The following is a 288,358-nucleotide window of genomic DNA, read 5'->3' as shown; positions in this document are numbered from 1 at the left end:
CGAAACATTTTGTGAACCACTTGTGTCATGAATTCCGTCTCATTTAATCTTCGACGACACATTTGATGTAAATACAAACACTAAACATGACTTTATCCAGTCATGATTGGTTTCATTGCAATCAACTGGTTTGTTTGTAACACAACCAAACTTGATGGGTCATTTCGCGGGACGTATTGACTGAAAGAAACCGATTTGAAGACAACAAGTAATGACATCATTGTGCACCAATTACATGACCGCTGTTTCGTTGATTGACTGTATTTTAACCCAATGACCACTGCTCGTCTTGAAATCTAGCTGGGTAGATAGCCAATGAGCTGAGGTAAACGGCAATATGTAATGTTTATGTGTTGGAAGACCAACCCATGTAGTAAACTCCTGCGTAAAGATGATCATTCGCCATTGAAGATTCATACTGGAAGGAGCCAAGCTGGTTTCGCACAGCACTATTTCGGTAACGCGCATCTTCAGCTGTTTATATATCGAACATCATGGCGAATAAGTCAGGGAAAGCTAAATCTATGTCTAGATATACAGATGTCACACAATTTTAGAGGAAATTGATCGGGAAAGTGAGACAGAGATTGTTGGAGGACGATTCAGTTAGCTAGCATAGCTTTGATTCCCAAATGGAGGAATATTTTTTGAACGGAGAGGACATCGTTTTGGTAAGTTCTTCTCATGCTAATGCCGTTGTTTGAAATTAATAATATAAAATATTATTTGTGATTTTTTATTTTTTTAGTAGCAATATATAAAAATGTAATGAAATATACATTGTAGGTGGGGGTATGTTTGTATGTATGTGTATGACCCATAGCCTATGTTTGTGTGTGTATATATACACATATTGTGGATTAGAGGGAGCGTGGCCGAGATGGGTGTGTCTGCCGCTCCACCCCACCCCACCCCCACATGAAATAGCCTATTTGAGGCTGTTGGGGGAGGGCAGGCCCACAACAATGGCCAAAGTGAAATGGAGACAGTAGATACAGCTGGTCTGTTGTAATATAATAAAGACAGTAGATCTAGCTGGTCTGTCATAATATAATATATAAAAATGTAATGAAATATACATTGTAGGTGGGGGTATGTTTGTATGTATGTGTATGACCCATAGCCTATGTTTGTGTGTGTATATATACACATATTGTGGATTAGAGGGAGCATGGCCGAGATGGGTGTGTCTGCCGCTCCACCCCACCCCCACATGAAATAGCCTATTTGAGGCTGTTGGGGGAGGGCAGGCCCACAACAATGGCCAAAGTGAAATGGAGACAGTAGATACAGCTGGTCTGTTGTAATATAATAAAGACAGTAGATCTAGCTGGTCTGTCATAATATAATAGAGACAGTAGATCTAGCAGGTCTATAATAATATATTCAACCTTATGTTCCCTGTACTATATATATATATATATATATATATATATATATATATATATATATATATATATATATATATATATATATATCTGTTTATTATACCTGTTGATACAGGGATCATATGCGAAACTATTCTAACTGAATATTTTCTTTCACAGTGACACTGACTCCGAATGGGAGCCCCCAGTGCCAAGGTGTTCATCCCCCACTGAAGCTGGTTCATCCAGCCGGACACCTGTTGTCTCAGCGCTACTGGGGCATGGACCGCAAAAAAATTCCCCATTCCAACTGCAATAAAGGACTACAACAAGAGCATGGGAGGTGTGGACCCGTCAGATGCGCTGATAGGCTATTACAATGTTCTCCATAAGACGATGAAATGGTACAAGACCTTCTTCTATCATTTAATCGACATTGCTGTGGTGAATGCATTCATCCTACACAAGGAAATGGCTAAGAGCTGTGGAAAGCCCCCCATCTCACAGCTAGCCTTCAGAGAGCTGCTCATCAAGGAGCTTGCTGGCTACAGCACCACAGCACCACTGCACCACGTTCTGACCCCTCTACCTCTGTCCTTTCTGCTCCTGCCACAAGTGGTGTTCATCGGCCCAAGTTTATTTCTGCGGGCATGGATGTGCCTCAGGGCCAAAAGGGCACAGCATGGAGGCTTCGCTGTGTTATTTGCAAAATGAGGTCCCCCATCACCTGCACCACATGCTTGGTGACCCTCTGCTTTACAGCAGAAAGCGACTGCTATGGCACCTGGCATCAGCAGCACAACATGGTGTAGAGGACTGAGGGTCTTCCAAATATTGAAAGTGTTATTTTGTAAATGTATATATATTTTTTTTAAATGTTTTTTCTCCATTTTTGGGGGGTGTGTGTTAGAATACCATTTTGGTATTTTGTATATAATTATTCCATTCAAAATGTATAACATCACCAATTTGGCCACTTGGGTACATTTGGGCTACTTGTGTGGGACACCTGGGTGACTTCATGATAAATGTCATGTAGCACACTCATTTGGGAATTTGTCATTCTAAAACTTTGCACAAGTACTGTTGCTCTCTTATGTTTTTCACTGAAATTGTCCTCATCATCCTATCTGAATGTTTGTTTTGTCTTGTTCATTTTAAAGATGATACAACAATAAAAACGTATGGTTTTTTCATTGTATTATCTAAACCAGATCTATTGTGTTATATTCTCCTACATTCAATTCACATTTACACAAACTTAATTAAGAGTGTTTTCTTTCAAATTGAAGCAAGAATATGTATATCCTTGGTTCTGGGCCTGAGCTACAGGCAGTTAGATTTGGGTATGTCTTCAGGCGGAAATTGAAAAAAGTAGGGGGCTAGCTATAAGAGGTTAAATCTATATACTGGTGTTCTATCTTCATTTGACCCATTTTTCAATGGAGGAAAATAATCCTGCAGTAACAGGAACATTGAATTATTATGTGGATTATAATGTTTATATGGTTTGATGCATTTTTTGTTAGGATAAATCAAATCTGACATTTTAAATTGGAAATGACATACTTTAGAAGCCTTTTTAAACCTGGAATACATTACAATTTTCATTTCCTGCTGCACAGGAACATTCTCTGCGACAACACGGTGAGCAAATTAAGATAGAACATCTGTACCTTTAATTTCCTTTCATAAGACGCACACGCACATGCACACACACCAATCCCCCCATGGCTGTGTGACTGAACAGTGCCTAAAGCCTGTCCTGCTCTGTTGGGGTGTAACTGATTCCTGTCCACCCGTCACAGGTGATCTTCGTCCTGCTGATGACAGTACCATCAAAACCCTGGTCCCCTCAGCACAGACCACAACAATATGAGAAAAAAAACACTCTCTCTTTCGCAGTAGCTAACCTTTAGCCTGCTCCTGTCAATAGACTGATTAATGTTATGCCAAAACGTTTTGGCGATGACAGTGGAATGAATACTTAACCTTTCTCCTGAACTGACACGTCATGTTATCATTTCAGACTCATAAAGGTAGAATGTACATACTGGTTCTAAGTTCCTGTTCCAAAATCTAATGTCATGATTGATATGCGCAGTGGAGTATGAAAGAGCTAGTGTTTCCAGAAGTAGCATACAAATAACTTATTGAAAAAGGACAAAAGTGCTCAATCTAATAATAAGACAAATTAATAAAAAGTATTTTCCTGGCATCTCCTTGAAGAAGAGTCAGAATGCTCTTCAAACTCCCATTTGCTCAGATACTATTGCTATGCACTCCAATGTACTACATCCACATCCCTGCTATTTCCGAACAGTGTGTTCTTCCTCTCCGGCAGCCCTGTAGTGAAGGCATTATAGCTTAACACACGTTGATGTCCCCACCGTCAGCCCTGCTCAATCATGCCTCCTTGCTGTCCCACTAGCTGCTCTCACTCACACAAACACACAAATGCACGCGCTCACACACACACACACACACACACACACACACACACACACACACACACACACACACACCCCTCACCCACTCTCTCCAGACGATAACAGTCATTATCACCAGCACGAGGAGGCATGGCGCTCCCCAAGATGGAGACAGCCTGGCCACATGATCTAAAGGTCACACATGAGGGGAGGAGCTTAGAGGAGCGGAGAAGAGGAGTGGGGAACACACAGGGCACAATCAGACAGTACAAAGACATCTCTCTACATCTCTACTACGGTGCACAATGCAACTGGATATAGACGTACTGAGAGCAGACAATGTGAGAGCACTGCTTGGGATGCAATGTATCCTAGGCTTAGAGTAATGGATAACGTAAAGTAGCAAAAGTGTGTTTTGATCGTGTAGCTCTTAAATATTGCACACCTTTCATTGTACAAAGAAGGTCATTTCCATGTAAAAGGGCCCAGGAGCACTGGCGTAACAGACACGAGCTCTGGGGGCCCATGTGTGTCATTCATAAACCTTTTTCATTTCCATATACAAGGAAGCTAAGTGTTTGTTTCTTGGGTTTCGGGAATGTGACTGAAAATAAAATAAATTAACTGATTGAAAGTGTATGGGGGATATCGGTGAACAAATGCCATGGTCAAAGCTACGACAGAGCCAGTGCAATGAGTGGAACTTACTCAGGTGTTCAAAAGCTCTTATCAGACCGAGAGCCTGATGCTTCTTATGTAGTTCTTTACGAGTTTTAGTTTAGAAAACTCTCTCCACAGAAGCAACAGTAACAGGGAGTGTAAAAACAGCTTGATTGCCGTAGCAACATCAGGGAAACTGTGCAGAACGGAGGGGTTATTAAAATACAGCAGTTCTGTAGTATCTTTAATTGAGCCTCTCATTCTCCTTAATTGCCGGCCTCAACACATTACAGAAAAAGATTAACTGTATAGGAAGCTCTGGGGACAGGTCTTCTGGATAATGGACAGCCAATAAATTGCCAGATGCAAACAGATGATCATCTTTTAGCGGCCAACAGCGGCTTGCGATTTCGTTCACACTGTTGAACCAGCGGTTGAGTTGTGTGGTTGGAATATCAACAGTCCCTTACCTCTGGTATATCTTGGCATGCATCATTCAAGACTAAGTTTAAATTGTGTCCAGATCAACTGTGTTATGACAGCTAAGGGTCTATATTTTTGAGAAGTTAAGGCATATACCGTGTACATTTTCCATCCTAATTATTAGGAATAAGCAAAGACTTTGACGTCTATCAAACAGATGGAAAAGGCTTCTTAGAAAATATCTACCAGAAAAAGTATCTAAAAAGGTATAAAAAATACATCACAATACAAACATGTTGAAGGAAAAGAAAGACCTAATAAGACCCAACTAATATCAACACATATTTGGTTTTGGAGAAATGTTTCTGCCTTCCCCAAGTTTTAAGAAACATTTCCTTGTACCTTGAAATTCTGTTACTAAAAACACACATAGCTTTAAGATATTTTCTAATATATATTTTTCTAATATTTTTCAAATGTTCTAATATTTCTAGTATAATTTTCTCCCTCACGAGGGAGGATAATGAGAGTTCACAGAAGTAACAAGTAAAGGTATGCCTATCAATTAGTTATAGTGTTTTTACCGATATCAATTTTGTTTATGAATTATTAAGTGATTACCAAATCGGTAACAAAAATTCAGAAAAATCAGTAATTCAATATCTGAAATTGAATTGGCTACAATGGGAAATCATAGTAGTCACAAAGCACAGTTGGGTTCAAACGTGCAGTACAGCACAGCACATTAGAGTACAGTAAAAAAAAGTTGAGCATAGTTCAGTATGCTCAGTACAGCACTGTAGAATACAGTAAAGAAAAGTACAGTGGAGTTCAGAACAGTACACAGTAGAGCACACAAGTTGAGTACACTATAATGTACTGTATTGTAGATGTACTGTACTGTGATGGACTCTACTGTACTGAACTTTATTTTACTGTACTCTAACGTGCTGTACTGTACTGTCCAAACTTTTGAACCGAACTGTGGTATGTGACTATTATGTTTTTTGTTATGGCAATATTTGGTCTTCTTTTGGGGCAGAGCTCATTGAAATAACAGACACTGTAGAATAATACCCAAATATGCAAAGGAGGATATTGCATCTTTTTTTACTTTGTGTACCTATTTAGGACACATCCCCATGAAGAGAATGACATATCCATAATTATGCATTTCTGCGTAGAACAGATCAGGAACCCATGAGGAAATTACGTTACAGAAATGCCATTACTAAGTTACAGTTCTAACAGCAGTGAAGTAGGCTACTGTGGCTATTTGATAATAATGTAGGCCTACCAGAGATGCCTACCACCAAAAACAATGGAGAAAATGCATCCCTTGACATTTTAACATGAAAATAGCTGTTCAACCATTCAGCCTACAGTAGCGGCCAATGTTTGGTGTTCAATGTAGGCCTACATTCCATGAGACTTTTGAAAAAAAAACTGTTTATCCACTTGTCCTTCAGACAAGGCGGTGACTCAACATGTTGTTGTGTTGTTTGATACAAGAAACCATTTTACAAAATGAAATGAATTATTTTTCACACACCATTATTACAGAGAATCAGACAAATGATGCTACCCTCTGTCTCAAAATACAACACTGCCCCTTTAAGACAAAAAAAAATGCTCTTTACCTGAGATGGCTAGAAATGTACAGGTTTTGTGCTGTTGTAGGAAGCAATCACTCCCCTATTGCTGACTAAGAATGATCTATATCCGGGCTAATAGCTCACTAACTACAGTAGCAAAGGAAATTAAATGAATGCACAAAACGTGCACACGCTACATGCAGCTCTCTCCTTGATCTCAAAACAAGCTGCAGCTCTGATTGTTCATGCCTCCCTCCAGTCTGTGTGTCAATGCAATAGAATCCTACTCCGATGAGTTTTGCCTACAACAAAATCTCTTGCATAGTTGGTTTTGTTTGGGTATGTTGCATTGAAAGTGGATAATATTGCATTGATTAGATCACAATTTGCCACAGTGAAGGGAAACGTTGATAGCGTTAGCAGGGAAAACTGTAAACCTATGCAACACTAACCAATTAAAACAGTAATGTAGCAATGAGGTTTGTGCAGTAGGCTATAGGCCCAAAACATTATCACTGCATATTGCCTTTGCTTGAATTACCCTGCCAAAGCATCGTTGTTCGGGTCATCTTTTGTAATTCTATCTCAAAACTTAAGCTAGGCTATAGGCAGGCTATATACAGTGCATTCGGAAAGTATTGAGACCCTATAACTTCTTCAACATTTTGTTACGTTACAGCCTTATTCTAAAATGTAGAAAATTGTTATGACAAAGAAAAAACAGGTATTGGAATTTTTGCAAATGTATTAAAAATAAAAAACAGAAATACCTAATTTACGTAAATGTTCAGGCCCTTTGCTATGAGATTCGAAATTGAGCTCAGATGCATCCTACTTCTATTGATCATCCTTGAGATGTTTCTACAAATTGATTGGAGTCCACCTGTGGTAAATTCAATTGATTGGACATCATTTGGAAAGGCACACACCTGTCTATATAAGGTCCCACTGTTGACAGAGCATGTCAGAGCAAAAACCAATCCACGAGGTCGAAGGAATTCAAATCAAATCAAATTTTATTGGTCACATACTCATATATAGCAGATGTTATTGTGGGTGTAGTGAACTGCTTGTGTTTCTAGCTCCAACAGTGCAGTAGTATCTAACAATTCACAACAATACACACATCTAAAAGTAAAAGAATGGAATTAAGGATCACATCACCCCTACCATACCTGACACCCTAGACCCACTTCAATTTGCTTACCGCCCCAATAGATCCACAGACGATGCAATCGCCATCACACTGGCCTATCCCATCTGGACAAGAGGAATACCTACGTCAGAATGCTGTTCATTGACTATAGCTCAGTCTTCAACACCATACTACCCTCCAAGCTCATAATTATTATTGTTTTTTTACCTTTATTTAACTAGGCAAGTCAGTTAAGAACAAATTCTTATTTTCAATGACGGCTTAGGAATAGTGGGTTAACTGCCTTGTTCAGGGGCAGAACAATCGATTTTTACCTTGTCAGCTAGGGGATTCATCTTGCAACCTTTCGGTTACTAGTTCAACACTCTAACCACTAGGCTACCTGCCACACCAATCATTAAGATCGGGCCATGTCTCTGAACCCCGTGCTGTGCAACTGGGTCCTGGACTTCCTGATGGCCACCCCCAGGTGGTGAAGGTAGGAAACAACACCTCCACTTCGCTGATCCACAGCACAGGAGCCCCACAAGGGTGCGTGCTCAGCACCCTCCTGTACTCCATGTTCACCCATGACCACGTGGCCACACTTGCCTCCAACTCAATCATCAACCAACAATGACGAGACAGCCTACAAGGAGGAGGTTAGGATCCTGGCAGAGTGGTGCCAGGAAAATAACCTCTCCTGTCACACCCTGACCATAGAGAGCCTTTTTATTCTCTATTTTGGTTAGGTCCGAGTGTGACTAGGGTGGGTAATCTGTTTTATTTCTATGTTGGCCTGGTATGGTTCCCAATCAGAGGCAGCTGTTTAGCGTTGTCTCTGATTGGGGATCATATTAACCTGTTGTATTCGTCGCATGTGACAAATATAATTTGATTTGATTTGACTTTCCTACTCATTCATTACTGCTGCAGTGCTTGTTGTAGCGCTGACTGGAAATAGGAAGTCTGCCCTTTTTATGGCTGATAAAAGTGTTGACAGTGTTGAGTAAGAGCTTAAACACAAACACAAAACAGCAGCGCTTTGCTGCATTCGTTGACAGTCTCTCTAGTCATGGTTTTAAACGTTTTGAAATCTCACAATATCAACTTTGCTGTAGCTTTCTGTAATGCCTGTTACATTACTGCAGACATGGTCATCTGAGCCATCTGAATCGCGAGCGCTAGCCTTATAGTGCACTTCAGTTTCTCTGCTGGCCTGCCAGGAAGGCAGAGTTTGTACCTTCAGACACATGGAATTGTTCAAAATGGCAACAGTTGCCTTCCCAGCGCACAGGGCAGCTGAATCTGGTGCACCTACCGTCAACAGCCCAAGACGAATTAAGAAAACAGGAGCACAAGGCTTTATCGTTGTTGTTGTAGGAATGCCTTGGAGATCGACCGGTTGGTGACCAATGCTCTAGAAAGTTGAGTGATGTTCAGTCTCGCGCTTCTCTCTGTGGGCTAATATTTGGGCTAATATTTATTCTGCAAGGCAGTCCTAGGGGGCTACTGCGCTCCCGCGCAGGAACGCAGTTTAGAGGGAACAGTAGAGTTTTTTAACATTAGAGTTTTTGGAAAACATGGTCACATATAAAACCGAGGGAGATTTTACCTCGGTAAACTTTTACCTCGATTTGACCTTTTACTGTTTTTGTCAAACGTTCAGTGTAAATTGTTAAAAGTAGTCCCTGTGCGTAGAGTTGGAGGTTTTGTTAAACTTTGAAAATCAACGGTTTTCGTTTGGCTGAGAGAGCAATTCCATTAACGTGGAACTGCCCAGAAACAACTCCATTGGAATTTCACACACCTTGCTATTCTAGAGATAAACACCTCCACTAGCGTATATATCTGTGTGCAGAGAGATCCCACAATGTGTTGCATTGCATTAGTCCTATGTGAGAGATAGCTTTGATGTAAAGATGTGAAAAACCTGAGCAACCTTCAGTGGTTCTTAACCACAGGTTTCTGACAATTACAGTGTATCTTGGGTATTCCAAGAAGGCTTCCAGAACTCAAATACGGCAGTTTGTGTTGTGAAAGCACTAACAAGAATATGCTAAACATTATTTTGTACTAAGAAGCCCACATAGACAGAGAAGGTAAAAGCATGAGGTAAAAGAATGCGTTAAGTCAGAACAACGATAGACTCTCTTGCTGTTATGTGAATGAAAGAACCACTAATGAGCTTGGATAAATGTGAAACTGTAGAGACGCCACAAACCCCCAGGCCTTTCTCACTTTCAAAGTTCCCTGGTGGAGCTTCAACTAGAACAAAATGTCAGCGTTGTTTCTCAAAATGGCGTATGTACATGTAAGGTTGAGGCAAAAATAACCGGGAATATAAATGCTCGCAGCACAGTAAGGCAAAGGACTTCTGTAAAGTGAAACAGTAGACTACTGTATGTCAGTGGAGGAACAACTAGAGAAGTTTGCCACAGTCATTTTGTGCGAGACCAGATATTGCCTCCAATTTGCTAAATGCAATTACCCAATCACTGCTGTTGACACCCATAAGACCTTTCAAGAAGACAGCACAAAGGGTCTCTCTATTAAAAGGCAGAGAATGGAGGGAAGAGAACGAGGAGAAGGAGAGGCAGAAAGGCAGAGAGAAAGGGAAGGAGAGAGAGATGAGATCTACCCTGCTAGTAAACACACACACAGCCAAGTCTGTACACTCCCTCTGTGTAAACAGCATTGTTTACCCCCCGCGGTGAGAGAGTGAGAGAGAGGCATTCATAAGTCATTCTCTGCCATTTCTTCATCCCCCAATCTCCCTCTCTCTTTTCTGGGACGAGTGCAAGGCACGGAGAGTGAGCTGGGCAGGGCTGAACGCTACGGAGGGAGAAAAAAACACTGAGACGAGCTTGAGTTATCTTTCCCACGTGAAGCTCCGTGTGAGATCAAACAAAGAGTGATTCCTCCAAGCAGCATGCCGAGTAAACGGAGCAGGTTTTCTCATCCCCTCGCAGGCCCCTCCAAGCCTCTCGGCTGGCAGACATCAATAGCTCGGCTGGGCCTGTCTGGGATATGACTCTGTGACGCTGTCTTCGCCGTCTCGCCACAGTCTTCACTCCAGTACATTTTATTCAACAAGCCAAGGATACCGACTGAGAAATGTAAAAACCCGGGCCAGATGACATGCATCAAGCGTGTCTTCCAGCCTTCCACGTTGGAGTTTTTTCAGCCAGTCTAAAAAACGTAATGGTCTTCTATCTCCCAGCAAATTAGTTCGTCAGGTGGCTTAATTTCACACTGACATTTTAAAATATACCCTATTTATGCAAATGATGCCGGGCGAGAGTAGAGAGATAGCTGTTAAAAAGCACCTTACTGGGCAAGACTAAATGAGCATACATATGCATCAGTGGTTAATGAAAGGAGAGTATTCATGAATATGTTTTTTTTTATTCAAGGTTTAGCTGGAAAATCAACATTTCAAGTGTCGCAATGCAACAGCATGACTGATGCGGTCATAAAAGTCTTCCCATAGTGCAACTACTTCTAAATGAAGATTTAACACTACAGTTTAATTACAATGCAGCATATACAATATGCTAGCAACCTGAAATGATGCCTTCATATCAAACACTTCAGTCTCTATAACAGATTTAAACACTGTTCAAAGTAAGAAACTACAACCTGTGATGATTCACAATGTCTCAAGTGAGAGAGGTCAAATATGAAACCATATAAAATATTGAATATATCAATAATACATTGGGATTTGATCCCGGAGAATGATTCAGACAGCGCCCAAATGAGGTGTTCAGGCCCTCGTAAGCCCGCGTCATTCGTTGTACGTATAATAGCATTTCAGATGAGAAGGTGCTCTGGATAATTCATCTTTATTTCATATTTCATAGGGAACGGGGAACAGGGAGAACATTTCATAGTTGAGTCTTTTTGAAGAGAGTTTGGCACCCTGTTTCATCAGGAGAGGACTAAGTGGGGTAGAGAAGGCTGTGTGTGTGTGTGTGTGTGTGTGTGTGTGTGTGTGTGTGTGTGTGTGTGTGTGTGTGTGTGTGTGTGTGTGTGTGTGTGTGTGTGTGTGTGTGTGTGAGAATGCGTGTGTTGGGAATTTCTGACACACTGACCTGGCCTAAATTCCCCTCACTCTTCCATTGATTTTACAGATGGTCCTCTAAACGAGCCAAAAGTGACGTGCATTTTTTTATACCTCAACTGTTTCCCAAGTGGCGTGCAAAAGAAGCATCTTCAGGATCTTGTTTGACTTGATAGAGCAGAATGGTAGATATTACAGTGCCTCTATATTGTTCAGAGGCACAACAAACCATGTTACGATATGATCTAATAGAGGTCTATGGGGGCGTTTGAGGTGCTGGGAATTTCATTTTAATTTGAGTAATGTTACACACCTTCAAAAATTCTACCAGGTGACTTAAACGAAAGCAGACAGATACACAAACAATGATTAAAAGCTTGGTTAAGTGTGTTCTTTGTAATTACCACAGAGGATTCGTTCTGCATGCAAAATCACACTGCAAAACACAAATCCCAATTGAAAAGTGTTTGTGATGACTTGAATTAACTGCCTGCCTCACTGTCTTCCTCCAACTCCCCACAAAAAACCCCAGTGGGTAGCATCCAGGAGCCTGAAGTGGAACACAGGAATAGGAATAGGGCCAATCATGCAGCACAACATAATAGCCAGTTACACAGGCATAACAGATGCATCCGTTCACTGTCACCACGCTTCAGTCGGAACGATTACCAGTCAGATGTCTTGATTTATTCTGATAAACACAAGCAATATGAGAAAAAGGGCAATCTAGCCAGGAGGAGGTTCCATATATATATGAGAGAGAGAGAGAGAGAGAGAGATGGTGGTTATTGGGTTGGTGATGGAAAGAGCGAGGCAGCTCCAATCCACCGATATTGGAAGTTGGTTGATGGAGCTTTGCTGTTGCAGAGCTAGGCCTTCTCATTAGCTCCATGCAGTGACTCCTCTCCATCTGGTCTATGTGAGTCATCATCATCACAACGTACAGTACAACTCAGACTCAGAAACCATCCACCAAATACACAAATTCTCATTAAGAGAGAGGCTCTCCTTATCTAACCTCTGAAGTACATAATAACCATGTATTAATCACATGAATGGGTGCTTTCTCCCCCCCCGTCTCTAAGTCAGTCTCTCTATCGGCCCAAATTGGGCAGCTGTGCTGGACTCAACAGAAGTCCTAACTCTGATGAGATGAGGATTGCTGCTGTAGGAGAAAGAGGGTTAGGTACGCTTCTCTTCTCTGCTCTGCGTATAAAACTCCATGCTAAAGACCCTGATGGGATAATTACTTATATGCGGGGCTTTCACTGGTTTGCTGCCTCTTTTAGGTACTGTGGGTGTGAATGGAAGTGGATGTAATTGAAGCTCTCTGTGCGTCCTAGAGAGTCATAGCAGAGTGAAGAAGGAGCAGAGCACAATGCCTTTGTGAGAGCTCGGAAGGCTGAAACTCTGTTCGACTAGAAATGTCAACGTGATGGATTTAAGTAAAATTTGAAAGCTCTGCTTAAAAGTTGAGTGGCGTTTATGGATGAAATATGTTGAAGCAAAGCAAAGCACTCTCACTCTTTCCATCCCTTGTTCCACAAACCCCAACCCAGCTCCATGTGAAATAGGTCCTGGTCAGCAGTGGCTCGCTGGGAATGAATAGGCTTCACCTGCAGGAGCACTTAGCATGTCACATGCAAGAAGCCCACCTGCCTGCCTGCCCACCCGCTGCCACAAGCCTGCCCGCCTGCCACCCCTCTGAGCACCATAGACAGTAGATGGTTGGGAGAAATCACAGTGGGCGGGCAGGCGTGTAATGTGCCTTGATCGTCCTCACAAATACGGGCATTCAAATCAAAATCAAATCAAATTTATTTATAAAGCCCTTCTTACATCAGCTGATATCTCAAAGTGCTGAACAGAAACCCAGCCTAAAACCCCAAACAGCAAGCAATGCAGGTGTAGAAGCACGGTGGCTAGGAAAAACTCCCTGGAAAGGCCAAAACCTAGGAAGAAACCTAGAGAGGAACCAGGCTATGTGGGGTGACCAGTCCTCTTCTGGCTGTGCCGGGTGGAGATTATAACAGAACATGGCCAAGATGTTCAAATGTTCATAAATGACCAGCATGGTCAAATAATAATAATCACAGTTGGCTTTTCATAGCCGATCATTTAAGAGTATCTCTACCGCTCCTGCTGTCTCTAGAGAGTTGAAAACAGCAGGTCTGGGACAGGTAGCACGTCCGGTGAACAGGTCAGGGTTCCATAGCAGCAGGCAGAACAGTTGAAACTGGAGCAGCAGCATGGCCAGGTGGACTCGGGACAGCAAGGAGTCATCATGCAAGGTAGTCCTGAGGCATGGTCCTAGGGCTCAGGTCCTCTGAGAGAGAGAAAGAAAGAGAGAAAGAAAGAGAGAATTAGAGAGAGCATACTTAAATTCACACAGGACACCGGATAAGACACAAGACACAAACTACTGCAGTATAAATACTGGAGGCTGAGACAGGAGGGGTCAGGAGACACTGTGGCCCCATCCAATTATACCCCCGGTTAGGGCCAAACAGGCAGGATATAATGCCAACCACTTTGCAAAAGCACAGCCCCCACACCACTAGTGGGATATCTTCAACCACCAACTTACCATCCTGAGACAAGGCCGAGTATAGCCCACAAAGATCTCCGCCATGCCACAACCCAAGGGGGGGCGCTAACCCAGACAGGAAGATCACGTCAGTGACTCAACCCACTCAAGTGATGCACCCCTCCTAGGGACGGCATGGAAGAGCACCAGTAAGCCAGTGAGGCAGGGAATCCCAGTGGAGAGAGAGGAACCGGCCAGGCAGAGACAGCAAGGGCGGTTCGTTGCTCCAGAGCCTTTCCGTTCACCTTCACACTTCTGGGCCAGACTACACTCAATCATATGACCCACTGAAGAGATGAGTCTTCAGTAAAGACTTAAAGGTTGAGACCGAGTCTGCGCCTCTCACATAGGTAGGCAGACCATTCCATAAAAATTGAGCTCTCTAGGAGAAAGCCCTGCCTCCAGCTGTTTGCTTAGAAATTCTAGGGACAATTAGGAGGCCTGCGTCTTGTGACCATAGCGTACGTGTAGGTATGTACGGCAGGACCAAATCGGAAAGATAGGTAGGAGCAAACCCATGTAATGCTTTGTAGGTTAGCAGTAAAACCTTGAAATCAGCCCTTGCCTTAAGAGGAAGCCAGTGTAGGGAGGCTAGCACTGGAGTAATATGATCCATTTTTTTGGTTCTAGTTAGGATTCTAGCAGCCGTATTTAGCACTAACTGTTTATTTAGTGCTTTAGTGCTTTATCCGGGTACAAAGAAAGTAGAGCATTGCAGTAATCTAACCTAGAAGTAACAAAAGCATGGATACATTTTTCTGCATCATTTTTGGACAGAAAGTTTCTGATTTTTGCAATGTTACGTAGATGGAAAAAAGCTGTCCTTGAAACAGTCTTGATGTGTTCATCAAAAGAGAGATCAGGGTCCAGAGTAACGCCGAGGTCCTTCACAGTTTTATTTGAGATGACTGTACAACTGTCAAGATTAATTGTCAGATTCAACAGAAGATCTTTTTGTTTCTTGGGACCTAGAACAAGCATCTCTGTTTTGTCCGAGTTTAAAAGTAGAACGTTTGCAACTATCCACTTCCTCATGTCTGAAACACAGGCTTCTAGCGAGGGCAATTTTGGGGCTTCACCATGTTTCATTGAAATGTACAGCTGTGTGTCATCCGCATAGCAGTGAAAGTTAACATTATGTTTTCGATTGACATCCCCAAGAAGTAAAATATATAGTGAAAACAATAGTGGTCCTTAAACGGAACCTTGAGGAACACCGAAATTTACAGTTGATTTGTCAGAGGACAAACCATTCACAGAAACAAACTGATATCTTTCCGACAGATAAGATCTAAACCAGGCCAGAACTTGTCCATGTAGATCAATTTGGGTTTCCAATCTCACCAAAAGAATGTGGTGATCGATGGTATCAAAAGGAGCACAAGGTCTAGCAGCACGAGGACAGATGCAGAGCCTCAGTCTGATGCCATTAAAAGGTAATTTACCACCTTCACAGGTGCAATCTCAGTGCTATGATGGGGTCTAAAACAAGACTGAAGCATTTCTTATACAGCTTTTTCTAAACATTTTGAGAGGAATGGAAGATTCGATATAGGCTGATAGTTTTTAAAATATTTTCTGGGCCATGGTTTGGCTTTTTCAAGAGAGGCTTTATTACTGCCACTTTTAGTGAGTTTGGTACACATCCGGTGGATAGAGAGCCGTTTATTATGTTCAACATAAGAGGGCCAAGCACAGGAAGCAGCTCTTTGTCACGGGTGTCATCGTCGGATGAAGAGGAATCGGACCAAACCGCAGTGTGGTAAGTGTTCATGACTTTTTATTGTAACTGAACACTTTAACAAAGAGAAATAACCGAAACAGTCCTGTCAGGTGCAAAACACTAAACAGAAAACAACTACCCACAAAAACCGTGTGGCAAAACGCTACCTAAGTATGGTTCCCAATCAGAGACAACAATAGACAGCTGTCCCTGATTGAGAAACATACACGGCCAAAACAAAGAAATACATAAACATAGAAAAAAGAACAGAATGCCCACCCAAATCACACCCTGACAAAACCAAAATAGAGACATAAAAAGCTCTCTACGGTTAGGGCGTGACACTCTTTCAGTAGTTTAGTTTGGTACACATCCGGTGGATAGAGAGCCGTTTATTATGCTCAGCATAGGAGGGCCAAGCACAGGAAGTAGCTCTTTCAGTAGTTTAGTTGGAATAGGGTCCAGTATGCAGCTTGAAGGTTTAGAGGCCATGATTATTTTCATCATTGTGTCAAGAGATATAGTACTAAAACAAGTGAGTGTCTCTCTTGATCCTAGGTCCTGGCAGAGTTGTGCAGACTCAGGACAGCTGAGCTTTGGAGGAATATGCAGATTTAAAGAGTCCTTAATTTGCTTTCTAATGATCATGATATTTTCCTCAAAGAAGTACATAAATGTATTACTGCTGAAGTGAAAGCCATCCTCTCTTGGAGAATGCTGCTTTTTAACTAGCTTTGCGACAGTATCAAAGATACATTTCGGATTGTTCTTATTTTCCTCAATTAAGTTGGAAAAATAGGATGATCGAGCAGCAGTGAGGGCTCTTCGATACTGCACAGTACTGTCTTTCCAAGCTAGTCGGAAGACTTCCAGTTTGGTGTGGCGCCATTTCCGTTCCAATTTTCTGGAAGCTTGCTTCAGAGCTCTGGTATTTTCTGTATACCAGGGAGCTAGTTTCTTATGACAAATGTTTTTTGTTTTTAGGGGTGCAACTGCATCTAGGGTATTGCATAAGGTTAAATTGAGTTCCTCAGTTAGGTGGTTAACTGATTTTTGTCCTCTGACGTCCTAGGTTAGGCAGAGGGAGTCTGGAAGGGCATCTTTGGGTTGTCTGACAATTTATAGCATGACTTTTGATGCTCCTTGGTTGGGGTCTGAGCAGATTATTTGTTGTGATTGGAAACGTAATAAAATGGTGGTCCGACAGTCCAGGATTATGAGGAAAAACATTCAGATCCACATGTATTCCATGGGTGTTACGAATAACTAGGAGTGGTGGGTGGAATCAGGCGCAGAGAGCAGGGTTCAGTCGTTTGTCAAATTTATTCACCGGCGCAACAAAAACGGTAACGCCAACACACAGGGCGTATACAAGTTACCAGTCCAAACAACAGGACAAAAATAGTCCGGAGAATAAAGACACGAACAAAATAACACCATCCAACAGAGTAACAAGAAACAAGCCCGCACAAATACCCAGCGGGCCTAGTGCCCTTATATAACCTACAAACAAACCCTAACACAAAACAGGTGTACCCAATTACCCAATAACCAAAAACAAACGGAAAGGGAATCGATGGCAGCTAATAGGCCGGCGACGACGACCGCCGAGCACCGCCCGAACAGGAAGAGGCACCATCTTCGGCAAGGTTCGTGACAATGGGACAAAACTAGGTCCAGAGTATGACTGTGACAGTGAGTAGGTCCAGAGACATGTTGGACAAAACCCATTGAGTCGATGATGGCTCCGAAAGCCTTTTGGAGTGGGTCTGTGGACTTTTCCATGTGAATATTAAAATCACCAAACATTAGAATATTATCTGCTATGACTACAAGGTCCGATAGGAATTCAGGGAAGTCCTGTAAAGCCCCTGTAAACAGTAGCTATAAAAAGTGATTGAGTAGGCTGCATAGATTTCATGACTAGAAGCTCAAAAGGCGAAAATGTATTTTTTTTAAATTTAAATTTGCTTTCGTAAATGTTAGCAACACCTCTGCCTTTGCGGGATGCATGAGGGTATGGTCACTAGTGTAACCAGGAGGTGAGGCCTCATTTAACACAGTAAATTAATCAGGCTTAAGCCATGTTTCAGTCAGGCCAATCACATCAAGATTATGATCAGTGATTAGTTCATTGACTAGCCTTCATTGACAGCCTTTGAAGTAAGGGATCTAACATTAAGTAGCCCCATTTTGAGATGTGAGGTATCACGATCTCTTTCAATAATGACAGGAATGGAGGAGGAGGTCTTTATCCTAGTGAGATTGCTAAGGCGAACACCGCCATGTTTAGTTTTGCCCAACCTACGTCGAGGCACAGACACGGTCTCAATGGAGATAGCATTCACATACTGTAATATCCACCTGATCTTTCCTTGTTTTGGAAGTAGGCTTTAGCCCAGCTATTGCCCCAGCTTGCAAGAGCAGCACACTGTAAGGTCATTTCAATCAATCCCAGAGCCTGTGAAGCTCTTTCCAGTACCCATCAAAAGTACATCCACTGTAATGTCTCTGGCAGTGGAAATGAGTAGAGTAGGAAGTGGAGATGTCACTCAAGCTGTATGTAGTCTATGTTGGTGTGATGTCTCCATGTCAATGCCTGGCTCCTCTATCCTGCCTATTAGACAGTATATAAACATGGACATAATGTGGTTTCTCTTTCTCCACTTCTCCCACTGCTGGACCTATAGCATCAAATCAATAGTGACCTGATTCCATATGTCAATGGCATTCAAACCCAAGGGGGCCAGGCTTCCGGTCCAGAAGCACAGTTTCGACTGCTCCTACAGTTTTGCTCCGGTACTGCAATTTAACTGATGGCCCGGCCCAGAAATACTATATCCATACACGGCCACAGAGACTAGTCAGATTTGAAAATTCCTAATTCCTAAGACACTTTAGTCATGACCTTTGTGCACGAAAACATCCGTTGAATTATTTCAATAATTGTTGCTGAGGCACTCGCAGTCATGTTTTTGGATGACGTGGCGACGTCGTCGCTAAGCACACCGCTCCCGGTGCGCTAGTGTGCATTTGATGTTGGTCCGGATAAAGCGGACGCAGGGGTATGCCGACGTGAGTAGATTACCTTGAAAATGTTTTGGGGGACATGTTGGATGCAGTCTCCAGTTCTTGTTACGTCTCCATTGTTCAAACCACCATTGCACTTTGCCGTCACAAGAATAAGTCACCCCTCTCCTTTCTATTTTCCATGAGTGGATTTGATTGGAGTGCAGTAGGACGCACATGCAGGCTGTGTTCATCTGCAAGCCGTCTTCATCACCAAGGCAAGCTGTGACGGGTGTCGTTTGATTAAGAGACGGGCGAGTGGCAATCTGGGAGATATACATTTTCCAGGAAGTCATTTCTGTCCATCAGCGTGCAGCTTCCCTGAGTCACACTGTGGCACCTTAATAAAAATCTATAGCTTTTTGAAATATTCTGAGATGGAGGTATTGCAAATGGGAAGAGCAAACGACACACAGAAAGTAAAACAAACAGCAAAGATTCACAGACGACAGAAATGGAAAACAACAAGTCGACCTAAAGCAGCTCAAATAAATAGAACAGAATAGAATAGAATAGATATGATAGAATAGATGGGTATTCCAGCAAGCACAAAAGTGTTGAGGATTTGGCAATGCTATGCAGGCCCATTTTTTGGGGGGGAGCACAACGTGCACAATGGGTAAAATATTAATTGATTGTGTACGCTCAAACATTTATCTAAGCCAATTAGAAATGCCAATCTGAAAATACATTAAAACTCTTTAGGCTTTGACAAATTATCATTTTCCTTGAAGTGGAAAGAGAAAGACTCTGTATCTGTGTTGCATTGTTCCTTCAGCCTTTGCCTATTGTATTTATCATGTGGGTGAACAATCGCAATTAACAAAGGATCACTTCAGTTCAATGAGAAAGGGGGGGACGTTTAATTGATCGTTTAGAGTCGCACATCAGAATTCTGTACAGCACTAAAGACATCACCAACCCAATGTTCTTGCCGAGCTTTACAAAGCTTTCCCATTTGAGTAGCTGCCATCCGATTAGAAAAGCTTTGCTTCTTTTCTCTACACAGGGTCACTAATGGAACATTTCACACTCGTCACGGTGGCACAATTGACAGTACAATAACTCTGTTAGATTTTAGTATAGATTTCAGATATTATACTAATTCAGTGTGATATTCCAGTGATGCACTGAAATGGGATCTACCATGCATTGCTATAATATTCAGCTCAGACACTTACAGTACTGTCACGCCCTGACCATAGGAAGCCTTTATTTTCTATGGTAGAGTAGGTCAGGGCGTGACTAGGGATTTAGTCTAGTCTATATTTTCTACGTGGTGTTCTAGTTTGTTTTCTCTATGTTGGTGTTTTGGTATGACTCCCAATTAGAGGCAGCTGGCTATCGTTGTCTCTAATTGGGGATCATATTCAAGTAGCATTTTTCCACCTGTGTGTTATGGGATAATGTTTTGAGTAAGTGTATGTAGCACCTCTGTTGTCACGGTTTGTTGTTGCGTTTGTTTGTTTGTTTGTTTGTTTGTTTATTCTTTTGCTAAGTTTCACTATTAAATATTACGTGGAACTCAACATACGCTGCGCCTTGGTCCGTCTATACAAACAATCGTGACAAGTACAGTAAAGTCAAGCCCTTGGCTAGTTCTCTTCCATTGCCGTCTCTACCTTTAAACTGTTTCACTCTTTACGGATGCTGTATTTTAGTCTGGCACCAGCTCTTAAAATAAAACAAAAAACACTCGTTTTTCAGTAAATACGTAGCCAATGTTTTGAATGAGTTTTAATGTTTGTGTATTTATTTGAGATCGATGTGTGTTTTTTTCTCCTTCTGACTTCTGTTTGATCTTATTTGACCGGGCAAATCAATAAGCGTCAGTCAGCTTGTTCAATATTTATGACTCTTTCTTGGTAGGGTATGTCTGTGGTCTAATTGTAGCAATTACATCAACAACTCTTGAATGCTTCTCTAATAACTTGCTATTCAGGGAAAGGGAGAATATTCAATATTCTGTCAAGGAAAATGATATTCACTCCTCTTGATTACGGGAGCGGTGTTATGAAATTATAAATCTGGAGCCCTCTGCCTCAGCACTATGTCCCCTCACACAAACAATAAGTGCTAAAGTACAGAGCTCATTCCAATATGATTTTCATACCCCTTCCATGAATGCCCTTTGCATCAAATTGAAAAGGGCTTTTTATTTGGGGTGGGGGGGGGGGGTGCTTTCCAAGCATTAGCCTTCAACTTATTGAAGATGGTTACAGTTGATGCCGGCAAATGGACTGAATCTCGCTCAAGTATTTAGAGTATGAAATGGTATGAGACAGATGGCGTCTTCCTGACGAGAGGCAGAAGATGTCATTTCGGCTGTGAATGGGACGGAACACTGAAAAGCGCACAAAGCCACAGAGCAACAAAGAGCCACAGTTACGGAAGGAAACAGAAATAGCCCTTCCTGTGCATTCGTTCCATGCTGTCATCTAGAATATCTTCACCATTGTTCCTGAATGTATGATGACGGCTTGATGTTCTGCATGTAAGATACTTTTCCTTCTTTCAGTGTGTGGAACCAATGCCATTGTCATGGTGAACATGGATCATTTTCGACGGTCAGGTCAGGGTTTACTCGCTGTGAGCTCAGTCTCCCAGGTTTCACATAATAAATAGCACCATTTACAATACATTAACACAGGCAGGAGTCTCTGTACGTATGGCCCTGTTCACCTGACCGAGGAACAGAGTGTAATATGTTGTATTACCTGTAATATATCTACTCTCATCTAAAATATATCATCCATAGGTCCGTCTGTGGCGTAAGGGGACTTATCATGTGATATCACACAAACAAAGCATTAACCAGTTGGGCTATTCAGTACCTCATTGTTATGAGTGAATGACCCTCTCCTCACACAGGTGGGAACCTCTAATAGAACAATTTGAGGCATTTTCCTCCAGCAGCCTCTGCATGGAGAGGCAAAACACCAATGCCCAAGCCCAGAATGGAGAGACCAAGCTGGGAGAAATAACCTCTCAGCTTGGCCTCTCTGACTCCCATATCCTTCATCTCCTCCAGTCGACATGACTCAACCTCTGCTGCACCCACATCGCGGGCCAGCAGCCATTACCGTAAGGTATAGGTTTTAAACAGGAGACGATAGACACGGGCGCTGTCCGCCACCAACGCCTCACACATCCCTCCTCCTCGGCATTCCACACCATTACTCGCTGAGCTTGGCTGCTCCTTTGCTCTGTTTTTTTTCTCCATTCCTCTGTATGTTCTGTAAAAATATATAAATATCTGGAGGCGTAAAGCCACATCCAATAAAACACACCAGATGAGAAAGAGTGTGACAGACGATCACACCATTTGAGGAGTGGGAAGCGAGATTTATTCCCCTGTTAAGGTGGCTTTAGCGATGCTGTGGAACAATAAGGCAGATGGCCATACATCGCTGTGGCGTAGTGTTTTAGAGAAGCAGGGTGTACGCCCACAAGCAGGATTGTTTCAAACGTCTGCACCCTGTTCAAGTTAGGAACATTGACTTTGTACTAAGCATTATAGGGCAAAGCAGTGACTAGGTGTATGGACAAATCAAATCCAATAAAATCAAAGTTTAACAACAGTAAGGAATAAAATAGATTCCAAAGTGTTTACGACCATAGAATCCAATTACTAAGGACTGTCACATAATAAATGCATTATAGACTATTGAAGGTAACGCAGATTCGTTCTCTTTTAACTTTGCTGACAACGAGACAAAGACACAGAACATATCTTGCTGCCTGTCTCTGAGAGCAGAGAACCAGCTGCTGCTTGCCTGCCATGTGAACGTTATCACCCAGTTGATGTCAATTAGCCGCTAATACCTTCAGATCAATTACATATGCATAAATTAACAGAACATTGCATTAAACCCAATAAAACAAAGGGCTGATGAGCTGCTTTGATCTGCCATGTGTGACTCTGTTGTGAGGACCCTGGCAGGTGGCCGAATAGCGCCTGACGGACAAGCTAGCAGCGCCACCGAGACCCGACCTTGCCCGGCCATGCAGAAATGTTTTCAAATCCATTCTCTATTATCTCCCCACAGAACAGAACTGCCACTCTCTGTGGCTTCAAAGCACCTCACCACATCAAAACATTAGCTAACCGTCACTCTTCTTTACCCTCCATGGAAAATGTGAAAATATGACAACAGTCATTCTACCACAATGGAACAGCGGAGAGAGAAACGCTCAAATTCATGATAGCTATGGGTGCTTGGGTTGACAGACAGCACGTTCACTCTGCGCGCGGCGTGGTGACTGAAACACAAGCTGGTTTATGTGGGGCAAATCTAGGCTAGGCTAAGGCTAGGTTGAGTGATCGCACACCCGTCAAGCAGCTAGCACGCTGCATGAGTAAAGACACACTGATGAAAGGTGGAAAATGTAAGAGCAGTGTCACTAATTGACCTGACATGCATCTCAGTGTTGCTCAATGGAGACGAGGAGCGGCTAGCATGGCCTCCCTCGTGTTGACACGTGCAGAGGGACCAGCTCTCTGTCAGGTGGCTGAGGAAAAGGAGATGGTGGAGGAGGAGGAGGAGGAGGAGGGCCGGGATTGTGTCTCCTTCTCTGTTCCAATTCGGAACGTACCACTCAGCCCCTCTTGTCCCAGGGGTGCTGTCCCCGAAAAGCAGCTAGATCTCTCATCATCAGTGCATGGCAGCATATCTCTCTAAAGTGCTGGGATGGATGGTACAGAACGGTACTTTAGATTACTCTCAGATATGGGAGAATATCAGCATACCATCAAACATGACATACAGCATTGCAGCTGCACCGAGGCAAAGTGCAACTGAACCATCACAGGAATAGCAAACACTTAGATCACTTTGAATCCCAAGTTTTGAGCAGATCAGCCTCTCTCAGAGTCTCACTAATTAGCATTTTTGGGACACACCCCTGCCACGTTAGTAACATGATGACTGTGTCTATATCTATCTACATTTAGTCAAAAATCCCTCCAGGATCAAGCAATGAGATGTCATTATGTTCGCTTGATTTAATACAGTGATGTACATGTATTTTACCCAGCAGCTGGGATTGATTTCGAGGTTCACCCAGATTCACTTCTTTATCTCTGAGTGAGGGTGTGAATTCCCTATGCCACTTTTACATAAATGATGCAAACCATGCAGAGGAATTTGTACTGCTAAAAGCTACACTGAAAACAATACCATACCTCTTCTCGGTGGTTTTTGTTGTGAAACTCCAACACCCTTCGAACAGCCCTCGGGGGGAAACACCCCAAATGCATTTGGGCATGTTAAAATTCAGAAATGCAGAGTGGAAAATAAATGACACGATGTGGTTAAGAGCAACGTGGTGCTGTTATGGAGGACGTACAATGGGAGTACCTTGTCACCTACTATAACGTCAGCGAGGACATCTAGTGCCATTAAGAACTAAAGCTCCCATCTCTCTCTTTCCCCAGTGATTGGTGTTCTGGAATGTAACATGGACTTCTGTCATGTGGATTCTGCCTGCAGCAAACTGACATCAGCCCAAGTCATGAATGAATGGATGAAATACGAATGTGCACAGAGTGAATGCACACACAATGCACCCCAAAAACACACAGACAGGCACACGCATCTCACTTATTTCAACAACAAGTCCGGGAACAGCTTCATCTCACATTCACCCTTGTAAATACATTTATGAATTGAATTGAATTTTTCATTTTTCATATTTTCATCGGTCAAGTGCCTGAAACCAAAAGCGTGCGAGCTCCCCATCTAACTTACAAAACAGGCGCATAAATCATGCAGTGACCTTTCAGTGTCGGAACAAGTGGAGGACATGGTTTAGATATCCGTAGGCCTCGCTCCCTAGAGAGTGTGTGTGCTTACACGGTAATAAGCTACACTCCATTCCCAAGTTTCCTCTCTCTCTCTCTGATGTGTGTCCCAAATGGCACCATATTCCCTAATAGTGAATTACTTGCATTACTTTTGACTGGAGCTCTATGGGTACCTGGTCAAAAGTAGTGCACTACATGAACAGGTAAATAGGGAATAGAGTCCCATTTGAGACTCCACAGTAGCATGGTGCCAGGCCCTTACAACAAGCCCTTAATAATCAACAGGGCCACATGGTGAAGGACGACCCCCACAGTGGAGGTCTGAGAGGAGAGGGGAGGGGGGAATAAACTTTCCTCTGGGCCTACCATTCTTCTACCATTCGTCTACCATTCTTCTACCATTCTTCTACCATTCGTCTACCATTCGTCTACCAGTCTTCTAAACAACCCCCCCAATGTAGTATGTCCTCTATGCCCAAGCCACTCAACCCCCCCCCCCCCCCCCCAGTGCCCCTATACTATCATTCAATCACACTCACAAGTACAGCACTTCTAAAATGAAGGGTAGCAAGATAGGCCCGGCTGTAACAAGTGTTGAACACCTATTGCATACAGCAACAATCACAATAAACAGGCTAGTGCCAAATTTGAGACTGTCTAGTGCATTATCGCCACTTACAAACACATACAGTAGAATATCAACAGGTTCATTGACTTACTCCCTATTCCCCAGCCACATGTGGCATGGTGTAATCAGAGCACTGATAACCAAGCCCTTTAATCATCGTACATCACAATCAGGACGACACATCAACATGAATGAATAGTCATTGTTGCAGAGAGTGCTATGGAAATAGCTCATTTCCTCCCTGTTGATTCTGTGCATTGTGTAAATACTATTAGACACATGCCCAAAACATCATTAATCATGGCTGGGGAAATCATCCTCACGTTATTTCAATTTCCTAGAATAAGAGCTGTTTTCACAGAAGATTCATTAATCAATTGCATCTCATTATCCCCGTATGGATCTTTCCTGTGGCATTATTCCATCGCCATGGCGCCATGTGTATCGAAGGAAAAACATTATCGGATTTCTTCACATTTCATTAGAGAGAGGTTTATCTTGGGCTCTTTCCAACATAGGCCTACAGTGTGTTGCTGCGTTTCTAATAGTCGATATCATATCTGAAATGATGATAAACAATTATGTTCAACAAGAAATGTTTGTCAGCGTTGTGAGTCGAGTTGGCGGAAGGTTAATTGTTTGTGTTTCTAAAAATAAAAAAAGACAGGAAGCGAAGACACTCTGTTTACGTTAATACGGTTTGAAGAATGTGCTTAGAGTTGTTAATGCAATTAACATTTTCCATTACCTTAAACCTTGTTAGGTCATGTTTTGATATTTATGAATTTCATTAACAAACCCTTATTTTAATGGTGGCTCACAGGCTTATAAATGCGAGGCAGACAGCTAGATAAGCAGCCATATCTAACATTCATCATTAGTTATTTCACTTAGTCAAGCAAACAAAACATAACATAGTCACAATACTAACGAGACCGTAGACCGTTTTTTTCCCCCTGCCGCCATTTTAATTATGAAATGTTGTGTGCCATGCCTTTAATGATTCTGTTTTAATGGAACTCCAAATTAATTGTGTACCCTGGCACTGCCATAGCACACTAAAACACTTCTGGGAATTAGTATAATGAAGAATCAATGGAGCAACATATTACGTCTAGATGTTCATCGATACGCGCTGTAAACATGGAACAGGGGTGCTACTTTTGAATTCAACTCATGGTGCTGTTCAGTGATCAGAGCTGGGGAGATGCGAATGCTCATGTGCATCTGTGTGGTGTACAAATGAATCACTATTTAATCTGGAGCATCCCATTTCTAAATGATGACCGTAGGGAGCGAGTGACCACATTTCACCAATTAAATGTTTGAGCAATATTTTTGAACGCTGTGAAAATTATGGCAATGAAAAGGATACCAAAGAACAGACAGGCCTTCAAAACTACAAAAGCAGATCTCAAGAAATGGAACTAATTCAAAATTCTAATTGTCAATTGAATTAACAATCATCTAGTTCACTGATAGAAAGAATACATGACAGAAAGTATGTGGACACCTGCTCATCGAACATCTCATTCCAAAATCATGGGCATTAGTATGAAGTTGGATCCCCTTTTGCTGCTATAACAGCCTCCACTCTTCTGGGAAGGCTTTCCACTAGATGTTGGATCACTGCTGCGGGGACTTGCTTCCATTCAGCCACAAGAGCATTAGTGAGGTCGAGCACTGATGTTGGGCGGTTAGGCAGTCGGCATTCCAATTCATCCCAAAGGTGAGTGATGGGGTTGAGGTCAGGGCTCTGTGCAGGCAAGTCAAGTTCTTCCACACCTATCTCGACAAACCATTTCTGTGTGGACCTCGCTTTGTGCACTGGGGCATTGTCATGCTGAAACAGGAAAGGGCCTTCCCCGAACTGTTGCCAATAAGTTGGAAGCACAGAATCCTCTAGAATGTCATTGTATGCTGTAGCGTTAAGATTTCCCTTCACTGGAACTAAGGGGCCTAGCCCGAACCATAATAAAACAGTATTCCTCCCCCAACAAACTTTACAGTTGGCACTATGCATCGTGTCAGGACGTGTTCTCCTGGACAGATTTGTCCGTTGGACTGCCAGATAGTGAAATGTGATTCATCACTCCAGAGAACGCATTTTCACTGCTCCAGAGTCCAATGGCAGCAAGCTTTACACAACTCCAGCCGACACTTGGCATTGCGTATGGTGATCTTAGGCTTGTGTGCGGCTGCTTGGCCATGGAAACCAATTTCATGAAGCTCCCGACGAACAGTTCTTGTGCTGACATTGCTTCCAGAAGCAGTTTGGAACTCCGTAGTGAGTGTTGTAACTGAAGACAGTCGGTTTTTACACGCTACACGCTTCAGCACTTGGCAGTCTCGTTCTGTGAGCTCGTGTGGCCTACCACTTCGCGGCTGAGCCGTTGTTGCTCCTAGACGTTTCCACTTCACAATAACAGCACTTACAGCTGACCAGGGCAGCTCTGGCAGGGCAGAAATGTTACTAACTGACTTTTTAGAAAGGTGGCATCCTATGACGGTACCACATTGAAAGTCACTGAGCTCTTCAGTACGACCCATTCTACTGCTAACGTTTGTCTATGGAGATTGCATGGCAGTGTGCTCGATTTGATACACCTGTCAGCAAGGGGTACGGCTGAAATAGCCATATCGACAAATTTGAAGGTGTGTCCACATAGTTTTGTATAGTGTATATCCTGTGCTTGGCAGTGTCTGCCTGGGCTGGTACATTTATGCACATATTTCCTCCTGTTAAGGGAGTGAGAGCCCATTTGAATTATCATACCATCCACTTTGGATTGTCAACTATGAAAACAACATGAGAGGCGGTGAGACGACAGCGGCAGACTAATCTAAAAGTGAGCTTGTCTGCCTGCGGCGTGGAAAAAAACCCATCTGAGATACAGATACAGAGGTAGAAGCCAAGGAAAAGAGTGGAGGAAGGGATAGATGGAAGAAGTGAGAAGGGAGGGGCTCTCTTAAAAAGCATTACATTGGGACTTGGAAAAGAAGCTACCTTTGTAGCATCCACACATATTTCATCTGAGGGGAAAAGAAAGGCCTCCTCAGCTTATCAGGGTAAGCCAATCCGCTGCAGCGTATTGCTTCCATCCAACAGGCTGTCACAGATCATATTAGTCTGTGACCACAGCTTCTTATTTCATGCCGCCCCACAGCAGAGATTGGATTCCCTGCCATTTAGGACCACGGGAAGCAAAAGAGGTTGGAAAGTTTCCTCCTGCGTGCGTCGACACACACAGTAATTCTGCATCTTTTTCCTTTTGGATGTAAATAGAGCTGTAGATGGGGTCCTAGCTAATAGTAAAGTAGGTGTGTGTGTGTGTGTGTGTGTGTGTGTGTGTGTGTGTGTGTGTGTGTGTGTGTGTGTGTGTGTGTGTGTGTGTGTGTGTGTGTGTGTGTGTGTGTGTGTCTGTGTACCAGTATGTGTGAATGTGCATCCACTTCTACCTGAAAGTCATAGAAAAGCGCTGCAGGGGTTGATGGGTCACTTTATACCTCAGGAGAAAATTGAGGCAGGAAGGAAGTCATCTTCCAAGTCACCAGCAGGCCAAATCGGATTCCTCCCTGCAGGCGTCCAATGGCTATTTTCAAGACATCTTTCCCAGAAACGACCCCTCTCAGCAGCCACAGACAGACCACACCAGCTGAAAGATGACACACCGAAGTGAGAAATCAGTCACTCAAAGTCAAGAACCAATTTCACTCATGGGACATGTTCTACTTTGTACTGAGTGATGCAATTGCTTTTGAGGTTTCTTCTTGCCAAAATGACATATTCCTTTTAGAGGAACACATGGCCTGAAGCTATGTCGATGTCTACTAACACAAAACTGCAAATATGCACAGTATATCATTTGTAGGAACTGTGTACCATATTCTGTAATTAGACCATCAAAAACAGCAGCATATGGCAGTGCTGCACGAGCACCAAAGAACTTAAAGCAAAAGTATCAGTTCCCAAGACAGTCTACAGGATATCTACGTAAGATGACGCTTCACAAGGGAACACTGTGACCTTATAAGGATGTTCACATGCCTGTTGTTATGCTTTCTTTAATCCTGTTTCATGCCCTCCTGAAGCTAGAACTGGCACAGTCCTCGCCTCAGACACTTCCACCTACGACCCATCTTCAACCTATCAATCTGGATCACCACTGCTTCCCAGCCTCCTCCTCCAACTTTCACTCTGTCCTGTTGCACCTCCTCTGGTTTATGATTTTGGTGGCAGGTAACCTCGGGGTTAGAGCGTTGGGCCAGTAACCGAATGGTCGCTTGTTTGAATCCCTATTGACGTGCCCTGGAGAACGGTGCTTTAACTCCAATTGTTCCAGAGTCGCCGTTGATAACGGCTGGCTGTGACGTCCAATTCATGCATGTAATACAAGCTTGTACATGGGTGAGATAGGACAAATATAAGCACCACATTATTATGATTTGAACTATCGCACCATTTTTAAAAGATACATCAAGAATATCTTACAATCTGACCTTATAGCTCTTATAAGCGGTGAAAAAAAGCGTTTGAATTCAATAACACCTTTGCCACCACAGACACCTCCATTGTTTTTAAGGAGACGTGGGGAATAAATGGCAGACTCAAAGTCATCTCTTACTGATGATAAGTGTGACTTTCCGGAGCCACTCGGTAGCCTGAAAATGTACAGCGGGAGAGATTGGCCCCTCTGAAGAAGACAAAACCATTTGGAAGAATATCAATGACAGTGGTACTGAGGCGCTGGCTCCCTATTTTGTTGCATTCGACTTTCAGTGAAAGGGGGTAAAGAAAGGGGAGAAAAGAAATCTACTATTGACACCGTGCAAATGCTTTTTTACTTCACCCTGGCTGGCTGTGACAAAAAGGGATGATTTTTAATAAAAGCACTGGCTTTCTATCCCCTGTGTCATACATCTCTCCTTACAGGGAAGGATCTCTGCAGATACAGAGCAGCCCCACTTCATTATTTTCAAGGAGCTGGCCTGAAGAAGCACACTAACAGAAACACACACAGACAGAGACACACACAGACAGAGACACGCACAAACAGAGACATGCACAGACAGAGACACACACAGACACACACACATTTTTATCCTTCAGGGTCTATGACAAAGAAACTGTGAAGAGTTGTGCTTTTGTTTTGCTGACAGTCCTGTTTTCACCTCTTCTCCAGAGTGGCTGATTTTAAGACAAGAGCGCCATTTAGCTTCATTGGGTGTTTGGTGAAGGGAATGGTTCACTAATGGAGGGGCCTTTCAGCCTTGGTTTGTTACAAGCTGCTTGAATTAGTGTGTGTGTGTGTGTGTGTGTGTGTGTGTGTGTGTGTGTGTGTGTGTGTTCTGGTCCCCACTTGAATGGTAAACAAACCAAAATTGGAGCAACCGGGCACATTTTATTAGTCCCCACAAGGTCAAATTATATTTCTAGGGGTTTAGGGTTAAGGTTAGAATTACGTTAAGGGTTAGGGTTAGGACCTAGTGTTAGTTTTATGGTTAGGAGCTAGGGTTAAGTTTAGGGTTACGGTAAAGTTTTAGGGTTCAGGTTAGGGTTAGGTTTAGAGTTAGGGAAAATAGGATTTAGGTTAGCTGTACAGTACTGTGGTGTGTGTGTGTGTGTGTGTGTTGGTGCAGTGATTTTCACATACAGAATTGCCTTCTAATATGCCCCAAAATGTACATCAACCCCAGAATCTGTCAATGAATGTAAAACGTAACTATGTATACTGAAGAAAAATATAAAAGTAACATGTAAAGTGTTGGTCACATGCACAAAATGATTATTTCGCACAATTTTTTTAAAACATCCTGTTAGTGAGCATTTCTCCTTTGCCAAGATAATCCATCCACCTGACAGGTGTGGCATATCAAGAATCTGATTCATTTTCTTCATATTAGCCATAGCCAGTAGAGAAACAAACACTTCCAGTACATTCTTCCTCTGTATAGTTTTCTGAGTTATCGTTCTTGTATTTGTCAAATGCAGCAATGTATTTAAAAGGGAGGTTATAGTATGCATTGGGGAAGCTAGATAGCTGGGTGTTATCCCTGGTGAAAAACCTTTCCTCCACAAAACACGATATCCAAGTCAACTCCTCCACAATGTCTCAGTTATGCCGAAACATGCCCTTAACTTAAAAAAAACAATGGCTGTTGTGGTGTGGAGAAACCCCACTTTCCTCCACCCCCCGTCATCCCTACCATCCATCCACCCACCCAGGGAGCTTAGTCAAAGTGTTGTGCTAGCGATTTCTAAGGTGTTCAGCCTCCCTGACCCTAAACCCCCAGGGATCTACACCGAGCTCCAACTTCCAGCCAAGAGCTTCATAGAGGGAACAAGGAAGTCTCCCAGACTCCCCCCACACCAGTGCGTGCATCACTCTCTCCAAGGTCTGCAGGACTGAAATGGGGAGGACTGACAGTCAGACACGAAGCAAACAAGTCAGGCCTCTTGCTGATCAATAGCCTATCTTTGCTACCATCCCGTTTGTCACAGTGTTTTCCAATGCGGCTTCTGTGGAAACAACGAAGCTGTGGATTTGTTTACCGAGAAAGACAAATAACGGGTGATAACGCTGCCAAAGTAACTCCGTGTCTTGTGTTATGACTTCCTCCTCATTTTATTGGCAGCGTCACATTATAAAACAGCTTCTAAATACCATTCTCATCAAAACAATGGCATAGACACACATTGTATATCATAGTCAATACCACTAGCGCCCATCCCCATAGGAAGATTTACATGTATGCATATGGGAGCCCCATTTGTGGCTTAAATGTCGTTTTTCATCCATGCTCATTAAAAATGCTAGCGACCATGATTGAAGGTAAACGAGAGTTGTCTCGAGGGTGTGGTTTGATGTGTGTGTTTCTTGGGTTTGTCTTTGCCATTCCGTCACAACAAACAAGGGCTGTTGTGAGTTTTACTTGCTATATTGTATTTACTTTGCCATCATGGCCTTTTTTGCCTTTACCTCCCTTCTCACCTCATTTGCTCACATTGTATATAGACTTGTTTATACTGCATTATTGACTGTATGTTTGTTTTTACTCCATGTGTAACTCTGTGTCGTTTTATCTGTCGAACTGCTTTGCTTTATCTTGGCCAGGTCGCAATTGTAAATGAGAACTTGTTCTCAACTTGCCTACCTGGTTAAATAAAGGTAAAATAAAAAATAAATAAAAACTAGTCAGCTAATTCAGTTCTAAGTGCAGGCTAAAGTCTGCGCTGACCTGGTGTTTGGCCAAGCTGGAGGCAGCTAGCTAGCATAGCTTGGTGTTCGCTGCAGCTGGCTAACATAGTTCGGTGATAGCTGCAGCTGGCTAGCATAGCTCGGTGAAAGCTGCAGCTGGCTAGCATAGCTCGGTGATAGCTGCAGCTAGCTAGCATAGCTCGGTGATAGCTGCAGCTAGCTAGCATAGCTCGGTGATGGCTGCAGCTGGCTAGCCTATCTCACTGATATTTCTCTGTCAAATCAGTTATGGCAAGGTAGCAAGAGCCAGTGTATGGAATGTGTTTCATTAGACACTCCTTCTAAAACACCTTGCTACGAACGCGCCTTGCAACTTAGTTTCAACATTTCATTACGTCATGTTACTATGGAAACGATATCAACTGCACGTTGAATGACCGTACTTGAGTCAGCTCAGCTGTCCTACGACACAACATTCTAGTACTGGCCAGTTTTGTCTCCTCTTTCCTTAAGTGTATGATATGTGTGCATATAGATCGGTGTGACGAACCTCCCACTCTGTATGCCGTATTCTCTCTTTGCTCTTGTTTTCCTTATTAGGATGCCGTTGGGCAGATTTGGGAGGGTCGTCAGCTACATAGGAAACACCTGGGCCCGGTGTGTCCCAGGATAAATACACCACTTCCCCATTCATGGGGGAGACTCTCTCCATGCAGACACCTTAATAGATTTTGTTGTGTATCTTGGTGGTTTTTGGTTGTTTGCTTTGGCACTTTTCAACACCCTGCATTATCACATTCATGCATGCCAAAACACTCAATTACACTACTGATTACTGATGACACACACCATTGTATATTGTACTTAGTTTACTTTATTTAATAAATATGTTTTGTTACTCCTTATCTCCACATTGTCTCCCTTTTGTTACGGGCTTTGAGCCGGTTGGTGACAGTATAGATACATTTATCAAGAAAAGTGTAGATACATGTATCAAGAAAAGTGTAGATACATGTATCAAGAAAAGTGTAGATACATGTATCAACAAAAGTGTAGATACATGTATCAACAAAAGTGTAGATACATGTATCAACAAAAGTGTAGATACATGTATCAACAAAAGTGTAGATACATGTATCAACAAAAGTGTAGATACATTTATCAACAAAAGTGTAGATACATTTATCAACAAAAGTGTAGATACATTCATCAACAAAAGATTTGATGACTGTGTTTGTCTTACAAAGACAAAACATGTTATACTGTAAATATCATATAGATTATAAAGACAGTATGCCCACACTTACCTAGCAAATGAAAATGAGTACAACTTCAACTGTCTAACCAGAACTATTTTTAAAAATGTATTTTACCTTTATTGAACTAGGCAAGTCAGTTAAGAACAAATTCTTATTTTCAATGACGGCCTAGGAGCAGTGGGTTAACTGCCTGTTCAGGGGCAGAAAGACAGATTTGTACCTTGTCAGCTCAGGGGTTTGAACTTGCAACGTTCCGGTTACTAGTCCAACGCTCTAACCACTAGGCTACCCTGCCACCCCAGGGTAGCCTAGAATGGTATTCTGTTGGTCCAAATCTAAGGATTTGGCTGTCTAACACACAGGTCTCTGGGTGAGGTTCTGTCTTCAAGTCTCCAATGAATGATGAAGTCCCTTCCATCTTTTTGTATTACAGGTTGTGGACAGGTGCAGTCAGGAGGAGTGTAAGTGCATAACACTCTCTCCTGAATATGAAATTGTTTGCCTCAACCCACGGGTCCAGCAGGCGGAGATCAATAACTACAGGCAGATGTGAGATGCAGGATGGTACACTTTTCATGCCCCTCTGTAGACTACTGACCAATTCCAAGCTTCCCCCAGAGAATGAGCTGCATTGGTCAGTAGACTACAGAGTGATATGAGAAGGGTGCAAATTGCTGAACTTCTGTAGCTATTCGAAATAAAGTGTTTTAATAACTTCCAAGTGTAACAGTTCCATGTAGAATATACCATCCTTCCGTAGAAGCAGTGCTTTGCTAATATAACAATGTGCAAATATTATACCTTCCTGTGAGGTATGACAGGAGTACCCTGACACGTTTGAAGAACCCCCCACATACACTACATGTGTCTTGTATAATAGTAAGCAATAATACTGAGTGTAAGGTCTCTCCCAAAATTCAGACATCAGTATCGTCCTGTCTTTCAGTCAGAGGACTGATTTCAAAAGCATCGCTTCTGTCCTCCATCTGCAGAAAACGAGGAAGAGTTCATGAGTGACATGTATTGAAAGGGTGATGTTACTAAACTATTGTGATGTACTGTCTTATTAGTAATCACCCTTTGTCCCTTCTGAGGGTTTTCCCAATGCCTGATAGGCAGTGCAGTGTAGATCAGCTCCAGGCCCCTCATCAGAGATACTGGTCATGAAGGAGCCTGACTTCAGCTCCTATATCCGACCCAGCTTTTATATCACAGAGGGAGGGAGAGAGAGAAAGACCGTCACCATATAGTCGTAAACCAAAAGTAAATACACAGTTAAACTTAGCCAATCAGAGATCCTGATTCACAAAGGACATGTGCCAGCATTGCACTGACTGGTTGGCATTACTCACTTGAGCCCAGGAATAGTCCATTGGCACAGTCCATTGGCACCTCGTTACAACATACAACATACAAGACACAGATACAGTATACACATTACATTATCAATGGTGGTTAGGTGAATTCCAGGAGAGATAGTATTTTGACCATTGACCAATTATCCTATTTACACTGTCATCAATTTTGACACTAGAATACATGTTTCTGACTCATATTGATGCCACATAGGCAGTTTTCAAAAGAAGAAGTTGGTTTTCAAGGACAGTCGACCTTTATTAAGTACATTCCCTTGATGTCCTATTGTGTTATCAACCCTGAATCCAATCCAAGGTCAAAAGAAATGGCACTAATGGTGCTAGCTACCGGCAGCTCAGAATGGATTGTCAAAGGGAGCATTAAGTAAGTCACACAGAGAAAAACAGAAAACAGAGATGAGCTGGAAACATGGAACATTTAGGCCCCCTATGGTGCTCCCTTCCAAGAAATCAGGAGTAGCCAACCTTGCTGACAGTGTGTGAGGCTGAGGCAGGCTACCCCGCTGGGCAGCTACAGATGAGATCTCTTAGAGATAGGCCACGCGTTAGTCCAGGTGTTCTCACTCCTACCTGAGATGAGCTTTTCGGTAGCTGGCTGGAAACTACACATCCTTACATGTGAATAATCACCCTGGACAAAGCAGGCTGTTACTCAGCGGGAACCAGATGTACAGGGTCAACCTAGTACTTGTTGGCCAGAAACAACTGATACCCCCTACCTAATACACCCTAGGCATCGGTGTGAAAGGAGTAGATCAATATTGGGGGGGGGGGGGTTAGCGATCAGAGGTTGAGCTACAACTACATTGCTAACTGTCCAACCAATTAAGCATGTACATAAAGTGCCTAGAGAGGAAGTAGTAGGGTCTAGGGGTGTTTCTGGACCAGGCCCACATGCCTTTTCCTGAAGACGTCCTTCCATGAGGTGTTGAGATGAGCAGCTGTTAAGCTGGGATGGGTGTGATATATCACAGATAGATACGCTTTTATAGTGGGCTATCAACACCCCCATCCCACCTTATTACCGGGAAAGTAATGGGTGAGATTGGTGCACTAATAACTTAGCACATGACACTATTACCATTTTTAGTTCACCTTAGTCTGAAGCAAGAAGTATGGTTTGAATCTGGAAGTAAACCAGGAACTTCACCATTAACGTGAAGAAACATTTATTTTTTAATTGTTGTTCAAGGGAGACTAGGCCAAGAAGGCAGTTCCAACATAAAACACAAATAATAAGTCCTAACATGAATTAAAACAGATACCCGCCCCACCATTCCATTCCCAATTAGCTAAGATAAAAAGAAAAACGTTGGAAATGGAACCCCATTGTTTTAATTAATCAATTAAGCAAGGTTATACAGAACTCGTTTAGAAAGAAACAAACAAATGTCTGCTCCTCTGTGAAGTCGAGAACTTTCAAACAAAGTACTTCTCCAAGAGTTCAATTAATTGATGACAGAAAAAGTTCTCTCTCTTTCATGACAATTTGAATCCTCTCCAGAAGTGTTGGTAACGAGCTTTTAATAGTTGCCTGTTGGTTCAGACAAAGAGAGACAGTCAGCCTAGTCCTGCTGGGTGGTAGATAGACAGTAGACAGTCTCTCTCTCCAGCCAAGTAAAGCCACACTGGACCAATTACTGAACAGGCAACCTACTGTACAACCACACTTTATCACAGCGCTGTCTATCTGTCAGCCTCTCTGTCTGGGAGAGATGCATCTCTTTCAAAAGCCCTACATCTGACTACTAAGGATGACACAGAAAGCTCGGGGGTCTAACGCTTTGCCGGATGAGAGACCTACTTGAACAAGATTGTGAATCAAATGACCACCCACTATTTACTCAAACTACACCTGTAGCCTTCTGTGTGAGCAAATGAGTGTTGTTTCATGTGTTGCCTCGCTATACCTCCTGGAGTCATTAACTCTATAGGGCAGTGACGTGCGGTGAGGTTGGTGGCTGGGTAGGCACTGGCTATTGTCAAAGCCAGTTTACACACAAAGAAACCTTGATGAAGCCCAAGTTCACCATATAACAGATAGTTCCAACAACCAGAGTGACAAAAATGTCACCAAATGTAAATACCAACGTAGCGAAGATACACAAGCCTCTGATGGTGGCATATTTGATATCATCCGACAAAATGGCACAATGCTCAACTCAGCCACAGACCGATGTAGCATCCACAGTTACAACTGATAGGTGGCACACAAAAAAATACAATATATAGACACATTTCACCGAAGTAATTCGCAATGAAAACTCCATAGCCTTTCACAATGGATTTACACACATAAAAGTATTATTATTTGAAATATTATTACACACACATATACAGCCTTTCCTGAGGTTTTGTTCGAGTTTTAGCAAATGTTGGGATTTTGAGCATTACATAACAGCTTTAATATTAGATTATCACAGGGGTGAGCGCTGCCAACCCTGCCTACCCCGACTGCACATCACTGCTATAGGGTGTTTCACCACGATTTTATGTGATCATATCCTTCCGTTGGCTTTTAATCCATACCAGGCAATCATAGTTTCACTGACCACTAGCTGTGCCTAACTGTGCCTATATTACGAACCTCCACGTTTTACATGGTTCTGTAATGAAGCAGAGGAATAACGAACATAAAAGAAGGATGGATGGAAAGAAGACAGTGGGAGGAAAGAAAGGAACATGGATTATGTTAAATATATGAGGTATAATGAACGGGGGAGGAGGAAGGAACAGAGGAGGCTAAATTCAATTCACAGTGTTTAAAGAAATCCAGTGTACGTGGCGTGAAGCCAGAGGCCAAGCATTCTATGTTCTCCATGCATTATAACACTGTGAGGCAGTACTGATGCAGGATCAGAGGTTAAGTCCATAGGCGACCTAGATCTAATGCGTTCACATACTGTAGGGACATCCACATTCAACCAGCCATCCCGGGATGCCAATAACCCGTTTCATCTGTCAAAATAAATACGTTTGCGCATCCTGACTCCCTCTCTGTCTCTATTTTTTTCTCTCTCTCTCTTTCACTCGCTGTCCTCTCTCTTTCTCACACACATACACACACACACACACACACACACACACACACACACACACACACACACACACACACACACACACACACACACACACACACACACACACACACACACACACACACACACTATCCTGTAGCTCTGTAGTATCCACGGATTTCAGTATCCATGCAGCATATTAAATGGTCTAGGAACCGTAGTCGAGCATCTAAACAACATCCGGTTCCACCATACCGTTTTAGTGCCCTAGTCTAGAAAATGTCTTCCAAAAGATTTGTTGATTGCTTTATCTTTGCCTTTTTAACTGTGTCTTCAGCTGCAAATCAGCTCGTTCTGCCAGTGGAATAATCCACCTGCTAAGGCGCTGTCAAATCAGCGGACGAAATGAAAGTTGGAGTCATTAAAAAGAAGAGAAGCACTGGGCTCCTGCCCAATTAACATTTAACCTGAAAACAATCAACTGCAGGGGAAATAAAGAGGGAGAAATTAGAAGGGATTATATTTTCAGTCTACTTGAAGCCCTCTGTGGGTCAAATCCTCCCTCTCTTCAGAGTCAGATCTTCATTTTAAAGACGTGTGAGGATTGATCATACCTGGTCAAAGGAATCAACAGGGATGTGGAGTGAGTAGGTATGTGTGTATGCGGGGGAGGGTATCCAATTCAAGTAAAAGTGGACAATTATTCCAGTGTCAGTACTATGATAAAGTATAGGGCCAATGCAACCGTATAGAGAGGTGATAGGAAGTATAGCTTTCACCAGATAGGTCTATATTTCCAGCACATGATAGCAGGTTGGACCAGACAGAGAGAGGCCTCAGTCCCATGAGCCTAAATCCATCTGAACAGCATGGCCAGGCTCAGCGCTGGCTGTCAATCACAGGTGCAGCTGCCCAGTGCATCAGCAGGCTGACTTTGTCAGTACCGTTGTACCCAGGGATAAGTTACTGTTGTGCTCATTAGAAAAGTTTAGAGACCGCCGCTTATGGATTCATGGGAACTCGTTTGCCTAAACGTTGACAGGAAATCTTTACTAAAAGCACATACGGGAAAACTTTTCTGAAATGCCAAGAGCATAAGTAATGGACACGGGCAACAGAGTCCATGCCACTCTGGCCTTTGATCAAAAACGAATGAATAGATCAAATGTTGCCAAAATAACCGCATGCCTAATTACTGCATATAATGAGAAACTGGGGTATATTGTAAAACCACGGGCTAATTGGATGAGTCTAGACTTTCAGGTCAGTGAATTCAACTCTAAAATAAATGCAGAGTAACCGACAGAGAACACGGGTGAACTTGTTAGTTTCAAAATGACAAACAATAGAAAAGAGCATTAGATAAAATAGGATTTAATGTCAGGCCAGGATTTCCTTTATAAAGCCAGTACAGTACTTATTTAACTAACTCTAGTTCTTCTCCCTCGGTACATATTCAACATGCTAACAGAGCTAAAATCTAATTTGGCAATGGGATCTCCAGGGTAATTTGAGAGAGAGAGAGAAAGAGAGCGAGAGAGAGCGAGAGAGAGAGAGAGAGAGAGAGAGAGAGAGAGTTTTTAGCCAGGGAGTGAAGGTGAGAGAGAGAGGTGGCGAGGGAGAGAAAGAGAGAGAGTTTCCCATGCCAATAAAACCCCTTCAATTGAAATTTTAATTGAATTGAAATTGAAAATGAGAGAGTTTATCCAGGGAGTGAGGGGGAGAGAGAGAGGTGGCACGGGAGAGGAAGAGAAATGGAGATAGAGGGAGAAAGATATGTGACGAGGGAGAGGAAGAGAGATGGAGACAAAGAGCGAGAGGAAGGAAGGGGGACAAGATAGAGAGGGAGAGAGCGAGAGAGACAGCGAGAGGGGGAAATGGTTTCTACTCCTCTAGTTTAGCCAGGGAGGGACATGCGGAGGTCACTTTTACAGGGAGTTATAGTGACATAAAAGACCTGTATGTACTGTTCTTGTCATGCTACTGTACATAATGAGCCCCATTCTACCTTCATGTACATATTACCTCAATGACCTCGACTAACCTGTTCCCCCGCACATTGACTCTGTTCCGGTACACCCTGTATATAGCCTCGCTACTGTTATTTTACTGCTGCTCTTTAATTAAATTTTAAATTTTTTATTTCTTACTTATTTTTTTTTTTCCTAACACTTATTTTTCTTAAACTACATTGTTGGTTAAGGGCTTGTAAGTAAGCATTTCACTGTAAGGCCTACACCTGTATTCTGCGCATGTCACAATTTGATTTGATTTGATTCTTGTTTTAGGGGGTAAGTAAAGGTTTTCATTCACACCTTGTAAATTGTAGGAAATCTGGCAAACTCCAACAAGTCCCTTGAGAAATTACACCCCATTCAAAGGCAGTTAAATATTTTGTCTTGCCAATTCACCCTCTGAATAGCATACATACATACACAATCCACGTCTTGATAGTCTCAAATCTTGAAAAAAAAAACCTGACCTGTCTCTTCCCCTTCATCTACACTGATTGAGGTGCATCTGGTCAGTCTATGTCATGGAAAGAGTAGTGTTCCTAGGTCCCTCTTCAAAAGGGTTAAATCACACTTTTTTAAGTGTGATTTATTTAACAATGTAGAGCGTAGACAGATTAACACTCTAGGTGTTAGGAAATTAACATTTTAGCAGTGTTCATATTTGAAATCAACACTAAGCAGTGCTGTGCACTGTTGTGTTAAAAAATTAAGTTCTTACAGTGTAAATACATTTGCCAATTACACTTTCGGTGTTGTCAGTTAACGCTCAGGGTGTTAACACTGTATGATATAAAGACTAATTTGCATATTCCCCAGGGTGCCTTTTCTTTTCGAGTGAATTGTAGCGTTACCACCCATTACCACTGTCACGTTCTGACCTTAGTTCTTTTGTTATGTAAATATTTACATCATGAACACATACCACGCTGCGCTTTGGTCCTCCTCTTCTTCCACCACCGACGACCGTTTCAGAATCACCCACCAAAAGAGGACCAAGCAGCGTGGTAACCAGGAGGAGAAGAGCTATCTGGAGGAATGGACATGGGAGGAGATTCTGGATGGCAAGGGACCCTGGGTACAGGCTGGGGAATATCGCCGACCCAAAGCAGAGCTGGAGGCAGCGAAAGCTGAGCGGCGGTGGTATGAGGAGGCAGCACTGCAGTGCGGCTGGGACAAGAGGCAGACCCAAATATTTATTGGGGAGAGCACACGGGGAGTGTGGCTAAGTCAGGTAAGAGACCTGAGCCAACTCCCCGTGCTTACCGAGGAGAGATGTGGACCGGGCAGGCACCGTGTTATGCCGTGAGGCACGGTGTCCCCGGTGCGCTTGCATAGCCCGGTGCGTTACAGCGCTGCACCTCGCATCGGCCGCGCTAGAGTGGGCATCGAGCCAGGTGCCATGAAGCCGGCTCAGCGCATCTGATCTCCAGTGCTTCTCCTCGGGCCGGGGTACATAGCACCAGTCCCCGGTTCGCCAGCACATCCCAGTGCAGTCTATTCCACCTGCCGCACTGGCCTGGCTACGGGGAGTATCCAGCTAGGTAGGGTTGCGCAGGCTCGGTGCTCGAGACCTCCAGTGCGCCTCCACGGTCCGGTCTATCCGGTGCCTACTCCACACACCAAGCCTCTGGTGGCAGCCCCCCCCGCACCAGGCTGTCTCTCCGTCTCCTCCCTACAGTCTCCCGTCTGTCCTGAGCTGCCAGAGTCGCCTGTCTGTCCTGGGCTGCCAGAGTCGCCCGTCTGTCCTGAGCTGCCAGAGTCGCCCGTCTGTCCTGAGCTGCCAGAGTCGCCCGTCTGTCCTGAGCTGCCAGAGTCGCCCGTCTGTCCTGAGCTGCCAGAGTCGCCCGTCTGTCCTGAGCTGCCAGAGTCGCCCGTCTGTCCTGAGCTGCCAGAGTCGCCCGTCTGTCCTGAGCTGCCAGAGCCGCTGGTCAGTCAGGAGCTGCCAGGGCCGCCTGTCAGTCAGGAGCTGCCAGAGCCGTCCGTTACTCCGGAGCTGCCGGAATCGCCCTTCACTCCGGCGCTGCCAGAATCGCCCTTCACTCCGGCGCTGCCAGAGTCTTCCGCCTGTCCGGTGCTGCCGGAATATCCCGTCCATTCGGGACCTGTTCCTAGGGTCCCCAGTCCGAGGTCAGCGGCAAGGGTCGCCGCTCTAAAGAGGCCACGGAGGCGGGTAAAGAGGCGGGCAAAGACTATGGTGGAGTGGGGTCCACGTAGTTATTTTGTTATGTCTTTGTTTTAGTATGGTCAGGGCGTGAGTCGGGAGGGTTGTCTATGTTCGTTTTTCTATGATTTGGTATTTCTGTGTTTGGCCTGGTATTGTTCTCAATCAGAGGCAGCTGTCAATCGTTGTCCCTGATTGAGATCCATACTAATGCAGCCTGTTTTCACCCTTGAGTTGTGGGTGATAATTTTCTGTTGTGTGTCTTCACCAGACGACTGTTTTGTTGTCATTTCGTTCTTTCACTTTGTTGTTTTGTATTTCAGTGTTCAGTTTGATTCATTAAATATTAACATCATGAACACATACCACGCTGCGCTTTGGTCCTCCTCTTCTTCCACCACAGACAAGCGTGACAACCACTGTATTTGTTAGTGACAGAGATATGGTTATCGAAAGCGCAGCAATACACATATCATCAGGCCATACTTTGATGGCTCAGTTTTGTCCTAACGCAGTCGTGTTGGGAAACTCCTGATTTATAGAGCGACATCAGGGCTGCAAGACACATTATGCCAGATTGCAAAGTGATGTGTAATTCCTATTGGAATCCAGCCAGAGTGGGGATATACAACAGTTGGAATGTTTATTCACCAACCCTGCGTTCACAATGACTAGCTTCTATCCAAGTGGCGACAGATTTTCATGAGACTATTCTTTAAAATATGCAGAAAAACAACATGGACATTTTCCCCATCTGTGTTTCTGTCATATTGACTTGTTGCTGATAAACGGCGTGATGACGTAGTGCACACAAAAACACCCTTTGCGTTTAAATTCCCATGTGCCTGTTGAATGGGCTTCCATCGCATATTCAACTGTACTGTGTGTAACATATTGAGTCTACCAACTCCAGTAATGCCCACGGCAATGCAAATATGCGTGCTGGTGGCTAAAGATGACGCACAGCCTACACGATGAGATTATCATGGACAATTTATTTGTCAAACGGCAGCCAAGCCTCTCTGATCATGTCACCGGAACAAGACTCTCGGTGCTCATTGGAAAGGAGCATCACTTTGAATGTTCACCACCCTGTGAAGTTCCTGATAACGTATTTTGTCAGTAGCCTAATAAACGGCCTGCTTTCCCGATGAGTCCTAATGGGAGGACCACGCAACATGTCAACGTGCGACTCCCAGTTCACTTACGATGGCTATTATAGCAGTGTTTGCCCACTGAAGAGTTTCCACCCACATTTCTCGCGTGAATTCGTTTTTACAGACACAAGAGATCCCACCTTGTCTCGCGTATTTTGTTTCATCAACATTTTGGCCTGTCAAGGAAAAATATACCCTGCGTGTACTTTACTAGCAGAAAACGGTCGTGTACTTTACTAGCAGAAAACGGTTGTGTACTTTACTAGGAGAAAACGGTTGTGTACTTTACTAGCAGAAAACGGTTGTGTACTTTACTAGCAGAAACCGTTGTGTACTTTACTAGCAGAAAACGGTCGTGTACTTTACTAGCAGAAAACGGTTGTGTACTTTACTAGCAGAAAACGGTCGTGTACTTTACTAGCAGAAAACGGTCGGATTGAAACCTGGTTACTGTCGAGGTTAAGAACGTTGATGAGAAGACGACCTAAACCATTTAAACTGTAAACTATAACAACCAGAATAATGCATGTACATTAATAAAACACAGATATTAAAAACAGCCCCCCCCCCACCAAAAAATAAACAAATCTACCTGCAGTAGAGTATCCTGGGAAACATGATAATGATGGACTTGGTTTGACAGGACTGTTTTACTGTCCAAAGGTTATTAACACCAACACTGTGGGTTATTTTACACCACTGAGTGTTAATTTCACTTTTACAGAGTGAATTTAACTCCTGAATCAACACTGCTGTAGTCACTGTCTGCCTGGTGTGACACCTGGTTGTGTGTTGCTTTATAGCCCTACAGATGGGGAGGTTAACTGTTGAGACCTTGTTAACTGTTGGTGCAAGCAGAGACGATAAGCCTCACACACGTTACATAAACACAGAGGCCCACGTACACATCGATCCTATTTAGCAGGCCTGCCTGTTATTGTATTGTTGCATCGCCGCGTGTACTCTGTAGACAGCAGAGCCAGACAAAGTACTGTAGACTGGAGGACAGAGAGGGACAAAGGGAGAGACAGACAGAGAGAAAGACAGAGACTTACAAAAAGAGACAGAAAGAGAGAGATAGAGGCAAACAGAGACAGAGGCAGAGAGGCAGAGAGACACAGAGACAGAGAGAGACAGATAGAAACAGAGAGACAGAGACAGTGAGAGACAGCAAGTAACAGAGAGACAGATAGAAGCAGAGAGACAGAGAGAGACAGAGATACAGAGAATAGATAGAAACAGAGAGACAGAGAGCTGTCACAAACCTGTGAATGATCTGAGAGACAAGGCAAGAAGGGCATTCTATGTCATCAAAAGGAACATAAAATTCAACATACCAATTAGGATCTGGCAAAAAATATTTGAATCAGTCATAGAACCCATTGCCCTTTATGGTTGTGAGGTCTGGGGTCCACTCACCAACCAAGACTTCACAAAATGGGACAAACACCAAATTGAGACTCTGCATGCAGAATTCTGCAAAAGTATCCTCAGTGTACAACGTAGAACACCAAATAATGCATCCAGAGCAAAATTAGGACGATACCCACTAATTATCAAAATCCAGAAAAGTTCAATTCTACAACCACCTAAAAGGAAGCAATTCCCAAACCTTCCATAACAAAGCCATCACCTACAAAGAGATGAACCTGGAGAAGAGTCGCTTAAGCAAGCTGGTCCTGGGGCTCTGTTCACACCACAAACACACCCCACAGAGCCCCAGGACAGCAGCACAATTAGCCCCAACCAAAAAGATAATTACTTGACACATTGGAAAGAATTAACAAAAAAACTGAGCGAACTAGAATGCTATTTGGCCCTAAACAGAGAGTACACAGTAGCAGAATACCTGACCACTGTGACTGACCCAAACTTAAGGAAAGCTTTGACTATGTACAGACTCAGTGAGCATAGCCTTGCTATTGAGAAAGGCCGCTGTAGGCAGACCTGGCTCTCAAGAGAAGACAGGCTATGTGCACACTGCCCACAAAATGAGGTGGAAACTGAGCTGCACTTCCTAACCTCCTGCCCAATGTATGACCATATTAGATAGACACATTTCCCTCAGATTACACAGATCCACAAAGAATTTTGATGAACTCCCATAATATCCAATTTTGATAAACTCCCATATCTACTGGGTGAAATTCCACAGTGTGCCATCACAGCAGCAAGATTTGTGACCTGTTGCCACAGGAAAAGGGCAACCAGTGAAGAACAAACACCATTGTAAATACAACCCATATTTATGCTTATTTATTTTTAGAGAAATATATAGAAACAGAGAGACGGATAGAAACAGAGAGACTGAGAGAGAAATATATAGAAACAGAGAGACAGTGAGACAGTGAGAGAGAGAGCGAGAGAGAGAGCGAGAGAGAGAGAGAGAGAGAGAGAGAGAGAGAGAGAGAGAGAGAGAGAGAGAGAATATATAGAAACAGAGAGACGGATAGAAACATAGAGATAGAGAAATGTATAGAAACAGAGAGACAGAGAGAGATAGAGAAATATATAGAAACAGAGAGACGGATAGAAACAGAGAGATAGAGAAATGTATAGAAACAGAGAGACAGAGAGAGATACAGAAATATATAGAAACAGAGAGACAGCGAGAGACAGAGAGAAAGAGAAATATATAGAAACAGAGAGACAGCGAGAGACAGAGAGACAGAGACAGAGAGCGAGACCAAGAGAGACAAAGAGAGAGAGAGAGAGAGAGAAATAGATAGAAACAGAGAGACAGAGAGACAGAGAGAGACAGATAGAGACAGAGAGACAGAGAGAGACAGAGAGAGACAGATAGAAACAGAGAGCCAGAGACAACAACCCATATTTATGCTTATTTATTTTATCTTGTGTCCTTTAACCATTTGTACATTGTTAAAACACTGAATATATATAATATGACATTTGTAATGTCTTTATTGTTTTGAAACTTCTGTATGTGTAATGTTTACTGTTAATTTTTATTGTTTTTCACTTGATATTTTCACTTTATATATTATCTACCTCACTTGCTTTGGCAATGTTAACACGTTTCCCATGCCAATAAAGCCCTTGAATTGACAGATAGAAACAGAGAGACAGAGAGAGAGAGAGAAATATATAGAAACAGAGAGAGAGAGACAGAAAGAGAGAAATATATAGAAACAGAGAGAGAGACACAGCGACATAGAGACAGAGAGAGAGAGAGAGAGAGAGAGAGAGACAGAGAGACAGAGAGACAGAGAGAGACAGAGAGAGAGACAGAGACAGAGAGAGAGAGAGAGAGAAAAGATAGAAACCGAGAGACAGAGAGCCAGAGACAGATAGCAACAGAGAGTCAGAGAGACAGAGGGACAGAAACAGATAGAAACAGAGAGCCAGAGACAGATAGAAACAGAGAGTCAGAGAGACAGAGGGACAGAAACAGAGAGACAGATAGAAACAGAGAGCCAGAGACAGATAGAAACATGGAGACAGGGAGAGACAGAAAGAAACAGAGAGATAGAGAGAAATAGATCGAAACAGAGAGACAGAGAGAAATAGATAGTAACAGAGAGAAATAGATAGTGACAGAGAGAGACAGAGAGACAGAGAGAGAGAAACAGAGACAGAGAGACAGAGAAATAGATAGTAACAGAGGGAGATAGGGGGAGACAAAGAGACAGAGAGAGAGAGAGAGAGAGAGAGATGGAAACAGAGACAGAGAGAGACAGACTGCACTGCATGTAATTATCGACAGTAGGTGTTGTGTGGGAGAGGACTCAGTTGGAGGTTAGTGTGTTGCAGGAAAGTGTGCGTGCGTGTGCGTGCGTGCGTGCTTGCGTACATGTGTACATTGTTATCATATTGATGGTGTCCGATGGGCCTTTTTCATCATCAGATAAAGTTTAAGGTCATCTCAGAGCTCCTCCACCATAGAAGGCTGGGGAATGAAAGGACACAGTGTTCCTGTACTGTATGTGTCTCTCCATAGTTGCCTACCAATACTAGCAAAGGCAAAACTCAGCCTCTTTGTCATGTATTATTCATTCACAGCGTTAGACATATTTCTCCTGGTAAATTCTATCTATGCCTTTGAGAAGGGAAAGTGTGAATACATGTACTACGGTATACGAAGGGCAAGATAGACTCAATTTGACCTGCTCAGACAAGAGGTCAGATCTCCAGGCTCCCAGGCTCAACTCTCCATGACTTGAGGCCATAGAGATTGACCCCTATCACATGGTTGAGCGCCTCGTCTGCTCACGGGGTTGGAAAGCACGTTGATAGCCAGTCTGAACGGATCAACGGGAGAAATGAATGAACACATAGATGCCACACTGGGTCATGTACTCTCAGATTCTCTTCGTTTAGCTAAGCCACCCCTTTAGCCAATCCACTACGCTCATAATGTGTGGTGTTCTCAGGTACGCGGAGAGAGCGGGACGGAACTAGGCAGTCTCTATCTCTCCCTCTCTCTTCCTCTGTCCTTTCTCTCCCTCTCAATTCAATTCACTTCAAGGGGCTTTATTGGCACGAGAAACATATGTCAACGTTGCCAAAGCAAGTGAAGTAGATAATATACAAAAGTGAAATAAACTATAAAAATTAACAGTAAACATCACACTTACAGAAGTTCCAAAATAATAAAGACATTACAAATGTCATATTCTGTATATATACACAGTGTTGCAACGATGTGCAAATGGTTAAAGTACAAAAGGGAAAATGAATAAAAATAAATATGGGTTGTTTTTATAATGGTGTTTGTTCTTCACTGGTTGCCCTTTTCTCGTGGCAACAGGTCACACATCTTACTGCTGTGATGGCACACTGGTATTCCACCCAATATGGGAGTTTATCAAAATTGGATTTGTTTTCGAATTCTTTGTGGATTTGTGTAATCTCAGGGAAATATGTCTCTCTAATATGGTCATACATTTGGCCGGAGGTTAGGAAGGGCAGCTCAGTTTCCACCTCATTTTGTGGGCAGTGTGCACATAGCCTGTCTTCCAGGTCTGCCTTTCTCAATAGCAAGGCTATGCTCACTGAGTCTGTACATAGTCAAAAGCTTTCCTTAAGTTTGGGTTAGTAACAGTGGTCAGGTATTCTGCCACTGTGCACTCTCTGTTTAAGGCCAAATAGCATTCTAGTTTGCTCAGTTTTTTTTTTGGGGGGGGGTCTGTTTGTGAAAAGCCCCATTACTAGCTTGCTTAGGGGACTTTTAGGTAGTTGTAGAATTTAACGACTCTTTTCTGGATTTTGATAATTAGCGGGTATCGACCTAATTTTACTCTGCATGCATTATTTGGCGTTTGTTTTACGTTGTACACAGATTATATTTTTGCTGAATTTTGCATGCAGAGTCTCAATTTGGTATTTGTCCCATTCTGTGAATTGTTGGTTGGTGAGTGGACTCCAGACCTCACAACCATAAAGGGCAATGGGTTCTATAACTGATTCAAGTATTTTTATCCAGATCCTAATTGCTATGTCGTATTTTATGTTCCTTTCGATGGCATAAAATTACTTTCTTGCCTTGTCTCTCAGATCGTTCACAGCTTTGCGGAAGTTACCTGTGGTGCTGATGTTTAGGCCAATGTATGTATAGTTATTTGTGTGCTCTAGGGCAACGGTGTTTAGATGGAGTTTGTATATGTGGTTCTGGCGACTGGACCTTTTTTGGTCCAGTCGCCAGTTCCGCTGTCCAGTGTGTGTTCTTTTCTTTTTATTGGTCAGTCTGAAACATGGCTTTTTCTTAGAAACTCTGCCTAGAAAGCCAGCATCCCGGAGTCGCCTCTTCACTGTTAACGTTGAGATTGGTGTTTTGCGGGTACTATTTAATGAAGCTGCCAGTTGAGGACTTGTGAAGTGTTTCTTTCTCAAACTAGACACTCTAATGTACTTGTCCTCTTGCTCAGATGTACACCGGGGCCTCCCGCTCCTCTTTCTATTCTGGTTAGAGCCAGTTTGCTCTGTTCTGTGAAGGGAGTAGTACACAGCTTTGTACGAGATCTTCAGTTTCTTGGCAATTTCTCGCAAGGAATAGCCTTCAGTTCTCAGAACAAGAATAGGCTGATGAGTTTCAGAAGAAGGTTCTTTGTTTCTGGCCATTTTGAGCCTGTAATTGAACCCACAAATGCTGATGCTCCAGATACGCAACTAGTCTAAAGAAGACCAGTTTTACTGCTTCTTTAATCAGAACAACAGTTTTCAGCTGTGCTAACATAATTGCAAAAGGGTTTTCTAATGACCAATTAGCCTTTTAAAATGATAAACTTGGATTAGCTAACACAATGTGCCATTGGAACACAGGAGTGATGGTTGCTGATAATGGGCCTCTGTATGCCTATGTAGATATTCCATTTAAAAAAATTGAACAAAAACAAGAACATTTCTAAGTGACCCCAAACTTTTGAGTGGTAGTGTATGTTGAAAAGGGTGGGGCTTAAGCTGCAACCTTGTCTCGCCCCACGGCCCTATGTGGAAGAAATGTGTGTGTGATTTTGCTGTGATCTGACAGGGGTGTCAGTGGGCTGACTGAACGCTCTGAGAGACTGGGCTGAAGTCAGTGATAAAGTAATCTACAGTACTACTGTCAAGAGATGAGCTATAGGTGTACCTACCATAGGAGTCCGCTTAAAGCCTACAATTGACTATGTACAGTTGAAGTTGGAAGTTTACATACACTTAGGTAGGAGTCATTAAAACTTGTTTTTCAACAACTCCACACATTTCTTGTTAAAACAGACTATAGTTTTGGAAAGTTGGTTAGGACATCTACTTTGTGCATGACACAAGTAATTCTTCCAACAATTGTTGAAAGACAGATTATTTCACTTACAATTCCAGTGGGTCAGAAGTTTACATACTCTAAGTTGACTGTGCCTTTAAACAGCTTGGAAAATTCCAGAAAATTATGTCATGGCTTTAGAAGCTTCTGATGGGCTAATTGACATCATTTGAGTAAATTGGAGGTGTACCTGTGGATATATTTCAAGGCGTACCTTCAAACTCAGTTACTCTTTGCTTGACATCATGGGAAATCAAAATAAACCAGCCAAGTGGCCAAAAAATGTGGCCAAAAAAATTGTAGACCTCCACATGTCTGGTTCATCCTTGGGAGCAATTTCCAAACGCCTGAAGGTACCACGTTCATCTGTACAAACAATAGTAAGCAAGTATAAACACCATGGCACTATGCAGCCGTTATACCGCTCAGGAAGGAAACACGTTCTGTCTCCTAGAGATGAACGTACTGTGGTGCGACAAGTGCAAATCGATCCCAGAACAACAGCAAAGGACCTTGTGAAGATGTTGGAGAAAATGGGTACAAAAGTATCTATATCCATAGCAAAACGAGTCCTATATCGACATAACCTGAAAGGTCGCTCAGCAAGGAAGAAGCCACTGCTCCAAAACCACCATAAAAAAGAAGACTATGGTTTGCAACTGCACATGGGGACAACAATTGTACTTTTTAGAGAAATGTCCTCTGGTCTGATGAAACAAAAATAGAACTGTTTGGCCACAATGACCAGTGTTATGCTTGGAGGGAAAAGGGGGAGGCTCGCAAGCCAAAGAACACCATCCCAACCTTGAAGCATGGGGGTGGCAGCATCATATTGTGGGGGTGCTTTGCTGCAGGAGGGACTGGAGCACTTCACAAAATAGATGGCATCATGAGGCAGGAAAATTATATGGATATATTGAAGCAACATCTCAATGCATCAGTCAGGAAGTTAAAGCTTGGTCGCAAATGGGTCTTCCAAATGTACAATGACCCCAAGCATACTTCCAAAGTTGTGGTAAAATCGCTTAAGGACAACAAAGTCAAGGTATTGGAGTGGCGATCACAAAGCCCTGACCTCAATCCCATAGAAAATTTGTGGCCAGAACTGAAAATCATGTGCAAGCAAGGAGGCCTACAAACCTGACTCAGCTCTGTCAGGAGGAATGGGCCAAAATTCACCCACCTTATTGTGGGAAGCTTGTGGAAGGCTACCCAAAACCTTTGACCCAAGTTAAACAATTTAAAGGCAATTCTACCAAATACTAATTGAGTGTATGTAAAATTCTGACCCACTGGGAATGTGATGAAAGAAAGAAAAGCTGAAATAAATAATTCACTCTACTATTATTCTGACATTTCACATTCTTAAAATAGTGGTGATCCTAACTGACCGAAGACAGGGAATCTTTACTAGGATTAGTCAGGAATGATGAAAAACTCAGTTTAAATGTATTTGACTAAGGTGTATGTAATCTTCAGACTTCAACTGTATATACCCAGCGTGCGAAAGAGCTGCAGGAGTTGTGACCCGTTTTTGTTAGTTATGTGGTCATAGTTGTCCCTAGGGGGGCATATGGGGGAGGGAATGCTGTCACCTCCAGGCAGGTGTTTGTCACCCTGGGGGGACAGGGGGACAAATGGAATGGTTTAAAAAACTTGGTTTTATACCATTCCATTCACTCTATTCCTTCCACTGCACCTCATTTAATATGAGCCGTCCTCCCCTCAGTAGCCTACACTGTTGTAGATTCTATCAATCCAAACAGTATTTGCTATACCTCTCACCAAAATGCATTGAGTGGAGTAGTTACCATGAACACACCAAGCACCATTGTGCAAATCCCCTCCTAACCGCTATGTGAAAGCTACAAGTCCAAAGTAGCTGTCCTCTCGCACAAGACAAGATGAGAGGTTTAACTCAGCCTTTTTGTTTTAACTAGCTTCTCCTCCTCACCCAAAGACAAAGACAGAACAAGAGATTTGTTTTCACACAGCGTTGAAGAGCCTACCTAAGAGACAGGGAAGAGAGGTCAGAGACAGGAGTGCTGCGGCAGGACTGACAGTGGGGATCTGCAATGAGACTTGACAGCCATTTAAACTGTTGAGCAGTCTGACCGCAGGCCCTAGTGCCCCACTGAGTTTAGTTGTCATACAACTGAGTATAGCTACCGCTCGTCCACACACACGTGGGAAAGCACACCTGCACACACACACACAGAGAGAGTGGGCAAGGGGGACAGCACGATGATTAACAGTCCACAACATGTTGTTTTGTGGAGCATTGCAAAGTCATTTTTGCCACATAGCCTACAGTAAAACCCCACTGATTACATGTACAGTAAACTGACGAAGAACATTTCCTGCTAAAACGGCACTTTGTGTAATAGGATAGCTGCAGCAGTAGCAGCAGCAGAAGCTGTTGGCTGTCACAGGGACAACAAAGGGAGGAAGGTCATGCTCTATAATGTTATCTGTCAGTCTGCCAAAACACTGCGGCACGCCGTGCAGGTCAGCGTTTTTCATCATGAATGTTGTTCTGGAGGCAACTCTGTGGTGGTTACAAGCTGGAACCTTAACCACACTGCTAACCCTAATGCCAAACCTGAAACTTAAATTAAGACCAAAAAGCATTACATATTTTTTTCATTTTTACAATATAGACAATTTTGACTTTGCAGCTGGCCTATCTAAGGGGAAATTGCTCAGATCTGCCTCCGGGACAAGACTCGTGACAGTAAACGTCAACCTGCGCCAGCCACTGGCACCACGGCTGGAATCGAATTAGCTGGAAATGACAGCAAGAGGGATTGACATTAAAGGAATTGAATGATATCCAGCTTTTAAACCTGCTGCAAATCAAATAAATAAATCTCCCACGTATTATATCGTACAGTTTTTGGACTGGGACAGAAGTGTTTCTTTGACGTGATGAATGACTCAATAGAATTAGTGATGCCACACGTGTTTATGAGATAAAGATGTCCTCTTCTTCTTTGATAGAACTCTTCCCTCTGAGTAAGAGGTGGGCGGTGCAGTAGACGGATGGTTCCTAGATGTTTACGTCTCCTTTTACTTCTTAGACAGTAACGGGGGAACCACTGAGGACCTCTACGGCTGAAGTTCTTCCTGGTCTTCTATTCAGGCAAATTTCTGCAGTGTGAACTCCATAGCCAATCAAAGACATTAACTGATCGATTAAGTGCAGAGAGATCACGGAGAGTACAGTAGCCCGTCAACAACTTCAGTGGGACACCCTTTGCTGTGAAGTGCCTTTTTAAAATGATTGCACTTACATACATTTTCTTGAGAAGTCTCTCTTCTCTTGCCCTCTAAAGACTGTAATTGTTCTTGGAAATGTGGCATTTTTTTTTGTTTTCTACTCCTATAAAATATTCCCTCTGAGGCACTTAGCATAATTACTCATCGTTTATTCTCAGCACTAATCAGGCCGAGTGTTTTCTCTGTCTTCTCAAATAATAACACAAGAGAGCGGAGCGCTCGAAAACACTAAGTGAGAGTTCAACAACCCTGCGCTGTTTACCCAAGTTGACTCTCAAAACGTTTCATTTCCAGCTGTCTACTCTGTGTAATGAAATTTGGTCTAATTTGACCATTTTGCCTAAATGGAAAGAAAGAAAACTATAAGGTCAGCATTGACTTTATTTCTCTAACTCTGCTAGATTTTTTTTGTGACAAGCTCAAAGAGAAAGAGAGATGGGCGGAGGGAGAGAGAGAAAGAGAGATGGGCGGAGGGAGAGAGAGAAAGAGAGATGGGCGGAGGGAGAGAGAGAAAGAGAGATGGGCGGAGGGAGAGAGAGAAAGAGAGATGGGCGGAGGGAGAGAGAGAAAGAGAGATGGGCGGAGGGAGAGAGAGAAAGAGAGATGGGCGGAGGGAGAGAGAGAAAGAGAGATGGGCGGAGGGAGAGAGAGAAAGAGAGATGGGCGGAGGGAGAGATAGAAAGAGAGATGGGCGGAGGGAGAGAGAGAAAGAGAGATGGGCGGAGGGAGAGAGAGAAAGAGAGATGGGCGGAGGGAGAGATAGAAAGAGAGATGGGCGGAGGGAGAGAGAGAAAGAGAGATGGGCGGAGGGAGAGAGAGAAAGAGAGATGGGCGGAGGGAGAGAGAGAAAGAGAGATGGGCGGAGGGAGAGAGAGAAAGAGAGCGATAAAGGAGGAGGAAGGCCTCACATCAGATGAGCAACAGCGGCAAACGTGACATGAGCACAGAATCAAGTGAACGTGCTGCAGGTCAACCATATCTTCTCCAATCACCGGGCTCTTTAAAACAAGACCATCTCATCCACCACCACAGCCATATGATGTCCCACTCCATAAAGACAAAGACTCTGCAGAGTTAGCCACAGAGGCCCCTTCCCTCCTCTCTATTTGTGTGCAATATAGCAGAGTCGCTGGTGACTTCAGAGTGACGAGCAAAGGGATAGTATACAATACCGTGCCTAGTTAAAGTACTCATCCCATGCACGGTGTTCACATTTTGCTGCCTTAAAATGACATCTTGATTTTTTCCCCCTACCAATATACACAACCTACTCCACATTTTTGAAAGTGAAAGAACATTTTTCGAAAATGTTCCAAAATGAATTACTAAAAAATACAAAATGAAGATATACTGATTGTCTGCTGTTTGTCTAAACACCCAATAGCTAATACTTGGTGGAAGCACATTTGGCTTCCAACATTAAGACTCGACCCACACGGCACAACTCTTATGGCAACATATATCCATTGTTCTTCTCAGAATTGCTCAACTCAGTACATTTGATTGGGAATCATTGATGGACAGCATTGCCTAATGATCAAACCTTGTCTCTGATTTTAAACTCCTCTGTATTTTCAAGTATTGTGGTGGCAGCATCATGTTATGGGAATGCTTGTCATAAATATATATACACACACTACCGTTCAAAAGTTTGAGGTCACTTAGAAATGTCCTTGTTTTCCAAACATACATGAAATGAGTTGCAAAATGAATAGGAAATATAGTCAAGAAGTTGACAAGGTTATAAATCATGATGTTTAATTGAAATAATCATTGTGTCCTTCCCTTCAAACTTTGCTTTCGTCAAAGAATCCTCCATTTGCAGCAATTACAGACTTGCAGCCTTTGGCATTCTAGTTGTCAATTTGTTGAGGTAATCTGAAGAGATTTCACCCCATGCTTCCTGAAGCACCTCCCACAAGTTGGATTGGCTTGATGGGCACTTCTTACGGTCAAGCTGCTCCCACAACAGCTCAATAGGGTTGAGATCCTGTGACTGTGCTGGCCACTCCATATAGACAGAATACCAGCTGACTGCTTCTTCCCTAAAAAGTTATTGCATAGTTTGGAGCTGTGCTCTGGGTCATTGTCCTGTTGTAGGAGGAAACTGGCTCCAATTAAGTGCTGTCCACAGGGTATGGCATGGTGTTGCAAACTGGAGTGATAACCTTCAATAACCCTTTTACCCTGTACAAATCTCCCACTTAACCACCACCAAAGCACCCCCAGACCGTCACATTGCCTCCACCATGCTTGACAGATGGCGTCAAGCACTCCTCCAGCATTTTTATCATTTCTTTTGCGTCTCATAAATGTTTTCTTTGTGATCCCGAACACCTCAAAGTTAGATTTGTCTGTCCATAACACTTTTATCCAATCTTCCTCTGTCCAGTGTCTGTGATATTTTGCCCATCTTAGTCTTGTCTTTTTATTGCAAGTCTGAGACATGGCTTTTTCTTTGCAACTCTGCCTAGAAGGCCAGCATCCCGGAATCGCCTCTTCACTGTTGACTTTGAGACTGGTGTTTTGCGGGTACTATTTAATGAAGATGCCAGTTGAGGGCTTGTGAGGTGTCTGTTTCTCAAACTAGACACTCTAATGTACTGTACTTGTCCTCTTGCTCAGTTGTGCACTGTGGCCTCCCACTCCTCTTTCTATTCTTGTTAGAGCCAGTTTGCACTGTTCAGTGAAGGGAGTAGTACACAGCGTTGTACGAGATGTTCTGTTTCTTGGCAATTTCTCGCACAGAATAGCCTTAATTTCTCAGAACAAGAAAAGACTGATGAGTTTCAGAAGAAAGTTCTTTGTTGCTGGCCAATTGGAGCCTGTAATCGAACCCACAAATGCTGATGCTCCAGATACTCAACTAGTTTAAAGAAGGCCAGTTTTATTGCTTCTTTATTCAGAACAACAGTTTTCAGTTGTGCTAACATAATTTCAAAAGGGTTTTCTAATGATCAATTAGCCTTTTAAAATGATAAACTTGGATTAGCTAACACAATGTGCCATTGGAACACAGGAGTGATGGTTGCTGATAATGGACCTCTGTACGACTATGTAGATATTCCATTAAAAATCTGCCGTTTCCAGCTACAATAGTCATTTACAACATTAATAATGTCTACACTGTATTTCTGATCAATTTGATGTTATTTTAATGGACAAAAAAATGTGCTTTTCTTTCAAAAACATGGACATTTCTAAGTGACCCCAAACTTTTGAACGGTAGTGTACATACTGTATATATATGCAGTCTATCCCCCCTCCCAGCCGCCCACTCCACCCATTGTTTTGCAGATAATGATCTGTACTAAACCCCAGAGAGAATCTGCACCTCGGGGTCTCCACTTATTTATAGATACCTCTCTCACCTGGACCCCTCACTCTATCGCTCTCTCTCTGTATGTCTCGCTTTTTCTTTCAATCTCTCTTTCTCCATCTCGCTCTCTTCCTTTCTCTTCCTCCACCTCAAACCTCTCTCTCCCTCTCTCCCTCTTTCTCTCCTCCCTGCTTGTGGGGCCTGTGGTCTGGCCGTGGGGGCCTCCCCCACACCTCTCCTCCTGCCAACACTCCTGTGTGTGACTTATCTGTGGCCACAACCTGGTCTCAGAGCATTTCGTATGATTATCTACAGTATGTAAATCCGATATACTCCATTTAGTATGACATGTTACATTTCGTATGGAATGTATTCATTTGTGTATGTCCATCAACCATTGCTAACTGCACTATATGCTACGAATTCTAGATGGTGGCTAATGTTAGCTAGGCCATGGGTTAGGGTTAAGGTTAGGGTTAAGTTAAAGGGTTAAGGTTAGGGTTAGGGTTAAGTTTAGGAGTTAAGTTAAAGGGTTAAGGTTAGGGGGATGGTTAGCTAAAAGGGTTAGGGTTAGGGGAATGATTAGCTAAAAGGGTTAGGGGAATGGTTAGCTAAAAGGGTTAGGGTTAGGGGAATTATTAGCTAACAAAGGCCATGGATTTGATTCCCACTGGCCTTTGTATTTGACACACTGCCGATTTTGCAGGTTTTCCTACTTACAAAGCATGTAGAGGTCTGTCATTTTCATCATAGGTACACTTCAACTGTGAGAGACGGAATCTAAAACAAAAATCCAGAAAATCACATTGTATGATTTTTAAGTAATTAATTTGCATTTTATTGCATGACATAAGTATTTGATACATCAGAAAAGCAGAACTTAATATTTGGTACAGAAACCTTTGTTTGCAATTACAGAGATCATACGTTTCCTGTAGTTCTTAACCAGGTTTGCACACACTGCAGCAGGGATTTTGGCCCACTCCTCCATACAGACCTTCTCCAGATCCTTCAGGTTTCGGGACTGCCGCTGGGCAATACGGACTTTCAGCTCCCTCCAAAGATTTTCTATTGGGTTCAGGTCTGGAGACTGGCTAGGCCACTCCAGGAACTTGAGATGCTTCTTACGGAGCCACTCCTTAGTTGCCCTGGCTGTGTGTTTCGGGTCGTTGTCATGCTGGAAGACCCAGCCACGACCCATCTTCAATGCTCTTACTGAGGGAAGGAGGTTGTTGGCCAAGATCTCGCGATACATGGCCCCATCCATCCTCCCCTCAATACGGTGCAGTCGTCCTGTCCCCTTTGCAAAAAAGCATCCATGCTTCACGGTTGGGTTGGTGTTCTTGGGGTTGTACTCATCCTTCTTCTACCCTCAAACACGGTAAGTGGAGTTTAAACCAAAAAGCACAATTTTTGTCTCATCAGACCACATGACCTTCTCCCATTCCTTCTCTGGATCATCCAGATGGTCATTGGCAAACTTCAGACGGGCCTGGACATGCGCTGGCTTGAGCAGAGGATTTTAAATCAATGATGGCGTAGTGTGTTACTAATGGTTATCTTTGAGACTGTGGTCCCAGCTCTCTTCAGGTCATTGACCAGGTCCTGCCGTGCAGTTCTGGGCTTATCCCTCACCTTCCTCATGATCATTGATGCCCCACGTGGTGAGATCTTGCATGGAGCCCCAGACCGAGGGTGTTTGACCGTCATCTTGAACTTCCATTTTCTAATAATTGCGGCAACAGTTGTTGCCTTCTCACCAAGCTGCTTGCCTATTGCCTGTAGCCCATCCCAGCCTTGTGCAGGTCTACAATTTTATCCCTGATGTCCTTACACAGCTCTCTGGTCTTGGCCATTGTGAAGAGGTTGGAGTCTATTTGATTGAGTGTGTGGACAGGTGTCTTTTATACAGGTAACGAGTTCAAACAGGTGCAGTTAATACAGGTAATGAGTGGAGAACAGGAGGGCTTCTTAAAGAAAAACTAACAGGTCTGTGAGAGCCGGAATTCTTACTGGTTGGTAGGTGATCAAATACTTATGTCATGCAATAAAATGTCAATTAAATTCTTAAAAATCATACAATGTGATTTTCTGGATTTTTGTTTTAGATTCTGTCTCTCACGGTTGAAGTGCACCTATGATAAAAAATTACAGACCTCTACATGCTTTGTGAGTAGGAAAATCTGCTAAATCTGCAGTGTATCAAATACTTGTTCTCCCCACTGTATCATACTAATTTAAGTGACACGGATTTACTTTTACAATGTTACGTCTAGTTTATGAGACCAGGCTGGTAGCCAAGGAGCCCGGCAGACACAGCACACACCACACAGAGCCCCAGCAGACAGTCCATCTTCATTCTGGCCAATTTCCTCAATCCCCACAGTGAGTGTCACTAATGCCATTTGTGGCAGAATCCCCCTTCCTCTTCCTCCTCATGTCATCCTATCTTTCTATTTCATCCCTTCATCTCGATCACCCTGTCAAGTGAGGATCTCACCCACAAATCGCTTACAAGGATGTCCCCCCAAGGCACGCCATGCAAACTCACGCAATCTAATGGCACACACACACACACGCGTGTGCACACATACAGGCGCACACACACACTCAAACCATGACAGACAAAGGCCACACGAGACAAACACAAGCTATTGACTGGTGACAATGGCAATAATTACCTACACTAATCCATTTAGTGCCTTTGTTGTTTGGCTGTATAAAAGGATTGAGCTGAATCAAGCTGAGGTTTCAAACGTGCTTGATTCTTACCGGAGAAGAAACATGTGTTTGTGTCGGCATCTGAAACCTGATAATCTAGAGAGGGATTGATCAGATTACTTCCGGTGCCGACAGAGATGGCCGCCTCGCGTTCCTAGAAAACTATGCAGTATTTATTTTTTTACGTGTTATTTCTTACATTGGTACCCCAGGTAATCTTAGGTTTCATTACATACAGTCGGGAGGACCTACTGAATATAAGAGCAACATCAACTCACCATCATTACGACCAGGAATATGACTCTCCGAAGCGGATCCTGTGTTTTGCCTTCCACCCAGGACAATGGATCGAATCCCAGCCGGCGACCCTAAACAACGACGCTGCAAAGGGGGCAAAATGAAGCGGTCTTCTGGTCAGGCTCCGGAGACGGGCACATCGCGCACCACTCCCTAGCATACTACTCGCCAATGTCCAGTCTCTTGACAACAAGGTTGATGAAATCCGAGCAAGGGTAGCCTTCCAGAGAGACAGAGACTTTAACGTTCTTTGCTTCACGGAAACATGGCTCACTCGAGAGACGCTAACGGAGTCGGTGCAGCCAGCTGGTTTCTTCACGCATTGCGCCGACAGAAACAAGCATCTTTCTGGTAAGAAGAGGGGCGGGGGGGTATGCCTTATGATTAACGAGACGTGGTGTGATCATAACAACATACAGGAACTCAAGTCCTTCTGTTCACCTGACTTAGAATTCCTCACAATCAAATGTCGACAGCATTATCTACCAAAGGAATTCTCTTCGATTATAATCACAGCCGTATATATTCCCCCCCAAGCAGACACATCGATGGCACTGAACAAACTTTATTTGACTTTATTTGACTTTATCTGACTTTATTTTGACTTTACTTAACAAGGCTAATCTGAAAACAAGACTCCATATATTCTATCAGCATATCGATTGTGCTACCAAGGCTAGTAAAACCCTGGATCATTGTTATTCTAACTTCCGCGACGCATATAAGGCCCTCCCCCGCCCTCTTTTCGGAAAAGTTGACCATGACTCCCTTTTGTTGCTTCCAGCCTACGGACAGAAACTAAAACAAGAAGCTCCCGCGCTCAGGTCTGTTCAAAGCTGGTCTGACATTCCCACATGCTTCAAGAGGGACACCATTGTTCCTGAAAGCTAAGGTAACTGAGCTAAACGACTACCGCCCCGTAGCATTCACTTCCGTCATCATGAAGTGCTTTGAGAGACTAGTCAAGGACCATAGCACCTCCACCCTACCTGACACCCTAGACCCACTACAATTTGCTTACCGCCCCAATAGGTCCACAAATCAAATCAAATGTATTTATATAGCCCTTCGTACATCAGCTGATATCTCAAAGTGCTGAACAGAAACCCAGCCTAAAACCCCAAACAGCAAGCAATGCAGGTGTAGAAGCACGGTGGCTAGGAAAAACTCCATTGAAAGGCCAAAACCTAGGAAGAAACCTAGAGAGGAACCAGGCTGTGTGGGGTTGCCAGTCCTCTTCTGGCTGTGCTGGGTGGAGATTATAACAGAACATGGCAAAGATGTTCAAATGTTCATAAATGACCAGCATGGTCAAATAATAATAATCACAGGCAGAACAGTTGAAACTGGAGCAACAGCACGGCCAAGTGGAGTGGGGACAGCAAGGAGTCATCATGCCAGGTAGTCCTGAGGCATGGTTCTAGGGCTCAGGTCCTCCGAGAGAGAGAAAGAAAGAGAGAAAGAGAAAATTAGAGAGAGCATACTTAAATTCACACAGGACACCGGATAGGACAGGAGAAGTACTCCAGATATAACAAACTGACCCCAGCCCCCCGACACAAACTACTGCAGCATAAATACTGGAGGCTGAGACAGGAGGGGTCGGGAGACACTGTGTCCCCATCCGATGACACCCCCGGACAGGGCCAAACAGGAAGGATGCAACCCCACCCACTTTGCCAAAGCACAGCCCCCACACCACTAGAGGGATATCTTCAACCACCAACCATCCTGAGACAAGGCCGAGTATAGCCCACAAAGATCTCCGCCACGGCACAACCCAAGGGGGGAGGGGGGACCAACCCACTCAAGTGACGCACCCCTCACCATGGGATGGCATGAAAGAGCACCAGTAAGCCAGTGACTCAGCCCCTGTAATAGGGTTAGAGGCAGAGAATCCCAGTGGAAAGAGGGGAACCGGCCAGGCAGAGACAGCAAGGGCGGTTCGTTGCTCCAGAGCCTTTCCGTTCACCTTCACACTCCTGGGCCAGACTACACTGAATCATATGACCCACTGAAGAGATGAGTCTTCAGTAAAGACTTAAATGTTGAGACCGAGTTTGCATCTCTCACATGGGTAGGCAGACCATTCCATAAAATGGAGCTCTATAGGAGAAAGCCCTGCCTCCAGCTGTTTGCTTAGAAATTCTAGGGACAATTAGGAGGCCTGCGTCTTGTGACCGTAGCGTACGTGTAGGGATGTACCGCAGGACCAAATCAGAGAGATAGGTAGGAGCAAGCCCATGTAATGCTTTGTAGGTTAGCAGTAAAACCTTGAAATCAGCTCTTGCCTTGACAGGAAGCCAGTGTAGGGAGGCTAGCACTGGAGTAATATGATCAAATTTGTTGGTTCTAGTCAGGATTCTAGCAGCCGTATTTAGCACTAACTGAAGTTTATTTAATGCTTTATCCGGGTAGTCGGAAAGTAGAGCATTGCAGTAGTCTAACCTAGAAGTAACAAAAGCATGGATAAATTTTTCTGCATCATTTTTGGACAGAACGTTTCTTGTCCGTGTAGACCAATTTGGGTTTCCAATCTCTCCAAAAGAATGTGGTGATCGATGGAATCAAAAGCAGCACTAAGGTCTAGGAGCACAAGGACAGATGCAGAGCCTCGGTCTGATGCCATTAAAAGGTCATCTACCACCTTCACAAGTGAATTCTCAGTGCTGCTGAAGTGAAAGCCATCCTCTCTTGGGGAATGCTGCTTTTTAGTTAGCTTTGCGACAGTATCAAAAAGGAATTTCGGATTGTTCTTATTTTCCTCAATTAAGTTGGAAAAATAGGATGATCGAGCAGCAGTAAGGGCTCTTCGATACTGCACGGTACTGTCTTTCCAAGCTAGTCGGAAGACTTCCAGCTTGGTGTGGCGCCATTTCCGTTCCAATTTTCTGGAAGCTTGCTTCAGAGCTCGGGTATTTTCTGTATACCAGGGAGCTAGTTTCTTATGAGAAATGTTTTTAGTTTTAGGGATGCAACTGCATCTAGGGTATTGTGCAAGGTTAAATTGAGTTCCTCAGTTAGGTGGTTAACTGATTTTTGTCCTCTGGCGCCCTTGGGTAGACAGAGGGAATCTGGAAGGACATCAAGGAATCTTTGTGCTGTCTGTGAATTTATAGCACGACTTTTGATGTTCCTTGTTTGGGGTCTGAGCAGATTATTTGTTGCAATTGCAAACGTAATAAAATGGTGGTCCGATAGTCCAGGATTATGAGGAAAAACATTAGATCCACAACATGTATTCCATGGGACAAAACTAGGTCCAGAGTATGACTGTGACAGTGAGTAGGTCCAGAGACATGTTGGACAAAACCCACTGAGTCAATGATGGCTCCGAAAGCCTTTTGGAGTGGGTCTGTGGACTTTTCCATGTGAATATTAAAGTCACCAAAGATTAGAATATTATCTGCGCCTCTTCAACCTCAGGAGACTGAAGAAATTTGGCTTGTCAGAGGGTAGTGAGGTATGCACAACGCATCACCGGGGGCAAACTACCTGCCGTCTAGGACACCTACACCACCCGATGTCACAGGAAGGCCATAAAGATCATCAAGGACAACAACCACCCGAGCCACTGCCTGTTCACCCAGCTATCATCCAGAAGGCGAGGTCAGTACAGGTGCATCAAAGCAGGGACCGAGAGACTGAAAAACAGATTATATCTCAAGGCCATCAGACTGTTAAACAGCCACCACTAACATTGAGTGGCTGCTGCCAACATACTGACTAAACTCCAGCCACTTTAATAATGGGAATTGATGGAAATTGATGTAAAAATGTATCGCTAGCCACTTTAAACAATGCCACTTGATATAATGTTTACATACCCTACATTACTCATCTCATATGTATATGTATATACTGCACTGTATCATCTACTGCATCTTGCCATCTTTAGCCACTTTAAACTCTACCACTTTATGTTTATATACCCTACATTACTCATCGCATATGTACATGTATATACTGTACTCTATCCCATCTACTGCATCTTGCCTATGCCGTTCTGTACCATAACTCATTCATATATCTTTATGTACATATTCTTTATCCCTTTACACTGTGTATATAAGGTAGTAGTTGTGGAATTGTTAGGTTAGATTACTCATTGGTTATTACTGCATTGTCGGAACTAGAAGCACAAGCATTTCACTACACTCGCATTAACACCTGCTAACCATGTGTATGGTATGTGACAAATAAAATTTGATTTTATATATCACTACAAAAGGTGCGGTAGATGGAGTGAGAGAGCGGTTGGCATGGGTCAAACCGCCACTGTGACCCTACGGAATCAAGTTTACCCTTCAAATCAAATAATGTGCCTGTGTCACTGTGGAGTCAGTCCAACAATCTAAACCCAAACACAAGGACGTCGGGACATGCCTTCAAAACCGTCCACTAGGGGCAATGGTGAGCATTGTTACCATCAAGTAGGCTTGCTATGGTGTTGTGAATGCGGATGGTGGATAGGCTTACGCCGCGAGCTCTGGCTCTGAGGGTTGTGTGTTCAGTCCCAGTGCTAGGCACTCGTTTGAAAGTATGGGTTTAAACCCTATTCCTTACCTTAACCATTCGGAATTAACGCTTCAACTTAACCCCCGAAATGTGATGTTTATCTCCCCCTTGGATAAATGTCAAATCCTGAAGTGAAACTGTGTAAAAAAAAGCATGAGATCTTGTTGGTTTTTCATAGCACGACCCTCTCTCCGTTTCTGCATTAACGATTGGCTCTCGCCACCTTGCTGCCCTCGTTTACTCGGTGCACGTTATGGAAGCATGGTCAATAGAGTACCACCGGCTTTGTATCCATCCACAAATAACTATGCAAATACAAATCAATAGCAAAGCTACAGGAAGTCACTGGTTCACCAATTAAAGCCTACTGCGGAGCTGGATCACAGCTTAAAAGGTTGCGTTCGCTGCATTTAAATGGTGACATGTCCCATGTGGAAAAGGAATACGTTTGCACAACTTCGGTTAATTATTTAATAACCAAGGAAATTGTAATGAATCACTATGATTATAATCGGTAATAGCATGGTTATTAGATCTGTCCTCGATGCTTTCAACTCCATTGGCACTTGACATCCCTTGTTATGACACGGAGAGCATTAAAGGGATTCAGTAGACTAGGTGCGATACTACCAGGGGGTTGGTTTACATGAGATGTTTTTCATCTTCTGTATGCAGACATTTAACTTGTCATTATAGTCCACACTATTGGTCAAAAGTTTTAGAACACCTACTCATTCAAGGGGTTTTCTTTATTTTTATTTTTTAATAGATTGTAGAATAATAGTGAAGACATCAAAACTATGAAATAACACATGGAATCATGTGGTAATCAAAAACTATATTTTAAATTTGAGATTCTTCAAATAGCCATCCTTTGCCATGATGACAGCATTGGACACTCTTGGTATTCTCTCAACCAGCTTCATAAAGTCGTCACCTGGAATGTATTTCAATTAACAGGTCTTCACTATTATTCTACAATGTAGAAATGAATACAAATAAAGAGAAACTTTTGACCGGTAGTGTACTATAAACACACAAGCAGCAGTATACATTTGAAAATGCCTGGAACCCTGTGGTTTCAGGGATGTTTGGATGAAAAGCACATGCAAGCACACACACACACACACACACACAGACACACACAATCAAGTTGTTGCCATAGCAACTGAATGAAAAATGGCCACCAATGCATTGATAGCTGAGTGCTGCCATACCAAGACTGATGAGAGATCTGTTATGACAGAAAGACTGCAATGACAAATCATCCACTTAGGTCTGGCCACATCCATAAACCTGAAATGCCATCTTTTTTTAATGGAACTGTAAAAAAGGATAAATTCGGCCATAAAATGTTCTCTATCCTAGAAATAATGGTACATTTTTTAAACTTAATGGGATATATATATTTTTTTTGCTTCTGTGAAAAATAATTTTAGGTTGAGCTCATAGACACATGATGTACTTTAACACCTAGCATCTGGAGCTGAGGCTGTGTCACCTGCTGCTGCTACCTCCATCATCCGTTTCTCACCGTTGATTACGCGCAAACAACAAGGTGTTACTGTACCTGGGACATTACACACTGACAAACACATTCCCACTTCTAGTATCATCACCCTTCAGTGGGAATCAAATTAGAGCTTAGGTGGATAGAATACTGTTATGTGATGCATGTACTGTAATCTTTATTTACATGGTTCTTCATAACCTGCTTGCAGTCTACATACTCATTAATGGTTCAATGGTTTCTATTCAATCCATAGAATGAAATAAAACACTATAATATCACATTAAATGTGTGTATCTCAATGGGACTGTCATGCTAAAGGTTCTTAAACACCTAGAAGAAAGTCAGCAACAGTCAGGGTTGGAAACGTTTTAAAGACAGGAATGGTATGTAAGATACCAGGAGCCTGTGGTGCCAAAGATTGAAATGGCGTCTGATATGGAGTCCCGGTATGTGTCACACAGAGGTCTCAATGACGGGACACCAGGAGAGACCTGGTCCTCCCTTCAGCATTAATCACAGTTAAGACCTGGGCAGGTGCTCTGGCTTGGGTTGCTCTGGGTCTGGGACTGCTCTTAGCACCAGAGATGGAGAAAAAAGAGAGGATGTGTGAGTGAATGAGAGGGAGAGAGCAATGGAGAGAGAGAGAGAGAGAGAGAGAGAGAAGGGGAAGAGAAACAACAGAGGAAAGAGGGGGAAGGGGAAGACAAACGTAGAGGAAAGAGGGGGAAGGGGAAGACAAACGTAGAGGAAAGATGGGGAAGGGGAAGACAAACGTAGAGGAATGAGGGGGAAGGGGAAGACAAACGTAGAGGAAAGATGGGGAAGGGGAAGACAAACGTAGAGGAATGAGGGGGAAGGGGAAGACAAACGTAGAGGAATGAGGGGGAAGGGGAAGACAAACGTAGAGAAAAGAGGGGGAAGGGGAAGACAAACGTAGAGGAATGAGGGGGAAGGGGAGGACAAACGTAGAGGAAAGAGGGGGAAGGGGAAGACAAACGTAGAGGAAAGAGGGGGAAGGGGAAGACAAACGTAGAGGATAGAGGGGGAAGGGGAAGACAAACGTAGAGGAATGAGGGGGAAGGGGAAGACAAACATAGAGGAATGAGGGGGAAGGGGAAGACAAACGTAGAGAAAAGAGGGGGAAGGGGAAGACAAACGTAGAGAAAAGAGGGGGAAGGGGAAGACAAACGTAGAGGAAAGAGGGGGAAGGGGAGGACAAATGTAGAGGAATGAGGGGGAAGGGGAAGACAAACGTAGAGGAATGAGGGGGAAGGGGAAGACAAACGTAGAGGAATGAGGGGGAAGGGGAAGACAAACGTAGAGGAAAGAGGGGGAAGGGGAAGACAAACGTAGAGGAATGAGGGGGAAGGGGAAGACAAACGTAGAGGAATGAGGGGGAAGGGGAAGACAAACGTAGAGAAAAGAGGGGGAAGGGATAGACAAACGTAGAGGGGGAAGTGTGTGTGTTTGAGAGAGAGAGAGTGAAAGTGTCAGATCAAGAGTGTATATACCTGTACGTCGAGAGAGAAATAAGGAGTTTGAAGTGTGTGTGGTGTGGCCCTGCTGGGCTGGCCCTTATGCTGCAGGTTATATTTAATGGCTTTAATGAACAGACCCACTGCTGACATGTCCCTGCTCTCGAGGAGAGATATATAATCATGTCTGCATAATAATTGTCCTACATCAGTGTTCCCTCATTGTAGTACTGTACAATGCACCCTCTCCCCTCCTTCCTCCCTCACATCCCTGGAGAAGGAGAGGAGGAACGAGAGCACAAAGCGAGCTGATCATCTCCCTGGGGAGCTCGCTGTGGAATAGAGTCATTATGGTGAAATGAGTTTCAGATGTCAAGGCCAAACGGGGCCATGCTTAAGTAAAGAATCTCCACTTTTCACTTTCAAAAGCCAGGCGCCTGGCGCCTACATTAGCATTGAAGACAAAACCACTGAGCTTACACACATACTGACAGGCAGATGCTTACACACGCACACACACACTCTCAGGCTCTATTTCGCTCACACAAGTTTCAAGTTTCATGTTGTCACATGCAGTACAGGGAAATGTTTACTTGGAAGCCCTAACCAACACTGAAGTATTAAATATCAAAATCGTATAACTAATAAAAAACAAACAATAACATGAGAAATAAGACTGGATTTTTTTTTTTTTTAAAGCAGAAGAATGTACAGGGTCAGTGCCAGTACCAGTACCAGTACCAAATGTACAATGTGCAGGCATACTGGAGTATTTGCAGCAGATATGTACATGCAGGCAGTGTATGTGTGTGTGTGTGTGTGTGTGTGTGTGTGTGTGTGTGTGTGTGTGTGTGTGTGTGTGTGAAAGCTTGTCAACAACAAAAAGTGACTGGTAGCAGGAATATATAAATATGTTTTGTAATATACTGAATGAATGAATGAATGGGTTGCCAATTAATTGACACAACCAAACCTTACAATAATTCACTGTGGTAATTAAATTATAATTCTTCTTCCGGTGTTCTCTGCATTGGGCATCGCATAAAGATGAAAAAGTAGTATGGTAAAAATCTATACATAATAGTAAATTAGGTTATACAAACAATAATTACATCCCCGAAGCAGTAAAATAATATATATACATACATACATACACAATGTATATATACACATACACACACACTGTATATATACACATACACCCACACACACTGTATATACACACACACACACACTGTATATACACACACACACACACTGTATATACACACACACACACACTGTATATACACACACACACACACTGTATATACACACACACTGTATATACACACACACACACACACACACACACACACACACACACATACATACATACATACATACATACATACATACATACATACATACATACATACATACATACATACATACATATGTAAATAATAATTTATAATTATTTATAATTTATAATTTATAATTTTGCACGCCCAATTTTTCAGTTTTTGATTTGTTAAAAAAGTTTGAAATATCCAATAAATGTCGTTCCACTTCATGATTGTATCCCACTTGTTGTTGATTCTTCACAAAAAAATACAGTTTTATATCTTTATGTTTGAAGCCTGAAATGTGGCAAAAGGTCGCAAAGTTCAAGGGGGCCGAATACTTTCGCAAGGCACTGTAGTAAAGCAACTATTTCCATTGATCATTAATTCCCTCTTGACCTTTAGTCCTCTGCATTGTGTATTTATCGTCAAATAATCGTACACATACATACATAACATATCCCGGAAAATACAGAAAAAAATTAACACAAGTCACTTGAACCCAATCTGGCACAAAGAGAAGATTCATATGGGATATACACTGCTCAAAAAAATAAAGGGAACACTAAAATAACACATCCTAGATCTGAATGAATGAAATATTCTTATTAAATACTTTTTTCTTTACATAGTTGAATGTGCTGACAACAAAATCACACAAAAATTTTCAATGGAAATCAAATTTACCAACCCATGGAGGTCTGGATTTGGAGTCACACTCAAAATTAAAGTGGAAAGCCACACTACAGGCTGATCCAACTTTAATGTAATGTCCTTAAAACAAGTCAAAATGAGGCTCAGTAGTGTGTGTGGCCTCCACGTGCCTGTATGACCTGCCTATAAAACGCCTGAGCATGCTCCTGAGGAGGTTGCGGATGGTCTCCTGAGGGATCTCCTCCCAGACCTGGACTAAAGCATCCGCCAACTCCTGGACAGTCTGTGGTGCAACGTGGCGTTGGTGGATGGAGCGAGACATGATATCCCAGATGTGTTCAATTGGATTCAGGTCTGGGGAATGGGCAGGCCAGTCCATAGCATCAATGCCTTCCTCTTGCAGGAAGTGCTGACACACTCCTGCCACATGAGGTCTAGCATTGTCTTGCATTAGGAGGAACCCAGGGCCAACCGCACCAGCATATGGTCTCACAGGGGGTCTGAGGATCTCATCTCGGTACCTAATGGCAGTCAGGCTACCTCTGGCGAGCACATGGAGGGCTGTGCGGCCCCCCAAAGAAATGCCACCCCACACCATGACTGACCCACCGCCAAACCGGCCATGCTGGAGGATGTTGCAGGCAGCAGAACGTTCTCCAAGGCGTCTCCAGACTGTCACGTCTGTCATATGTGCTCAGTGTGAACCTGCTTTCATCTGTGGAGAGCACAGGGCGCCAGTGGTGAAATTGCCAATCTTGGTGTTCTCTGGCAAATGAAAAACTTCCTGCACGTTGTTGGGCTGTAAGCACAACCCCCACCTGTGGACGTCGGGCCCTCATACCACCCTCATGGAGTCTGTTTCTGACCGTTTGAGCAGACACATGCACATTTGTGGCCTGCTGGAGGTCATTTTGCAGGTCTCTGGCAGTGTTCCTCCTGCTCCTCCTTGCACAAAGCGGTTCTGCTGCTGGGTTGTTGCACTCCTACGGCCTCCTCCACGTCTCCTGATGTACTGGCCTATCTCCTGGTAGCGCCTTCATGCTCTGGACACTACGCTGACAGACACAGCAAACCTTCTTGCCACAGCTCGCATTGATGTGCCATCCTGGATGAGCTGCACTACCTGAGCCACTTGTGTGGGTTGTAGACTCAGTCTCATGCTACCACTAGAGTGAAAGCACCGTCAGCATTCAAAAGTGACCAAAACATCAGCCAGGAAGCATAGGAACTGAGAAGTGGTCTGTGGTCTGTGGTCCCCACCTGCAGAACCACTCCTTTATTGGGGGTGTCTTGCTAATTGCCTATAATTTCCACCTGTTGTCTATTCCATTTGCACAACAGCATGTGAAATGTATTGTCAATCATCGTTGCTTCCTAAGTGGACAGTTTGATTTCACAGAAGTGTGATTGACTTGGAGTTACATTGTGTTGTTTAAGTGTTCCCTTTATTTTTTTTGAGCAGTGTATTTATGTAAACAGGAGTAATAGTGACCAGTAGCAGGATAAATAGATACTAATGGTAATGGCAATCAATAACCAATGAACAGCAGCGTAATGGTAGTGACACATATCATCAGTAATCACACACATACACACAGTGTTCAAGCATCCACTCTGCTGCAGACGATCAGGCCCAAAATAGGAGCCCAGGTGTTTTCAGAGAACAGCTACGCGGCTAAATTACCATAGGTTATATATACAGCTGCCACATTTATACACGAGATAAATGTAGCTGTCGGATAGAAGCATTTGGAATAATAAAATGCTCCCATGAGGACAATGGACCTGGTTTTAGCGTTCTCTTTCTTTTCATAAATTTGTACCTTCATGGCTGATAAACACGCCCCATTAAAGCGACTTAGGGTTATAAAAAAAAAAGAACTAATCCTTGGTTCTCCTGTGATTTGAAAATCCCTTTTCTGCAAAAGAATCAACCATGGGCCTTGGCGAGGACAACTGATGAAACAGCTGATTGGCTGCTTTTTAGGCAATTGAGAAATAAATGGACCAGAGGAATAAGAAAAAGGCTACATCTAGGTGACAGAGTCTGACAGAGTCGCTATATTCTGGAAAACTGTTAACTCACTTAAACCAGGAAACTCCTGGACTTCCCTGCCGAAGCAAATTACATCGGAATCAAGGGATCATTGTCGGAACTAGAAGCACAAGCATTTCGCTACGCTCGCATTAACATCTGCTAACCATGTGTATGTGACAAATAAAATTGGATTTGATTTGATTTGACCGAACTGAAATTTGAGATGTTTTGAAAGAAAAAATGTCCAACATGATCCTGACCGGTCTATTGTTTCAGCCCCTCGGCCTTCAGCTGATGTGGAAAACAGTAAGCCGGTTTTTCATTTTCAAAAAGTCACAGAAGATGAGGTCTTATCTGCACTATCTGCTATAGATTCTAAGAAATCATTAGGCGCTGACAATCTGGATCCATATTTACTCAAGTGTGCGCCACCTATCATTGCTGGTGTAGTGACGCATATCTTTAATCAAACATCCGTCGAAGGAAAGATCCCTAAAGCTTGGAAAGCAGCTTTTGTTCTACCACTCCTCTAGGGAGGTGATGGTGGTGAATTGGATAATTATCGGCCCATCTCTAAGCTCTCCTGTTCTAGAGTCACTGGTGAATAGGCAACTACAATCTTCTTTAACTGTTAACAATACTCTTTCTCGTAATCAATCTGGCTTCAGACCTAAACACAGTACTGTTACCGCCACTGTACGTGTTGTAAATGATATTACTAATGCCCTAGATAATAGAAAGTACTGTGCTGCCTTGTTCATAGATTGGTCTAAAGTTTTTGACACTGTAGACCATGCAAAAATGTGGGTAAACTGTCGTCAATAGGACTGGGATTGGATGCCTGTCGTTGGTTTCATGACTATCTAAAGGATAGAAGCCAGGCTCTTAGAGTCGACGGAATCCAGTCGGAGCCATTGGATCGGCTATGGAAAGCAAACTGACATTTACTCCTGAGGTGCTGACTTGTTGCACCCTCGACAACTACTGTGAATGTTATTATTTGACCATGTTGGTCATTTATGAACATTTGAACATCTTGGCCATGTTCTGTTATAATCTCCACCCAACACAGCCTGAAGAGGACTGGCCATCCCTCATAGCCTGGTTCCTCTCTAGGTTTCTTCCTAGGTTTTGGCCTTTCAAGGGAGTTTTTCCTAGCCACTGTGCTTCTAGACCTGCATTGCTTGCTGTTTGGGGTTTTAGGCTGGGTTTCTGTACAGCACTTTGAGATATCAGCTGATGTACGAAGGGCTATATAAATACATTTGATTTGATTTGGAATCGCCTGCAGACTAAACTGAAAACTTGAGACTCTTGTCCCCCTGTCGCCCATTTTAAACATATATTGAAGGATCTTTATTTTTGTATTGCTTGTAACTGTTTCGGGTAATGCAAGTTCTTGTGCTGTTAGGGGAATAACCTGGGTGTAAATGTAACAATCTGCTGCTGTATTTGTGTGTTATCTGTGATCGTTTTGTGTGTCTTGTGTAGTTTCTTAATCATTGTACCTACACTGTATGTGTAAACATGTATACGCAGGGCCCAGCTGTAAAAGAGACCTTGGTCTCAGTCTGTGTTCCTTGTTGAAGTTAAGGTAGAATAGTAATGGCATAGCAACCATTTCACTCCTTTCTGATCACTACCACGACCTATTACCGATCCGTGGTGAAGGTGTTCTTGTATTTTAAATGAGGAGATGAGGAGTTTAACTATACACCTTAAGATCTCATTAAAAACTGCTCAGACTTACAATAAAACTCCACAACAGCAAAGCTCTCGCTATTACTCATTCAGACGTAACAGAGCAAATGGCCAACAATTTCAACTAGCTGCTCCATATTATCATTTGGAGTATCGTGCATATAGTCAAACATGGGTCCTCGTGAAATTATTATCCATTGCAGGGACTAATGCATCGTTTTGGGACTAGATGGCTCATTTATTTCTACATAGTACAGTTTAGTAATTTCTCTCCTGACTTGGGCTCCAAACGTTCCCTCTCGATTCTCTAACAGCAGCAGAAGAGCAAAGTACAGGTATCTGTGAGGATGAGGAGGGGAGAGAAATGGGAAGTGCTCAGGTAACACACTTACACAACCCAGTCAGAATTCTTTAGAAGGCATAGCACATTCCGCCCAACATAGTCAAACCACTCCATTAAGTGAGCATAAGCCTCTATGCTGTTCACTGAATGATGCACAGTGTGTGCGTGACACAGCAACTGACTACAAGCACTTCAAATGATATGAAATATGAAAGAATACCTGTGGGCCTTGGTACAGCCAACTGAGGCTACATCATAGCCCGAGCAACACTCCATTGTTATATTCAAACGGCTTTGCTTCAATAGCGGTATATTCCCTATACCCAATTCCGCCTTCATTTTCCCTCCTTCCCTGCGGGTTTTTGTTCTTCTGGACTTGAATCAGAGTGGAGATTTAGTTCTCTATGGATTTGAAAAGGCAGTGTTGTCCCTGGTGTGCTTCTATTTTGAAGAGCATCCACAATGTAAGGGTCTTAAAGTGGCCTATGATACGTGAGACTATCCATCATAACGGGAGAACATTCCTCTGAACCCACTGTGGGTCATTGCCAGTATGTGGAGTGTGTGCTTGTGTTGCTGCGTGGATTAACCAAATGCGGTTCAACCACATGCTCTAATTTCATAAAACATGGACTGACTACAAAACTTGAATTGGATTTTCAGAGAATCTGGCCAACCCGTGAAAGAGTAAGACTGATTACATTTGCTTGCTTAAAACCTTTTGGTAAAACTACTGCTCAAAATATACTACTGTATATCTCTTGCTCTGTGATATAGAAATCTTGCACAGCACAGAATTGTCACTGGCTCCCGGATTAAATGTATGGTTTAAGTGCTATACATTGTGCCAGTCACCTGACGAGGTACCTCTAAGTTGTGAAAAATGCTTATACCTGTCACTTGTTATTGCTAGCTCAAGCACAGCTCACCTTGAGCCTATATTTGTCCCTACCGTGCGGTTCCACCAACACACACATTCATATGGAACCCAATATGCAGTGGCAGACAGCCGGCTACAGTAAATGCAAGGGGGAAGATATTTAAAGTGACACAAGGTAAAGCTTTATTTTGAAATACAATGGGACTTGACTAGCTACAAATTGTCAGAGAATAACGCTCTGGATGTATTGCCCTCCATGAAGACTCGGAACTTAACCAGAAATTGAAATACAGCAGAAAGCAACGTGAATGTTGTTTGGTAGTGACTGAGAATGGTGTAATGCTGTTTGAAGGCAGGCCTCGACTGGAGAACGATGGGACACAGGCAGCTTGAGGGCTGGTGATCTGTCTTCTTCACTGCCGATTTATAAATACCTCAAATCCGACTGGAGGTGAGCCTCTAGCCACTGCTGCCTAACCACCTACAGAGTGTGTAACCACAGACAGAGAGGGAACAGACAAACACACACTATAAAACTTTGAGATACATTTTTTCAGGGCGAACATTTCAAAACACTGAAAATTGACTGATCAAGTCATTGAACACAAACGCCTGTCTTTGAGTCCTCTCCATGGAGATCACTTTAAAAGTCTCTCAGCCACATGCAAAACTGACGAAATATCGTCATTTTTCTCTTAATTAGGCAAGCCACACTGTGCACAGCTAGATAGATAGCTAAGCTAGCCAACTTTATACACTAGGTGCCAGTTAGCCGAAAGAGAAATCAACTTTGTATCCACAGTTTTCCAGAACAACTCTGACAGAGAGAAAGGCATAAAACACACACAAACTCGCTAGTTTAGTAAAAAATGCAGACAACAGACAAGCTTCTAATGACTATCCAGCTAGCTAGCCGGCTAATATATTAGCGCCCGCTAGCCGAGAGTGAAGCTAATAGGTAGTTGGGCCTAACTTTCTCAAAGTAGTAAAATTGACATTTCTCAACCAAACATGATAAACGCCAATGCTATTGGACGGACTAAACAGATGTAAGCATTTTACCACACTTCTCAGTCAAACATGATATCAAATTCCAAGGATAGTGGTTGGGGAAAAGGACATAGCTTCAGGAAGTGTGCTTCAGGAGGTGTCTAATCTTAGCAAAGCCCTTCTCTTTATTAAGGGATTACAGTGTTGACTGTGCACGCATGCATCTTAATGTGTGTCCCCTTCATATCAAACAACCAGGGTCCTCTGGCCAACCATCACAGGCACGTGCACATGCACACACACGCGCACACACACGCAGGCTAAATCAACATGTCTGTGGCTGGAGGGACAGCGTTTGCTGTGTGCCACTGAGGATAGGATATGGGGCTCAACATGGTGCACCTCTGCATGGAGATAAGTATAATCACTTCAGACATGTGGAAGGGTAGCCACTGAACAAACTCTGACCGAGGAGAAATACTGACCAGTGGAGTTTTACAGAAGTGGGATAAGTTGAGCGCTATGTCAATAGCTCTGTTGGTTATTTCAAACACAAATAGCTGTAAGAAGTTTGAGCTGAGTATAATTGTTAGCATGCCACTGATGTGCGTGTGTGGGTTGCTGTCCAAGGTCCTGATTCCATTTAGATTCAATTCAATTTCAAACATGAATAAATGTCCTGAGTTAAAGCTGAGTATAGTTGTTGGAAGATACCACTGATGTGTATGCACAGCTGTTCAAGGCCCAAATGTGTAGGTAGCTGTCCAAGGTCCTGATGCAATTATCCAACCTTTGTGGTGTACTGTATAAAGTATGTGCCTTATTCTAATACATCTCTGGGGGCTGACTTCTGTATACAAAGAAAGCACTGTGGGGCACAGTATGTGTTAATGTATGATACATTCCATTGAATCTGGACCCTTTTCTATCCTGTAAACCACAATCCTGGATAATTCATCGACTTTAAGGTATTCTGGAAACAACTACACTAAAACATAGATTTGACTTTTTTTTTTTCTGAAGGTTTCTGAATATTTACTTTCAGCATGGCCTCAATGTGTCAAATGTGTAGCTAGCCTGACTGCTATGTCTACGTATCAATGCCTGTTATACCAAGCAGTGAGGATTCTATGTTACAGTAGTTCCCTTCTCACAGTATTTGCTCTGACAGACATGCCAAATTGCTGTTTGATGTTTCATTCCTTAGATTTGTATTCCTATAATTAAATGCTACACCGGCCTATCCTCCCCTACCGTGTTAAAACCACCCCTAGGCATGTCGACCGACATGGCATTTCACTGATAACACTGCTGTAAACTAGAAATATTACCAAAGATCATTGAACTAACTTACATGTAAACCACAGATATACAGTGGGGTCTGAAATTATTGACACCCTTGACAAAGATGGGCAATAACGACTGTATAAAATAAAACATTCAAATACTGAGCTATATTGACTGCTCAAAAACACAGAGAATAATGAGTGAGAAAGTCACAGAGGGTCAAATAACAGGTTAGGTTAGCATGTCTTGGACGTATGATCTTTGACCCTCTGTAACCTTCTCACTCATCATTATTCACAATTCATTCAGGATTATCCGTAATCAAGGTAGCATCCACATTATTGTCGACGTGTTTAGAAACATATTCTATTCTTATTTACAATAAAAGTACACTCCAAAATGATACAGTACATGACTTATTATTCAATTCTATTGGGCACAAATGAATGAGCGTGACGTAATCATTGCGTGCGAGGAATGTGGGACCAAATACTAAACTTTGGACTACTTTATTTATAAGAATCTTTAGGGGTGTCAATTAATTTTGACCCCTACCTTTAAAAAAAATAAATGAAATAATACTTTTTAAACAAAATCTCTTTCTCTGAGCAATTGGATTATTATAAAAGTGTATCATTTCCCCATTATTTTGAGCATAAAATGTAGCTCAGTACTTGAATTATTTATTTTATACAGTCATTACCGCTAATCTTCGAGGGTGTCAATAATTTCAAACCCCACTGCATGTCTCCGCACAGTAAATCAATCAAAAGACACCACCTTCACCTTTTGTTTTCGGGTGAGAGAGCTGATCTGTAATGTTTCATCAACAATAACCACCGTGTTGATTGATGTGCATGTCATGGAGATGTGTGTGTGTGTGGGGGGGGCATCCATATTCCCTCAAGAATCAGAGGGGTGCAAGGTAAAATCCTGCTTAAAGTGAGGACATTTGCTTAATTTCACACATTAATGCTGGTCTTGTCTCGGCTCAGCCCATTGACTGACTCATAACCCCACAGTGTTTAAAAGAGGAGGCGGTTGGAAGAGAAGAAGAGAAGAAGTGCAAACCTCTCATGGGGCGATTTAATTAGCACAATCATGGAGTTAAAGATTTACTGGAAATGAGTTCCGGAGCTCCATATCCACCATGTATGAGAAGTAGCAGTGCTGTAGGATCTAAAGAACTGAAGGACCCACTTCCACCCTGCCATGATCCCCTTTAATATGCATGGTTTGTTCTGCCCAAGGCGGGGCGGGGATCCGGACTTTACCATTCGCCCCTGTCTCTCAGACGGAAGAACAAAGCAACCTCAGGTTCTCCATTCCAGTCGTTCCGTTGGTATTTTCAGAAGCTGCTAGCAGGTAGAGGAGTTCATGGGTAGGGGGAGGAGTTAATGGGTAGGGGAGGAGTTAATGGTAGTGGGAGAGGTTAATGGCCCTTTGCCCCTCATTCTTTCTCTTATGAATAAAATATACAGCAACACGAGCAATAAAGCCTGGCCGACAACATGTTTATAGCACATTTACATTCAGCCACGACTTGGCCCTCCCCTATTGTGCGTTCGGCAATTCACGCTCTAAATGAACACTTCTGAGGAATAAGCGCCATTCGCCATAAAACGACCAGGGAATAAAATGATGGCGACCCCACAGCAACACCTAGCAATCAATATTTATGATGTGCCCTTTGGAAGTTGGCAGGTTTCCTGAACGTGAGAGAGTAACTGGGTGTAATGTTTCACACTGAGTGGTAATTGGTGGAGCACTAGAGGTGTGTTATGGGAATTCTAAAAGGTCAAGGTTCAAACCAATAACTTCTCTCCCTATGTCCGAGTAAAGTATTTAGGACAGAAACAGCAACATAAATGCACACTAGCCTGGATAGACTGTGGTAATCATAGAGCAACGTACTATGGCAATACAGTTGAAGTCGGAAGTTTACATACACCTTAGCCAAATACATTTAAACTCAGTTTTTCACAATTCCTGACATTTAATCCTCGTAAAAAATCCCTGTTTTAGTTAGGATCACCACCTTATTTTAAGAATGTGAAATGTCAAAATAATAGTAAAGAGAATGATTTATTTCAGAATTTCTTTCTTTCATCACATTCCCAGTGAGTCAGAAGTTTACATACACTCAATTAGTATTTGATAGCATTGCCTTTAAATTGTTTCACTTGGGTCAAACGTCTCAGGTAGCCTTCCACAAGCTTCCCACAATAAGTTGAGTGAATTTTGGCCCATTCCTCCTTCAGAGCTGAGTCAGGTTTGTAGGCCTCCTTGCTCGCACACACCTTTTCAGTTCTGTCCACAAATTTTGAGGATTTGAGGATTGAGGTCAAGGCTTTGTGATGGCCAATCCAATACCTTGACTTTGTTGTCCTTAAGCCATTTTGCCACAACTTTGGAAGTATGCTTGCGGTCATGGTCCATTTGGAAGACCAAGCTTTAACTTCCTGACTGATGTCTTGAGATGTTACTTCAATATAACCACATAATTTTCCTACCTCATGATGCCATCTCTTTTGTGAAGTGCACCAGTCCCTTCTGCAGCAAAGCACCCGCACAACATGATGCTGCCATCCCCGTGCTTCATGGTTGGGATGGTGTTCTTCAGCTTGCAAGCCTCCCCTTTTTTCCTCCAAACATAATGATGGTCATTATGGCCAAACAGTTCTATTTTTGTTTCATCAGACCAGAGGACATTTCTCCAAAAAGTACGATCTTTGTCCCCATGTGCAGTTGCAAACCGTAGTCTGGCTTTTTTTATGGCGGTTTTGGAGCAGTGGCTTCTTCCTTGCTGAACGGCCTTTCAGGTTATGTCGATATAAGACTTGTTTTACCATATATAGATACTTTTGTACCTGTTTCCTCCAGCATCTTCACAAGGTCCTTTGCTGTAGTTCTGGGATTGATTTGCACTTTTAGCACCAAAGTACATTAATCTCTAGGCGACAGAACACATCTCCTTCCTGAGCAGTATGATGGCTGTGTGGTCCCATGGTGTTTATACTTGCGCACTATTGTTTGTACAGATGAACGTGGTGAAAGAGGCACTGAGCTTGAAGGTATGCCTTGAAATACATCCACAGGTACACCTCCAATTGACTAAAATGTCAATTAGCCTATCAGAAGCTTCTAAAGCCATGACATCCTCTTCTGGAATTTTCCAAGCTGTTCAAAGGCACAGTCAACTTAGAGTATGTAAACTTCTGACCCACTGGAATTGTGATACATTGAATTATAAGTGAAATAATATGTCTGTTAACAATTGTTGGAAAAATGATGTGTGTCATGCAGAAAGTAGATGTCCTAACCAACTTGCCAAAACTGTAGTTTGTTAACAAGAAATGTGTGGAGTGGTTGAAAAACGTGTTTTAATGACTCCAACCTAAGTGTATGTAAACTTCAGACTTCAACTGTACATTTCAAGGGAAGTGTATTGTACTGTACATTAGATCTATAAACAGCTAAATATATTGTTATTTATTCAGCCATAGAAATGATGGAGAATCTTCATGGGCATTGCAATCTAAATGAGAAGATTCGAGAGACCCAAAGGTTGTAGTATATACTGTATGTAGATAACACAAGGAGAAGATCTCTCTCAGTACGTCATTCTTGGCAATGGTCAGTAAGTGATAGACTGTTCCAGAGTGGAATTCATTTAATAATAGGCCAACCTTCCATTTAACCTTGTATTGAACTGGCACAGCGGGAACCTGTACAGGTATCACTAGCGTAGACACGCACTCGCAAGGTATTCATAAGCTAGTATCTACGGCGAGAATGACCCTCTAAGGAATTCAAAACGTCTGTCAGCTTTAGCTAAAAACCTAGCCTATCCCCGTCAACGCGTTCCTGTGTTTGACAGGACTCGGACTACAAGCCCATCATATGACCCGTAATTACTCAAAGCAGATGTCAATGCTTTCGTTTAACAGATAACTGATCATGAAGATGAGTAGTGTGCTGAGTATTATGATTTGCACATACATATTCCAGCACCAAAAAAGTCATTAATATTTCAATTTTCTGCTCCGGCGCAAAGCAAATAGATCAAATGGTAGAGCGATTCAACAGAACACGAGTCACTCACAAACACATTTCGTCCACTCATATCATGAACACCCTACAAATAAAATGTACACAATGTTTAAGTCCCTGTATGGAGATTTGTCGTTATTTAAAATGACCATATAATTATTCATATATGAGAGTGAATAAATATGAATTAAGATCTATGAAATACTTAGCATGTGGGCTAGTTGACGTAAGACTGTACAGTACAGTAATGAATAGGAAGTATGAACCAGGAGCATCATCCTAGATGGTGGGTTTAGTTTGGCTACTTTATAATGACCTAGAATATCAAATCTCATCGCCATTCATCATCATTTTCTTAACACTCGTGTCCAGAATAAAGGCACTACAATTAGGGGCCAAAGATTCCTTGTTGGACAACCCCCAGGGAATCATTGTTCATTAGAGGGAACATCACCATGCCACACCACCACCAGGTGTCTCCCACCTGGGACCAATTTTCCCAATCTGCCCAGTCAGGAACCGGTTTATTACCAGTAGCTGAGGGAACAATACTCTAGATCCAGCCACGACTCACTATGAAGCCTTCCCTCCTCTCCTGCTGCCACACCATACATCCAGCCAGGACTCACTATGAAGCCTTCCCTCCTCTCCTGCTGCCCACACCATACATCCAGCCACGACTCACTATGAAGCCTTCCCTCCTCTCCTGCTGCCACACCATACATCCAGCCACGACTCACTATGAAGCCTTCCCTCCTCTCCTGCTGCCACACCATACATCCAGCCAGGACTCACTATGAAGCCTTCCCTCCTCTCCTGCTGCCCACACCATACATCCAGCCACGACTCACTATGAAGCCTTCCCTCCTCTCCTGCTGCCACACCATACATCCAGCCACGACTCACTATGAAGCCTTCCCTCCTCTCCTGCTGCCACACCATACATCCAGCCAGGACTCACTATGAAGCCTTCCCTCCTCTCCTGCTGCCCACACCATACATCCAGCCACGACTCACTATGAAGCCTTCCCTCCTCTCCTGCTGCCACACCATACATCCAGCCACGACTCACTATGAAGCCTTCCCTCCTCTCCTGCTGCCACACCATACATCCAGCCACGACTCACTATGAAGCCTTCCCTCCTCTCCTGCTGCCACACCATACAGCTCTCTGCTTGCGTCCCGGAATGCTCAGAAGCCTCCCAAAAGCTGCCTAAAACCTTTTCTGTCATGTTTCCGAGGCCGAGAATAAGCCAAAACGCCTCAGTTTTAGTATCGCTTGGCGTGACGTTGCAGCGGTATTAGAAGGAGGGGGGAGGAAGCAGCAAGAAAACCTTAAGCACGTCCATTACACGTCAGCTAATGAGTCTCAGACTGAGACAGGCTGGTTTGACACTCATTACATTTCTATAGGAAGGAAGGAAATTCAAGGAATAACTTTTACCTGATGCCCAATGTTTTTTTTTAGTAGCTTTTAGGACGTGCAAAAGCATGGTTGTTTACTGTTTTCCAAAATTTGACAAACATTCCCCAAAATAAATACAAAATAAATAACAACATTGCCCTTTTCGCTGTCATTTCATACTAGAAAATACACCTGTCATTCCATATCAGAATATAAAACGGTATAATGTATGTGGTAAAAGCTATGGGAAACGGGAAAGTGCTAGGCTAAGTGAGAGGCTAATGTGACATCGCCGTACTCATTCATTGGGTAAAAACATGCAGCAAAACAATAGAGCAATGTGGAAATTGACACATCACTTCCCATTTCCGCCGGCATTTATTCCTATCCGGTGGAATATAGTCTATATGATATACAGTATGTCCATCAGATTGGAAGTAATGCTTTGCAGAAATCAGTTTTCAGGCAGCAAGCAGATGAGGATGCTCACAGCAGCATGTAGAATAAATCTAGTTTATAATGGCTTCCACTGAAAGCATGACAAAAGCGCACACAAAAAGAGCGTCGACCCGAATCTCAAATGGAGACCAACGGAAGAGACCAGTGACAGTACGCTTTTCAGCTTTTCTCTATCAAACATGGGCTGGGGAAAACATGAACAAATTAAGAAGGCTCTTCTATAAATAAAATATGACTCTGAGGACACATAGTTCCCTTGGACTATTTGCTTTCAAAAATGAATATCAATTATGTGTGGGAATTAGGCGTCTCCAGAAGAATACAAACATCACATTTGAAATTGAAATACCAGATAAGACTCGTTCTCACAGAAAACCCAGGGAAGAAACAAGCTTTTCATTTTTGGAGGAAATCCCTGGTGTTTATAACTGTCAATACAGTTGCTATTCATGTTGTTGGTGTATTAATTATTGGCAAAGACACCCACATTTAGATTTTATCCTCATGGCAAGTGGGTGTGTTGAATATTTAATATTTAAATGGGTTTTCTGATACAACGTGTTTCTCGACACGGGTATGCTGGCAACGTGCGTAGAGGTTACTGGGTCACGGACAGACAAATATCAATAAGAAATGGCGTCGACAGCGTTGTTGTAGGAGGACTTTCTGGTCAAATTAAACAGCAGAGCATCTCTAAAGCCTTTCAACTTGAATCTCAAATTCCATGCAAGTGCTTTTCAAATGAGCAAGCGAGCAAAGTGTGTACATAACAAAATGTGTACGTGTGTGTGTGTGTGTGTGTGTGTGTGTGTGTGCATCTGAACGTGTGATCCTTGTGTCTCTCTCTAGCCATAAATCCACTTCTCAAGCAGCAAACAAGAGGGAGATAAACACTATCCACAGTCCATATTGGCTGTTGTTGGTTTGGGTTGTTTTCGCCTCTGCCAAATGAATGCAATTGTGTTGAATAGTGAGAACGGCGAGAAACACATACAAATCGGATAGATTAGTATTCGCCTGTGGCGCCCTGCACACTTTGTCAGGCAGAGCTCCCTAATGGGGGATAAATGTCCCGGTTCTCTGACCTGCACATCGCTGACTAGTGCCTAGCCTACACATCACCCTGCAGGGAGACACTGCCATCTTTGGGCTATAATGGATGAGGTGAGGAGTATAGCTCATAGACAATTTACTATAGTTCAGTTATATAGACGTATTAATACATTCTTTATAACAGGTATTTGAGAGATTATAACATCTGTCATAGGCTGTCATTATCATTATGAACAACATGCACTTCAGAATTGTAATGCTGAATGCGGATAGACCTCTTGGCCCAACACAGTTTGGGAAATAGAAAAATGCCAAAACATTATATTGCCACCCAGTCTGTTAATCTTCTGCTGCCATGGTTCAGCACACCAAAGAGAAACACGATATACCCCATTTTATAATTCTGAAAGCAACGAGAGCTTGGGAACCGTCAGTTCATTAGTGTTTATCTATTTAAAAAGAGACTAACCAGATGTGTGAGTGCTGGGTAGTGCTGGGTAGTGCGACAGAGCCCATTTCTTACACAGCAGACACATTTGGCTCTACACAGGGCTTCTAAACAAAGAGTTTAAGTGTGGAGACAGTCTGCCACAGAGTCAGCCGCAGCGAGACAGAGTCAGCCGCAGCGAGACAGAGTCAGCCGCAGCGAGACAGAGTCAGCCGCAGCGAGACAGAGTCAGCCGCAGCGAGACAGAGTCAGCCGCAGCGAGACAGAGTCTGCCGCAGCGAGACAGAGTCAGCCGCAGCGAGACAGAGTCAGCCGCAGCGAGACAGTCAGCCGCAGCGAGACAGAGTCAGCCGCAGCGAGACAGAGTCAGCCGCAGCGAGACAGAGTCAGCCGCAGCGAGACAGAGTCAGCCGCAGCGAGACAGAGTCAGCCGCAGCGAGACAGAGTCAGCCGCAGCGAGACAGAGTCAGCCGCAGCGAGACAGAGTCAGCCGCAGCGAGACAGAGTCAGCCGCAGCGAGACAGAGTCAGCCGCAGCGAGACAGAGTCAGCCGCAGCGAGACAGAGTCTGCCGCAGCGAGACAGAGTCAGCCGCAGCGAGACAGTCAGCCGCAGCGAGACAGTCAGCCGCAGCGAGACAGAGTCAGCCGCAGCGAGACAGAGTCAGCCGCAGCGAGACAGAGTCAGCCGCAGCGAGACAGAGTCAGCCGCAGCGAGACAGAGTCAGCCGCAGCGAGACAGAGTCTGCCACAGTGAAACAGAGTCTGCCGCAGTATGAAAGTTATTCTAATAAGGAACCTGGTAGGAGATGAAAGCCACACACTGCATTGTGCCATTGTGTCAAACAGCCAGGACTGACTGTCACTGCAACAAGATTCAATAGGTAGCTCTAAAGAAAGAAGGATTCCAAGTCAACACTCACCCCCCCACACACACACACAACACATCATTTTTCAGAATAAACATCCACTTCACCTTTTTCAGGGGGTTTTCCCCTTCAGTTTGATTGGTGAGAGAGTGTGTTTCATGGCATGGCAGAGTAACAAAGCAGATCCTATTGTGTTGTAGTGTAAGAGGAAAGACAGCGAGAGCTTCTGTTCTCCGGGGCCTCTGATCTGAGCGGCACGACTAAACAAATTAAACTTGGAAGCCGTCGGCCTCGCACGAAGAAGAAATCAGCATGTTGACAGGGAGTACAAAGGTGGGATCTAGTGCACTCCATTCTCTTTCATGTCACGTTGTAAAACACAGAGAGAAATATGATTCACTGTCTACGGTCTTCTTGGATCTTTCTTACTTGATTTCTGAGAAAGGCGAACATTGTCTATGGAAGCATTAGTATATGTGTAGGTACAATTCATTCAGCCGCGTGCAATGATTGTGTGGTGGTGTGTTTGTGTGTGTGTGTGTTTTGCATGAATGATTGTGAGTTTGCTTGTAGCATGGGTCTGTTTACATACAGTGTGTGCGTGTTTGTGTGCGAGTCCGCTTAAGCGCGTGTCTGCGTGTGTGTCAGTCTGTTCACTGACCCAGCGCTCATCCCCAACTGAACTACCCATAGCTCGATACATGTCAGCCCAGCGGCTTTGTGTGTGTGTGTGTGTGTGTGTGTGTTTGTGTCCATCCTCTATGGGGGACTGGAGGAAGAATTCATTTGAGGAGACAGATGTGAGGAGACAGCAAGAGTGGTCACACACCCTGAGGCTCGACAGGGCAACAGGCCGACACACAGACTCTCTCAGGATGGGGAATCCTTGTACACGGAACGGCTAGCACGGATAAGACACTCCGTCCAAATGAATCACTACTTCCACTCAAACTATAGATATAGTACCTTCTTCCACTTGTTATATTTGCCAAGTATCACGTAGAAAGGAACCACAGCACATCCCTAGTGTTGGATGCCTGTGTCTTACCCGTCTCACCACAGTCCCCTTGAGATACAGTCTCATGCACACAGAACCCTGAACAGTGGAGCTCAGCGCAAAGCATGTTAAACAGAAGAAACTATACACATACAGTCACGACACGTTAAAGACAATCCCTACGGTTACCACACACATCCTAAGAGCGAAACCAGAGGTCAGAGACCCGAGTACTTTAAAAGTGTTGCTCAATTTGTGACAGACGAATCATCCTGCAGCTGGTAGGCGGCCAGTCAGTTTCCCTCCTGAGAGGGTCCTAGGTAGTGGTACAGCTCTTATCTCCAGAGACTGGGCCACTAGAACATGCTAATCAAATCTCCAGGTCTGACTCTCTTCTCTTTCTCTCGTTCTCTCTCTCCTTTGCTTTAGTTCCCTCTCTCGCTCTCTCCCTTCTCTTTCGCCATCCTTTGGCTGAAGTAGTTTGGCCATTGCAGATACACTCACTGAATCTGTAATTTTACTGACTGTGTAGTCAAGCTTGATAGAATTTGGGGGCCTTTAAAAAAATCAAGCAGCCTTGATTGAACACAGCTCAAATACTTTTCTCTTTTGACAAAGTGGTCAACTCCAGACTTTTTTGTTTTTGGTGAAAGGATAAAGAACAAACAAAAAAGGAAAACCTTGGGGGGTAATTTGCTCTTGGGTATTTCCGACAAGAGCAATGTATTTGCTGTGAAACAATCCAGGGCAGAGAGTTTCCAAAACAATATCGCAACAGGAAGTAACACCTATCAGTGTTGAAGTAACACCTATCAGTCAATCGCACCATGCTGGCGACGACAATATTTTCTCTTCTCCTTCCCCATAGATGACCTCTCTCTCTCTCTCTCTCTCTCTCTCTCTCATCCATCCATCCATCGCTCTCTTTCTCTCGCCATCCATCCCTTCCACTCCTTCTCATCTTCTCATGCTGGTCTGAGGATCAGTGTGAGACCTAGACAGGCCTATTTTTGGGGCTGCTATCAGGCTCACCCTGGGGCTTTACTCTGTCTGTCTGAGGAGTGTGAGCGATGGAGTCATCCTGAAGGAGAGGAGAGGACTGCTAGAACCTCACACGCACAGACAGGCAGCCAGGGCAGAGAACACACACACAAACACACAGGGAGAGACTAAACAACAACACATAAATGGGTCACAACAACATCTAATGGCCATCAGGAAGGACAGATCCAAGCATTAGTGACGTTCAACTATTGACACTGACACATAGGAAAGAAAATAGGATAGAACATATGATAGAAAATATAGGACAGAAAATTGATTCTCTCTCTTCTCTCTCTCTCTCTACTATAGTCTAGAGGGCAAACTGTTCACTCACTCTTTCTCCTTCTGTGTCTCTCTCTCTTTCATGCCGACCTGTCTCTCTTTCTTCCTCTTCTCAATCTTTCTCCCTCCCTCTCATGCTCGTGGCTCTCTCTCTCTCTCGCTGTCTGTTTCACCCTTCCTTTCATCCTCTATCCAGAAAGTCCCAGGACCTCAGAAACTGAGCAGATTTTACTCAGACTATTGAAAGGCAAGTTGGTTTCAAACCTCTCTCTCTCTCTCGCTGCGCAGAGACACACACAGGCACGCATAATCGCACACTCTTATCTTGTGACTTCTGAAACCTTTTAGAATTCTACAAAGAGCGGCAGTAGAAGATAGCACCATTTAACACTGACTGACTGTTTTTTTTTTTACAGCACAGTGTATTTTTTTTAACATTCTGTCAACCGGGAGCGAAATTGAATTATATTATTATTTTTCTTAAACTCCTTTTTTCATTTGTTTAAACTCTTTTCAGTTGGCGGCAGCTAGCAACTGGAGCGAGCTGCAACAAACACTTTATCTCAATCTCTTCATTCAAAGACTCAATCATGGACACCCTTACTGACAGTTGTGGCTGCTTTGTGTGATGTATTGTTGCCTCTACCTTCTTGCCCTTTGTGCTGTTGACTGTGCCCAATAATGTTTGTACCATGATGTGTTGCCATCATATTGTTGTTGTCATGTGTTGCTGCCTTGCTATGTTGTTCTCTTAGGTTTTTCTTTATGTAGTGTTGTCTCTCTTGTCGTGATGTGGGTTTTGTCCTATATTTATATTTTATTTTTTAATCCCAGGCCCCCGTCCCCGCAGGAGGCCTTTTGCCTGTTGGTAGGCCGTCATTGTAAATAAGAATTTGTTCTTAACTAAATTGCCTAGTTAAATTAAGGTTAAATAAACAAAACAACAAAAGAAAACACCTATTAAAGCATTTGATTGTTTTCAGATCATTGTCACATAGTCCAATTGTTTCATGTCTGTGCAAAAGGTGATAACTAATTATTATATGTACACGGATTCAATGCTTGTAGATTAATCATATTACAACATGGTTACCAAGCCCCAAAACAGGCCATTCCCTTGACAGGTTATAGTCTTTAACTCACAAAATATGTTAATTAGGGTCCAGCCATTGAAACCAATTGATAGTCAGTGAGGAAATGTCCTTCTCTTCCAGCCACCAAACTCAATCAGAAGAGAGATAAAGTTCATTCTTCCTCGAATTACACATTACATATTACATAAGTTAAAACTACCTTGATATGAATGCAAGCATCTCCATCCAACCTCAAATTGCACCCAAAGGGTTCCTCTTTTTCCCTTGTTTGTTTTCCAAATAGCATCCTATTCCGTATATAGTGCACTACTTTTGACCAGAGCCCTACGGTCCCTGGTCAAAAGTTGCTACTATATAGGGAATAGAGTGCGATTTGGGAAATACCCTTGTCTAAACCAATTAGAACAAAAAGCCAGCCTTTGAGATGAGGTTACGGTATTCTCCAGTTGTTCTGAAGTGTGAGCAGAAAACAAGATGCCTCCCGATTGTGGTGTGAACGTTATTAAAAAGAGCATATTCTCTTTAATCGCTGGCTGCTCCTCTGGGCAAACCCATTTATGTAATGAGACAGTGATCTGAATCTTAATGCTTCTGCCGTGCATTTTACATACAAGTAAGAGGAGGAGGGTGGCGGTAGTTCACACGTTTGAACACCGGTACAGAGACCCTGACTGTAGAGCAGGGCACTCCAGCCCTGTTCCTGGAGAGTTCTCACTCCAGCCCTGTTCCTGGAGAGTTCTCACTCCAGCCCTGTTCCTGGAGAGCTACCGTCCTGTAGGTTCTCACTCCAGCCCTGTTCCTGGAGATCTACCGTCCTGTAGGTTTTCACTCCAGCCCTGTTCCTGGAGATCTACCGTCCTGTAGGTTCTCACTCCAGCCCTGTTCCTGGAGATCTACCGTCCTGTAGGTTTTCACTCCAGCCCTGTTCCTGGAGATCTACCGTCCTGTAGGTTTTCACTCCAGCCCTGTTCCTGGAGATCTACCGTCCTGTAGGTTTTCACTCCAGCCCTGTTCCTGGAGATCTACCGTCCTGTAGGTTTTCACTCCAGCCCTGTTCCTGGAGATCTACCGTCCTGTAGGTTTTCACTCCAGCCCTGTTCCTGGAGATCTACCGTCCTGTAGGTTTTCACTCCAGCCCTGTTCCTGGAGATCTACCGTCCTGTAGGTTCTCACTCCAGCCCTGTTCCTGGAGATCTACCGTCCTGTAGGTTCTCACTCCAGCCCTGTTCCTGGAGATCTACCGTCCTGTAGGTTTTCACTCCAGCCCTGTTCCTGGAGATCTACCGTCCTGTAGGTTTTCACTCCAGCCCTGTTCCTGGAAATCTACCGTCCTGTAGGTTTTCACTCCAACCCTGTTCCTGGAAATCTACCATCCTGTAGGTTTTCACTCCAGCCCTGTTCCTGGAAATCTACCATCCTGTAGGTTTTCACTCCAACCCTGTTCCTGGAAATCTACCATCCTGTAGGTTTTCACTCCAGCCCTGTTCCTGGAAATCTACCATCCTGTAGGTTTTCACTCCAGCCCTGTTCCTGGAAATCTACCATCCTGTAGGTTTTCACTCCAGCCCTGTTCCTGGAAATCTACCATCCTGTAGGTTTTCACTCCAGCCCTGTTCCTGGAAATCTACCATCCTGTAGGTTTTCACTCCAACCCTAATCTAGTACACCTGATTCTAATAATTAGCTTGTGGATTAGCGAAATCAGATTAGTTACAACTGGGATTGAAAAGAACAGAGTTGGATCTCCAGGAAAACAATGCATGAAAAGATGCATGAAACAAATATGCTCAACAAAGATCAATATGACATATAAAGGTAACTGCCAAAATAAAGGAAAGTAGGACACCTAGTCAGTTGTACAACTAAAACGTGTCTTCCACATTTAACCCTCTGAATCAGAGAGGTGCAGGGGGCTGCCTTAATCGACATCATTGGTGGCCGGGGAGCGGTTGTTGGGGGCAGAACGACAGATGTTTACCTTGTTGCCTCTGGGATTCGATCCAGCAATCTTTTAATTACTGGCTCAATGCTCCTACCCGCCAGGCTACCTGCTGCAAGGACACACAAACATACACTGCACTCTGTAATTATTAGGACAGTGACACATTCTTTGTTGTTTTGGCTCTGTGCTCCAGCACTTTGGATTTGCAAATACACAATGACTATGAGGTTAAAGTACAGACTATCAGCTTTAATTTGAGGGTATGTTCATCTATATCGGGTGAACCGTTTAGGGATTAAAGCACTTTTTGTACATAGGGCCCCCCCCATGTTAGGGGACAAAACGCATTGGGACAAAAAATTCAATAATATTAACGTCCCCGTAATTACGGAGGGCACTGTAAAGTGTCTTAATAGGGTGTTGGGCCACCACGAGCCAGAACAGCTTCACTGCACCTTGGCATAGATTCTAAAGCTGAGATCTGGTGACTGAGACGGACATGGCATATGATTTACATTGTTTTCCTGCTCATCAAACCATTCAGTGACCACTAACTAATGCCCTGTGGATGGGGGCATTGTCATCTTATGGGGGCATAGCCATGGTAGCCAAAACAATGGCCTGCCCAACATTGTTATACATGACCCTAAACATGATGGGATGTTAATTGCTTAATTAACACAGGAGCCACACCTGTGTGGAAGCACCGGCTTTCAATACACTTTGTATCCCTCATGTACTCTAGTTTGTCCATTATGTTGGCAGTTACCTGTATGTCTAATGCTTGGAGGGTCTGTGACATCACACAATCAATACTCGTTCTCTAGGTCTGTGAGGAGCTGGTACAGGTTGAACACACAAACACATACGGCTGCACAGACACATACTTCCAATAAATCTTCTAGACTGACAAGTCATTGGTTCATTCTGATCGCACCCAATACCAACAGACAGGAAAACAAGGAAAGACAGCCCAATCAAAACAGGACAAGGAAATACTCTCTGATATTAGCTCAAGATGGCCGCTAAAATCTATTTTTCATTGAGGGAGCTGAACAGAAGGAAAGAAGCAACACTTTAAAAAAAACCGAAACGTCTCCCCCAGCAGGATATGGCGGCATAATATAACATTTATTCTCCGCAGTGCTTTGAGAATCAAATTTGAGAGAAAAATGAGTGGAGCACTTGAGGACCCGCTGGCAGCCACATGCCTTCCAGATACATACAGGCTGTACACACACACACACACACACACACACACACACACACACACACACACACACACACACACACACACACACAGCACTGGTTCTAAGCGGACTGCATGCTGCTTTAAGTAGCATTGTGATGCCTTTCTCCTGAAACAGGCACATTAAATCTCTAAACTAGAGAGGAGAGGGGGAAAGGGGAGTGAGAGAGAGAGGGGGTTGGAGGAGGAGACAGGGTGAGTGAGAGGGAGGAACAGATGAAGAGAGGGATAGAGATAGAGAGACAAATAGAGGAAGAGACTGTATGTATAAGACTGTACATAGCCATAATATGACATTTGAAACGTCTCTATTCCTTTGAAACTTGTGAGTGGGATGTTTACTGTTCATTTTTGATTATTCAGTTCACTTTTGTTTATCTATTTCACTTGCTTTGGCAATGTAAACAAATGTTTCCCATGCCAATAAAGCCCCTTGAATTGAATTGAGCGAGAGTAGAGTTTAATTGACTTCTTTAGGATCCCCATTAGCTACTGCACATACATTAAGCTACTCTTCCTGGGGTCCACATAAAACATACAAATACATGACACTTATGTAGGAAAGACACCAAGAGACAACAACAATACTATGTACACACTATTCATACAATGTATACATATTCGTATATACAGTACGGTTAAATTAGACATTTAGAAAGAGGAGAGGTGCTGTGATAAAAAAACATATTGTATCTGCTTTTTCAAAGCTACAGAGAGGGGAGAGAGAGAAAGAATGCGAGAGAGAGAGAGAGAGCAAGTGAGGAAGAGAGGGAATAGAATAGAGAGAGATAGGATATGAAGAGACAGATCGCAAGAGAGCAGAGAGGGGGAGATAGAGATGAAGGGAGAGAGCGCATGAGAGAAAGAGAGAAAGAGAGATTTCAACTGGTTTTCTCCATCCCCTTCTCTCTTTCATATCGCATGTACTTCTCTTGACTTCCGTGCAACATACATCACAGTTGTCACATTTGAAGGGGCACGACCTTCGGTTGAAGAGCTACAGTATCCAGGCTGAGCCCTTCCCTTGATGAATGCAGAGTCAAAATTACAATTTTAAAGGTTATAGTGTCCATGGAGATACCTTAAGCAGGCCATATGTTAGTTTGTCTTTCGGGGGCTTCACAATTCAAGTGCTGTTTTTGTGTAGCACATGGGGACGTGTGAAACGTACTCCTCAGCCTGAAGGGACGTGTGAAACGTACTCCTCAGCCTGGAGGGACGTGTGAAACGTACTCCTCAGCCTGAAGGGACGTGTGAAACGTACTCCTCAGCCTGGAGGGACGTGTGAAACGTACTCCTCAGCCTGGAGGGACGTGTGAAACGTACTCCTCAGCCTGGAGGAACGTGTGAAACGTACTCCTCAGCCTGGAGGGACGTGTGAAACGTACTCCTCAGCCTGGAGGGACGTGTGAAACGTACTCCTCAGCCTGGAGGGACGTGTGAAACGTACTCCTCAGCCTGAAGGGACGTGTGAAACGTACTCCTCAGCCTGAAGGGACGTGTGAAACGTACTCCTCAGCCTGGAGGGACGTGTGAAACGTACTCCTCAACCTGAAGGGACGTGTGAAACGTACTCCTCAGCCTGGAGCACTTTGTGAAACGTACTCCTCAGCCTGGAGGGACGTGTGAAACGTACTCCTCAGCCTGGAGGGACGTGTGAAACGTACTCCTCAGCCTAAAGGGACGTGTGAAACGTACTCCTCAGCCTGGAGGGACGTGTGAAACGTACTCCTCAGCCTGAAGGGACGTGTGAAACGTACTCCTCAGCCTGAAGGGACGTGTGAAACGTACTCCTCAGCCTGAAGGGACGTGTGAAACGTACTCCTCAGCCTGGAGGGACGTGTGAAACGTACTCCTCAGCCTGGAGGGACGTGTGAAACGTACTCCTCAGCCTGAAGGGACGTGTGAAACGTACTCCTCAGCCTGGAGCACTTTGTGAAACGTACTCCTCAGCCTGAAGGGACGTGTGAAACGTACTCCTCAGCCTGGAGGGACGTGTGAAACGTACTCCTCAGCCTGAAGGGACGTGTGAAACGTACTCCTCAGCCTGGAGGGACGTGTGAAACGTACTCCTCAGCCTGAAGGGACGTGTGAAACGTACTCCTCAACCTGGAGGGACGTGTGAAACGTACTCCTCAGCCTGAAGGGACGTGTGAAACGTACTCCTCAGCCTGGAGGGACGTGTGAAACGTACTCCTCAGCCTGAAGGGACGTGTGAAACGTACTCCTCAACCTGAAGGGACGTGTGAAACGTACTCCTCAGCCTGGACTGTCACCACTTGCGCTCCAAATAGTAAATTTTTCAGTGCCGTTGACTGGTAAGGCACTTCGGGAGGGTGCAAGGCAGAGATCCTGGGTTTGAGTCTCGGTGTGAGACGAATCAGGTGGAAGTGATACTTGATAAGCAAGCAAAGTGATATAATTTACCCCACTTAAAAGGCTATTGAGCCCCACAGTGAAGGTGTCATAATACCCATAATACCTAGCGGTCAAACAGGGTAATGGTTCCAATCATAGTTCCACCATTCATTTTTCCCAAAGGAGATTTTATAAACACTTCAAACAAGGGCTGTGTTTGGTGTAGACTTACCCTGGTGTGACGTTGATAACCATGTAAATCTCTCTAGGTGGGGCAGCAGGTAGCCTAGTGGGCCAGTCACCAAAAGTTTGCTGGATCGATTCCCTGAGCTGACAAGGTACAAATCTGTCATTCTGCCCCTGAACAAGGCAGTTAACCCACTGTTCCCCGGTAGGCTGTCATTGTAAATAAGAATTTGTTCTTAAACTGACTTGCCTAGTTAAATAAAAGGTAACACAAAAGAGACTTATCAATGTATTCGGCTCTGTCAATTCTGTTTCATAAAATGCTAATTAGCATCACAGTAGACATCATGCAAGACTACAAATCCCTGCAAGCTCCTGCACGTCATTTCTAGCTGACACCTTTGCTAACAGGTATTGTGTCAATTTAAAACACGCACAAGACCGTTCACAGAATTCTCAATTTAAAGAAATGTAGCCAATTCATTCATCACTATATTTAGCTAACATTAGATAGTTCATCCAGAAATTCTAACCTTGCAGTCTCGTCCAGATCATCATGGCGTTTGTAGCAGCTAATTGCAGCATCATGGCGTTTCCTTTTGGGGGGATAAATACAGGCGAATTGATAAAAGTCACCTTATCCTAGAGAGATTTACAGAGTTATCAAACTGTCATGCCAGGGTAAGCCTACACAAAACACAACCCGCATTTTAAGTGTTTCTAAAAATCCCCTATGGGAAAACTGAACGTTGGAAAAAACGATTGGAACCATTTCCCTGTTTGACTACTAGGTTTTATGGGTATTATGAATCATACTGTGGTACTCTATGGATGAGTCAATATAAGAGGAGACATAGTTTAAGGTTCTGGGGATAATCCCATCAAGCTGTAGAGCGAGATTAAGAGAAAATTATGAAAATGGACAGTAAGACTTAAAACGAAATAATGTGTCTTTGAACGTTATATTCTAGGTGAGGAGCCGGCATTGGCGTGAAGGCAGAGGAATCGCTGGAAAAGGCTTTGCAACGCCTCAAGCCTCACCTGGATCTGATTGCCTATTATTGCCTTTTCATTTTCCAACAGATCAATTCAGGCGATATCATAAACAAAGCTGGGGCTCCAACAGATGCAGCGACCGTCCATATCTAACACAATTAGCCTTTGTCACAGAAGCCGTCGTCATGAGGCCTCGGAGAAAGAGAAGAGAAAATAACAAGAAAACAGTGGAGAAAAGTAACATCCACATTGTTCCATGCCTCTCCAATTAGAATTAGAGAACAGGGCCTCTCGAGTGGCGCAGCAGTCGAAAGCACTGCGTCGCATTGCTTGAGGCGTCACTAGAGACCCGGGTTCGATCCCAGGCTGTGTCACAACCGGCCGTGACTGGGAGTCCCGTAGGGCGGCGCACAATAGGGGCAGCTGGCTTCCGGGTTAAGCGGGCGGATGTTAAGGAGCGTGGTTTGGCGGGTCATGTTTCGGAGGACCTCACGACTCGACCCCCCCCCCTGAGCCCGTTGGGAAGTTGCAGTGATGAGACAAAAATGTAATTGGATATCACAAAAAAGAGGGCAAAATACACACACAAAAAAATAACTGCAGACAGAGAAACTTTTATTCTCATTCAGGGCCAGGCAGGGATGCCAGGAGGAGGGGCTAGTGGATAAAGGGCCTGTTCGGTTCGTAGTCAATGCCACCACTCCTGTACCCTGACCTAAGCCTGCTCTGTTAGATACTGAGCCCATGATTCAGTGTAGTCTGCCCCAGAGTCCCTGGGCCCATTCTGCTTTAAGAACACTATGAGAGAGATGCCCCAGGCTGGTGTGTGTGTGTGTTCTAACTTTATTCACTGTAGTTTTCATACTGCATTACAGTATTTATCTCTCATTCATCCTTCCCTCTCTGTCTTTTCCCTCCCTTCTTCCACTTTCCTCCTGCAGCGGTAACATGTGGATAACTAGACCGGAGGCATCACAGGTAGTGGAACAGATGAGCTTCTGAGAGTGAGACTGGTCCCAAAGGCTCTCTCTTGAGAATGGATTCCTCTTACACGCCTGCACACGCACACATACACACACATGCCTTCATTGGCTCTGACTCAAACCCACCCGCGGGGGATCATGCTATGCATTGTGGGATGAAAAGCAGTTTGCCACTGTGCCCAGACGTCTTCTTTTATTGGCCTGCCAGCACATGTAATTGTATCATCACTATCAATTGTACTGCCGATTGTCCTCGCATGACGCCGTTTATTGTGGCGTGACAACTCCACTTCAGTGCATTACTGTAACTTCCTCTCTGATGGGAAATAGAAACGGTCCCACATACGAAAGAATACATCCTTTCCTGGACTGTAGGCCTGGTTGGCGACACACCATAATGATATAGGACAGGGTTTCCCTATATCAGACAATGGCATATAAAACAACCCACACTGTAGCAGCTCTAAACTACCATTGCAGGTATAATGATGCTGTTATTGTACATACAGTACTCCATACTTTATTTGTGTGGCAAAACATTTTGATTGTTAATGGTGTTATTGTAATTATGATAATCATATTTGCTCTGCTCCGATCGAACGAGAAATAGAATCTACTCTACATTCTGACATTCTACGGTTCCCCTGAGGGATTCGGTGTGTGTGTGTGTGCTCACATGGGTGCATTCCTGCTCATGTACAGTACAGGGAGGAAATCAAAAAGGTTCAATCAATGGCCCACTAATCCCTTTAGCATTTTTTATTTCCATGGAAACCCCTGTGCCCTGGCACCCGAAGCGTCCAATAATTTAACAGGCAACATGACCTCACTCAATAGAACTGAAAGGCGAGGCCCAATATACTATGTACATTAATTAGCTCTAAAACCTTTAAGCAAAGCCGCTGGGCCAGAGGGATTACCAGGACGTGTACTCAAAGCATGTGCGGACCAACTGTCAAGTGTCTTCACTTAAATTTTCAACCTCTCCCAGACCAAGTCTGTAATGCCTACATGTTTCAAGCAGACCATCATAGTCCCTGTGCCCAAGGAAGTGAAGGTAACCAGCCTAACCATCCAGCCTTCATCGGTAGCTATGAAGTGCTTTGAAAGGCTGGTCATGGCTCTCATCAACAGCATCCTCCCGGACATCCTAGACCCACTCTAATTCACATACCGCCCCAACAGATCCACAGATGACGCAATCTCAATCGCACTCCACACCGCCCATTCTCACCTGGACAAAAGGAACACCTATGTGAGAATGCTGTTCATCGACTACAGCTCAGCGTTCAACACCATAGAGCCCACGAAGCTCATCACTAAGCTAAGGACTCTGGGACTAAACACCTCCCTCTGCAACTGGATCCTGGACTTCCTGACGGGCCGCCCCCAGGTGGTAAGAGTAGGCAACAACACATCTGCCACGCTGAGCCTTAACACTGGAGCCCCTCAGGGGTGTGTACTTAGTCCCCTCCTGCATTCCCTGTTCACCCACAACTGCATGGCCAAACACGACGCCAACACCATCATTAAGTTTGATGACAACACATCAGCCTGATCACCGATAACGATGAGACGGCCTATAAGGTGGAGGTCAGAGAACTGGCAATGTGGTGCCAGGACAACAACCTCTCCCTCAATGTGAGCAAGACAAAGGAGCTGATCGTGGACTACTGGAAAATGCGGGCCAAACAGGCCCCCATCAACAACGACGGGACTGTAGTGGAGCGGGTCGAGAGTTTTAACTTCCTTGGTGTCCACATCACCAACAAACTAACATGGTCCAAACAAATCAAGACAGTCATGAAGAGGGCATGACAAAACATATTCCCCCTCAGAAGATTGAAAAGATTTGGCATGGGCCCCCAGATCCTCAAAAGGTAATACAGCTGCACCATCGAGAGCATCCTGACCGGTTGCATCACCGCCTGGTATGGCAACTGCTCAGCATCTGACAGTAAGGCGCTCCAAAGGGTAATGTGAACGGCCCAGTACATCACTTTTGCCAAGCTTCCTGCCATCCAGGACCTATATAATAGGCGTGTCAGAGGAAAGCCCATAAAATTGTCAGAGACTCCAGTCATCCAAGTTATAGAATGTTTTCTCTGCTACGGCACAGCAAGCGGTACTGGAGCGCCGAGTCTAGGACCAAAAGGCTCCTTAACAGCTTCTACCCCCAAGCCATTAGACAGCTGAACAATTCATAAAAATCGCAATTTACATTGACCCCCCCCCTTGTACACTGCTGCTACTCGCTGTTTGTTTGTTACCTATGCATAGTCACTTCTCCCCCACCTACAGCTGCACCATCAAAAGCATCCTGACAGGTTGCATCACCGCCTGATATGGCAACTGCTCGGCATCTGACCGTAAGGCGCTACAGAGGGTAGTGCGTACAGCCCAGTACATCTCTACCCCCAAGCCATAAGACTGCTGAACAATCAAAACGGCCACCGGACTATTTACATTGACACCCCCATTTGTTTTGTACACTGCTGCTACTCGCTGTTTATTATCTATGCATAGTCACTTCACCCCCACCTACATGTACAAATGACCTCAACTAATCTGTACCTCCGCACACTGACTCTGTACCGGTACCCCCTGTATATAGCCTCGTTTCTTATTCTTATTGTGTTACTTCTTATTTTAGCCTACTTGGTAAATATTTCTTGAACTGCACTGTTGAATATAATCTATTCATTATATGTCTATGCGCTATGCCATGTCCCAATCACCTCACACAAATGAAGCCGAAAAGTCATTTCCACCAAAGGCAGAAAAGTAAACAAACTTGAGTGCAACAACTAACCAGGGTTGTTCTTTATTTATACCTCCCTGACTCCTCATAACAGGATGAGGAGGCCAGAGTGAGGGAGAGAGAGAGAGAGAGAGAAGAGGAGGAGGGAGGAAGAGAGAGGGATGCCCAAAAAATGTATCTGAGATGAAAATGAGTTTTCCATCAAAACACGCTAGCTGCCTCCAGTGTAAATATTTCAGGGCCCACAGTTGGTGGGAATCAGTGTGAAAGGCAGCTAGCAGCTGGTGCTTAGCAGGACCCTCCCTGCTGGTCTGACCGGGCAGCCTCTAACACACACACACACACACACACACACCCCACTGGGTACACACTGGTTGAATTAACACTGTTTCCACACGAAACTACAACAAAACAATACTAGGACTTGGGGCATTTTCACAAAATGTAATCAATAGAAGGGTCCTTTGAAAGAAGGATTGTTGACATATTTGACATTTGTATAGTATAATTTATAAATGATTACTTGAATACTTTTGACATTTTGGCCTCACCCAGGCCTTCTAGAAGATTCAATGTTTCATATATAGGTTTTACATAGAAAAAACTGGTCTCATATGAAACTTTACCACTTGCCCTGTAATATGAATAGTATTTTGATTTCAATAACAAATTTCTTACAAAAATGTATGAATATTGAAAACGATTAATATTAATGATTATAATGATTTGGCAAGTGTTTTTATATATTATTAAACACAATATACTCTACGGACATATCAAAGTTCCAGAGTGGGATCTCTGCTGCTTTTAAGAGTTATGATCCAATTTGTAAGTATTACCAACATAGTGAATGTGAAAATGGATTCAAAATGGTCGCCCTCTGCTGGAAATTTGCAGGATGTGCAATTAAAATAAGGGCTGGTTGCTATGCCTACTATGCCAATTTATCTGTATAAAACGAGCCGTACGTTTAACACTAGCAGAGATCCCACTCTCAAACTTTATGACCAGTATGTTTACATATGAAAACAGAGTATTTTCAATATGCATGTTTATGTATTTTTTTATATTCATAGATGAATGTAAGACATTTTTACATTTTTTAAATTTATTTTACCCCCTTTTCTCCCCAATTTCGTGGTATCCAATTGTTAGTAATTACTATCTTGTCTCATCCTACAACTCCCATACGGCCTCGGGAGAGACTAAGGTCCAAAGCCTCCGAAACACAACCCAACCAAGCCGCACTGCTACTTTAACACAGCCTGCATCCAACCCGGAAGCCATCCGCACCAATGTGTCGGTGCAATGTGCATCTGGCGACCTGGTTAGCGCGCACTGCGCTGGTGCGCGATGAGACAAGGACATCCCTACCAGCCAAACCCTCCCTAACCCGGGCGACTCTAGGCCAATTGTGCATCGCCCCACAGACCTCCCAGTCGCGGCCGGCTGCGACAGAGCCTGGGCGCAAACCTAGAGTCTCTGGTGGCACAGTGCCCTAGACCACTGCGCCACCCGGGAGGCCCTGAATGGAAGACATTTTAAAATGATATCAAAATACCTCTCATATTACAGAGCAAACGGTGAAGCTTCATATGACACCAACTTTTGCTTTCGTTTTTGCTTTGGAGATGAAACCCTTTGAGGTCTTAACGGAGGCCTGGGTAAGGCCATAATGTTACGATATTCCAACATCAATAAATCATTGCTCAACTATGCTTTAAGATAGAAATCTCAAATATATGTCATTCCTTCCTCCAAAAGGACCCTTCTATGGACTACAGTAATTAAAAATCCCCCAAATCATGTTTTTTTACATTTTTTATTCTAGTTCCATGAGGAATCACTCAAAGGTTGTTCAAAAGAAGTCCAACAAAATCCATTCAGTCTAGAAGGCCAATGGGTTATGCCAAGCCTGCCAGTCTGCCACCATGGCTAATGTGCACCGCGTGATATTCTAATCAGCTCAGAAACCACCAAAATGTGGAGCTGTAATCGACTGAGACAAACTCTGAAATCACATGAAGTATCTCCTCTAAAGCATTGCCGTATGCGATCCAAGCAGAAAGACCTTGGGTTTAAATCTCCAATACATTGTACAATCACTCCACTACACCACACATTGAAATCCACACCACACACAGAGTGAACAATACAACCCCCATCAGCATGCAAACCCTGTGTTGGACAAACGAGGGGGAGCTGAGGCTTGGAAGTTCTTGGGGGGGATACCTTATTGATCAGCTAGTCTGGGTGCGTACCTGGAGCACTTGATTTAGCCTGATGAGAGCTTCATTAACACAGAATTACGGAAGATTCTGTTAAATTTGGTAAATTACCAAAATTATTTTACTGCCTTTAGACCCATCGAAACAGGATAACCAGTTAATAGAGGAGAACTGTAGGGAGAAGAATGAGAAACAGTCGTCATGATTCCCACCACATACAATCTTATGACACAACCAGAAAAAAAATCCATAAGAATGCTTTGTGAAGGCCCCCCCCTGAGCCTTGTGAAGGACAAAATAATCACTCATGGAAAAGCTCACCGAAGCCCTCAGCGCAGTCAAGTCATTTTCACACTAAAAATCAAACCATGTGTACCCAAGCAGTATGTCACTCCCACCAGAGCCTTTCAAATATCCTGGTCAACAGCAGCCATCCCTCCCTACTCAAACAACACATGCCTCTGCCACTGCTGGTGCATCTTCAATCAAAATGCAATATCAGAAGTGAGATGGAGTTGGGGAAAACTGAGAAAGCGCTTCTCTTCTGCATCCTGCTTTGACGACACAGTTTGTTTGCGTTCATCCGGACTTTGAAATATTGTTTTTCAAGCTTTCAGTCACTTCACTAAAGCATTTAGTCCCTACTATAACTCTAACTTCAGTCTAAACCATAAACTTGTATTCAATGGTTGAGTCGTTTTACTAATATATTTTATAGTATGGCTTTTAAAGTCGTGACACCTTACAGTGTCTGACAGCTCCTCCTGTAAATGATTGGTTAAGTTAATGAGTGTGTGACGTTACAGCTAGTGACTCTGTGCTCTACACTTTATTATACAACGGGTGGGTCTAATCCTGATTGGTTAAGTTAATGAGTGTGTGACGTTACAGCTAGTGACTCTGTGCTCTACACTTTATTATACAACGGGTGGGTCTAATCCTGATTGGTTAAGTTAATGAGTGTGTGACGTTACAGCTAGTGACTCTGTGCTCTACACTTTATTATACAACGGGTGGGTCTAATCCTGATTGGTTAAGTTAATGAGTGTTTGACGTTACAGCTAGTGACTCTGTGCTCTACACTTTATTAGTGTTTAGGTGGAGGTGCTGTATGCGTACCTTTGGAATCCCCGACCGGGCTTCATCGGGCTCATGTTTATTCATCTGCGCATCGCTGTAGCAAGGTCACTCAGGCAGAACTAAGGTGATCATCAGAGAAAGAGCGAGAGAAGAGAGAGAGATGTGTTTTGGCAGTGTTGAGCTCCAGATAAAGGGGTCCCTCTGGAGCGGCTCAGCAGCACAGGGGGTGGAGCTGGTGTCAAGAGGGCCAGAGAGGAGGGTCCTCTGTGGGTATTGGAGCAGGGTAAACAGGGCCTCTAGTCTGGTGACCTTGGATAATGAGTAAGTGATGAGGATGGGGAGTGAGACAAAAGTACAAGTTCAAGTGCCCGGTGGAGAGCGCGACACCTCTCACCATGCAGTAGTGATGAGCATTGCACATCTAGGGCTGTTAATTTCCTCTCTTCGAGTTCAGTGAAATGACCTCTGTACTATAATCTACCTCAAGCCACTTCTCTGTCTGTGTCGGTCCTTTGGTAACAAATAGCAGTGTCTGAATAATACAAGAGAGCGATGGCATGATCCCATCTGAAGACGTAAACACTCCTCGGCCCACACCTTGCTATTGATCTTGCACAAAACGCTCAAATAATCAACCATGCAGGAAGGAAACTCAAAGGCATGCTAAGAAACTAGTCCCGACCAGTACAGACCGAGGTAGTTAACAGTGCCCTTCAACACGTGTCCTTTTCCCAAGACGACCATTCCTTTGGGCTGTTTTTACTGGTATTTACCAATCAAAGTCCATTTAGCGTAGTCCTTGTGCTGTATGAAGCACTGCACGGGACTCCCATCAGATTCCCATGGTTGCCGATTCTGTATGATCTAATCGAAGACCTTCACTAGTTCTCCAGGACTACGGTATGGACTCTTTAGCAGGCGTGTTGGTATTGTGTACTCAATATCGACAAGTAATGCCTTTATAATTGCATTGGCCATTTCAGCGAAGCCCCTCTATGCACAAACATTAATTGATCTGGACGAGTAAGTCACAAACTGATAGTCCCCTCTCTCACACACACACACACACACACGTCCTTAACAGCCGAACCCTTTGAAACTGCCAGGTAAATCCCTACATAGTGGAGACAATAGTCTTCCACTGAGAACAACACACAAAATGTAACTTCACTCATTCTGTAATGAGAAAAAAAAGAGAGCACTTGAAGCTGTCAGGTAAATCCCCATAAGCCAGGAGCACAGCAAAGTTGATATAGAAAATAAGACGGATAAAAAGCAGATCAATTATTCAGAGGTTCTTTTGAAAATTCCCTCCTCTCTGAAACGCCGGATCTCAGTGCACCGTCGAATTGCTCCAGCTTTCTTATCCCAGGGAGATTTAGCACAGAGAGAAAAACACCAAGGGCTTCTCTCGGGTTGTGTGCTATTCAAAATGTGCCCGAGGCAAGGTTAAATTAAAACCTGCCTTCCCTCGCTAATTCATTTTTAGCACCCATGGAACACTTTTCAATGTCGGATGTTTAGCATCCAAATAAGGCGTATAAATTGTTCTGCAGAGTTCGACCACAGTTTGAATGATGTTAAAATGTATGGGTGTTATGTTATAGTGATTATTGGAAGCCACACAAGTGAACAACATTTAAATATAATTTGCAGTCTTGCCTTCGAGCTATTAGCTCAGTTAGAATGAAGCTATTTTCACTTAAACACAGGATGTCTAGTTTTTGCATCCGCAAAAAAAGTTTTGTACATAATGATTAAACCCTTCCCCCGACCCTGCTGAGACCGTTTTTCAGTCCATGAATGAAACACAGCTTCCTTCCTGCTGGTGAAAGCTGAATGTGAGGATGATTGACAAGCCCATTGAGGGTTGGACTGACAACCCATTCTCCTGGGTTCCAGAACGGAGGCACGTTAATCGCTCCTCCGGTACCCCGATACGTGTTCTCTCTTCCGAGAAGTCTTCAGGATTAGAGGAAATTCATTTCTGACACGATTAACACTGTCAAATTACCAGCCTCAGACACAATTACTGTATTACTGCGTCTATCTGATCCGGTAAAGGGTACTCCTCTTGGCGGTGATGTAACGTTATGAAGAGTGCCATCATCCCGGCCCACCCCACCCCACCCCACCCACCTAGCAGACTAAAGAGGAGACATTCATTAGATGTGTTCGGTTTTAAAGGAATATTTCCCCCATGTGCGCACATCGTCTTACCTGATCACGCACCAGTTCCTCATAAACAATTACATCATCTTGAGCGCCCACAGTAGGTGACTATCGTTGAATTTGTGTGGGAATGACTTTGAGGACACAAAGCTGATCCTGAATCACGTAACGTTAGAGTACACAGAAGATCACTATAACAATTGAGCAAACATGGCTGGACACATGTACTGTACAGTGCAACTATTATAGAAGTACCTATCGATGGATTGTTTTTAAACAGGGTAGAGCTGGGAATGATTTAAAGGTATGCTTGAGCAAAACATGTTTTATTACATAGGGCAGTTTATTGAGCATGTAAATGTTTTACTGTAGGTGTAGATATGAATTACTCTATAGACTTCTACACTCACTAAAACACCATTTTTTGTGACATTTATAACAATAATTTGCTGTTCCAACATTCAAAGCTGTAAATGTGTATGAGCTACATTTTGTTAAAAACACAATATTTACAATAATAGTAATACACAAAGGTAGTATATTTGGCATACGTACAACAATCTCATCATTATATAATTTACAATTTCTCAAGTACTGATTCATGTGAACATTTGATGGAAAAAAAATCGCAACAAATTAAAAAGGAAATGAACCATAGAAAAGTGAAACATACCCAAGTTAATTGTGAAAACCGTTGTACTGAATTAAGTGATCAATATTTCGTGCAATTAAAAAAAAGAAGCCTTTTATTACAACAAAAAAAAACAGTGTTGTCTTCTCTTCATAAAACACTGAGAGGAAACCACCTGACGTGAAGACTGCCTAGACACCGTAGGACTCGATACCAGTACACTCTGTCCACCACGTACTGTATGTCAAACACAGAGAGAACACCTCAAACTAACTCGGCTGTACTGTACAAGCGTGACTATACAATGAATAGTTGAAAAGGCTTTCGAAAAAGATTCCAAAAAAGAATAGAACGGCAGCCCTCGTGTGTGTGTGTGTGTGTGTGTGTGTGTGTGTGTGTGTGTGCGTGCGCGTGTGTGTGTGTGCGCGCGTGTGTGTGTGTGTGTGTGTACGAGTTGCTGGCAATTCACTGAGCGGCAAATAGAGGACATCTTTTCTACAATACATACTGCACTTCAAATGCCCATTGTGGTCAGGGGTTAACATTTTAAGGAGTCGGAGTCCTTGGTAATGTAACCACTGGTAACGTAGTCAATCTCATTTGTGCTAATATCATATAACCATTCGTTACTTGTAACAGTTGCCATTTTTATACCCCCCCCCCACAATGACTTTTCATCTAAATAACTGGATTTGTCTCAAAAGTCGGTTGTTTTCATTGTGGGCGAGTACAAGATCAGCTTGTCTAGTCAATGGAGTGTTTCCAGGTTCAGGTTTCCTACTTTGCCATTACAGCATACATACAGTACATCGTCCTTTGGCACAATACTTGGTAAACCCCAAAGATCCACCACCACCACCACATACATACTACACTCCATGCAGGAGGGTTAGGGTGTGTCCACATCTCTGGCCCCCTCTGACAGCAATCGCCTCCAGTTTATTTACGTAGAACGACATACAATTTAGTGGCACATGTCAAATGCAAGAACTATGTGCATTGGCCAAAGGGGATTTCAAAGACGGAAGGAGCTCTTTATGTCTTAGAGTAGAGTTTGAAGAACCCTCACGAAGGGGGTGTATTTCTGAGTGACTTGTTACGACCACAAATTCTCCATTCCTACGAGAAAGGGATGTTCTATTACTGACCAAGTATAAAACTGGGGCACTGATTTTAGCTTTACAGTTCTTTTCAAATGGTCAAACGGTCATGACAATGAAACAAAATGGCCAAATAGGTAAATATCTGCTTCCTGTTTCCGGTACCACGTGGATGTATGTGAACACACCCTCAGCTACTACCATAAACTGAAATGCATATGCATGAGACCTCTAGCACCAGTCAGCCATATAGAAAAGTACAGTGTACTTCAAAAACGTGCAAGACTCATGGATAGAAGACTCTTTCCAATACTTAAGGCAAAACACTTCTTATATATAACCAATATATACATATTGGGACTATTACATCTATCAAAAATCTAAAAATCAACACCTAAGTTTGTTGTGTTCATTTCTCTTCTGATAAACGTAGCAATTTACCGCGTGGAACCTACTGTACTGGAGCTAAAAGTGCGGAATGACAATGTCAGTCAATGCAAAGCCCTTTCGAAAAAAAGATCTTCACAATGAGACAGACTCAAGAGTCGTGAGTCTGTCTTGGGCAGAGCCTGGGATTACCAAACTGAAGAGAAGACAGTGTTAAAAAGTGCAAACGCGCCAGTGGTGTCACCCATCAACCCACTAGGGTTGTAGGTCCTCACCCAACCTATAGCTGGGAGACCTTCCTGGGGAGAGGTCTGGGTCTGGGGACGTGGGGCACCCCGTCGGCCCTGCGAGGGTCCGATGCTGGGACCAGCTTCATGCTGCTAGTGCGTTGCTGGTGGGGCTTGGGTGGCAGGGCCGGGGGATCCACACTGGGAGGGATGGAGAGACTGTGGGGCAGGGGAACCGGCCGACGAGGGTTGGTGCGCTCGTACACGCTGTAGGGCGGCGGCGTCTTGTTCTCGCGGCGGATGAGCTCGTCCGAGCCCGAGGAGACCGAGTTGGGCATGGTGGGCCCCTGGTGGGCGGAGTGGTCTCCAGTGGTTGCCTCGGTGCCCGACGCCTCGGACACACTGCAGCGACTCATGGAGGAGATGCCGCTGCTATAGCTACCAGAGAGGACGGGCGAGTTGGACACCAGTCCAGCCGACTGGCACTCAGTGGGTGAGGGTGTGAAGGGTGGCAATGAACTCTATGGAGAGACAGAAACAGAGAGACCATCAGAGGACCAAACAGAAATAGAGAACCAATCAGAAACGGAGAACCAACCACCATAGCTCAAACAGAGAGGGTACGAATCTCCTTAAGACTGCACATGTGTCCTTCACAGCCTAATGAGGTATAGCATAAAGGAACTATAAAGCCTATGAAGTGTAATCATAAAGACACCAGACAAAGTGACAGTGCCACACTGCTTTTCCCCCCTCATCATATGTCAGTGCGTACTGAGACGGAGAAACACAACATGCAGTTCCATCGTGAGGAATCCAATACGTTGTCAAAATGTTTTCGGAGAAATGACATGGAAATGCTGTTATATCTTGTTACACTTAATTGGATTCAGTGGAGAGGACAATTGATCTGTTATGTACGCTACAGTACGTCAGTGTGACGAGCATTTAGCTTCAGTCTTGTTGAGAGAAGTTACGTGAATATAACTTCCCTCAGCAAGACTGAAGCTAAATGCTCGTTGATATGTTAACATTCCCCACATATCTCAAAGGCCTAGAGCGCTGAGCTGCCCCTCACAGTACAATCAAAGAAGACCCCACAGCAGACCGCCAACAGGCCCCATTATCTCACACACGCCCGCACGCACACACGGCGTTGTATTTGTGCTGCTGTTTGTGCCTCACTTACAAAAAACTGCCAGTGCAAAGAACTGTATTTGATTTTCTAACAAAAAACAAGACTTCATCAATGCAGGTTTGTAAAAGCCTGTTAAAATGTCACTCCTTCTAAACTGCCTAGACGCATGCAGACTGGTGCTAGATAATAAATGGCTCATTAGCAGAGTTATCTGACAGGCGAGAGCCAATGTGGATGAGAGCATGAGACGACATAGAGGGGGAAGATAATTCAACTGTGGTTCAATACTGCCTGACAACCAACAGGGAAACCATAGAGCACACAGACATTCAAAGCACTGCCAGAACACTCATCAGCATTAACAGAAGAGCAGAAAGAGATGCACATGCACACACCATTGACACACACACAGGTATTGTCAGGCACGCACGCACGCACACACACACACACACGCACACAGGTATTGTCAGGCACGCACGCGCACGCACAAGCACACACACACACACACACACACACAGGTATTGTCAGGCATGCACGCAAACACACGCACACATTAGCTCTGACCCCATTTAGTCGTCTGGCCAATTGTTTGGACGATAGGATGTTGGTCGACCGAGTTTTCTTTAGTCAAGTAGCCACAATTTTTAACAAATATTTTCATGGTGTAAGATGATTCCCTATGTTGCTATGTGCAGAACAGCAAAATGAACATATTGGAGTTGCGGTGGATGACGCAGCAGCAGAGACGAGGAAACAGCCCTTGCCTTAGTCTAACTGTATAAGAAGTGAGGAGAGAGGAAACCCCAACTTAATTAGGTCTATAGCCTAACTGTTAAATGTCTTTAGAAATCATCCATATAAACAAAAACAAAAAAAAGTCCTCTCACTGTCAACTACCTTTAATTTGTGTAAGTATTTGTATGAACATAACAAAATTCAACAACTGAGACATAAACTGAACAAGTTCCACAGACATGTGACTGACAGAAATGGAATAATGTGTCCCTGAACAAAGGGGGGGTCAATAGCAAAAGTAAAAGTCAGTATCTGGTGTGGTCACCAGCTGCATTAAGTACTGCAGTGCATCTCCTCCTCATGGACTGCACCAGATTTGCCAGTTCTTGCTGTGAGATGTTACCCCACTCTTCCACCAAGGCACCTGCAAGTTCCCAGACATTTCTGGGGGGAATGGCCCTAGCCCTCACCCTCTGATCCAACAGGTCCCAGACATGCTCGATGGGATTGAGATCCGGGCTCTTCGCTGACCATGGCAGAACACTGACATTCCTGTCTTGTAGGAAATCACTCACAGAACGAACAGTATGGCTGGTGGCATTGTCATGCTGGAGGGTCATGTCAGGATGAGCCTGCAGGAAGGGTACAACATGAGGGAGGAGGATGTCTTCCCTGTAACGCACAGCTTTGAGATTGCCTGCAATGACAACAAGCTCAGTCCGATGATGCTGTGACACACCGCCCCAGACCATGATGGACCCTCCACCTCCAAATCGATCCTGCTCCAGAGTACAGGCCTCAGTGTAATGCTCATTACTTCGACGATTAATGCGAATCCGACCATCACCCCTGGTGAGACAAAACCGAGACTCGTCAGTGAAGAGCACTTTTTGCCAGTCCTGTCTGGTCCAGGGACAGTAGGTTTGTGCCCATAGGCAACGTTGTTGCCGGTGATGTCTGGTGAGGACCTGCCTTACAACAGGCCTACAAGCCCTCAGTCCAGACCCTCTCAGCCTATTGCAGACAGTCACTGATGGAGGGATGTGCATTCCTGGTATAACTCGGGCAGTTGTTGTTGCCATCCTGTATCTGTCCCGCAGGTGTGATGTTTGGATGTACCGAACCTATGCAGGTGTTGTTACACGTGGTCTGCCACGGCGAGGACTTAGGCGTCTCACAGTACGGACATTGCAATGTATTGCCCTGGCCACATCTGCAGTCCTCATGTCTCCTTCCAGCATGCCTAAGGCATGTTCACGCAGATGAGCAGGGACTCTGGGCATTTTCTTTTGGTGTTTTTCAGTAGAAAGGCCTCTTTATTGTCCTAAGTTTTCATAACTGTGACCTTAATTGTCTACCGTCTGTAAGCTGTTAGTATCTGTGGAACGGTGCATGTTCATTAATTGTTTATGGTTCATTGAACAATCATGGGAAACAGTGATTAAACCCTTTACAATGAAGATCTGTGAAGTTATTTGGATTTTTACTAATCATCTTTGAAAGACAGGGTCCTGAAAAAGGGATGTTTCTTTTTTTTTGCTGAGTTTCTATCTACAGCAATAAGACAGATCTCACTTCTGTTGCCTGTTTGAGTGTTCGTTTAATAGCCTACTGATTCCGTGAGCACCAAGCGTCATGCAACGGCTGAATGTTGGATAAAGCAATTTCACAGATTCGTCTGTTTTTAATCTTTGCTATGGTGCAATAAAGGCCTGTAAAAAGAATATTTTAGAACAGACTGGTATTACTTGGAATGTATTATTTTGTGTTGTTTACAATGTTCCAAACAGGCAGAAAAAAAATATTGTAATCTAACAGCACCTGTTTGTCAATAGGCTACTGTGTCTATCAATCAACCCTTCGTTCGTTCACATACTCACGCAATGCTTGCTCCTATACCCTACCTTTTCTTGATCTCCCGTAGTTTCCACAACTAAGTCAAATGTCTTCAACAGATCTGACTTCCCATTTCCCTCCTGAGCAACCAGTAAACATTTGCACATTTGGAGTTTCTTTTTCACGTCTTCCGCATCCATTTTGCTGTCACGTATTGTGTTCGGAGTTTGTTATAACCAATTTATTGATGTGATTATGATAGGCTATAGGTCAGACCCTGTTGGCCTCATGCATGAGATGCTAACATGTTTCACGTAAAAATGGGATGAAGGAATATGTCATGTTTAAACAAATTAGGAATTTCGGTAACAGAACTTTTCAGTCAGAAACAAGAAAAAAACTAAATGGCTGACATGATGTTACAAGCTTCAGCATGGACAGCGCAATAAACACTTGCTGTGCTGTGGAGCCTTTTCTCTGCAGTAGGGGGAGGAGAAAGAGACAACAGGAGCCAGTTACACAGGCACTCGCTGTCATTTTTTTAACACAATATGACCATCGGGGGGCTCTTTGTTGAGTCATTTGTGTGTCTTAATTATTTAGTCAAACATGGTGCTTGAAGCATCAGACAAGCTCGGTGCATTTCTAGTTAATGTTATTCAAACACATAGGGTGTGTCTATCTATATATGGAAAAATACATTTAAACATTTTTATTTTAGCTGGGGACAGCCCTAACACAAAAGTATGTGTACAGTGGATTCGTCTATTTCAGCCACACCTGTTGCTGAAAGGTGTATCAAATTTTGCACACAGCCATGCAATCTCCATAGACAAACAATGGCAGTAGAATGGCCTTACTGAAGAGCTGAGTGACTTTCAACGTGGCACCGTCATAGGATGCCACCTTTCCAACAAGTTTTAAAAAATGTTGCTAGAGCTGCCCTGGTCAAATTAAAGTGCTGTTATTGTAAAGTGGAAACGTCTAGGAGCAACAACGGCTAAGTCTTGAAGTGGTAGGCCACAAGCTCACAGAACGGGACCACAACATCAGCACAATAACTTTTCGTCAGGAGCTTCATGAAGTGGGTTTCCATGGCTGAGCAGCCACACCCAAGAACACCACACGTAATGCAAATTAATAAATTAATTACTTAAAAATCATACAATGTGATATTCTGGATTTTTGTTTTAGATTCCGTCTCTCACAGTTGAAGTGTACCTATGATAAAAAATTACAGACCTCTACATGCTTTGTAAGTAGGAAAACCTGCAAAATCGGCAGTGTATCAAATACTTGTTCTCCCCACTGTATGTACGCAAACCCACACACATTCAGACAAGCATGCACGCAAACAGGATCAAATGAGTCATCTACTGCTGGAATGAAGGACTCTGGGTTCTGATCCCATGCTGTCCTCTTGACCCTATTTGTAGTGCACAGTCCACTCATATTAGCATCATCAGACATACACCAGAGGGCACATACAGTTGAAGTCCGAAGTTTACATACACCTTAGCCAAATACAGTTAAACTCAGTTTTTCACAAATCCTGACATTTAATCCTAGTAAAAATTCCCTGTATAAGGTCAGTTAGGATCACCACTTTATTTTAAGATTGTGAAATGTCAGAATAATAGTAGAGAGAATGATTTATTTCATTATTTCTTTCATCACATTCCCAGTGGGTCAGAAGATTACATAGACTATTAGTATTTGGTAGCATTGCCTTTAAATTGTTTCACTTGGGTCAAACATTTTGGGTAGCCTTCCACAAGCGTCCCACAATAACTTGGGTGAATTTTGGCCCAATCCTCCTGACAGAGCTGGTGTAACTGAGTCAGGTTTGTAGGCCTCCTTGCTCGCACATGCTTTTTCAGTACTAATCACACATTTTCTATAGGATTGAGGTCAGGGCTTTGTGATGGCCACTCCAATACCTTGACCATGTTGTCCTTAAGCCATTTTGCCACAACTTTAGAAGAATGCTTGGAGTCATTGTCCATTTGGAAGTCCCATTTGCAACCAAGCTTTAACTTCCTGACTGATGTCTTGAGATGTTCCTTCAATAAATTCACATACTTTTCCTCTTCATAATGCCATCTATTTTGTGAAGTGCACCAGTCCCTCCTGCAGCAAAGCACCCCCAAAACATGATGCTTCCAGCCACGTGCTTCACAGATGGGATTGTGTTCTTCAGCTTGCAAGCCTCCACCTTTTTCCTCCAAACATAACGATGGTCATTATGGCCAAACAGTTCTATTTTTGTTTCATCAGACCAGAGGACATTTCGCCAAAAAGTATAATCTTTGTCCCCATGTGCAGTTGCAAACCATAGTCTGACAAACCATTATGGCGGTTTTGGAGCAGTGACTTCTTCCTTGCTGAGCGGCCTTTCAGGTTATGTCGATGTAGGACTCGTTTTACTGTGGATATAGATACTTTTGTACCCGTTTCCTCCAGCATCTTCACAAGGCCTTTGCTCTTGTTCTGGGATTGATTTGCACTTTTCGCACCAAACTACATTCATCTCTAGGAGACAGAATGCGTCTCCTTCCTGAACGGTATGACTGCTGCGTGGTCCCATGGTGTTTATACTTGCAAACTATTGTTTGTACAGATAAATGTGGTACCTTCAGGCATTTGGAAATTGCTCCCAAGGATGAACCAGACTTGTGGAGGTCTACATTTTTTTACCTGAGGTCTTGGCTGAATTCTTTTGATTTTCCCATGATGTCAAGAAAAGAGCCACTGAGTTTGAAGGTAGGCCTTGAAATACATCCACAGGTACACCTCCAATTGACTCAAATTATGTAAATTAGCCTATCAGAAGCTTCCAAAGGCAAGACATCCTTTTCTGGAATTTTCCAAGCTGTTTAAAGGCACAGTCAACTTAGAGTATGTAAACTTCTGACCCACTGGAATTGTGATACAGTGAATTTTAAGGGAATTAATCTGTCTGTAAGCAATTGTTGGAAAAATGACTTGTGTCATGCACAAAGTAGATGTCCTAACCGACTTGCCAAAACTACAGTTTGTTAACAAGAAATGTACAGTGGTTGAAAAACGAGTTTCAATGACTCCAACCTATGTGTATGTAAACTTCAACTGTAAATGCAACCACACACACACAACACCAACCTTTTGTGGAGATCTGGACGTTGGGACCGGGGACTGCGACCTTATGGGCTTGGCTGAAGAACCTGTTGACAGTCAACCAGAGAGAAACAGAGAAAAGAGGGCACGTTTAAATCCTGCCACCATTTTGGACCAGTCAACTTAAGGACACTGGAGTGAGTCCTCCACAGCTGAGGGCTTCGGCATCTATGAGTCAAATAAATCGCACAACCGCGGGTCCTTAGTCAACACTAAGCTGTTTATACATCCAACAGCTGCTATGCTGCTCTTTGGAGGGCAAAACACTCAATTCAAAGCCACAACAGGGGGACAAGTCTGCTCTAGTGAATCACAAAATAAATATATAGCTCAAAAAATATAATAACATAAGTCTTAAGTTTACTGGAAGTGTCAAGCTCAGGGCCTGAGAAGTGGGAGTTGTGTGCACTGCGTGTGTGTATGTTTGTGTGTGTGTGCACTGTGTGTATATGTTTGTGTATGTGTGCGCTGCATGTGTCTGTTTGCGTGTGTGTGTTTGTGCGCTGCATGTGTCTGTTTGCGTGTGTGTAGGCTTGCTGTTGTGGGATCGAATGAACCCCTGAATGAGAAGGCTCATCTATACAAGCTTATAGTATAGTTGAGTCTAACTGGTTACAGATATTATATATAGTTACGATTATAGAGTAGCAGGCGGCATAGCAGAGGAAAAATATATCCTCTAGGCTGTTGTTGGTTTCCCCCTCAGATAAAAGACATTCATAAAGTAAAGGATTCACAGCTTTATGACGACCAATTTATTTATACATCGGGATTCTGCTGGAATCATCAAAAACAATCATATAGATTGTTTCAGGATTTTTCTCCTGGACCAAAGCTGGTCAGATAGTCAATTATTAAACCTTCATTTAACTAGGCAATTCAGTTAAGAATTGTATTGAATTATTATTTACAATAACAAAGAAGGAATAAATCGCTTGGGTACTGGACTATTTGTGTACTCAACAGTGCTAGATGGTTGCCTTTGGCAGGATAATAACATGTTGGCTCGAGCAGATACAGACAGGCAACCCAGGCTAGAATACAGACCAGTATTATACAGTATGTATACATCATGTGAAGGAGAAGTTATTTATAGAAGCAAACCAGGAGGAACAGAAGAGAGCAGCTGAGTTTATAGCAGAGAGTTGACAGCGTAACAACGGGCCCTGGTAGAGAGCAGGTGGAAGCACCAGGTGTCAAAAGATGGGGGAAAGTATTAGTGCCATTCCTCATTGGTCGAGTGTTCTGATTGGTTTACCTGGGTATGGTGGCCTAGGAGGGACAGGGGGACAGAGCAACTTTCCCACAGTGTCAGAGAACTGTGTGTTGTTGACCTCTTTTACACTGTCTAGACTCCAGCTACTGAAGGTGGGTCTCACTACGTTGGTGTACAAACACATAGACAGACATGCATCAATCACTGCTCATTGGGTTACAACACAACACATCAGAACACAGCAGATGATGTAGACCAGAATCTAGATCTATATTAGAAATGTAATCATAGTGGATAACAGGAAATGTAATAACAGAGTTAGGGATTAGTGTCTGTTGTTGTAACTGATGATTTATGACACAGTTACTACATTTCAAGATTTTCTTAGCCTAAATATAAAGCATTGACAGACTGCACCTTTAAATTTGTTAGGGTGGCAAATAGCCTAGCGGTTAGAGAGTTGGGCCAGTAACCGAAAGGTTGCTAGTTAGAATCCCAGACAAGGTGGAAGAAAAAAAAAAAAACGGTCAGTGTGCCCTTGAGCAAGGCACTTAATCCTAATTGCTCCATGATCCCCGTTGAATGGCAGACCTGGGGCGTGACCCCGCTCTCCGAGGGTGTCTCAGAGAGAGTGGGATATGCAAAAATTAATTTCCAATTAATACACACTAATCAATATATGTGTGAAATAGGACAAATACAAGCACCCACCAAATGATGAATTATTATTATTAACAATCATCCACACCTCAATCTTCTTATGTACTGAATATCATGCAACTGACACATGTTGGTCTTAAACGCTTGCTGTGCTGTTAAGAATGCAGTGAGAGAAATCCCACTGAAAATAACACTTCCCTGTTCTCTCCTGTTAATACGAAGGTGCTCTTCCTGTGCTTAGTTCATTCTTCCACAAACTGGTGTAAAAGAGTAGGTTTGCCTGGTTTGTGCATTTCCACTTGAGCTAAGTGAATACACCTTCTAGTGGCACACCGCTGTGCTTGTGGTTTTGACATTGTTTAAAAAATATATTTTCTATAAAATACTAATTTCATGAGTTAATTTTCCCTGAACCTCTAACCTTCAGTGAAGTTCACAGAAAGCAATCAAACAGCGGCGCTTTTTTAAATTACACAAGGGCCCTTCCAAACTAGATTTGAAATGCCGCCCCACTGGAATATGTAAAAATATAAAGTGCTTATATAACATACAAAATGGACATCTGTGGATTAAAAAAAAAATGACACACATATGCATTTATACATATGCATAGCCTTCTGAAAAGGCATATCCCATCAACCCTTGGGGAATAAACATGTTTTCACACATTCTGATATTAATAAATAAGAGGCATCAATTTAATGTGTCTGTATCCCAAATGGCACCCTAATGGCCCAGAGCCCCATGGCCCTTGGTCAAATGTAGTGCACTTTATAAGGAATAGGGTGCCATTTGGGATTCCTCACGTGTCTGTTGTTGCCTGTGAATGCTGATGGAGCTGGGAGGGAACAGACCTCGTGGGGAGAGGCTGTCATTGAAGCAGATGTCTACTCTCCAGACAAAGTCTGTCACACTCTCACCGGTCAGTCTGTCAACTACACTCATGTCCGGACAGACAACCATAGCTATGATCTCTTTGACTGACTGGAGGATGAGAAGCGACTGTTTAGCAGCACGCTCGTGTCTTGGTACGGCACATAGGCAAGGATACTTTGGTGTTATAATGATTTTGGGCTGATATACACTCATGTACTGGAAAGAGAGATGGAGACAATGACTGAGATGACACACAAGACAATGAGACATGTTTTACCTTTGTCTGGTGCAGAAAGGTTAGGATCACTTCGGGGTAGTGTGGTGTCACCTGTTTGATGAGGGGTCGCCCTCTAGAAAAATCAAACAAGACAGCACAATACTGAAGCTGCAAAATCCATAAAGGAAAGTAAGATATCTTGACTTTGTGGAGTTCAGGTTTAGTCTTAACTTTGAGAAATCCATACTGTGAGTGACATGTCATGCTTGCTGAACAGCTCTTTGGGTTCAAACTGCAGAGATGTTAATAAAAGTTATTAGAACTATACTTTGTCTATTGATTTGTCCGTGTGTGTTCACCTGTGCAGGGTCCAGGGGATTGGGGTAGATGGCACTGACGGGTCTCTCCCTGGAAGAGAGGCAGGAGTTCTCTCTGGAATGCTTGTGTTTGTCCTGGAGCTGGGGAGAACCTGGAGGGAGAGGTGACGAGAGAGGAGAGATTTAGGTGTAGATTTTATTGGCAACAGCTAGTCTTCCTGGGGTCCAACTCATAAAGAAAAATACTTTAACATGTACATTCATTTTAAAACATTATCAAAGACATTACAGTCTTACATGGATACAAACATTACTTAAGCAATAAGGCACGAGGGGGTGTGGTATATTGGCCATATTCCACAAGTTACCACCGGCTAAATCTATGATGTTAAAATGCCTATTTTACTCTGTTCCATCTGACTGCGCAATCCACTGTCTCATCAGCCCAGCCAGGCAATTTATCAACCTGATCTCCACTATAAAAAGCATCTAGACATTATCTCACATTTCTTTTGGACTAACATTTCGTTTTCAATAGCGGAGATTTGTATAAAGCTTGCGGTCTGTCTCTCCGACATTTGCAATGGGACGAGAGAGAGAGACGCAATCATTTTTATGGATATATACAAAGAAATGTCAATTGAAAAAAAGTAAAATGAAATTAAGTGCAGCTAGTTTGCAGTCTTTCCAGCTTTAGTTTGAAGTTATTGTGTTAGCTGTGTTGTTGGCTAGCTCCTCTGAACCGTATCCTAACGAGAGAGCACATTTTCTATGCCAGGCGAAATCATGCCTCATTAGCTCATTGTTATGGATGTATCCAAATAAATGTCACTAGAAAACAGCTTAAACAAATGTAGCTACTGTTATTCTGTCTGGCTGCACTGTTTGACGTGACTGTAAGTTAGTCGTAGTTGGCTAGCTAGCAAGCATGGGATAAGAATGTTGCCAGCCAGTATGGCAATGGAACATTTAGAGTGAACGACTGGGTCGCGTCTCTGGTAACCGAACCAATGGAACGAACGAACTGCCGGCTCGGGTAGCAACCTTAGATTTGTGTTGGGATAATTATCTTGTGGAAGGATGAAATATGAATAAATTCATCAAAATAAAGTAATGAAAATATGTCAATCATTATTTGAATTTGTTGATAACCGCCAGAGAAGCCGGTGTTTGGAGGATATATTGGCACAGTTCCACTTGGTCTCGGACCTAACAACACCCCTGCCAATATCTCCTCCAAACACCGGCTTCTCAGGCATTATCACTTAAATAAACTGGTTACCAACGCAATTAGAGCAGTAAAAATACCCATGGTTTACAGACTGATATACCACGGCTGTCAGCCAATCAGCATTCAGGGCTCGAACTACCCAGTTTATAATACATATTAGAGGACGACAAATAATCGTCTGAACTGATAAATTGGGACGATGTTGGCCTTTTCTAGCCTATCTCTATTGGCTTTGCTGATAGTCCCTCTACATAGCAAAGCTGCTGCTATGTCACCCGACACTCACTGCCTGAGCCACGAGCACTGCACAATGCAGAAGAAAATCAGAAACAGCAAGTTGGCTCATTCTACAAAAGAAAGGTGCAGTATTTAGAAATGGGTGAATTGACAAAGTGACCAAAATCGAACTTCTGTTGCAAATATTAGTTTAATTAATTCACTAATGATAAAGGCTCCTGTCAACATGCCCTGAGAGGCATGCAATAAGCTAGTTAGCTAAGCAGATAGCTATGTGACCAGTTTGCGACGATTACAATAACCCTTTCGTCTGTGATGTTAGCTAGCTAGCTATATTAGCTACTATGCTAGTTAGCTGGCTAGATAAACATGATGCTAAGATATCAGATTGGAGCTAATAGCAGAGAGGAAGAGGAAGATAGAGGCTCAACTCGGCCAAAAAATCTGTCCCCCTCCAGCAGGTGGCGTTTTAATCTTTGTTTTGCCCACCAAGCAAGGAAGTTTGTACATGTATGGCTTTTTTTCTACGTAAGGTTAATTTGATCTAATTGATGTTTCATAATGCTTAAGTTTTTACGAGTGTACTGATACAAGTACGACACGTGACATTCTGGCAACTTTGAGAAAGAAAACACTTTATATCGGAGTTATCTTGAGATAACTATGCATGAGGCTAGTAGCATAGCATCTCACTCCATTGAATACAGGCGGTTGTGTAATCAACCCTCATCGAAGATTCTAAAAATGATTACAATTCTGAGATGTATCCACCAATCCAAAGAAAGGATAGGTGGGAGTTACAGCCCACCGTGCTGCTTTGTGGACAATTATTGTTAGGGCGGAAGACACGTACTGTATCTTGTCAGCATATCCATTATCTTTGCTAAGAGCCAATGTAGCTAGCTAGTGTTAGCTGGTTCTCATTTTGAACATGCAGCATTTTCAGCAACGAGCCATCTGACTTGCGGTGTAACATTAGCTATTTACGGGTGTGCTAATCTGACCAGCAGCCATCGGATCCCTAAACTGACAGTTAATAGTAGGAAGTAGACGCTTGTCATAATAAGGAGAAGTAGTGAAGTGGGAAGTGTTTTAAAATGCCTAATGGGCAGACTTGAGACATTCCGACAGAACATGCATTGTCGTTTCCTCTTTCTTCCAACCCTCACTCTCCTTGTTAGATATTATGCACATTTATAGCAAGTAAACAGCTCCAAGTGATATGAGTGATGGAGAGAGACGCAAGGAGATGGGAGAAGGAGTGGAGTTACAGGCTCGCTCTATCCAATCGTAGCAGTACGATGAAGTTGCATTATAAATATGCTTTAACTAGGTTACCTAGATCAGATAGGGGAGAGGCGTTGTGTTATTTGTTTTATTGGAGAGAGAGAGCGAGAGACCGAGGGAAAGGAAGAATGAGGGAGTGTGAGAATAGGTGTTAGACCAATGATGACACAAAAAACACAAGTTCAAAAGGTGGTCTTGTTAGATGAGCGAGACACACAAATAAACGAGCATAGAAGCTGGTAGTCAACAACTATCGACCAACCAACAGCTCCCCGTTTCACATCCTTCACCCTGGCTGTTTCCACTTCACTAACCTCAGCACATAAAAGACCTGCCCTGCTGGGCTGGCTGTCACACTGTGGTGGCACCAGACACTCATTCCAGGGATAAACTGACTAACACACACACACACACACACACACACACACACACACACACACACAGTAATGATTACAGCCATTCACTGGCTGCCCATAGATCCTTTTCCATTACACATTATATGGAAATTAGCTTTAGAATGGGAATAATATGGGAATGAGATGAGCATCTTACAGGCAGTTCAGTTTGCTGTACTTCTCTAAACACTTTATGGTCCTGGCAGTGGCTTTATAGGGCTCCTTCTGGTTGCACAGGATGCCAAGAGGAGTGTATAGGCATCCAGAAATCTCTCCATATATTATTATGCGTATGCTCTGCATCAGGCAGAAACACATGAGTGTCTGAGCGATGGGGAGATGAGATGAGTCACAATCCTCTAAAGAACCTCCTAACCTGGCTGTGGTTAAAAGCTTCTCAGAGGACTTCGAGACATTCTCTATGGGTTCACAGGCGTAATCAACAATGCGCCCTCTCACGATGTCCTCGATGTCCACGATGTCTCTCCATTTCATCTTGCATGTCTCAATCAAACAATCCTTTGTTTTCACCAATCTAACTACATCACATTTCTCTCCTTGTCACTCTTTCTTTCTGTCTGTCTACTTTCATCTCTTTTGTCGTTTGGTTGATTTTGGATAGGGACAAGTACAAACACATTGACACATTGAACAAACAATCGTCCCACGGATGTTTCCATCTTATGCTAATGTCCGACAGCCGTCCCTTAGAATGGCTCTTATGGAAACAAAAGGAACGAAAGCCATGCATAATCAATTCAAATCCAATTTAAATCACATATCAGTACATTATCACAATTATATGCAGTATTGTCATTGTGGTGGCAGAATTTGGGGTGAGCTGTTGTAACTTCTCACGGGGATATGTTAGACTGTGATGTCATGCCTTTTCATAGAGTCCTGATATGTCTGCACCCTGACACAAGGCCATTGTGTTCTGGGAACGGCTGCTTGCATTAAATAACTCTTGCGTAAACTATATGATTGTGTCATCACCTCCCACTTATATAAGGGGCATGTCACATTTTACTCTTTGATTTCTTCCCCGTGAAATCAGAGATAGGATCTCCCCTGCAGCTGCTTGCCTCAAGATTGTTTCTATTATACAATGAAATAGTCTCTGCCTTCATCGTTGGATCAAATGTTAGACAACAAGTAGAAGCACCGCGCAAATGTCCTACGTGTTGACCAATATTTACAACGTGGAAGGCGGTACGAGGGCCTTAACGCATCTGTTGAGAACACACGGCAGCTCATACATGGTTGCACTGTTGGAGCTGTAAGCAACCCAGTCTTTGGTGTTTTTCTTTTGAATGCGTGAAATGTTTGTGATCTTCTGACGAAGTGTTCCCTGCATGTGAGGAGGAGGACTGGCCAATAGACAGTTAGACAGTTTTATAGGGATATTTAGAGGGACCCTGGTTTCAACTGGAGGCCCCTCTGGTGGACATTCCAAGCCGTTGCAACTTCGGCATGCGTTTGGTCAGGGATTTAGACACTTAAACTCAAGATTCCCATTTGCAGAATTTATGGAGAGTTCAACACTTTTCAAGACGTGACGATGGATGGTAGCGTATGTGCTGAGACTCTAGGGGTCTCAGCACTGGCTGGCTGGCCTGGAACCAGGATGTTATACAGTAGAACACGTGAGAGAACACCACTGCATGTAAGAATAAGAATGTGAAACAGTGCTCGGTTTGCTTTGACACTTCTACCCATCTTTTAGTGGGTCCAGGCTGATCGACAGATATTTCACCACGCCGACTTGTTCAATGGTCTCTCCTTTGATGCTGACAGAGAGTGACGCAATTAGTCTGAGAAATTGAAGGTGGGGAGTTTGGAGAACAGAACACTGTGATTAACTGTGTCAAAGGACTTTTTCATGTCATGGAAGACTGCTCCGACCACATTTCCCTTATCTAGGGATTTCTTGATGTTCTCGAGGTGGTACAACGTTTTCGTTTCAGTGAAGTATTTTGGTCTGAATACAGATTGTTCCCAGTGCAAGTACTGATACTATTTCAGATATGATATGAGCTGTTTATCCTCTCACTCTCTCTCTCACTCTCTTTCTAGAGAGGATATTTGTCTCCCAATTTTTCTTTCACAGTCATATTTGTTTTCAGTTTTTCGGGAAGAAAATTGCCTGTATGTCTGCGAAGTCCTCGCAGCGTAAAAGGAAATGCAGCTCTGTCTCGACCTCTCTTTGAGGGCAGAGTGTGCACAGCCTGTCCTCTCTGGGTAGCCAGATCTGCCTGTGATGGCCGGTCTCTATGGCCAGGCTGTGTTCATTGAGTCTGTACATAGAAAACTGAGAAAAATGGTCACAATGGTCACCATGCCACCGAATGTCTGAGGCCAAAAAGCATTTAACCGTGTTTTGGGTTATTGTGGTGTCTTTCCAATAAGTGATATATTTTTATTTTTGTTCTTCATCAGGATCAACCCCCCCTCTGCTCGTCTTACCTCTGGTGCTGGACGGAGCAGAGCTGGTCACGTTGGGAGAGGCAGAATGATTGGAGCTGAGGCTCGAGGTAGATGGGCTGGGCTGCAGGGACAAACAACTACATCAGCAACATCACTGGCAAGTGAAGAATTATAGACAGCCAGGATCGTGTGGGGGAGTGGAATTATCCTAATCTAGTTTAGATCGTTGCCTTTCTCAAGTGACTTTTTGCAAACACCAACAAAAAAAGGAATTCACTGAAAAAGGGTGGTTGAGGGTAAATTCAATTGGAATTGAACCTGCATGTTGAAGACTTCGTCAGAGCTTTCCGACTGCCCTGTGATGTTGCTCACTTCATTGGAGGCCTGAGAGGACAGCGATGACGACGAGTAGCGGTTGACAGCCGGGTAGGTGAGGGGACTGATCAAACATAACACACACAGAGACACACACACAGACAGAAACAGACAGAGACAGACAGAGACACACACACACACACACAGACAGAGACAGACACACACACACACACAGACAGAGACAGACAGACAGAGACACACACACACACACACAGAGACAGACAGACAGACAGAGACACACACACACACACACACACACACACAGACAGAGACAGACAGACAGACAGAGACACACACACACACACACACACAGACAGAGACACACACACACACACACACAGACAGAAAGAGACACACACACAGACAGAAAGAGACACACACAGAGACACAGAGACACAGAGACAGAGACAGAGACAGAGACAGAGACAGAGACAGAGACAGAGACAGAGACAGAGACAGAGACAGAGACAGACAGACAGACAGACAGAGAAAATAAGACCAGTTACTTTCAGGATTTGGTAGAGCATTCATCTGACATAATACCATATGGTTCTGATAAAAAGGCCCATTATCTCTCCTTAAATCACAAGTTGTAACTGCTAGTGCGTTTTACATTTGCAAGATGTCGACTTAAGAGGACAGTAAAAACTCAGTGAGGGAAATGTCAGTGACAGATTGAGGCTGGGTGTGTGTGTGTGTGTGTGCGCGTGTGCGTGTCCCTCTGGGCAGTATAGGTTTGTGCCCCTTTACGCTCGATGGAGGTAGGATGTCACAGGTAGAGAATGGCAGGGTCACTGAGGACACACACACAATTTGTCCACCAGCCTGGCAGCACACACACACACACACACACATACCTATGCCCATATGGTGCCAAACCAGGGAGTGAGAAAGAGGAGAGGAGTGAGAGATAGAGAGAGAGTGAGCTAAAGAGGATAGGATGTGCAGACAGAAAGGGAGAGGAAAGAAGAGAGTATGGGAGTGAAAAGAGGAAGAGCCAGAAGAAGAAAAGGGAGAAGGCGAAAGGAAGAGTGGAAAGAACAGAGAGAGAGAGAGAGACGAGGACAGTGTTTCTCACCTGCGTCTGGCCACCACGCGAGCGCCATCTGGGCTGATGATGTTGGGGACCGAGTTCCTGCATGAACTACGCGGGCTGCCATTGGTGAAATGCACGGGGCTGGCGCGCACATACGCCGGAAACTCCTGGGGTGGGGATTAGAGAGAAGGGCAAACGGAGGGAGAAGGAGAAGAGGAAGGGGAGGAGGAAACATGTGATTCGCATATTGTTTATGCTAGCATGAGTTATGGTTGTGCTGACGCAGGTTTGATGAAGGTCAATTTGAGGATTTGACAGGTGGTGCTCCTGTTGTGTGGCCTTCACTAACCTGGATCCCCAGACTAGACTTCATCACATGAAACTGGTCCACCAGCTTCTTGTGTAGAGGTCGCATGTCCTGAGGGACAAACTTCTCGTGGATGGCCAGGCCGTACTCCAGGATGTGGGCCTAGAGGGGGGAGGCGGAGACGGTGCATTTCCTTTGTTAACGTCGATCTCTTCCAGATGAAATATCATCACAAAACTGTAGCAGTTCTCCTATTAAAGTAGGCCTAGTGTTTTCCAACATTGGAAACTGACCTGCTCGAACATGAGTTCCCTTAGTCGTCCGATCTTCTCCCCGTCCTCAGGATGATTCACGATGTAGTCCTTCACAAAGAATGCCTACATGGACACAGTTCATTGTATGTTTTGTATGTCACCATGTTGTATGTCACCATGTTGTCGGTTGGACTGTCTATCGGTTGGACTGTCTATCGGTTGGACTGTCTATCGGTTGGACTGTCTATCGGTTGGACTGTCTATCGGTTGGACTGTCTATCGGTTGGACTGTCTATCGGTTGGACGGTCGGACTGTCTATCGGTTGGACTGTCTATCGGTTGGACTGTCTGGCGGTTGGACTGTCTGGCGGTCGGACTGTCTGGCGGTTGGACTGTCTGGCGGTCAGACTGTCTATCGGTCGGACTGTCTATCGGTCGGACGGTCGGACTGTCTATCGGTCGGACGGTCTATCGGTCGGACGGTCGGACTGTCTATCGGTCGGACGGTCGGACTGTCTATCGGTCGGACGGTCGGACTGTCTATCGGTCGGACGGTCGGACTGTCTATCGGTCGGACGGTCGGACTGTCTATCGGTCGGACGGTCGGACTGTCTATCGGTCGGACGGTCGGACTGTCTATCGGTCGGACGGTCGGACTGTCTATCGGTCGGACGGTCGGACTGTCTATCGGTCGGACGGTCGGACTGTCTATCGGTCGGACGGTCGGACTGTCTATCGGTCGGACGGTCGGACTGTCTATCGGTCGGACGGTCGGACTGTCTATCGGTCGGACGGTCGGACTGTCTATCGGTCGGACGGTCGATCGGTTGGACTGTCTATCGGTTGGACGGTCGGACTGTCTATCGGTTGGTTGGTCGGACTGTCTATCGGTCGGACGGTCGGACTGTCTATCGGTCGGATGGTCGGACTGTCTATCGGTCGGACGGTCGGACTGTCTATCGGTTGGACTGTCTATCGGTTGGACGGTCGGACTGTCTATCGGTTGGTCGGTCGGACTGTCTGGCGGCCGGTCGGACTGTCTGGCAGCCGGTCGGACTGTCTGGCAGCCGGTCGGACTGTCTATCGGTCGGACTGTCTATCGGTCGGACTGTCTATCGGTCGGACTGTCTATCGGTTGGACTGTCTATCGGTTGGACTATCTATCGGTCGGACTGTCTATCGGTTGGACGGTCGGACTGTCTATCGGTCGGACGGTCGGACTGTCTATCGGTCGGACGGTCGGACTGTCTATCGGTTGGACGGTCGGACTGTCTATCGGTCGGACGGTCGGACTGTCTATCGGTCGGACTGTCTATCGGTCGGACTGTCTATCGGTCGGACGGTCGGACTGTCTATCGGTTGGACGGTTGGACTGTCTATCGGTTGGACTGTCTATCGGTTGGACGGTCGGACTGTCTATCGGTCGGTCGGTCGGACTGTCTATCGGTCGGACTGTCTATCGGTCGGACTGTCTATCGGTCGGACGGTCGGACTGTCTATCGGTCGGACTGTCTATCGGTTGGACGGTCGGACTGTCTATCGGTTGGTCGGTCGGACTGTCTGGCGGCCGGTCGGACTGTCTGGCAGCCGGTCGGACTGTCTGGCAGCCGGTCGGACTGTCTATCGGTCGGACTGTCTATCGGTCGGACTGTCTATCGGTCGGACTGTCTATCGGTCGGACTGTCTATCGGTTGGACGGTCGGACTGTCTATCGGTTGGACGGTCGGACTGTCTATCGGTTGGACTGTCTATCGGTTGGACTATCTATCGGTCGGACTGTCTATCGGTTGGACGGTCGGACTGTCTATCGGTCGGACGGTCGGACGGTCGGACTGTCTATCGGTCGGACTGTCTATCGGTCGGACGGTCGGACTGTCTATCGGTCGGACTGTCTATCGGTTGGACTGTCTATCGGTTGGACGGTCGGACTGTCTATCGGTTGGTCGGTCGGACTGTCTGGCGGCCGGTCGGACTGTCTGGCAGCCGGTCGGACTGTCTATCGGTCGGACTGTCTATCGGTCGGACTGTCTATCGGTTGGACGGTCGGACTGTCTATCGGTTGGTCGGTCGGACTGTCTATCGGTCGGACGGTCGGACTGTCTATCGGTCGGACTGTCTATCGGTCGGACTGTCTATCGGTCGGACGGTCGGACTGTCTATCGGTCGGACGGTCGGACTGTCTATCGGTCGGACGGTCGGACTGTCTATCGGTCGGACGGTCGGACTGTCTATCGGTCGGACTGTCTATCGGTCGGACTGTCTATCGGTCGGACTGTCTATCGGTCGGACGGTCGGACTGTCTATCGGTCGGACGGTCGGACTGTCTATCGGTCGGACGGTCGGACTGTCTATCGGTCGGACGGTCGGACTGTCTATCGGTCGGACTGTCTATCGGTCGGACTGTCTATCGGTCGGACGGTCGGACTGTCTATCGGTCGGACGGTTGGACTGTCTATCGGTTGGACTGTCTATCGGTTGGACGGTCGGACTGTCTATCGGTCGGTCGGTCGGACTGTCTATCGGTCGGACTGTCTATCGGTCGGACGGTCGGACTGTCTATCGGTCGGACGGTCGGACTGTCTATCGGTTGGACGGTCGGACTGTCTATCGGTTGGTCGGTCGGACTGTCTATCGGTTGGTCGGACTGTCTGGCAGCCGGTCGGACTGTCTGGCAGCCGGTCGGACTGTCTGGCAGCCGGTCGGACTGTCTATCGGTCGGACTGTCTATCGGTCGGACTGTCTATCGGTCGGACTGTCTATCGGTTGGACGGTCGGACTGTCTATCGGTTGGACGGTCGGACTGTCTATCGGTCGGACTGTCTATCGGTCGGACGGTCTATCGGTCGGACTGTCTATCGGTTGGACGGTTGGACTGTCTATCGTTTGGACTGTCTATCGGTTGGACGGTCGGACTGTCTATCGGTCGGTCGGTCGGACTGTCTATCGGTCGGACGGTCGGACTGTCTATCGGTCGGACGGTCGGACTGTCTATCGGTCGGACGGTCGGACTGTCTATCGGTCGGACGGTCGGACTGTCTATCGGTTGGACGGTCGGACTGTCTATCGGTTGGTCGGTCGGACTGTCTGGCGGCCGGTCGGACTGTCTGGCAGCCGGTCGGACTGTCTGGCAGCCGGTCGGACTGTCTATCGGTCGGACTGTCTATCGGTCGGACTGTCTATCGGTCGGACTGTCTATCGGTTGGACGGTCGGACTGTCTATCGGTTGGACGGTCGGACTGTCTATCGGTTGGACTGTCTATCGGTTGGACTATCTATCGGTCGGACTGTCTATCGGTTGGACGGTCGGACTGTCTATCGGTTGGACGGTCGGACTGTCTATCGGTTGGACTGTCTATCGGTTGGACGGTCGGACTGTCTATCGGTCGGACTGTCTATCGGTCGGACGGTCGGACTGTCTATCGGTCGGACGGTCGGACTGTCTATCGGTTGGACGGTCGGACTGTCTATCGGTTGGACTGTCTATCGGTTGGACTATCTATCGGTCGGACTGTCTATCGGTTGGACGGTCGGACTGTCTATCGGTTGGACGGTCGGACTGTCTATCGGTCGGACTGTCTATCGGTTGGACGGTCGGACTGTCTATCGGTTGGACGGTCGGACTGTCTATCGGTTGGACGGTAGGACTGTCTATCGGTCGGACGGTCGGACTGTCTATCGGTCGGACTGTCTATCGGTCGGACGGTCGGACTGTCTATCGGTCGGACTGTCTATCGGTCGGACTGTCGGACTGTCTATCGGTTGGTCGGTCGGACTGTCTGGCGGCCGGTCGGACTGCCTGGCGGCCGGTCGGACTGCCTGGCGGTCGGTCGGACTGCCTGGCGGTCGGTCGGTCGCACTGTCAGTCGGACTGTCTGGCGGCCGGTCGGACTGTCTGTCGGTCGCACTGTCGGTCAGACTGTGCGTCAGACTGTGCGTCAGACTGTGAGTCAGACTGTGAGTCAGACTGTGAGTCAGACTGTGAGTCAGACTGTGCGTCAGACTGTGCGTCAGACTGTGCGTCAGACTGTGCGTCAGACTGTGAGTCAGACTGTGAGTCAGACTGTGCGTCAGACTGTGCGTCAGACTGTGCCGGACTGGTCTTTTTGTGGGCAAAAGACAAAAAGGAAGAAATAATATTCATAATGTAAATATGTTGCATAATTCTAATCATACATTAAGTGCATATTCCCTCATGTTGATATTGCAACTCTTGAGATGAGTGAAGATGAGAGCCAAGGCTTTTTAATCTGCATCACAACAAAATAAAAATAATGAATCAGAAAACGAACAACATCAACTCAAAATCTCTTTAAAAATCTTCAGTGGAGAGAGAGCCAAAGGAGAAAGCAGGGTTTGGTCTCCTCTTTGTGGGGGGCTATCTCCAAAGAGACAGAGTGAGATATGGGAGAGCGGGAGAGGGGGGACTCAAAAGACTCAAAGGGGAGAGGAGCTCACTGCTTACTTCAAAGCCCCCTCCCAAACAGGCATGGTCTTATCTGTGTCTACCATCCGAGTGTGCGAGGCAACCTCTACCATGACGCTTGAGAACAATATAACAGTAGCACACTCATCTCCCGACACGACCCCTGCTGTGACGCTGTGAACGCCAGGGTCGATTTGACCCGAAATAACTGGTGTGAGAGATAGTCCAAATGCCACAGAAATATACATTCAAAAGGGAAAAAGGGACTTATTCCGTCTCAGTGAACCGGCTGTATGAATAATACGGTCTGAAACACTTAGCCAAGGGTGGAAAAATAATCTATATTTGCATCAAATTATACTTCTCTCTTGTGCTGGTTGGACTTGAGATAGAGGAGAAACTCCAAGTGTCAAGTGACATTGTGAATCATTCTAAAACCTCAATTAAAGATGAAACGCCGGCAATAAATAGATATTAAATCAGGCTGGATTCTCCTTCGGGGCTGGAACTATAACCATGAGCAATAAATCGAAATATGAATGCTGATATCGGCTTCATTTATGGCTGAACAAATTGGCATAAAAGTCAATTGCGTTATCCTAATGAAAGGAACAGACAAAATGCGCATGTATGACATTCTCATTGCCTTCATGGACAGTATATAGATCACCATTATCTCTCTCTATCGTACACACTTGAAATGACATTTCTAAAATGTATGCATTGAATATCATTGAATATGTACATGAAACCTACTGGATCTAAAAACAGTCACGTCATGTAGTCTATAGATTCTGCAGAATCGTATATCATCATATCCTTCATACAATGAGCCTATTGGATCAAAGCTCTGGCAGATAATGTACTTCAAGCAGCAACAGGTGGGCTTTGAGCAAACACAACCGTAGCTAACCTAGCTATTCTCTCCCGGGTCAAACTCATTTCCTACAACATCCTCATCTCTAGCATCATCTCATCATCTCCACCGCCAGTTTTAATAGAGGTGAGAGGTAGTGGCGGTCATGAGGAGAGCAGACCCCTGCTAACTTGGCCCTCTTAAGCCTCGCTGCAAACTCAATATGGCTAGCTGTAGTGATAATGTGAAGTTGCTAAGCAACCGAGAGCCACTGTACAGTACACACAGTTCGCTGGCTGCCGCCGGAGGTCTCCTTGAAAAGGAGTGATTATAACTCGGACAGTATAGCACTCCGTGATGGATTTGGAAAGGAAATAAAGGCTTCATTCAACACTTCATTTACAGTACAGAGATTCAGGACATTAACTACTGTATGTATTTTGAAGGAAATATTTCATTGTAATGTGTGATTTATATGCCCTTGAACGTGTCTGAAGGAACTCCTTATTCTATGTGTCTGTCTGTCTGTCTGTCCGTCTCTGTGTGTCTGTCTGTCTGTCCGTCTCCGTGTGTCTGTCTGTCCGTCTCCGTGTGTCTGTCTGTCTGTCTGTCCGTCTCCGTGTGTCTGTCGGTCTGTCTGTCCGTCTCCGTGTGTCTGTCGGTCTGTCTGTCCGTCTCCGTGTGTCTGTCTGTCTGTCTGTCCGTATCCGTCTGTCTGTCTGTATCCGTCTGTCTGTCTGTCTGTCCGTATCCGTCTGTCTGTCTGTCTGTCCGTATCCGTCTGTCTGTCTGTCTGTCCGTCTCTGTGTGTCTGTCTGTCCGTCCGTCTCCGTGTGTCTGTCTGTCCGTCCGTCTCCGTGTGTCTGTCTGTCCGTCCGTCCGTCCGTCTCCGTGTGTCTGTCTGTCCGTCCGTCCGTCCGTCTCCGTGTGTCTGTCTGTCCGTCCGTCCGTCTCCGTGTGTCTGTCTGTCCGTCCGTCCGTCTCCGTGTGTCTGTCTGTCCGTCCGTCTCCGTGTGTCTGTCTGTCCGTCCGTCCGTCTCCGTGTGTCTGTCTGTCCGTCCGTCTCCGTGTGTCTGTCTGTCCGTCCGTCTCCGTGTGTCTGTCTGTCCGTCCGTCTCCGTGTGTCTGTCTGTCTGTCCCTGTGTGTCTGTCCCCGTGTGTCTGTCTGTCTCTCCCCATGTGTCTGTCTGTCCGTCCCCAAGTGTCTGTGTGTCGGTCTGTCCGTCCCTGCCTCCGTCCGTCCGTCCCTGCCTCCGTCCGTCCCTGCCTCCGTCTGTCTGTCTCTCTCCCTGTCTTTTTGTCTGTCTGCGTCTGTCTGCGTCTGTCTATCTCTCTGTGTCTCTGTCAGTGCTCTCTTTAAACAAACACATAAGGCAGACTGCAGATCTAGCAAGCCCAGGCAATGTCTCCACACAATACTGAGTGACCAATGTAAGCCAGGGACATCATCATTGCCCTCTGACCTCTTGGTAGCGTGCGAGCCCCCCGTTGACAGCGGCGTCGATGACCCCGTTGAGGCACATGGTGAGGGGGTTGATGTTCTGCATCTGCCTGCTCTGGCACTGGGCGATCAGCATCCGCAACTGCAGGTTCTTGTTCTCAATCACCTCGATGGCATTCTCCAACGGGCTCACTTCCACCTAGATGAGGAGAACACAGGGTGGTCAGGTGTGAGTATATATACAGACATATGCTTACCTCTATGTAGAGATTCAACACACACACGCACAGAGTGTGTATAAGTAGAGACAAGAAACACAAAATAAGGCAGGCTACATAAACACAATGCATTTTCTCTCTCACACACACACACACACACACACACACACACACACACACACACACACACACACACACACACACCATCTCTCTAATACACAGCCTTCCGTACGCAGCTTGATCCTTCATAAATTCCAGAGTAACATTATAATTATGAATCTCATGAATATTATGAATAACGTTCACCCTTCTCTTAAAGGGACATTTCACAATCATTGGGAACACTTATCTACCCATATATATTTTTTACTACAAATCATAGAAAAGCTCAGTTTTCAAAGCTGTTGATGTCGGGGTGGTGCTGGAGATGAAATGCCTCTTTGATATAGGCCTACGCTCAGGGAGTTCAGTGGGGCTCTCCGCAAAGTTAGAACATAGCAGGGTCAGCATTGAGCAAGGTGTCGTGAATGGGGTTAATATGAGGGGGTTACTGAAGGAGCGTAAGAGACTCACCAGTTCTCTCTTCTCCACCTCGAACCATCTGGAGATTCCTGGCAGGCTCTGGACCAGGGTGAGTGAGGTCCTCTCCACCCACAAGCTCTGAAAATACACACACACACACACACACACCCACCCACACATTAGCACACGCATGGACATGCGCAGGCAGGCACACACACACTTCATGTTAATGCTGGCAATATACTGGGTCGGAAAACATTCACCCACACATCTGAGCAGCACAAAACACTGCTTTTCTCTCCTCTTAATATATGACGTGTAGACACTGGCTCACAGAACATCCGAGTACTACACATCCTCATGGAAACAGAGTCCTCATAGCAACCGTCTACGCCGATCTACAAATGACGCCGTGTCACCTAATTAAATGAACTAAAACGCGACTCTTGATATATTCCACTAATACCTTTCCTTGAACCCACAATTCGTTTAGAAACCAAATTGCATTTTTCGGTCCATCCTTTTACAAGATCATAATCAACACGGAACCGATTCATGCTACTTCATATTCCTTCATATTAAATGTCAAATTTACCTGGCCTGAACAGTGTTTCTCAGGCATTAAGTAGACCTAAAAGAGACAGCTGGGAAAGCTAAACCTCAGTACGATATGACATGATGATATCCAATTCATAAACCTGACGACATTAGGTTAACGAATGGAGATTGAGTGAGCGTGGGTTGGTGGAGTCTGGAGAGACGATATTTACACTGAGCTCCATGGCTGCGGTTCAAACACTTAAAAAAAGACACCCCCTATCCCCTCAGCCGTCAAATGAAGTGGACACTTCTGATGAGGTATCATGACCTCGCGATGGAGGAAGGAATGATTTTTAAAAATGGAACGCCCCTTGGCCGGAAATTCCTCACTCGTTCGTCCCACGACGATTGTGTTTTCAGCCACCAGTGGCTTGTTGGGTGCTTTATATGCGCTACAGTCAATTATGAGTGTATGTCTACTTATATTAAATATATCATTATTAATATACGCCAACTGTACGATAGCTAGCAAATGAATTAGCTAAATAACGTTCGCCTGCCTAGCTGGAACTTAAGAAGGGACATTTTTTATTTCTACAATGTCCAAAAACATTTTGATCTTTTACTAGCAAAAATGTCTAATGTATTTGCATTCGTTTTTACTTACGCTTGTATGTTAACTTCTCCATTGATGTTGTTTTTAAGTTTTGGCAGACCTTTCTTAGCGGAATGAACGTAACTGTACATTCGCAAAGCCGACTGAAGACGAGGGCTGAGGGGCTTACGTTGCAAACGTCCGTTGCTCGGGCTAATCATTTGGACCGCCCTCCAAGACGGAGACGACGGGGATTCCCCCAAGGGCACAAGGCGAGGGTAAGTGGATGAGGGGGTTGTCTTTTAAGTGATTGAACCGTAACCATAGTTTCAGCCTCTCCTAGCTCAGGAGTAGATTTAGTAGGACTGTGAATTAAACAACACCTGAACACACCAGTATACAGAGAGGAAGACCATGAGCCACCCACACAACCACTCAATAAACAAGAGAGAGGAGAGAGGGAGGACGAGATATTGTGAGGGAGGGAGGGAGGGAGGGAGGGAGGGAGGGAGGGAGGGAGGGAGGGAGGGAGGGAGGGAGGGAGGGAGGGAGGGAGGGAGGGAGGGAGGGGAAGTGAGTAAGGAGACAGATGTGTGGTAGACATCAAAGGACGACACTAACAAGTCCAGAAAGGTGAGATAAGATGACGAGATGAGCAAAACAAAAAGGCACAGAGAGAGAGAAACAGAAAGGCACAGAGAGAGAGAAACAGAAAGGCACAGAGAGAGAGAAACAGAAAGGCACAGAGGGGAGTTCTCGTGTGCAAACACTGCGTGCCCCCCCCCCCCACCTTGAACTCATTCTCCTTGTCCTTGGTGCCCTTGTGAAATGGCCTGTCGTATCTGAACCTCCAGATGTGGTTGACCTTATAGAAGCTCTTGATGTTGTCAGCCACTCCGTCTCTCTGCAGCACGTCCTGGCTCTCTGGGATGGGGCTCACCGCATAGATCTGTAGGTCTGGGCCGGCACGTCAAGGATGCATACAATAGCTTGGACAAAACACACATGAACGCAAGCACATGCAACCCCCCCCCCCCCCCCTTCCCTGGTTCCACAGGTCTATCCATCCAATTCCTGTGTGAATATATCCTTTCCACTAATCACATCCTGTAGCCATTTATCTGAATGTCCACCCCACACTATATCACAACACATTCCCATTGGCAGCAGGACTGGCCTGTGTCAGTGTAGTGCAGGGAGAGCTCGTCAGCCCATAGATATAAATAGGGACGGGCATGGGTCCAGGAACCTCAATGATTAACGACACATGAGGATAACAAAGCTGTACGCTAATGCTATTTGAGGGGCCTTGTCTGCTCTAATTGCACTTGGCGAAAAGTCACACACAGAACAGACACGCACTGAGAGAGAGAGAGAGCGAGAGAGCGAGAGAGCGAGAGAGCGAGAGAGCGAGAGAGCGAGAGAGAGAGAGAGAGAGAGAGAGAGAGAGAGAGAGAGAGAGGCTTCTTCCGAACAGCTGTCCCATCAATCACTAGCGGAGGATCATTAAGATGGCTGCCACGTCCTACAGACATCTTGCGCATTTTTATCAAGGGATCGATCCCGATCTTCACTAAGCACTCGTGTATGTATTTACAGCATGGGCCAGAGATCTGGCTCAGGACCAAGAGGGAGGGAGTCATACCTTTGGTTTGTTCCTCTATAAGTGACATGCTGTAACGGAAGGCTGTACGCAGCATAAGAAAACTAGAGTCCAACGGGTTCCCTGGTTAGGCTCGGAAACACTCCCATTATGACTCATATTGATATCCTTATTCATAAGGAATTATCAGTCTGGTATAATATCTCATTCATATTATTTAGGCCTTCTAGACATGTGGGATGCAGTGCACCACTGTGTGTGTGTGTGTGTGGTTTTACTATCCTTGTGGGGACCATCCTCACAAGGATAGTAAAACAAGGAACATTTTGACAAGTGGGGACATTTTGCCAGTCCCCACAAGGAAAAAGGATATTTTAGGCGCAAGAGTTAGGCATTAAGGTAATGGTTCAAGTCAGCTTAACCCATTACCCTTATGCCCGTATAAGGGTTGAAAATGGCCGATTTGGGCACTGACATCAGAGCGCTTGTAAGGGTTTTGACTGACAACCGTTCTGAACTTGAGCACCACGCGCGACGAGACGTTTGCCCCTATCCCCCCTGCTAATTGGGCACCTTTTGCTAATGTTTTGGTTGTCGGCGTGAGAGAAATGCTGTAAATAAAGAGGACTCAAAGTATTTTTTAAAGATGACACGTTGAGGCTTCGAATAAACACCACTTTAATGTCATACAAACGAGCCAAAACACCTGTGAGTCCATGTCATAAAACCCATGAAGTATGACAGTCTCAACGTTTATGATCACTATGTTTGATGTACAGTACAAATATGACATGGGTGTCGTTCTGAACAGAACGAGCCTTTGTTTCATTGTGAAGAAGAGTTGCCGCGGACCTTGCATCCGAAGGCACTGGTGACTCCATTCTACGCCACCAAAATGACGATCTGCTTCTTCAAATTGCCTTGTGAAAGCTAATCATGTTGGCAATAGAACAAAGCTGTCAAATTACGCCCGGGGATGGATGGCGGGGATGCAGGGCTGCGTTCCAATCCAAACAACTACAAGTGGGCTTGCTCTGGTTCCTAAACGGCACAGCTAGGAGAAAAAAAACAACTTATATTTGAAGACTCTTCTTTGAGTCATAAATGAGCGTTGACACCACTTGGAGACACCAGTGTGACCACTTGGAGACACCAGTGTGACCACTTGGAGACACCAGTGTGACCACTTGGAGACACCAGTGTGACCACTTGGAGACACCAGTGTGACCACTTGGAGACACCAGTTTGACCACTTGGAGACACCAGTTTGACCACTTGGAGACACCAGTGTGACCACTTGGAGACACCAGTTTGACCACTTGGAGACACCAGTTTGACCACTTGGAGACACCAGTGTGACCACTTGGAGACACCAGTTTGACCTCTCACTCAAACCCTTGTCATTTGTTTGTCTGCACCTACCTCACATTTTCCACTAATATTCTTATCATGTTACTGAATGTATCCAGAGTATTTTCAGATTTCGTAGCAAGCGCGGCAAAATGTACAGTAAATGTGAAATGCACATAAAATCTACAGTGTAATGGTTTGGATTCAGTCTTGTCAGGTGAACTGTTGTGTGCTCACCTTTAGTCTAATCATTTTCCCATAATCCCCTGTTCGCGTTTCATTTCTACCATGGTTATACGCACGTTTTCCATATTATTTCCGTAAGAAACGTATCAATTAAGCCCTATCCACATAGGCCAATTCCCACGAGTGTAAAAGGGTTAGGTTTAAGGTGTGTGTGCAGTGTATAATGCACTTAGTCAATAAAGGATACACTGAGCCTCGGCCTGGTAGATGGTCTGGTCAGGCTGGTTGACGTGCTGCATGGCGATGGCGTGGGGGAACTCATTCAGCATGCGCTGCTGGAAGGCCTCCAGCCTCTCGTAGTCATGGCCACGGCACACAAACTCCTTGTTCTGCAGATGAGGCAGAGACGCCATCGGAGGCAGAAGTGAGACAGCACAGGGGTGAGCGTGACATCTAGTGGACAGTTAGAGTATCTGCAACAGTCACAGTATCTAGGAGGTCAAACCTAATTCTGGAACTTCAAAAAAGGATTTGTGATTCATTTTGTAAATATAATAAACACATGCTAACAATGTATATGAGGTTGCTTTTGCGTTACGTTGGTTATGAAGGCATAGTTCCAAGTCCTTTTGAGGGAAACTAACAGATTGACAATATACTTCACTAGCAACTTGCTTAGGAGTGCAGATGGAAATTGTAGGGCAAACTCCTGTATGAGCAGTTCTACGGCCTCTTAAAATGTCCTTTCTTCAACAAAACAACTCGTGGTAAAACAGAGCGGTACCCTTAGGAAGAAGGGGAACTTCTTGCCATAGAAGCCGACCCTAAAGAACTCTGGCTCCAGTCTCTGCTGGTCCATGATCTTCTCGTACAGTGATGCCTCCATCATCTGTCAACGGGAAACATCGGTTTACGGAACACTATTAGGTTATATCATCATCCCACCCAGAGACTAAACAGAGAACTGGTCAGGGATCAGTCAGCATGGAGACATACTGAGGAGGTCTACAGTAACTCACCCTCATCTTGCTGAGGTTCCTGTAGTCGTAGTAAGACTCGTACTGGTCCGCCAGCTCTCTGCACAGAATGATCCCGTTCTCCCAACACTTGAGGAAACCAGAGCACATTATCACATTGACAATGGTCACATCTCAATTGGGAATGCGCTTTTCACCTTTTCATCTCTCTCGCGTGAGCAGGATAAGGATTCAAGGAAAAGGGAGCCTCTTTAGAATATTAAGATACTAGTAAAACCATGTCAAATGGCCCGCATTGGAGACTGGCTGCGGTATGAGTGTTGGCCACTGGGTGGCGGTAGTGTACTAACAATAACCGGGCCAACTGTCAGGGCGGACCTGCCGTCACAATGGAGGTGCAGCACCCAGCCAACATGCTAATGAAATGAAAGCTGTCCTTTCCTGCAGCGTTTTAATCCCAAGGCAGCGGCAGCTAGCAGATGGCTTTGGTCATGAACTCACAGGGAAATCTTTCAAAGAATAATGGTGGAGGACATGTTGAATGATTCAGCAGAGGAATAATGTGTTGGGAGATGCTGAGCAGAGCATTCGAATAATATTGGCTTTTTCTTATGACACTGTCCCAGGGTAATTGTTAATAAAGAGAGAGAGAGTAGGAGGGGGGAAGAGACAACAATAGAGATAATGAAAAAGAGAGCGAGAGACAGAAAGAACGAAGAAGCGATAAAGTATGACAAAGAGAGTGAAAGAAAGGGCTAGAGAGAGAGAGATCCCACCTTCCCCCTGTCAAAGTTCTGTACAATGGTAAGATGGAGGTACTCCTTCCTCTGCCACTCGCTCTGCATGGGGTAGTTGAGGAACTCTCTGAGGGGCCTTTCGGACCACTCCAACAGCTCGTCATACAACAGAAGAGTGTAGGAGGCCTCTGCACAACACACAACAACACCACATAGTCATGGTTATGCCAAACCCTTGAGCCCCGGGAACAGCCACACACTTAAAACACACACATACACGGCTTCATTTCCTGGTCATGTTTTACAGTGTACCTGTGTAATTCTGTGCTTTCAGGTGCAGTTCGTACAGCTTGTGGATATAGCGGATGTACATCTCCTCCTTGTTCAACTCAGTTTTGTAGAAATTCTAGAGACAGGCAACCATGGGGAGACGGCGAGAGACAGAGAGAGAGAGCAAAGTGCACTAATGTTTATCAGCCGCTGAGCAGCAATGAACTCAGTGCTATCTGCCCACATAAACTGGTGCTTTCAGGCTCTAGTGCTTCGGTCCGTTATATAAGATAAACCTGCAGGACTGAAAGACAACACGCAACAAAATAATAAATCCCCCAGGTTGGCATGGTTACAAAGACAACACAGAACATGTTGTGTTGTATGTGTGGGGGGCGGGGGGGGGGGCTGTGAACTCGTTGAGCCCTGGTCTAAAAAACACGATCATCGTAGCAACTTTATCACAACTGGGAAAGGAACAGAAACCCAGCCCCGGTCCTGCTCTCTTAACACAATAGTTCAACGGGACAAGAGGCTAGAAACTAATCAAATGGGATTTCTATGGTGACAGGAGAGCAGCGACTGAATCTGTTCAAGGGCCACCGGACGGAGAGAGACTGTCACTGACCAGCAGACTGACGGTGCAGCCAATCTTCTTCCCATCCACCTCCCCCAGCTTCACGCAGTCCCTGTAGTCCAGCAGCCTCTCCATCAGACGCGTGACGGTGGCGATGAGAGAGACGCCACTCTCCCTCCACGTCTCCCTCTCAATCTTCTTCAACAGACTGGAATAGCGAGAGAGAAAGGGAGCGCGAGAGAGAGGAGAGAGAGAGAGAGAAGAGAGAGAAATAGACACAGAAGAAAGAAGCGAGCGAGAAAGAGGAGAGAGAGAAAGACACAGAAGAAAGAAGTGAGCGAGAGAGAGAGAAGAGAGAGAGAAGAGAGAAACAAAGAAGGAGAGAAAGCAGAGAAAAAGACAGAGAGGAGAGAAATAAAGTCTTCAACCTGCTTGTCCATCATGTTGTCCCGTCCCCCAGCAGTAAAGGACACCCCTAACAGAAGGACAACACACGGTGTGTAGAGCATTGGAGTGTCTTACCTAGGGTACGGACCAAACAGAGGGATTCTACTCCGGGAAAGCAATGGCAAAACAAATTAATAGATTAATAATATCAGCACACACTCACACAAGTTAGTTCAGGGTTAGTGATGTCAGTCAGGTAGATAAGGAGTGAAACAAAAAGACGATATACAGCTATAAAGTGTCTGTTAGGGAAAACTTGACCAATCCACGGAAATAAGCTATATCCAGACCGCACATGTAAAAGAGCAATGTGGTGGCACTAAGCGTTACATTCATAAACGGCCCAATTGATGTCTGACAAAAAGTGGGACTAGGACGTATGGGCTTGCAGTGCGATAAGAGAATTAAATGAACATCGCACAGACCAACAAAAAACAAACACTCACACACACACACACTACAGCACAAAGCGTGCAAGGTGAAGGGACCAACCTGAGCACACGGACAAGGAGATCTCAGAGAGGAGGCGTGAAGGACTATGGATATGAGAGGAGGTGCTTGTCTGGAGAACTCCAGAACCCGTCTCTTTTCCCACCCCACATACATCCCTCCATCCCGTCACGAGTCCTCTTACCTCACTCAATACAACACACAGACAAACTGATCCGGCCACTGACGTTTGCAGTACGGCGTGACCACATGCGCCTTCCCTCGGACTCACATGCTGTTGAAGAGCTCTCTGTACGTCTCGTCTCCTTTGCCTTCTGACATCAGACCGTCCAGTTTGTCGATCAGCTTGGCCTCCACCTGACGAGAGAACGGATTGATTATGTAATCAATCTAGATCAATACACGGATGCCACCATCGGGTACAGTCGGTAACAGTCTGGTGGAACTGCAATATACATAAAGTGCCACCAGGGGGTGGTAGTGCTCGTCCCAGTACCAGAGCTATATGAACTGCATAAATACAGACGGCTCTGGCCATTACCTGTTTGAAGTTTCCACTCCTCCTCTGCTCCCAGTCCATCATGTCATGGAAAATAGGGATCATGACATTCCTCAGGTCAGGCTGGGGAACCAGGGTCACCTCCAGGAACGGACCTATCATCGCCGGGATGAAGTTCAACTTGTGCTCACCTGGAGAGAGAGCGGGAGGGAGAGATGGAGCGAGCAGGAGAGAGAGAATTGAGAGATGGAGAGAGCAGGAGAGGGAGAGAGATCAACTACGTTCCTCTGAGAGACGAGCAAGAATCCAAAGAAGAAGTGACACAGAAAGAGAATGAGACTGTGGCTGCATCGTACCTAAGTTCTGCCACATGCTGAAGATCTCACAACCCATCATCACCCTCATGTCCCCATACCTGTACAACGAGAAAACACACAGGCGCCAGGTCAGAACAGCGCCGAAGCCAGCATGTGAAAAGTGGAGAAAGGTAGTGCATGTAGAATGTTTTGGAGACTTACTTCTCCAGTACCCTCTTCTTCTTGGACGGAGAGAAGGACTCCAGTTGAAGACAGGGCTGGTTGATGAAGATGACGGACAGATAGAAGTACGAGTCCCACACCTACGGAAGACTCATTAAAACCACTTCACAGCATGTCGATAACATGCTTCCTTCACGTTGTTTTGTTTTTGTTAAACAAAGAAAGACAAAGTGGATGTTTGCAGCTCTTACCTTGTAGTCAAACTTGTCATTGAGGAAGTTCTTCCTCAGAGGATCAGAGAGGTACAGGACTGTTGTTATGATGACACTGAGGGGGGGGGGGGGGGGGGGTGGACAACAACAAGATCATGTCGATAAACCAAACTATAAGCAGGTGTCAGCTAATAATGAGTAACTATGGAGGGACATCATTTTGAATCAAATATGTGGGATAAGTGGTTTACTTGTTGGTGACCAACCGCATGACAGTCCAATCTTTCAGGAACATCTCTGGCCGAATCAGAATGCGGAACACGGTGAAAATCTGCAAGAGGAAGTCCTGAAAAACAGAAGAAGGAGCACACTACATTTACTTGGTTTAGCAGCAATTGCCATTCAGCACATCACCAAACTATGAATGGAGAAAGTAATGTATTCAGAGTGGGAGTGCATTCATGATATCCATAGTGTTCATGGTATTCCTTCCCATTACTGTGAACTTAGTGACCCCATTTCCTCCTTTCCGCATTCCTATATCTCCATCGCACCTCTTCCTCAAACCCTGGCATGACTGTTCCTCATTACGCACACACACTCCTGCTCCTGACTATGACACACAAGCGGAGTCATCAGTCAGGTTCTGCTGAGTGGTGTGTGTGAGTGTGTAGCCTTACCCTCAGGTCATCCTTGCTGGTGAAGGCCTGCAGGAGCTGCTGGTAATGTTTATCACTCATCTGTCTGAGGAGAGCCAGCAGGCACGCCACAAACTCCCCCTGTAGACAGAGAGATAGACAGAGAGACACTGATCATTTGGTACAAATCCGAACTACAACATCTAAATGATCCTCTCAAAATTGGCAAATACCACATTTGGTTAAAATTTAAAAAATAACTAGTACTGATAGAAAAATATGTGTTCCTTTGCGCAATATATATCCCCCCCCCCCTCAGAATCCCCATATTACTCAGAGGAGATCTTCCCCACCCTTGAGGAAGAGACGTGCCATTTCCATGCGGACCCAGGGAAATGTGCTCATCACACAAATGCGTGCACAGGAACACTACCTGATCTAACGAGCACACGAGGGGACAGCTTTATTACAGGCCATAGTGTCTCTAACTGTCTTCATCTCCCCCGTAGAAACAACAGTGACAGCACCGTCAACAAAAACGGAAGGGATCTGTTGCAGCTCTGTAGAAGCCTGGGTCTGTGCTTTGTCAACGGTAGGTTTACAGGGGGGGGGACTCTTTGGGGAGATTCACCTACTGCTCACCTCTTGGCCACAGTACAGTTGACTATATGATCACAGACATCGACCCTTTCTCTCTCAGCTCATTCACTGTCTGATCACAGCCAAATTACGTTGTTCCTCAAAAGAACAGACATGGAAACAACCAGACATTCACAGCCCAGTAAGCTGTACAACATCAGAAATTCATACAGATGGGCCCAAAGCAGCACAGAAGAATACCAGAAAGTAACCGGTAACCAAAATATCCAAACACTCTTAGATAACTTTCTGGATTCCACATTCACTCACTGTAAAGAAGGCATCAATCTAGCAGTAAAAAACATCAACTATATAGTCAGGCAAACGGCAAAAGAAGCACAATTGAAATTGATAAAATACAAAACAAAAAAAGACCACAGATGACAACTGGTTTGATGCAGATTGTAAAATGATAAGGAATAAACTTATAACGCTATCCAACCAAAAGCAGAGACCTAAATAATGGTGAATTTTAAAACACTCTACAACACCGCTCAAATTGACACAAACGCAGAACGCCACATTCAGGAGAAGTTGACTGGATAAGAAAAAGCTATAAAGGACAATCAAAATCCACTGGACTCCCCCATTACTGACCAGGAGCTCTATAAAAAATTTCAAGCTCTCAAATTTAAAAAGGCATGCGGACCTGATGGCATCCTAAATTATATGCTCAAATGCGCAAAATTTCAATTGGCTATATTAAAACTGTTTAATTTGATCCTGAGTGTAGGTTATTTGCCTGACATCTGGAATCAAGGACTCATAACCCCAATCTTTAAGAACGGAGACAAATTTGACCCTAACAATTACAGAGGCATTTGTGTGAACCGTAACCTGGGGAAGGTTTTCTGTAGTATTATCAATGTAAGAGTTCTAATCTTCCTTAGTAAGCACAATTTCTTGAGTAAAAGCCAAATTGGATTCATACCAAAACGTCGCACAACTGATCATATTTACACCCTGATAGATAAACATGTCCACCAAAACAATACCAAAATATATGCTTGCTTTATCGACTTCCAAAAAGCATTTGATTACATTTGACATACAGGACTGTTCTACAAAGTTATTGAAAGTGGTGTAGGGGGTAAAACATATGACATAATTAAATCAATGTATACTGGCAATACGTGCAGCATTAAAATTGGTAAGAAAAGAACAGAATTCTTTAACCAGGGGTGGGGCCTTCGCCAGGGTTGCAATCTGAGCCCTGCAATCTTCAATATTTACATTCACGAATTGGCCACTATTCTAGAAAAATCCTCAGCCCCTGGTGTTAGTCTCCACAATTCAGAAGTTAAATGCCTACTCTTCGCAGATGACCTATGCCTGCTGTTACCCACAGCACATGGCCTACAGCAGAGCCTGGACCTGCTAGAGCAGTACTGCCAGACCTGGGGCCCTGGCAGTAAACCCCAAAAAGACTAAAATAATGATTTTCCAGAGAAGATCCAGATCTCAGGGAATTAGACCAAAGTTCTCAATTGGTACAAAATACACTGCTCAAAAAAAATTAAGGGAACACTAAAATAACACATCCTAGATCTGAATGAATGAAATATTCTTATTAAATACTTTTTTATTTACATAGTTGAATGTGCTGACATCAAAATCACACAAAACTGATCAATGGAAATCAAATTTATCAACCCATGGAGGTCTGGTTTTGGAGTCACACTAAAGATTAAAGTGGAAAACCACACTACAGGCTGATCCAACTTCGATGAAATGTCCTTAAAACAAGTCAAAATGAGGCTCAGTAGTGTGTGTGTGGCCTCCACGTGCCTGTATGACTTCCCTACAACGCCTGGGCATGCTCCTGATGAGGAGGCGGATGGTCTCCTGAGGGATCTCAGGATCGCCAACTCCTGGACAGTCTGTTGGTGGATGGCGCGAGACATGATGTCCCAGATGTGCTCAATTGGATTCAGGTCTGGGGAACGGGCGGGCCAGTCCATAGCATCAATGCCTTCCTCTTGCAGGAACTGCTGACACACTCCAGCCACATGAGGTCTAGCATTGTCTTGCATTAGGAGGAACCCAGGGCCAACCACACCAGCATATGGTCTCTAAGGGGTCTGAGAATCTCATCTCGGTACCTAATGGCAATCAGGCTACCTCTGGCGAGCACATGGAGGGCTGTGCGGCCCCCCAAAGAAATTCCAACCCACACCATGACTGACCCACCGCCAAACCGGTCATGCTGGAGGATGTTGCAGGCAGTAGAATGTTCTCCACGGCGTCTCCAGACTCGGTCACGTCTGTCACATGTGCTCAGTGTGAACCTGCTTTCATCTGTGAAGAGCACAGGGCGCCAGTGGCGAATTTGCCAATCTTGGTGTTCTCTGGCAAATGCCAAACATCCTGCATGGTGTTGGGCTGTAAGCACAACCCCCACTTGTGGACGTCGGGCCCTGGCTCCCTGTAGAGGAAAGGCTGTGCAACCACTGCACAACAGCAGAACCTGAGACGGAGCTGCATTTCCTGGCAAAATGTCAAAAATATAAAACAATTAGAGAGTGTCATTTTCCCAAATTTGACACCCTTATTCAATGTTTCAAAGACCTCTCTGATGAGGATAGGCTACCCGTCCTGTTGGGGGAGGACGCAGAGAGCTGTGGGTTGACAGCGCACTACATTGCTGCCTGCCATACGATGAGGGACAATGTCTGACAGACCAACCAACCTGCACATGTCCTCTACTGTATGCTTATAGTTATAAGTATGGTTATTTTGACACTTGGTTATTGTTGTTACTGTTGTCCTGTGGACAATTTGATTCTCATTTTTATTTACTTTATATTGTAAATATCCAAAATAAGCTTTGGCAATATGTACATTGTTACGTCATGCCAATAAAGCGAATTGAATTGACAGACAGACAGACAGACAGAGACAGAAAGAGAGATACAACAAACACACCCCACAGAGCCCTAGGACAACAGCACAATTAGACCCAACCAAATCATGAGAAAACAAAAAGATAATTACTTGACACATTGGAAAGAATTAACAAAAAAACAGAGCAAACTAGAATGCTATTTGGCCTTAAACAGAGAGTACACAGTGGCAGAATACCTGACCACTGTGATTGACCCAAACTTAAGGAAGGCTTTGACTATGTACAGACTTAGTGAGCATAGCCTTGCTATTGAGAAAGGCCGCCGTAGGCAGACATGGCTCTCAAAAGACAAGCCATGTGCTTACTTCCCACAAAATGAGGTGGAAACTGAGCTGCACTTCCTAACCTCCTGCCCAATGTATGACCATATTAGAGACACATATTTCCCTCAGATTACACAGATCCACAAAGAATTCGAAAACAAATCCAATTTTGATAAACTCCCATATCTACTGGGTGAAATTCCACAGTGTGCCATCACAGCAGCAAGATTTGTGACCTGTTGCCACAAGAAAAGGGCAACCAGTGAAGAACAAACACCATTGTAAATACAACCCATATTTATGCTTATTTATTTTCCCTTGTGTACTTTAACCATTGAAAGTACATTGTTACAACACTGTATATATATATAATATGACATTTGTAATGTCTTTATTGTTTTGAAAGTTCTGTATGTGTAATGTTTACTGTTAATATTTATTGTTTATTTCACTTTTGTATATTATCTACCTCACTTGCTTTGGCAATGTTAACACATGTTTCCCATGCCAATAAAGCCCCTTGAATTGAAATGAATTGAATTGAGAGAGACAGAGACAGAGAGAGAAAAACTGCTTTTAACATCTGGGACACTGGCCACGTATACTATATAACAATGAGAGAGATGGAAGACCATGTACCTCGATGGAAGACCTGTAAATACTACAGTCAGAACAGGCTGGGAGAGAAATAAAGTGGTTATTTTCTACTTTTTTAGGTGGTTTGACATTTGGAAAAATGTCAAATGGAAATGTAAGAGAATGGTTCTCTCTGAACTCGGCTGTGGTTAAGAGCAGGACAGAAGTACAGCTCTCTTTGACCACAAATGCAGTTTCAATCATTGACCTTAAAACCTCACACTATATTTCAAATGACTAGCAGTCACACACACACACACACACACAGACCGTGATGTCCTGGAACTGCAGTCTCATATTGGTCCCGGCTGCTTGTGGTCTGTTCGTGATCTCAAGGATGGTCCTCATCAGGACAACTAGCAGACTGTCCACTATCAGATCCACCTCCTCAGAAACCACCGGCTCCTAGGGACACACACAAGTTCACATTAAGTTTCACACAGGTACATAATCATGATCATTACCACCTATACAGACAGTATGAATACATACGGAACACAAAAAGATAGACCACTAGCCAATACTTAAACAAATTGGACACACATTAGTGTGTGTGTTTGTGTGTCAGACTGGCTGCTCCTGCTGTCACTTCATCTCAGCCATGTTCACAGCAGTCTGTGTGTATGTGTGCGTGCGTGTGCATGTGACTAGCTGCTTCTCAGCTAAACAGGCCAGCACCATGTCAAGGTCAGGACGAGACTTAACACAGGGACAAACTGCCACATCCACACTTTCACGTTTCATTGATGGATCAGGATTGGATTGTTTATTTGTTCTGGCACCTAACTATCTGTTTACTTTGTTACTTGATTTACTGGACTATTATCAGTCTGGCAGGTTTTGCTAGTTTGTTTTAATACGCCACGCAAACAAACAAAGCTGTGTTCAGATCACAATACACATTGTTGTTATCAAATATCCAAGGGAACAATACAGTTTTTGAGCCATTAACAGTAAGCTAGGTAATCTCGATGAACCCAGAACCTCAAATCTTGCACAATTTGTAGTCTGTCCATGATTAACCGCGAGGTGGCAGTCTAAAAGACCACACTACCCATGGTGCTCTGCTGTGGCTGTACTCACGGTGGCGGTAGAGTCGTACTTCCTGACGAGAGAGAGCATGCTGGTGAGGATACGGGCACACATCACCAGGTCTCTCTGCTCCTGCATGTGGGCCTGCAACAGACGCAACACCACCGGGAGCAGGATACACCTCGACTCTGGAATACACACACTTGAACATGAAAACACACACACACACAAAAATACTAGCATGTATGTTCTGTTCAAACACCTGTTTTTCTATTTTTATCCCTCTCTTGGGTGTGATTTTAACCCCTAGCCTTGCCTCTGAGCAAGCAGCTAATAAAATGTTACCACAGCTATTTGTGTGAGTATATAATTATCATTAACTACAATTAACTGGCAAGTGCGCCTGTGTAGGTATGTAATTACTAGCAATTGTGCATAATCATGTGTGTGCGATATGTGTGGTTGTGTGTGTGCGTACATAACCCCCAAATGTTTGCTTCTGAGTGTTGTGTAAATTAAATATTGTGTGTGCGTGCGTGCTTTCCTACCTGTGTTGGTGTACAGCTGGCTCTCCACGGTCTTGGCGATGCAATGTAGCTTGACGGCTTCCAGGGGGCACTCAGCGCGAGCGGTGGCAGGCAGGCTGCCCAGCGTCTCCCTGACGAAGCCTGCCACCTCCCTCACAGTGAAGATCTTCAGCAGCTCCCCGTACACCGCAGGGAACGTCCTCAGGAACACCGCCTTGGTATACACAGACATAAACAGACAGTGTATAAATATACAGTATCACCCCCCTTTGACATTTTTGGAAATAAATAGATGCCTACCACTTTGAAGATGCACAATATTTTTTATTGTGAAACAAACAAGAAATGAGACAAAAAAACTGAAAACTTGAGCGTGCATAATACATTTTGCAGCAATTACAGCTGCAAGTCTCTTGGGATATGTCTCTATAAGCTTGGCACGTCTAGCCACTGGGATTTTTGCCCATTCTTCAAGGCAGAGCTGCTCCAGATCCTTCAAGTTAGATGGGCTCTACTGGTGTCTTTAAGTCATTCCACAGATTCTCAATTGGGTTGAGGTGTGGGCTTTGACTAGGCCATTCCAAGACATTTAAATGTTTCCCCTTAAACCACTCAAGTGTTGCTTTAGCAGTATGCTTAGCGTCATTGTCCTGCTGGAAGGTGAACCTCTGTCCCAGTCTCAAATCTCTGGAAGACTGAAACAGGTTTCCTGCAAGAATTTCCCTGTATTTAGCGCCAACCATCATTCCTTCAATTCTGACCAGTTTCCCAGTCCCTGCCGATGAAAAACATCCCCACAGCATGATGCTGCCTCCACCATGCTTCCATGGGGTTCTCGGGGTGATGAGATGTGTTGGATTTGCACCATAGCATTTTTCTTGATGGCCAAAAAGCTCAATTTAGTCTCATCTAACCAGAGTACCTCCTTTCATATGTTTTGGGAGTTTCCCACATGCCTTTTGGCGAACAGCAATGGATTTTTTTCTGGCCACTCTTCCGTAAAGCCTAGCTCTGTAGGCATGTTCGGCTTAAAGTGGTCCTATGGACAGATACTCAAATCTCCGCTGTGGAGCTTTGCAGCTCCTTCAGGGTTATGGTGCTCTGTGGGATGTCCCTGACCTGTTTGGAGAGCTCCTTGATCTTCATGGTGTTGCTTGCTTGGTGGTGCCCATTGCTTAGTGGTGTTGCAGACTCTGGGGCCTTTCAGAACAGGTGTATATATACTGAGATTGCGGCTGCAAAGATCCAAGATGGCGTAGCAGTAAGTCGTCCTGTCGTGTCGTGTCCCTGTATATTTTGTTTATATTTTGTTTATTTTTCGTTTTTTACATATTTTTCGTTTTTTACATAGCTATCCCTTTAAAAACATTTTGCTAAACCTAAGCTTCCAAATACGCTGGATCTTCACAACCGCAACCGCAACCCTGGATGATTACCCCTGGCTAGCGTTTCCACCCACTTAGCTTGAAGCTAGCCCGGCCTGCGCTACCACCGTAGCATACTCCTGAGCTACAATACCCGGGCCCACGACCGGTCTATCGATGTCACCGCATGAAGAGGAATAAACAGACTCACCTCATCGCGACGTCCCCCAAAGGCTAACTCTCTAGCCCTCGCTATCTCCCTGCTTGCTAATTCGGCCTGCTAACTGCTAGCTTGTCCAGCTCCGGTCCGCTAACTGCTACCTTGTCTAGCCCGGGCCTACAAACTGTTAGCTTGTTAGCACAGGCCTGCTAACCGCCTGAATCGCCGCGTCCCAAACGCCCACCGGACCCATATTTACTTTCTATCTCTTTTGACTTTTAATTTGTTTATACCTTCCGGAAACCTGCCTCACCCAATGTGATACGGAATCGCTATTATTTTTTATTTATTTTCAGAACACACTCAAGAACCTCCAGAAGCTAACCAGCTAACTAGCTACAAGCTATTTAGTCATTGTTCGTTTTTTTAACCTGGATAACACTCGCCAGTCCAGCTTCCCTTCCCCATCCACCACTGCCCCCTGGACACTGATCTCTTGGCTACATAGCTGATGCACGCTGGACTGTCCATAAATCACGGTACTCCATTCTGCTTGTTTGTTTTATCTGTTGGCCCCGTTGCCTAGTCTACGCCATTTTACCTGCTGTTGTTGTGCTAGCTGATTAGCTGTTGTCTCACCTACTGTTTTAGCTAGCTTTCCCAATTCAACACCTGTGATTACTGTATGCCTCGCTGTATGTCTCTCTCAAATGTCAATATGCCTTGTATACTGTTGTTCAGGTTAGTTATCATTGTTTTAGTTCACAATGGAGCCCCTAGTTCCACTCTTCATACCCCTGATAACTCCTTTGTCCCACCTCCCACACATGCGGTGACCTCACCCATTACTACCAGCATGTCCAGAGATACAACCTCTCTCATCATCACCCAGTGCCTGGGCTTACCTCCGCTGTACCCGCACCCCACCATACCCCTGTCTGCGCATTATGCCCTGAATATATTCTACCATGCCCAGAAACCTGCTCCTCTTATTCTCTGTCCCCAACGCTCTAGACGACCAGTTTTGATAGCCTTTAGCCGCACCCTCATACTACTCCTTCTCTGTTCCGCGGGTGATGTGGAGGTAAACCCAGGCCCTGCATGTCCCCAGGCACCCTCATTTGTTGACTTCTGTGTTCGAAAAAGCCTTGGTTTCATGCATGTCAACATCAGAAGCCTCCTCCCTAAGTTTGTCTTACTCACTGCTTTAGCACACTCTGCTAACCCTGATGTCCTTGCTGTGTCTGAATCCTGGCTCAGGAAGGCCACCAAAAATTCAGAGATTTCCATACCCAACTATAACATCTTCCGTCAAGATAGAACTGCCAAAGGGGGAGGAGTTGCAGTTTACTGCAGAGATGGCCTGCAAAGTAATGTCATACTTTCCAGGTCCATACCCAAACAGTTCGAACTACTAATTTTGAAAATTACTCTCTCCAGAAATAAGTCTCTCACGGTTGCCGCCTGCTACCGACCCCCCTCAGCTCCCAGCTGTGCCCTGGACACCATTTGTGAATTGATCGCCCCCCATCTAGCTTCAGAGTTTGTTCTGTTAGGTGACCTAAACTGGGATATGCTTAACACCCCGCCAGTCCTACAATCTAAGCTAGATGCCCTCAATCTCACACAAATCATCAAGGAACCCACCAGGTACAACCCCAACTCTGTAAACAAGGGCACCCTCATAGACGTCATCCTGACCAACTGGCCCTCCAAATACACCTCCGCTGTCTTCAACCAGGATCTCAGCGATCACTGCCTCATTGCCTGTATCCGCTACGGAGCCGCAGTCAAACGACCACCCCTCATCACTGTCAAACGCTCCCTAAAACACTTCTGTGAGCAGGCCTTTCTAATCGACCTGGCCCGGGTATCCTGGAAGGACATTGACCTCATCCCGTCAGTTGAGGATGCCTGGTCATTCTTTAAAAGTAACTTCCTCACCATTTTAGATAAGCATGCTCCGTTCAAAAAATGCAGAACTAAGAACAGATACAGCCCTTGGTTCACCCCAGACCTGACTGCCCTCGACCAGCACAAAAACATCCTGTGGCGGACTGCAATAGCATCGAATAGTCCCCGTGATATGCAACTGTTCAGGGAAGTCCGGAACCAATACACGCAGTCAGTCAGGAAAGCTAAGGCCAGCTTCTTCAGGCAGAAGTTTGCATCCTGTAGCTCCAACTCCAAAAAGTTCTGGGACACTGTGAAGTCCATGGAGAACAAGAGCACCTCCTCCCAGCTGCCCACTGCACTGAGGCTAGGTAACACGGTCACCACTGATAAATCCATGATTATCGAAAACTTCAATAAGCATTTCTCAACGGCTGGCCATGCCTTCCGCCTGGCTACTTCAACCTCGGCCAACAGCTCCGCCCCCCCCGCAGCTCCTCGCCCAAGCCTCTCCAGGTTCTCCTTTACCCAAATCCAGATAGCAGATGTTCTGAAAGAGCTGCAAAACCTGGACCCGTACAAATCAGCTGGGCTTGACAATCTGGACCCTCTATTTCTGAAACTATCTGCCACCATTGTCGCAACCCCTATTACCAGCCTGTTCAACCTCTCTTTCATCTCGTCTGAGATCCCCAAGGATTGGAAAGCTGCCGCAGTCATCCCCCTCTTCAAAGGGGGAGACACCCTGGACCCAAACTGTTACAGACCTATATCCATCCTGCCCTGCCTATCTAAGGTCTTCGAAAGCCAAGTCAACAAACAGGTCACTGACCATCTCGAATCCCACCGTACCTTCTCCACTGTGCAATCTGGTTTCCGAGCCGGTCATGGGTGCACCTCAGCCACACTCAAGGTACTAAACGACATCATAACCGCCATCGATAAAAGACAGTACTGTGCAGCCGTCTTCATCGACCTTGCCAAGGCTTTCGACTCTGTCAATCACCATATTCTTATCGGCAGACTCAGTAGCCTCGGTTTTTCGGATGACTGCCTTGCCTGGTTCACCAATTACTTTGCAGACAGAGTTCAGTGTGTCAAATCGGAGGGCATGCTGTCCGGTCCTCTGGCAGTCTCTATGGGGGTGCCACAGGGTTCAATTCTCGGGCCGACTCTTTTCTCTGTGTATATCAATGATGTTGCTCTTGCTGCGGGCGATTCCCTGATCCACCTCTACGCAGACGACACCATTCTATATACTTTCGGCCCGTCCTTGGACACTGTGCTATCTAACCTCCAAACAAGCTTTAATGCCATACAACACTCCTTCCGTGGCCTCCAACTGCTCTTAAACGCTAGTAAAACCAAATGCATGCTTTTCAACCGGTCGCTGCCTGCACCTGCATGCCCGACTAGCATCACCACCCTGGATGGTTCCGACCTAGAATATGTGGACGTCTATAAGTACCTAGGTGTCTGGCTAGACTGCAAACTCTCCTTCCAGACTCATATCAAACATCTCCAATCGAAAATCAAATCAAGAGTCGGCTTTCTATTCCGCAACAAAGCCTCCTTCACTCAAGCCGCCAAGCTTACCCTAGTAAAACTGACTATCCTACCGATCCTCGACTTCGGCGATGTCATCTACAAAATGGCTTCCAACACTCTACTCAGCAAACTGGATGCAGTCTATCACAGTGCCATCCGTTTTGTCACTAAAGCACCTTATACTACCCACCACTGCGACTTGTATGCTCTAGTCGGCTGGCCCTCGCTACATATTCGTCGCCAGACCCACTGGCTCCAGGTCATCTACAAGTCTATGCTAGGTAAAGCTCCGCCTTATCTCAGCTCACTGGTCACGATGGCAACACCCATCCGTAGCACGCGCTCCAGCAGGTGTATCTCACTGATCATCCCTAAAGCCAACACCTCATTTGGCCGCCTTTCGTTCCAGTACTCTGCTGCCTGTGACTGGAACGAATTGCAAAAATCGCTGAAGTTGGAGACTTTTATCTCCCTCACCAACTTCAAACATCAGCTATCTGAGCAGCTAACCGATCGCTGCAGCTGTACATAGTCTATTGGTAAATAGCCCACCCTTTTCACCTACCTCATCCCCTTACTGTTTTTATTTATTTACTTTTCTGCTCTTCTGCACACCAATATCTCTACCTGTACATGACCATCTGATCATTTATCACTCCAGTGTTAATCTGCAAAATTGTAATTATTTGCCTACCTCCTCATGCCTTTTGCACACATTGTATATAGACCCCCCCTTCGTTTTCTACTGTGTTATTGACTTGTTAATTGTTTACTCCATGTGTAACTCTTTGTTGTATGCTCACACTGCTATGCTTTATCTTGGCCAGGTCGCAGTTGCAAATGAGAACTTGTTCTCAACTAGCCTACCTGGTTAAATAAAGGTGAAATGAAAATGAAAAAGATCATGTGACACTTAAATAAAGTCCACCTGTGTGCAATCTAATTAATTTTGTGACTTCTGAAGGTGATTGGTTGCAACAGATCTTAGTTAGGGGCTTCATAGCAAAGGGGGTGAATACTTTTCCGTAATATAAATTAATTAATATTACTTCACCAATTTTGACTATTTTGTGTATGTCCATTGAATGAAATCCAAATAAAAATCCATTTAAATTACAGGTTGTAATGCAACAAAATAGGAAAAACGTCAAGGAGGATGAATACTTTTGCAAGGCACAGTAGCTATCTAGCAGTATGTAGTACAGGTTTCTACCGAAAGTGACTCACGGTTAACACATAGGCTACTTTATAGTCAGTATGTGCCTTATTAGAACATGTTACTCAAACCATATACCGTTTAGCTGTAGAACACACTTATCTAGTGAAGGCTTATACCTAAAGTGATCAACAGTTACACTAACAAATAGGCTACTGTTTATTCAGTAAATGTGGCCCATGAGAAATCAAACCAATCATAACCAATGCTTCAACCGATACAGTCTAGGACCCCCAACACACACAGCAGAACGTCTATTCTATGCCTGTACAGAAACACAATTCCACTACAGTATAATATATCTTGATATCCCTCATCTCTAACCTACAGTGCCTTCAGAAAGCATTCCTACCCCTGGACTTAATCCACATTGTGTTGTGTTATAACCCACCAGATGGCATATGAACGTGTCATAAGCCATGGCAAAATGTGTAGAAATGCTGGAAATGAGCTTTAACGGTCTACGTTGAGCACGAAAAACAGTCCAACTCCTCCTCTTTCTCATTTTTCAAACAGAAACAGGGTGTGCCTTTGGTGGTTCATCGATGTGTCGTTCTGGTCGTGAGCGCTGCACTCGACATAGCTAGTTTGTTAGCTAAGCTAGACACTTTAGCTAGCCAGTAACTCCTCCAGCATGTGTTGACGTCATTTCACAGGTTTTCTTTTTGTAACGGAAGCTGTAGAGCTCGATAAGAAATGGCACTTCTGTGTCCAAATATGTTACTCATAATTTGTTTTTAAGAATGAAAAATTGTATAATGGTGCATTGAGCAGTTACACAGTCTACCTTTATAAGTAACTGTCCAGTGTTTCCAGGTTGCTATGAAATATGACCTACAATTAATTACAATATGAGTAAAATAGTTTTCCTTCTAGAAAATGGTAGTTCAGTATGTTTAAAAAAGCAGCTATTCTATGTTGGAATGGTGTGGGCGTATACCAGTCATTAACAATATTAACATGGATTAGGAGTGGCTTGACCTGCATTCTCCTATAGCCGTTGTTGTGTTCGGTTGTAGATCAAGATTACAATAGATCAGCAATCAGCCATTTGTTTAACTAGATTGTGCTAAGAGGTGCACACTGTTACTGTGCATGGTTACTGTTACTGTTCTTTGTCTAGTTAAAATGATTTCATGGCGGTACTGGAAGGGAGGACAGGTGGAGCAGCATGATGACACCAGGGCGTGATAACAACCCACACAAGGTGAAAATAACAGTGCAGTGTGTGGTAAGGATCTCCAGCAGAGAGTGAGAGCCAGAGTGAATGGTCACTCACGCAACAGGGTGAACAGACAGACTGACGGGCCAGGTCATTATCAGTTGGGTTCATTAGGGTGGGCTGCTGTGGGAGTTTACACAGCGAAGTGTGCAGTAAACACACACAACCACACACACACGCACACAAACCAGTGGCTTATATCTTAGTGTGCAACCTTGAATTAGACCCACACATTATCTGTGGAGGGCCCAAGGGAGAGACAGGCTGGAGGCCAACAGAGAGCCACTGGAGAGAGACGATTACTAGAGAGAGCAGGGACACTCACACATAATGTATTACTGTAGATTAGGATCTCGAGGATTTGGGGGAAGGAGGACAAGCAGGTCTCTGGTGTATAATAAGCACATAAGCACACACACACACCCTCATACTACCGTGTGTGTCTGTACAAACAAAGACATCAGCTGAAGACAGAGACACACAGACACACACGCTACACTGTGTGTAATTCAGATTATTTGTGGGTGTGTTTAGCAGCTTTGTTTTAGTCTTCCTGGAGAGCAGTTCAGCCTGGTTTTGTGCTGTGCAGCCCCCCAAGACAAAGTATGAAATATGAATTACAAAGTATCTCCAGGGTTTATAATCTGCGTGAAATTCAATTAAACATTTTCTTACAAATCAAACTGAATTAAGTGGGATTGCTTATTGCTTGAAACATAACACGCACGCACACGCACACGCACAGAGAAGCCTGCCTTCTTGCTGTTATTGCCCATGGCATATAAAGCAAGACAGACCAGGATGCAATGTTGATAACCTCTGTGCTCTCTATCAATCATGTGGGGCATGTTTCATGTCTGCACTGCGTCAAGCCACTGTGTCAATGTCACGTGCGTGCACACACACACACAGAGTCAGAAAAACACACACACCGACACACCTGTGTCTGCGTGATGGGGCTGGTGATCTTGTTCTCCTGGGACAGGAAGAAGCGGATGGACATGAACAGCTCGTGGACGCAGCAACGGAACTCCTCCTCGCTCTGACCCCCGGTGGCGAGGGCGAAGAGACGCCGGGACTGGATGATGTACTTAAAGATGTACTCAGTGGCCTGGGGGGGGGCATAAAGTAACACACAGTTACTCACTGATAACATCACTCATCCACCATAATGCTAGACAACACTGGTCTTAAAACATAATAGGAAAACATATTAGTGTCGTTGATGTGGGTCCCTGCAATTAAGTGTGCTACTAGGCCATTAAAAGTAACTTGTAATGGAAATGTTGAACACCCAAGATGTAGCATTTCCACTTTTTTTTGAAACTGCATGCAGCAACAATATGAGAGAGAGGTGGCGAAAAAAGACTAATGAATGATACGGAGATATCCTCAACACATGCTGAAGAGGATGTGTGTGTGTGTGTGTGTGTGTCTGTGCGTGCGTTCAGGAGCACACACTCACATTGAGGACCTGCTGAATGTGATCCTGGTGCTCAGCGTCTATGATGCGATCCACGTACCACTTCAGTACTTTGATCAGGTCCCTGCGAAAGACACACGTCTAGCATCAACTACTGACCTCGACCTTTCCCTGCGATCACAATGCATTTCGCACCAACAACCCCAAGAACCCACCGACATATCGCAGAGGCGCAACACACAAAGGACGCCTTGGTGTAGCATGAGTAAACGCTTGACAGTGCATGTAAAATCTCTGCGTATGATACACCCACATTGTTAAAAATATATGACGATGGTGTTAATAAACAACGTCTAGGGCTGAACAACCTTCGATTGTGTTCTGTTCATGCAACAAAAGAAACGGAACACAAGGGTTGGTTTAGAAAACGTCTGTGTGTGGCAGTGCAATGGTGTGATAACAATATTGCAGATTCACACTGTGTAGTGTATTAACACTAGCGGCCAGGTTTGAGAGCACACACTTACAGATAATTGAACAACATCATAAGAGACAGTAGGAGTACAAGGGAAAATGGTGGAGAGAGCACAGTCATTTGCACAGAATGAACATCTGTGTGGGAGATGTTTCGCCTGCTTTGCTGTGATTGGGAACGTGATCGCACGTTGATTGGTTTTCCCATGGGTACATAGCGTACTGAAGAGACAGACACCATTTTGTTGGACATAACCAGCTAATAAAGTGCACAATGTTATTTCTGGGACTGAATTGGTACATTACATGGTCAAAAGTATGTGGACACCCGCTCATTCCAAAATCATGAGCATTAATATGGAGTTGGTCCCGCCTTTTGCCGCGCAAACAGCCTCCACTCTTCTGGGAAGGCTTTCCACTAGATGTCAGAACATTGCTGCGAAGGCTTGCTTCCATTCAGCCACAAGAGCATTAGTGAGGTCGGGCATTGATGTTGGGCGATTAGGCCTGGCTCGCAGTCAGCATTCCAATTCATCCCAAAGGTGTTCGATGGGGTTGAGGTCAAGGCTCTATGTAAGCCAGTCAAGTTTTCTACAACGATATCTACATGGACCTCCTTTTGTGCATGGGGGCATTGTCATGCTGAAACAGGAAAGGGCCTTCACCAAACTGTTGCCACAAAGTTGTAAGCGCAGAATTGTCTAGAATGTCATTGTGTGTTGTAGCATTAAGATTTCCCTTCACTCGAACTAAGGAGCCTAGCCCAAACCATGTAAAACAGCTCCAGACCATTATTCCTCATCCACCACACTTTACAGTTGGCACAATGCAGTCGGACAGTTGGCGTTCTCCTGGCATCCGCCAAACCTAGATTCGTCTGTCAGACTGCGAGATAGTGAAGTGTGATTCATCACTTCAGAGAACACGTTTCCACTGCTCCAGAATCCAATGGCAGTGAGCTTTACACCATTCCAGCCGACGCTTGGCATTGTGGATGGTGATCTTAGGCTTGTGTGGCTGCTTGTCCATGGAAACCCATTTCATGAAGCTCCCAACGAACAGTTGCAACTGAGGACAGACGATTTTTTACGCGCTACGGCTTCAGCACTCACATTCTGTGAGCTTGTGTGGCCTACCACGTCACAGCTGAGCAATTGTTGCTCCTAAACGTTTCCACTTCACAATAACAGCACTTACATTTCACCGGGCAGCTATAGCAGGGCAGAAATTTGACGAACTGACTTGTTGGAAAGGTGGCATCCTATGACGGTGCCACATTGAAAGTCACTGAGTTCTTCGGTAAGGCCATTCTACTGCCAATGTTTGTCTATGGAGATTGCATGGCTGTGTGCTCGATTTTATACACCTGTCAGCAACGGGTGTGGCTCAAACAGCCATATACACTAATTTGAAGGGGTGTCCACATACCTTTGCATATACACTACCGTTCACAATTTTTGTCAATTAAAATAACATCAAATTGATCAGCAATACAGTGTAGACATGGTTAATTTTGTAAATGACTATTGTAGCTATAAAATGGCAGATTTTTTATGGAATATCTACATAGGCGTACAGAGGCCCATTATCAGCACTCCTGTGTTCCATTGGCACGCTGTGTTAGCTAATCTAAGTTTATCACTGTAAAATACTAATTGATCATTAGGAAACCCTTTTGCAATTATGTTAGCACAGCTGAAAACTGTTGTACTGATTAAAGAAGCAATAAAACTGACCTTATTTAGACTAGTTGAGTATCTGGGGCATCAGCATTTGTGGGTTCGATTATAGGCTCAAAATGGCCAGAAACAAAGACCTTTCTTCTGAAACTCGTCAGTCTATTCTTGTTCTGAGAAATTAAGGCTATTCCATGCGCGAAATTGCCAAGAAACTGAAGATCTCGCACAACGCTGTGTACTACTCCCGTCACATAACAGCGCAAACTGGCCCTAACCAGAATAGAAAGAGGAGTGGGAGGCCCCGGTGCACAACTGAGCAAGAGGACAAGTACATTAGTGTCTAGTTTGAGAAACAGACGCCTCACAAGTCCTCAGCTTCATTAAATAGTACCCGCAAAAACCGAGTCTCAACATCAACAGTGAAGAGGCGACTCCGGGATGCTGGCCTTCTAGGCAGAGTTGCAAAGAAAAAGCCATATCTCAGACTGGCCAATAAAAATAAATCATTAAGATGGACAAAAGAACACAGACACTGGACAGAGGAAGATTGGAAGTTTGAGGTGTTCCGATCACAAAGAAGAACAGTCGTGTGATGCAGAAAAAATTAAAAAATGCTGGAGGAGTGCTTGATGCCATCTGTTAAGCATGGTGGAGGGAATGTGATGGTCTGGGGGTGCTTTGGTGGTGGTTAAGTGGGAGATTTGTACAGAGTAAAAGGGATCTTGAAGGCAATCACTCAATTTTGCAACGCCATGCCATACCCTCTGGACAGCACTTAATTGGAGCCAGTTTCCTCCTACAACAGGACAATGACCCAAAGCACAGCTCCAAACTATGCAAGAATTATTTAGGGATGAAGCAGTCAGCTGGTATTCTGTCTATGATGGACTGGCCAGCACAGTCACCGGATCTCAACCCTATTGAGCTGTCGTGGGAGCAGCTTGACCGTATGGTACGTAAAGAAGTGCCCATCAAGCCAATCCAACTTGTGGGAGGTGCTTCAGGAAGCATGGGGGGGAAATCTCTTCAGATTACCTCAACAAATTGACAACTACAATGTCAAAGGCTGCAAGGCTGTAATTGCTGCAAATGGAGGATTTTCTGACGAAAGCAATGCTTGAAGGACACAATTATTATTTCAATTCTAAATCGTTATTTATAACCTTGTCAACATCTTGACTATATTTCCTATTCATTTTGCAACTCATTTCATGTATGTTTTCATGGAAAACAAGGACATTTCTAAGTGACCCAAACCTTTTGAACGGTAGTGTATAGTGTACATACAGTATTATATCCTACTGAAGTCACTGAACAACTCAACTAAACCACCGTAGACGATGAGTCTAGAGGCAGGCAACACACTCTCTCTATATATGAGGGTGACTTTATTGAGTTTATTTTAGGTGAGGGAGAGGTGAGCGCTTTAGCTGTGAGCCTGACAGGAGAGGGGTGTTAGTGAGAAATGAGCAGCGTGAGCGCTTAGCAGGCAGTGTGGGCAGAACATTGTGAGTGTATCACAATGTGAGTGTGAGGCGACAGCACAGCGTCTGAGGAACAGTGAGCGTATGTGGCAGGAAGTGTGTGCTTGCAGGCCCAAATCAACGTGAGACATTGAGGACACGTGATCCTAATTATAGTTTTCAAAACAGGTGGCGCCGCAGGTGACTCGTTCACACCACTGAAGCACCTTTTGCCGCCCCCACCATTATCACCAGGTAGTATACCGTAGGTCTTACCATAGGACAACCGTAAAACAACCATAATACACCCTAGGAGGAGAAAGAGAGAAACACACCTGTAAGACAAGGCTCCAGCAAAATGACTCTCGATGTAGGTATCCATGACAGGCTTGAAATGATGGAACTTGCTGTCCTGTAGCAGGTTAATGATGTGGACCTGAAAGAGGAAGGGAAATAACTCAGTCACATGCTTGCCACAAAATGCAACACTCTTTATTTAGCCAACAACGATCGCCATTGTAAATAAGAATTTGTTCTTAAACTGACTTGCCTAGTTAAATAAAGGTTACATTCCAAAAAAATAGATATATATTTATTCAACCTAACCTCCTATGTGACACAAACTGGCCTAGTTGTCCAGATTCATCATGCAGTCACAAAGGCAGTTTGATTGCCTCACTTTCACCCATGATGAACAAGAGCAGAGATGAGTGAGTGAGTGAGTGGACCAAGTCAATTGCAAGCAGATCAATCCCTCAGCTCTATATTAGAGTGATGCAGCATGGCTGGGATTGATCAGCGAAGGCTGTGAAGCGGTACAATATTAAGCACATCCATTGGCTCAAGCTTCCAGTGTGTGTCTGTGTTCACCATGCATCATTGCGCTTTTTCTCTCTGACCACAGTAAGCCACTATTGGACACAGGCCTTCTTCTCTAATGAGGCTTGGTCTACTTCCCGACTCATGCGCACGCACACACACAATTAGTTCTGCAGTCATGACATCCCAATCCTGGCTCCAACCAGCATTCAACCAGCAGTGTGTCGAATCAACTAACAATTTAGCTGTCAGGGAGGGAGAACACAATATGCTGGGAAATAGAAGACCCCAGAAGCAGTAGCCACTTACCAGGCAGTCAAACACCTTCAGCCCATACCTCTGGGAACTCTCATCCAAGATCCCAAAGAGTGTATCGAGTGTGTCCTGTAAAAACTGGTGAGGGAGAGATCGAGCGATAGACGTACGTGAGTGAATATCTATGAGATCACGTGGTGACAATCATATGATACATCTATAAAACACATCTAGAACACATTTCTGTTTTGAAGATGGGCAGACTTTTTCAAGCAAATCACAAAAAGGCCAATCTAAACAGGACATTGTTTGAGTGACGTGATCCTGAACCAATCAGGGTGACGATGGGAGTTCTCCGGGGAGGGGCGGTACCTTGACTATCTCAGAGCCATCGATCTCTTTCAGCTTTAACAGGCTGTCATTGATCCTCTCTGGGTGGGCTCTCCACTTCAGCAGGTCTAACATGTCACCTACAGAGACACATGAAGAGAAACAACGACCGTTACATCATGGACAACCTCGGTTAGTGAGAGACTGTTGACTCTTGGTTCCTAGACACAGACAGAGAAACAACTTTGCATCACTATTTGGGAAATCTAGAACATTTCTGTCAAAGCAATATGAGGGCGTATGGTTTAAGTGCTATAACTGAATTACTGAAGCTCCTTCTGGGGAAAAAAACCCCAATGCAATTCTATTCTATTTAAAAGATAATAAGACAACACATTTACATTCAAACAATCCACAAAATTCGAAATAATGACGCCATCTCATAATGTAGCGAGCTTTAAAAAGACATAAAGCAATTCTCCCAGTGTTAAAACCCCCAGACGATATGAATAAAATATCCGGGTTGAAGAATAAAGAACTCAGTCTCCACCTGCACTTCTGAAGGCGTCTGCAACATGCTGTCAGTCTAGATGTGAGGAAGTGCCTGTATTTCCCCAGACAATAAACTAGACATATTCCTTGCACAATGGCTCGACTCACTTTGTGCAGCTCACATTTCAGAATATTTACACGGAGTGGTAGACCGTTTGAGAATTCAACAATTCTACAGTAATATTCAAGGCAAGACAACGACTCCGGACGAGTCAGAAACAGACCCGATTACACTTTACACTAGTAAGTGATCTGTCGCTGGATAATAGATCCATAGAAAGTTGGAGCAGGCCTACAGTGGTGTGGGAAAGGTGTGGGTCTACTGGTTCGGTTCGGGTGTAGGGTCTACCGTGCAGATGCATGCTCTAGTACTTTTGACTTCCACTCTTACCATTCTGTGTGAGTTTAGTGGAGCAGAGGAAGGAGGTGATCCAAAAACATTCCTTGGTGCCTTTCACAGCCTGGTTGTTGCCGGGCAGATTGGCTTTGGAGAAGGGTAGCTTGAGGTAGCAGCTCGAGTCCTGGAGGTTAGCATTCTCCTCACACTGAAAGGAGCAGAGATGCAGTAGTGGGTTAGAGCCACTACAGGAGACTGGAGAAAAAGGCTAATGTACTACGGTTTTTGGTTCGATACTTTTAAATTTTTTTATTTTACCTTTATTTAACTAGGCAAGATCAGTTAAGAACAAATTCTTATTTTCAATGACGGCCTAGGAAGAGTGGGTTAACTTCCTGTTCAGGGGCAGAACGACAGATTTGTACCCTGTCAGCTCGTGGGTTTGAACTTGCAACCTTCCGGTTACTAGTCCAACGCTCTAACCACTAGGCTACCCTGCTGCCCCTACTTAACTGCATTCTCCAACATTAAGGAGTTTCTTCCACTACAATATGCTGCTTCCATACACCCCGGAAAGTGCTCATGGTGGGATTTAATATATTATTATTATTATCACCATCATTCAAACTACAGTATATTTCTTTCAATTTAAACATTGCAAATGGCTGGGGACACTATAAAGTGAGCACTGTGCATTTTCCATTTCTCCAACTTTAAATGATTTTAGCCATGCTTTCTAATGTATCGGCAGAGACGGGAGAGTATTTTGAAGCTCGCGTTTAAGTGTGTTCTGTCTAACAGTTCAGGCAGGCTACTCCCACGCTGACGCCTACACGTGGTTAGTGCTGAATCCCTCTTCCCCATTTTGACGATGAGGAACTAGGCCATGTCAATTTCTTTCAGCTTTTTGACCTGACTTCCATCTGACGGTAAGTGGATTTTCTACGCCAATGGAAAACAACACAAGACCCCCCTCAACTCCCCTAAAATCCTACGGAGAACCGGCTGTCTCAGGTAATAGCACATCAGAGAGCCACAAAACGGGAGACGCATGTACGTACTTCAAAGCACACGGCTCCAAAAACAGCTGTATTTGTTATGAATTATAGCACTTCACGCATCTGAAACCAGGCCAAGGTGTTTTTTAAATCTCTCGGTTTCTCCTGCGTTAGGGGAAATGACCTGTCAGCAGTGGGAGTCTTCTTAATGAGGTGGTGAGCTGGATGAGGAAAGAGCAGCGGGGTCAACCTGCAGAGAGCCAAGCCCAGAACCACAGGGAGGGAGTGGCTGCATAACGGTTCTTCCCACTGTCTCAACTCCTCTGTTCTCTCCCTGTAGGACTGTCCAACTAAGATGGGTGTAGACAACCTATAACCTGTCGGTCTCTCTACAGTACCTTGGATTATATTGTCTCTCTTTCAGGACAAAACCTCTTTAACCCTGCCTGTGTGTCTTTCTCCGTCTCAGAATAGTCCAGACTATCCACAACACATGCTCTCTTACCCTGCCTTAGGTGCTAACGAGCCCTGCCCGTCTCGCAGAACAGTTCCTTGCTAGCCTGCAGCGAACTATTGGGTGCTCTGTAACCTCTGTCTCTGCAGCTTATGCTCCCTAGCCGCGTCTATCTCAACCTGCAATTACTCAGAGCTACACCCAAAACAGGCCCCGTAGTGCAGAGCTATGTTTAATTGGCAATGCCTGAGGGTTGGTTTAGCTGCTGTTTGCTTTGGACAGGGCATGTGTTAAGTGCAGAGCTTACTGGGGTAGCAATAAAAACCAGCTGGGATGGCAAGCGCCTGTTTATGACAGAGTATAAGCTGGAAAAGTCTCAACGGGAAATAGCCGTGTGAGCATGTGATGTGTGTGTGTGTGGATTTGTGCATGTTTGAGTGAGTGCTCACAGAAAATACCCACCCACCCAGAACACACACACTCCAGCCATGTCTCACGGATAGTGGACATCACACACACAGATATTACTCATCATCCTGCTAGCCTGCTCATTGCTGAAGCATCTGACCCACCTAAGCCTTCACTGTGGAGCCATGCAGCCACAATCAATAATAATACCGGGACTGCATTATTACAGCGTTTTCCCCCCTCAAGGTCTCAAAGAGATGTGCGTTAAATGGCATGGACTGACTCATCCGCCACTAACGTGGAGCGCCTACCTAAGTGACGACTACCACGGTGGACGGGTGAGAAATGACTGCGTGTGTGCGTGGCACAGTAGGACTCCGGTACCTTGTGAATGATGAGCTCGTGGGTGCCGTCCGGCAGTGTCCGTCCGTCCTCCTGCATCAGATGAACGAAGGAGTAGCCAAACAGCTTCTTCTCTCCTTTGTCTTTGGCTGTGGAACACCGCACACATTCCAACGTCACTGTCCCGGGAAAACACACAGGTCGCCGCTACTCTCGGCTACCCTACGATCAGACAGCTATACTATAGAGCACTAGACGGCGCCGTTACGCATCACAGGTGGCTGGTGGCACCTTAATTGGGGAAGACGGCGCTACAGCAATGGCTGGAATGGAGTTCATTCCATTTACTCCACTCCAGCCATTATTATGAGCCCTCCTCCCCTCACCAGACTCCCGTGTTATGCATCCGTTCAACCCGAAAGCTCTAATCTCTATTTTAAGAGCCTTGGGGGAAGTGAGGGAAAATGGCACCTTTAAGGTAGCAGGTTGAAAAACAACACCTATGAGTCATAGTTGTGTAGAGGCTGCAGTATGCCCATAAGGGCAGCCTTGTGTCAGTGCAGGAGGTGGACATCACATGAGAGGTGTTCCTCAGTGTCGTGGGAGAGGGAGACATACCGAGACTCGCTGAACTACAGGCCTGGAAGAGGAATATGAGGAGATTCTGAGACACAGGCCCTTTTTACACTGACGAATGTTGAAGGAGATTCTTGAGACATATCGGGGGGAAAGAAATCCAGAATAGACTAATTACTGTCATGTAAAGCTGTGAAATGCTCACGTCTAGCTAGGTAGCAATAACTGCTTTTGTCTTGAAGCTAAAATGTAATGAGTGTACGGACAATCATTTCATTTATTGTTGTCTACACATGCTTGTGAATTGTTGCATTATTCAAGTGTGTAATATTGTTAAGATGAAGACATATTTCTTGCAGTCAGAGTGCAGTATAACTGCTGTCCTTCTGCAATTACTGTGTCCAAAATACCACAGTCGGCTGAAGGTACTGCACCTTTACTGCGGTTTCAAAACTGCAACGTTGCTTTGTAAGGGTAGTTTAATAGTTTGTTGTTAACATGCTTACTGGCTAGCGGCTACACTATAGGCTAACGTGACTGGGAGATTTACAGTCAATTTTAAGCTGCAGTGCAAGAATGTCTGTTGCCAAGCCCCCAAACTCTCTCTCTGCAACAACAACGCCCAAAAGGCTGGCAAAAGGTGTATAGCTGAGTCACACTGTACTGTACCGTTGCACCCTCCCTGCATACCTCATAAGCTTACGATAACATGACCGTTGCTAATGTCAATTGAAAAGTTAACGTACATATTATGTCAATTGAAATCACATTGTGGTGCCTCCGCTGCAACTCTTGAATCTAAATAAGCCCACAGATCTCTGTAAATGTCTCCCCTGACCTCTGACCCAACTGTGACCTCTGACCTTGCGGCTTCTGCTCCACACATTGTCGCCAATTTAGCGACTCGGTCACCATATTTTTGCGGGTTTTCAGACAGGCAGAGAAGCACAAGGGGGGTGCGGTGGTAGTGGGGGTGAAAACACTACATCAGATACCGCGGTAAGAAATTAGTGCTGTGACATCGTCGTGGCAACGGCAAAACGTCATCTAGCAAATAGCGGCTCGCACTGAAAAATAGTTGTCAAAACTGGCCCCAGAGTCTCAACAGATAGCTGTTACCATAGAAACAAAGTAGAAGCTCAAACTGCAATCACTGGAGCCACCACCAAATGTAAGATATTGGTGTTAGATGTGTGTGAGACACGGTAGGTGGTGGTGGTGTGGGTAAAGTTGTTGTGTGTTGTAACGTTCTTGACTTGTGCTTCAGTTGTGTATGTCATCTGTTCTCTGGGCAGGTTAGCCTCGAGAGTGGGCTAAAATAGCACCTGACAAACAGTAAACACTCCACACCCATAATATCACTGGCTGTGCTTCAGGATCATCGCAAGCTAAAGTTCCTTTAGAGAGATAGAGTCGGCATTAATAACCCAATGTCAACTGAACCGGCCTCCAAATTCTACAGGGCCACAGAGCACATCAACATTTAGTGTGAGAGAGTCTGTTATCCCCAAATCACATATAAGAGGAGTCATGACTGACTTGATATTAGTCTCATAATTCAAAACATGTACACTACCGTTCAAAAGTGTGGGGTCACTTAGAAAATGTCCTTGTTAATATTGTAAATTACTATTGTAGCTGGAAACAGCAGATTCTGTATGGAATATCTACATAGGCATACAGAGGCCCATTATCAGCAACTTTCAGTCCTGTGTTCCAATGGCACGTTGTGTTAGCTAATCCAAGTTTAGCATTTTAAAAGGCTAATTGATCATTAGAAAACCCTGATGTAATTATGTTAGCACAGCTGAAAACTGTTGTTCTGATTAAAGAAGCAATAAATCTGGCCTTCTTTAGACTAGTTGAGTATCTGGAGCAACAACATTTGTGGGTTCGATTACAGGCTCAAAATAGCCAGGAACAAAGACTTTCTTCTGAAAATCGCCAGTCTATTCTTGTTCTGAAAAATGAAGACTATTCCATGCGAGAAATTTCCAAGAAACTGAAGATCGTGTACAACGCGGTGTACTATTCTCTTCACAGAACAGCCCAAACTGGTTCTAACCAGAATAGAAAGAGGAGTGGGAGGCCCCGGTGCACAACTGAGCAAGAGTGTCTAGTTTGAGAAACAGACGCCTCACAAGTCAAACTGTCAGCTTCAATAAATAGTACCCGCAAAACGCCAGTCTCATCATCAACAGTGAAGAGACGACTCCGGGATGCTGGCCTTCTAGGCAGAGATGCAAAGAAAAATAACAATAATAATAATAATAATAAAAGACTAAGATGGCCAAAATAACACAGACTCTGGACAGAGGAATCTAAGTTTGAGGTGTTCGGATCACAAAGAAAAACATTAGTGAGACGCAGAAAAAATGAAAATATGCTGGAGGAGTGCTTGACGTCATCTGTCAAGCATGGTGGAGGGAATGTGATGGCCAGGGGGTGCTTTGGTGATGGTAAAGTGGGATATTTGCACAGGGTAAAAGGGATCTTGAAGAAGGAAGGCTATCACTCCATTTTGCAACGCCATGCCATACCCTGTGGACGGCACTTAATTGGAGCCAATTTCCTCCTATAACAGGACAATGACCCAAAGCAGAACTCCAAACGATGCAATAACTATTTAGGGATGAAGCAGTCAGCTGGTATTCTGTCTATGATGGAGTGGCCAGCACGGTCACCGTATCTCAACCCTATTGAGCTGTTGTGGGAGCAGCTTGACCGTAAGAAGTGCCCATCAAGCCAATCCAACTTGTGGTAGGTGCTTCAGGAAGCATGGGGTGAAATCTCTTCAGAGTACCTCAACAAATTGACAACTAGAATGCCAAAGGTCTGCAAGGTTGTGATTGCTGCAAATGGAGGATTCTTTGACGAAAGCAAAGTTTGAAGGACACAATTATTATTTCAATTAAAAATCATTATTTATAACCTTGTCAATGTCTTGACTATATTTCCTATTCATTTTGTATGTTTCCATGGGAAACAAGGACATTTCTAAGTGACCCCAAACTTTTGAACGGTAGTGTATATAGTAATATTGGTGTACACACACACACACACACACACACACACACACACACACACACACACACACACACACACACACACACACACACACACACACACACACACACAGAGAGACAGAGAGAGAGACAGACAAACAACAAGAAAAACATACACACACAAGCATCCTTCTTCCCCCACACAAACAATACACTATCCCAGAGTAGTGGTGGAGTAGTGTCTTACTGGAGCAGTGTCTGAACTCAAAGCGGACATGAGAGCCCCTGAACATGTCCACAGGGATGGGTAGTTTGATCTGCTCAGCCCAGCGGGGACTGTTGTTGTGGTAGAGCACAAAGGAGTGGTACACATCCCCACCAGGCTCCCCTGAACCAGCCGCTACATAACTCTGGAGGAGAGAGAGAACAGGAGAGAGGTAGAGAGGTAGGGCGGTAGAGAAAGAGGGGGAGGATAAAGAGGGGAGAGAAAGGAGGGAGGGAGGAGAGAGAGGATAGACGGGGAGAGAGGGGAGAGGAAAGTGAGGAGGGGTAGATAAGAGAGGGGAGAGGGGAGAGGAGAGAGTGGGGAGAGAGGGGTGTTAATAGGTAGGTGGAGATGAAAGAAATGGCGAGAGGAGGGAGATTGCAGGACACACACTGTTTACTGGACCTGTGACGCACAGCACTCTCTGTCTCTCCCTCTGTACGGAGTGAGTGACAGGGTTGCATGCAGAGGAGAGCTCTACTGGCAGCAGAATCAAATCTATTTTCTGTGTATGGCAGCAGCATCCTGTCTGATCAGGAAACCACAGTGTTTTTACAGAGAAAACGAGTAACCTACCAATGGACCAACACTCATCCTCATCAACACTCAACCAGACGTACCCATATAGGCCTTCGACATTAGACAACCTTAGCCTCGTTCAGCCTGACTGATACAGTACAGCTATGAGAATTGAAAGCCCAATCATGGCTGTCATAGGAAAAACTAAATTTGCTCAAAGTAATGAATGGAGTAATTAAGGAATGTGTCATCTTACCTTCATGACCTGGCCTTCGATGTCCAACACATAGACCGTGATCTCCACGTTCCTGGCAACGCTCTTCCCTCCTTTCTCAAACTCTCCTTTCTCCAGCGTCATGTACAGGTCATTCCTCATCTCTCCTGCAGGAGAGTGAACAGAGTGGTTCAAATAACAAGAAAGAAAACCCACCGCACACTCTGTGTGTGGGTAAACCTAAGCCACGTTTCGGCCTGCGGTGCCATGTTCTCTTTAGTGGTTGAAGTAACAGACGCCCTCATCTAGTGTTTGATTGATTCTATTTTCAATGTAGAAAAATATTAGTCATTTGCTGCGTTCTACAGCTAGAGGACTCCTGATATTTCCAAGAGTGAGAGGTATATATTTTTGGTCTGTCTGTTGTGTTCTAGTACGGCCTTTTTGCTAACGAGGGGTGTAAGAGGCGGTCGTGTCATTGGCGGTTATGTCACAAAAACTAAGACCGTCGCCGAAACAAAGTTGTTCGAGGAAGGCTCCACACCACTCTCTCACCTCTCCCGATAAGCATCTGTAAAGCCTCCCACCCCTTGGCTGCAACCGTTCTAATGTAGTGTATACTGCGCAAACATCCCATGTGGAATTCTGTCTTCTCTGGCGCACGTTTGGAACAGCGGCCAAGAATGCAGAGTTCATCTCAGCCTATGCTGCCCTTCAGTCCCTTGACGTTTTGGCCCTGATGGAGACATGGATCACCCCAGAGAACACTGCTAATCACTATGTTTTCTCTCATAGTCCGAGAGCATCTGGTCATTGCGGTGGTGGAACAGGGCTACTCATTTCTCCTAAGCAGAGATTCTCTTTTCTCCCTCTCTCACGTGTCCATCTCCTGATTTGAATTCCATGCTGTCGTTGTCACTTGTCCACTCAAGCTTAACATGATTGTCCTCCATCGCCCACCAGGTGCCCTTGGAGAATTGCTCAATGAGCTTCACATCTTGATAAGCTCCTTTCCTGACAATGGCTCACCGGCTCTTCGTACTTGGCAACTTCAACCTCCCAACATCTTCTTTCGATTCATTACTTTCCAACTCTCGCTTTCCCTCCTCGCCTCTTTTCACCTCACCCTTTCCCAGTCCCCTCCAACTCACCAGGCAGGCAATACGCTTGACCTCATCTTTACTAGAGGCTGTTTGCCTACTAATCTCACTGCAATCCCTATCCAGGTCTCTGATCACTACTTTGCTTCCTTTCTGTCTCTTTTCCTCCAACCCTAACCGCTCAGCCCCTACTCAGATGCTCATGCACTGTCACAATATTCACTCTCTCACGTCTTCTATCCTATCATCCTTCTCCCTCCTGTCTCCTGATTCTGCATCTTCAACCCTACTCTCCTCCCTTTCCACATCCTATGACTCGCACTGTCCCTTCTCCTCCCGGCCAGGTCGGCCCTCCCCTCTCTCTCCTTGGCTGAGTGACTCATTGCGAGCGTACAGAACAGGGATGAGGGCAGCTGAGCAAAAATAGCGCAAAACTAAACTTCCAGAGGACCTATCATCCTTTCATTCCCTCATCTCTACCTTCTCTTCTTATGTATTCCTCTGTAAGTGGCTAGAGCCACTTTCAATTTCAAGCGACTGCCTCTAACCCTAGGAAACTCTTTTCTACCTTCTCCTCCCTCCTTAACCCTCCATCCCCTCCCTTTCTGCAGAGTACTTTGTCAACCACTTTGGATAAAAAAGTTGACTACATCCACTACTCATTCACTCAGCCTATCGAGTCTACTGGTCTCAATCACATAGAACTACCCCTATGCCTTGAACTCTTTCTCCCCTCTCTCTCCAGATGATATCATGTGACTAGTAAGGTCTGTCCACCCAACAGCCAGCCCGCTCGACCCCATCCCCTCCTCCCTTCTCCAGACCATCTCTGGAGACCTTCTCCCATTCCTCACTTCCCTCATCAACTCATCCCTGACCACTGGCTGTGTCTCCTCTGATTTCAAAATGGCCCGAGTTGCTCCCCTCATCTGACGTCGAAAACTATAGACCTGTATCCCTTTTTTATTGATTTCCAAAACACTTGAGCAAGTCTGATCAACTTCCTTGTTATTTCTCTCAAAACGATCTTCTTGATCCCAACCGGGTCACTCAACTGAGACTGCTCTTCTCTGTGTCACGGAGGCTCTCCTCATTGCCAAAGCTGACCCTCTCTCCTCTGTTCTCATTCTCCTAAATCTATCCGCTGCCTTCGACACTGAACCATCAGATCCTCCTCTCCACCCTCTCAGGGCGGGGCGTCTCAGGCTATACACATTCTTGGATTGCATCCTACCCTGCAACGTGGAGAGGATGTGTGTCTGTATTCCATACTCTCACTACTGGTGTCCCCCAGGGCTCGGTTCTAAGCCCTCTCCTCTTCTCTCTATACACCAAGACACTCGGCTCCGCAAGAAGGGAAGGCCTGCCCACTCAAAGACCTCACCATCCCAGTTGACAGTGTTGCCCTTCCATAGTGCAAAGAACCTTCGTGTGAAACTGGACAACACCCTGTCATTCTCGGCAAACATCAAAGCAGTGACTTGCCCCTGCGGGTTCATGCTCTGCAACATCTGTAGAGTACGACCCTACCTCACACAGGAAGGGGTGCAGCTCCTAATCCAGGCACTTATCCTTTCCCGTCTGGACTACTGCAACTCATTGTTGGCTTGGCTCCCCGCTTGTGCCATCAAACCCCTACAACTTATCCAGAACGCTGCAGCCCACCTGGTTTTCAACCTTCCCAAGTTCTCTCATGTCACCCCGCTCCTCCTCAGTTGAAGCTTGCATCCACTACAAGACCATGGGCCTTACCTAGAAACTGCCTCTCCCTACCTTCATGCTATGCTGTAACCCTACACCCAAACCCGAGCACTCCGTTCTGCCACCTCAGGTCTCTTGGACCTCCCACCCCTACGGGAGGGCAGCTCCCTCTCAGTCCAGCCCAATGGTGGAACCATCTTCCCCCTGAAGCTAGGACAGCAGGGTCCCTGTCCATCTTCAAGAAAACATCTGAAGTCATACCTCTTCAAACAGTATCTCAAATAATCCTCCTCGTCACCGCGCCCCCCCCCCCCAAAACATAACCTTAATCAGCACTTGCACTTATTGAGGAAAAATGTACTTCCTGTGCCTGTCCCACCTAGCTATCTTAAGATTAATGCACTAACTTTAAGTCGCTCTGGATAAGAGCATCTGCTAAATGACAAATGTAAAAATGTCAAATGTGAAAGAAGTTCCCTGTCATGTGTGTTAGTATAAATACATGTAAAGCCAACCTGCAATTTTTCTTGCTGTTCAGTGGTCATTTACATTTGACGTAATACCCAGACATGTTCGAGTTAAATGTCAGTACAGAGTTAAATAAGTTAAGGAGAAAAGTCTGTTCATATCTATCAGCAAAGAGGAGAACAATGCATTGACACATCACAGTGTCAGCAAGGATAGGGTGACCTCCTCACCCCATTGACAGACATGGAAGTGACAGGGACTGACACAGGGTTGGCACAGGGCACAGATCTGTTTTCAGGGCAGACGGGTCTGAGGGCTCGGAATCTGAACATTCCACAAAAACAACTTCCCAAAGACAGTCAGCAGGCGTACAGCTGAGTCACACTGGACTGTACAGTGGCATCCTCCCTGCATACCTCATAAGCTTACAATAACATGTCAAATATGAAAAATAAATCTGTGTTTTTCCAAAGGCTTGGTTTTCACTTGCGCCAGCACTTTCAGACATTTCTGTTGCACTTACAGGTGTGTGTGGGGCTTAGGAAGTAGAGTGGACGTATAGTCACAGTAAGACATTACGGCTAAGCAACTGACCATTAAAGATGGCAGGTGCTTCCTGCAGTATGGCTCCAGACGGGTGACATCGATGCCATGTGGCTAGACACACACACACACACACACACACACACACACACACACACACACACACACACAGAGTCGTCTAGTGATAACACATTCATGTGCTATTCCATCACCTCACCAGACTCTCTTAATTCCATCCTCACTTACATTCTGATCTGCTGGGAAGTGTTTTGTATTTTGTTGCTGTACACCGATAACTGAAGTATCCGAGCCAGTGAGAAGTGTTAGAGCTGTACTGAGATAGGTGTACACACACACACACGAGTAGCTGCCTCATATGAAAACAGTCTCCTGAGGAGGTCTGTCTGTAACTTCACCGCCTAGAGAATAATTACAGGAAAAGACACATGTATACACTCAAGGCAGCCTTTGGACTGGAGCAGAAATTAGAAGGGCAGTCTTGGGCAGGAAATAGTCGAGTGGTGGCGGTACATGTTTTAAAAATAGTTTTTTTTTGAGAAGTAGCACAACGTAGCAAGGCAACATCTGCACGAGAGAACACGGGTCCGTATCCGCTTCAGAGAATGGTTAGCCACAGAATAGAAACGAGAGGAAGTCATCTTCTTTTAGCCCGTGTGTGTGTGTGTGTGTGTGTGTGTGTGTGTGTGTGTGTGTGTGTGTGTGTGTGTGTGTGTGTGTGTGTGTGTGTGTGTGTGTGTGTTATGTGTGTAAATAGCTCTCCCCATCTCTATCTAATGGTGTTCAGGGTCCAACTCAACTGGCTAATAGGCATCACCATGGTAACCCAGAGAGATTGACTCACACACACACACACACACAGCCAGGAGGCTGACAGAGAGAGCAGTGCAGCCTGACTATAATCCTCTGCCTACAGGAGCATACACAGACTAAAATCATTAGCCCAGGGGCACACTGAAAGTGGGAGAAGACTCTCTGACAAAGAGATATATAAATGTTGAGTTACTGTAGAAGGCAAAACATTAGGGGACACAGCGAACGGTTCCTCTTTTTGTGTTTCTCCTTCTGTGAATGAATGTACACACCGATTTTTTTCTTAATTCAAACAATGGCTTTGTGTTTATTTCGCAAGTGCATTTTACTGTACACTTTACTATGTACAGTCATTCATGCCAATATACAGTCACCGGACAGTTTATTAGGTCATCGAGTATGGGGTTGAACCCCCCTTTTTCCTCCAGAACAAACCACACTTTGCCTGGCGTTCAATTGTTGCTCAATTGTTACCAAGGGACCTAACGTGTGCCAGGAAAAGTTGTCCGAGATGCCGTTCTGCACACCACTGTTGTTCTGCGCCGTTATTTGTCTGTTTGCGGCTACCTGTTAGCTTGTACGATACTTACCATTCTCCTTCGACCTCTCTCATCAAAGAGCTGTTTTGGCCATCAGGACTGAGAACATAGCTGTTGACTGGATGGTTGTGTTTGTCGCACCATTCTCGGTAAACCCTAGACACTGTCGTGCATGAAAAGCCCAGGAGTGCAGCGGTTTCTGAGATACTGGAACCGGCGCGCCTGCTACCGACGATCATACCTCGCTCAAAGTAGCGTAGGTCACTTGTTTTGCCCATTCTAACGTCAATAGAGCAGGTCTTCTTAATATAGCAGGCCACGTGACTCCATTTTCGTGAACGCGGTGGTTTACCTGGCCACGAGTGTAGATTTACCTGCAAAACGAGTGTAGTACAGACGTGGTTCTGTTTTGACCAAAGAAGAGGCTGGCTACATGGGCGGTTTCGTACCTGGCATGATGATGTCAGAGAAGCCCAGTTTCTTGGTGATGGACACTCCTCTGGTGAACAACACCATGTACTCTCTCCTCAGCTGTTCAATGTCCCCGTGCAGCAACTGGAGAGATACAGCCAGGCCTGGGAACAGAAGAAGCGCATGCAAAATGTTAAGAATTAAAATGTATGCGTCTTGAAAACTTGACATGTAGTAAGATATGACTCACGTGCGCACGCACACACACACACACACACACACACACACACACACACACACACACACACACACACCGTGAGTCAGACTACGGTATGCTTTAAGAAGAAATAATAAGAGAAAGCATTGCTGTCGTCTGCATCTAATATATTGGATAGCATGTAAATAATTGAAAATGTCAGACTGTGGCCTTGGAATAAAACCCCTGCTTGGATTTTCGTTTCATATCTCCTTGATGCCATGCTAGATATTGCACCGGTTTTCAGGGAAGTGAAAGAGGCTTTTGGTCAACCAGGCCATTGATCCTGTCATTCTGGGTTTCAGGTCACTATGTTCTCGAATTTAGAAACTGTGACATATTTGTCCGGACTGCTAAAATGAGAATCTACAGTACTCTGTGGCCCAAGATGGCAAGGGTTTCATTCCCCCAAACTAGAACATCCACACACACAGACGCATGCACACACACTCCTCAAACAGACTCGTCTGTCACAGCTCAAACCACAGGAAAACAGAGACAGCGGTCTTCTAACAACACTGAAATCCTTCCACAGTAACGTAATGGTTTTACATGGCACAGTCCAGGCTTGATCAATAACAAGAGAGACACCCATTAGGTTTGGGGGGGGGGATTCCACAGTGCTTGGGGCATGTCCACCTTGCCCTCCTTTTCATGTGGATGAAGCCTAATGGCACAGCACATCCTCACAGCCACTCCAGGGCCACAATTAGGCAACCCCTGCTTCATTACCATTCTATACAGTAACCCACAGAGTACTCAGTGCTGCCAGCCTGCCTGTCATCGCTTTGACAAACTCTCCCCCCTGTCCTCCTCACTGGCTTTTCATCAACTTAACACAAGGAGCACAGGGAGCAACAGGATGGAACATTTCTCCTGTTCAGCAACAGCACACAACCTTGTGTTGTTCCTGTCCTTGGTGGAGCATTGTTCTGTCACTTTTGCTGACTCCGTACCCTCTCTCTCTCCCTCTCTCTATTCCTGCTTATTCTCTCTCTCCATATTCTCTCTCCCTCACATTCCATGATTATTCAAACCAATATAAATTTCCCACATTCCTCTGCTCCAGATTTTATCATATTTTTTAAATTCGTCTCTCCCTTGTTAATTGGCAAGCAGCTAGCTAAAATCTCTCTGGCTGAGAGTCAGGTCCATGGCTGGTTTTGGTTAGTAGTTGGACGCTTTTTTACACAGTAAGCCCCGCTGCGCAGCACAGCACTGCACTGCACTGCACTGCACACCACCACTCCATTTAAATTGTTCCCCTGACAACCAGACTAATGAATTTAAGGCCTTTAATTATGCAAGGTATTCCACCGTCTCCTGCATCAATGATCTATAAGCGCAGCGAGAGAGAGAAGATGAGCGGCGTCACCTGGCTGCAAGGCCGAAGTGGCTCAACTGATTGTCTTATAGTGCGGTGGTATAGTAGCCTGCTGCAGCACAGCAGGACGCGTAAGGGGCTGGAGGTGATATTGAAATGAAGCGGATACACACTGTACAGTAGGAATGGTGGATGGCTTTAAGTACACAGAATTAGAGCGGGGGAAAAAATCCAAGTGAAATGTAAATGGGGTTTGTTCTGTAGAAGTCAACATTTCTATCTCTTCGGAATGCCTAATCTGCTTTTATGCACAGCATGCTGTTACTAGAAAATATTTTCAGACGCCGGATTTCCATGGAACTACTTCATATGCACTGTAATTATGTCAAAGTCTTATGCAGAGTCATAATTAATGAATGTGCCCGCTCTCCCCAATGAAGCGAACTGGTTTGACATTATTCATCATCAACTACTGTATCAATCCATATTGCATTCATCATTCAGATTCATTTTTCAGCGGCTGTGAAACAGAAACGGGACGCCTGATCCAGCGCTCCGTGTGATCGATGATACAATCTGGAAGGTATCCGATGGAAAGCGCCGGAGTCACCGATAAACAACTTAACAGGCCAGAGTCAGAAATCATGTGCAACTGAATATAATTCCACTACAGAGGTGGGCAGGGTCAACGTGTGGAATGGTGTGGTACGTATCTGCACAGACGAGCAGTGTATGGAACACGCTGACCCTGATCACCACACCTAGCAGGTGGATGCAAAGGTCCCATGTCTGTTGCTCTTACTCTCTCATTCAATTTAACAGAGATGTAGCTGTGGGTCAGATTAAGTAAACGAACAGTATCCACCGAGTGTACAAAACATTAAGAACACCTTCCTAATATCGAGTTATTGACACAAGGAAGAGAAAACCGGAGACTACAACCAACGTGTGTCAAGTTTGAAAGTTTCCCCCAAAAACATTGGTGTCAACTGTTAGGATGAGGAATAAAAGCTAGATTAAATCCAACGAAAGCCGCTGCGTGAAGATGCACACAAACACCAGCTGACAATAACGGACTATTTTTCACCGCTGCCATATCTGCACTTATACTCATTATAATGCCGTTGTTGCTTTTGTGCTGAGTTTCACTATTTATCCAGGCCACTCGGCGCTAATAATACGGCTTAGGCTACTTTTTCATAATTTGACCTTGTCTCTTTTGAACATGTGTGTTGGTGGTTGGGTTATTGTTATTTTGTCCATATAAGAAAAGGCTACTACCCCGATCCAATGCATACGCTTTCTGTTTCATCACTGTAACAATGGCACCCCACAAATAAAAATGTATCAAACACATTCACCTGGACAGTCTGTGTCATGGAAAGAGCAGCACTCAGTGCAGAAACAGCATGTGAGGTGGGGGTGGCAGGTAGCCTAAGCAGTTAAGAGCGTTGGGCCAGTAACCAAAAGGTTGCTGGGTCGAATCCCGAGCCGGCAAGACGGGGAAATCTGCCGTCACCCCCCCCCTTGAGCAAGGCGGCCCCCAACAACAACAACAACAACTGTTCCCCGGGCGTCCATGACGTGGACGATGATTAAGGCAGCCCATCCCCCTGCACCTCTGATTCAGGGGGGTTAAATGCGGAAGGCACATTTCGGTTGAATGCATTCAGTTGTGCAACGGACGAGGTATCCCCTTTTCCCTTCCCCTTTGGTGATGTATTGAAGCATACAGTATCATAGGCTGCTATATACACCACTACCAACTGCCTGGTTACCACTTCTTCTATATTCAGCAGAGCAGAACACTGAAGTGTTATTGGACCATATCATCCTGCATGGAAACTGCCACAAATACCCTCAAGTTCTAAACCTCCTGAACTCTTCTGCAACCTCTTGAAACAGCGACACTTAAATCTTAAAAGCATCCTTTTAGTTAACATCTAATATGCATGTCTTATCTGATAAACAGCAACATAACAGGCTTCTCGATACTATTACAATATGCAACTCATCTTATAGAAGTTATCTATGCAACTCCATTGAGTCAGAGAGAGTGCAGTAAAATGGTTGATGAAAGTTTATCTCTGTGAGGATAATGTTATCTTACTTAGCGTCAATCCCCCGTTCACTTTTGTCTGGGAATTTATTCCAGCTGGATATTGCGATTGCTAGCTATTAGGGCTGACCCCAATTAGTCGATTGTTTGGTGGATAGGCTGTTGGTAGACCACATTTCTTTAGTCGAGCAGTAGCAAAATATCATTGTGCACAAGACACCTGTCTGATTGGCGCCTGCGAGTGGACTAATCGATTGTGGAGGCCGGTTGGATGACACAGTCCGTCAGTCTAAGACATGGTACTGAAATCCTATATGGTATTAACATGTAAGAACAATGGTGCAACACAAATAGACATGTCAGTAAGGGTGCTTTTTCCCACGTTGGGTAGTGGTCGCTGTCCGGGGTTCTGAAACACATCAGAGCGCTGATGAATTGGCGCATTTCAATAGACCATGTTGCTATGTGCATAATAGTACAGTTAACCAGAATATTGGTGTTGAGAACAATGTGGAGGAGGCACCAGAGGAGTTAGAAAAGTGAGGATAGAGTAAACCGCAACTTAATTAGGACTGTAAACATTAGCCTAACTTAAGATGTGCCTGGCTTTATAAATCATCCATACACATCTACAGATATAAGACATATACTGTTGCCTGTTGCCTGTTTGAGTGTTTGCTTCATAGTCTACTGATTCCGTGAGCACCAAGCCTAGCGCAACCACCTGTCGCGTAAACAATTTCACAAATCCGTCTGTTTTACATTTTTTGCTATAAAAGGCTTTACACATTTATTCATTAGAACATACTCTCTGGTATTTTCTATCATTTACTTAGTGTTGTTTACACGGTTCCAAATTGTTCAAAAGATTATCTTTATAATAACCCTCCCTTTTCCTTGATCTCCTTCGTATTGTTATTATTACTATTATCATTATTAAGATCATCGTTATAATAATAAGTCATGTCATTATCATTAGTAGGTGTAGCACAGCAGCCTGGTACAACCACCATTGAGCTGTAGACCTAAGAGAGCATTCTGTTTAGTCTTAATACCGTAACTTACTTAGGTCTGGATTTCAATAGTTGTACAGGCTTCTGTATCAACCAGTCATTTATCCATTCATGTCATCACACAGCATACGAGTCATTCATGATTTGAAATGCTATCAAGCATTTTTAGCTCTAAAATAAAATAAAGCGACCATTGAATAATTAGCGCAAAACAATAATTTCAGAAATTGCATTCACAAATAAATGCGACAGGTTTTAGCCTTTGCTGTAATAAAAGCTTTACAATATATATATATATATTTTTTTAACATTACAACAGACGACTCTCTGGTACACTTATACTTTATTTAGTGTTGTTTACATTGTTCCAAACGGTCAAAAAAAGATACATTGTAATCTAACAGCACCAGTTTGGCACACACATTACGCACGCAGCACTTGTTCCTTAGCTTCTCTATCTACAGTATTTTCCACAACTAGTCACGTTTATTCCAAAACATTCCCTCGTTTTCGTGTTTATTTGTCACGTCCACTGCATTCATTTTGCTGTCACGTGTCACGGTGTTCAGAGTTAACACAGTGCAGTGCAGCACGTCTGAGCAGGGCACGGCACAATCAAATCGTTTGCGGCCAGACTCCCTCTAGTCATTTGTGCGTCTTAATTATTTCATCAAACATTTTGCGTAAAGCATCAGACAAGCTCAATGCATATAGTCGATTTGAATAAAACACACCATGTTGTCTATATCTGGAAAAAAATGCCAGTTTAAAACTGTCAGAACAGATGACTCTTGGTCGACTAACTGTCGTTATTAACTCTCAGATGCAGATGTCATGTAAATTCGCCGTGGATAGCGCAGTACGCTAAATGACTTTGTGTCAGTCATGGTAATTACTGTGTTGCTGCTGCTCCCTCCACTACTAGATTATTCAAATTCCCCTGAGTTTTGACTGCACCTCGCGCAATTACCGCTGGTCTTTCGAGGCGCTGAGGCAGAAATAAGAGTAGACTTGCAGATCTGTCTCTGAGATCAACTCTGTTTATGGCGATTCAAATCCTATAATCCTTCCCGGTGGTTTCTATGTGGAGGGGATACAGGCCAGTTAGCTACTGATCTTATGGTTGTAAACATGCTATATAAGAATAGGGCAAGGTAGTTATTGAACTTAGCCATTGTCGATGCACACGCACGTACCCATGCATGCACAGACAAATACACACACACACACACACACACACAATATATAATTTAGGCTTATTTGAGAAAAAGATTCGTACATATGTTAGAGGCTCCTTCATCGACTTTCTTGCCATCCGATTTACCATTTCCTCTCACAGCCAAAACCTAACGTTCTCCTCATATCCGTCAACCTGTTGCTAGGGAGAACTGCAGACGGTCAGTTTCATATGGAGGGGACTGCTATTAATATCAGTTCAATGCATATTGAGCTGTGCAGGCTTCCCACGGAGCAGCGAGGTACAAGCCCGGCTACAGGGGAACTCTACAGCAGAGAGCTAATCGGCTTGCCATTAAACTCCCATCCATCGCATCTCATGCATTTTCAGTTTGCAGAAATGTAGAGGTATAATGTTTTCGCTAGAGGTGAGAAATACAAAGGGAGATTTTTCCTTACCTGTGTTGGAACCCGATAGGTTGTATCTGGAGTTGACCTTCCTGATGATGTTCTCGTGGATTTGATACCACTCGCTTTCCGTGGTACATCTGGAACACAAAGGCCAAGCATGCATGATTTGGGTCAACAAGATTAGCCCAATAACATTCTTGAACTTTCTAATATAAATCCAATGAACCACAAGGGTAGAGAAGGGTCACTTCTCTGGGCTAAATAGTATCGGCATATTGTCCACCCATTTCAGCCAATACTGTATGTAGGTCAAACCGTTACTGTGTCTATAATGGCTATTTCAATCCCCTCGGCATGCATCTAGAGTGCTTTAATAGTATGTGTGTGTGTGTGTGTGTGTGTGTGTGTGTGTGTGTGTGTGTGTGTGTGTGTGTGTGTGTGTGTGTGTGTGTGTGTGTGTGTGTGTGTGTGTGAGAGAGAGTGAGTGAAAACTGGTCAACGGAATCTGCATACTCTGTGCATTTTGCACTAGCTCAGCCAGTATTGCCTCCATCATTATTTCATTGTCTGTGAGACGGTACAGAAGTTCATTGTGAATAATGGCGTCTGTGTAAAATGCACTTTCGATTTGATGGAAGGTGACTCACGCGTAAACCTTCAGCAGGTGGTCGTCTTTAGAGTCTGCCGTGAGGAGGTCTGCGATACTGACCACAGCACAGCCGAAGGGCCGTCTGTACTGGATACTACACAGGTTCTTCTTCTCCCCAGCGCCCATCCGCCCTGCAACCAACACAACGACAACACAGTCAATGTCTGTACATCAACGCTCTGTAGTTACTATATTAGAGAGTGTTACCACTATACTATAATTACTGCAATACTATGTTATTACTGTGTTAGAGCTGTGTTCATTTATTTTTTATGTATGCACTATAAATGTAGTGTGTGACTAACTAAGGGGGGTGGGTGGGGGGGGACACTGGAATCTTACCAATTCTCATTATGTGAACAACAATGTAGACGTCTTTTCTGAGATCGCTGCTCCCCAAATCCTGAAGAGAGAGAAAAAAAACCCATACATTTTTAATCAAAGGGTCATGGTAGAATCCTCAACACAATAACAGACAAAGCGGCATGTGCCATACTTCTACTACATCTAGAACCTTCTAGAGTGCATAGAAGACACAGTGAAGTTCAGTGCTCACCACAAAGAGGGTGCATTGTCTCTCTGTCTTCTCCGGCGACTTGGGCACTCCGTTCTTATTCAGCCTGACAAAGAACCGTTCACTGGAGGAGGAGAAAAGAGGAGAAAATAGGAAAGAGGAGGGGAAGAGAGGTTATTCACTGTCACGCCATGAGTAAAATACATGTTGGGGATGACAGTAAACATGACAGAGGGAAGATGGCTAAAACAACAAGCTAGCTACTAGATCTGGTCTCCCGCACGAGAGTAGTGTACTAGAGTGCAAGCAGATGTAGTCCACTAGTAGTGTACCACAGTACAAGCAGATGTAGTGCACTAGTAGTGTACTAGAGTACAAGCAGATGTAGTGCACCACAGTACAAGCAGATGTAGAGTACTAGTAGTGTACTAGAGTACAAGCAGATGTAGAGTACTAGTAGTGTACTAGAGTACAAGCAGATGTAGAGTACTAGTAGTGTACTAGAGTACAAGCAGATGTAGAGTACTAGTAGTGTACTAGAGTACAAGCAGATGTAGAGTACTAGTAGTGTACTAGAGTACAAGCAGATGTAGTGCACTAGTAGTGTACTAGAGTACAAGCAGATGTAGAGTACTAGTAGTGTACTAGAGTACAAGCAGATGTAGAGTACTAGTAGTGTACTAGAGTACAAGCAGATGTAGTGCACTAGTAGTGTACTAGAGTACAAGCAGATGTAGAGTACTAGTAGTGTACTAGAGTACAAGCAGATGTAGAGTACTAGTAGTGTACTAGAGTACAAGCAGATGTAGAGTACTAGTAGTGTACTAGAGTACAAGCAGATGTAGTGCACCACAGTACAAGCAGATGTAGAGTACTAGTAGTGTACTAGAGTACAAGCAGATGTAGAGTACTAGTAGTGTACTAGAGTACAAGCAGATGTAGAGTACTAGTAGTGTACTAGAGTACAAGCAGATGTAGAGTACTAGTAGTGTACTAGAGTACAAGCAGATGTAGAGTACTAGTAGTGTACTAGAGTACAAGCAGATGTAGAGTACTAGTAGTGTACTAGAGTACAAGCAGATGTAGAGTACTAGTAGTGTACTAGAGTACAAGCAGAAGTAGTGCACTAGTAGTGTACTAGAGTACAAGCAGAAGTAGAGTACTAGTAGTGTACTAGAGTACAAGCATATGTAGAGTACTAGTAGTGTACTAGAGTACAAGCAGATGTAGAGTACTAGTAGTGTACTAGAGTACAAGCAGATGTAGAGTACAAGTAGTGTACTAGAGTACAAGCAGATGTAGTGCACCACAGTACAAGCAGATGTAGAGTACTAGTAGTGTACTAGAGTATAAGCAGATGTAGTGCACTAGTAGTGTACTAGAGTACAAGCAGATGTAGAGTACTAGTAGTGTACTAGAGTACAAGCAGATGTAGAGTACTAGTAGTGTACTAGAGTACAAGCAGATGTAGTGCACCACAGTACAAGCAGATGTAGAGTACTAGTAGTGTACTAGAGTACAAGCAGATGTAGAGTACTAGTAGTGTACTAGAGTACAAGCAGATGTAGAGTACTAGTAGTGTACTAGAGTACAAGCAGATGTAGAGTACTAGTAGTGTACTAGAGTACAAGCAGAAGTAGTGCACTAGTAGTGTACTAGAGTACAAGCAGAAGTAGAGTACTAGTAGTGTACTAGAGTACAAGCAGATGTAGAGTACTAGTAGTGTACTAGAGTACAAGCAGATGTAGAGTACTAGTAGTGTACCACAGTACAAGCAGATGTAGAGTACTAGTAGTGTACTAGAGTACAAGCAGATGTAGAGTACTAGTAGTGTACTAGAGTACAAGCAGATGTAGTGCACCACAGTACAAGCAGATGTAGAGTACTAGTAGTGTACTAGAGTACAAGCAGATGTAGTGCACTAGTAGTGTACTAGAGTACAAGCCGATGTAGAGTACTAGTAGTGTACTAGAGTACAAGCAGATGTAGAGTACTAGTAGTGTACTAGAGTACAAGCAGATGTAGTGCACTAGTAGTGTACTAGAGTACAAGCAGAAGTAGAGTACTAGTAGTGTACTAGAGTACAAGCAGATGTAGAGTACTAGTAGTGTACTAGAGTACAAGCAGATGTAGTGCACTAGTAGTGTACTAGAGTACAAGCAGAAGTAGAGTACTAGTAGTGTACTAGAGTACAAGCAGATGTAGAGTACTAGTAGTGTACTAGAGTACAAGAAGATGTAGAGTACTAGTAGTATACTAGAGAACAAGCAGATGTAGAGTACTAGTAGTGTACCACAGTACAAGCAGATGTAGAGTACTAGTAGTGTACTAGAGTACAAGCAGATGTAGAGTACTAGTAGTGTACTAGAGTACAAGCAGATGTAGTGCACCACAGTACAAGCAGATGTAGAGTATTAGTAGTGTACTAGAGTACAAGCAGATGTAGTGCACTAGTAGTGTACTAGAGTACAAGCAGATGTAGAGTACTAGTAGTGTACTAGAGTACAAGCAGATGTAGTGCACCACAGTACAAGCAGATGTAGAGTACTAGTAGTGTACTAGAGTACAAGCAGATGTAGAGTACTAGTAGTGTACTAGAGTACAAGCAGATGTAGAGTACTAGTAGTGTACTAGAGTACAAGCAGATGTAGTGCACTAGTTGTGTACTAGAGTACAAGCAGAAGTAGAGTACTAGTAGTGTACTAGAGTACAAGCAGATGTAGAGTACTAGTAGTGTACTAGAGTACACGCAGATGTAGTGCACTAGTAGTGTACTAGAGTACAAGCATATGTAGAGTACTAGTAGTGTACCACAGTACAAGCAGATGTAGAGTACTAGTAGTGTACTAGAGTACAAGCAGATGTAGTGCACCACAGTACAAGCAGATGTAGAGTACTAGTAGTGTACTAGAGTACAAGCAGATGTAGTGCACTAGTAGTGTACTAGAGTACAAGCATATGTAGAGTACTAGTAGTGTACCACAGTACAAGCAGATGTAGAGTACTAGTAGTGTACTAGAGTACAAGCAGATGTAGTGCACCACAGTACAAGCAGATGTAGAGTACTAGTAGTGTACTAGAGTACAAGCAGATGTAGTGCACTAGTAGTGTACTAGAGTACAAGCAGATGTAGAGTACTAGTAGTGTACTAGAGTACAAGCAGATGTAGTGCACCACAGTACAACCAGATGTAGAGTACTAGTAGTGTACTAGAGTACAAGCAGATGTAGTGCACTAGTAGTGTACTAGAGTACAAGCCGATGTAGAGTACTAGTAGTGTACTAGAGTACAAGCAGATGTAGAGTACTAGTAGTGTACTAGAGTACAAGCAGAAGTAGAGTACTAGTAGTGTACTAGAGTACAAGCAGATGTAGAGTACTAGTAGTGTACTAGAGTACAAGCAGATGTAGAGTACTAGTAGTGTACTAGGGTACACGCAGATGTAGTGCACTAGTAGTGTACTAGAGTACAAGCAGATGTAGAGTACTAGTAGTGTACCACAGTACAAGCAGATGTAGAGTACTAGTCTACAAGAGTACAACAAGAGGTAACCCAGAGGTAAGCTCCTCCATATTCACAGAGAGTGCGAGCCCTTGGGCAAAATAAGAGGAGGAGAGGAAGAAGGAGAAGAAGGGAAAAAAAGATGTAGAATTAATGCCATAACGCCATGACGAGATTGTGCCCAACATATCTGGCAACACAGACAAAATATGCTTCAATTCTATATCGGACAACGCAAGACAATTATGCTTCCTTTCTATGAAACTAGATTAAATATTCATAGAATTTTGCAAATTCTTCAGGAGAGATACTAACCCAGTTCTTGGACTGTCAACCAACGGAAAGGAAAGTGAGTAAGTGTAGATTAGAATGAACAAAGAAAAGTGTATTGCAATAACATTGGGGATACACTGCGATGTTGGATGTTATTGTAATTTTGTAGTATGGCAAGGAGATGAAGGGGGAATTCATAAAAACTTTATAGATCATGGAAGAAAAGCAGTGAAATGGCAAACGTCGCAATATGCACCTACATATGAAGACCACACCGGTTACAAAGTTACAGAAAGCTAAACCACACACCACCTGAAACTGGATACATTGTAAACGCAGGTCCAACATAGAAAAACTTGTTTTTGCAGCAATATTTTGGGGGGAAATAACCTAACGTGGTGAGTGATGAACATGAATCTCATGACGCAAGTGGCGCTATGCTGTCAAATACACCCACATGAAATGTCTAGTTTGACCAGCTGTTTTCAGCAACTGATATGTTTTTTTATTTGGCTGTCATATCGCCAGGTTTGCTAGCAACAAACTATTTAGCTAGCTTCTAGCCTAGTGTTTGATGTGCAATGTGGTGTCCTGACGAGAAGGCACTTTGCCAGACAAAATTGGGCATCATCGCCTCATTGTTATGGAAGTAACCAAATGAATGTCAATAGAAAACAGCTTAAACAAACACAAATGCAGCTACATTTGCTGTTATTCTGACTGCAGAGGTCGTGACTGTGTTAGCCGCAACAAGTTGCCTAGCTTGCAAGCAAGGGATTGCTTGTAGCAGTCTCTATGGGGGTGCCACAGGGTTCAATTCTCGGGCAGACTCTCTTCTCTGTATACATCAATGTTGTCGCTCTTGCTGCTGGTGATTCTCTGATCCACCTCTACGCAGACGACACCATTCTGTATACTTCTGGCCCTTCTTTGGACATTGTGCTAACTAACATCCAGACGATGTCATACAACTCTCCTTCCGTGGCCTCCGACTGCTCTTAAATACAAGTAAAGGTAAATGCATGCTCTTCAACCGATCGCTGCCCGCACCTGCCCCCCCGTCCAGCATCACTACTCTGGACGGTTCTGACTTAGAATATGTGGACAACAACAAATACCTAGGTCTCTGGTTAGACCGTAAACTCTCCTTCCAGACTCACATAAAACATCTTCAATCCAAAATTAAACCTAGAATCCGCTTCGTATTTCGCAACAAAGCATCCTCCACTCATGCTGCCAAACATACCCTCGTAAAACTGACTATCCTACCGATCCTAAACTTCGCCGATGTCGTTTACAAAATAGCCTCCAACACTCTACTCAACAAATTGGATGCAGTCTGTCACAGTGCCATCCGTTTTGTCACCAAAGCCCCTTATACTACCCAACACTGCGACCTGTACGCTCTTGTTGGCTGGCCCTCACTTCATATTCGTCACCAAACCCACTGGATCCAGGTCATCTATAAGTCTTTGCTAGGTCAAGTCCCGCCTTATCTCAGTTCACTGGTTACCATAGCAGCACCCACCCGCAGCACGCTCTCCAGCAGGTATATTTCACTGGTCACCCCCAAAGCCAATTTCTCCTTTGGCCGCCTTTCCTTCCAGTTCTCTGCTGCCAATGTCTGGAACTAAATGCAAAAATCGCTGAAGCTGGAGACTCATATCTCCCTCACTAACTTCAAGCACCAGCTGTCAGAGCAGCTCACAGATCACTGCACCTGTACATAGCCCATCTGTAAATAGCCCATCCAACTACCTCATCCCCATACTGTATTTATTTTTGCTCCTTTGCACCCCAGTATCTCTACTTGCACATTCATCTTCTGCACACCTATCACTCCAGTGTTTAATTGCTATATCGTAATTACCTCACCACCATGGCCTATTGATTGCCTTACCTCCCTTATTTGCACACACTGTATATAGTAGAGGTCGACCGATTAATCGGAATGGCTGATTAATTAGGGCCGATTTCAAGTTTTCATAACAATCGGAAATCTGTATTTTTTGACACCGATTTGGCCGATTTAAAAAAGAATGTACACCTTTATTTAATCTTTATTTAACTAGGCAAGTTACTTAAGAGCACATTCTTATTTTCAATGACTGCCTAGGAACGGTGGGTTAACTGCCTCGTTCAGGGGCAGAATGACAGACTTTTACCTTGTCAGCTCGGGGGATTCAATCTTGCAACCTTTCAGTTAACTAATCCAACGCTCTAACCACCTGATTACATTGCACTCCATGAGGAGCCTGCCTGTTACGCGAATGCAGTAAGCCAAGGTAAGTTGCTAGCTAGCATTAAACTTATCTTATAAAAAACAATCAATCATAATCACTAGTTAACTACACATGGTTGATGATATTACTAGCGTGTCTGGCGTTGCATATAATCGATGGGGTGCATATCGTTGCTCCAATGTGTACCTAAACATTAATGCATTTCTTAAAATCAATACACAGTAGTATATATTTTTAAAACCTGCATATTTAGCTAAAAGAAATCCAGGTTAGCAGGCAATATTAACCAGGTGAAATTGTGTCACTTCTCTTGCGTTCATTGCATGCAGAGTCAGTGTATATGCAACAGTTTTGGCCGCCTAATTTGCCAGAATTTTACGTAATTATGACATAACATTGAAGGTTGTGCAATGTAACAGCAACATTTACTTATGGATGCCACCCGTTAGATAAAATACGGACCGGTTCCGTATTTCACTGAAAGAATAAACATCTTGTTTACGAAGATGATAGTTTCCAGATTCGGCCATATTAATGACTGTGTGTTATCATGTTATAACTAAGTCTATGATTTGATAGAGCAGTCTGACTGAGCGATGGTAGGCAGCAGCAGGCTCGTAAGCATTCATTCAAACAGCACTTTTGTGCGTTTGCCAGCAGATGTTTATGACTTCAAGCCTATCAACTCCCGAGATTAGGCTGGTGTAACCGATGTGAAATGGCTGGCTAGTTAGCGGGGTGCGCGCTAATAGCGTTTCAAACGTCACTCGCTCTGAGACTTGGAGTGGTTGTTCCCCGCGGCTTTTGTGGAGAGATGGGTAACGCTGCTTCGAGGGTGGCTGTTGTCGTTGTGTTCCTGGTTCGAGTCCAGGTAGGGGCAAGGAGAGGGACGGAAGCTATACTGTTACACTGGCAATACTAAAGTGCCTATAAGAACATCCAATAGTCAAAGGTTAATGAAATACAAATGGTATAGAGAGAAATAGTCCTATAATTTCTATAATAACTACAACCTAAAACTTCTTAAGTGGGAATATTGAAGACTCATGTTAAAAGGAACCACCAGCTTTCATATGTTCTCATGTTCTGAGCAAGGAACTTAAACCTTAGCTTTCTTACATGGCACATATTACACTTTTACTTTCTTCTCCAACACTTTGTTTTTGCATTATTTAAACCAAATTGAACATGTTTCATTATTTATTTGAGGCTAAATTAATTTCAGTGATGTATTATATTAAGTTAAAATAAGTGTTCATTCAGTATTGTTGTAATTCTCATTATTACAAATCAATAAATGAAAATGGACGATTAATTGGCATCGGCTTTTTTTGGTCCTCCAATAATTGGTATCGGCATTGAAAAATCACAAATCAGTCGAACCTCTAGTATATAGACTTTTTTTTCTACTGTATTATTGAATGTATGTTTGTTTATTCAATGTGTAACTCTGTGTTGTTGTTTGTGTCGAACTGCTTTGCTTTATCTTGGCCAGGTCGCAGTTGTAAATGAGAACTGGTTCTCAAATAGCCTACCTGGCTAAATAAAGGTGAAATATATATATATTTTTTTTTAAATAAGAAAGTTGTCAGCGAGCATGGCTCGCATCCTTAAATATAGAACTAATGGTCGTGTCCTTAAATATAGAACTAATGGAACTTGTGACTGGGTTGCATCTCTTTTTTTTCGAGGAGTAAACGTCTGTTTTAATATAGTTCTCTCTGGTAACTGTGGTATAAACGGGATAAATCCCTCCGTCTCGTACATTACCCTCCGCCTTGTCCCGCTGAGTCGTCCAGTATTTCCAAGGTAATGTACAGAACGTCAGCGTTTATCCCTTACATAATAAACTTCTGACTTGTGTTGCTGTCTAGAAACATAAATTATAGATGCTGTTAAAAATATTGTTGTTTACAGTAACCACTAGTATTTGACTTTGCATCATCGTCTGGCTGCAGAACAGTTGACCACAAGCCACATTATTTGAATATGTAAATAGCATGCTTATTATAAATACTGAGTATATACAAACTCAGAAAAATCTACAGAATGTGCATTTAACCGACTGCAGCATAACACAACTTAACTCAGATGCTCCCATGCTGAAAGGATAGGGAGGAGAGTGACTGTCAGACAGAGGACACACCACACCATCCCCTGCCGTGTTTGTCCCATCCTGCTGCCAATGGCCAGCTAATCCCGTTAGGTGACTTTCACAGCCCTCAGATAAGCAGAGAGAAAGAGTCTTGTAATGCTGGGACAGCAAGCCAACTCCAACATCCCTGCTACAGCTATAGCACTACATGGACCGTTAGCTAGCTAGCCTGTTAATTCAGCAAGCCAACAAGGTGATGGACAGATTCCTATGCATTAAGCATGGGAGTTACACACACACACGCACACTCCAATCTCTAATTAACACTACATTTTTGAAACCTCATCCTCCAATTACCAGCCGCCCCTGTGCATACAGGTCCCTGAGCCCCCCGACACACACACACAGCTGCAAGGCTGCTGATCCGGTTGCTTCAGACCACTAGCAGGCCCCTAGTGGGACCATATCACTGCCTATCAGCAGGTTCATTTAAATATCATGAATGGCTTCCCTCTCCCTCCATCCCTCTCCCTCTCATCACATAGTCCATCTGCGGTGCTCAGGGCATTTGTAATTTCCTCCCCTGGTATCGATGATTGCGTTAGGAAAGAGATTCAGACATGAGCGTGGGCCAGAATGACCTGGCTGGTGCAGTGTTGATGACTGGCTAAGTTAACCATAGTATACAGGCAGTCTTCAGGGGAAGAGGAGACGGGATATCACTCCACAATGGACTGTCTGAATCAGTCTGAGGGACTATCGTATAGCCACACAATATGGCCTACACAAACACTCACAGACAAACAGAGAGTGTGTCTCATAGAGGAGTGTGTCTCAGAGAGGAGTGTGTAGGAGTGTGTCTCAGAGAGGAGTGTGTCTCAGAGAGGAGTGTCTCATAGAGGAGTGTGTCACATAGAGGAGTGTGTCTCATAGAGGAGTGTGTCTCATAGAGGAGTGTGTCTCATAGAGGAGTGTGTCTCATAGAGGAGTGTGTCTCATAGAGGGGTGTGTCTCATAGAGGGGTGTGTCTCATAGAGGGGAGTGTCTCACAGAGGAGTGTGTCTCACAGAGGAGTGTGTCTCATAGAGGAGTGTGTCACATAGAGGAGTATGTCACATAGAGGAGTGTGTCACAGAGGAGTGTGTCTCAGAGGAGTATGTCTCATAGGGGAGTGTGTCACAGAGGGGAGTGTGTCACAGAGGGGAGTGTCTCATAGAGGAGTGTGTCACAGAGGAGTGTGTCACATAGAGGAGTGTGTCTCATAGAGGAGTGTGTCTCATAGAGGAGTGTCTCATAGAGGAGTGTGTCTCATAGAGGGGAGTGTCTCATAGAGGAGTGTGTCACATAGAGGAGTGTGTCTCATAGAGGAGTGTGTCTCATAGAGGAGTGTTTCTCATAGAGGAGTGTTTGTCACATAGAGGAGTGTGTCACATAGAGGAGTGTGTCACATAGAGGAGTGTGTCTCATAGAGGAGTGTGTCTCATAGAGGAGTGTGTCTCATAGAGGAGTGTTTCCCATAGAGGAGTGTTTGTCATAGAGGAGTATGTCTCATAGAGGAGTGTTTCTCATAGAGGAGTGTTTGTCATAGAGGAGTGTGTCACATAGAGGAGTGTGTCTCATAGAGGAGTGTGTCTCATAGAGGAGTGTGTCTCATAGAGGAGTGTGTCTCATAGAGGAGTGTTTCTCATAGAGGAGTGTTTGTCAGAGGAGTGTGTCACATAGAGTGTGTGTCACAGACCCAAACACATTAAAAAAGTATCACCAATTCCAAGCGTACCAATCAACATCCAAGCCATCAGTGAATGTGTCCCCACTACAACATCTGTGACAGCTCTCATTAGACTGCTGTTGTTCTACTGCCTGCTCTAACAATAGATGTTCATGTAGACAGCAGCTAGTGCCCCATCTCCACTCATCCATCCATCCCTAGTCTTGTTAAATCTGACCGGAGCGCGGAAGAGGAGATGGTACCCATTCGTTTCTATGACAGCAGAGAGACAGTGGCTTGAGTGAATGTTGGTAGACCTGCGAAGTAGAGAAAGAGAGTGCAGTGTCTGGATGGCTTGTCAGTGTCATCCACTCTTCAGAGGGGTTGTAGTTGTGTGTGTGTGTGTGTGTGTGTGTGTGTGTGTGTGTGTGTGTGTGTGTGTGTGTGTGTGTGTGTGTGTGTGTGTATCCATGCTACGGTCATTAGATATAACACACATGCCATGTCTGACTCTGAATAAGTGCTTCTGCTGAGCTGGAGGTACTGGCATGGCTTCTCTTTCCTCTAACGGTGGTTGAGAAAGAACAGGTCGGACCCCCATCTGGCTCCAGTCAAACCCCGGACCAACAACACCATCAGGACTAATTAAACTGGCTGTCAGCCAGGTAGAGAAAACAGCCTGGGAAAACTGACAAAAATGTCCACATCCCAAATGGCACACTACTACTTTTGACCAGAGCCCTACGTCAAAAGTAGCGTGTGCCATTTGGGATGCAGGCAGATTCCCCTTCAAGACAACATAGGTGGAAGGAAGATAAACTCAGCGGACACTCAGAGGTCCCAGACAACGGATGAACACTTGGCAGACAGCTGAACAGCCCTCCCCAGCCAGAGAAAGAGAGAGAGGGGGAGAAAGTCATTAGTTAAGACGAGATAAGATAAAATGCTGCTTGCAAAGAGAAACTCATTAATTTAATGTGACAAGTTGGCAGGGATGAGTTTTCTCATGCCTCTGTGCTAGAAGATGCACAATTCTGTCAAGTCTATATCAAGGTGAGAGTCATATAAATGATATCGTCAGAATCGTTTGAAAGACTGTGTTTTGCGGGGGGGTATTATGTCTATATTTGTCAAGGAACTGTGCAACAGCTATGAAATAGTTCTAAGCACGCTTCTTAAAATGCATTTCAAATGGCATAGCATTACAATGAAGGACCGATTATCTGGCACAGGTACTTAGTGGCAAGCTTTTTAAAAGAAAGAGAGAGAGAGAGAGAGAGAGAGAGAGAGAGAGAGAGAGAGAGCTGGTCGGAGCGAAAATTATATACTCTGCGACCAAATTGCTCGCTGGGAAAGTGAAAAAAGAAATGGCCTTCATTATCATGGACTTCAGACCCGTGAGTTACAGAGCCAAGAGAACAAACTTAAATAGGCACCTTTTTTTAAAGTGAGTCCCACTGGCACTCTGTGCAGGTAGCTATTTTATTCACAACGTGCTCTGCTCTTATTCCCCTGTGGACACTCTCGACGTTCATGGCAAACCCCAAAAAAACACGCCATCAACACAAGACTGGAGCAGGGAAGGTAAAAATAGATGTTCTCTCGTGTGACATTAGTCACAGCAACACACAAATGGGGAGAAGTGTAGTGACTAACTAACTATAGGTTGAAAAGCTTCCGGGGAGGATAAGACACGACACAGCAACATCGGTTGACAATTATTTGGACAACCGACTCTGCAATGAATTCTAGGACTTCAGTCTACCGATGCCGACGAATAACTGTGTTATTAGTAATAGTTGACTAGATACACTTGGCTTCTCGTCCCTGTTGTACATGCTGAAACATTCATCCCATCACTGTCGGCCTAGTTCCTCTCATGTTAGCCAACAGGGTACAGACGTCAGACACTGTCGTACAGAAAGAGGGCGCTTGAGCCTCTATTCTCACATTTCCTTTTCTCTTTTGAACAATGGATTCATTTGCGAGTTGAAATGGAATTCCGGCACTTTGACTCCCAACACTCAACTCTTAGAGAGGAAACAGTGACGTTAATTCACACCAACATTCTCACCAACGCTATGAGTGTGTGTGTGGTGTTCCTTCCCACATAACCACCCGTGTGCCTCCCTCATAACTACTACCACCAGCCATGGCCGACCCCAAACCAACCCAGTGACGTGGCTTCGAGACAGACGTGTGTTTACAGCCAGATGAAAGGAACATGGCCTTACCCACCTCAACTATGCCACCAGTTAACGGCTCATTGTGACGCAGCGTTACAGTCCAGGAGGATTAGCTACACGTGTGTTAGCCTCAATGGAGGTCAAGGGGAAAACAACGGATAAACTGGTTGCTACTGTAGATGCCAGAACTGGTTCAAAATGTAATCCCATTGTTGGTTGTAAAGAAACCCAACACAAGGTGAACAGTCAATCCTGTTCACTTCAAAGCCACACCATGAGATCCTACTTACCCACCTACTTAAATACACTGCTCAAAAAAATAAAGGGAACACTAAAATAACACATCCTAGATCTCAATGAATGAAATATTCTTATTAAATACTTATTTCTTTACATAGTTGAATGTGCTGACAACAAAAATCACGCAAAAATTATCAATGGAAATCAAATTTATCAACCCATGGAGGTCTGGATTTAGAGTCACACTCAAAATTAAAGTGGAAAACCACACTACAGGCTGATCCAACTTTGATGTAATGTCCTTAAAACAAGTCAAAATGAGGCTCAGTAGTGTGTGTGGCCTCCACGTGCCTGTATGACCTCCCTACAACGCCTGGGCATGCTCCTGATGAGGTGGCGGATGGTCTCCTGAGGGATCACCTCCCAGACCTGGACTAAAGCATCCGCCAACTCCTGGACAGTCTGTGGTGCAACGTGACGTTGGTGGATGGAGCGAGACATGATGTCCCAGATGTGCTCAATTGGATTCAGGTCTGGGAAACGGGCAGGCCAGTCCATAGCATCAATGCCTTCCTCTAGCAGGAACTGCTGACACACTCCAGCCACATGAGGTCTAGCATTGTCTTGCATTAGGAGGAACCCAGGGCCAACCGCACCAGCATATGGTCTCACAAGGGGTCTGAGGATCTCATCTCGGTACCTAATGGCAGTCAGGCTACCTCTGGCGAGCACATGGAGGGCTGTGCGGCCCCCCAAAGAAATGCCACCCCACACCATGACTGACCCATCGCCAAACCGGTTATGCTGGAGGATGTTGAAGGCAGCAGAACGTTCACCACGGCGTCTCCAGACTGTCATGTCTGTCACATGTGCTCAGTGTGAACCTGCTTTCATCTGTGAAGAGCACAGGGCGCCAGTGGCAAATTTGCCAATCTTGGTGTTTTCTGGCAAATGCCAAACATCCTGCACGGTGTTGGGCTGTAAGCACAACCCCCACCGGTGGACGTTGGGCCCTCATACCACTCTCATGTTTCTGACCGTTTGAGCAGACACATGCACATTTGTGGCCTCCTGGAGGTCATTTTGCAGGGCTCTGGCAGTGCTCCTCCTGCTCCTCCTTGCACAAAGGCGGAGGTAGCGGTCCTGCTGCTGGGTTGTTGCCCTCCTACGGCCTCCTCCACGTCTCCTGATGTACTGGCCTGTCTCCTGGTAGTGCCTCCATGCTCTGGACACTACGTTGACAGACACAGCAAACCTTCTTGCCACAGCTCGCATTGATGTGACATCCTGGATGAGCTGCACTACCTGAGCCACTGTTTGGGTTGTAGACTCCGTCTCATGCTACCACTAGAGTGAAAGCACCGCCAGCATTCAAAAGTGACCAAAACATCAGCCAGGAAGCATAGGAACTGAGAAGTGGTCTGTGGTTATCACCTGCAGAACCGCTCCTTTATTGGGGGGAGTCTTGCTAATTGCCTATAATTTCCACCTGTTGTCTATTCCATTTGCACAACAGCATGTGAAATGTATTGTCAATCAGTGTTGCTTCCTAAGTGGACAGTTTAATTTCACAGAAGTGTGATTGACTTGGAGTTACATTGTGTTGTTTAAGTGTTCCCTTTATTTTTTTGAGCAGTGTATATAATGCAATACAATAAAACAACACAAATGTGTTCATCCCTTTCAATTTGATTTGGGGCAGTCGCCAGTGGATGTAAGACACACTATAATTTACACTTTGAGCACACACTTGGAAAAGTCAGCAACATATCGATAGGAGCATATCGCTGGGAAGGCATGCCCAATACAGTGTTTCATTCGGAGTAGTATACCCGTGTATAAACATACAGTCACAGAGGTTGCACCGTTTACCTGAGTGGCCTGTTCTCCCTGCCGTCGTAGATGTGGAAGAACACCTCCAGCTCCTCTCCCAGGTTGGAGCTCATCAGGCTCTTCATGTGGACGAAGAGGTGGTGCGTGCTGGCCGGCACCGGAGTCTCCTTCTTACGGTGACGGTGCTCCATCTGTGGTGTGGGCAAACAGGATCAGAGATCATCTGGACGGTGCAAAAACACCAGTCTAGTCTAGTGGCGCTTTATCGTCAAAGGATCAGAAATGTCAAAGCCCTGATGGACATCAGCCGGCGCAAACACGGGTCTAGTGGTGGTTTATCGTCTGAACTAGGGGAGTCATGAAGACCGTAAGCTAACGCTCTGTGATGTGTGCACACAGGATTAGACATGTCAAAACCCTGGATGGTCATCGGCTGGTGCAAACACACCCGTGGTTTAGTACCCGAAGGTGTTTTACTATTGTATGTAACAGCCTTAACATTGGCTCTGAGTGCAGAGATTATCCCATGAACACAATTTAAATCACTTGCCCTTTTTCAATGAACTGATTTAGTCAGCTTTGACATTCATGAAATATTGAACGATCTAATTTGACTTGAATTAAACGCTTCAAAAGGGGACCTAGCTCTGTGAAAATAAAAGGAAGCATTGGCTTTTAAGCTGTTCTGTCTACTCTGGCGTTTGCCTTTCATTTCAGGAGAGGAAAGCGCTTTATATCTGGTTGAGTAGAGTAGGTAAAGGGGGAGAGGGGATTCAGACGCACTACAGGTGAAATGTTTGGGTTCACTTAAAATGTCCTTGTTTTTGAAAGAAAAGCTCATTTTATTATCCATTAAAATAACATCAAATTGATCAGAAATACAGTGTAGACATTGTTAATGTTGTAAATGACTACTGAAGCTGTAAACGGCAGATTTTTTTATGGAATATCTACATAGGCGTACAGAGGCCCATTATCGGCTCTCCTGTGTTCCATTGGCACGTTGTTAGCTAATCCAAGTTTATCATTTAAAAGGCTAATTGATCATTAGAAAACCCTTTTGCAATTATGTTAGCACAGCTGAAAACTGTTGTACTGATTAAATAAGCAATAAAACTGTCCGTCTTTAGACTAGTTGAGTATCTGGCGCATCAGCATTTATGGATTTGATTACAGGCTCAAAATGGCCAGAAATAAAGACCTTTCTTCTGAAACTCATCAGTCTATTTTTGTTCTGAGAAATGAAGACTATTCCATGCGAGAAATTTCCAAGAAACTGAAGATCTCATACAATGCTGTGTACTCCTTTCTTCACAGAACAGCGCAAACTGGCTCTAACCAGAATAGAGAGAGGAGCGGGAGGCCCCGGTGTACATCTGAGCAAGAGGACAAGTACATTAGAGTGTCTAGTTTGAGAAACAAACACTTCAAAAGTCCTCAACTGGCAGCTTCATTAAATAGTACCCGCAAAACACCAGTCTCAACAGTGAAGAGGCGACTCCAGGATGCTGGCCTTCTAGGCAGAGTTGCAAAGAAAAAGCCATATCTCAGACTGGCCAATAAAAAGAAAAAAACATTAAGATGGACAAAAGAACACAGACACTGGACAGAGGAATGTTGTGTGTTATGAGCAGACAAATCTAAGTTTGAGGTGTTCGGATCACAAAGAAGAACATTCTTGAGACGCAGAAAAAATGAAAATATGCTGGAGGAGTGCTTGACGCCATCTGTCAAGCATGGTGGAGGGAATGTGATGGCCTGGGGGTGCTTTGGTGGTGGTAAAGTGGGAGATTTGCACAGGGTAAAAGGGATCTTGAAGAAGGAAGGCTACCACTCCATTTTACAACGCCATGCCATAAATACCCTATGGACGGCACTTAATTGGAGCCAGTTTCCTCCTACAACAGAACAATGACCCAAAGCACAGCTCTAAACTATATAAGAACTATTTAGGGATGAAGCAGTCAGCTGGTATTCTGTCTATGATGGACTGGCCAGCACAGTCACCGGATCTCAACCCTATTGAGCTGTTGTGGGAGCAGCTTGACCGTAAGAAGTGCCCATCAAGCCAATACAACTTGTGGGAGGTACTGCAGGAAGCATGGGGTGAAATCTCTTCAGATTACCTCAACAAATTGACAACTTGAGTGCCAAAGGTCAGCAAGGCTATAATTACTGAAAATGGAGGATTCAAAGTTTGAAGGACACAATTATTATTTCAATTAACAATCAGTATTTATAACCTTGTCAATGTCTTGACTATATTTCCTATTCATTTTGTAACTCATTTCATGTATGTTTTCATGGAAAACAAGGACATTTTTAAGTGACCTCAAACTATTGAACGGTAGTGTATATGTCAAATATATTCTGCATTTTCACCCTTTTATTCCAACACCCATTAAAGGGGCAATCAGCAGTTGCAGCATCCATTTTTTGTACATATAAATGAATGATATGTACCCATTGATTCTCGAAGAATATAAGGTATAAATGCCTCATGAGTTAGTTCAACTGTCACACCCCCATCAGAACACTTGTTTAACTCCAATGTTTGTGAAGAAAACCTGTTGAGCCTCACCACATGGTTAAAACTATAATTTTGATATCACGGATGGCCAGTACCTCCATCCATAAGATAATTTCTCCTGACCCATCCCTCAACTTTTTATCAAAACAGTGGCGGGCTAAAAATGCTTTTTTAATTGTTTCAACTGCTGATTGGCCCTTTAAGTGAAGCTGTGGAAAACCTATGCATATTATTTTCCCAGAAATGGGTTAAGCATTCCATTTAATTCCAGAGGTTGCACGTTCACAGCAGGCTTCCCGAATAGTCGCCCAAATCTAATTTGTTTCAGTTAATATGCTGCCCTCTTTGTAGAAAAAAAACAAACTGATGATCGGTCCAACACACACACGCATGAGGAAATGAATAAACACACACACAAATGCCATTTACACCTTTATAGGAAGAATGTCACAACACAGAGTGGTTCGAAGGAATTATATTTATTTCATTTGCGAGCACACACACACACACACACACACACACACACACACACACACACACACACACACACACACACACACACACACACACACACACACACACACACACACACACACACACACACACACACACACACACACACACACACACACACACACACACACACACGCCAAACTGGGATAGAATGAACAGTAGCACAATGTACCCAAAGCATCAAGTCTTACGCCCTCTTAAGCACGGTATAATAATGTATTAACTCAACCAGATCTACAGTACATCTCTACATTATTATCTGACATAGCAGTGTCTGGGGGTAGTACTTTAAAGACTGGCATGCTTGCCAGTCAAAACAGTTTGGAAGAGACTGTGCATATACTACGACAACATTTTGGGATGTTTTGGTTAGTTTTGGACTTTGGTAAGGGTTGTTCGGGCACACAAAATGTTTTCTTGAGGCATGCTGAACTTGGTAGCTGAAGTCTACACCTCTTCGTCGGTGATTGGTCAACAGTAGGGATTCTTCAGCAAAGTATTTTTTGTCATTCAACGAGAGATAACTTGTTTTCATGATTTTTTTCATTTATTTAGAAATACTGCACCAAACATCTTAGTTAGATGTAAAATTGCACAACAAAGATCTCCTCGGCAAAAATGTAAAAAAGAAAGACAGATTTCTTGAGTTACATTCCGACTATTTTGAGGAAGTGTATACTAGCGACGGCATCTCAAATTGGACATGCAGCACAATTCCCACTTTTCAAGCAAATGTCTGTTAAGGTAGTATGCGAGCACACTCGTTCGGTTCGCAGACTTCGTCCCCCCGGCCAGCCGAACTGAAGCATGTGGACGCCTTAATAAAGAGTATTCACAGCTCACTGCACAAGTCTGCATAAACTGAGGACAGAAAAAGACTGAGCTTCTCATCTTCCTTAGTCACTGGCTGTGTTGTTGCCCAGTACAAGGACAAAAGAAGAACCGGTGGCTAACAACTTAACATCGAGCCAGGTCCCAATCCAAGTCTTCCTTGCACTCCCGCATGCACCCACTCACTCATTCATTCATTCCACCAGATGGCTGCTATGGTCCCTGCCAAAGGGAGAGGACTAATAGAGGTGGAGAAGAGGAGGAAAGAGGGATGAAGGAGGAGAGGAGAGGGCACCAGCAGGCATTGAGACATTATGTTTTCTGCGGCTCGCGTAAACAGGGTTAATCGGCCAGTTTAGTTTCATCTGGAATGAATAGGCTTGTGTGACAACTGATAGAGAAGAAAGCTGCTCGTGAAATGCTGTCTCAACTATACAGTACGTTAAGCAACCGAGGGGAGACAATGTCTTATGTGACTGTTTCTGCCTCACTTAATACGGGAGGGGAAGTAGTATAGTGGAGTATTGTAAGTTAACAAACTGTTCCAATATTGTTCACATAATATATTTAATAATTATGCCATTGAGCAGATGCTTTTATCCAAAGCGACTTAAAGTTATGAATGCATACAGTTTTTACACGTGGGTGGTTTTTGGAATCGAACTCACTATCCAGCTGCTACAGAGGACCAGGTTCACCATGTAACATTTTCCAGTAAGTAGCGTGAAAAACAGAAACAAGTATTGTAACAGTCTAAAAGTCCCTGGGCTTTAGAGAGAGAGTTAAATACAGCCTACAGTATATAAGGATCCTTCCATTATGCCTTTATCACATGAAACGTGTGGCAAAGGACAATTTGAAAAGAAAATATCTGGTTCAGGTCGGCACAATAGTGCGAAACGGGTTACTCTCCACTTGCCATCTCCATGTATGCTAGTGCTAATTGGGAGACAGTATGTTGACCTAGATAAACCTGAACTATCCATCACCACTGTTCAGTACCACTGACAGTGTAGTGAGCCCTACTGTCCCTCCTCTGCTCTGGGCTCTCTGACCTGGGCTCTCTGACCTGGGCTCTCTGACCTGGGCTCTCTGACCTACAGCTCAGTGGTCCTAAACACACATCTGAATTACTGGAAGAGAGGTTGGCACAATACAGTAGAATAAATGGTGCTTTTAAAATCACCAAGACTGGGTCCCAATAAAGTAATAATATATATGAATATACCATTTAGCAGACGCTTTTATCCAAAGTGTCTTACAGTCACGCGGGCATACATTTTACGTACGGGTGGTCCTGGGAATCCAACCAAGCGCCATGCTCCGCGGAGTATTCTTGAATAAATAATTTAGCCGAACACTCATGCTCTGACAAAATCCTTTGTGCTTTTGTTGGCCAAGTGCACCCTGGTATCTTTCTCTAATCGTCACTGCAAAAACAGGAACGGCACTGTTGTTCATCAGAAGTGCTTTTTCTGAGTGGTATGATCCAAAATGACGCTTTGGTTCGTTCACCATATTCTACTCAATTTATGTCTGAAATCAAATAACGAATTTGACAGATCACTATCAATTTTTGAACTGGATGAAAGCTAAATTGCTTTCAACACCTTTGCATTGCATAGCTGTGGGAGCAATGTAGCGGCAGCAGCCTATCAGAAGAGCTGGAGGAATGGCCTATTGGGGGTGTAACTTTGTTTGTTCTTTTGGCCACCCGTGAGCTTGAATGTCATTCTAGGTAATATGTTCTTCTTTTATGGTTATATGTTCACTGCCAGCATTGATTCTTAAAGAAATTGGAGGATATTTGAAGGAAATCTGATCAAAGTATGAAATATTACAGTTGCTTCTACATTGATAAAGTTTGAACTTAAAGTTACTGGTCCCCTCCACTTTGATTCATTATTATTAAGGGAACGAGGCGGAATCTTAAGTATCATTTTAATACACCAACAGTAACATGATATTCTCTTGCCTAAGAAGGCATGTTTGCAGAGGGGCGTGGTTTACATTTGCTAGATAGCTACTCTACTGGTGCCAAATGTTTACTGTAAGGTGTCAGCAAATTTAATTAAAAGGTTTACCCTATTTATCTATGGCAAATATACTTATATGTTTCCCCTTTCATTTTTGTCTGGTGTTAGCTAGTTAATGGCTAACTAGGTCTTCATCTGTGTCTGGTGTTAGCTAGTTAGTGGCTAACTAGGTCTTCATCTGTGTCTGGTGTTAGCTAGTTAGTGGCTAACTAGGTCTTAATCTGTGTCTGGTGTTAGCTAGTTAGTGGCTAACTAGGTCTTAATCTGTGTCTGGTGTTAGCTAGTTAGTGGCTAACTAGGTCTTCATCTGTGTCTGGTGTTAGCTAGTTAGTGGCTAACTAGGTCTTAATCTGTGTCTGGTGTTAGCTAGTTAGTGGCTAACTAGGTCTTCATCTGTGGCTGGTGTTAGTTAGTTAGTGGCTAACTAGGTCTTCATCTGTGTCTGGTGTTAGTTAGTTACTGGCTACCTAGGTCTTCATCTGTGTCTGCTGTTAGTTAGTTACTGGCTACCTAGGTCTTCATCTGTGTCTGGTGTTAGTTAGTTACTGGCTACCTAGGTCTTCATCTGTGTCTGGTGTTAGTTAGTTACTGGCTACCTAGGTCTTCATCTGTGTCTGGTGTTAGTTAGTTACTGGCTAACTAGGTCTTCATCTGTGTCTGGTGTTAGTTAGTTACTGGCTACCTAGGTCTTCAGTCAGCATTGAAGAAAAGGGGGGGGGGGGGGTTCAAAACTCTGACGCAGTTATCATGTCAACACATCCATCCGTGCTGCTGTGAAACGCGTCACAAAGGACATGCCAAAACGGGAGAGGTGAAAATATATACAGTTGAAGTCTGAAGATTACATACACTTAGGTTGGAGCAGTTTCCAAACGCCTGAAGGTACCACGTTCATCTGTACAAACAATAGTATGCAAGTATAAACACCATGGGACCACGCAGCCGTCATACCGCTCAGGAAGGAGACACGTTCTGTCTCCTAGAGATGAACGTACTTTGGTGCGAAAAGTGCAGAACAATCCCAGAACAACAGCAAAGGACCTTGTGAAGATGCTGGAGGAAACAGGTACAAAAGTATCTATGTCCACAGTAAAAATGAGTCCTATATCGACATAACCTGAAAGGCCGCTCAGCAAGGAAGAAGCCACTGCTCCATGGGGTCAACGATCATACTTTTTGGAGAAATGTCCTCTGGTCTGATGAAACAAAAATAGAACTGTTTGACCATCTTTATGTTTGGAGGAAAAAGGGGGATTCTTGCAAGCCGAAGAACACCACAATTATGTGGGGGATATATTGAAGCAACATCTCAAGACATCAGTAGGGAAGTTAAAGCTTGGTTGCAAATGGGCCTTCCAAATGGACAATGACCCAAAACATACTTCCAAATTTGTGGCAAAATGGCTTAAGGACAACAAAGTCAAGGTATTGGATTGGCCATCACAAAGCCCTGACCTCAATCCTATAGAATATTTGAGGCAGAAGTGAAAAAAGTGTGAGCGGGCAAGGAGGCCTACAAACCTGACTCAGTTACACCAGCTCTGTCAGGAGGAATGGGCCAAAATTCACCCAACTTATTGTGGGAAGCTTGTGGAAGGCTTCCCAAAACGTTTGACCCAAGTTAAACAATTTAAAGGCAATGCTTCCAAATACTAATTGAGTGTATGTAAACTTCTGACCCACTCGGAATGTGATGAAATAAATAAAAGCTGAAATAAATCATTCTCTAATATTACTCTGACATTTCACATTCTTAAAATAAAGTGGTGATCCTAACTGACCTAAGACAGGGAATCTTTACTTGGAATAAATGTCAGGAATTGTGAAAAACTGAGTTTAACTGTATTTGGCTAAGGTGTATGTAAAACTTCTGACTTCAGCTGTATGTATGTATGCATGCATGCATGCATGCATATATATATATATATAGTTGATGTAATTTCAATGTTGTTTTAGTTGCTTTGTGCATCACCAACGTAGAGTGAGGTGATTTTTACTGCAACACTGCATCCAAGTTGCTCGACGTTTCAAAAGAGCTGTCACTCAAGGTGAGCTCATGAATATAAGCTCCTCCTGGTAGTTAGCCATGAGAGGAAAAAGTACTTTTCAGAATGACTGTACAGGATTTTAAAATAATATCTGCATCAGTAATGTGATATTAAAGAGCTGGTCACAACATTGTAACCAGTTAATGTGAAAGTCGTATGTAAAGAAAGTGTTAGGAGTTATTAGTTCATGTTATGGAACCAACTTCCTATTTTGATTAAAAGGAAATGTATTTAATTGCTTGTAAGCCAATTAAAGAAATCTGGATAGGTAAAAATCGAAAATGTACTTGTTACAAAATGGGTTGTGTGTGTATATATATAATATATATATATATATTTTTTTAAATATATATATATATATATATATATATATTAGTTTGAATTTGTTATTTATTAGGTTTAACAAAAGGATAAAAGTAAGTTTAATGTTCAAAGAAATAGGTTGCAACTTGAAATAAGTTTGTTAAAAATCAAATATAAAACAGTTGGCTTTGAATCATATTTAGTTTCAACAAATGTTTTTCAATGTTTTAAACCTAACCCATTTAGTTGTAAACCGTGATCTTTTTAGGTTGATCCAAATGGCCATGTTAAACAGTGCACACCTATAGTAACTGTCGGGCTCGGTCGCACCACCTCATCTGCTTGTACATACAAGTTTAACCCTCCAAAACACTCCATCCGCAACTAGGGCTGTGGCCGTCATGTAATTATGTCAGTCGGTTGTTGTCGTGCAAATGACTGCCGGTCTCACGGCAATTGACCGTTAATGAACACAAACACGCTGAGCATCTTCCAGGCCTCCACACACACAAGCTGCTGATGCGCGCAGCCTTTGGAACAGCTAAAGTAAAAAAGTATAATAAATCAAAATGAATATACACCATCACAATACAGCCATTATTTATTTTTGGCAGGTCTAAAGAAACTTTATGATACACAGAAAATGATTTCAGAAGAACAGAATGAGTTGGCCTACTGTATGTTATCTGACTAATGTGCCATGCCATACGCTGTAGGCTTGTTCATGGCATTACTTTATAATTGAACTCAGAGTATAACAGAGAAAGGATATTTTTCCCATTCCGGAGCTAGAGTGCGCATACGAAGTAGCTATGTTGAGTGTAAAAGTGATCATTTGAAACAGGTCCTATACACTAGATTTAGAGGTACTTGACAACTTTAACTGCGAATGATAAAAACCTTAGAATGCCTAAGAAATCCAATGATATATGGGGCTGCATGATACGACGTTAAGCTATTGACGAGTTGAGAAAGTGCAAAAAAATAAAAAGATTGTGCTCCTCAGGCTGCACACGCTGTGCTGTCATCATTATTTCACCCATCAGACTATTCTCAATTTAATCTCGTCTTTACTAATATGTCAAATTTGCTTAGATTTAGAATGGCCCAATATGAAAATGGGCAGGAACAGACGTAAGAGGAAAAAGACATCAACCGTATGCACTCGAATAGCGAATGGAGGCCACTTCCCCTCTGGTTGGTTCAATGTCGGGTAGGCTACTCCGGTTATTTCACTGCATAGCAGGTTATATTCCATCCAAACTCTGTATGCCATGGCCTCTCAAACCATGTTCCTGCAGCAACCCAGTGCTTAATTTGGGAAATCAAGTGAAATCTGTTCGGGAACATAGATAGTAACATGTTTTCCCAACAAAACATACACACAATGATCATAAGTATGTGGACACCTGTTCATCAAACATCTCATTGCAAAATTATGGACATTAATATGGAGTCGGCGTTCCAATTCATCCAAAAGGTATTCGATGGGGTTGAGGTCAGGGCTCTGTGCAGGCTAGTCAAGTTCTTCCACACCAATCTCATTTCTGTATGGACCTCGCTTTGTGCACTGTCATGCTGAAACAGGAAAGGGTCTTCCCTAACCTGTTGCCACAAAGTTGGAAGAACAGAATCGTCTAGAATGTCATTGTATGCTGTAGCGTTGAGATTTCCCTTCACTGGAAGTAAGGAGCCCAGCCCAAACCATGAAAAGGAGTCCCAGACCATAATTCCTCCTCCACCAAACTTTACAGTTGGCAGGTAGCATTCTCCTGGCATCTGTCAAAACCAGATTAGTCTGTTGGACTGCCAGATAGTGAAGCATGATTCATCACACCAGAGAACGTGTTTCCAGAGAACGTGTTGCAACCGAGGACACGCGGTTTTTTATGCGCTACTTGCTTCAGCACTCAGCGGTACCGTTCTGTAAGCTTGTGTGGCCTACCACATTGCGGCTGAGGCGTTGTTGCTCCTAGACTTTTCAACTTCACAATAACAGCACTTACAGTTGACTGAGGCAGCTCTAGCAATGCATACATTTTGCGAACTGACTTGTTGGAAAGGTGGCATTATATGACGGTGTGACGTTGAGCGTCTCTGAGCTCTTCGGTAAGGCCAGTCTACTGCTTATATTTGTCTATGAATATTGCACGGCTGTGTGCTCAATTTTATAGACCTGTCAGCAACTGGTGTGGCTGAAATAACCAAATGAACTAATTTGAAGGCGTGTCCACATACTTTTGTATTTCATTCAAATGTTGACAGCCCCAGTCTCTGCGCACTGAAGGGGAGAGAGGGAAGGAGATGGAAACGCACCGTGGTAAGATATTCAGTAGCTAAAAGGTAGTGTGTCAGCCTATTAATGATGGAATATAAAAAATGCCCTACTACTAGGCTATTCAAAATCGAATACCAATAATTTAGGCTAACTCTGAATTTGTTTAATTTAGGCTAGACCAATTACGTACCAAAGATATTGTAAATCTGTTTTTTTTTGTCATGTTTTTCTGCCTTCTGTAATATGCAGGTAGGCTATATATTGTATAACAGAACAGTCATCATTTTAATTCAGTGGTTTTTCAGGCTTGGGCTCATACAGGCCTATCAGTATGCATCATTCTCTAATATGCGGCTGTTTTAAACGAATCACCACCTTAAAAAGCGCTGTCCATTTCGTTGTGTTTGTCTTTGAAACAACACCCACAACGACCATGTTTCCCACTCAGTTTCAACCTGCGGTTGAACTTCTTTCTTCAAAATTGACCAATCGCAGTGAGGTGAGTTTTAAAAGCGCATACTGTTTTGATGTGTTTTTCAAACCCATTTGCATTGATGTCAGAGTGGTTAGAGGGACAATAGAGCCCTGGGTAACAGGCCATTAGCGACCTGATGATCATTAGCGAGTCGGGTACTAACCAACACATGTCCAGGGTGCATAACAGGAGATCGCCATGACTCAATGGTCACACAGAATTTGACCCGCAGTCATGAATCACGACTGCCGTTGTCGCAGTAACGCAGTCACCGCAACAAGCCCTATCTACAACTCAATAAAGCCACACAATGAAGAAGGGCACAAAGAAAGATATGCCTTTGTCAACAAACATATTCAAAACGGGTCCTCAGCTGCCGTTGTCATGATGATGGCGATGTTATTATTGTTTTGCATCCATGACGACAACTGTAATGTGTTTTGTTCTTCCCCTATTGTATCTTCCGTCTCAGTTACTAAGGAATGACTCAATTTCCACCCGCATTAGGCTTTTACTTCACTCATCCCCCACTCCCCTCTTTCTCATCCCCTGTACATTATTTGTACAGGACTAAGTGCCTCACGTCAGGATTGGAGCATCAGGCAGGGGGATGTGGTCGCTATGGTTTCGGGTTGGGGTGGGGGGGGGGGGAGCGCTGCCTGGGGAGGAGAGTGAGGAAGGGAAAGACGAAGGGAGACTCTAATGTACCTTTATTCTGTCTTAAAAGAGTAAAATATGCGCCTGAATTACAGACTGCGTGGCAAACACGCAGCAGTCGCTAGGGCTAGCTATGTGGCTAATGCTAGAGAAAGGTATAGTGGACAGTGGATTGATGAGGATAGTGAGTGGGGAATACACAGTAACAAGAGAACAGTGTTCAGGCAATTGTTCCTGGTTTTGGGAATAGAACTCACCAGTTTGAAGAGTTCTGTGACGCTGATCTCGTCTGGGTCCACCATGCTGAACTCCCTGCGGGGTACCAGGTCCAAACTCAGCTGTCTGGAACACACACACACACACAACAGGACTGTCAGTGCATCAAACCATTCAGACAGGACACACTTGACAGAACTGGAAGACTGCTATGTCTCACAGGGACATAGAGGCATAGAGGGGTACCCACAAACACACACTCTAATCTCCCAGGGATAGATAAGTCTTTCAGAGCATGGGATGGTATAAGACAAGGAGAGGCAGGGTCACAGAACTCTTCAAACTGGTGTTTGCAGGGGGAGCGGTCTGTCATCTGTCCACACCCAACAGCAAGGGACTGACAGGTGTCGTTTCATCTGCCCGGGAGATAGAGACGCCGTGGAAAGTGTTTGTGTGTCTGATACGAAATGAAAAGTGTGTGTGTCTGTATGAACGTGTGGTGTGTCTGTTTGAAGGGGAACGGAACTGATTGAGCACAGCATGTGCCTGGGGAGGGAGTGTGACATTCAAAGACAGAGGGACTGGGATGCAGGAATGTTTCTCTCTCCCCACTACTCACTCGTTTCCCCAGTCCAACCTGGCAGTGATGTGCTGTTTGACGTCTTTCATGCGGTCGTTGGTGAGGTGACCAACCAGAACCTGTCTCCTCAGGTCCAAGATCTCATTCATCACGTGCCACAACCGATGGAACAGATCCCCATCATTCTTCTACACAGAGACAGAGAGACAGAGAGAGACAGAAAGAGCACAAGAGACAGAGACAGAGAGAGACAGAAAGAGCACAAGAGACAGACAGCGAGAGAGCGCGAGCGACAGAGAGATCACGAGAGACAGACAGACCGCGAGAGCACGAGAGACAGACCGCGAGAGCACGAGACAGAGAGAGCACGAGACAGAGAGAGCACGAGACAGAGAGAGCACGAGACAGACAGAGCACGAGACAGACAGAGCACGAGACAGACAGAGCACGAGACAGACAGAGCACGAGACAGACAGAGCACGAGACAGACCGCGAGAGCACGAGAGATAGAGAAAGCACGAGAGATAGAGAAAGCACGAGAGACAGAGAGAGAACGAGAGCGAGCAAGCGACAGAGCGAGAGAGCGAGGGAGCGACAGAGAGAAAGCAAGAGAGCAAGAGACATTTCAGAGTAAAACAATTGGGACCAGACAGTCAGCCTGCTATAACAAGTAATGCATCATAAATTCAGATTTTATGTCTAACAAGCACAGATCATTTATTAGACACAAACAATGTTACTCTTTAATATGCAGGAAAAAAAGGTTCCACTGTTTGCTGCAGGAAAAACACCTGAGGCATAATGTATTGCCCACTAGTTGAAAGGCATTCCCTGTCTGCAACGGTTCTCAGGTCTATTCTCCTCTCTGCAGGATGGGTGGGAACACACACGTGCATGTGTGTGTGTGTGTAAATTCATGCCTGTCTGTGCCAATTCCTGCATGCATTCCTACATGCGTGTGTTGAACAGTCTTTACCACGTAGAGACGTTTCCACATGGCCCCCCAGTCTCTCAGGGTGGATGTCATCTCAGTGATAACAGAGTCCTCTGTGGGGATGACAGTCTCAAACTGCCTGTGGGTCGGAGAGAGAGGAGAGAGGGACATCACATTACTACGGTATACCTACCGAGCATGGGTTAAAAGACACACTCACGCGACAGATAATAACGCAGTGTCACTATGAGAGGCTGGTCCAAAGAGGCACTCAACCTCCGTTCTGCTACGGTGACGTTGATCTCAATGTTTATCTAACGTTTCCTCTCCGCAGAAATGACATAAACCTACCTCGCCTCCCAGACTGGCTGATCTAATAAGGCTGTTTGCCTTCTCAGAGACAGACACGGGGAGACACACACAGAAACGGACACACACACACAATGCACTCATTACTCACCCTTTGTTCTTGATATGGGCATTCTTCAAGTGAATGTAAGTGCATGGGAAAATACCCTGGGGGGGAGAGAATAAACAAAGTAATGAATGGTGAATGTCATTTTAACTGTATCATTAAAACGGCACTACCACTAACACATTCTGTTAGCGAGCGTAAATGATGCAGATAATCAATACAAATGAATAATGTGTGTGTGTAAGTGCATGTCAACGTGACATTATTAAACTATGAGCCTCTCCCTACTGACCTGCTCACTGCACAGCCCTCAGATCAAAGCAGAGAGCTGATATTTCTGAATCTGAAAATAGCAGCTGCGCTGACAGCCTCAATACCACACAAGAGAGTCTCACCCACCTTGGCATTTGGATTCTTATGGACGAACCCCCTGTACCAGCCTGAGGAGACAGAAGAAAAAAAGACATTTTCATTGTGTCACTGTGACTTTCAGACCCGCCATCTTTCTTTTTATCACTACTTTAGACCAGAGCACTATGAGTTACAGGGCTGCCATTTGGGACACAGAACCGGGTTACTGAAGCGTCGACACTTCAGCGCCGGCCGCACCAGTCGTCGAGCTGCCGAGCTGGAAAACTGAAGGAGAAAAGAAAAAAAATGGCCAGCAGGAACACTTTATCACGGGAGGCAGGATTTTGTCGCTGCACTGTTTACTGCAAGCCTACCAGGCCCGGTGTTACATGGCACTGAGCACCCAGTATTTGTTGTGGCAACCGGCCAAGCTGGTGAGCCAGGGGGGGGGGGGTGTCAGTAGTACCACGGGCTGTAAGTAGCACCAGGAAGTGTAAGTAGCACCAGTAACCTAAGGTCATAATGTGCTACTCGTGTTAAAGAGGTGAGAATGTCTTGTGGTCTTGCCTACTGATGGACCTCCACGAGGCTCTTTACGAACTCTTTCTAGGTTTCGCTTGGCCAGAGCGTGTCAGAGGAGACATATGTCACCCATCACCCTACAGTAGTAACTTGGTGACATAGTATCAGCACTGGCAGAAACCATAACTTGTCTCCTCTCTAGGACAGAATAGATAGATCTTCTTGTCAACACCCTTGTCTTTGGGTTGTGGGGACCGGAACATATTGTATTTTGTCCCGTCCGTATGTGGACACCTGCTTCTCCAACATCTCATTGCAAAATCATGGCCATCCCCCCCAAGAGCATTAGTGAGGTCGGGCATTGATGTTGGGCGATTAGGCCTGGCTCGCAGTCGGCGTTCCAATTCATCCCGAAGGTGTTCGATGGGGTTGAGGTCAGGGCTCTGTACAGGCCAGTCAAGATCTTCCACACTGATGTCGACAAACCATTTCTGTATGGGCCTCGCTTTGTGCAAAGGGGCATTGTCAGGCTGGAACTGGAAATTGCCTTCCCCAAACTGTTGCCACAAAGTTAGAAGCACAGAATCGTCTAGAATGTCACTGTATGCTGTAATGTTAAGATTTCCCTTCATTGGAACTAAGAGACCTTGCCCGAACCGTGAAAAACAGCCCCAGACCATTATTCCTCCTCCACCAAACTTTACAGCTGGCACTATGCATTGGGGCAGGTAGCGTTATCCTAGCATCCGTCAAACGCAGATTCATTTGTCGGACTGCCAGGTGGCGAAGCGTGATTCACCACTCCAGAGAATGCGTTTCCACTGCTCCAGAGTCCAATGGTGGCGAGCTTCACACCACTCCAGCCGATGCTTGGCATTGCGCATGGTGATCTTAGGCTTGTGTGCCGCTGCTAGGCCATGGAAGCCCATTTCATGAAGCTCCCGACGAACAGTCCTTGTGCTGTCGTTGCTTCCAGAGGCAGTTTGGAACAATGGCAGTGAGTGTTGCAACCAAGGACAGACAATTTTTACACGCTACAGCACTCAGTGGTCCCATTCTGTGAGCTTGTGTGGCCTACCACTTCACAGCTGAGTCGCTGTTGCTCCTATTGAGTTCCAAACTGCCTCTGGAAGCAACATCAGCATAAGAGCTGTTCGTCAGGAAATACGTTTCCACTTCACAATAAAAAGCACTTACTGTTTACCGGGGCAGCTTTAGCAGGGCAGACATTTGATGAAGTGAGCTGTTGGAAAGGTGGCATCCTATGACAGTGCCACATTTAAAGTCACTGAGCTCTTCAGTAAGGCCATTCTACTGCCATTGTTTGTCTATGGAGATTACATGGCTGTGTGCTCGATTTTATACAACTGGCAGCAACGGGTGTGACTGAAATAGTCTAAACCACTAATTTGAAGGGGTGTCCACATACTTTTGCATTTAGAGTGTATATTAGATGTCAGATCATTTCCTTTGGGGAGTTTGTAATGAATCATCAGCCACCTCAGACGGACCTGTCATCTGTCTGTCTGTGTGTCCTTGAGCAACAACAGGAAGTGAGATCGTGATGCCCTGAGAAGGGAGGAAGGTTGCGTCAATGCTGTGTAAGTTAGCTGGGTGGAAACAGGAAAGTGTGACGGGGCACCTGCTCTGTCTGAAACTATGTCAAAAATGAACCCGTGAGTGTGAGCGACTCGGCCTTGAGGCTCACAAACTCCTTCGCAATACACAGCCAAACAGGGACACACACACACACACAAACACACTGGCAAGCAGAGCTCAGTGTGGGCGGGAAGCAGGAACCGAAGTCTTCTCCCTCTCGCGGCACAGGAAACAGTAGCAAACTGAGAGCCTCCACAAACGTTTATCTCATCAAATAGAAGAAAAAAAAAAAGGCTTAACATTTCATGTGCAACACAATACTCCTGGAGGGACAGACTGGGGAAGGAAACGTGGCCCAACTTCAAAAGGTTGACTACAGCCCCAGTAGCAGCCCATCTGTGAGTCACAGTGGCTGTCTGTGAAGCTCGAAGGGGGATTCGTGGTTTATGTGGGTGTGAAATGAGTAGAAGTTATCAGTTACCTTCACATTTCTCCAGGAGCTGCACCGTGTCCCCAATCTCCAATGGCAAGCCATGCTGGACCGTCCCTCTGAAACTGGCCAGCACTGAAACACAATAGAAGATATACTTTAATACCGGTGTGTATTTTTACGTGTGTATCTAGGTAACACACACCAACTCGACACACACACACACACAGTCAAAAAAATTAAAGTCTTAAATCACTCTTTTCATGTCACTAGAATTGAATCCGAGCTCAACTGTCTTGACTGAGGTTGTGCTGTGATTTGTTTCCAGTGTTCCCTGGGCAGACAGAAACAGGGAAGAGAATGGCCTGCTGGCTGCTGGTAGATTGAGTAAGCCTCTGGGTGTCATGCTGAACTACAGGGAAAATAATGTCATTCTGGGTCTTTCTGCTAGGAGGCCTCTTGTATAGGAGGGAGGCAAAACCTGCTGAGGCTTAAGAGTAGGACTCTCTTTGATGAGCAGCACGGTCAGTTAGAGGGAGAGAGAGAGCGCGAGAGAGCGCGAGAGAGAGAGAACGCGAGCGCGAGAGAGCCTAAAGAACAGGGGCAGGGTGAGGAGGAGGGAAGGAGAGAGACAGAGAAAAAGAACAAGCACGCAAGAGAGAAAAATAAAGAGTAACAATCTCAGTCGATCAACACAGAGCACTTTTCTCTAACAGCGTCTAATAGCTGGGTTAGCAGTGAGGAGTGTCGACAGACGCCATTCTCTGTGGTTCTGAGAAACAGGACATGATAACAGCACTCTGAGAATTTTCCAAGCTGCCACACTCTGGGGGAAACGCATCTAATAAGGATAGTACCTACGACATGGAAATGAGGAAGACTGGAGTCAGGCAAGGGTTTTGGAGAGGGGTTTTCATTTCATGGGGCACAGGGCAACCTTGTTTACCTGACCCGGCTGCAAAGTCAGTGAAACTTTAAATTGGGAGGTTCCGCTACATGAAATATAACTTCCAACACACTTTACTTGCACTGTGCTAACGCTTGAACCACAAGTAGAGTTTTCCAGCTGCAGTGCACTAAATGATGCAGTTTGAAGTAGAGTTTTTAATCGTTTCTTGGTAATCCATTCCCCAGCTGTTGTCTGTCTGCTAACTGGCATGGCTCTTTTCCAAAGATGTTGGCACCTGAAAGGTGTTCACTCAGCGGGGAAACTATTTTTTATTTTCTCTCCGGGGGAGAGGAGGAAGTGCTGCCTTATAAGGCAGGACAGCACACACACACACACACACAAAAGAAAGAAGGGGACATGATGCGATACAGACTGGATTCGAACCAGGGACTGTAGTGACGCCTCTTGCACTGAGACACACAGTGCCTTAGACCGCTGCGCCACTCGGGCGTCCATTAAAAAAAAAAGCCTCACACACAAATATAGCAAAACCACAGATATGATATGTGTACATGAACACAGGCACGCACATAGCCTCATAGTGGTGAACCTGTCACACAGGGTCAGGGCCCATGTTTCCAGTCGGCTTGGTCTGAGGCAGGAGTTCAGTCACCACAAGCTGTGCTCTGCTCTGCTGTGACACACATCTACTCGTGGGCAAATGGCTGTTCCTATTTCTAACCAGGCAGCCTCGTTCATGCTGAACTAACTTAGACATTATGTAAAGACTGCAGGAAACTGAAGGAAAAACACACACACACACACACACACACACACAGGAATTCAGGAACTGGGATAAAAGTCAAACTTAAATAAAAGTGCTGGACTGAACAGTGACTGAGAACCATGAACTTATATGACAATATCTCCTTCAGACTTGAGATGAAAAGACGTATGTCCAACCGGGACCTGACTACTGTAGGCTCTACTCCTGAGCCAAAGTGGAGACTTAGTTGCACTAACCTCCAGTAATCTACCCATGGGCTGCGTGCGGCTGCGACTCTCACCTTGCCCAAATCCTAAGGCAGTCCCCCCCAAAGCCAGAGAGAAGACTGGCTGTGTACTTTGAGCTCAGTGTTCTGTCCAGGGTGGATGGGGAAAGGCAGGCAGATCGGTACAAATAGCGTTTGTGTGAATTAGGCTTACATGTGCTTTAGGCTGCCATTTGGAGTCGAGGCCTGTCAAGTGATCCTACAGTTGGTTTGTCGGTCTCCCTCTAAGCTCCTTATAGGAACATGATGCAGACCACTGGTTCAGACAGGCTTTGGTGTAGTTTGTTGTGTTGTGTTCAAAGGCACTGGGTTTCACAGGCTGTACTGAATTGATCGAGCAATACCAGGTTTACAGCTAGCTAGGTATTACACAGACCTTGGTGTCACGTGTTCAAACCACGCAAGATGTAAAAGGTGTGGCAGGCATAACGTTTGAAAGTATACTTTAAAAGAAGATTAAACAGTTGTCTTGCATGAACCAGACAGAATATTCAGAGGAGACAACGAAACAGACATAGCAGGTTCTTAGTGCAGAGAGTCTCTGCCAAAAGAACTAGAAAAACAACCTGCAGTCGATGCCAACCAATGAGCAACTTGAGCTCAAAAGGATCCGTAAAAGTGGTTTTAACAGCCCGTCCTCACCCCCTTTCGCTCCGATTTGTGTTCCAACAACGAATCACACTCGTAATCCACTCCTCCGTCATCAATTATTCAACACATCATTAATATGCTAATTCGTCACCACAGACACGGGTGGTCCATTGACCCAGCTGCCAGAAATGAGCAAGTGTGCATTTTCCATTATTCAGATGTGTAGTTGTTGGATTCCTACTCCAATCCACACATACTGGAATGGAATGGAATCAGGTTAATAAATAATGGCGAGAACGAGACCGCACTTGATTTGCAGGAAGTTGCAAAAACAATTAATCAGCAGTAAGTGATATTCAAAATGGAAGGTGACATCCCTCGCTTTTCCCCTGCTCTTATCCGTCCCTCCTCTCGTTCCCTCCCTTCCTTTTCCTATTCCTTCGCTATGTGCAAGGCTGTGAGTTGAGGATGGTTAAGTCCTGCTTTATTTATACTCTGGCGTCTGCAGGATTTACATCTCAAGCCACAGCCATCTGCTTGGGTTTGACTTCACAACCATGAAACGGTTGGGTTTCATAACAGGAACTCTTGACAGCAGAGTTAGAATATCCAAATACCTGACAGAATCAGTGATTAATTCAAAGTTCTGAACAGATCCTTAATGTTCTCTGGTAGGGATGCACGATATATCGGTGAACATATAGGAATCGGCTGACATTAGCTACAGCCTGGAATCGAACCGGGGACTGTGGCGACGCCTCTTTTGCACGGAGATGCAGTGCCTTAACACACACATGGACGCAGAGGTCTAACAATTTAACTGTACTAGAATACTTAAAAGGCAGCACAAAAAAAAGTGGGAAAGGTTTTTTGGCAAGGAAAATATCAGATATAGGCCAAAAGTGTCATATCGGTGCATCACTATTCTCTGGCAAAGGGCTGGTAGTTGGTACAGGTACAGTGCCTTGCGAAAGTATTCGGCCCCCTTGAACTTTGCGACCTTTTGCCACATTTCAGCCTTCAAACATAAAGATATAAAACAATTTTTTTGTGAAGAATCAACAACAAGTGGGACACAATCATGAAGTGGAACGAAATTTATTGGATATTTCAAACTTTAACAAATCAAAAACTGAAAAATTGGGCGTTCAAAATTATTCAGCCCCCTTAAGTTAATACTTTGTAGTGCCACCTTTTGCTGCGATTACAGCTGTAAGTCGCTTGGGGTATGTCTCTATCATTTTTTCCCATTCCTCCTTGCAAAACAGCTCGAGCTCAGTGAGGTTGGATGGAGAGCATTTGTGAACAGCAGTTTTCAGTTCTTTCCACAGATTCTCGATTGGATTCAGGTCTGGACTTTGACTTGGCCATTCTAACACCTGGATATGTTTATTTTTGAACCATTCCATTGTAGATTTTGCTTTATGTTTTGGATCATTGTCTTGTTGGAAGACAAATCTCCGTCCCAGTCTCAGGTCTTTTGCAGACTCCATCAGGTTTTCTTCCAGAATGGTCCTGTATTTGGCTCCATCCATCTTCCCATCAATTTTAACCATCTTCCCTGTCCCTGCTGAAGAAAAGCAGGCCCAAACCATGATGCTGCCACCACCATGTTTGACAGTGGGGATGGTAGGTTCAGGGTGATGAGCTGTGTTGCTTTTTTGCATTGTTGCCAAAAAGTTCAATTTTGGTTTCATCTGACCAGAGCACCTTCTTCCACATGTTTGGTGTGTCTCCCAGGTGGCTTGTGGCAAACTTTAAACAACACTTTTTATGGATATCTTTAAGAAATGGCTTTCTTCTTGCCACTCTTCCATAAAGGCCAGATTTGTGCAAAATACGACTGATTGTTGTCCTATGGACAGAGTCTCCCACCTCAGCTGTAGATCTCTGCAGTTCATCCAGAGTGATCATGGGCCTCTTGGCTGCATCTCTGATCAGTCTTCTCCTTGTATGAGCTGAAAGTTTAGAGGGACGGCCAGGTCTTGGTAGATTTGCAGTGGTCTGATACTCCTTACATTTCAATATTATCGCTTGCACAGTGCTCCTTGGGATGTTTAAAGCTTGGGAAATATTTTTGTATCCAAATCCGGCTTTAAACTTCTTCACAACAGTATCTCGGACCTGCCTGGTGTGTTCCTTGTTCTTCATGATGCTCTCTGCTTTTTTAACGGACCTCTGAGACTATCACAGTGCAGGTGCATTTATACGGAGACTTGATTACACACAGGTGGATTGTATTTATCATCATTAGTCATTTAGGTCAACATTGGATCATTCAGAGATCCTTACTGAACTTCTGGAGAGAGTTTGCTGCACTGAAAGTAAAGGGGCTGAATAATTTTGCACGCCCATTTTTTCAGTTTTTGATTTGTTAAAAAAGTTTGAAATATCCAATAAATGTCGTTCCACTTCATGATTGTGTCCCACTTGTTGTTGATTCTTCACAAAAAAATACAGTTTTATATCTTTATGTTTGAAGCCTGAAATGTGGCAAAAGGTCGCAAAGTTCAAGGGGGCCGAATACTTTCACAAGGCACTGTATGCCATTGTGGCTTAGACACGGGTAGAGAAACAGCATTATTTCTGCCATACAGTGGAGTCCCGGTCGAAAAACAAAGACAGCATCTGTCTAAGACCGTCTTAATATTGCTTTGCTGTGCCATTTTCTGGACTCGACCGTGGCCAAAAAACTCTCTATTCTAGCTATGCGAATAAACATGAGTAACCCAGAATTAACCACGTTGTTTGAATGGGTCCCAACCCATTATGTCCCAGTTCTAGGGAAACATTACAGATGGACATTCTGCGGAGAACAGGCATGTGTCTTTAAATACCCACTCATAACATTTTTCCACTGTGTTACTGACACAAGGCAATGACTCAGCCCCCCCCCCCCCCCCCCGTGGTTAAGTACACATATGCCTATAGTCTTCAGGCCCTCCAAACACACTTAGCATCGTTGGCGCAGAGAAACATATATGTGTGTGTATATACGCACACCACGGTCCTGTGAGACATGGGGCACGAAGCTTTGGGCCAAGCCTGGTCATCTGACAGAGCGCTGTAACACTGAGACACGGATTAAAGACGTGCCGATGCGCTTCAGCGCTCTGCTCTCTCTCACAAAATGTGATTTCCTGGGGATGAGCTTCGACCCTGGAAGAGGTGGCTATGCATTTTAAAGCAGGAGGAATCAACAGGAGCTGACCGCGTGAGGCAGCAGACGTCGGTCTCACAGCATAGAGTATATGCACACACCTGCACCTGCCTCACAGCATCTAGACGATACGGCCGTGAAGCGAGAAGACCCAGATTGCGCCACGCCGCGTCAGCTCAGCTAGATATTATAATATATATATACATAAGCTCTCTCTCTCGATGAGAGAGAGGGAAAGACAGGCCAACAAAAGCTAGGCTGGTGAAATCGCTCACGAGGAACGGCTTTCATTTCACCTTTTCCATTTCCAGTTGTCCTTTCGATGCCTTTGTATGTCGAGATAACGGCGAGAAGCAGGCTATGGGGAAACGCTCGCTGGCAACAATAGCCTTCCCTCGAATCATAACACCTCAAAATGAGCTTTCATAAAAGATAAGTGTATAGCTTCTCTGAGGTGGCAAGGGCACGCACAGAATATAAATAAATTAAAACCAAAGTAATTACTACACATAACATCATACCGGGATCCATAACGTTCGATGAGCACAAATGTAAGCCGCGAAATAGGCTTAATCCTACAAATGTCAATGCAAGTAAATCATGCAAGACCTCACAAGGAGTAATTCTGCTTGTTTGGTGCTTTGTTCGCTCTGGTCTGAATGTATTCATAAAAGGCAAGATTATGAGTTTTGAAGGAGAGCAGTGTGCTGTTACAGAGGTGCTAATTGTGTGTGTGTTTGTGTGCATGTGCATGCTAATGTGTGTGTCCGCCACCTTTCAGCAGCATCCTGTGAGACGCTTCAGTGCCCCTTCTCTTTCTGCTCATTACAAAGGGAAGTCTGAGAGAGACTGGGTGTTCTGCTGTGGCTGCTTTAACATGCAGGTCTCTCCTAGCGTTTGAATCTCACTAACTAAAGCCTCTCGTAAAGAAGGAGCTCCCCTGGTTCTGAGAAACGTGTCTAGACCTGAACGACGTCGCATAAAAAAATCACACTTTACGTAACGCACTGTCAGCCTAAAACACGAACAGGGTGTTCACCGCGTATGGTACAAGGAAGTTGACACACCACACGCAGACATGCTCTCAATCTCTGCAATAAACCACATACTCTGCTGATTTACAAATCAGGCTATCTAGTGATTTATTCAGATCATCAATGTCAAACGAAACGGATTGTTTAAAAACTTCTTGCGGATCAGTGAGACGCTATTGTCCCATCGTCAACTTCCGGTGAAATTGCAGAGCCGAAATTCATGACAGAAATAGTCATATTTAACATTCATGAAAATACAAGTGTCATACATCAGTTAAAAACTGAACTTCTTGTTAATCCAGCCACTGTGTCAGATTTCAAAAAGGCTTTACGGCGAAAGCACACCATGCAATTATCTGAGGACAGCGCCCAGCACACAAAAGCATTAACAACATTTTCCAACCAGGCAGATGTGCCACAAAAGTCAGAAATAGCAATAAAATAAATCACTTACCTTTCAAGATCTTCTTCTGTTGGCACTCCAAAAGGTCCCAGCTACATCACAAATGGCTGTTTTGTTAGATAAAGTCCTTCTTTATATCCCCAAAAACTCATTCAATAATTCACCGGTTTCCCTCCTTCAAAATGCATACAAAATGAATCCCAAACATTACCAATAAACTTCCCCAAACAAGTCAAACAACATTTATAATCAAACCTCAGGTACCCTAATACGTAAATAAACAATACAATTTAAGACGGAGAATCGTTATTGGCATTACCGGAGATAAACAACAAAGTATGCTCATTCACCAGAATGCGTAACAAACATTACAGCCAAAATGGGAGCCACTTAGAAAAACTACAAATTCTAGCTAATTTTTCTAAAAACAAGCCTGAAACCCTTTCTAAAGACTGTTGACATCTAGTGGAAGCCATAGGAACTGCAATCTGGGAGGTAATTTCCTTCATATTAAAAATGACAGCCATAGGAATCAATGGTGGGCTGAATAGTTTTTCTTCTGGATGGTTTGTCCTCTGGTTTTCGCCTGCCATACCAGGTCTGTTATATTCACAGACATTATTTTAACAGTTTGAGAAACTTTAAAGTATTTTCTATCCAAATGTAACAAATATATGCATATCCTAGCTTCTGGGCCTGAGTAACATGCAGTTTACTTTGGACACACTTGTCATCCAGATGTCAAAATACTGCCCCCTAGCCCAAATAGGTTTTAACATCTGCATATTGTCATGACAAACATATACAGTAATGCCAGTGTCCACTAGGTGACAGCCTGCCTAATGACTAGGCCAGGCAGAGGAAATCATACATGACTGATGATTAAAAGGGGAATATAGGTCAGAGCAAGTCCAATGCAAAGCTATCCCACTTCACCTCAGTCTCAGGCCTAATCTGCCTGCCTACTGCCTCTATCTGTGGGCTGGTTGGGTTGTGTACGTGTTTGTGTGTGGGGACAAGCTGAGGGGAATGTCTGTGTTCTCTCTCTCTCTCTCTCTCTCTCTCTCCATCTCATTCACTTTTGACACTGAAAAGGGATGTTGCGATATTGTAGCTTTACGCAATATTGCATGTCAACGGCACCGCAAACTGAGAACACAGAGATCCCTACGCCTCCTCACAGCTGAGAGGAGAGGACAGGGGGAGAGGAGAGAAAGAATACAGAGCGACAGATGAAGAGGAGAGACAAAAGGGATGGGTGAGGATAATGAGATGAGAGAGAGAGGGACGGCAGAGAGAGAGAGGAAAAACAGGCCTGTATTCTCAGGTAAAGTGTCTTTGTGTGGGAGGGAGGGTAGAGGCAGTGTACAGGTCATATTTGATTTATTTAACCTTTTTATCTCGGCAAGTCAGTTAAGAATTTTTTTTTATGAATCGTATTTACAGTGACAGCCTAGGAACAATGGGTTAACTGCCTTGTTCAGTGGCAGAACGACAGATTTTTACCTTGTCAGCTCGGGGATTCGATATAGCAACCTTTGGATTACTGACCCAACACTCTAACCACTAGGTTACCTGCCGCCCCGATATGAAGCGTGCTGCATCAGCTTTTACTGTCTGTCTCCACACACAAACACATACAGCCCCCCCTGTGAGGTCTTTGTGAGGCCTCTATATTCATCTGTCTTTGTTCATCACATCCCTCCATCTGGGAAGAGGGGAGGAGTAAGGGGCCACCTACTCCTCTCACACTTCAATCTCTCTGCATCAAATTACATCCATTACTTGCTCTTCCCACTACAAGTGTATAAACACACACACACACGCATGCGAACCCACACAGGATATCAAATGAAGAAGCTTTTGAGTGTACATACCTAGCAGTCAGAGAGGAAAACAAAACACATGTGTGTGTTCACTCAACACACACACACACATGTACAGCAGACATGTGAGCAAGGGGCCACTGACTAGGCATGTGACAAACTGTCCCCACTCTCCCCCGCTCTCTTTCCCTAAGCCCCATTGTCTGAGTGACAGAGTAACAGAGATGACAGCTGTCTTGTTTAGCTGTCACCACAACTGCTTCCAGGAAGGGGGACGTCTCGGTCTCAACTTCAGCCTCAGCCAAGAAGTCACGACCCGGAGAAAATAAATATCCTGTATACTTGTAATAACACCCCCCTCCCCCAAAAAAGATCCTGCTTGTGAGTAATCTTTGGGGAGCGCTACCTTTTGGGGATGATGAAAGTCTTCGTAAGAGAGTGTGAGGTTAACCTTTGAAGTAAAATGTTCCCTTTGCGACTTTAAGAAATGTCACACTGACTTTAAGCCTTTTCGTCTTTGCTATGTTTGAGGGAAGTCAGGATGTGGTCAAGCAGCCTAGGGCTGACCCTATTTAGTCGACTGGTTTGTTTGGTCGATGTCGATAGGCTCTTAGTTGACAGTTGTTTTTTTGTAGAGCAGTTGCAAATGCATTTTTTCATGGCACACGAGACACATTAATTCATTGCAGAGGCTGCGGGGATGGCACAGTCCATCACTCTAAGACATATGTGCTCCTGAAATTATATATGGTTACATTATGCAAGAACAATGGTGCAACATTTTTTAACAAATGTGTTTTCCCGAATTGTAATGTTTCTTAATATTAACATATAAATGCCAAACATCCCTTATCATTTAACTGTGTATTCACGTGAAAATGCACATGAACTACCCTCCCCTCATGTGCATTTTACCAGCAGGCTTAGGGTCTCATGTGTCTTCTCAAGTACCCACCCGTGGATAGGCCAAGTAACCACAGGGGGTCCTAGTACCCCTGGTTGGGAATCACTGGTGTAGCCTGTTACCGGCAACTTCAGGAGCATAAGGGCAGAAACTGGACTCCACCTGGACTCCATCACCTCCTTGATTATCTTCCCTATATCTGGCAGTCCCCTTGGTTCTTTCCTCAGGTGTTATTGACTCGGATTTCATGTCCGTGCGTTGTTTGTGTTTCGTGTTCATGGTTTCTTTTATTTATTAAAAACACTCACTCCCTAGACTTGCAGTGCTCTCGTTACAGTGTGTCTGGGTCATTAGGTTAAGGGGATCCATTACCTAGTCCCATGAGGGCCATTAGACATGCACTCTGGAGCCATTAATCAACCCTTTAGGCACCTTTAGACATGCAATAGGAGCTTATGTCTCTATTATTTTTTTGCATTATTACTATGGGTATGCCACAAAATAGAATCTATGCCCTAATATCTGTGCCAATAAGAGGATGGAAAAGTTAAAGATGGGCCTAAACTAGTTAGAAGCAAGACAAAGAGATAATAGTGGCTGAATGCCAAAGGGTATGAATCATTAACATAAAGAGGAGTAACTATGCATGTCATGTAAGGATGAAAACTGTATAAAAGGAGTGTGCCGAGGATGGGAAGACAGTTGATCCATGGACCAGCTCGGCTTGTTACGTTGTAATAAAGTCTACTTTGAATTCGCAAGTTCCGGTATCTGAGAAATATTATTGGGACGATATTTCTATGATAGTACTTGTTAGCATTGCTAACCTTCGGACTACAAAGTATCAGTGGGATTTGAAAACAGCGCCCCTTGTGTTAAGTGCCAGTATTACAGAATATCCTGGGTATGGCACAAGGTCCGTATGAAGGTATGACTATCTGGATACCGACCAAGCCTACTTAAAGCATCAGTCAAGCTCAGAGCATATGGTTGATTTTATTAAAACACATAAGTTGTGTCTATATATGGAGAAATCCCCTTTCTTTCCAACCAATCGATTGGTCAAAAGACCAGACGGCTCTCGGTCGACCAAGATTTCTTTCAGTCGGGGACAGCCCTAAAGCAGACAGAGAGTAGGCTACTAGGTAGTCCATGGATCTTAGAGCAGACATACAAACAGCACCCAGCTCAAGCCCGTCTGTGCACTCAGACACCAGCGGGGTCACGACTAACAAGGGAGTGTAGAGGGGATCTACACTCCCTTGTTAGTCGTAACCCCGCTGGTGTCTGAGTGCACAGACGGGCTTGAGCTGGGTGCTGTTTGTATGTCTGCTCTAAGATCCATGGACTACCTAGTAGCCTACTCTCTGTCTGCGACGATTTAACTCCCCAAACTATTACCAGAAGAAACAGACGATGGAACAAGCCAGGCTTATTCATATTAATATATATATATGATATTCATCGATATTCACCCTTAAAGAGGGAGAAGACGATGAAGAGAGAGGGAAAGGAGGAGAGATAAGTGCCTGTCAGACCTCATGCATATCATTCTACACTCTCTCCCCCATTCTCTGTTTCTGTCTGGTGTCAGTCTAATATAGAAGTGATTCACTAGCACTCGATTCTCCTCCCAACACAAAATCCCTGGACTGAACCAGGGGGAAGGAAATGGGGGGGGGGGGGGGGGGGGGGCTAAACACACGAGAGGACCGATGTTAATGGTCAGAATGTGATATATGCTCTGAGGAGTGTGTGTGTGTGTGTGTGTGTGTGTGTGTGTGTGTGTGTGTGTGTGTGTGTGTGTGTGTGTGTGTGTGTGTGAGAATATTGTGTGGAGACTGCGTAGTCTGGGGAGAATAGCGTGGTTTTTCAATGACTATTTAACAGTAAGGCTGTACACGTTCACTATTTATGTCCTTAGGGAAGATGAAACTCCACTTCTGAAGAGCTGCATCTTTTCTCCCACTTGAGTTTAGTGTCTACGCCACAGCCATCTCATTCCCTACGATACAGACAATGTCTGTGTGCAGGCTATGTTCTCAACTGAAGTGCTATGGTATCACTTGGTTAATATGGTTAATATGGATTATTATAAACACTCCACTTGATCAAATACGATGCTCGACAACTGCTGTGCCCATCACTTCAGCTCAAAATATGAAAAGATTTCTACCCCAACTTGCCCCACACAGGGTGGTGTTCGGGGATTGACGAACATATTTCAATCCGCACTGAGCCATGGACACCATATGGTTTTCTGTTGTGAATCTGCTGGATTGCTGCATGACAGCAGCCTCTGAAATATTGTCAGGCAGTTACATTGTTCATTACATACAAACAGATGCACACAATTAGCCATTTTGTGTGTGTGTGTTCACAACACTAGCTGGCAGTATCACAGCAAGTCAAAGCTGGCTGGCGTCCTCCCCCCTGGGCCCCCAGGACCGCATCACTGCCTCATCTGATTAGCACCCTCGGCCCTATGGTTCATGGAGGGAGGGAGACAGGACGAGGGAGAGGGCAGAACGAGGGAGGAAGAGACAGAGGAGCAAGAGGAGCGGAAGAGAGTGAGATAGAGGGGGAAGAAGAACAGAGGGATGAATAAATGGAGGGAGGGAGAGAGAGATGAAGGGATAAAGAGAGGCAGAGCAGATCAGAGCACAGAGCGAGGGAGGCAGAGGAGATGGATTGAATTCTCAGGACAAAATGGAGCTGGGGCCCGGAGGTTTGGATTCCCTTTAAAACTATAGCCATTTGCATCTCATTATCACACCAATAAAAAGAGTGTTCAATAAAGATCCGACTAACTTGTCACTTTGAATGGCTGTGGTAAGGGGGCAAGGATATATAGGCCCTACCGCACCTGAGCTAGCCCCAGTGAACATGTATTCTGTATAGGAAGCAGCGAGGGAAGTGGTATTGACACACACGATTAAAGCTCATCAGCTCTAAGACCGGAGGGCTAAGGAAAGGGATGAATCAGGCATTTCTCTCTGAGCATCAACATCACCATTATCAGCCGACAGACCATGTCTATTGGTTTAATCATTATTGGTTGCTTATTTAGACAATTCGGGCCTCAATAAAAGTGAACGAGTGCAAACGAAGCATCACAGGGCAGTGAGTGTACGAGTATTGAGCATTATGAGAGCAGTGAGTGGTCACTGCAGAGCTACAGAAGGAAGAAGGCACAGTGGGAGCACCAGACACACGCCCGGTCTTCAGATGTGTGTTAGGGTTCAGTGCACACACACACACACACACACACACACACACACACACACAGTGCTGACGGTGCTCGGCTGAGAGCAAAGCCAGAGCAGAGGAAGTCCCTACAAAGGAGACACTAGCCAGAGTATACAAGCACGCACCACACACACTCAAGAGCCAGATGGCATGTGCTACACAAACAACCAGTGGAGCATACCTTATTATCAACTCATCTAGCCAGCATCTGACTACAATATCCCAATCTGTGATTTAAATTCAGCACAAGAAGCAAGTGAAGCAACCATCCCAAGCTCACAATATGAGAACAGCATATAAAGACACTGTCATCCAGGGTCATGAGATATTTCATCCATACAAATCAAGCCTGGGGCCAGACACAGGCAAGCAGAAGAACCCGCGGTGGAGACTGGAGAGAGAGATACAGTATTGAAGGAATCAGTCGTAGCTGAATGACTAGCTCGATGGCTGGATGTTTGGCAGAAAGAGAGGAGTGGGAGAAATAGAGGTGAAAGAGAGTAGGGTTGTCCGAGTAGAAAGAGAGAAGGGGGGGAGAAAGAGGATGAATGGCAGGGTAGAAAGAGAGGAGGTTGAGAAAGAGAGGAGGGGGAGAAAGAGAGGAGGGGGGAGAAAGAGAGGAGGGGGAGAAAGAGAGGTGAAAGAGAGTAGGGTTGTCCGAGTAGAAAGAGAGAAGGGGGGAGAAAGAGAGGAGCGGGAGAAAGAGAGGAGCGGGAGAAAGAGAGGAGCGGGAGAAAGAGATGAGCGGGAGAAAGAGAGGAGCGGGAGAAAGAGGATGTTGGAAGGGTAGAAAGAGAGGAGGTTGAGAAAGAGAGCGGGAGAAAGAGAGGAGGTTGAAAGGGTAGAAAGAGAGGAGGTTGAGAAAGAGAGGAGGTTGAGAAAGAGAGGAGCGGGAGAAAGAGAGGAGGAGAAAGAGGATGTTGGAAGGGTAGAAAGAGAGGAGGTTGAGAAAGAGAGGATGGGGAGAAAGAGAGGATGTTGGAAGGGTAGAAAGAGAGGAGGTTGAGAAAGAGGAGGGGTAGAAAGAGAGGCGGCTGAGAAAGAGAGGATGTTGGAATGGTAGAAAGAGAGGAAGTTGAGAAAGAGAGGAGCGGGAGAAAGAGAGGAGGTTGAGAAAGAGGGGGAGAAAGGGAGGAGCAGGAGAAAGAGAAGAGCGGGAGAAAGAGAGGAGGTTGAGAAAGAGAGGAGGTTGAGAAAGAGAGGCAGTTGAGAAAGAGAGGAGGGGTGAAGGGTAGAAAGAGGGGGAGAAAGAGCGGTGGTTGAGAAAGAGAGGATGTTGGAAGGGTAGAAAGAGAGGAGGTTGAGAAAGAGAGGAGGTTGAGAAAGAGAGGAGGTTGAGAAAGAGATGATGTTGGAAGGGTAGAAAGAGAAGAGGTTGAGAAAGAGGAGGGGGAGAAAGAGAGGAGGTTGAGAAAGAGAAGGGGGAGAAAGAGAGGAGGTTGAGAAAGAGGGGGAGAAAGAGAGGATGTTGAGAAAGAGGGGGAGAAAGAGAGGATGTTGAGAAAGAGGGGGAGAAAGAGAGGATGTTGAGAAAGAGGGGGAGAAAGAGAGGATGTTGGAAGGGTAGAAAGAGAGGAGGTTGAGAAAGAGGAGGGGGAGAAAGAGAGGAGGTTGGAAGGGTAGAAAGAGAGGAGGTTGAGAAAGAGGGGGAGAAAGAGAGGAGGTTGGAAGGGTAGAAAGAGGGGGAGAAAGAGCGGTGGTTGAGAAAGAGAGGATGTTGGAAGGGTAGAAAGAGAGGAGGTTGAGAAAGAGAGGAGGCGAAAGAGAGGATGTTGGAAGGGTAGAAAGAGAGGAAGTTGAGAAAGAGAGCGGGAGAAAGAGAGGAGGTTGAGAAAGAGGGGCAGAAAGAGAGGAGGTTGAGAAAGAGGGGGAGAAAGAGAGGAGCAGGAGAAAGAGAGGAGCGGGAGAAAGAGAGGAGGTTGAGAAAGAGAAGCGGTTGAGAAAGAGAGGAGGGGGGATGGGTAGAAAGAGGGGGAGAAAGAGCGGTGGTTGAGAAAGAGAGGCTGTTGGAAGGGTAGAAAGGGAGGAGGTTGAGAAAGAGAGGAGGTTGAGAAAGAGAGGATGTTGGAAGGGTAGAAAGAGAGGATGTTGGAAGGGTAGAAAGAGAGGATGTTGGAAGGGTAGAAAGAGAGGATGTTGGAAGGGTAGAAAGAGAGGAGGTTGAGAAAGAGGGGTAGAAAGAGAGGAGGTTGAGAAAGAGGGGGAGAAAGAGAGGTTGAGAAAGAGGGGGAGAAAGAGAGGAGGTTGGAAGGGTAGAAAGAGAGGAGGTTGAGAAAGAGAGGATGTTGGAAGGGTAGAAAGAGGGGGAGAAAGAGCGGTGGTTGAGAAAGAGTGGATGTTGGAAGGGTAGAAAGAGAGGAGGTTGAGAAAGAGAGGAGGTTGAGAAAGAGAGGATGTTGGAAGGGTAGAAAAAGAGGAGGTTGAGAAAGAGAGGATGTTGGAAGGGTAGAAAGAGAGGAGGTTGAGAAAGAGGGGGAGAAAGAGAGGAGGTTGAGAAAGAGGAGGGGGAGAAAGAGAGGATGTTGGAAGGGTAGAAAGAGAGGAGGTTGAGAAAGAGGAGGGGGAGAAAGGGGAGGGGGAGAAAGAGAGGAGGTTGGAAGGGTAGAAAGAGAGGAGGTTGAGAAAGAGGGGGAGAAAGAGAGGAGGTTGAGAAAGAGGGGGAGAAAGAGAGGTTGAGAAAGAGGGGGACAAAGAGATGTTGAGAAAGAGGGGGAGAAAGAGAGGAGGTTGGAAGGGTAGAAAGAGAGGAGGTTGAGAAAGAGAGGATGTTGGAAGGGTAGAAAAAGAGGAGGTTGAGAAAGAGGGGGAGAAAGAGAGGACCTTGAAAGAGTAGAAAGAAGCCTTTATGTGGCAGACATAAGAAAGGGGCAGGTGAAGACATTAGTAATGTGAGAGGGGTGGTCAAGTGTGTCGTACAACAGACTGGTTCGCTTGCAGTGGTCTGGATGAGCTGGATGGGGTAGGGTAGAAATACGAGGACAGAGACTTGGAGGGAGGCTCTGAGCGGCTGGTATAGTGGAAGGACATAAGGGCTACTCGGCACTGCTACACAGCACAGGATCACTCACATAACCACTGATACAGGGTCAGATATAAGTTTCATCCCCCTAACGGTTAAAGGGCAATTCCACTACTTTTCAACATATGCATTATCCACGGCACTAAACCAGTGTCTACATATGTGAAATCAGCACGTTTCTATGATCCGTGGTTAAAAAGTTACAAATAAAATCCCTCAATAAATAATTCTCTGTGACATCAAAACCTGCAACAAATTCCTGTCCCCACAATTTTTCTTGCTCCTCGCGACACCGCGAATCTCATGGTGTTTGAAAATGACTGTTTTTGATGTGGTCATCGGGCAGAACTTTATATTTTGTTTTACAAAACGTAGAAATGCACTGTTTTCACACACACTGAGTAAACAAAAAAAAACATTAAGGACACCTGCTCTTTCCATGACATAAACTGGCCAGGTGAATCCAGGTGAAAGCTATGATCCTTTATTGATGCCACTTGTTAAATCCACTTCAAAATCAGTGTAGATGAAGGGGAGACGGGTTAAAGAAGGATGTTTAAGCCTTGAGACAAGTCAGACATGGATTCTGTATATGTGCCATTCAGAGGGTGAATGGACAAGACAAAATATTTAAGCACCTTTCAAATGGGGTATGGTAGTAGGTGCCAGGCACACCGGTTTGTGTCAAAACTGTAACGCTGCTGGGTTTTTCATGTTCAACAGTGTCCCGTGTATATCCAGAATGCTCCACCACCCCAAGGACATTGAGCCAACTTAACACAACCGTTTCAAGCATTGGAGTCAACATGGGCCATCATACCTGTGGACCGCTTGACACCTTGTAGAGTCCATGCCCTGACGAATTGAGGCTGTTCTGAGGGCAAAAGGGTGGGGTGCAACTCAATATTAGGAAGGTGTCCTTAATGTTCTGTGCACTCAGTGTATGTTGATACTGGTTTTGTGCTGGAGATATTGAAACGTGTTGGAGTTGTCCTTTAATATGATTGGGTAAATGGTTAGGGCTAACTTCTACCTAGATCGTGTATCTCTTGCACTCACTGCTACTGTGGGGGGCGATGAGAATTGTCTTTGTTCAGCCAAAGGTAATGTTACCTTTATTTAACTAGGCAAGTCAGTTAAGAACAAATTCTTAATTTTCAATGACGGCCTAGGAACAGTGGGTGCCTGTTCAGGGGCAGAGCGACAGATTTGTACCTTGTCAGCTCGGGGATTTGAACTTGCAACCTTTCGGTTACTAGTCCAACGATCTAACTACTAGGCTACCCTGTCGCCTCAACAAACAAAAAAAATATGTATTTTGTGGCAGCAAAATAAGGATTTGAACAGTGAGGTGGGGGATGAATTATCTACCCATGCTTGTTAAACTCACTGACATAACCGTTGGGGGGGGGGGGGTTGGCACATATCAGACAAAAGAAAACCTGGCTTTTCTCTGCAACTTCCTATTATCAGCAGCGTTTCATTATGATTCAAGTTACCTCTAAATATTTGTCCAGTATATAAATGAAGAAAAATGTCAGATTGGGAGAGGATTTTCAAACTGACACAACTTAATGCATAGGCTATCAGACTCACAGTAAACATGTGCAATTTCACTATTGCGTCACAGTTCGTTAACTATTTTTAAAATAACTTTTCTTTACCTTTTAATATTGTTTTTGATGTGTCCATTTTGTTTAAATGTATGTCACTGTTGATTTATGTACAAAGGGAAGGTCACAATTCTGTTCGTACACTGGTTTACATGGATATGCTTCGTAATAAAAACAGGCCGTTACACGCCGTTGTCATCATGGCATTTCATTATCATTATTCAGGTTATTATTTATACATTTTAAATCTACAAATTAAGAAATGCCAGGTTGGAGAAGATCTATCCCATTTTGGTATTGACACAAAATTAGTGCATGACGGAGTCAAAAATAAATATATATGCCTCCCTTGTCTGTTGGCTTTTCTGAAATGTTTTTATTTTATTGGGGATCCTATTTTGACGCACAAATCCATTCACATTAAGTCCGATGGTTTCTCTCAAAACGCCCGAAAATATTCGCACAAACCCTGCTGCGGTGGTAATTCTATAGGCAGTGGCATATGTTCTTCTACAAGAAATCGCCGTAATGAGAGAAATAATGTAGCCTGAACTAGTGAAAACAGGATTCCATCATGACAGGACCGTTTGGTTCTTGTCCAGACAGGCTAAATGAGGAATCTGAATGGGTATATAGGCCAATAGAGAGAATCGGCGAACTCACACACGCACACCCCCGTAAAAAAAAGGACCCGTCAATCAAAACCCCCAGCGAATGTCAGACACAAGAGCAAATATTTATCCTTTCTTTAAAAACGTTTTTTTTTTCAAACCCTATGCTTTCCGAAAGCAGGCAATAAGATAGTGAATTGACGAGGGAAGTATAAAGGGAAGAGAGGTATGAAATTGACAAGGGTCAAAATAGAAACTAATACACGCAACATGTCTATACCCTATTTATCTGCGACAATTCGTGTATAAATCAAGAAAAGATTCAGTCTTATACCACGCCAGGTTTTGAGAGGTTTGGCGCATCGTCCATTTGACACAACCTTAGTGCGTTTATAGGCCTCAGAGACAGAACGACCTTGTCGACTGCTGTTGAATAATTAATGAATGGTCAGACACATCCAACCTTTTTTTTTTTTTTTAAAGAAGAAGAGCGATTTCTTTATTTACTGGCAAGCACTGGAAAAACGGGCATTGTATAAAAGAAAGTCCCACATCAAGTGCCGTAGGCTAACGCATCTTACACCCCCCGTGCATCTAGCGGTTTAGCTGCTGGAGTATCAACCTACAGTTGGAAAGAGGGGGAGATGTCGACAGTTTACTAGACAGACTAAGTTAGCAAAACAATTGCTTCTAATCATGAGTAAATACTCCCGCTATTAGGTAGAGTTCATCTGCATGAAAATAAAAAAATTGTGCCTATTTCAATTACATCCAAACACATCATTTGAAAAAGGGCATTTTGAAAATACGTTTCACTCAGTCAACAGAGTATTAGTCTGTACACCTAAATCTGCACTGTATTTGGGTCAAGCAGGATTGAGCGTGTGGTGTGTACAGTTCCACAGCAGCCTATGACATTACATCACTCAACATGCTGTTCAGTTCACCCATCGGTGGTTTGGTGAAGGAGGAAAAGAACACGTTCCAAATGACACCCCATTCCCTATACAGTGCCCTAATTTTGACCAGAAAAGTAGTGCACTGTAAAGGAAATGGGGTGCAATTTGGGGACGCAACAAAATGAAGGCCAGGCAGCCAGCATTGTAAACAGAATCAGAGACGTTCCAGTAACCCCAGCTTTCATAATCTGATACCTCTGGTTATAGGGGTGCCAACACTGTTTGTTTTAGCATTAAGCCATTCATCCCGTCAGAAAGGAGCGCGAGCCATGGCCCTTGAGCACAGTGGCACTGACACAACACAATTTTGCAATGGCTGCATCCCAAATGACACCCTATTCCCTATATAGTCCACTGCTTTTAGTAGGGCACCATGAAGGTAATAGGGCACTATTTAGGACACATCCCAGAACCACAGGCGCTGGTAGAGCTAATCATCAATTTACATCAGAGCAGTGGGAGAAGTGAAGGATAACAATGTTTTAATGGACTGAGAGAATGCTGTTGTCTTGTGTGTGGTGTCTTCAGAACTAGTCCACTGCAGAGCCTATACAATATGGTGACAGTGAAAAACAGAAGTGAAAATTAGTTGTGTCATCCAAACCCCCCAAAAAAGACCCTCCCCCCTCCCTGGCTGCCAGAAGATGTTTCATTTATTTTCCTCCGTGGAAAATGTGTTCCTCCTCGATAGCGCAGGGACGAGGTTGTGAAGAGGCTCTTTAAGCCTTAGGTATGAGTCAGCCATCCATCTGCTTGGATTTAGACTAATCAATAACCGCCACCCTGGCGGTCCACCCTGGCGGCCCACTGACACTCTGAGGTGTGGTGTGGACATGAGCCTGGACCTGCGGCCGAGCAGTCATGGGGATGGGATAGAGGCACATGGACATCATGGACACACCAAGTACAGGTTCTCAGGTTACAATGGACTATTGTTGAATAAAATAATATTCAATGAAGTATGAGAGAGAAACGGTGAAAGGGCTAAAGTAAACTACAGTACGGTTAAGCTTGATTCCCAACAGTTTGGCCCTCTGTGCTGGGAGCTCGTTCACATGGTCTAGCAATCCTCTGAGGCTAAGGGCTTCAGCTGTCTGAGTTATTTTGCTGTGCGGCGCTGCTGGTGCATGCCGTTGGTGGATCGCGCCGGATTATTCAAGGGGCCGAGGAACTGTGCGAGAGAGCCACGACGGAACCGCGAAGACCGCCATTGGCTCAGTGTGAGAGTTCCAGAGTTCCTTCAGGAACGGAGCTCTGTATGTCAAAGCCAGCCACAGAGACAGGAGGCATAGCCAGCAGCCACAGAGGGGTGGGGGAGGGGAGAGGACAGGAGAAGAAGAAGAACACAGCACAGCCAAGAGAATGCATTCTCCAGCTACCTCACAACATAGTCCTGATTAACTGCTACTCAGCTGTCATAGGAGTTCATCTCTCAAGGCTCTGCGTCGGCTTGTGGTGTAACAGCTAGTTCACACATTCGCTGCCATTACCAGCCAGAGCCTATCACGCTTGCAACTAATACTGGGCTTTAGTTCCATAATGACTCAAGTTTATAGCTCGTCCAGTCAAAATGATTATATTTTTCTGGCCGTTTAAATTGGGGAGGAAAAACCGTTTTGCCCGAGTGGGCCCAGTCACTTGGTCAGCTGGATGACTTAAGACGCAGCGGCGATTGCTGCTCCTGCCGTGAGTCAACGTGGCTAAGCTCTGCTAATTTATTCATGCCGACCGAGGTCCACACAGCCAGGCAAAATCAATAGAGGAAAGTAAAGCGAGGTTGAAAAAATAATCATAATGAAATTCAGTGCCCCAGTTTCCACCCTGAATTGGGTCAGTGGCAGCCATTTACACCCTCAAACTGCCTGTAATTAAACAAAACTAGTTAAAAGCCTCGTAGAAGGCTGAGGATGTGGAGGTGTTGGGGGAAATGGAATGGGAGGAAAAGGGGAGGTTGGTTGGTGTGATTAATTTCCTCTTTGTTTTACTCCCCCTCACAGTCCCTCAGTACGAGGTGTATAAGAGTGTATAACAAAAAAGAAAAGTAGCCTAATTTGTGCATGTGAGTCTTTCCATCTTTACAGCTCCCTGGGGGCCAAGGTTGGGTTGGTATGAAACCTCTAATGAGCTGCTCAAAGCCAAACCGGCACAATCCTCATGCCAACGCAGTGCCTGGCTAATTTGTCAGTCGATCCCTTGATAGGAGGTATACGGGACTAAGCTGCAAAATGTATTCACATAGGACAAGGCCTTATTGATGATCAATTGACAGAAGTGGTTGACTTACTTTCTGTATCTCAACACACTCAAATATGTGCAACAACACAACCCAACACAAGCCCCTCATCCACAGATCCAGCTGGGGATGAAACCCAACACTGGGCTACAGATGGCTCAGACAGTGTACCCCTCCCCTCTCTGTAATCCTCGCAGTCCTGCAGGTAGGATCCAGCCTGGCAGGGTGACAGGCCTCTGTGTGGCCTATTGTCAGAGCCGTGTTACGCTGACTGGGCTGGGGATGGGGGATCCATTCAGGGGAAGGCTCTGCCCTTCTCTGCTGCTGTCCTGTTGATAGGGTAGTCCTAATTCCTTGGCGGCACTGGTGGTGTGAGTGGAGGGAGGCAGCAGCCTTCACACCGCATTAGGGCCAACATCAAAGAGGATTATGGCACGAATCCAGATGAAAACCAACCAGGAGAGATTTAAACACCACCGATGGGGGCTGATGATGAGGATGTCTGGAGTGGGGGGGGGGGGGGGGGGGGGGGGGGCCTTTGACTTCAGTATTAACCAGAAAGATTCATACTGTATCTTCTGGAGAAAATTAAATAGGGGAGAATGACACTGTTACCATGTACATACCAGGTAATACCATGGTAATAGAAAGCCAGTAGAATGAGACACAGCCGAAGAGAGAAAATATCTGCAGAGAAAATATCGGGGGGCACCAGAGTGGCGCAGGGGTCTAAGGCAATGCATGTCAGTGCTAGAGGTGTCACTACACTAGAAATATATATCTATAGAAATATATATTAAACATGAAAAAAGGAATAAACCAATGAGGCCGAGATGCAAAAATAATAGAATTCATTTAAGCTCAAAAGAATACAAAAAAGTTAAAGTGCATGTTGAGATGTAAAATAAATAAAACATTTAAAAACATGTAAATACGAAGACCTTGGGCCTCCTGAGTGGTGCAGTGGTCTAAGATCATCTTTGAAATATGAATCTTTTTTTTCAGCCCATTGTGTTGGTGCATAATTGCCCATGAGTCTTGTAGCTGTAGCTCTATAGTAACAACAAAGTATTGATGGATAAATGGTAGATCATTTGTCATTTTTGTCCAATGCAATTATTTAATTGAATATATATACACATTACTTTATTTTTGCATTATCTTACAACACCCTAAGGACCTAGTATTGTATTATTTATTCCCCCCCCCCCCCTTTTCTCCCCAATTTCGTGGTATCCAATTTGGCATTTACAGTCTTGTCTCATTGCTGCAACTCCCGTACGGACTCTGGAGAGGTGAAGGTCGAGAGCAGTGCGTCCTCCGAAACACAACCCAGCCAAGCTACACTGCTTCTTGACACAATGCCCACTTAACCCGGAAGCCAGCCGCACCAATGTGTCGGAGGAAACACCGTTACACCTGGCAACTATGTCAGCGTGCACTGCGCCCTGCTCTCCACAGGAGTTGCTAGTGCACGATGAGACAAGGACATCCCTATCGGCCAAACCTTTCCCTAACCCGGACGACACTGGGCCAATTGTGCGCCGCCCCATGGGTCTCCCGGTTGCGGACGGCTGCGACAGAGCCTGGACTCGAACCCAGAATCTCTAGTGGCACAGCTAGCACTGTGATGCAGTGCCTTAGACCACTGCACCACTCAGGAGGCCCAAGGTCTTCGTATTTACATGTTTTTAAATGTTTTATTTATTTTACATCTCAACATGCACTTTAACTTTTTTGTATTCTTTTGAGCTTAAATTAATTCTATTATTTTTGCATCTCGGCCTCATTGGGTTATTCCTTTTTTCTGGTGCCCCCCCATCCTGTCTGGGTTGGTCCCCCCCTTGGGTTGTGCCATGGCGGAGATCTTTGTGGGCTATACTGAGCCTTGTCTCAGGATGGTAAGTTGGTGGTTAGAGATATCCCTCTAGTGGTGTGGGGGCTGTGCTTTGGCAAAGTGGGTGGGGATATATCTTTCCTGTTTGGCCCTGTCCGGGGGTATCCTCGGATGGGGCCACAGTGTCTCCTGACCCCTCCTGTCTCAGCCTCCAGTATTTATGCTGCAGTAGTTTATGTGTCGGGGGGCTAGGGTCAGTTTGTTATATCTGGAGTACTTCTCCTGTCCTATTCGGTGTCCTGTGTGAATCTAAGTGTGCGTTCTCTAATTCTCTCCTCTCTTTCTTTCTCTCCTTCGGAGGACCAGAGCCCTAGGACCATGCCCCAGGACTACCTGACATGATGACTCCTTGCTGTCCCCAGTCCACCTGGCCGTGATGCTGCTCCGGTTTCAACTGTTCTGCCTTATTATTATTCGACCATGCTCGTCATTTATGAACATTTGAACATCTTGGCCATGTTCTGTTATAATCTCCACCCGGCACAGCCAGAAGAGGACTGGCCACCCCACATAGCCTGGTTCCTCTCTAGGTTTCTTCCTAGGTTTTGGCCTTTCTAGGGAGTTTTTCCTAGCCACCGTGCTTCTACACCTACATTGCTTGCTGTTTGGGGTTTTAGGCTGGGTTTCTGTACAGCACTTTGAGATATCAGCTGATGTACGAAGGGCTATATAAATAAATTTGATTTGATCTAGGTCTTTAAACCATGTAAAGGTTATTATAAGCACAAGAACATCGAATGGTGGCTTCAACTTGGTTTTCCATACAAAGCGTTCCTTTACAAAGGGAGCCTGGTTTTTGGTCGCTTTCTCATTGTAAAACATGATACAGTAACCCCTCAACATCTCAAATGGCTACACTGACTATCTACCACATGGACAGACTTCAGTGTGTTTGTGTCAGGAGCATGTTGTGTATTTAGTCAGACAATGCCTTCATTATTCTGACATATTTTAGAATGTAAAAATAAATGTGAATGTCAATCCATAATGTGACTGGGTAAGGAGAAAGGAGTTTATTTTCATATAAAATGTAAGTTCTTGAAAATTACAATTAAGTGCTTGAAAAAGTCCTTGAAAGTCCTTTAATTTGACTTGCCAATGTCTGTGTGAACCCTGTATAGGCTACTTGCTCAGCCCGTAAATGAAATACAAAATCATCTGCTATTGAAATTATACATGTATTATTCACATTCCTGTCAGATCTTGGTCCGGGACAGCATTTATTTTGGGCCAGAAGCTTTGAGTTGGCACTGGCCCGGTGTGCCACTGGCAAATTTACCTGAATGTCGATCCCTGTGTGTGCGGTATGCGTAGGGCATTATACAGTGCATTGGGAAAGTATTCAGATCCTTTGGCTTTCTCCACATTTTGTTACATTGCAGCGTTATTCTAAAACGTATTAAAGAAGATTTCCTGCAATTATAGACATTTTGATATAGGGACAGAGCGAATATTTTCCCGATTTCAAGCTAGCGTCCTGCAATTTTACACATGTCATAGGGCGGAGATCATTTTTTATTTTAAAAAGGTCATTTCCTGCAATTATACACATTTTGCAATGGCTTATTCCTTGTTCTTATGCGGTCTGAGTCACTCAAACATTATAACAAAATCAACGGGTGTTCCATGCCATGCCATTTTTCAAATTCTCTCCGACTGCCTTATTTTTTATTTTTGGGGATTGTTAGTTCTCCAAAGAGAATCTTATTAAAAAATATATAGGTCCATTATCTTTTCTGAATACATTGTCTGGTTTTAGTCGTTTAAGTTTAAACTGAAAACTGTTTTACCATCCAGAGAATGATTGCCATTGTCACTGGGTGGTAGAGGTTTTACCCAAAAGAACTTGTGTTTTAATTTATTGAGTTGACTATACCTCCGACTGTTACCCGCTCCACTTAGTCTCCTACTTCACCTGTCTTTTGGAGCTTTTTTTCCCTGTCTGAATGGTTTATCCAGCTAAACAGACAGCCTTTAAATTTAAGGCGGAAACCAGAATTCTGTTAGGCTTTTCCTACATAATAATAACCCGGTTCTCTCTCAAGTTGTTTGTCTGGGGGCGATGTGTCTTTCCTTCCTCCTCATCATTGATTGAATGGGGGCTTCTTTTTTTGAATTTCAGCATCAACACCAAAGGTTGGCACTGCAAAGCATTCTGGGATGCCCCTTTTGATTCCCGGTCTTTTTACTGGCTCTGAGGATTCCTTCGATTGATTCATTAGGAAGCTTTTGTGTCTGTCATTTAACAGTGTGTGTGTTACACATCCACATCATATTAATTACAAAACAAGGGTGGATTGTTTGCTGTATTAAAACATGTTTTTTTTATAAAGAGTAAGAAGTAAGTTATTCAGCAGTGGCTGACCTAGACAGACATTATCCCTGTCTGGCCTCAGTGATTTGAATAATTAGTAAATACTGTACTGAGTTGCCTCTGGTCTGGCATTTCAAGTTCATACAGTATGTGGAGCGAGGGTGTCCTCTACTTCACATCTCGGTATCGTGCATATCTGATGAAGAATGTAACATGACACTTTCTCCCTCAAGGTAGCTACACCAATAAGAAGCTGCCACAGTCCGGACTGTTATGATATTGCCGAATTGCATCTCTCTCAGACATGTTACATTCCAGTTCAAACAAACCTCAGACTAGGGTTGATCCTAGTGCTGGTGTCTCTTACTCTCTCCCCCGACCGATGGGTCACTGAAACCAACTGCAGTGGGACGGCTGCTAGTGAAGTGGCCCGCTTTGCTCACAAGCCCTTAACCCCACGAGCCCTTTCCTCTCTCGCTTTCCTTTTCGTCTCCACCTGGGTCCCTTTATTTTACTCCTTCACTTCCCCTCAGGGGTGAACATTTAGTCATAAGCGTCTGCAGCGAAGTGCATTTCAGCAAAAAGTCTGTGTAATGTATACCCTTTGTGTGGGCGAGTGGGCTGGGAAGGATCTCGGCAGTCCCGCTGTGAGCCTTCGTGTGGGACGTTAATGCACACTTTTTCATGTGATGACAGATGGAGACCCGGGGCTATAGTCAATGCAGCAGGAGGGGGAAGAAATACTGTATGCACAACACTGGAGAAACACTTAGTCTCTATACAGCAGACTTTCTGTGGGTTTCAGTGGAACCCATTTGGTCGCAACAAATATTCAACAAATTTGGTAATAATTGATAATGACCTGGCGTCTGGCCCATAATGGGCCTGCATTCCATACAGAACCAGGCATACCCATTGATTTGGATAGATTTAGTGTAAAAGCAGATTTCAAAGTGCCAAGTGTTATTTTCTGCGGAATACTCGAGGGCAGAATTTGAAGGGGAAAAAATGATAGTTGATACCATGACAACAACAAAAGAGAATGTGGGAAGAAAGACTACTTCGCCATTTTATTTCAGGTTTTCGCTTTCAAAAATCACACCTTTTTTATTTATAGAAAAGCAAGCAAATGCTCTAAGTCCACAAAAATGCTTAAACCACATAAGGGGGACATTTAACATAACAAAAACAGAAATACCTTATTTACATAAGTATTCAGACCCTTTACTATGAGACTCGAAATTAAGCTCAGATGCATCCTGTTTCCATTGATCATCCTTGAGATGTTTCTACAACTTGGAGTCCACTTGTGGTAAATTGAATTGATTGGACATGATTTGGAAAGGCACACACCAGTCTAGAATAAGGTCCCACAGATGACAGTGCATATCAGAGCAAAAAACAAGCCATGAGGTTGAATGGGATTGTTCGTAGATCTCGGAGACAGGATTGTATCAAGGCACAAATCTGGGGAAGGGTACCAAAACATTTCTGCAGCATTGAAGGTCCCCAAGAAGACGGTGGCCTCCATCATTCTTAAATGGAAGAAGTTTGGAACCACCAAGACTATTCCCAGAGCTGGCTGCCCAGCCAAACTGAGCAATCGGGGGAGAAGGGACTTGGTCAAGGAGGTAACCAAGAACCCGATGGTCGCTCTGAGAGAACTCTGGAATTCCTCTGTGGAGATGGGAGAACCTTTCAGAAGGTCAACCATCTCTGCAGCACTCCACCAATCAGGCCTTTATGGTAGAGTGGCCAGACAGAAGCCACTCCTCGGTAAAAGGCACATGACAGCCTGCTTGGAGTTTGCCAAAAGGGAACTAAAGGACTCTGTCCATGGCCTGAATGCCAAGCATCACATCTGGAGGAAACCTTGCACCATCCCTACGGTGAAGCATGCTGGTGGCAGCATGTATTTCAGTGGCAGGGACTGGGAGATTAGTCAGGATCGAGAGAAAGTACAGAGATCCTTAATTATAACCTGCTCCAGAGCGCTCAGGACCTCAGACTGGGACCTTCCAACAAGAAAACAACCCTAAGCACAGAGCCAAGACAACGAGCCAAGACAACGCAGGGGTGGCTTCGGGACAAGTTTCTGAATGTCCTTGAATGGCCCAGCCAGAGCTTGTACTTGAACCCGCGCGAACATCTCTGGAGAGACCTGAAAATAGCTGTGCAGCGACGCTCCACATCCAACCTGACAGAGTGGAGAAGAATGGAAGAAACACCCCAAATATAGGTGTGCCAAGCTTGTAGCGTCATACGCAAGAAGACATGAGGCTGTAATCGCTGCCAAAGGTGCTTCAACAAAGTACTGAGTAAAGGGTCTGAATACTTATGTAAATATGATATTTCAGTTTTTTCTTCTCTTTGTCATTATGGGGTAGATTTAAAACCTGACTAGGACAGGAGTTCCGCTAGCGAAACGTTGACAAAATTGCAGAAATGGAATCATTATAAATATTGAATTTTAATTCAATCAAAAGTGGAATACACCAAATGAAAGCTAAACCTCTTGTTAATCTCTAGCCATGTCAGATTTCAAAACGTTTTTACTGCGAAAGCAAACCATGCGATTATCGATCAGCAGACAAAACATTACGTACAGTTACAGCCAAGTAGATTAGTCACGAAAGTCAGAAATAGCAATCAAATTCATCAATTACCTTTGAAGATCTTCTTTTGGCAACACTAAAGATCACGACGAAACAAATTGTCGTTTTGTTCGATATAATCCATTTTTATAGCCTAACACGAAACATTTTGTAAATGGCTCGTGTCGTAAATTCAGTGTTCGTCAACTTTGGACGTAACATTCGATGTAATTACTCCAAACGGATATTTATCGAGCCATGTTTGGTTTCATTGCAATCCTTTTCGTTGCAATCCAGACTTCATGGTTCTTTTCCCAGGACATATTGACCGAAAGGAACTGATTTGAACACACCAAACTATGACCTCATTGCGCACCAAAGATATGACCAGTTCTTCGTTGATTGACTGTATTCCGGACCAATGACCACTGATCGTCTTGAAATCTAGCTTGGTAGATAGCCAATGAGCCAAGGTAAACGGCAACATGTAATGGTTCTATCCGGGAAGACTGGCCTTTGTGGGAAACTCGAGCGTAAACACAGCCATTCGCCATTGAAAATTCTACTGGAAGCAGCCACGCCGGTTACGCGCAGCATTTCTGTTTTGAGAGCATTTTCAGAGAAGAATCATGGCGAGTAAATCTTTAAAATCAAATACAAAGACAAAATATACAGATCTACACGATATTATTGAAGAAATTGATAGTGACAGTGAATTACTCCAAGATGACTCGGACAGGGAGAATACTTTTGATTCTCAATCTGAGGAGATGTTCCTGTATGGAGAAGATTCTGTGTTGGATTGGTGAGTAACTTTGTTTGAAATTAATAATATCAAATATTATTCATTTGAGTTGTTTTGGAGATATTTTAATTTTATTTGTGGGTGCATGTCGTAATATATTAGATATTTTTTACATGTATTTTATCTGAACATGGAATGGATCAGCTTCTCACCATACTGATTGGGTTCCCTACTCTATATATAATCTGTGTCTTTATTTCACAGTCCCAGTGATTCTGATTGGGAGCCCATACTGCCAAGGTGCAAATCCCCACTGAAGATGGTTCATCCAGCCAGACCCCTGCTGTCTCCGGCACCACACCTACCCCCGCCTGGCCATCAAGAGGTGTGAAGTTGGTGACAAAGAAGCGGACGAAGGGAAGTGTGGAACCTGCTGGCAGAGTGGAGGAGGGTTGTTGGCACTCTGTGCTGGAGGAGGTGGACATGGCCCCACCACCTCCAATATTCAGACCAAAAAGGCCTGAAACCTCAGCTGGACAAGACCTCCAAGTACAGCCCCAGAACCTTTCCATAGATGAGAGGATGGTAGCCTAAGGCCAGAGTTGGCCTAAAACAATACATGCGTAACAAACCAACTAAATGGGGTTACAAACGGTTTGTTTGGGCTGATTCTGTGTGTGCATACACGTGCAATTTCTTTGTCTATGAGGGGAAGAGCAGTTGTGCGACTGGTAAGGGACTTGGCTATGATTCCGTTATGGAGTTATTCGATTTTCAGCTGCTAGTGAAGGGCAACAAACTGTTTGTGGACAACGTCTACACAAGCCCTACCCTGTTCACAGATCTGAGGAAGCTGGAGGTGTGGGCCTGTGGCACCATTCGGACCAACAGAGTGGGATTTCCGAAGACCAGGGTGAACGAAATGCCTAAGTGGGCTGAGCGGGGTACCATGAGATGGATCCGAGAAGATGGCCTGCTCCTTGTGAAGTGGATGGATACCAGAGAGGTGGTGATGAGCACAACAATCCACAAGTCCTTCAGTGGTGATCACGTCATTAGGCGTGTGAAGAAAGCTACTGGGGCATGGACCACAAAAAATGTCCCCATTCCAGCTGCTGTGAAGGACTACAACAAGAGCATGGGAGGTGTGGACCTGTCAGATGCGCTGATAGGCTACTATAATGTTCTCCACAAGACTATGGAATGGTACAAGACATTGTTTTATCATTTCATCGACATTGCTGTGGTGAATGCCTTCATCTCACAGCTAGCCTTCAGGGAGCTGCTCATCCAGGAGCTTGCTAGCTACAGCAAGACCACTGTAGCACCTTCTGTCCCCTCTACCTCTGTCCCTTCTGCTCCAACCAGTTGTGTTCACATGCCAAGATTCATCACTGCAGGCAAGAATGTGCCTCGGGGCAAAAAGGGCTCAGTAGGGAGGCTTCGTTGTGCTCTTTGCCACAAGAAATCCCCTGTCACCTGCACCACCTGTTCGGTGACCCTCTGCTTCACACCAGAAAGAAACTGCTATGGGCTATGGCATCAGCAGCACAATATTGTGTAGATGACAGAGGGTCTTCAGATTATTGTACATTAAAAGTGTAAATAGTTATCATTGTTATTTTACATTTTTTGAAATATTAAAATATTTATTTTTCAAATATTTTTGGGGGGGGTATGTGAGAATAATTATGCATATAGTTATTTGCATCAATGTATCACTGTACCAATTCGGCCACTTGGGTACATTTGGGAAAGTTGTGAGGGACACCTGGGTGACTTCATGCTCAATGGCATGTACCGCACTAATTCCTGAAGGTATCAGTCTGAAACTTTGGTCAAATACTGTTGCCCACTTATGTTCTTATTTGAAATGATCCCCAGCATCATATCTGAATGTTTGGCTGTTCTTGTTAATTTCAAAGATGCAACATTAAAAAGAAACTGCCTGTTACTCAGGCCCAGAAGCTAGAATATGCATATAACTGGTAGTATTGGATGGAAAACTCTGAAGTTTCTAAAACTGTTAAAATAATGTCTGAGTATAACAGAACTGATATGGCAGGCGAAAACTCAAGGAGAATCCATCCGGAATGTGTGTTTTTTTGCTTATTTGTTTTTTTGAAGTCACCACCATTCAAAACACTTGTCTATTGGATATTCAAATGAAATCCTCACAGATTGCAGTTCCTGTGGCTTCCACTAGATGTCAAGTCTTTTCAGGCTTTTCAGTTCTTTTAAGGTAGTTCTCATTTGGACTGTAGTTTTGTGGCGTGCGTGGATGAGGGCGCGCACTTTGTTATTTATCTCCGGTATTGAACATACTATTCTCCGTCTTAAATTGTATTGTTTATTTACATATTAGGGTACCTGAGGATTGAATAGAAACGCTGTTTGACTTGTTTGGACGAAGTTTATTGGTAACTTTTGGGATTGCTTTGTATGCATGTTGAACGACTGGAACGGGTGGATTACTGAATCAAACGCACCAACTAAACAGTTTTTTTATATAAAATAGGACTTTATCGAAGAAAACAACCATTTGTTGTGTAGCTGAGACCCTTGGGATTGCAAACAGAGGATGAAGATCTTCAAAAGGTAAGTGATTTATTTTATCACTATTTCTGACTTTTGTGACGCTTCTGCTGGTTTGGAAAATGTTTTTAATGATTTTGTATGTGTGGCGCTGTCCTCAGATAATCGCATGGTAATGCTTTCGCCGTAAAGCCTTTTTGAAATCTGACAAAGCGGCTGGATTATGTTAAGTTAAGATTTTAAATGATGTATGACACTTGTATTTTCATGAATGTTTAATATTACGATTTTTGTATTTTGAATTTCGCGCTCTGCAATTTCACCCGATGTTGTCGAGATGGGGGCGCTAGCGTCCCACCTAGCCTTAAGAAGATTTAAAACAGCGACATTTTCTCTCCGTGGCCAAGAGGAGGCCCTTTAAAACTGCACCATTCAGCGCTGCTGAAAAAAATCCTAGGGGAACAACTGGTTCAGATACAGAGCTATTCTTTGCTGTGTAAGATTTCCGATGAAGCTATTTATTCTATCAGGAAATCGTCAATAGGCATTTCTAGTGTTCAATCATACTGAAAACAGTTCAACTGTTATTCTATTCTGGTCCTTTCAAACCGAACTGGTAACAACCCATGTAGATTGTTTAGGGTACCGTGTGTAGCATACTCTCTTTAAGGAGAACGAAGCCTTTTCAACCAGCGCACCATGTTAAAATTAATTGCAATTGGTCTAAATCCCCACTCAGCTTTTCACTGGGTGAAAAATGGCCATGGACCAACAGTGAATTACAATAAATCCCCTTTGAATGTCAAACTAACATTAAGTTAAACTGGCTTGTCTGTGCAAGACAGGATATAAATTACCTGAGGGTGTGTGTGTGTTGAGCCAGACCCTGAACCAGGCAGGCCAAGGAAACAGAGATCACACACACACTGACAAGTAAGATGATGGCTTACAGCAGCCAAGGTCAAACCATCATCTGCCCAGCCGCATCGAGCTGATTCATGTGGTGTGTACAATGTGTGCGTGTGCGTTCGAGCATGCGTTCCTCCGTGTGGAGGTTGCGTGCGTCCCTATGGTGTGTGAGCGTGTGTGCGTGCAAGTGACGTGAATGGAAAACTAACACCGTATAGTGTGTGTACTGTGAATTGATCTAACAGATGGAAATGTAACACCTCACTAACAGCACAGGTAGTATCAAGTCAAACACTGGCAGACAAATATATTTATTCATACTGTACATGTGACAGTATGAGAGAGGGAAGAGTTTTAATCAGCAGAGTAAAATAAGAGTCGGTGATGCTAAGAGAGAGAGAGAGAGACACACATCATTATCACTCACATGAAAGACAGCGATGAGAGCTGGGCAAGCAGAATAGCCTACAGTAAAATCATACCACGATGATGGATCATACTGCCTGCTTTTCCGAGCCAGAACAGCATTCAAACATCACCCTTCAACAACACGGATAAAACAGGAGCCAAGGACACGGAGAGCCAGGAAAACATTAAAGCCATCTGGCCTGATACATTGTACTTTCCCAACACAACACAACCCTAGAAAGAGAGCGTTTGTGGGTCGCAAATGGTAACCAAGGGGACCCATAGGGTTCTGGTCAGAAGTAGTGCACTACATAGGGAATAGGGTGTCATTTAATTGGGACACAGACAGAGACAGCTTAGACACCTAAATGAATTGTGGCCAGTCACCAGCTCAGTGGTAGCATTCTGTACTCAACTGAAGCCTTTGTGTGTCTTGTGATAGGAGCAGCAACCCGCTCCATGCCCAGTTATGATCATCCATATTCATTTGGGGAGCCGAATGGGGAGATGGGGACATAGGTAAATACATAGAGATAGTGGGAGAGGTAGACGCCACACAGAGAGCCAGTGAGTTTTCACTACTACTATCATCCTCATTCGCTCTGTCTGTTTCTCTGCCCTAGAGAGAGACCACTGCCACCAGAACACCACCACTGAAGTGTCTGGGGAGGAGGAGGAATGGACAAACAGAGGGAGAGAAAGAGACAAATGGGAGGAAGACAGATGGAAAGACAGATACAGAGAGCGGTGGGTAAAGAGAGAAAATAACAAAGAGAGAGAAGCACCAGACAGCCAGATCAACAGACGGAGAGAGAAAGAGAAGAAAGAGAGACAGACAGGAGGGAATGAAAGAGAGGGATATCAAGATAAGAGATGGGGGAGAGTGTAACTTCCAATCTCTGCAAACAGCTCACTCCCTGCTGAGAGAGAGAGGGGAAGAGAGAGAGAGAGAGAGGGGAAGAGAGAGAGAGAGCGGGAAAGAGAAAGGAGGAGAGGCAACAGTGGTAGAAGCTACAGAGCCTTAGTGAGGGCGCCTCAGAACTCCTGTATCCGTCTCCTCCTGACACTGACATGAATTCTGTCTGCCAAGAGGAGAGAGCCTTCCTGATGACTCTAACACAACCAGGACAGTCACTGCACAGAAAGGCCTGGTTCAACCTTAGCACAACCAAACCACAACAACCCATTTTATTAGGCATTCATAATGTATTAACAGCAAACCACTAACACATCTAATACAAGCATCACTGCACAGAAAGGCCTGGTTCAACCACAACAATGACAATTTATTATAAATCCATAATAATGCATGAACAGCATACAGCTTGCTGTTCCTTTTAATAACTGAGGACAAGAGGTTGTCAGATGGCAAAGCCAAGTTGCTTATTAAAGAAACGCCATGGTGGTTATGGTGAAATAGATGGGTGCCTGGGGGTCACTGGTGTGCTGTGTAGGTCACAGAGTTTCAATGGCTGCTGCATCCCAAAATGGTACCATATTCCTTTTATAGGGCACATGGGGCTCTAGTCAATAGTAGTGCACTTTAAAGAGAATAGGGTGCAATTTGAGATATTGGTAATGTACAGAACTCGTGATCAACACAGCAAGACTTAGATTAAAACAGCCAGCCACTCAACACCTCTGGAAATGCAATTTTTTAGGGAATCGTTATTTTTTTTGCCCCTTTAAAAACGAGCATGTGCACAAAAGCTCAAGGCATCAATAGTTCCTTTCACACATCAATCTATGAATATAGCATTCGTTTCTGAAAGCGCTGGTGACAGCCTGTCATTTCTTCCATCCCCACCTCCACTGTCACAGTGTTGATGAGCACGAACTGGGAGTTCCTAACGGAACACATCCCGTTAACCTCTTACTGGGTTCACGGCTTGGTGTCAGGGAAACCACGGTGACCATACGATACATAGACCCCTGGAATAGAAAGGCTACTTCATTACAATGTACACAGCCGTTCAAAAGTTGGCGTCTCCTTGCTTTTGAAAGAAACGCACAATTACAATAACATAAAGTTGAACAAAAATACAGTGTAGACATTGTTAATGTTGTAAATGACTATTGTAGCTGGAAATGGCAGATTTTTTAATGGAATTTCTACATAGGCGTACAGAGGCCCATTATCAACAACCATCACTACTGTGTTCCAATGGCATGTTGTTAGCTAATCCAAGTTTATCACTTTAAAAAGACTAATTGATCATTAGAAAAACATTTTGCAATTATGTTGGTACAGCTGAAAACTGTTGTTCTGATTAAATAAGCAATAAAACTGGCCTTCTTTAGACTAGTTGAGTATCTGGAGCATCAACATTTGTGGGTTCAATTACAGGCTCAAAATGGCCAGAAACAAAGACCTTTCTTCTGTAACTCGTCAGTCTTGTTCTGAGAAAAGAAGGCTATTCCATGCGAGAAATTGCCAAGAAACTGAACATCTTGTCCAACGCTGTGTACTATTCCCTTCACAGAACAGCACAAACTGGCTCTAACCAGAATAGAAAGAGGAGAGGGAGGCCCCGGTGCACAACTGAGCAAGAGGACAAGTACATTAAAGTGTCTAATTTGAGAAACAGACACCCCACGTTATCAACTGGTAGCTTCATTAAATAGTACCCGCAAAAGACCAGTCTCAACGTCAACAGTGAAGAGGCGACTCCGGGATGCTGGCCTTCTAGGCAGAGTTGCAAAGAAAAATCCATATCTCAGACTGGCCAATAAAAATAAAAGATTAAGATGGGCAAAATAACACAGACAGGGCTAGATTGGTATGAAGTGTTATGGACAGATTAATTTAAGTTTGAGGTGTTCGGATCACAGAGGAACATTCGTGATACGCAGAAAAAATGAAAAGATGCTGGGAGGACTGCCTGACGCCATCAGTCAAAGATGGTGGAGGCAATGTGATGGCCTGGGGGGGTGCTTTGGTGGTGGTAAAGTGGGAGATTTGTACAGGGTAAAAGGGTTCTTGAAGAAGGAAGGCTATCACTCCATTTTACAACACCATGCCATATCCTGTGGAGCCAGTTTCCTCCTACAACAGGACAATGTTGTAGGGCACAACAGGACAATATTGTTTAGGGAAGAAGCAGTCAGCTGGTATTCTGTCTATAATAAAGTGGCCTGCACAGTCACCGGATCTCAAACCTATTGAGCTGTTGTGGGAGCAGCTTGACTGCATTTAAGTGTTACCGTCCCCAGTTTCTGTGTTGTTGTGGGTTTGCATGTGTGTGTATTTCAGGAAATTGCTTCCTGGATTCTTAAGCAGCTGATTGGTTCTGCCCCGTCGCTGATTGGAGCTCTGACCCCTCCCTCTCATCAGGGGATACAGCTGTCTCTTCAATTACCAACTCCTTCTCCAGCTTGATAAAAGCCAGTGTTCCTTTGTCAGGGAAGAGAGCTTCTTTTTACATCCTCTGTTGATTTTTGTGGCGGTCAATACATAACCCGTAGTATTGAATCTGTCTATGCACACTAGGTAAGACCTGGGCGGACCACCCCTGTATTTTAGTTAAGAGTGCCAGGTGGTGCTGAAGGCTAGGTAAGACCTGGGCGGACCATCCCCTGTATTTTAGTTAGAGCGCCAGGTGGTGCTGAAGGCTAGGTAAGACCTGGGCGGACCACCCCCTGTATTTTAGTTAGAGCGCCAGGTGGTGCTGAAGGCTAGGTAAGACCTGGGCGGACCACCCCCTGTATTTTAGTTAGAGCGCCAGGTGGTGCTGAAGGCTAGGTAAGACCTGGGCGGACCACCCCCTGTATTTTAGTTAGAGCGCCAGGTGGTGCTGAAGGCTAGGTAAGACCTGGGCGGACCATCCCCTGTATTTTAGTTAGAGCGCCAGGTGGTGCTGAAGGCTAGGTAAGACCTGGGCGGACCACCCCCTGTATTTTAGTTAGAGCACCAGGTGGTGCTGAAGGCTAGGCAAGACCTGGGCGGACCATCCCCTGTATTTTAGTTAGAGCGCCAGGTGGTGCTGAAGGCTAGGTAAGACCTGGGCGGACCACCCCCTGTATTTTAGTTAGAGCGCCAGGTGGTGCTGAAGGCTAGGTAAGACCTAGGCGGACCATCCCCTGTATTTTAGTTAGAGCGCCAGGTGGTGCTGAAGGCTAGGTAAGACCTGGGCGGACCATCCCCTGTATTTTAGTTAGAGCGCCAGGTGGTGCTGAAGGCTAGGTAAGACCTGGGCGGACCATCCCCTGTATTTTAGTTAGAGCGCCAGGTGGTGCTGAAGGCTAGGTAAGACCTGGGCGGACCATCCCCTGTATTTTGGTTAGAGCGCCAGGCGGTGCTGAAGGTTAGGTAAGTAGTGGGAAGGCAGGTAAGGTAGGAGAGGGGCCAAATTTTGACTTTCTTGCTTTTGTTCCATCCACCCCCTTTTTCCCTTCCTTACCCTGTGTAGGAATAATAAATTCCCTGTAAAACGGTATTTCTCTGCCTCTGTCGTCCTTCCCCCACACCTACGATCACATACTTTTTCACTACACAGGGAGTTGAGCTGTAGCAGGTTTTGCTTTCCCTCCTCCAAGAGGCGTACGCAACAGTACATAAGAAGTGCCCATCAAGCCAATCCAACTTGTGGGAGGTGCTTCAGGAAGCATGGGGTGAAATCTCTTCAGAGTACCTCAACAAATTGACAACTAGAATGCCAAAGGTCTGCAAGGCTGTAATTGCTGCAAATGGAGGATTTTCTGACGAAAGCACGAAACCTCTGAACGGTAGTGCGACTAAAGTAGGCGTTTATATCAGTATGCTTTAAATACAGGGTCCATTTCAATAAGTAGGCCCTATAGGCCTGAAAGGAATACATTGAATCACTCCGAGGGGAAGCGGTTTCTACAGAACAATGATTAGGCTAATATCATCCCATTTTTAAAACATTGGCTTTGAAATATATCTATTTCACTGTACTGTACTTTCAATATCTGTTTTACAGTAGTGTAATCTTAATGTGCATACATTTTTTAATTTAACCTTTATTTTACTAGGCAAGTCAGTTAAGAACAAATTCTTATTTTCAATGACAGCCTAGGAACAGTGGGTTAACTGCCTTTTCAGGGGCAGAACGACAGATTTGTACCTTGTCAGCTCTGGGATTCGAACTTGCAACCTTTCGGTTACTAGTCCAACGCTCTAACCACTAGGCTACCCTGCCACCCCAGGGTAGGCCGCCCCAGCCTACATTAATGCATGTACAGTGCGATGCCCTCTCCAGTCCAGTTGTTACCAGGAAACAGCAGTCCTAGCTACCTCCAGACTGCCCTGCCTTCAGCTGACTGTGCTGTGGTGAAAAGCAGGCTGGGATTTATGCTGGAGGGTTTCGTGTGAGCTGCAATCTGGTCCACTCATTGGCTGGCTGCAACCGCCTAGCCTCAGCTGCATCCTTCCACAAAAACATATGCCGCCAATTAGACCGCGGTGGTGTCATCGAATCCAACGGGACACACACATTACATTGTATTCATATCAAAAGGCTGCCTCGCCATGGGAGGGGAGGGGAGGGGTGAAAAGGTAAACATGCTGATTTAGTAGGAAACAAGAAACATTTTCCAGGGGGTTTTCTGTGTGTCTTTACATAATAAATGGGATATATATATATATTTGATTATATTTTCAGTTGAAAGTAAATAGAGCTACAGTCATGGGATAACACAAACAGGCTACATGCAGTATTTTTCAATCCAGTCTAGTATTCACCAGCCATGTTAAATTGAAAGGTGTTGTGCATGATTGCCATTGTAAATAAACACTAAAAATCGATGTTGGAGCGGAGACATAAAACACTTAGTTGGCCCTGTCTACCTATAACATCAGCTAGGCTAAAATGTCAAAGGTTTTGCTCCCTCTTTCCCTCCCCTCGATCCCACCGTGCCGGTCTAATTCACCAGGGAGCTCCAATATTGACTGGAGCAACTCCCTCCAGCGATCTCCATCCCTAAATGGTTGCCTGTGTCAGCCCGACCGCGGCAAGTAGATGAAGCCAGTAGAGGTGGATGAAGAAGAAATGACAAACTGTGGTGGCATTGTGTGGCCACGCCTCCCTGTGCCCCGGGACTATGTTCTTTAAGGAGGCAGGGGGGTGTAATATAATGAAGGAATGGGACCACAGGCCACCGTTCCCACTGCCAAACAACCTGCTAATCCCACAGGGCTAGGGGGTGTTGGGTACGGTGGCCACGTCCAACAATAAGCCCTCCTGACACATGCCGCCAGGCAGGGCCCGCCACCCACCCCTCGGCCCAGTGACATCCCCCCCAGGGGGGCAGGCGACAGCAGCCAGGGGAGAAGGACAGCCCCAGGCCTGACATAGACCCCCACTACATAGCAGGCCTCGAACTCCTTCACTCTACTGTGTGCATTGCTCAAGGGCCAGGGCCATTCAAGGGCAGCACTTTCCTACACACTACCCAAGCACTCCATTCTGTTTTTCTACCATTCGCTTGAAGGTATTATTTATGCGTTTCCATAGGCTGCTGTGGGTAAACATTGAGATTTCAAAAAGTTAATACTAGGTTGTGGTCATATGCTAAATACAAAGTATTTAGTTCGAATGCTCACTGGAAAATCATATTCAATACACACACACACAAAGATCTAACGTAGCTCATTAAATTATGATGAGCAATGACATGCTTGATTGGCTGCAATATCAGTCTTAACAAGGAGAGAAAGGCCCCTTCTCTTCCTGTTAATCATCATTTAAGACTATTTGCAGCAAATACAATCTCCCAAAACAGAGGCAATGCTCTCTCTCCAAGGTTGTGGCGCTACATTGTTAGCTGTTGTGAGTTTAATTGATGGAGGATAATCCACTGAAAATTCCAGTAGTCTAGTGTCATGACTTTGGCCTGGGGGTAGGTTTATGATTGTCATAAATACCTCTTTCCCCTTTTTTCCTCTCTCTACCCTACTGATGTTACTTTTGCAAAACCCTTGGTTAACATAGAGATTCTGGGAACATCAGAAGGTGGGGGGAAATGAACTATATTCTGGTAATCCGACCAATTGAACATATGCGGTGGTACTTAATGAATATGATGTCAGTTCGGTTGTCATCTGAGACATTCTCATCAATGATAAGATGACATAAACTCTACAGTGGAAAGTCTACACATCAGAGTTATCGGATTCACATGGAATTGCTGTTCAATTTAAATGTTTGAATATGAAATTATTTGTGATGGGATGAAATGGGATTTTAGCTTCTAAAATGTGAGATTTGGGTTTTCATAAGGTAGGGCTCTGCTCAATCAGTGGCCCGCCCCTGTGAAGGGACATTGGCCATAAAACTTTTCAAACACGCCCTCCCCTCCCCTCCTATTTAAAGCCTTGACGACAATATAACCTCCTGTTGTGAGGACGATGGTCCGATGTCAGAATGGTTCAGATAATAACTACAGAACGAAGCAAACATCAGCGTGAGCTTTGGTTGCGAATGGTATGAACTTTGAACTCTTATTCTACAGAAGTGATACCTCCTAGCTGTTGAGTTAGCAACAGCCGCTGCAAACGAGGGTTAGGAAGGAACGTAACGAGTATCCCGTCTACCACACAACGACGTTACTACAATGTATTCAATTTACCAGCAGAGACATTCTTCAAAGGACAAAGGACTCGGTTGGACAACACGGCCTTCTACCACCAACCTACCGAAGTGCACCTCAGAGTAAATATTTATTGCATTTTCCTTTTTTGTATTGCTGATTCAACTTGTTAGCCAGGGTTCGTGCAGATAACCAAGAATTTACAACTTTCAGATGAGACTGAATTAAGGTGACGATTAATATTGACTGCTATTGATGTAAAATATTACTAGGTCTTTAAGAGTTTATTCGGAAGATAACAGCTCTATAAATATTATTTCATGGTGCCCTGACTCTCTAGTTAATTACATTTACATGATTAGCTCAATCAGGTAATATTAATGACGGAGAAATTATTTTATAGAATAGCATGTCATATCACTTAATCCGGCATAGCCAAAGACACGACACCAGTGTTCAAAAGGAACCACATGCAGTGGATATTCCAAGGGTGGGAATTCTGGTGAAAATATTCCCAGATAGTCTCATGGGTGTTCCTGCACATTCAGTCCTACTATTCCATTAGTCTACCATCCTTTCTCAATGTACACATTTCTATTCAAATTCCTACCTCATGTTTAACTGAAATACATTCCAAAACCTCTTTGATATGAAAATCTCTCCTTTTGGCAGAATACGATTTTACAGTAAAGCGCATCAATCTTGATTACAAACCTGTAATCACTCAAATGGTGCACTAATATGAGTCTTAATGCTGTACTGCCTTCCTATACTGGACTCCATTCATATTTCATCAATGGTAGATGGATAGAAGGCTGTCCTCCTCCTTGGCTCTCCTCCCACGCATGAGGCAAATCAACATCAAAGGCCAAATACCTCCCAATTAGGAACTGTAATTCTAATTTCGCTCCGTGGCGAAAGATCAAATGGTTCGCACCAAGGATCCAAGAATCTCAACCCGTTTTGGGAAGCCAGCCCTGGTTTAAAGGGGGGTAAAATGTTCACTGAAAGTACCTCAAGGAAATCACATTTACAGTGCATACTATATGAATCATATTCAAATACTGTAGGCTATTATATCAATAGTACTGGTACGTCAAAGACATAATGGACAGCCATACATCTTGAGACTAAAGACCCTGGGGTGAAACGGTTTTAAAAAATCAGGGTTTTGAAGACAGATGCTTCACTGAAACGTGAATCATCTCAAATAACACTGTGTTGAACTGCGATGCCACCGAGTCACGATCAATGGTGATCACAAAGAGCTAATTAGCTGTTCGACGTCATATAGCTATAGAATATCAATATGCTCCACATGTTTGGATCATCTGGAATCAAGCATGTGTGTGCATCCTATTCCCCCCCCCCACATTAAAAAACATTTGATTTGAACCAAAACGACAGTGACTAAGACTTTAAAGATGCTAATTTTTAAAAAGCCTACATGTATGTTTACCTCAACTATCTGTTCCAGTTAAAAGGTCACAACTCGTCAATGAAATGAGCCGCCTGTGTACCTATAAGCAAAATGAATTTATAAACAAGGGACGGAGTCTTGATGATGAAAACACATGGTCTCCAGATTTCCCCACTCAACCTATTTAACAGTCCAAAAGCATCCAAACAAACAACCAAATACAATACTATCTAGGGGTATATCTTCATCCAATCAAACATCATTCTGCATCATTAAAATACGTCCAAAACTAATTGGATGTAATTATTTTCGCACTGTGTGTCCCATAACCTCTTAACCCGAGTTACAAAACATTGACAAATCACAACAGTTGCTCAGCGTTGTGTTGTTACTTTGTCCACTTAAAAATAACCGTGGGCTTACGGCCAGTGTTGCGCAACAAGGAAACAAGTCTTTCTTCCCCAGAATCACCACTGTCACAGGGAGGAAGTCCCCTACTGCTCAACCACAGTCCGCTAAATCTGAGCTAATTAAAAGAGTCTTATTGCTCTTATTGAAAATAGGATCAAGACGGCGTAATCCACTTAAAGCCTCACTTGCCATTTTTAAAGACAATGGCGGCGTTTAAGCACTGAGAATACATCGAAATGTTATACAACCCTCCTCCCACCTACCTCCACGGACTGGACTTGGAAAGAAATTGTGAACTGCAGCAATGTATCAAACTGGAAGCTTTGGGTTCTAACTTGTGACAGGGAGGGAAGAAAAACATGCACATACCAGGAGAAAAAGAGCAGGGCCAGTTAGTGACCAAAAACTAATTGTAACAGATACAGGGCAGAGGCCAGTTTCCGGTTCAGTGAATGACTGTGTTCCAATGATTTCAGGTCAAGACAAGGTAGACCTTCGGCACCTAGAGGTGTGACTGATAGGCCTACATAACACAATATGGCAATATTTCTGCAATGTTGAGATTTCAAGCAGTGACTGTTGGGGGCTGGATAAAGCATCCCAAACACTCTCCCCTTCAACCAACAAATAGGCTTCGCTACCCTATTTTGGTCCACTGGGGAACGCATCTCAATAGGATAATTTCACAGAATGTGGGCGCAGAGTGAATATCCCCCCCACTTCGATTAGAAAATTAGAGCACTATTATTTAAACCCATAGCCTATCTTTCACTCGCATTGTGTTTGCTTCACTTTTATCCCTGGTTACGACACCCATGCCGCTCGGGAACAATACACACTAGGACAGCTTCACTCGCTGTTTTCACTGAGAGAGACGAGATAAAAAGGTTGAAGGTTCAGTGGGATTCCCGAATACCAAAAACAATGTTACAGAACGCCCAAAAAATATTATATTATCTTGACACTTTATTTTCCTTTCAATTGAGGAGTAAAACATAATACACACATATAAAGCGCTAAAAAAAAAATGTTCTGCACAGAGTATTGTGTTTTGTTTGCATCCATTCATTTATCAGACACAATGTAACAACCAACAGAGCGATTGAACGCGCAGAGTGCAAAGAGATACACTGATACGAGGGGCTCTATAACCTCAAGCCACGCGTTCATTTTTATAGCTGTAAAACCATAATGTATTCATAGCCTATAGCCTACAAAATCCATGGAAAGCGCAAATACTCGTGAAATGCGTGGAAGTGGTGGTGCCTATGAAATAAGCACGCGTTAGTAACGGTTAGTAGGCTAGTGATCGTTGTTATTTTTGATACTGTGTAACAAAATTAAACAGCAGCATATTCCCTATTAGTTTGAAACTAATTTTAATTGTGTGAGTAAACGAGAGCAGTTTTAAAACATAGAACCAAAAAAAAAAAAACTTACCGACGCCGTATTTCTCGTGTTCTGTAGGTATCCACATATTTACGGTTGGTACATTGAAGTCATTTGTGAGAACAGCAGCTCAATTGAGATATTTCGTGCTGTATAACGCATTCTATGCTATTGAATTCCTTTCCTCTGCTCTGAAGTCATTGTTCAGATTGCAGGAGAGAGCGGCTACTGTATCTTCATAGTGAGACCGAGAAGGAGCTTTGCATTGTGGGGCATGTAGTAAAAACGAATGACGTAAACAAACCGAGAGAAAAAAAAGGACTCAGAGTCCCAAAAAGCCATACTGAGTACATGGATGAAATAGAGGACCACGGTATGAGTCATAATACCCATAAAACCTAGCAGTCAAACAGGGAAATGGTTCCTATAGTTTTTTCCACCATCCATTTTTCCCATAGGGGATTTTTAGGATGTGTAAGTAAATTCCCTCTGGCTATCTACTCCGATTTCAGAGCACTCTTGTCTGTGTGCCAGAGTGCAGAATAACTGATGAATTTACATACGCTCAACACCTGTTGAATATGGCGGTGTCAGTAAACGTCAGTAAAAAAGCTTCATTAAATTGTTGCTAACAGCATAGTTACAGTCACCAACTGTTACAGTCACCAATGGATAACATGAAAACAGCCTAACCTGCTCTGATAGGGCGAGTAAAATGGTCAGAGTGAGGTGTTCTCTAATTTAAATCTGGAAGTAGCTAGCAACCTAGTCAACTTTAGCCTGTTAGCTTGGGTACTTGACTGCCGTTGTGAGGTCAGAACTCTTTGAATATATACGAATGACAATCTGACAACGCTCTGAATTCACGAACACCCACAGCACACTAATGTTAGCTAAATGTATTAATTAATTAATTGGCTAAATATCTTTAAATGGACAATTCTGTGGAATGTCTTGTGCAAGTATTAAATTGACACAGTAGTTGTTATCAAAGGGGTTAGCTAGAGATGACATGCAGGGATTTGTAATTTTGCATGATGTCTACTGTGATACTAAATAGCATTTTCGAATCTGAGAGTAGATAGAGCCAAATATATTGATAAAAGTCACCTTGTCCGAGAGAGAATTGAATGGTTATCAAAATGTCACACCAGGGTAAGTCTACACGAAACACAGCCCTTTTTTGAAGTGTTTATAAAACCCCTTTGGGAAAAATGAATGGTGGAACTATGATTGGAACCATTACCCTGTTTGACCGCTAGGTGTTATGGGTATTATGACACCTCCAGTGTGGTTCTCTATGAATACATACATGAATGCTTTGCTCTTCTTGAGTTATGGATTACTGCCTTGTCATTGACAGACAGACAGACAGACAGACAGACAGACAGACAGACAGACAGACAGACAGACAGACAGACAGACAGACAGACAGACAGACAGACAGACAGACAGACAGACAGACAGACAGACAGACAGACAGACAGACAGACAGACAGACAGACAGACAGACAGACAGACAGACAGACAGACAGACAGACAGACAGACAGACTGAGTGAGTGAGAGTGTGAGAGAGATAAATTATTTTTGCACATAGCCAATAAAGCCAATGTGAAATTGTACGCCTTGTCAAAGTGTTGCCTACCATGTCTCACGGTCATTGGAGATGGTATGTGGGCCTATAGGCAGAGGAAACAAGATGATATCCAATAGTGGCAGGTGTAGGGAGTAATCATTGACAACTACATTCATGTTCAAAACCAGTTTTATTTTATTTTTCAGAAAATACACTTTGGCTCAGTGTCACTTTGCACTTCACTTGTAGAAAAATTAATTGGCTCAAACTTAACATTATGTGGGTCTCTTCCCGCTCACCTTCTCATCCCAACAACTGAAACCAACTGATTGAAATACCCCCTGTGTCTAGAAGCCCGCTATAGTGGATTTAAAAAAAATGTATATTACTAACAAGAGTGGCGCAGCGCTCTAAGGCACTGCATCTCAGTGCTCGAGGCGTCACTACAGACCCTGGTTTGATTCCAGGCTGTCACACAACTGGTCGTGATTGGGAGTACAATTGGCCCAGCGTTGACCGGGTTAGGGTTTGGCCGGGATAGGCCATCATTGTAAATAATAATTTGTTCTTAACTGACTTGCCTAGTTGTCACACTTTGGTCTTAGTATTTTGTGTTTTCTTTAATTATTTGTTCAGGCCAGGGTGTGACATGGGTTATTGTGTTGTCGTATTGTTTTTTTTTGTAGGCATTGGGATTGTGGTTGATTAGGGGTGTGTCGAGTGTAGGCTTGGCTGCCTGAGGCGGTTCTCAATCTGGAGTCAGGTGATTCTCGTTGCCTCTGATTGGGAACCGTATTTAGGTAGCCTGAGTTTCGCTTTGTATTTCGTGGGTGATTGTTCCTGTCTCTGTGTAGTTTCACCAGATAGGCTGTAATTAGGTTTCACGTTCCGTTTTTTCTTCATTAAAGACATGAGTACCACCACGCTGCATTTCGGTCCGACTCTCTTTCGACAAACGAAGAACGCCGTTACACTAGTTCAATAAATAAATGAACAAGAACAGAATAAACATATTTTGGCCAAGGGATCTGTGGAATAATTTTAGAGGATGTAATACAACACAATGTAGCATTATGAATCTACAATTTAGGCCCTTTATCAGATGAACTTGTGGATACCATTTTTATATCTCTGAGTGCAGCTAAACCTGGACATCACAGGGATCATGGCAAAATGTTTAGAATTGCAGGAAATGTGCTTTAAAATGTTATTTCCCAGGGCCCAAGACTTGGTTCGTACTGACATGCACTGCCATAGTCATACCAGCACTCCTTGCATGCTATACATATTTTTTTATCCCACTCGAGTTGTGTTCTGATTATGAGGGGGTCCCTGATGAATTTGCTGTCACAAAAGAGGTTCCAAAAGTTTGAGAACCCCTGGTCTAAGGTTATTCTAACCATACCATGACATATAGATGAAAACTAAATACATAAGTAAATTATAGGATCTCTATGGGTTTAACAATACAGACAGTGATATTGCTAAGGGATCCCAAGTGTTGTGGCACCGTGGCGTTTCAGATTCAGAGGTTGCTCATTGACTACAGATGGTGCTCGTGTTGGCTGACATAACCCATATTTCACATGCCAGGTATGGAAGGGAAGGCTGTAGCAGGGCATGCAGTTGAGTCCTCATACAGGACTTCTGCTGCTTAGGGTGAACACAGAAATAATGCATGAGTGTGTTGAGGACTGCAAGGCAGGCACTTCATTATTCAGCCAAGAGTTCGAGGCACCGTTGGGTTTGTAGCCTGGAATGAACTACTCTGTCATACAGTCAATCTGTATGATTTTATAGCTCTCGGCTCCTAATCGCACCCAGTTAATCCTCCTTCCCTCCAACTCTGCTTCAGTTCGGGTTCAGAGACAGTGCCACCCCTTTCAAAAAGCCTCTAATGGTAATTCCAGCTTTGAGCTGTGTCGTTTGCTTATCTTTGCCACTGAAACCATAGATGTTATTTATTAAACAACTGCCCAGAAGCATCCTCACTCTGTACTCTGTTCTACTGTGAAGCTGTGGGTTGGTTGGTTACCCCTTATGGACCTGGCTTCTCACACCTTCACCCCACTGCTGTAAATACAATTGTGTTTAGCACACACATGGGTGGTTGTGCTAGCTGGCTGGGTTTAGTGTCTCCGGCCATGTTCCAAGTCGTTCACCCTACCCTACGGTGCATGGAGAGATGGTCTCACGGAATACTCCATCTGAGATGAATTAATCATAAGAGGAGACTAGAGGCAAGGTTTTTTATTTTTTTATTGTAGATATATTCCATCCTCCCTCCCTGTGGAGAAAAGAGATCTGAGCGTGCAGTGCCCTATCACACCTCTCGAGTCAACCAGGGAGAAGTAATACCATGAATAAAAATAAGTGAAGACATTTAGAAGTTGTTGACTATTTATTTATCACAGGTGATTTATAATGGATCAATAATGCCTTTGGTATTTTTCAGCATATGCGTATATAATGCATCTCTGGTTTTTATCAAAGCATCAAGTCTCACAAGGACATCGTGTGTCCTCTACCACTGTGAGTATCCCATGTGACAGAGTAAGCCCATGCTCTTTGAAGAGGAGAGATGGAGAGACCACAGGGGGATAAAGGAGAGAGATGGATAGGGAACACCACCACAGGGATAGGAATGGTGAGGAAAAACATGGATCCACAGAGAAGCGAGGATGGACAGAGAGAGTAAAAAGGACAAAGAAGAACACCAACAGAGAGAAAGGTCGGTCAGGTTACGATGTTTTCCACTGATCACGCGGTTGTGTGGATTATAACCGAGATGACTCTGCAGGCTCACAGTGTCCTAGTCCCAGCTTGGTGCCATATGGTCCCTGGAAAGACACAGTTACTGTACATAGTTTGAGTACTTCACATGAGAGAGAGAGAGAGAGAGAGAGAGAGAGAGAGTGAGCGCGTGAGAGGATGTCTGAGGCTGAACCACACTAGACAGACCCAGTAACCCAGATAGAACCCTGAAATATCACTCAGCGCTTCGTTTCCGCCAATCACCCACCATCGCTTTTCATTGACAATTCATAAAACAACAGGAGCCATTTGCTCTATCTAAGAGGTGAGAAGAAGAATGAGCAGGAGAGGAAAGGAAAGAGATAAATGTTTTTCTACTATTCTAGAGATATTCTCTATTCTACTCTATTTTTCACACTACTTCTATTCATTATTTCCACAGAGCCCGTAACATTTGTACTCTACCGTGAGTTTGTGGAGACAGGCTATGGCCAGTGATACATATTTAATGGCACCAAACCTTTCAAGTATCCTTCTCTCCCCAGGAGTGTCCTTCTCATGTCCTTCCCTTTCTCCTAGAGAATTCCTTCAGGCATCATAACAGTCACCTTGCTTGTTAATTCAGCAAAATTAAGCTGCTCGGTGTTCATTGACTTTGTCGTTGCAGGCTTGTTGAGTTAAGTGATAGCACATCCGGTAATCACAAGAGACTAGTAGTGTATCTGTATTACAGCAGTTCTGCCTTTCATTTTATTCACATCATGCTGTGTTGATCTGCCAAGGATATCATACTGTATGCCCTACTGTAACAAACTAACAGTTGGCAATTTCCTTTTTCCGACCACAGGATAGAAATGTCTAAATATATCTCATGAAAAGAGCCCATTTATGATTTATGTTGTGCATGTCGAGATCTTGGGACTATAAGGTTCTATCTGCAAAAAGAGGATTGTGAGATAATTGGCTTGGTTTGAATGGTGTCAGCAATTTATTTATTGTATTCTTTTTAATATACTGTAACAACGTGAAGTGAGTACTATATAGTACTCTATAGGTAGAGAACATTGAACAGAACAAGGCTATGTCAATAACACCTTTTGGACAAAAATGCAGATATAACCATATAGTCCCACGCTCTCAATGTATGTATCTGACCTCTCTAAGCAACATGACAACAGCTCCACAGTAAGATGGTTAAATAGAGGCTATACCTATTCTTGTGCTGAAGGATATTTATGAAGGACTTTCATCTGAAAATTATAGCTTAGGTTTGGCCTTAATTGTACTGAGAAGGCTGGCTGTATTACTGTACCTAGACAGCACATTACATTACAGTATTGTCACATATAACCTATAAGGATTAGCCAGTCTGCTCTGTAGAATTAATGCCTGCTTAAACCATAATCCTCCAGAAAATACCCATTAATACAGTGCCTTCCGAAAGTATTTAAACCCCTTGACTTTTTCCACGTTTTGTTGTGTTACAGCCTGAATTTGAAATAAATTAAATTGAGATATTTTGTCACTGGCCTACACACAATACTCCGCAATGTCAAAGTGGAATTATGTTTTATATTTACAAATGAAAAGCTGAAATTTCTTGATTCAATAAGTATTCAAGTCCTTTGTTATGGCAAGGCAAAACAAGTTTAGAAGTACAAATGTGCTCAACAAGTCACATAATAAGTTGCATGGACTCACTCTGTATGAAATAACATATATTTGAATGACTACCTCATCTCTGTACCCCACACATACAATTATCTGTAAGGTACCTCAGTCAAGCAGTAGAGATTAGAGATAATAGAGATTCAACCACAAACTCCAGGGAGGTTTACGAATGCCTCGCAAAGAAGGGCACCTATTGGTAAAAAAAGCAGACATTTAATATTTCTTTGAGCATGGTGAAGTTATTAATGACACTTTTTATGGTCTATCAATACACCCAGTCACTATGAAGATACAGACATCCTTCCTAACTCAGTTGCAGGAGAGGAAGGGAGCCGCTTAGGGATTTCACCATGAGGCCAACAGTGATTTTAAAACAGTTACAGAGTTTAATGGCTGTGACAGGAGAAAACTGAGGATGGATCAACATCATTGTAGTTACATCACAATACTAACCTAATTGACAGAGTGAAAAGAAGGAAGCTGGTACAGAACACAATATTCCAAAGCACTAAAGTAATACTGCAAAAAAAGACATTACTGAGTACCAGTACACAGGAATCAAGGTAAGATGCAGACCGTGTCGAAGTAACAATGTCTATTACAGCAACAGGGACAAAGGAACAGGACGACAGGCAGGCTCAGGGTCAGATCAGGCAGAGATCGGTAATACAGAGGTGGTGCAAAGGTACAGGACAGCAGGCAGGCCCACGGTCAGGCAGAGTGGTCAGGCGGGTGGGTACAGGGTCAGGACAGGCAAGGGTCAAAAACCAGGAGGACGAGAAAAGAGAGACCAGGGAAAAGCATGGGCTGACACAAAAACACTGGTTGGCTTGACAAACAAGACGAGCTGGCAACAGACAAACAGAGAACACAGGTATAAGTAACACAGGGGGTAACAATCACAAAGACAGGTGAAACAGATCAGGGTGTGACATTATTTGCAAGCATAGTGGTAGCTGCATCATGTTAAGGGTATGCTTGTAAACGTTAAGGACTGGGGAGTTTTTCAGGATAAAAACTAAATGGAAATGGAGCTGTACACTCACAGCTGTAATCGCCGCCAAAGGTTCTCCTACATAGTATTGATACTTTTCACTTTGTCATTATGGGGTATTGTGTAGATGGGTGACAAAGAAATTCCAGGCTGTAACACAACAAGACGTGCAATCAGTCAAGGAGTATGAATACTTTCTGAAGGCACTGTATGTCTTCATATGGGTGCACACATCACAATGCTATCCAGACCTAGGCTGCATCTGAAATGGCACCCTATTCCCTTTAATGGTGCCCTACTTTTAACCTGAACCCTATCGGAATAGGGTGCCATGCAGCGCTACTGTAGTCCCCCCTTCATTTACCAACTGGATCATAGAAGCCAACGCATATCTGAGATTAGGCCACACCACAGCTTGTAATTGAATCAGGTAGTGTAAAAACATATGTGAGTGTGAGATAAGCTAACAGCCAGTCAACATTTCTGCCCATCGCATTCATACGCACGCAATCAGAGATATTGACAACGGGAGAGTGTGCCTCTACAGATCTGAGCAGATGTAGGAGAGATGTCAGCCTCAAGTATTTCTTCTCCCCTCAGATGCGGCCTACACTTCTCCTGTAGGTAAAAATACAGCTTCCGCATCTCCCGCCTTGAGATGGTAAACGTTAACACGGAATGCACCAAGGATGTCTCCCTTTTCTTTCCTTGGCTTGATATTTACAAAGAAAGAAGATTCAAAAGGAAACACGATTAGGTTTCTGGTGGTGCTGGTGGAATTGAATTTTGTCACACGAATTCCCGGCATCCTGTCTGAATCAAACGACTGAAAATGCAGGTGTTTCTTGTCTTATCTCGTTCACACGTTTCTCTGATTCCCTGGAACCGTTTACCATCAAAACCCTGTAGTTGTGAGGGAGCAGAGGAGAGGAGAGGATTCACATCCAATTATTTCCCCCTGTGCGCTAACACGTTTCCAGCTACCGCTTCTTTCACCAGAGCTAGGCTTTAGGGCTGAGCTGAGGCGTGTTACACTGTGTGCGTGTGTGTGTGCGCACGCGTGTTGGTGCGTCTGTGCCTGTGTATGCTTGTAATCCTGTCTGCAGCGACAAATTCTCCTTTCACTGCCACGAAGCTTCCCTGGGCAGCTAACACAGAGATTAGCACTGGAATGTGTCCACTGTCCCTCTCTACTCACTCCCACTGCGTCCCGTTACCCACACACAAGTGGGTAGAGTCTCTGAGCCTACGTGATGTTCATAGTCCATGTGTGAGCGCTGAACAGTCTGACTAAAGGGCTTCTGAGAATCTACAGGAGTAGCCTACACAGGCCTGTCTACCTTTTTGTAGTTTGGCCAGCCCGGTGTTTTGATATGGTACGGTGCATTTGGTACGGAAAACGAATGAACATTTAGGTTCGCACACAAAGCAGATCACATGAAAATGCATGTAAATTTTTTTCTCTGAGAATAGATTATTAGTTGTCTGGTATACCAGATTGACAGTATCAGTGTGAGTCCCTAGCTCGGCGGGCTGTGCCTATGACTGTGTGGCTGTGACTAAGAAATGCTGTCATATCGAACCTCCATATCTCCCCTGCTGTCATAGGCTCAGTGGGAGAAATATCAATGCGCATCCGAAATAGCACCCTATTCCCTATGTAGTGCACTACTTTTCACCAGTGTCATATGGGCCCTGTTCACTACATAGGGAATAGGGTGACATTTTGGATTGTTCCCATGTAGGTGCAGAGCCACCTGGAGCACCATGCCCACCTGCAGTCTCCAGTCCCCTTTGATTCACACACACACACACACACACACACACACACACACACACACACACACACACACACACACACACACACACACACACACACACACACACACACACACACACACACACACACACACACACACGCTGAGCCAGTAATTGTCATAAAAACAATTACTACTGGTTCTGTCTGTTCTGTCTGTTGAAAGTATTCCCAGGCCCAGTCAACCTGACCCCTCCACACCCAACCAGCCCCGGCCTGTCCCTATTGTTACCACACACACACACACACACACACACACACACACACACACACACACACACACACACACACACACACACATACACACACACACACACACACACACACACACACACATACATACACACACAGACACACACACAGAAACAAACACACACACCAGTGAGACTCCTGTAATTGCTCTCCGTAGACAGTGAACTTAGTCAAATCTGTGCGTCTGAGGCTGGGCTGGTGATGTACAGCACACTCATAATGTTATTTAGTAATTTTGGGGGATGGTGATATGTATCTCACTGACTGGTGGTTAGTGGGTGTTGGTGTGAAAAACAGTCAGGACTACTGACTATAGCTCTGCCCACAAGACCTACACAAAAAAATAAGGCGGGGTTGAAAACAACCCAATTTGGGTAATTATTGGGCAGAACACAACTTGGGTTATTTTTACACAGCCAGTTGAGTCACAAGCAAGCCATTCATTTATTTAAGTTGGTTTGTTGATGCTGGGTTATTGAACGATGATCCACTGGGTCAGAGCAGAGGACTGGAGGGGTGGCTTAGTAGGGGTGTGACTTTCAGATAGTTATTTTTGGCCACACATGAGAGTAAATGCAATTCTGCTTAATCTGTTCTGTTGTATTGTCAACACGTGTTACGGTTGAGCACTGACACTTTGGTAACTTTAACAGGGCTTACAAAAGAGTACGAGTTCCTTAAATGCCTTTGCATATCCCAACGTTTCTGATAGTTACTACTTTGTTATAATATTTTGATAATAGTGTTATAAATGCTTCTACACCTGCATTGTTTGCTGTTTGGGGTTTTAGGCTGGGTTTCTGTACAGCACTTTGAGATATCAGCTGATGTAAGAAGGGCTTTATAAATACATTCGATTTGATTTGATTTGATAAATGTTGCATTAAAATATGTAATGTGCTAAAATATTTATGGAAAATATACATTTGCAGTGTACAAACTTAACATGATGAACATGGAGGACATTTACTCTCACGGGAGGCTAAATATAACTATCTGAAAGCCCCCAACAGGCCACACCTTTTGGATTACCAAAACATGTGTTCATTTAACCATCAGTTGGGCTTTTATTCACTTTCATGCTAGGTTGACCTAGCAAATGGGTATTTAAAAAAAAATGTTTTCAAGGTTCAAATTTTAACGTGAAGTATATGCACAAGTGAAGTGAAATGCCTTTCTCGCAAGCTCTGAACCTAACAATGCCGTAAGCAATAACAATGTAATACCGAAAATAACACAACGTAGAACAAAAACACACAAGAAATAGAAATAAGAAGAACACAAGAAATGAAGTAAGCATACTATATACAGGACCAGTCAGTTCCAGTATCATATTTACAACGTGCAGGGATACTGACCGTGATACGAGGTAGATAGGTATAGGAGTAAGGTGACGAGTCATCAGGATATAATAAACAGAGTAGCAGTAGCATATATGATGATTGTATGTGAGTGGGTGTGTGTGTAGAGTCAGTAGAAATGTATGCGCATATTATGTGTGTGTGAGCAAATGATGGAGTGAGTGTTTGTGTGTGTGTTGGAGTGTCAGTGTGCATGAGAGTGTATGGCCCTGTGAGTGTGCATAGAGACAGTGCCAAAATAAAAATAAATCCACTTAAAACTTCCCTTCAATATTTTTCCACATGACATATTTTAATATACAATGACAACATTTTACAACAATGTGGTAACTATCCCAACATGGGGATATGCATAGGCACATGAGGAATTCAACTTGTGTAAGCCTAATTAAACTACCAAAGTGTCAGTGCTCACTCTTAACGTGTGTTGACAAGACAATAGAACAGGAATTACACTTACTCTCTCGGTGGCCAAAAATAACTATCTGAATGTCACGCCCCACTACTAAGCCAAGCCTCCTGTCTTCTGATCTGACCCGGTGGATCATAGCTCATAAACCCAATTACAGTAAGTGACCCAACTGGCTGGGTCATAAATAACCCAACGTGGGTTCTGTCCACTATTTACCCGGCACTAAGTTATTTTTAACCCAGCATTATCTAGACACATACATAGTGGTGATTACACTGGGAGCTGGTACCACAGGGCAAACAAACACATCATTTCTGTCTCTCTGATAGTGTGTGTGTGTGTGTGTGTGTGTGTGTGTGTGTGTGTGTGTGTGTGTGTGTGTGTGTGTGTGTGTGTGTGTGTGTGCGTGTGTGTGTGTGTGTGTGATTCGAGTGTGTATATGTGGCCTAATGCCCTACAGCAAATACATGCTGCTCACACCTTTCATTGTAGCATGTAACACCTAGCGTATCATAGCACACACATGCACTGTCCTTGCCCTGATGACTTGAAAGGAGATGCATCACAGTCACACAGATGTGATCAGATTGAAATACACCGGTAGTAAAAAGCAGTACACTGGTCAGAGAAACAACACATGTTGCAATGTGATCTAAGTGTACAACCGAGGCAAATAACACATTCTGCATTGTCTATCAATATCTGAATATATTGTCGAACAATATACAGTGCCATCAGAAGGTATTCATACCCCTTGACCTATTTCACATTTTCTTGTGTTTCAGGCTGAATTCGAAATTGAAGAAATATTTTTGTTTTCTCGCCCTTCCACACAGATACCCCATAATGACAAAGTGAGAACAAAATACCTTATTTTCATAAGTATACACATGCCTGAGTCAATATTTTATAGAAGTACCTTTTTGGCAGTGATTACAGCTGTGAGTCTTTAAGAGTCTTTAAATCTCTAAGAGCTTTCCACACCTGGATTGTGCAACATTTGCCCATTATTGTATTCAAAATGTTCAAGCTCTGTCAAATTGGTTGTTGATCATTGCTAGACAACCATTTTCAGGTCTTGCCATAGATTTTCATTTAGAAGTTAAAACTGTAACTCACCCACTCAAGAACATTCACTGTCTTCTTCGTAAGCAAATCTAGTGTGGATTTGCCCTTATATTTAAGGTTATTGTCTAGCTGAAAGGTGACTTCATCTCCCAGTGTCTGGTGGAAAGCAGACTGAACCAGGTTTTCCTCTAGGATTTTGCCTGTGCTGAGCTCCATTCTGTTTCTTTTTTAAAAACTCTGTCAATCAGGTCAGTATTGTGGAGTGACTACAATGTTGTTGATCCTTCCTCAGTTTTTTCCTGTCACAGCCATTAAACTCTGGAACTGTTTGAAAGTTACCATTGACTTCATGGTGAAATCCTTGAGCAGTTTTCTTGCTCTCCAGGAGGACACCTATATCTATTTAGTGACTGGGTGTATTGACACACCATTGAAAGTATAATTAATAACTTCGCCATGGTCAAAGGGATATTCAATGTCTGCTTCTTCTTGTTTTACCCATCTACCAATAGGTGTCCTTCTTTGTGATATGCATTGGAAAACTTCCCTAGTCTTTGTGGTTGAATCTGTGTTTGAAATTCACTGCTCGACTGAGGGACCTTACAGATAATTGCATGCGTGGGGTACAGAGATGAGATAGTCATTGGAAAATCATGTTAAACACTATTATTGCACACAGAGTGAGTCCCATGCAACTTATTATGTGACTTGTTGACAGTGGTGGAAAAAGTACTCAATTGTCATACTTGAGTACTACAAGATGGCGCCGGAGAAGACGACTGACGTTTTACGTGTTCCTATCCAATTGTGTTTTTTTTGTTTGTGTCACGACTTCCGCCGAAGTTGGTTCCTCTCCTTGTTCGGGCGGAGCTCGGTGTCGCCGGTCTTCTAGCCATCATCGATACACTTTTCATTTTCCTTTTGTTTTATCTTGTCCTCCCACACACCTGGTCTGAATTCCCTCATTACATGTTGTGTATTTAACCCTCTGTTCCCCCCATGTCTTTGTGTGGAATTGTTTATTGTAAGTGTATGTGCACGTTTTCTCTGGTGCGCGACAGATTTTGTACCCATTTGTTTGTTGTTCTGGTTTCAGGTGGTTTTATGAATAAAACTGCTCCGTTGACTACCCAGTTTTGCTCTCCTGCGCCTGACTTCCCTGCCGCCAGTTACGCACTCCCTTACAGTTTGTTTCTTTGCGTTGTTTGTAACTTATTTTTTCACTTATTTTGTTTGCTGCTACCGTCTTTTATGACCTGTCGTGACTGACATACTGCTTTGCCAGGAACCGGCCCAGATCACTATCTTTTGCGTGAAGAGGAGGTGGAGAAAAAGGGGCCAGAGGGAATCCGGAGGTTTCTGAAGGCAGCTCTTCCGAGAGGATTCGAAGCCACCCGAGCCTATGAGGGATGAGTTGGATACCCCTGAGCTTTTGCAATTGGGAAGAGCTAGGTTATCGCTCACGAAGGATGAATAATAACTGTTGTCTGTACTGTGGAGGGGCATGACATTTTATAGCTACCTGCCCTATTAGGAAACCCTTGTCTCTAGTGAGTACCAGTACCATGGTGAGTCAGACTGGGAGTTCCCTAATTCCCATCACCCGCACACCCCTTTTTGCTCTTGTGCTGTGGGGAGACCAATCTAATTCTCTCCGAGTGCTCATTGACTCTGGGGATGATGAAAATCTTATGGATGCCACGATAGCTTCGTAGTTTGGTATTCCCACTTAGCCTCTCTCTGTGCCCATGGATGCTAGGGCACTGGATGGCCACTCTATAGGGGAAATCACCCGTAGAACTTATCCTGTTCAATCACGGGTTTCTGGTAACCACAGTGAGACAAAAGAGACAGTTCCTCTTCATTGCATCTCCCCATGTTACGGTTGTTTTGACATTTTCCTGGCTTTTCCTGGAGCCCATTTTGCCATTCCCACTGCCTTCAATCAGCACAGCCTTCCTCATGTCATCTTCCTTAGGATGTTAGCAAGACTGTGGATGTCTCTGCTATCCCCACAGAATACCATGACCTCCTGGAAGTGTTCAGTAAGGCATATGCTACTTCCCTTCGCCAGCACCGTCCTTATGATTGTGCCATTGATCTTCTCCCAGGCACTACACCACCTCGGGGTCGATTGTATTATCTGTCTGGACCAGAGACCAAAGCTATGGAGGAGTACATAGAGGAGTCTCTGGCCACTGGGGCCATCCGTCTGTCTGCATCTCCTGCCGGCGTAGGGTTTTTCTTTGTGGAGAAGAAGGACAAGACGCTGCGTCTGTGCATTGACTACCGGGGACTTAATGACATTACTGTCAAGATTCGTTACCCCCTACCTCTCCTCTCCTCTGCGTTTGAACCTCTCCAGGGGGCCACCATATTTTACAAGTTGGACCTTCGAAATGCCTACCACCTGGTTTGGATACGCAAGGGGGATGAGTGGAAGACAGCCTTCAAAACAGCCAGTGGACATTATGAGTAACAGGTCAAGCAATCTGGACTCACCCCACTGTTTTCCAGGCTTTGGTCAATGATGTGTTTCGGGACATGCTAAACCGGTTTGTGTTCGTGTACCTTGACGACATCCTGTTTTTTTGCCCGATCTGCACAATAGCATGTTCTTCATGTCAGACAGGTCCTTCAGCGCCTCCTGGAGAACCAACTGTTCGTGAAAGCCGAGAAGTGTGAGTTCCACCGTTCTACAATCACCTTTCTGGGATATGTCATTGCAGAGGACAATGTTCAGATGGATCTTGGAAAGGTGAAAGTAGTGTTGAATTGGGCTCAACTAACGTCCAGGGTGCAGTTGCCACGGTTTCTTGGGTTTGAAAACTTCCATTGCCGTTTCATTTGGGACTACAGCACCCTGGTGACACCCCTCTCGGCACTCACCTCTCCCAAGGTACCGTTCAAATAGTCTCCAGCTGTCTACAAAGCCTTTGTGGACCTGAAGCATCGGTTCACAACTGTACCCATCGTCATCTATCCGGCCCTCTCGCGTCAATTTGTGGTGGAAGTGGATGCTTCGGATGTTGGAATGGGGGCCATCTTGTCCCACGATCTGCCCAGGACCAGAAGCTTCATCCCTGTGCCTTCCTGTCCCATCGTCTCAATCCTGCTGAAAGGAACTTCGATGTTGGCAACTGAGAACTCCTGGTGGTGAAGATGGCATTGGACAAGTGGAGGCACTGGCTGGAAGGAGCAGAACAGCCGTTCCTGGTCTGGACCGACCATAAAAACCTGGAATATCTCCGTACCGCCAAGTACCTCAACTCCAGGCAGGCCCGGTGGGCCCTCCTGTTCACCAGATTCAACTTCACCATCTCCTACTGCCCAGGGTCTAAGAATGTGAAGCCTGACGCCCTCTTCCGCATATACAGTCCCTCTGCCACACTCTCGACCTCTGAAACCATTCTCCCTACCTCATGCCTTGCTGCCACTGTGGATTGAGGTATTGAGAACCTGGTCCGCGAGGCACAACGCTCCCAGCCTGGACCTGAAGGGGGCCCGGATAACCGGCTGTTTGTCCCTAATCCAGTCCTGTCCCGCATTCTGGAATGGGCTCATTCCTCCAGGCTGACCTGTCATCCAGGGTCCCATCAGGGTCCCTTCCTCCGACAATGCTTCTGGTGGCCCACAATGGTTCATGAAGTCTCTGCCTTCGTCGCCACATGCACAGTGTGTGCTCAGAACAAGACTCCACGGCAAGCTCCTTCTGGCCTCCTTCAGTCACTACCGGTCTCTCATGGTCCCTGGTCTCATATATCTCTGGACTTTGTCACTGGGCTCCCTCCGTCTGATGGCAACACTGCCATTTTGACGTTAGTCGATCGGTTCTCCAAGGCCACCCATTTCATCCCTCTCCCCAAACTACCTTCATGGGGGATCAGCCTCCACCCAGATATTTGTCCGCTGCAGTCGACGTACCTGGAGAAGATCCAGGGCGGCTATTCTCAAGACCAACTCCAGGTATCGTCGACAAGCGTACCGTCACCGGACTCCAGCTCCCCGCTAGCGCATTGGGCAGTGGGTATGGCTTTCCACTCGGAACCTGCCCCTTCGGATAGAGTCCCGCAAACTGTCTCCCCGGTTCATTTGTCCTTTTCCCATCTCCAGAGTTCTGAGTTCCACTGCTGTCCATTTTGTGTTACTCCGTACCCTCCATATTCACCCTACCTTCCATGTGTCTAGGATTAAACCTGTGTCTCACTGTCCTTTGTCTTCTGTCTCCAGGCCCATCCATCCCCCCAGGTTATTGTTGGCCAGCCAGCGTATACGTGAGACGCTTCCTGAAGGGGTTTCCAGTACCTGGTTGACTGGGAGGGTTATAGCCTGGAGGAGAGGTGCTGGGTTCCTGCTAAAGACATCTCGGACCCGGGCCCTCATCGCCGATTTCCACCACCGATACCCCGGTAAGCGCAAAGGTAGGATGCCAGGTTGCGTCCCTAGGGAGGGATACTGTCACGCCCTGATCTGTTTCACCTGTTCCTGTGTTTGTCTCCACCCCCTCACTTATTTTCCCCAGTGTATTTATTCCTGTGTTTCCCGTCTCTCTGTGCCAGTGTGTATGTTTAGTCAAGCCAACCAGCATGTTTTTCCCATACTCCTTTTGCTATTCTCCTTTTTTTAGTCCTTCCCGTTTTGACCCTTGCCTGTTTCTGGACTGCACCTGCCTGCCTGACCATTCTGCCTGCCTTGACTACGAGCCTGTGTGCCACTCTGTACCTCCTAGACTCTGTTCTGGTTTTGACCTTTTTGCCTGTGCACGACCATTCTCTTGCCTACCCCTTTTGGATGCATAAACATTGTAAAACCCCAACCATCTGCCTCCTGTGTCTGCATCTGGGTCTCGCCTTGTGCCTTGATATAGTGCCTTCAAAGTAAGCAAAGGACCCTGGGACTAAACACCTCCCTCTGCAACTGGATCCTGGACTTCCTGATGAGCTGCTCCCAGGTAGTGAAGTTAGATAACAACACATCCGCCACGCTGATCCTCAGCACAGAGACCCCTCAGGGGTACGTGCTCAGTCCCTTCCTGTAATCCCTGTTCACTCATGACTGCACGTCCAGGCACATCTCCAACACCACCATTAAGTTTGCAGATGACACAACAATGGTAGGCCTAATCACCAACAACGATGAGAAAGCCTATAGGGAGGAGGTCAGAGACCTTGCCGTGTGGTGCCAGGACAACAACCTCTCCCTCAACGTGATCAAGACAAAGAAGATGAGTGTGGACTACAGGAAAAATAGGTTGAGAGCTTCATGTTCATTGATGTCCACATCACCAACAAACTAACATGGCCCAACCACACCAAGACAGTCGTGAAGAGGGCACGACAAAACCTATTCCCCCTCAGGAGACTGAGAAGATTTGGCATGGGTCCTTAGATCCTCAAAAGGTTCTACAGCTGCAACATTAAGAACATTCTGACTGGTTGCATCACTGCCTGGTATGGCAACTGCTCGGCCTCCACCTGCAAGGCACTACAGAGGGTAGTGCGTACAGCCCAGTACATTACTGGGGCAAAGCTTCCTGCAATCTAGGCACTAAAAATTGTCAAAGACTCCAGCCACCCTAGTCATAGACTAGGCAAGCAGTACCGGAGCATAAAGTCTAGGTACAAGAGGCTTCTGAACAGCTTCTACCCCCAAGCCATAAGACTCCTGAACATCTAATCAAAGGCTACCCAGACTATTTGCATTGACCCCCCCCCTCTTTTACACCGCTGCTACTCCCTGTTCTTATCATCTATGTATAGTCACTCTATCTACATGTACATATTACCTCAATTACCTCAACTAACCGGTTCCCCCTCACATTGACTCTGTACCGTACCCACCTGTATATAGTCTTGCTATTGTTATTTTGCTGCTGCTCTTTAATTACTTGCTACCTACAACAACATCCGGTGAAATTGCAGTGTGCGAAATTCTAAATACAAAAATGTTAACATGAAACATTCATGAAAACACAAGTGTCATACATCATTTAAACGCTTAACTTCTTGTTAATCCAACCGTGTTGTCAGATTTCAAAAAGGCTTTACGACAAAATCATACCATGCGATTATCTGAGGACAGCGCCCCACATCAAAATACTTTTTCAACCAGCACAGGTGTCACAAAATCACAAATAGTGATTAAATAAATCACTTACCACTGAAGATCTTTCTATGCAATCCCAAGGGTCCCAGATACACAATGAATGGTAGTTTTATTTGATAAAGTCCTTCTTTATATCCAAAAAAGTCAGTTTAGTTGGTGTCAATGATCTCAGTAATCCACTCCTTCAACATGCATACAAACTAATCCAAAAAGTTAGCGGTAAAATTTGTCCAAACATGTTTCCAATTAATTCTCAGGTACTCTAATATCTAAATAAACAATAATATTTTAGACGGAGAAAAGTATGTTCAATAGGGATGATAAATAACGAAGAGCGCGCAGCTCATTCACGCGCCAACAAGACTACGTTTCTAATGGGAGCCACCTTGTAGTTTTTCCAACTACTTGCTCATTTTTCAAAAAACAAGCCTGAAACCCTTTCTAAAGACGGTTGACATCTAGTGGAAGCCATGGGAACTGCAATCCGGGTCCTATCTATTTGTATTTCCCATAGGCTAGCACTGAAATGGCCTGTGACCTAAAACAAACCCAATCTGGATGGATCTTCCTCGGGTTTTCACCTGCCATATCAGTTCTGTTATACTCACAGACATTATTTTAACAGTTTTAAAACTTCAGAGTGTTTCCCATCCAGTGCTATCAATTATATGCATATCCTAGCTTCTGGGCCTGAGTAACAGGCAGTTTACTTTGGGCACGTCAGTCATCTGAAAAGAAGTTAAGGGCTCGTAAGTAAGCATTTCACTGTAAGGTCTACACCTGTTGTCTTCGCCACATGTGACTAATAACAATTTATTTTACTTGAGTAAAAGTAAAGATGCCTTAATAGAAGTCATCCAGTAAAATACTACTTGAGTAAAAGTCTAAAAGTATTTGGTTTTAAAAATACTTAAGTATCAACATGAAATGGAATTGCAAAAAATACTTAAGTATCAAAAGTAAAAGTATAAATAATTTCAAATTCCTTATATTAAGCAAACCGGATGGCACCATATTCTTGTTTTTTATTTTTTCACGGATAGCCAGGGGCACACATAATTTACAAATTATGAGAGAATGTGTTTTTAGTGGGTCCGACAGATCAGAGGCAGTAGGGAAGACCATGGATTTTCTCTTGATAAGTGTGTGAATTGGACCATTTTCTTGTCGATATAACATTTTCTTTATGAATGTAGTGAAGTAAAGATAAAAGTTGTCAAGAATATAAATACTTAAGTCAAATACTTTAAAGTACTAGTTAAGTACTTTACACCACTGCTTGTTTAGCACATTTATACACCTGAAATGATTTAGGCAAGGGTTTGAATACTTATTTGAATACTTACTGACTCGATACATATTGGGTATTGTGTGTAGGCAAGTGACAAAAATTTAATTTAATTTAATACATTTTAAATCCAGGCTGTAACACACCAAAATGTGACAGAAATCAAGGGGTGTGAATACTTTCTGAAGGCACTGTACATCATGCCGATAATATAGCTAGGAGATTAAATGTATGCAAAACAAATGAATATGAATGCCTTGCATTGCAGTGACATTCAAGTAAACAACCTCCATTCTCTATATGTCATGTCCCATCAATATTTACACCATATATCAGGATGATGCAATGTCCTGTATGAGACTGAGTGAAATTAATATTAGTGTGTTATGGTGTCTATGTTTGCACAGTGCTTTGCTGTATGTTATCAGAGGAAGCAGCTCATAGGTTGAGTGTGTTTAAGCTGTAACAGCAAGAGATGACTGAAGAGGGGGAGAAACACGTCAGATTTATAAAATCACCACGGGGGATGAGATACCGTGTATTTATGTGACTGCAACATCAAAGCAAAACCCCTCACACACCATAGAATGTACCATAGACACAGTACACACAGTGCATACAAAAGGTATACACATCATACTGAATATACAGTGCCTCGAGAAAGTATTCAGACCCCTTGACTTGTTCCACATTTTGTTACGTTAGACTTATTTCAAAATGTATTAAATTAACATTTCCTCATCAATCAACACACAGTACCGCCGTAATGACAAAGCGAAAACAGGTTTAGATATTTAAAAAACAAACAGAAATACCTTATTTACATAATTATTAAGACCCTTTGCTATGAGACTCAAAATTGAGCTCAGGTGCATCCTGTTTCCATATATCATTCTTGAGAGGTTTCTACAACTTGACTGGAGTCCACCTGTGGTAAATTCAATTGATTGGACATGATTTGGAAAGGCACACACCTGTCTACAGTTGACAGTGCATGTCAGAGCAAAAACCAAGCCATGAGGTCGAAGAAATTGTCCGTAGCGTTCCGAGACAGAAATGTGTCGAGGCACAAATCTGGGGAAGGGTTCCAAAACATTTCTGCAGCATTGACAGTCCCCAAGAAGACAGTGGCCTCCATCATTCTTAAATTAAAAACGTTTGCAACCACCAAGACTCTTCCTAGAGCTGGCCAACATGAGCAATCGTGGGCGAAAGGTCTTGGTTAGGGAGGTGAGCGAGCCCCAGTGTTCCTCTGTGGAAATGGAAGAACTTTCCAGAAGGACAACAATCTCTACAGCACTCCATCAATCAGACCTTAATGTTAGATCGGCCAGACGGAAGCCATTCTTCACTCTACGGTGAAGCATGGTGGTGGCATAAGGCTGTAACGTAACAAAATGTGGAAAAAGTCAAGGGGTCGGAATACTTTCCGAATGCACTGTACACACACACACACACACACACACACACACACACACACACACACACACACATATATAGGAAATGATGCAGAAAATTGAATTTATCAAAGCCACAATCTATCTGCAATATTGAAGCTGATATACCCTTTAAAAAATACAAAATAAATGTGTCACGTTCGTCATAACGATGAGACCAAGGCGCAGCATGAGATGAATACATTCTACTTTTATTAAAACGAAGAACACTTTAACAAAATAACAAAAAGAATGCGAGGCTATAAACACGAGTGCTGACATGCAACTACACATAGACAATAACCCACAAAACCAAAATGGAAAAATGGCAACCTAAATAGGATCCCCAATCAGAGACAACGATAAACAGCTGCCTCTGATTGGGAACCAATTCAGGCCACCATAGACCTTCATTAACCTAGACAAACCAAAACCCCATAGATGTACAAAAAACCCTAGACAAGATAAAACACACATATGCCATCACACCCTGTCCTAACCAAAATAATAAAGAAAACAAAGATAACTAAAGTCAGGGAGTGACAATAGGTCGACAACTGTACACACATACAGAACATACAGTCAATAGGCATGCTGTACATTACAAATGCAATGAACTAGCTTTCTGCCTTTGTAACATGAATTGTAGTGAATGTTGAAGTCGGGGCTCATTACTCCCAGGGCAATACAGTGTGAAACATATTCAGCCTGCTGTGTCTGTTGTCTAAAGCAGCTGAAGGCCAGGGAAGCGCAGATCAAAGCTGGGGTAGAGATGGAATCATGGGTAGTGGTGGCAGCGCAGTGTGTAGACTGACACAGGACTGCAGCCTGATAACCTGCAGACTAGGAACACAGGCCTGGGAATACTGGCTATCCCACAATGCCCCTGTGTGCTTCACACATGCACATGCACACTCCCACACAAACATATAGGGAGATAAACACACACGCAAATGTAAGCCTGCACACACACACACACACACACACACACACACACACACACACACACACACACACACACACACACACACACACACACACACACACACACACACACACACACACACACACACACACACACACACACACACTCACACTCACACTCACACTCACACACACACACAGCACATCCCATGCCATCCCTACCACATCAAAAACACTCCTCAAATGTCAGACCTCCACATCAAACAGACTAGGCTACATTACCAAATGTCTAGCCTATCAGATGACTAGACGTGATATATACATTCCCTCTTCACTTGACAGTCTCATCTTGTCCACATAAAATGTTGTACAGTCCTGCAAGGTCTTGTGATCTTTTTAGTGCATGATTTAGCTACAGTTTTGGTACTTAGGCCCAGCTTTTACAGATATTATTGATTGAAGTGGACGGCTGCTTCAGTGAAGGAGATATAACCATGCGTGTTTTATCACCGAAGGTATTCGGGCTGTCAGTGGCTGCTTTCATAACCAACAACCCCCCCCCCCACATACTGTACACACACACACACACACACATACACACACACACACACACACACCTCCTTCAGTGATGGTTAGAAAATAGATTGAGCTCAACAAGCCCTGGCGGAGAATCGTTGTAGGCGAGTGAGCTCGGCTTAATTTGTTTCCCTCTCACTGCGTTGCATAGTGTTTATATAAAAATGTTGCTCCATCTGCTCCTTGGAGTGGAAAATTGTGTCCCTTCTTCGACATAAACAGAGATGGTATAGTTTTATCGCACCGATGAGTCTGGGAAAATTTCCACACATTCTGTGTCTTCAGAAAAAGAATCACTCCCCTTGACATTTTTCATATTTTGTCATGTTACAGCCTGAATTTAAAATGGATTAAATTTAGATTTTGTGTCACTACCTTACACACAATACTCGATAATGACAAAGTGGAATTATGTTTTTCGTAAGTTTTTACAAATGAATGATAAATTATAAGCTGAAATTTCTTGAGTTAATAAGACAACCCCTTTGTTATGGCAATATTTTTTGTTTCTTAACAAGCCATATAATAAGTTGCATAGACTCACTCTGTGCAACAATAGTGTTTAAATTATTTTTGAATGACTACCTCATCTCTGTACCCAACATATACAACTATTTGTAAGGTGTCATGGTTCCACCTGTCACCAGAGAGCGGCAGAGACCACCCTAGAGACATTAACAACACTCGGTGTGTCCTAGGTGTGTCCTATTTAGTCGTTATGATTTCCCTGTTAAAAGAGGTGTGTTTTCTGTTTCCCTTTGCAGAAGCTTGAATTGTTTACCATGTGCGTTTGTTTCCTGAGTGAGTTAACGAGACGTAGTGTTTGTTGGTTTTCAAGTGTACTGTGATCCTGCGGCTACCGTTTCTCAGTAAAGAATTATGTTTATCCTTAATCACTGATTCCTCATCTGGTCTCTTCTCTGCACCTGGGTCCAACCTCACCATGTCACAGCAAGCCTCTGCCTCAACATGGACCCAGAAGAGATCACCCAGATCCAGAATGCTATAACCCATCAAGGAGCACTACTGGCCGGCAGCAAGAACAACTCTCCCAAATATCAGAGACCCTACGGGCACTTACCGATTCCCTCCAAAAATGGCCCAACCCAGGAGAAGCCAATGCCCAAGTCTCATCGCCCAGTGCTACAGGCGTCGCTATAGTTCCTCCAGGGAACCTGCACCAGGAACCCAAGATCACAGCCCCCGAGCGGTATAATGGCCACCCGGGAGGATGCAAGGGGTTCCTCGCTCAGTGCTCTCTGGTGTTTGAGCAATAGTCCTCCTCGTCCCACACCGTTTGGGCCATGATTTCCTTTATCGTGTCTCTACTCTCGGGCAAGACCCTGGCGTGGGCCATGGCGGTGTGGGAACAGCAGCCACCATCCTGCAGCTCCATATTAGCCTTCACTGCCGAGCTGCGATGAGTCTTCAACCACCCAGTTGGCGGACGAGAAACGGCAAGCCAGCTGTTCAACCTCCGCCAAGGGGCAATACCAGGGGTTCACTTCGCCACTGAGTTCCACATCTTAGCCGCCAAGAGTGGGTGGAATACTGAGGCACTAGTCACCGCTTTCCACCAGGGTCTGTCTAACTCCATCAAGGATGAACTGGCCACTTGGGAATTTGGACCTGGAGTCCCTGATAACGCTGGCCATCAGGATGGACATCCGAGAATGTGTGAGACATGGCCTTTTTGACACCATCCTGGTTTCCGGAGCACCCCAAGCCCAGCATTGAGGAGCCCAGGCAGCTGAGCCCACAGGAAGGTGAGAGGTGCATGCGCGACGGCTGCTGCCTCTACTGCCAAGGTCTCAGCCATCTCCGTTTTACATGCCCAGAGTTGACGGAAAACGCCAGGGCTCACCAGGACAAGGGGAGACCCTGACGAGCTGTGCAGTTACCATCAGCTCCCCGGTCACTGTCTGACACTACCCACAACCCTCCATTGGGACAACCATCAGCACCACATTCAAGCCTTCATTGACTCCGGGGCCGCAGACAATTTCATTGACCAATACTTCACCAGAGAATTACAAATCCCCTTGGGGAAATGTCCAATCCCTCTGCAGATTCAAGCCCTCGATGGACACCCCATTGACTCCATCCAGGTGGAATATCAGACCAAGCCCATTCTACTGCATGTTGAGTTGAACCACTCTGAGACTCGTAGCTTTCTTTTGATCCCTGCTCCCGAGAACCCCTTTATCCTAGGGTTCCCATGGCTAGTGCTATGTATCCCACTATTCTCCTGGTCCACGGGACTCCTAGAATAGGGAAAAACATCTACCCGGCTCCACCTCTCCCTGGGGCCGTCTGTACTTCCTCTCGACCCCTGAAATAGCAATCAGGGACAATTACATCCGGGAGTCGCTGGAGGCAGGCTTCATTCGCTCCTCTACATACCCAGCTCGTGCAGGCTTCTTCGTGGGAAAGAAGGATGGAGGCCTCTGTCCCTGTATTGATTACAGAGGGCTGAACAGTATTGTGATTAAGAATCATTACACCTTACCCCTGATGTCCACCACCTTGGACTTGGCCAATGGGGCCCAATTCTTCACCAAACTGGACCTCCACAAAGCTTTACAATATGGTGAGAATCAGGGAGGGAGATGAATGGAAGACTGCCTTTAACACCACGAGTGGCCACTTAGTATTTAGTCATGCCCTTCGGATTATCGAACACACCGGCAGGCTTCCAAGCATTGGTCAATGACACAATTAGGGATATGTTGAATCAGTTTGTCTTTGTTTACCTCGATGCCATCCTGATCTTCTCCAAGACCCTTTGGAACACATCCTGCACATCCGCCAAGTCCTGAGATGCCTCCTGCAGAGTTAACTATGTATAAAGATAGAGAAGTGTGAGTTCCATGTATCCCAAGTTTCTTTCCTGGGCCACATTATCTCTAGCACTGGCATCCACATGAACCCCGTAAAGGTGAGGGTGGTCACCGACTGGCCCCGTCGCGCCTCACAAGACCAGCAGTTCCTTGTGTTTGTCCATTTTTACACTTGTTTTATACTCAACTTTGATGCGGTGGCAGCACTTCTCACGGCAATAACCCGCAAGTTCCAGAACCGTAAAAAACAGAACCAGCCACACTGTTTCATATGTTTTGGGACTGTTACAATCAGTCTGGTTTCTGGGAATTCATATTTAAATCTTTCGCTTATATATATCTCAGCAAAAATAATGGCCATGGCAGAACACTGACATTCCTGTCTTGCAGGAAATCACACACAGAACAAGCAGTATGGCTGGTGGCATTGTCATGCTGGAGGGTCATGTCAGGATGAGCCTGCAGGAAGGGTACCACATGAGGGAGGAGGATGTCTTCCCTGTAACGCACAGCATTGAGATTGCCTGCAATGAACAACCTCAGTCCGATGATGCTGTGACACACCGCCACAGACCATGATGGACCCTCCACCTCCAAATCGATCACGCTCCAGAGTTCAGGGCTCGGTGTAACGCTCATTGCCTTGGCGATAAACGCGAATCCAGCCATCACCCCTGGTGAGACAAAACCATGACTCGTCAGTGAAAAGCTTGTTTTGCCAGTCCTGTCTGGTCCAGCGACCGTGGGTTTGTGCCCATAGGTGACGTTGTTGCCGGTGATGTCGGGTGAGGACCTGCCTTACAACAGGCCTACAAGCCCTCAGTCCAGCCTCTCTCAGCTTTTTGCGGACAGTCTGAGCACTGTTGGAGGGATTGTGCATTCCTGTTGTAACTCGGGCAGTTGTTGTTGCCATCCTGTACCTGTCCCGCAGGTGTGATGTTCGGATGTACCGATCCTGTGCAGGTGTTGTTACACGTGGTCTGCCACTGTGAGGATGATCAGCTGTCCGTCCTGTCTCCCTGTAGTGCTGTCTTAGGCGTCTCACAGTATGGACATTGCAATATATTGCCCTGGCCACATCTGCAGTCCTCATGCGTCCTTGCAGCATGCCTAAGGCACGTTCACACAGATGAGCAGGGACCCTGGGCATCTTTCTTTTGGTGTTTCTCAGAGTCAGTAGAAAGGCCTCTTTAGTGTCCTAAGTTTTCATAACTGCGACCTCAATTGCCTACCGTCTGTAAGCTGTTAGTGTCTTAACGAACGTTCCACAGGTGTATGTTCATTAATTGTTTATGGTTCATTGAACAAGCATGGGAAACAGTGTTTAAACTCTTTACAATGAAGATCTGTGAAGTTATTTCGATTTTTTATGAATCATCTTTGAAAGACAGGGTCCTGAAAAGGGGACATTGCTGTGTGTGTACGTATGTATGACACTGTTATAGATCCGTCTCCCCTTACAGACCTTTTTGGACTACTGCTCATAGGTACCCGCCTGTCAAGAATTCAGTCGTACACTGTTACTTAAACAACTCTTTTAGCTGGACGGCTAATACTCCAGAACTGCAAGATGGCAGTTCCCCCATCTTATAAATATTTGGTGGGAGATCTGTTGTGCTCTCTGAAATGACTTTTTTTTGTTGTTATTCAATACACGTGGGAACTCCAAACTGTTCTATGATGCTTGTGCTCTGATGTCCTTCTTATTAAAACCAAAATAAGTCTGTATTTGACACCCCTCTGACTCACGGGTTGGAGGAGCATTTTTTGGGGGGGACATTGAGGTTGCTGTGCCTATTGATTCTTATGGAATGTGACTGGCGGATGCTTTATTCCTTTTGTCCTGTCAGAGACTAACAATGAGCTTGATTTTCCCTGTTTTTCTTTATTTTGTTCACTCTTGCAACTTTCATTTTTGCTCCAGTGGACAGTCAGTCTGTGGCCATGACTGCCTGTGAGTGGTTGTATTTCTCCACCCCTGTCCCTCGTCTGTTTACAGGAACAATGGCGAGGGGACCACGCTGTCCCTGTATTAACTACAGATTGCCCTTTAACCTTTGTACCCTTCAGCCCAGTGTGTTGACCTTGTCTTGTTTACAGCTATTCTTTATTTGACTTTTTTCTAGTTGAGTATATTGTTTATTGTGGTGTTTTATGTGTGTAAAACTGAATAAATAGAGTTTTCAAAAATAAAATAACATAAATGGCTGTCTAGCAATGATCAACAACCAATTTGACAGAGTTTGAAGAATTTAAAAAGAAAGTTGTACAATCCAGGTGTGAAAAGCTCTTAGACTTGCCCAGAAAGACTCACAGCTGTATTCGCTGCCAAAAGTGATTCTAACATGTAATGACTCAGGGGGTTGAATACTTATAGTTGAAGTCAGAAGTTTACATACACTTAGGTTGGAGTCATTAAAACTAGTTCAACCACTCCACAAATTTCTTGTTAACAAACTATAGTTTTGGCAAGTCGGATAGGACATTTACCTTGTGCATGACACAAGTCATTTTTCCAACAAATGTTTACAGACAGATTATTTCACTTATAATTCACTGTATCACAATAACAGTGTGTCATAAATGTACATACACTAAGTTGACTGTGCCTTTAAACAGCTTGGAAAATTCCAGAAAATGATGTCATGGCTTTAGAAGCTTCAGATAGGCTAATTGACATCATTTGAGTCAATTGGAGGTGTACCTGTGGATGTATTTCAAGGCCTAACTTCAAACTCAGTGCCTCTTTGCTTGACATTATGGGAAAATCTAAATAAAAAAAATGTAGACCTCCACAAGTCTGGTTCATCCTTCGGAGGAATTTCCAAACATCTGTACAAACAATAGTGCGCAAGTATAAACACCATGGGACCACGCAGCCGTCATGACTCTCTGAGGTCATTAAAGAGCCCATGGCACTTATCATAAGAGTAGGGGTGTTAACCCTGGTGTCCTGGCTAAATTCCCAATCTGGCCCTCAAACCATCACCGTCACCTAATAATCCCCAGTTTACAATTGGCTCATTCATCCCCCTCCTCTCCCCTGTAACTATTCCCCAGGTCGTTGCTGTAAATGAGAACGTGCTATCAGTCAACTTACCTGGTAAAATAACTAATAAATAAAATACCGCCCAGGAAGAAGACGCATTCTGTCTCCTAGAGATGAACGTACTTTTGTGCGAAAAATGCAAATCAATCCCAGAACAACAGCAAAGGACCTTGTGAAGATGCTGGATGAAACAGGTACAAAAGTATCTATATCCACAGTAAAACAAGTCCTATATCGACATAACCTGAAAGGCCGCTCAGTAAGGAAGAAGCCACTGCTCCAAAGCCAGACTACGCTGAAAAAGCGTGTGCGAGCAAGGAGGAAGGGGCCAATATTCACCCAACTTATTGTGGGAAGCTTGTGGAAGGCTACCTGAAACGTTTGACCCAAGTTAAACAATTTAAAGGCAACGCTACCAAATACTAATTGAGTGTATGTAAACTTCTGACCCACTGGGAATGTGATGAAAGAAATAAAAGCTGAAATAAATCATTCTCTCTACTATTATTCTGACATTTCACCTTCTTAAAATAAAGTGGTGATCCTAACTGACCTAAAACAGGGAATTTTTTACTAGGATTAAACATCAGGAATTGTGAAAAACTGAGTTTAAATGTATTTGGCTAAGGTGTATGTGAATCTAATCAATATACTATATATTAGTGTATTATTTGTACAACATTTTATGTTAGTTTATTTTTTGTCAATGATCTACACAAAACATATATCTCAACCCTACTTTGTAACACAACAAAGTGGAAAACGTCAAAGGGTGTGAACACTTTCTGAAACCACGGTACATCTCTCTCTCTCTCTCTCTCTCTCTCTCTCTCATCCTCTCTCTCTCTCTCTCTCTCTCTCTCTCTCTCTCTCTCATCCTCTCTCTCTCTCTCTCTCATCCTCTCTCTCTCTCTCTCTCTCATCCTCTCTCTCTCTCTCATCCTCTCTCTCTCTCTCATAGGATACAACCCTCTACCATAGACCAGACCATATAGAGGGCCTGTTAGTGATACAGCTCAACTGATCTTTTTCCCTCAAACTGTCATTCCAGTGCCATAACCTTTTATGAGCCCTCTGGGCTTAATGTCTTACATCACAGCTCTATTTTTACCCTGGCACTGCCTTCCCCATCACTGTGCTGTGCAGTAATTCCACTGTTCCCACTCAGAAAATGTCATGCAGAAGATTTGATAGTGTTTTGAATAAGTTTATATTCCAGATTATGTATGCATGAAGGTAGATAAGGCAGTTGGCAGTACCTCGAGGGCTTTTCTATGTTACACATTTTATTTATAGAAGTTAAAACCATTTCAAGGTCAGTCAGCAGATATTGGCGCTGCTTTACAATTTCGCATCTGACATCACCCCACGTTGCCTCTACAATGTTGTTTGTTATGGTTGTTATGAGGTCCTTAATGTGAACTTCAAAACCTATCTCCCTCACAGCCTCCGGTTGTTCAATGCCTGGCCAGTATAATGTTGTTTGCAAGGTTGTGTTGTGTCATATCTCTAGTCTCCAGTCTTTTCTATACTTTTTAAAATCTAGATGTTGGTCACATCATGGATTAGTAAAGTGCATCGTGGGAGTTTTACGTCTGAGAGGAGTAGGAAGGTGAAGGGCTTAAAATCATAAAGAAATCTGGAATCCTAAAAAGAAAGTGTGAACACTCAATTATAGATGAAGTGGTGGTGGGGGTTGACATGTTTGGATGACAGAAGAAACTGGTGGATTCCCAGTTTTACCATAAAAACATCCGTAAACCTTATTCATCAGTTTAGTCATTCAGCAGACACTGTTATCCAGAGTGACTTACAGGAGCAATAAAGGTTAATAAGTGCATTGCTCAAGGGCACATCGACAGATTTTTCATGTAGTCGGCTCAGGGATTCAAACTAGCCACTTTTTGGTTGCTGGCCCAAAGCTCTTAACCATTAGGCTACCTGCCGCCACCACAGCCAAATTATCACCCTGTAATAGCAATAATTAGCAATAATGTTTCCAATTGGTGTTTCATTTAATAGTAAAAGCCTAGTATCTTGAATCCTTACTCCTCTCCTCTACTGTCACTACATTATTGATGTGTGATAAACATTGAGAGGGGTCATAGAGGGGTCATAGAGGGGTCATTGGGCTGCCGTTTTTTGCATTTGTTTTAGGATTATAAATGGAGTCAGAGACTACTGGTAGTGATGCCTGATGCACACACACACACACACACACACACACTCACTCACTCACTCACTCACTCACTCACTCACTCACTCACTCACTCACTCACTCACTCACAGACACACACAGCTGCAGTAGCAGGATGAGGGACTCCCTGTAACGTTGTGTTAGTGTCAGGAGCAGCAGATTACAGAATCAATGAGAACGGGAAGACAAAAAGCATCCAGGGAAGCCCTGCAAACACTGTGCCAGCCCTCCCGTGTGGGTCACAGGTGGCTGGTTGCACCTTAATTGGGGAAGACAGGCTCATAGTAACGGAATAGAATGGTATCAAACATGGGTTCCATGCGGTTAATACCATTCCGTTCACTCCATTCCAGCCATTATTATGAGCCGTCCTCCCTTCAGCAGCCTCCTGTGATGTGTGTGTGTCCTCCAGACAAAACCAGCCAGGTAGGAAGCAGACAAAGCCCTCTCAGACTGGAAGTGTTATCCCTCAACAGAACAACAACAGGTCACCTCATAACAAGTACCATACAGATGCTCAGCCAATAACAGGTTACATCATAACAACAACCATAAGGTGCTCAGCCAACAACAAGTTACCTCATAACAAGTACCATACAGGTGCTCAGCCAACAACAGGTTAAGTCATACCAAGTACCATACAGATGCTCAGCCAACAACAAGTTACCTCATAACAACAACCATACAGATGCTCAGCCAACAACAGGTTACCTCATAACAACAACCATACAGATGCTCAGCCAACAACAGGTTACCTCATAACAACAACCATACCAGTTTTTGTCGTACGTGTTACTGTATGTGCTGCAGTCTTAACATGTCTGCTGAGGCTGGTTCTAACTTATTCAGGTCATGACACAAAACAATCATTCTGGAACCGCCCAGAATGTATCTATTATTCTGTAAACCAGAACCAATCCCACCATGACAAAACAAAATATTGGAGTAAGTAAATGCATACTGATAGTAGGGTTGAGAGAGAAATTATATTGTCAATCTTCAACAAGCTAAATGCTGAAAGTATTCCTGTTGTGTCCTGCTCTGTGCTCTAAGCCATCTGCTCCTGCCTTGAATAATGGACATGAATTGGACATTATAATCCACATGAATTGGACATTATAATCCACATGAATTGGACATTATAATCCACATGAATTGGACATTATAATCCACATGAATTGAGGCTCCCGAGTGGCGCAGCATTCTAAGGCACCACATCTCGGTGCAAGATGTGTCACTAAAGTCCCTGGTTTGAATCCAGGCTGTATCACATCCATCCGTGATTGATAGTTTCACAGGGCGGAGCACAATTGGCCCAGTGTTGTCCATGTTTGGCCAGGGTCGGCCGTCATTGTAAATAAGAATGTGTTGTTAGCTGACTTGCCTGGTTAAATGTAAGTGTATAAAACAAGAGGAAGGAAACATCGGTGACTGCAGCCGATATGAGGGGCATGCAGGTAGGACACACACACCAAAATACACAATCTCTCTCTCAAACATACACACACACACACACACACA

At 44.3% G+C, this 288,358-nt stretch overlaps 1 protein-coding gene across 4 annotated transcripts; it reads right to left on the bottom strand.

Moving 5' to 3' along the window:
* Positions 1–104,733: 104,733 nt before the first annotated feature.
* On the bottom strand, positions 104,734–256,759 carry LOC109879106 (dedicator of cytokinesis protein 4). Of its 4 annotated transcripts, XM_031797455.1 has the most exons (52): positions 256,569–256,759; positions 212,853–212,936; positions 210,299–210,339; positions 209,945–210,000; positions 209,527–209,623; positions 208,590–208,738; positions 208,012–208,096; positions 196,123–196,274; positions 182,047–182,128; positions 181,833–181,893; positions 181,489–181,621; positions 180,890–180,978; positions 174,641–174,766; positions 169,052–169,176; positions 168,259–168,421; positions 164,473–164,579; positions 162,283–162,436; positions 161,382–161,479; positions 161,064–161,147; positions 160,271–160,371; positions 156,362–156,443; positions 155,837–156,007; positions 147,515–147,707; positions 147,018–147,154; positions 146,205–146,339; positions 141,534–141,632; positions 141,105–141,199; positions 140,893–140,968; positions 140,681–140,781; positions 140,519–140,577; positions 140,205–140,353; positions 139,935–140,020; positions 139,289–139,315; positions 138,818–138,974; positions 138,232–138,325; positions 137,959–138,107; positions 137,225–137,311; positions 136,990–137,094; positions 136,453–136,594; positions 133,857–134,023; positions 131,983–132,069; positions 131,214–131,390; positions 124,511–124,594; positions 124,260–124,379; positions 123,953–124,077; positions 122,818–122,938; positions 122,539–122,620; positions 116,965–117,074; positions 116,666–116,738; positions 114,895–115,014; positions 113,622–113,683; positions 104,734–107,292 (listed from the first exon to the last, which is right to left on the bottom strand). In XM_031797455.1, exons 1-52 carry the CDS (start codon positions 256,603–256,605, stop codon positions 106,825–106,827), a joined length of 5,964 nt encoding a protein of 1,987 aa, XP_031653315.1. In that variant the 5' UTR covers positions 256,606–256,759; the 3' UTR covers positions 104,734–106,824. The 4 variants fall into 4 exon arrangements, with proteins under 4 accessions (XP_031653315.1, XP_031653318.1, XP_031653316.1 ...); XM_031797458.1 differs by lacking the exon at positions 114,895–115,014; XM_031797456.1 differs by lacking the exon at positions 139,289–139,315.
* Positions 256,760–288,358: the final 31,599 nt, after the last annotated feature.

Source organism: Oncorhynchus kisutch, linkage group LG19 (assembly GCF_002021735.2).
Source record: "Oncorhynchus kisutch isolate 150728-3 linkage group LG19, Okis_V2, whole genome shotgun sequence".
NCBI lineage: Eukaryota > Metazoa > Chordata > Actinopteri > Salmoniformes > Salmonidae > Oncorhynchus > Oncorhynchus kisutch.
The sequence above is the reverse complement of the archived record's forward strand: the minus strand, read 5'-3'. Positions and strand labels throughout refer to the sequence as shown.

Coding starts and splice junctions, on each gene's coding strand:
- LOC109879106 (XM_031797455.1), bottom strand. CDS start 256,605: ATGTGGATACCTACAGAACACGAGAAATACGGCGTCG. Junction 156,008..156,361: donor ACATTCAGCAGGTCCTCAAT/GTGAGTGTGTGC, acceptor GCCCCCCCCCAG/GCCACTGAGTACATCTTTAA. Junction 140,021..140,204: donor GGAGTGGAAACTTCAAACAG/GTAATGGCCAGA, acceptor TTCTCTCGTCAG/GTGGAGGCCAAGCTGATCGA.